The sequence below is a fragment of the Vipera berus genome (assembly GCF_964194415.1).
Source record: "Vipera berus genome assembly, chromosome: 1".
NCBI lineage: Eukaryota > Metazoa > Chordata > Lepidosauria > Squamata > Viperidae > Vipera > Vipera berus.
Window position 1 is genome coordinate 332725747 of NC_138202.1, and position 279571 is coordinate 333005317.

Consider the following 279571-nt stretch of genomic DNA (forward strand, 5'->3'; position numbering starts at 1 on the left):
AGGGCCCTGGCATAAGACATTTACTCAAATTATTTTTGAGGGATGGGGTCAAGCTTCATATCTCACCATTGCCTTGGTAGCAACAATTCCCCCTGTCCGTCAGTGCTGTTCCATATGCATTCTACCAGTTGGAATTAAAGGCTAATAGCTGAAGAAAGTCTATGGCAAGAAACTAGGAAGACATAAAGCCTTAGAAGTCTTGAGAAATGAAATTAGCAATAGCCTTTGGATAAAATACATTTCTCATGGGCGATTGCAATTCTGCATCATGGCTCACCCCTCCCCCCCAAAAAAAGACAGAGAGGAGTAAGTCCAATTAAGCAAAGTGGGAAAGGTGTTTTTCTAAACCCATAGTCAAGTTTCCTACACCTAACAGCCAGGTTTTCAGCACCTGCTTAGAGATCAGAAAAGAAGAAAGGATTTTTCTTACATAACAGAATGAATCTGTGTTAGCAGCTCACCGTATCTGCACAAATAATAATAATTAATAATAATAATAATAATAATAATAATAATAATAATAATAATAATAATAATAATAATAATAATAATAATAATAATAATAAAGTTGGAAGGGACCTGTGCAGCAAGATGTTTCTATTGGAGGGTTGTTGTTGGTGTTTTTTTTTGTGGAAATGTGACATTAGAAATAGAGACTTGTGCTATTCATGAGTTCCTCAAGATCACCTGCAAAAAATGCTCCATTGGCATCTAACCAAAAGCTTGAGTATGTTTGATTGAACTGATGCACAACTAATGCCTTCTATACGACACCTTTAAGGCTGTAGGTGTTTATGTATGTATGTGAATGTGTCCGTGTGTGAGAGAGAGATAGAGAGACAGAGACACAGATAGACAGAATATTGTCTTCCAGCCAACCACTGCCCAATATGTTATTTATTTGCATCCCACCTTTATTTTTTTTTATAAACAACTGAAAGTGTTGAATATATCTAATGCTACTTCCTCCTCTTATTTTCCCCATAACAACAAATCTATGAGGTGAATTGAGCAGAGAGAGAGAGAGTTAGTGGCCGAAGATCACCTAATCAGTTTTCATACCTAAGGCAGGACTAGAACTCACAGCCTCCAGATTTCTAGCCCGGCACAAACTGTGTGATTAAAAGAGCCTATTCAGGAGGCTTCATTAAACAACAACACTTTGCAGTGATGGATGGAAGGAAGGAAGGAAGGAAGGAAATTCAGAGGAATTAAGCAGAATTATGAGTGCTAAGAGCATTAGGATATTTTAAATTTTAGTTACATGTGGGTTTTTTAAAAAATCTTTCAGATTACTAAAGGATTATATCTGTGGGCTGTGGTAATTTCTGTCTATTTACAATATACACGAAGAGCTCCTGAAATGTCCCGATCTGTCTTGGGTCTTTGGTGGCCAAGACTTAATTTTGCCGGAAACATACAGAAGTGCAAAACTCACGTCGCATCCATTCTTCTTGTTGTTGTTGCTGCTGCTGCTGCTGCTGCTACGTCGGCAGCTGTAGAGCTAAGAGTTTTCTGCCTAAGTGGTTTTTGAAACAAGGAAGGCAAAGCAAAGCGACGCTAATTCGGACTGTGCCGCATCTTCTACATTGGTAAAATCGACGAGCGAATACGAAGGCTTCCCTTCCGCGTGCCTCATGATAAACAAACCCAGATTCTGAAGAGCTGAAGACGCCCAAATTAGCAGTGATGAGACAGTCGTTTGGTGAGTGTTGACGCAGCACGAAAGCAGCCAGCCCCTATTTTTAATGAGTAGTTAATTACCAGGCTTTTTTAATTAGGGGGCGCGCGGAGCCAGGCGCGAGTTTACAAACTTGCCACCCGCTAAACAAACACATGTGCCAAGCTGGAAGCGCTCGGCTGCCTCCCTCTGTCCCGGCCTCTCGTGCCAGCGGAGGAGCGGGCGGGCGGGGGGGGGGGACGGCGGCGGCTGCGAGTCATCTCAGTTAGTGCAGGCGTCCACAGACACGCGTCTCCTGCGTCCTGACACAGGGATGGTTTCTAAAGGAATAACGGGGATAAGATCCAAAAGAATAGAAAAGCGGGCGATTCCTTTTCCCCCCCAAGAAACTGACTTCCAAGAACAATTTTGCCTAGAATTAAAGAGACCAACCTGTGTAATAAGTGAGGGAGAGGAAAGATGGGACGACCGACCAAACTGGAGACACAGAAGGGTGCTGGGAGATGATATCCTAAACCAAGTCAGTTGCAGAACTGACCGCTTCATTTCTATAATATATGCACTTTGGGGTGGCGTCAACCTTAGTTAGATAAAGGGATTTTTGGGGTGGGGGGAGTTGATGGTATTGTTCTGCAATCTAGTTGATACAGTTTAAATTTCAATGCATTGCACACATCCAGAAAATTGATTAATTAAGTAACTAGATTAAGTGCATTGTGTGAATGCAGCTAAGGTCTAATCTCACCATCCTGGAGCATAGATGTCAGTTTTGGCCTGGAGACCTTTTATAATTTACCTGTCAAATGAATAAGGTTGCTCAATTCCATAAAGATTCTGAGCAGTACAACATTAAAAACAGCAGGAACAATCAATGACATTAACTAAGAATGTAACAACATGTGTCACTTTCGGTATTTCTATTGCATGCATTGCAAGAACATATGGAGAACGATATAGCAACAGATCTATCCTTGCACGAGCATGAACAGTTTTCTCAGATGGACATGCTGATTACACAGGATTCCTAATCGTGGAGTGTTGATTACAGAGTGCTTGCACACTGTGTTAAACTGTGATTTACTTAATCATTGTTTACTGACTAAGCTATAATTGGCTGGGCAGTGATCACATACTCTTAAGCCATAACCATGGCTTATGAACTATGCAACATGATGATTTTCATGTGATATTATGAAATCAATTTCATACAATGACCCTGTCCTCCCAAAATAAGCTGTTCTTCTCATTGCAAGGTTAAAGTGCAGACTGAGTCTCCTCTTCATCTAAACCTTGATTTCACCCCATAACCCTCCCCCCCAACCATGCCCTTAGGTTGCCAACTTCCTTGAAGAGAAAGAAGAGCTAATTCTTTCTATGGTGACTTTTTTCTTCGTCACATAAAGATTTTTATCCTTGAGTCAGTGTGTTGCTGAGGATATTATGTTCCCTGAATGTTTTGTTTCCCTTTCTGCATCTCTCTTCTGATCTTTTGTTGCAAGCTTCCCCTTTCTTCTTCTCTTTTAACTTCTGCTTAACTTATTATATTTTTACGGGTTTTTTTATTATCTATCCTGAATGTTGTTTAAACAGAAATGCAGAGAAGGCGTTTTTCTCCACTCTGTACTCTACTTGGACTCTGGAACTGTCTGTCTGAAAGTGAATCAACTGAAGGTATCCTCGTTAGTCATAACAGCTCTTCTGGATCTGTGGAGTTTATCCTTTGCATTGTCTGTTGGAGTAGGGTACAGGTAGTCCTCGACATACAATAGTTCTTTTAGTGAGCGTTCAAAGTTACAAACACAGTGAAAAAAGTGACTTATGACCTGTTTTTCACACATACAACCATTGCAGCCTCCCTGTGGTCACGTGATCAGAATTCAGACGCTTGGCAACCGACTCATGTTTATGACAGTTGCAGTGTCCAGGGGTCACCTGATCCCCTTTTGTGACCTCCTGACAAGCAAAATCAATGGGGAAGCCAGATTCACTGAACAACCGCATCACTAACTTAACAACTTCTGTGATTCACTTAACAACTGTGTCCAGAAAGATCATAATATGGGGCAAAGCTCATTTAACAACTATCTCACTTAGCAACAGGAATTTTGGGCTCAGTCTTCTCAACCCACAGCTGATCCTTTGGTTGCTTTCTTTGCACAAAAAGAATGCCTCAATGAATCTATATAAACCTCTTGCTGGATAATCGTGGGATAAGAGTGGAAGCAGAAGCATATACTGTATAGGATAGAAGACAGTGGTGGAATATTGTTAAAGCTAATGAAAAAAAATAATCCTTTGAAGCTGCATTGAGGAATATTGAGCTATTCTTGGTTCACAGCCAATAGCACCATTTGTATTCTGCATTTTGCATCCACCCACAGTAATTTTATGTGACAAATACACTACATTTTAGGATCCCAACCTATAGGGTGTGGAAGTACCAATTACAAGAAATAAATTTAAAAACATTGCACCAGAGTGATTGCATCAAGAAGGTAGCTTTTGCACAATTTCAACTGTTCCATGGTGGCTTCAGTGCAATGGACAAAGTCTAGGGCAGTGAATCTGGCATTAAGGTCAGCAGCAGAGATGTATGTATTTGGCTTTGAGTGCATTACCAATATATAAAATCCATATTAAATTAATCAGTCATTCAGTCAATCAGTTTCCTGCAACCAAAATACTGTTCTAAACCTGCCCTTTGATTATGCATAATGCTCATACTTATCTCACTAGCTTTGAGAAAAGTCATCTAGAATTTGATGCTACACTTTAAAGGATAGATTGTTGGGCTAATTAAATTTATTTACTTAATTGGTAGCTAGTCTTTATATCAAATATAGGATATAACAGCCTAAGAATAAAGTATATATGCATTTTGATTGTTATAATTAAAACAGGTTAAACATATACATATAAGCTATCCTTTCTGGAAAAGCAATGCTGTTGTTCGCCAATAGACGGTCTATGGGGATGAAGCTATCTGGGCCTGCATTGTCAAGATAACTTTCATCAATTTTTCCTCATTAGTAAGGAAGAAGGAAATGCCTCTCCAGGCACTTTAAACTCGAGTAGGTCCAGGTGGTAGATTGTGGTTTTCCAAACATCTAATCCCAGAACAATAGTAGAGACTTATAATATAACTGATAAATTAATTGTGTGTCTCTCAGTCTGTCTATCTTTAATCCGCTCAATATTCATAGCTTCGGGATCCTGAAATCACTGAATATCCAGGATCTGAATAATCACCCTCTGTCTCACATAAAAGTTACATTATGCAATTCCAACCAAAGTATAATTATTATTGGGTCTAGATCAGAATCAGATCTAGTGACTTAGAATTGATCAAAGCTTAGAAAACACCAAAAAAAGTCAGAAAATGCCGTTCCTTTTCGCGTAAAGGACTCTTGTCCATTTTGCCTGATCATTCATTCTGTCCACTGCAGTGCTCATCCTTCCCAACAAAATGGCAAGTGCACATCCCCTGCCGCCATTCTTTTTAAAATCTGAATCAGTTTTAAGGAAGTATCTCAAGTTATAGCATTATGGATTGGTGGGCAGATAAGATGTATCAATGTGAACTACTCTCTACTATCACAATTTCATGCATAATTTTTAATACATCCTAATACCATCACTTAGTGGAGTTTTTTAAGGGTGGCTGGATGGAATATTAGTACTCATTCCTGTCTGTCAGTCCCAAGCATCCCATAAACAAGGAGGAAAAAAACCTCCAATCAGACCAGTAGTAGATTCTCAGAATTCAATACAAGTAGTCCTCGAGTCACAACCACAATTGAGCCCAAAATTTATGCTGCTAAATGAAACATTTGTTAAGTGGGTTTGTCCCATTTTACGACTTTTCTTGACATAGTTCTTAAGTGAATCATTGCATTTGTTAAGTTAGTAGCATGATCGTTAAGTGAATCTGGGTTCCCTATTGACTTGGCTTGTCAGTAGGTCGCAAAAGGTGATCACATGACCCCAGGACACTGGAACCGTCATAAATATGAATCACTTGCCAAGCATTGAATTTTGATCATGTGACCATGGGGATGCTGCAACAGTTGTATGTGTGAAAAAAAGGTCATAAGTCACTTTTTTCACTGCGGTTGTAACTTTGAACGGTCATTAAATGAACTGCTGTAAGTCGAGGACTACCTGTAACCTCTAAACTAGTGAGATAAACCTCACTCATCAGAAACAACATCCCCAACTAATATAACAGTTGTTTGCTTCTGTACCTTACTTTCAGAAGCAGAGCTCAGAAACTGGAGTATTTCAAGAGCTACTGCTGCTTCTTTTGAAACTTCACAGAATTTTTGAACTCCCTGCAAACCATTTGTTAAAAGCATCACCCCTCATTCAGTTCAGCTGCTGCTTTTCATGTTTGGTGCCTTTGCACTGTTCTTTTGTCTGCCTTCTTTCAGTGCTTTTCGTCATACTTGGGAATGACTAAATTTGAGCTACAGCTTGAATGTGGAACTTGTGAAGTTAGAGAGAGACTTTGCTAGATGGAAAATTTGACCAGTACGTTAGGTGGTAATCCAAAGCTGAAATCTTTTGGCTGGGAATATCTTTTGTTTTAATATAATATAGAAAGCTATGTTGCATTTAAGGAAAACACTCCCATAGTATCCCTAAGATTTTGGAGAGGTGAAGATGTTCTGTTGTGATACTGATGAATAGATATGCTTTTTCTGCTTTGGCTGGTAGCCAATTGTGGTGTTACAGATACCTGCTATACTGCAGCTCAGATCATGATCTACCTATGGTAGAAGAACCATCTGTTCAAATTAGGATTACAGGAATGAAGGGCAGCGTCATTCTGTTTTGATCCTTACCAAAGAACAAAAAGATGTTAGGAGGTTGTTAAGTCTGATCTCTAGGAAGAAAATGGTGGGAGATCAGTCAGGCCAATGTATTATATAATATAACATATACATATATATATATATACACATATACATATATACATACATATACACAGAGAGAGAGAGAGACACACACAGACACAGACACACACACACACACATACACATACATACATATATACACACACATACACACACACACACACATACACCACACATATTAATTTCAGCAGAAAGAGCAATGACTTAGTGGCTGGATTTACACAAAACATAAAATCTGGATCAACATAATCTATTTTTATATAGTATGTTAAAAAAATCCCTGTATAATATGATCCAGTTCACATACAGTATTGTGCAAGTGGCATATTGAGTGACCCCAGATAATATGTGTTAAAGTCTAGTGCTCTCCAGGATTGATCTCTTCCTTTTGGCTCATTCTATTAGTAGCAAAGTACAAAAATGTTTTAAGTATTGTGCTTTCTGCTTCCACTGGTATTGACTTATTGTGCCCACTCGGAAAGTTTGCCATTACCTGCAACACACAAGATAAAAATTCTTGAGGATTGGGCATCTAGAGCTTGTCATTATATCTGAAAATGATATTATCAAGTTCAGATAGTAACTGTACTAGTGGGTAAATTTTAGCTTCCTGAACAAATATTAAGAAAATAAGAAGAGCCTTGCTGGATCTATTATATCATTTACTTCTCACTCTAGCCAACCCAATGTCACTCAAAACACAAGTCTTCTCTTGTTTGTTTCACCAATTGCTGTTATGCAAAAGTATAATGGTAGTTCTGGAAGGAGCAGATGGCCCTCATGATTATACCCACTGCTAAGGAGATTCTTGTAAGATAAACATTCGTTATCTTTTTCATATGGGTTGAACATTTGTTGAAATTATAGAGATGAAAACTTAATAAATTTGTTAGAATGAAGCCTGATTCTGATGTTGGAGCAAAGGAAGAACATATAAGATTGAAGAGCTGATCAGAAAAGTTTGGCTGCAGATTAAAAACAATTAAAATTGAGGCCATTCTGGGCCTAAGAATTTCAGAATAAGACTTTATAACAGCAAAGGAAATATTTGTGGAAGGAATGGCTCTATAAATACCTCTTGTAATTTTTTCACAAGGGCAACAATTATGAATTAGGTATACAGTACATAGCCTCTCCTTGCTCAAGTTTGCTCCTGATTTGAATTGTTTCTGAGCACTTGCAGTCAAAATTCACTACTGCACTCCTGACAAAAACAAACTTCCCCTTTTCAATTGTTACAATACTTAAGTGATGTGTACTGATTGGCTCAAGTCTATGTTATCAATGTTAATGGACGTTCTCTCTTTGTTGATTCCTTTCTCACCCAGAAGTTTTTATACTTATTATCTATATCTGTTTGAAAGTAAAGATTTAAACAATTAATAGAAAAAAACATTTAAGACACTGTTTTGTCAAGCTTCTAATGGTCATTTGCAATCAAGATTCTTGCAGGGTCTCATTAGTTCTTTTTTTTAAGGAAAAGGAACTAAATTTCCAAATATTACAAATTAGGTGACTAGGCTTTGTTTGCACGGCCTCTTTAATCCTTCTGATATGGAAGGAATGCAAACCTTTTCATCATTGATTCCCATTCTCACAAAGAAGTCCATTACACATTTGCCCCTTTGCACTGAGAGCAAACAGATATCAGATGAAAATCTGGGGATTGTAAAAAAGGAGTAAAAGTATTGTCATAATAATGCCTATTATTAGTGAAGTCAGTGAAAAGTGAGTGTAGTCAGTGAAAAAAATTGGAATTTTTGATTAGAACAAGAGACAGGTTTAGATCTAAGTGGTCATGGAAGGTCACCAAGTGACCTAGAGTCTATTCTCTCTCAGACTAACCTACCTAACAGAATTGTTGTGTTAGGGAAAATTTGAGGAAGAAATATTATGTAAATCATCTTGAGCTTCTAAAGGAAAGGAAGGATATAAAAGACGTACATCTCATAAATAAATTAAAATAATCTCCTAGTACAAGGAGGCAAATATAAATTAATAGATGTAACAGAGATCTGGGAAGATAACTCCAAAAAATTGGACAATAACAATTAATCTATATAATTTGTTCAGAAGGAACAGATGCAATGGATAGGAAGGAGGAGTTGGTTGTCTCCACTCCTGCTCATAAATCTGGACTTAATCATAATGTATATAATATCTAGTTTATAATTAGTAAAGAAACAAATAAAAATATTACCATTGTTGATGTCTACTATCATTCAACCAATCAAGGAAAAATGTGAATGATGTATTCCAAAAACAATTTTTTGATCTTTCAAAGACGCATGAAGTAGTAATTGGGGAATTTGAATTACCCCAACATCTGTCGGGCATGTTCCTTTTAGTGGATGGAGTAAGGCACAAGAGAACCAGTTCTGACTTAATGCTAACTAACAGAGAAGTCATCATCCAGGTAATTGTAGTGAAAACACTGGGGTAAATTAATACTACAATTCGTGATTTGAAAGAAAACTAAAGTGGAGTATAGACAAACATGTATTTTGCACATAAAAAAGCAGATTTTAATCAGAGCAATAATAAGCAGAATCCCATGGCAGCAGAAACTAATGGGAAAAGGAGCTCAAGAAGTGTGAAAAAAGCAGTTATGAATGATTTCAATGAGAAAAAAAATGGAGGTCATCAGAAGAAGCCTGGATGCATTCAAATGCAAGCTAGGCAACCATCTGTCCAAAGTGGTTTAGTCTGGATCTCTGAACTGGGCAAGAGATTGGATTTGATAGCTTAAATGGCCTCTCCTAACTCTTATTATTTTATTATCCTATGATTCTATTCTATAATGCAGACACAAACATTGTGATAATCTAGAATGGCCTCTTTTCTCCTTCTCATTCATGGATTTTCTTGTTGATTCTTTTAATTAAGGATTTTTTAAGTCTCAATGCTTTGTCTCTTCAGAACACTTTTCCTTTCTTATTGAAAGGAAGGAAATGATGAATGTGAGAAAGGGCAAATCTACTGACAAATCTTTTCTCCTCTCATGAGCTTGTACTTAAGAACAATGCAAGGTTAATTTGCTGGCCATTTCTGAAGAATAACATCACATCCATAGAAACTAAGATTGGAGAATCAGCAGATGGGGAAGATGTGTATAACATGTTGCCCAAACATTGCCTATTTTCCTTTAAATTGCCACTGTAGAGGCTTAAAAAGACTAATTTTGCATGGCCTGATGCCTATCTGTAACTGGGGACTGTAAATCTTGAACAGTCTGTGGAGTAGCTGGGAGACTTTTAAGGATTCTTAAAACACTGAGACTGTCACTTCCAAGAGAAGTAGGCCCAGTGTGTGAAGCAGGTGCATTAACAAAAGAGGTTTCATGGCGAATGCAGGGCAGTGCCCCAAAGCCCTGGACGAATTTGAACCAGTAAGATTAGCTATCTAAGAGATTGCTCATTTCTCTTTAGTGCTGCTTGCTCAGTTTGGTATAATTTTATGTTTGGTCTAATTTTCTCTTTCTTACTTTTTTTGTCTGTTTGCACAAACAATTTACTGAGTGCAAGTTATGATCTGCAGGTATCAGCTTCATATAATAACCAGAAATTTTGCCTTTGAAATGGCAGTGTAATGTATGTTTCATATTACATATAAACAAAAAAGAATCCCTTCTTACCTCTATGGGCTATATGTGTCTTCCTTAATTGTGGGTCCTCTGTTGGGGGCCTGGGAGTATGAGGGTTCTTCACAGTATCTTAGTTGTTCCTAGCACTGCACTCCTCTGGACAGAGAACTCTGGTGTTGTCCTTGGGATCTGTTGGAGCCACTCTCCCAGTTTAGGAGTCACAACCAACTTCCCTCACCATCACTGGGATTACTTTGACCTTTAGTTTCCACATTTGACCTCTATAGTTTCTCTTTCAGGCCCTGGTACTTCTCCAGCTTCTCATACTCCTTCTTCCTGATGTTGCTGTCACTTGGCACTACTAGATCTGTCATCACAGATGTCTTCTGACTCTTTTTACTACTACAATGTCTGGTTGATTGGCCAATACCTGACTGTCTGGGTCTGGAAGTCTTATAGGATCTTACCCTTCTTATTTTCTACAAATTTCTGTGGAATCCCTTATCTGGACTTGGGAGGGTATGGCCCATACACTGTGCAAATGTTTCTGTCAGCTACTTGGTTGTGCCATTCAGTGTATGCTGTTCCTGCCTGCATCTTGTACTCTACTACTATGTGCCAGACTGCCTCTGAGGCCTCTCTGCACTGTCTGTATCTTAAGTCCTGTCTAGCATGGCAAACCCCTGCATCTATGGATCTGCTGCTTAGCGCCTCTCTTGTGCTGCTAGTTTCAATGTCTCAATGCTATTTTTTAGTCTAACTTTTACCAGCCACTGGTAGGATTTCCCAGTGTCAGGTACCTCAGGTGTCTGTTGATGGTACATCCCAAGTGTGTCTTGCCATGGCATTTCCTCTGCTTGATCTTCCTTCCATGTCTGCTGCTGCCTTAGGCATTCTCTCAGCAGCTCATCTTTGGGTGCCATCTTACTGATGTACTCTTGGATACTCTGGGTTTCATCCAGGATAGTGGTGAGTCTCACCAGACTCTGTGCATCCTCTTTCTAGCTGGTGTAGTCTCTTGTTGGAATTTGGGGTGGAAACGTCCCTACATTGTGAGAAGCTTCTGGGTCTTCACATCAGGAGCTGTATGTCCTCTTTTGGCCAGCTCACTATATGGCAGGGTATCTGATGACTGACATTGCTGGTGAGGATTTTGTTCTTCCCATTGAGTTGGCATTTCAGGACCTTTTGTCCTGAAATGCCAGCTCAATGGCATTTGTGTATGTCCTAAGGCTCGTGGCTGGTGCTGTGAGCCTTTGTTTAATAGTTCCTAAGAGCTTCAGATGGAGTCTGAAGCCCTTGTATTTTTTCAGTAGCTGAGTCTTAATCTCAACACCCTAACCTCTTTTTGAATTGCCTTGATCTTAGCCCCCAACATCATTTTTGGTGGGGGGAAAGTGGTATGCACTGCTGTTCTTGTCTGTGTAGGATTATACTGACCATAGCATATATCATTAGTTTGAGTTATGGTAGTAGTAGGGATTGTTGTGAGGGCTCTATTGGATATACTTCTCCACTGAGCATTGGTAACCTGTCTTGAGGGTTCATTGTAGCTAGTTTATTCATGATCTTATATCTCAAATCAGCTGTGGTGCTTTGTAATAGAAGAGGTGGCAGTGACATTCCAGCTTCAGGTGTTATCTAATTGTTCTTCTGGGTCTTCTTGAATCTAGGATGCAATGTGTAGTTGGTCCATCTCAAGTTGTGAGAGTAGCTTCCTGTTCACTGTTTAAACATTGGGTAATTACCGGTATCTGTTCTCCAGTTAGTGTGAATGCAAGTCTTCTGTCCATCTATAGTTCCCTCATATGTTTCATATACCTCTGTCAATAGATTTACTGTTGTACTGGTAGTAGCATTCCATCACCGGGGTTCTCTTGTCTCATCTATGTATATTTGTTCTAGTAACCACTTGACATCAGATTGTCTTGGTTTACTGACATCTGAATCAGAATAGAGCTGGAAGGGACTTTCGAAGTCTTCTAGTCCAACCCCCTCCCTGCTCAAGCAGGAGACCTATACCATTTCAGACAAGTGACTGTCCAGTCTCTTCTTAAAAACTTCCAGTGATGAAGTACCCACAACTTCTGATGGCAAGCTGTTCCAGTGGTTAATTGTTCTCACTGTTAGGAAGTTTCTCCCTAATCCCAAGTTGCTTCTCTCTTGATTAGTTTCTATCCATTGTTTCTTGTCCTGTGCTCTAGTGCTTTGGAAAATAAGTTGACCCACTCTTTTTTGTGGCAGCCTCTCAAGTACTGGAATACTGCTATCAAGTCCCCCACCCCCGTCCTTCTTTTCTCTAGATTAGCCAAACCGAAATCCTGCAGCCATTCTGTATATGTTTTTCTCTCCAGCCTCATTCATCTTAATTGCTCTTCTTTGCACTTTTTCCAAAAGTCTCAACACCTTGTTTGTAATGTGGTGACCAAAACTAGATGCAGTATTCTAGATGTGTCCTTACTAAGGCTTTATAAAGCGGTACTAATAAACATGATTTTAAATCTATGCCTATGTTTATGCAAACAAGGATTTTATTAGCTTTTTTGGCTGCTGCTGCACACTGCTGGCTCATATTTAAGTGATTGTCCAGTGGGACTTCAAGGTCCCTCTTGAAGATTACTTCGAGGTTACTGTTTTTGAGCCAGGTTTCGCCTAATCTGTACTCATACCTTTGGTTTTTCCTGCCTACATGTAAAACCTTGCTTTTCTCCACATTAAATTACATTTTGTTGGATAGGGCCCATTGTTCAAGTCTGTCAAGATCTTTTTGGATCCTGAGCTTGTCTTCTGGGGTGTTGGCTATTCCTGCCAGCTTAGTGCAATCTGCAAATTTGATTAGTTCCCTTTCTATTCCCTCATCTAAGCCATTTATAAAGATATCTGGTGGTGATGTTGTCTATCCCACATTTTTCTAGCTTATCAAGAAGTAGGTTGTGGTCTACTACAGTATGTTGAATGCCTTGCTGAAATATAAGTAGACTATATCAACAGCTTAGGGAGCACCTGCTGCGGGCATCAACTTCCCTCCGCCCTGTGCGCTCCCACAGAGAGGGCCTCCTCAGGGTGCCACCGATCAGAGAATGTCGATTGGTGGCCCCCAGGGGGAGGTCCTTCTCTGTGGGCGCCCCGGAGCTATGGAATCGGTTGCCGGTTGAGCTCCGGATGGCGCCCGACCTTTGCTCCTTCCGTCGCGATCTGAAGACACTCTTATTTGAACAAGCCGGCCTGGCCTGATGGGGGATGGGTTGGGTTTTTATTGTCATTTTAATATATGTATTTACTGTTTTTAGTTGGGCATATGTTTAATTTTTTTAACTTTTGTATTTTTGTATTTTTTTTATATCTGCCCTGTTCACCACCCCGAGTCCTTCGGGAGAAGGGTGGTATATAAATAAAATTAATAATAATAATAATAATAATCTCACTGGTCTACTAATTTAGTCACTTTGTCAAAGAATGAAATAAGATTGCTTTGGCATGATTTATTTTTTGAATGAACCCAGGCTGGCTTTTAGTTATAACTTTATTTGTTTCTAGATGTTTGCAGATCTGTTTTTTTATTTATCTTTTCCAGTATCTTCTCGGATATTGATGTTAGGCTGATTGGTCTGTAGTTTCCTGGGTTTGTTTGTTTTTCTTTTTTGAAGATGGGAACCAGATCAGCTCTTTCCCAATCCTCAGGTAATTCCTCATTGTTCCAGAATTTTTGAAAGATATGGTACGGTGGTTCTGAGATAACATCTGCCGGTTCTTTCCGAACTCTGGGATGTAATCCATCAGGCTTAATAGGAGTAACTGTGAGAGGGATCTTGAAGTCTTAGTGGAAAATCAATTAAATATGAGCCAACAGTGTGCAGTGGCAGCCAAAAAAAGTCAAAGCAATCCCTTCAATCAAGATCATGTGAGGTACTAATATCACTCTATAAAGCCTTAGTAACACCACACCTACAAAGGGACGCGGTGGCTCAGTGGGTTAGGACACTGAGCTTGTCGATCAGAAGGTCGGCAGTTTGGCGGGTCGAATCCCGAGTGCCGCGTAGCAGAGTGAGCGCCTGTTACTCGTCCCAGCTTCTGCCAACCTAGCAGTTCGAAAGCACGTAAAAAATGCAAGTAGAAAAATAGGGACCGCTACGGTGGGAAGGTAACAGCGTTCCGTGCGCCTTTGGTGTCTAGTCATGCCGGCCACATGACCACGGAGACGTCCTCAGACAAGCGCTGGCTCTTCGTCTTTGAAACGGAGATGAGTACCGGCCCCTAGAGTCGGAAACGACTAGCACGCGTGTGCGGGGGAACCTTTACCTTTACCTTTAACACCACACCTAGAATACTGTGTTCAGTTTTGGACTCCACACCATAAAAAAGATGTTGAGACTCTAGAATACGGGTGTCAAACTCACCACATCACGTTGTGACGTATCACAAGTTTTTTTTTGCATTGCCGGAGCTGGGGTGGGCGCAGCCTCTGTATGATGCAACCAGCCTATGGGCCAGCAGTTTGGCACCCCTGCTCTAGAAAGAGTGCAGAGAAGAGCAACAAAGATGATTAGGGGACTGGAGGCTAAAACATATGAAGAACGGTTACAGGAACCGGGCATGGCTAGTCTAGTGAAGAGAAGGACCAGCGGAGACATGATAGCAGTGTTCCAATATTTGAGGGGCTGTCACAGAGAGGAGGGAGTCAACCTATTTTCCAAAGCACCTGAAGGCCAGACAAGGAATAGCGAATGGAAACTGATCAAGAAGAGATTCAACTTGGAAATGAGAAATTTTCTGACAGTGAGAACAATCAACCAATGGAATAACTTGCTTTCAAAAACTCATCACTATCTTCCGTGTTTTAAGTGTCTATCTCTTTTTCTGTGATTTTTTTTTATTTTGTCCTCTTAGATCATTAAGAATTTTTTTTTAAAAATCTAAAGAATTAAAATAAGTAAACTGTTTTTTAAATGTTTAGTTGAAAAAAGAAATTGAGAAATTGAAAAAAGAATTTTAGAATTGAAAAAAATATTTAAAAATTAAAGATGGAATTTAAAATTGAAAAAATTGAAAATTGGAAAAAGAAAGTGAAATTTGTAAAAAGAAGTTGAAAATTGAAAAAAAAGAAATTGAAAAATGGGGGGGAAAAGTTTTAAAAAACTTCAGACATTTTAAAAATTTAAGAATTTAGTAAAGTTCTCGGTCCTTTATGAAGTGTTATGCACTTATTTATGTTGGAAATCTCAGGCTTTTTTTCTAGGAGATGCTTAGCTCTTAAACCTCTTCACCCTGCCTTGAAAATTTATCCCTTTTCTCTCTGTCCACAAGTGTTATGTACTTATCCTTTTCCTCCCTGCCTTCTTGCCCTTCAGTTCCCCGGGCACTACTGTGGTTTTCAGGTACGATGTGCTTATCTGGGTGCTTAGCTGCTGCTCAACTGGTCTGCTGCGCTGCCCTCAGCCGCTACTGTGGGCACTCCAACCTGCTGTCATACTTAGCTCTGCCCCGCAGCTGCTCAGTTGGTCTGCCATACTGGTCTCAGTCACTGCTAGTCTGCTGCACTGCTCTCAATCACTGCTCTGGGAAAATCTGCTCCATTGCCACTTAACTCTGCACGGCTGTTGCTCAGGGTGCATCACGCTGCTCTCAGCCACTGGTCTGCTGCCACCTACCTCTGTTTCACCCCTGCTCAGTAGCCTCTGTTTGTACCTCGCTGCCTCTGCTCATATGCTAGGCTGGGTCACGAGGCCACCTCTCCGTCTCCCAGCTGGGCTGCTGGGCTCTCAACTGGGCCACTGGGCCACCTCACAACTGAGTCACCTGTCAGCTGTGCCCTTTCTCCGTTGGAACACCAGGCCACCTCGCTATATATATATATATAAAATCCCATTTGTATCCCGCCCTTCTCCGAAGACTCAGGGCGGCTTACAATCTAAAGCACAAATCAATGTGCTTAGCAATAGCCTTCATTCTATGTATATGCCTGCTTATTAGGGCTTTCGCCCCCCCCCAAATGGCATTATTACAAAGTCAGCTTATTGCCCCCAACAATCTGGGTCCTCATTTTACCTACCTCGGAAGGATGGAAGGCTGAGTCAACCTTGAGCCTGGTGGGACTTGAACCTGCACTAATTGCAAGGCAGCTGGTGTTACTTAAGGAGGCATTAGCCCACTGCTCCACCAAGGCTCTTTTGTTCCCAAAATTTTAAAAATTCTAGAAGTTTATTTTCATAATTCCCAAAATTTAGAAGATTTTTTAAAGAAAATTTAAACTGAAATTTATATTCTTCGATGTCAGTCTTCTAGAATAATAGAGAAAACAGAGCTGAAGGGGCTTATACTATTTTGGACAAATGGCTGTCCAATGTCCTCTCAAAAACCTCTGGTGATAGGGCATCCACACCTCTGAAGTCAAGCCATTCCACTAATGGTTTACACTGTCAGGAGTTCTGGGAGTTCTGAGTCCCTTTCGGTCCCTTCTGTGGTTAATGTTGATGTTGCCCTTTTGATATAGTTTATAATCTACAGATGTATTTTAAAAAATGACAGCTGAATAAAATTTGAAAGGGAAAACATAATCCCAGCAGCATAAACTTTGCATCCAAATAAATGTTTTAATTCCAAGTTTTCTCTTCTCTCCAAGGGCAGATTTTTCCTCCATTCATTTTCCCCCCTGTGGGTGCAATTCTGTGCAGTCCAGTTATTTCAAGTAAATCTCCCTTTTGCAATTGACTGATGGGAATTTTGTCAATGCAGATGGTTCAAGTGGTTATTATTATTGTGTGGTTATCTGAGAAAAAAAATGCAAAACTAGGGCCAATAATATAAAAGTTTGTTCTAAAAGGGGAGGGGTATTGTCTTCTACCTTATCTATATTCCAGGTCAGTGAGCAACTTCCCATTTAAAACTACTTGCCCCATAGAAACTTTTTCTCTTGGAAGAATTGCCATATTGAACAAACTCAGTTAGACAGATTGGCAATCTCATGTAGCAGTCTGGCCAGCTGCTGGTACTGTTGGTAATAGGCAACTCTCCACCGTCTCTACAGAGCCCCCCCCCAAAAAAATAAATTCTGCTGTAATTGGTTTTTCAAATCTGTGTACAGATTTCGAATGCTACTTGCTAGGGGAAACTGCTTGGACAGGCAATTTTTGAATGAGAACTAATTTAGTGGGAAATAGTTAAGATGGCCATCCCTATTGCACATTTCCCCACTACTTGCTTTTGAGCAGCTTTTTTCTAAAATAGGAGGGGAAAACAAATTAACTTCACACATAATATATATGCATATGTTCTTACAAATGTTGCAGATTCTTAGAATTGGTTTCTAGTTAATCAGCCAGTCACATCTAGTTTAGATGACCCAAAGAGGAGCGCATGACATGCCAGAAATGGGTGTTCTAGCATGCAAAAAGCAGCAGCAATTCAGGTCAGGATCTCGGAAACGGCAGGCTAGATCTCAGCACCATGGACAGAGATCAAAAGAATTGCGGACTGAGGCAGGCAAGCGGCAAGAGGCTGAAATTAAGGCAGAAAATGCAGCAGCAAGTGATTCTATGGCAGCCCGGAGTTGCAAGTTGCTTTTCATCAGAGTCATTGTTGATTTATGGACTCCATGGTGCTTCTTTGTGACTATAGCAATCAAGACATAAACATAAAGTGGGAGATCCTTCCAGAAGGCCAAGGAGTGGCTGGGACAAAGAAAGAGGCATAGTTTACACAACACTGACTGTGAGTATCTTTACCACAATTGTTGATGGGGAGGTATTAGGGCAAGATAAAGAATGCAAGAAAGCAAAAGAGCCAGAGAAGCAAACTATGCCCATGGACGAGGTGGGGAATATTTCTTTGAGAGAGAAAGCACAAATTCATTGGTGAATGAGGGGGTGAGAAAAAAAGGTGTCTTTGAGAAACACAGAGTAGTTTATGCAAATGAGAATTTTTCTCTTCTTTCCACTTATCTTTCCATTTTTTCTTTCTATAGATGGACCTCTTGGATTTTCATTAGAACCTTGATCCCTTTTAAACCCTGGGTTGCATCCTCCATTTTTCAACTCAGTGTGTCCTGACTTTCAACCTAGTCAGATTCTCTCTTGGTACCTTTCTGGCTCCTTTTACTGCTGCGTTGAAACTCCTGAAAAAAAACCTTGCACTCTTCAGACTAGCATCTTCTAATTGATCTGACACATCTTCCTTTTTCTTTTTTCTTCACTCCACCAACCTCCTTAAGCACTTTGCCTTACTCTGATGGTGTGCCTCAGGCAGGGCTGGCATTCTGTGTTTGCACGACACAAAGCACCTCATTTTAATAAACACTTTAGAAATACTATTATTCCAGTTCAAGTGCCACAACTGTCCCCATCCACCACTCTGTCAAACTTCAAATGATCCAAGATGTTACATTCATTATAGTATGGAGGAGGTTATTAGGCTTGATTAATGAACAGAAATAAGGACACCTCATATGGGTGGTAAGAACTTAAAAGAGCCTTAGACCGGCCAGTTCCAGGGAAGTAATAAACACATTTGTCTGTTGTAGAGGAAAAGTGGATGGGCTTTTGGAGTAGAAGGAATAGAAATCTGGTAGCATTCTATGAGGTGATCTAAGAATGCAAATGCAGAATTGCAGGAATGTTTCGAAACAATCTTATCCTAAAGACTTGCAATTTGTACCCATCCAATCAGCTTTAAACTGGGACAATAGTTTGCAGCTGGCATAGGTGTGTGTGTGTGTTTATGTGAATAGAGAGGAGGGGGGGAGGAGGAGAGGAATAATAATAATCCAGTGGTTTGCTACTCTTGCTGCAGAAGAGCTCAGCCCTGAGAGGCTACTATGATGAGGAGTCAGTGCAATTTTTGCCCACTAACGTCGTAGTATGCAAGCTGGGCAAGATAAGGGTGGGCAGGCGGAGGTGTGACATAGCTCACAGGCGTGAAACTCGCCCAGGCGCATCACCTCCAAGGGAAGCAATGGGGACATCTCAGGGAGGGGGTTCTATGCTGAGACCAAGGATGGCGGATGGAGGCTAAAAAGCGGACGCGGGGCTATGTGCAGGTGGAAGGGAAGTGGAAGCCAGGCAGTAGAGGCTATGCTTGCAGGAAACCTCCAGTTCGGTAGATTCCGAGCTGAACCAGCTCCTGTGTAAGCTGGAGAGGGCGTTCGGGAAGGGGTGGATGTGGGGGTGGGGGGATGAGCCGGGGATGCTGGACCTTGGCAGGGGGAGACCGGGCCGATCTGGTCCAAGCCAGCCAGCCAGCCAGGCGAGGGTGTCCCCCCTCCTCCCTCAATGCCAGCCGCGGTGGCGTGGGCGGACGTGCGGGGTGGTCTCCTTCTCCTTCCCCCTCAGTGGAGCGCTGGCTCTTCCCCGGCGCTGGCACTAGGGGTCCCCCAGCCCCATCCTTCCTGTGCGGCGGCGGCTGCTGCTGCTTGCGGGTCTGGAAGGAGGAGGAGGGAATGGGGGCCCCGGTTGGTCTTTAGCGCCTCCCTCCTCTCCCGGAAGCGGAGGGGAAAGGAGGAGGAGGAGGAGGCGGTGGGGAGGGCATCCCGAGCCCTGCGGCCGGAGGGGCCCGGGAGGAGGGCGGGAGGAGGGCGGGCGGGAGGAGGGCAGGCAAGAAGGAAGGGAGGACGGACGGGAGGGCGGCGGGAAGCGGGCGGGCGGGAAGCGGGCTGCCGGGCCGGGCAGCAAGGGGGGAGCCTGGTGGTGGCGGTGGCGGCGGCAGGCGGCGGCGGCGATGGCGGCCAAGTCGGACGGCAGCGGCTTCTCGCAGCTGCACAACCTGGACGACCTCCCGCACCATCATCCGCACCACGCCGCCGCCGGCCCGGGCGGCTGCGGCGGCGCGGGGGACGAGGCCGGGGGCAGCAGCTCCATGCACATCTGCCATTGCTGCAACACGTCATCGTGCTATTGGGGCTGCCGGAGCGCCTGCCTACGGAGCCTGCTGGGCCGGGCCGGGGGGTCGGCCTCGGGGGGCCCGGGAGGCGGCACCGACCCGCTGGAGCCGACCGACGGGCAGCCGCCCTCGCCCTCGGCGGCGGTGGTGGCGCTGGCGGTGGAGCGGCCGTGGCTGGACTGTCTGTGGATCGTGCTGGCGCTGCTGGTGCTTTTGGGCGATGTGGGCACCGACCTCTGGCTGGCCCTGGACCACTACGGCCGGCGGGACTACCTGTGGTGTGGCCTGACGCTGGCCTTCGTCCTCCTGCCTTCGGTCTTGGTGCAGATCCTCAGCTTCCGATGGTTCGTGCAAGACTACACCGGCGGAGGCCTGGGGGCCGTGCAGGGCCTCACCAGCCGCGGCCCTCCCATGATGGGCTCGGTCGGAGGGGGCCGTCGGGCTGGCCCAGGACATCACGCCGCCCCTCCCGGCGCACAGCGCCTCTGCAGGCTTTCCGTCTGGATCTGGCAGACTGTTATCCACCTGCTGCAGATGGGACAGGTCTGGAGGTAAGGCGGGAGGGGCAGAAAGGCAGCGAGAGGGAGAAATGAGGCGGCGGGGGGGGGGCTGCCTGCAAGCGATGGAAGGGGTACGGAGGTCTACGGCCCTGTCGCACCCCAGGCGGCAGAAGGGTGACCTCCAAGGCTGGCTGAGTACACTCAGGAAATGCATGGCTGCTAAAAAGGTGCAAGGCCCCGTCCCCAATTTGCAATGACGAATAGTAAGTGTAGCTACCGGGCGGGGAGATGCCCCCTTTTTCTAGATTGCAAGTGGGGGGGGGAGTCTGCGTTCATTTCCCCTACAGAGACTTTGCGGAGGGAGGGGGAGATCGGAGGCAGGCAAATCATTCCAGATGTCCTGTGAGGGAGGAGGATTCCTAGGAGCGTGGTACTCTCTCCAGAAAGACTAAATGCATATTCGGGAATAGCCAGGGAGGGGGAGAAGAAGGCTTCCAGTCTCCCAAATCTCAGGCAGAGCTAGGCAATCTCATATTCTTATTCAAAAGCTTATGCCAAGTGACGTAAGGGAATGCTCAGTTGCGTGAAGCAGAGAGCCCGCCAGTGAGGCCAAGACAGGATTGCTCTTAAAATCTGGTATGTTGGGGGAGCAGCATTACATGTATATGCTGTCTGTTCACACACCGAAGAAATAGAAAGTTTAGTGCAATCTGGAGCTCTTTGGATTTATAGGACTTCATCCTCATAATCCCAGAGAACTTGGAGTTACTGGATGATATCTCTGTGTGTGCCTCATTCTCTCTCTCTCTCTCTCTCTCTCTCTCTCTCTCTCTCTCTCTCTCTCTGTGTGTGTGTGTGTGTGTGTGTGTGTGTGTGTGTGGGCACAGGCGCGTGTCTCTGTGAAAGAGAGTGGGGGTGGAGATGTAATCCAATAGTCTGGGTTAGGGAAGTCTCAAATAGAGAGGAACAACTTGTAGTCACTTCCAAGAATGCAGTTGTATTATCCCTATTTTGGTAAAGGAAACATAAACACATACATATGCACAAACCAGCCAACAGGATGCTGCAGAAAAAAGGAGCTTTCTTGGAGAAGTTTGCCTATCCTGATCTTGTCTACCCTCCTAGGAAACTAATAAGATCATCTCTCAGAATGAACCGCTGCAGTTGAGACATTTCACGAGGAAACAGTATTATGCCCTTGTACAGTATTTTTAGGTCCTAAAATATTTTTCATCCCTGTGGAAAACCTGAAGTCACCCCCTCAAAGAAATCCTGTGGTCACAATGCCCTTAAATTATTATGGAGAAAAGACATTTCAATCTGGAATAATTGAGATGCTCAAAGCATAGTCAAAAAGAAATCACAACACTGAGATATTGGCGGAGACTTACATTTTAATCAGAAAAGATGCTCTGGTTATCCTCTAAAATAGATTTGGTTCATCTTGTACCTTCCAGATGTCCTGGACTCCTAATTAGCTTTCTCCAGCCTGGTATCTCCAGATATTTTGGTTACTCCCTACTACATTCTAAAATCGTTCTGCTAAAAATGAATATGAGGTAGAAAATCTGAATGTTCTCCAGACTCTGGGATGACAAGACAACATAGAATAAAATGCATTAGGAGAATATAATCTTAAATCCTTTATAATAGAAAAATAAGAATAACATCCTACATTTTTTTACTTATATGATCAAGGGAGTTCTAGGACTACATCTCCTAGGACAATAATTTTTAATTCTGGATCACCTTGAACAGAAATGTGCATTTGGGACCAGATCTTACCTTTTTAAATTGTAGGCATGCATGTCCCAATGCTGATGTAAACTGAGATAAGACCAAGACCTAGTGATGTTCTCCAGATTGGTGTCCTTCAGACATGTTAGGAGTGGAACTGCCAAGATGCCCAGGAGTTGCAATCCCAACATGCATGGAAGGTATTATATAGGAGAAGTTACCACATTAGATTGAACTGTTGACAATCATCTTGGAGTATTTTGGAGAAAAGCAAGTTCTCTTTTTCTTGCTCTACCAAGAAGGCACTATAGAGGTGAGAATGCAAACTTCCTTCCTTGAGAAGCAGTCCCATTGAACACAATCTTATTTGTAGTCACTGAATAAATGAGCACAGTAGATAAGGATGCACAGGATTTTTCATTGTAGAAGACAATTCTAGACCTTGATACTGAAAGGCAGGGATAGAAAGAGAGGATGTAGACATGTATTTGCACTTCTAAAAATAAAAATAAAGAGCAATAAGTGGAGTAGTGGTAGGGGCAGTCTTCCTCAAAAGGATCCGTAAAACCTGAGGTGGCTAGATTAATTTTCCAACCTAATATAGGACCAAGTGAAAGTGAAAAGCAATGACTTCCACAGCACATGGATAACAAAGCAGAGCCATTGATTAACTTGTTTCCTCAAAGTAGCTTTGTTTATTAACAGAATGTCTTTTCATCTGCTTATACGTATAGGACTGGCAAAAATAATGGCTTAGGGTTGGGTCAAATGCACAGGATTTATGCATCATTTCCCCAAATATATCAGGTGATGGTCGGGTTGTACCTATGAGACAACTGTCCTGTATAAATTGGTTAGATATATTGCGAAGATGACATTAGACTCCCTTCTCCCTTCTCTTCCACCCAGGCTTCCTGAAGGTAGAATATTGAAAAGAAGGTCAATGCCCATGCCTGACAGAGGGGGAGCTCTAGAATAACTCTGGTTTCTTTTTCAAGAGAGGAACTATGGGAAAAGATGCAGAAGGTGTCCTGGAGAGACCTTTGCTAAGAGAGGAAACCTTTGCAGAAAAAAGGCAGCTGGGAGAGCCTTTAGCTGCCTCTGAATCTGCTTGATCTGCATGTATGTGCACCTCTAAGCGTGCACACATGTGCATAGACCATCCAAAGCGTTTTCCAAAAAGGGTTCACAGCAGGATAGGAAAATGAACGAGTATTTTACTTAAGCTGATGTGAAGCCATCGAAGTGCATAAGATGCCTTGGGGATGGCATCAATCCAAAGAGTGGATTGGCTTATATAAGCTAATCAAACAGGATAAAATAAAGTTTGAGAAAGGAAAGGATTTACAATCTCCTTTTGAAGATAGAAATGTGTGTGTATGTGTTTATGCAGTGTGCATGTACCTTTGTACATGTATGAATATGCTTATGTGAAACTAGCAACTGGAATAAACTGGACCTTGGCAATATGATGGGATTGGTGGTTGTGGGGGGGGGGGAAAGAAATTAAATGGAGTGTGAAGAGATATATTCAGTTAATGATGACCCTTTTCAGTGAAATCATGAGGGTAAAACAGGCCAGGTGGGGTTAAACTGCACACGGGTTGGACCAGTTTCCTTCTTCTGAAGTCGGGGAGGGAGGAAAGGAATTGCTTTGATGAAAGATGATGTTCAAATGAGTTGGAAGGGTTAAAGCAGTTCCTAAGGAATTTGCTTTGAACCAATTTAAAATGGAGGCAGCCAATGTGAGTAGCTGGGGGTGGTGGTGGTAAAATCAGCTTGATGCTGGTAGGGAAAAATATTCAAGGAAAAAATTGAGATACACAGGAAAGATCAGGGAGGGGGGAATAAGGGGAGGAAAACACCCGCCTAAGCATGTGTGGGTAGCTTGTATGAAACTGCAACCTGGGAAATACACCGGTGAAGTCATACACTGCAACAGAATAAATTTCTTGCTTTTTCAAAATGTCATTTGCACTGCTTTATGGCTGGCGGTCTCCTCTTCCCCCCCTCTCCCCCCCTCTCCCTCTTGCATGTTCTAGCACAGAACAGGATGTATGCAAGCAGGGCAAGGTTGTAACAAGAGATTTTAGTTTCGCCTGTACCATGAGAGATGGATTTGTGCCCAAATCATTTCTCTCCCTCCTTTCCATATACATCCAAGTTATCAGCCATATAAGCTGAGGCAGCTGTTAGAGGAAAATGCATGTGTGCCTGGCAATTTACCCATCTTCTTTTGGCAGCTGTGTATTGAGATGGGAATTAGAGTGTATTTTCTAGGGGTAGTGGGGGAGTTCTTATACTCGCTCTATCACTAAATAAACATCTCCGACATACTGGAAGATGCCGAATCATTGGGAAAAGTGGTCTTGGAATGCAAAGAAGCAACTGATTGTATTTGAGAAATAAAACTGCACAAATCTTATTCTGCCAAAACAGAAGAAAGGTAGGGTCTCACTTAACCCTTGGCCATTTCTGAAGCTGTAAATGTTCTTTGGAGCAAAAAAAAAAGAGCTTTGCCAAGTCTTGCTCTCTGTAATGAGGCTTTGTATTTAAAAGTGGAATATTTCAAACACTTCCTTAAGGATTAGGGCAGAAACATCTGTTTGGGGGCCTCACACAGCTGTCAAAAGTCTATTGAACAAATACTTAATTACCAACAACCTTTTGTGAGAGTCGTTTAATATCTAATAAATAAATAAATAAATAAATAAATAAATAAATAAATAAATAAATAAATAAATGTCGCTGTTCTTCTTGCTGCTATGGCCGTCATTTGAATTACTCCTGAATGCTGTGGTGGGACTAATCCAGCAAGACAGCATGCCAGAAGCTGAATTATTGCTTGTTGGACTAGTGAAATGTTTACGTTTGGAAGTTGTTGTTTTTTTAAAAAGGAATCATTTAGAACAGGGGTGTCAAACTTGCAACGTCACGTGACGTGTTGACCATATCGTGACTTTTTTGCCATTGCCAGCAATGGGATGGGCGCGGTTTCGCTATGATGCATCCAGCCCACAGGCTGGCAGTTTGACACCCCTGATTTAGAAGAAAGAATTTTAAAAAAATGAAGTCTGTAATAGTGGTCCTACCAGGTGGCAATGTTTAGCTGACCTTGACTGATCTCAAAAGCTAAACAGAGTAAGACCTTATTAATCCTTGGATGGAAAACCACCAAATAATACCAGGCTTCTAGGCTAGATGGAGAAGTTGAAAAATGTCTTGGAAAAAAACAGTGGCAAACCATATACTGTTGCCACGAAAAATTAATTGGACACATCTATTTAGTTCCAGGGTCAAGTTTGCTCAAAGATGTCCTTACCTAAATGATGCTAGAGAAAAACTAATGGAACCTTCCAATTTGACCTTGGTTTATTTACTGTTTCAGCAAATGCAAAAAAATATAGCAGAATAGTACTGGAAATTTTTCCCATTAACTGACACTGATAAGTTAATTGCATGAGGCCTGGGTAAAAAAAGATGGTTTTTGCACAACATGTCATACAAGGCTAAAATTAGGTTGGATAATTTGTATTTCAACATATGGGAAATTCAGCTATTTTTTTATAATGTTATGTGAACTAAACCATCATGTAAAGTCATAATAAAGTTTATTTAGGTACAAAATGCATACACATTTTGAAGCATTGTGACTGCTTACTTTGGGCAAGTAATTTCATTTGGAGTGGAGTGGAAAAGTTTATGCAAATAAAAGATCTTGGCTTTGGGTCAGACAGTGTCTGGAGAAATTTGAGAATTACATTTTATTTTGTGAAGCTAACCTTGATTGGACAAAGTGATTTTTCATAATTTTGTCAACTACTTGATTTAGTTAAACTTTTTTTAAGGTTCTTGGGCAACTACTAGATGGCAGCAAAGATTGGGGCATTGTGCATCTCAGATCATTCTAGTGAATAAGATTCAGAAATGAGATCTGAATGATGCTGTAATTCAGGTGTGTCTGAGACATGCAACAACTTGACACTACATCTAGCAGTCTACCTACTGGAAGAGTTTAGCTGACTTTGGATGAAGTAATGGAAAGAGACAGGATGTCAACCCTGGCCCATGATGATCCTGTTGAATTTGATGGGCTGTAGTTTCCCCTCTATCCCTATGATGTTATCATTTTGCTTCAATTCCAAGGACATGTTTTGGTCATCAGCAACTTTCAAATAACCATATGCAAGTTTTTGCAGTTTTGTGTCCTGTTTCTCTAAGGCAACTTTCCCTTAATAAATGCCAGACAAATCTTATTGCATTCTTTGACCAAGTGACAAAATTAGTGGACCAGAGGAATGCTGTAGATATAATTTACTTGGACTTCAGTAAGGCATTTGATAAAGTAGATCACAACCTACTACTTGATAAGATAGAAAAATGTGGGTTAGATAGCATCACCACCAGATGGATTCGTAGCTGGCTGACAGGCCGTACTCAGCGTGTGGTCCTCAATGGAACTGCATCTACATGGAAGGAAGTGTAGTGGGGTGCCCCAGGGCTCTGTTCTGGGCCCAGTGCTCTTCAACATCTTCATCAACGATTTGGATGAGGGGATAGATGGGGAACTCATCAAATTTGCAGACGACACCAAGCTGGCAGGAATAGCCAATACTCCAGAAGATAGGCTTAAAATACAGGAGGATCTGGACAGACTCGAACACTGGGTGCTATCTAACAAAATGAAATTCAATGGTGAAAAAAGTAAGGTTCTACATTTAGGCAGGAAAAATCAAATGCACAGGTATAGTATAGGGGGTACCTTGCTCAATAGTAGTAACTGTGAGAGGGATCTCGGAGTCCTAGTAGACAATCACTTCAATATGAGCCAGCAGTGTGCTGCAGCTGCCAAAAAAGCCAACACAGTGCTAGGCTGCATTAACAGAGGAATAGAATCAAGATCACGTGAAGTACTAATACCACTTTACAATGCCTTGGTAAGGCCACACCTGGAATACTGCATCCAGTTTTGGTCAGTTTTGGTCACCACGATGTAAAAAAGATGTCGAGACTCTAGAAAGAGTACAGAGAAGAACAACAAAGATGATTGGGGGACTGGAGGCTAAAACATATAGGGAAGGGTTGCTGGAATTGGGTATGTGTAGTTTAACGAAGAGAAGGGTGAGGGGTGACATGATAGCAGTGTTCCAATATCTCAGGGGCTGCCACAAAGAAGAGGGAGTCAAGCTATTCTCCAAAGCGCCCAAAGGCAGGACAAGAAGCAATGGATGGAAACTAGTCAAGGAGAGAAGCAACCTAGAACTAAGGAGAAATTTCCTGACAGAACAATTAACCAGTGGAACAACCTGCCTCCAGAGGTGGTGAATGCTCCAACACTGGAAGTTTTTAAAAAGAGACTGGACAGCCATTTGTCTGAAATGGTATAGGGTTTCCTGCCTGAGCAGGGGGTTGGACTAGATGACCTCCAAGGTCCCTTCCAACAACTTCTTCTTCTTCTTCTTCTTCTTCTTCTTCTTCTTCTTCTTCTTCTTCTTCTTCTTCTTCTTCTTCTTCTTCTTCTTCTTCTTCTTATTATTATTATTATTATTATTATTATTATTATTATTATTATTATTATTTATTAATTATTATTAATTATTATTAATTATTATTATTGCATAAATTTCAGCTTCTTTATCGGTGAGTTGCAGCCAATTTCAAATATAAGAAGGATATATTGAATTGAATCATCTCAGTGTTGTATAAAAAATGTAGTGCTTTCCTAGGTTGATAATCTCCAAATATATTGGGCTATAACTTTCATCATTTCCAGGGAACATGAACGTATAGATGTGGCTCCAAAATTCGCAAGATACCATATGAATGAAGATAAAATACAGTTGAAATAGAAGTCTTTCCCACCCTGAGATGGAACGCTACTACTTAAATCTGAGATATTTTGCTTACAGACACAAGTTCAGCTACAGAACACAGAACTATGACTACAATTCTTGATTCAACTTGCTTTTACTTTTCAGAAGAAGCTTTCTGTTTTTTTGGAATGCTGGAAGGTTTTTTTTAAAAAAAAATCCTATAGAGGAGTACTCTGAAGATGTGTTTCCTATCTTACTTGTGTACCTGATTCAAGTATGTTTAAAAATGGATAGAAGAAACCCATCCAAATACTTCAGGCATTTTGTAAATGAGTGCTCCAAAGTTTAGACAAAGATGGAATTATAAGGGATCACAAGGGAAATTCTACTTATTTTTTCTCAATTATGAGATAATTGGAACATCTGCTTCTTGCTTATTGACACTTAACTTGTTGAGACAAAAAAAACTTGATTTTCAGTACCTGTGTAAAGGTTCCCCAGTTTGAGATAGAAGTAGTAGTAGGAAGTTATTGCAGAGTTAAGAGAGCACCATGGCCAATTACATGCAGTGAAATAAAGCAAGAGACTGTATGCATGAATGAATGTACATGTGCTGCTTTGGGTCTTGTTGATACACAGATAGTAACTTGGGGAGCAATTTTGTCAGCATACTTTCCAAAGGAGCAGGCCCACTGACTGCTGGATGAGTCATTTTCCTTTCTGATATAAAGAAAATATTTCTTCCCCTTCTGCTTGGATAAATTCTATGTACAAAAAGTGATCAAACCAACATTAATTTTACTTCAACGTGGGAAAACAATCTCCATTCAATCTTTAGAAAAAGAAGGTTGGTTTGGAGTACCCAAGACTGGTCATATGACAAGACTACTCAGTTCTGCAGTGCATCCCCACCATGGCACCCTCCCCAGTGTTTGCCCCTAGTTGCAGTGCTGCATTCTGTCTTAGCTTTTGGAATGGGACAACTCACCACAGCCAACTTGCCGTGGGACAACTTACTGCAGGACAGTTCAACAAATACAAAAGTTAAATTAATTTTGACAAAACTGTGGACAATGATAATAAAATAAAGAAAGTCAATCCAGAATACAAGTGTTAGAATAATTTTGACAAAAACGTGGTCACCAATAATAAAGGTAACTGAATGAAACAATACAGCATTGTTGTCCTGCGGTGCATTGTCCCGCGGTAAGTTGGCCACGGTGAGTTGTTCCGTGCTGAGTTGTCCTAGACCCCTTTATTTAGGGCCAACCTTGTTCAGCAGTAAATCACGGCAAGCTAATAAAGGTAGAAGGTAAAGGTTCCCCTGCACATGCGTGCTAGTCGTTTCCAACTCTAGGGGCCGGTCCTCATCTCCGTTTCAAAGCCAAAGAGCCAGCGCTTGTCCTAGGACATCTCCGTGGTCATGTGGCCGGCATGACTAGACGCCAAAGGTGCATGGAACGCTGTTACCTTCCCACCATGGTGGTCTCTATTTTTCTACTTGCATTAGATATGCTGAGCCAGAACTAGAAAAGTTAAGGCAAACTAACAGAAAGCATAGGAGGCAAAAAAAAAGGTCCCTTAAGGATCAGTCATTAGAGCAGAAGGCAAAGGACTCAGCCCAGAATCACTTTGAATGGCATTAAATTAGGAAAACAAAAAATAAGCGTGAATAAGTTCTTCCAGCAAAGGTCTTCTAACAGGCAATAGGACTGGCCTGTCAGCAGCTTTTCTCTACTTTCTTTTTAGGAAGCTGCTGGGAAGTTAGAGCCAAAGATATCGCAAATGATCAAGAAAATGTAGGTCTGAATTCTGCGTTTAGAGAAGTCTACTAAGGTAAAGGATGGCCAGAGCTATATGAGTGGCCCAACCTCCCTCTTTATAGAGAAGGGGAGCATCAAGAGATATAGTGGGCGGGCAAGGTAGGGACGTGCCAGAAATATAAATAAAAGAAATCTTCCTCTTTTCTGTATGCTTGGGAGTTTAAGAGTTTTGATTGATACTAATATTTGGCCTACTCAAGGATTCATAGTAACATTTTAGGTGCTTCAGTATCAGCCCGCTAAGAAACTGTATACTCAATTGCTGGCAGTCGGGCATTGAAATTCAGCTGCATGGTTACGGCAGAATCTTGGGACTTCAGCAAAGGGATTTGTGGCCATGTACAACTTTAGGAAATTGGATTGCTCACTTTTGAAATGAAAGATGAGCATAACATTTTCTTATAAGCAATAAGCAGTACAGGTAGTCCTCGACTTACAATGGTTTGTTTAGTGACCATCCAAAGTCACAGTGGCACCGAAATAAAAAGACTTATGACCATTTTTCGTGCTTACAACCATTGCAGCATCCCCAGGGTCACGTGATCAGAATTCAGATGCTTGGCAACTGACTCGTATTTATGACAGTTGCAGTCTCCCAGAGTCACATGATCACCTTTTGCAACCTTCTTACAATGGAAAACCCAGGTTTACTTAGCAACCATGTTACTAACTTAACAACTACAATGATTCACTTAACAACTGTGGCAAGAAAGGTCATAAAATGGAGCAAAACTCATTTAACAACTGTCTCATTTAGCAACAGAAATTGGGGTGATAAGTCGAGGACTAGCTTTAATGTGTTTGGGCTTTTAGTTGCCATCCTCCATTTATTTGTTCAAAAGTGAACGTCACATATTGTACAGTTAAGGATAAGACCAAAAATAACCCTTTCTTTGTTGAGTATAATTTTGCTTAAGTTGTATCCACAAGTAGGCTAGTGGGTCATAATTTGCTTCTGGAAAAATGTAAAAAGTTTAGCTAGGAACCAAGATTATATAATGTAATCCTTTTTGGAAAGTGATTGCATTGTGAGATATCTGCAGATAGATTCCTGCAGTAGTTATTATTCTGGTGCAAAACACTGGAAACAATTGTGCAAGTTCATGTTCAAAAACTGTAAAGTTCTTATACACACACATTTTATGTGCTCAAATCCAGCTTCAAATCGAAATCAGGTTCATGTGTTGGTTCTGTTTTATTGTCTCTTACCAGTTATTTACATGCAGGAGTAAATAATTCATCTATACTTTAAATGTGGGCAAGCAGAAACTTGTACAGTTTTTCAGTTGCCTTTTCCCATAAATTGTTTCTTCCTTGTTGACAGATGTTCAGAAAGATTTATAAAGTCTAGTGGTACCTTTTCATGCACTGCAATATTAACTTGTGGAACTCTCCATTGCAAGATGTTTATGGCCACAAATATGAGCTTAAACTAGAGCATTTATGGAGATTAAATGAATCTTCATGTTCTGATGCAGTTTACCTCTGAACAGAAGCTGTTGCTTTGGCTTCCAAACCATTTTTTGTGCCTCTCAGTGATGATGAGATTCTGCACGTTCACTCTGATTCAGCAGAAGTTTTCTAATATAGGATTGGTTTGCAAATAATTAACAGGTTTATTTAGGCAGATGAGATTAAAATGTATCTGTACATTATGCAGTATTCCAGACTTTTCTGCACCTCTGTCTTTGCAAGTTTGCTTTCTGATCCAATAATGTTCATTGTATATGGAAATGTACACATGTAAATATAAAACATGTATTATGGGGATTCATATTCAGCATGATCTGCCTACAGATGAAGAGCAACTGAAACATATATATGTATGGATGTAATTTTGTTAAAGAAACATAGAATTAATTATGAACTAAGCCAAGGCTCTTCAAATTTGGCCCTTTTATGACTTGTGGACTTCAACTCCCAGAATTCCTCAGCCAGACATGCTGGCTGAGGAATTCTGGGAGTTGAAGTCCACAAGTCATAAAGGGCCAAGTTTGAAGACCTGAACTAAGCAATGGAGGGGGGGGGGGAGAGAAAATATTTTCTAAGAAACAAAGCTGAGCCCAATGTCTATGGAGATTCTTAGTCATCCAAGTCATGGTTGTTCCAAAGGTGCTTTTTCAAAAGGCAACTGGACTTACTTTGCTTTTCCTTGAAGACAGAGGGGGTAGGATACGACACTACCTATCTCCTGTTTGCAACACAGTCCTTTCAGCAGTTCCAATAAGCTTCCACACCCATTTGTAGTATTCAGGTGACCCTGAGGGCACCGATAACCTCCAAGTGGCCTCAACAACTCTCAGGGAGAATGCCCACCACCAGATGACTACAAGGAATATAAATCCTTCCATTCTCCCCCATTCAGTCAGAAATGAAGATGCTTCTTGGATGAGAAGCGAAACATCCTCAGGGGGGAAAAAGGAAGTCCATTTGCCTTTTGAAAAAGTACCTTTGGGACAAAGCTGAGCCCAATCCCTCTATGACTTTAGAGATACTGTAATAATTCAGGCCTTTCAACTGGTCCTAGGTGCAATTAGAATCCAGGGTAGATGAATCCGAAAATAAGACTGGGTCTTATATTAATTTTTGCTCTAAAAGACACATTAGAGCTTATTTTCTGGTTAGGTCTTATTTTCGGGGAAATTCGGTGATAAATGTGTCTGGATGACAATCTTAACTGGGGCTTATTTTTGGGATGGGGCTTATATTACAAGCATTCTGAAAAATCATGCTAGGGTTTATTTTCCGGTTAGGTCTCATTTTCTGGAAAACACAGTAGTACAATGTGCTTTCTCTTAGTAGTCCTTGTCAATTGATGACTTGTAACAATTGGTGCTTCAAGAAGAACATGGCAAAGGATATGTTGCTGTAATCCAGTTGATATAAATTCAATTGGGGAATGTCCGTTTGTCCATTTCTGGCAGGTGAAGGTTAAATGTTGTCCTATATGGCTAAATCAAGATGATGTTTGATGGCTATAATGAGATTGGGGGAAGGTGAATGAAGCATTATAAAAAGTTTTTGAAATAGATTTGAAGAGGATGAATAAGGAAAAGTGATTCCTTCTTAAAATGCAACAGCATATTCTTAAAATGCTGCTATGGCAGAACCAAATAAATATTTGTTCCCACTTCAAATCATTAACAAATATTTTCATAACTAAAAATTACGACAGAAGTATGAAATTTTCCTATGTAGTATTTAGCATTTTTATTCATTCTTATGTAAATTTTAATAGTGTATCAATGGACCAAGTAAGATGCATAATTAAATTGTAGAACTGCCAACAGTATGAATTGCTTTGGAAAATGATTAGATTTCTTGGCCAGCTAGTTATACATGGATGGTTACTAGCCATCGTTGGCAAAAATGCAACCTTCATATTGAGAGGTTTTGGCACTCTTACTGCCAGATGTTATTGATTAATGGGACAGTTGTCACTACCTGCACTTCCTATGAACTTTCACCTGAGTTTTGCCTTCCCTTCTTGGAGACAAAATTCTGAGTTGAGTGGACTACTAATTTTGCACGGAGAAGTCTTTTTCAGAAGTAGAATTTGGAGAAGCAATCACAGAACCTACTTGAATACTGTTTATGTGCAGAGAACATTGCTTTTTAAAGTCTCTGTGTGGCTGTTTGAAGCCTTTTCTGAACTTTTGACTCTGCAGGTGTGTACATAGGAGGCCTTTCCACTGGGACGGTTGCCACAGCAAAGTAGCTACATTGAGTTTCAAGAGATTCAGCTCCTTGATGCTCTGAGCAACAGGTTCAAAAAAAATGGAACACTTAACCAGTTCTTAACAACAATACCACTCTGGTTCTCTGCTGGTGATAATTTTAATCTTGGGATCAAATGGGAAATTTGACCAAATGGCTAAAAAGGTCTCCTTCCACCTGCATTGTTTGAAATTAAACCCTTGAGTCCACACTGGACGTTTTAGCTAACTTAATTATTTCACCATTGCCATGCGATTCAGACAGGTTTTTTTCACAATGGCTTAAAAAAATCAATTTGCATTGGAGGAAAAAAAGAATCTGAGTGTAATAGTGTCATAGGAAGTAAATGCCAGGCAGTGTGCATAACATACCTTCCTCCAATTCTTTTTTTTTCCTGGCATAGAAATGGAACCCTATGAGATAGGACAGACTGAAAGTAAGTGGCCTTACTTACACCTTAATTGTCAAATAAATCTAATATAGTTGTCCCATAAACTCCTATCCCATCCACTTTGGGGAATGTAGCCCCACCATATAAATAGGGTATCAAGTGTGGCCTTCAGGCTGACAAATGGTGTAATCTTCTGACTTTTAGTTTTAATAAGTGGTCTGAGGGTTGCTCTAACATCTGTTATCATTTTCCTTCAACAATTATATAATAGCTTGTAAGGGATGAAAACGTTTTTCCAGAAGCATCTCAAAATGCTCCAGGATATTATATTGCCTTGTGCCATCATAGAGGACTATGTCAGTAATTATACCAGTAAAATATGGTTGACACAGTTAACCTTGGTACAATGTTCCTTGGTACATTCCCATCATTGCTTTAAGACTGGATTGACTAATTTGAATGTGTGAATGTGTGAGACAACTATCATATGTGAATTCCTTACCAAGGATATCCAGGAACATGATCAGAATTTATAGCATTAACCTGTTTACCTTGTTAACGCTATCTTAACATTCTTTGTTCAATGTACAGACATTGTTAGATTTTGCTCTGTTTAAGGTTCTTACTTCATTATCTCACTTGTTAAACTCACATGGTTAATATATAGCTGGAGTCGCACTTTTCTTTTTTTGAAAAGTCCAGATATAGGACATTTATATCTCCGATATAAGGAAGATAGTGCAAAGAGAAGCTGCCATTTACTTTAGTAAAAGAAGCTGGATCATTTGTGTATTTTATTTGTATTCACTTGAATTGCAGCATGCCCTTTCCCTTGGAGTTCAAGCCTATGTGACTCTTGCCTGCATTTTATTTTCATACCAAGATTCTGCAATAAGTTAAGTTGACAGATGATAGCTGACATTCATAGTTGAATATGGGTTTCCCCAGTTCTTGTCCAGTCCTCTTGCAAGTAGGCAGGACACCTGTAGGTCTTATTGTAATCTGGATAACATGAATTAATCTTCGAGGTCATGAGAGATGTGTGGTGTGGTTTACATTTTAAGGCACAGCTTAGAGATGGCATCAAGATGCTGCCTTAGTTAATGGGGTCTTCCAACTTCATGTTAATATATGGAGAGATAATTTGCTTTGAAAAGAGAAAATCCACGGTGAAATTAATGTTCAATAGTTTTGAAACTGCTTTTTCTAAAAGCTCGTTTGCCTGTTTTTGTATTTGAGCCTTGTTATGTGATGGGTGATCAATTGTATTTCATTCTGATGAAGATAACAGCCCAAACTGCAGGGAATGTGGTTACATTTAACCCAGATTATAGCATGACAGATTGACAGTGGCCCAGGGCAGAGGCTATGTATAATATAAAATCTGTTTAATCATACAGTAAATACGAAGAACGGAGTTTACAATCTTTTCCATAGAAAGCACATGCTTTACTTAGTTTCAGCCTTTTCCTGTTGGCTAAATTGCCTGGCTGATATAAATGTCTCCCTTTGGTCAGTCTAGACTCCTGGCAACTTCATAGACAAATCCATGCAGTTTTCTTGGCAGCACTTTTGCATGTGGTTTGTCATTGCCTTCTTCCCAAGGCTGAGTAACTGGTTCAAAGTCACCCAGCTGGCTTCCTGCCTAAAGCAGGACTCGAACTCACTGTGTCTGGGCTTCTACTCCAATACTGTTAACCCCTACACAAACAGGCTCTCATGCCCATTTAATTCCTATATCTGGGCAAATAGACTGTGGCTGAGGGGTAATTGTTTGTTTCATGATTGCATTTTCAGACAAAGCACAGAAATAAATCATATTAATAGGATGATCTGTTTATGCATTGTGCTAGGCCAGGATTTTGTTCCTACCATATGCTGAGTCATAACATAATCCAATTCCTAGGCAAAGTTTTGGAGTAAATAGGCATACTGAGAATTTTGAGAACACTTGAGAACTTTCACAAAATGATTGCCAAGGGAGAGAGATTCTAATTTATAAAAAGGCTATATTCACTATCCATTTACCAGAAAGCAAACTGATGGGACTAGTATTACCTCTAGCCTTCCTGCCCCCCCATATAATCTTTCTTGTCACTCAGTTTACCTCTTTTACCCTTTCTGGTCAGATGTTATACCTATAGTACTGCATCATATTGTTTTTGAAGAAGGTTTATTTATTTATTTTATATTTTAATCCCATTTATATCCCGCTCTTCTCCGAAGACTCAGGGCGGCTTACAATTTAAGCACAAACCAATGTGCTTAGCAGTAGCCTTCATTCTATGTATATGCCTGCTTATTAGGGCTTTTGCCCCCCCCCCCAGCGGCATTATTACAAAGTCAGCTTATTGCCCCCAACAATCTGGGTCCTCATTTTACCTACCTCGGAAGGATGGAAGGCTGAGTCAACCTTGAGCCTGGTGGGATGCGAACCTGCACTAATTGCAGGCAGCTGGTGTTACTTAAGGAGGCATTAGCCCACTGCTCCACCAAGGCTCCCGTTTATGGTGTTTCTTTGGGTCTGGAGGCGTTCTTGATAAAGCTCCTGCATCTGATACTATATCACCTTCTACCCTCATTTCATTTCCAAAAATATTAACAGAATTTTAAAAATATCATCAGAATAGAGCAGTGGGACAATGGTTCACAGAAATACAACAGTCTACCCCCAGTTCAGATCTTTGTTCCTTTTAGCACCAAGCTTTCTATTTTGTCCTTCTAGAGCAGTATTGTCAAACTTGGCAACTTTAAAAGGTATGGACTTCTATTCCCAGACATGAAGCTAGCTGGGGAATTTTGGGAGCTGAAGTCCACACATCTTACAATTGCCCAGATTGAGAAATACCGTTCTAGATCATGAAGCCCAGTTTGCTGTGGATACCAGGACATCTCCATCCAACTCAAAAACTCTGTTGCTGGCTACTGCTGTTCTTCCCCTTTTTAAAGGCCAGCTGTAGTAGAAGGGGATACATTAAAATTTCTCATTGCTTTAGTTGTTTTTTTTTTGAAAAAGGTATGGGTGAAAGAGAGAAACAGACAGAGGATCAGAGGATCCATTTTCAATAATGCAGAGCTGAGTATCCAAGAAGAGCATGCTTCATATAAATATAACCAAGTTACGTATGGATTTATCTCTCCCCAATTATCTCTAGCCATCCAACCTGATCTGGCAGGAGTTGCATGTTCTGGGTACTATTGACTATGGAGTACCATCTGGCCGGTCCCAGAAGAAGTGCCCAGAAGGAGCTCTTGCCTTTTGGAACATCATCCCTTTGAGGTTAGATTAGCCTTGTTCCTGCTGGACCTCTGTAAGGCACTGAAAACTTGGTTTTGTGCCCAAGCCTGAGACCCTAAATCAGTGCCAACCCAACCTTTTGGGCACGAGGGACCAGTTAAATGGAGAGAGGTTTTTCCGTGGACTGAAGGGGGCATGGTTTAGCATGCTGACTGCATCTCATGGATTGGGCTTTGCTTGTTTACATGGCCCAGTTTCTGGCATGCTACAGCCTAGTGTCAGTCCATGGACCAGATATTTGTTTGTTTGTTTGTTTGTTTGTTTGTTTGTTTATTTATTTATTTATTTATTTATTTATTTATTTATTTATTTGGACTTATATGCCGCCCTATCTCCCGAAGGACTCAGGGCGGCTAACAACAATAAAATACAAATAGGATACAAATATTAAGAAGAAGAAGGGACCCCTGCCCTAAATACTCAACAGAGCCTATCTCCTGGTTGTATTGATAGTTGGTTTTTGTTGCTTGGCTGCCACATTTTATTTTTTTATGCTATATATTTTGTCTATTTTATTGTAAGCTGTCTAATGTACGTAGAGTAGGTGGCTATATAAATTGAATGAATGAATGAAAACATTAAGCCACCCTCCATTGCATGTATAAATCCAACTCACTTATTCAAGCCTGCAGTATCATAATTAGCAAGACTAGAAATCAAAGAATGGGCAGAATTATCAATATTATGTTCTGCAACATTTATGAATTCATCTGTTTGTTTACTTATTTATTTGAAGACCTTTATTCCCACTGTATGAAGAAATTGGCTAATTAATGAATTCAGTGATAAATTTGGTATAAGCCATCTGTTGATCAGCTAATTAATTGGAAAAGTAAGAATGGATAAGAGTTACATATAGTTGAAATTTTCTTGGGCTAGAATGGAACTACCATTATCTGTGCTGGGCACCTACATTCTCTATGAGAATCTCCACCTTCCATATTCAGAACATCTAAAGATCATAATCCTGAAATTTCAGCTGCATTATTTTTTATAATCTTAACAAAAATGGCTGGAAATTTATATTTGATTTCTATTCCAGCTCCTACTAAGCTGACCACACATAGCTGGGAATGTCATTGGATCACCACACATATCTCTTGCTCCACCAAATTATAAAAACACATAGTAGATGTCCACCCCTGCATTAGGTGAACCTTCAGTCTGATTGATGAAACTGTTATAATTACACTCAGATGGGTAGTTACAATCTAAAATAGTCTTGCTTTTCAGTAAGTGGATCATTCCAAAATTCTCAGCAATGGCCTTACTGGCTGGTGAATTCTGGGAGCTAAAGTCCACACATCTAAAGGACACCTAGACTGGGGAAAACTGTGTGAAATGCTGTGGACATAGTATACTTAGACTTCAGCAAGGCATTCAACAAAGTAGACCACAACCTACTTCTTGGTAAACTAGAAAAATGTGAGATAGACAGCTTCACCTTCAGTTGGATTTATAACTAGCTGACAAATCATATTCAGTGAGTAGTCCTTAATGGTAGTACATCTACATGGAGAGACGTAAGCAGTGGGGTACCACCAGGTTTCATCTTAGGTCCAGTATTCTTCAATATCTTCATAAATGACTTAGGTAAGGGAATAGAAGGGTAATTCATCAAATTTGCAAATAACACTAAGCTGGCAGAAATAGCCAATACCCCAGAAGACAAGCACAGGATCCAAAATGATCTTGACAGACTTGAACAATGGGCCCTATCCAATAACATGAAATTTAATGTGGAGAAAAAGCAAGAATTTACACCTAGGCAGGAGAAACCAATTCACAGATTAGGTGAATTCTGGCTCAAAAACAGTAACTGTGAGAGGGACCTTGGAGTCCTAGTGGACGATCATTCAAACATAAGCCAGATGTGTGCGGCAGCAGTCCAAAAAGCTAATACAATCCTTGATTGCGTAACCAGAGGCATAGAGTCAAATTCACATGAAGTATTAGTACCGCTTTATAAAGCCTTAGTAAGACCACACCTGGAATACTGCATCTAGTTTTGGTCACCATATTACGAAAAAGATGTTGAAATTTTGGAAAAAGTGCAAAGAGCAACTAAAGACCTGGAGACAAAAAAATATATGAAGAACAGTTGCAGGAATTGGGTCTAGAGAAAAGGACTAGGAGGAACATTCCAGTATTTGAGGGGCTGCCACAAAGAGGTGGGGTGAACTTATTTTCCAAAGCACCAGAAGGCAAGACAAGAAACAGTGGATGGAAACTAATGAAGGAGAGAAGCAATCTGGAATTAAGGAGAAACTTCCTAACAGTGAGGACAATTAACCAGTGGAACAGCTTGCCTTTAGAAGTTGAAGGTGCTTCATCACTGGAGGTATTTAAGAAAAGACAGCCAGCCATCTATCTGAAATGGTATAGGGGGCTGGACTAGAAGACCTCCAAGGTCCCCTCCAGCTATTCTGCTGTAAAAAAAATCTGTTGAGATAGTTTGAACCATTTTTCATGCAAAGGTTTTCTACTGTGGCTATCAACTCTGTTTTATTTCTTAGTAGTCACTTAAATCAGGGGTGTCAAACTGCCGGCCCGCGGGCCGGAGCGTCACGGAGAAACCACGCCCATCCCATTTTCGGCAATGGGAAAAAGTTCTGATACGTCACGCAACATCACGAGTTTGACATGCCTGACTTAAATAGAACTTATACAAGATGATCTGTTTCCAGCCTGGTTTTCCAGATCTTCCAATGGTATACTCATTGCCACAAGAAATGAGATCATCCACTCATTCTCTTTTTCCTCTTCCCTTCCACCTTTCCCATTATTATGGATTTTTCAAGGGAGCTGGGTATTTATATATCCAAAATACGATAATTTGAGCCCGGTCATTTGTATCTCACATACTGTAAGATACTGTTCTAGGCCTCATTTGTCTTTTTTCCCCTTGACTATCCATGGTAATCTCAGTCTTCTCAACATGAAAGCTCAAAAGCATCTCTTTTTTCTGTCATGCTTTTTTAGCTTTCACTTCCATTGTTTCACACAGAAAATTCATCTCCTGCATTATTTTGATCTTTATAGGTTTATACTCAACACAGCATTTAACTGTATTTTCCAAAATGTTCATTCCTATCCTACTCAGTGATGGTCTACAGTAGGGGTAGGCAACCTCGGCTCTTTTATAACTCATGGACTTCAACTCCCAGAAGTCCATGAGTCATAAAAGAGCCGAGGTTGCCTACCCCTGGTCTACAGTGTATTTCTTAACTTCTGCTTCCTATTATTGTTGATAGTTCACCTTAAAAGGCAGAAGATACCCACCACTTTGGCACTTTCATTGTCAGTGCTAAGGTTGGTTGCTGTATTTATTGTCGTTACTTTTCTTCTTTATATAATATCTTAGTCCATTTTTTCAATGTGTTCCTTGACTTTGATCATTACTGCTTTCAGAGCATTTTCAGCTATCAGAGTAATGTCATTATCATAGTGCAAGTTACTGATGTTTCTTCCTCATTGGCTATCATTGGCTACAGCAGACTTTCCTCCCTTACTATAGGGAATTGTCAAGTGGCAGAAGGCTTGAATGTGTTCTATTATAGATTTGAGAAGAGATCACCAACCATAGCCAAATCTCCTAGCCCCCCCTCCACACACACACACACCTCTGGTGATCTTAAAAAAAGATGTGCAAGACCTGTTTCATAGACAGAAGATTGAAAAGGCACCAGGCCTATATGGTATAACTCCTTCTTGCTTGAAAACCTGTGCTGATCAACTGGCCCCTATCTTCACATACATCTTTAATAAATCACTGGAGATATTTATTTATTTATTTATTTAATGGGACTTATATGCCGCCCTATCTCCCAAAGGACTCAGGGCGGCTAACAACAATAAAATACAAATAAAGTACAAATATTAAAATTAAAATTAAACTATATCTATAGCCCCAATTCAATAAAACCTTAAAACCATATTAAAACCCCTTATCATCAGTCCAGGTCGGCCTGTTGGAAAAGAAATGTCTTAAGGTCACAACGAAAGGACTGGAGGTCTGGGGTCATCTGGAGCTCCGGGGGAAGCTGATTCCACAGGGCAGGTGCCCCCACAGAGAAGGCCCTTCCCCTGGGGATCGCCAGCCAACATTGTCTGGCCGACGGCACCCTGAGGAGGCCCTCTCTGTGTGAGCGTACAGGGCGATGGGAAGTCGTTCCTGGGAACAGATGGTCCTGCAGGTATCCCGGGTTTAAGCCATGTAGGGCTTTAAAGGTAAGAACCAGCACCTTAAATCTCACCCGGAGGGCAACCGGTAACCAATGCAACTCAGGCAGGAGGGGTGTAATATGGGAATATTGGGATGCTCCCATCACAACCCATGCAGCCGCATTCTGAACCAGCTGAAGTCTCTGGGTGGTCTTCAAGGGCAGCCCCATGTAGAGAGCATTGCAGTAATCAACATGGGAGGTAATGAGCGCATGAGTGACCGTACGTAAAGCATCTCGGTCCAGATAGGGGTGCAACTGGCACACCAGGCGAACCTGGGCAAATGCCCCCCTGGCCACGACTCCTATATGATCTTCTAAACTGAGTCGTGCATCCAGGAGGATGCCTAAGTTGCACGTGAGGTAACACCTCTCCCCTCATAACCAAAGATGGAACATCCTGCACTACATGAGATGCCGGTACGTAAAGCCACTCAGTCTTGGCCGGGTTGAGTTGGAGCCTGTTCTTCCCCATCCAGATTCGTACCACTTCCAGGCAACGGGACATCACGCCAAGGACATCACTGGGTTGGTTCGGGGTAGAGATGAAAAGCTGGGTATCATCAGCATATTGATGATACCTTACCCCGAAACCGCGGATGATCTCACCCAGTGGCTTGATATAGATGTTGAACAGGAGGGGAGAGAGGACCGACCCCTGGGGCACCCCACAATCGAGGGGCCTCGGGGTTGACCTCTGCCCTCCTGCCAACACCATCTGTGAACAGCCCGAGAGGTAGGAGGAGAACCACCGTAAAACGGTGCCTCCCACTCCCAATACTCTGAGATGTCACAGCAGGATACCATGGTTGATGGTATCAAAAGCTGCTGAGAGATCTAATAGGACCAGGACAGAGGAATAACCCCTATCCCGGGCCCGCCAGAGATCATCCACCAGCGTGACCAATGCTGTTTCTGTGCTGTACCCGGGTCTGAAACCCGATTGGTACGGATCCAGATACTCAGTTTCCTCCAGGATCAGCGGGAGCTGCCGTGCCACCACGGTCTCAACAACCTTCGCAAGAAAGCGAAGGTTGGAGACAGGAAGAAAATTATTCAAAATAGCTGGGTCCAAGGCAGATTTCTTGAGGAGGGGCCTCACCACCGCCTCCTTCAAAGCGGCAGGGAAGCACCCCTCACTCAAAGAAGCATTAATCACTGCCTGGAGCCAGCCTCGTGTGACCTCCCGAGCCGCATAAACCAGCCAGGAGGGACACGGATCCAACAAACACATGGCGGCACTTAATCTACCCATGATCCTGTCCACGTCATCCGGAGTCACAGGGTCAAACTCCTCCCAAATAATGTCAGCCAGACCCGTCATTTCCCTCTCGTCAGATACTGCCCAGTCGGAGTCCAGACCGGTCCAGATCTGAGCGATTTTGTCCAGCAGATGCTGACTAAACTCTTTGGCCCATCCTCACAAGGGGTCCTCCCCTGTCCCCTGATTTAAAAGGGAACGGGTCACCCTAAACAGGGCGGCCGGGCAATTATCTGCAGATGCAATGAGGGTGGCGAAGTAGGCACGCTTCACCACCTCCATTGCCACAAGGTAAGATTTGGTAAAAGATCTTAACTGTGTTCGGTCAGATTCGGACCGACTGGATCTCCAAATGCTCTCTAGGCCCCTCCTCTGGCGCTTCATCTCCTGTAGGTCCCCGGAAAACCAAGAGGCCAACCGGGACCTGTGCTGGGTCAGAGGCCGCAAAGGCACAACACGATCGAGAGCCTCAGAAGCAGTCCGTTGCCAGGCGTCAACCAAGGTCTCGACCGGGCTGTGGGAAAGGGAGGCAGGGATCAATCCAAGCGCCATCTGAAACCTTTCCGGATCCATCAGGCACCTGGGGCGGAACCACCTGGTCGGTTCTGCCTCCCAGCAGTGGGAGGTGGCATAACGGAGGCCCAGCCGCAGGAGATAATGATCTGTCCATGAAAGGGGTTGAGTGGTTGGAGAGACCCCACCCAGATATGCTATGTCCCTTCTTGCTTCAAATGCTCTACTACTGGTTCCCAAGAAACCCTGTATCAAGGTGCTGAATGACTACAGACTGGTTGCACTGATATCTGTAAATATGAAGATCTTTTAGAGGTTAGTGCTGATCCACTTGAAAAGCATCGTGGATCCACTGTTAGATCCCTTGCAGTTTGCCTACCAAACAAATAAATTGGCAGATGATGCTGTCAATATGGCACTGCACTACATCTTGAACATCTTGAATTCCCAGGGACTTGCGCATGGGTCCTTTTTGGAGACTTCAGCTCAACATTGAGTACCATAATTCCAGAGAAATTTCACTTAAAATTGATTCAGCTAACTACCTGTCCGTACTTATAAGGGGGTTATTAGCTTTTTGACAAATAGGAAGCAACAGGTGAAACTAGGGGAAATCACACCAACACCTGGCCAATGAGCACAGGCACCCTCCAGGTCTGTGTGCTCTCTCCATTGGTCTTCTCTCTCTACACCAGTGATTGCATTTCTAAAGATCCATCTGTTAAAGTACTGAAGTTTCCAGATGAAACAACAGTCATTGGTCTCATTCAAGATGGTGATGAATCTGCATATAGATGGGAGGTTGAACAACTGGTGCTATGACGCAGCTGGAATAATCTGGAGCTGAACATGCTTAAAACTGTAGAGATGAGAATGGATTTTAGGAAGAGCCCTCCTACTCTACTGCCTCTTACTATATTTGACGGCACAGTATCAACAGTGAAATCCTTCAAGTTTCTCGATTCTATAATTTGAAATAGACACCTAACATTAGAACAAAATAATTTTTAAAAAGCACAACAAAGAATGCTCTTCCTGCATCAACTTAGGAAGTTCAGACTGCCCCAAGAGCTGTTGATACAGTTCTACAGAGGAATTATTAAGTCTGTCATTTGTATTTTGATAACTGTCTGGTTTGGTACAGCAACTAAACAGGACAGGTACAGGGTCCAATGGATAGTTAGATCTGCAGAAAAAAACAATTGCAAACAGCCTGCCTTCCATTGAGGACCTGTACACTGCACAGACCAGAAATAGGGCTGAGAAAATACCTACAGACCCCTCACATCCTGGACATAACCTATTTCAACTACTCCTCTCAGGACAGCATTATAGGGCATTGCATGCCAAACATATAGACACAGGGACAGTTTTTCTCTTGTCCCATCACTCTGCTGCTGAACACCTAATCCTCACAGTATTGTTTTATGTCTAAATATATTTATACATGTTGTATCTTTTCATCTTCTCTACTACCCACTCTTATTAGTATTATATTATGATTATTATTACTCTGTGGCTTTGCAGGTATCTGGAGACAAATTCCTTGTGTGTCTAATCACGATTGGCCAAATAAAATGTTCTGTTCTGTTCTGTTCTAGTTTTAAAACCATACTCATCATTTTTAACTTTTACTCCCTCAATCTGTTGTCAGATTATAAATAGGAGAGTTTGGTTTGCCATGTTCTATCTAGACTGTGGCTCTCTATCTATGTCCCCACACATCACAAATGAGGACAATGAGATGTCCTTGGACTCTCATTTTTCTAAGCACATTCTACAACTTGACATGGTCAACCTAACTGAAGGCCCACACTGAGTTTTCCTGGAGTTCTTTGAGTTTTTAAATTAGCCAGTGTTCATTAGCAGCAATGCTTCTTTTTTCCTAGTCTTTTCTAAAATCAGATTGAATACCTTCTTTTTCATACAGAATTAATCTGTGTTGGATGTTCCTAAGCATTATTTTGCTACGAACCTAAAATTAAGGAAATACTTAATGTCTTAAGTCTCTTTTCTATTATTGCTATGAAGACTGACTTCTTCCAACCTGTTAATCACTGCGTCATGTTGCTGGCATAGTTTCTGCAGCTTTCCAACTTAAAAATGACTGGAGAACTGATTTAACTTTAGTATTAGAGAAACTTGTAAGTAGGAAACATTTCCTAAGGTATCTTTGAAGTTGATCTCTCTACTACAATGTTTTCCTGAAAATATTTATTTTTTGCTTCCAAAAGAGGCACCAGTTCTTATTTTCATGGGGTGGGGGTGTCTTTTCCACTCACTCTGGCACCGACAGCCCCAGCCAGCCAGCCCACTTCTTCTGCAGCCGAAGGAGCGGCTTCATTCTACAGCTGAGAATGGTGCTCTGGCTTGCATTTCACAGTCAAAGGCCTTTTCGGAAGGCCACTGCAGCTGAGAACCAAGCTGTGGATTGAATACAGAAAGGCCTTTGACTGAAATGCAGGCCTGGGGACGCCGCAGAAGAAGTAGGCCGGCAAAGAGAGGCCTAGTTGCAAGGTAACTGGGTGCGGGGTGGTGTGGGGGCATGGAGCTGCACAGCGCTACCCCACCCTAGCTTGATTTTTAGATGTGTGTCTCACCCCAAAACTAGGGCTTATTTTGGGGGTAGGGCTTATATTAGGCCCACCCGCAAAAATCAGCTAGGGCTTATTTTCAGGATAGGTCTTACTTTTGGGAAACACAGTACATAGAATTTCAGTGTATTCCTTCCATCTTTGTTTGGTCTTCTTTAAATCAGTTATTATCTGTACATTAGTGTTCTTTAGCATATCAGTTCGAGGTTGGAACCTCCTGAATTCAGAATACTTTTGTAAGATCTTTTCCATGTTTGTTTCCCTTTTCAATGTTTTTAAAGATTGGATTATATTATTGCTTCTTGTCTCTTCTAACAGCTCTCCAAAATCATTTGTTAAGTTCCTTTTTGAGACCTTGGCCACAGTTTCTTTCAGCTTCCTGACAATTTTCACTGTTTGTTCTGATATCCAGTTCTCTTTCTTCTATTTCTTGGCCTTTGGCAGTCTCTTTTCTCATTCATTCTGAACAACTTGATTGATTTCATTTCAGAGTTCTTCTAGTTTCTTATCTATGAGGTTCAGGATATAAAAAGAATCCTCGGTGTTCTACCTGAAAAATGCTGGGTATATGTTCAAGATCATATTGTGAAAACTGCTTGGTTTTGTTCTTCAAATTTAGTTTGATTTGAAACTTAAACACGACTAGTTTATGAACTGTTCTACAGTCAGCCCCTGGCTGCTTAGCAAAGAAGTTATAACTGAGATCTTTTATCTCTTTGTATCAATAATGTGATCCGTTTGATTTCTGTGTATTTCATCTTATGATTCCCATGTGATATACTGGCTGTAGGAAGGCTGTGTTACCAAAGAAGAAATCATAGGGCTGTCACAATCTGATAAGTTGTTCTCCTGCTTCATTTCTGCTCCTTGGGCTTAAGAATACTCTTTACTATTTCCAACATTGGCATTCCAATCTCCAAACTTAACAGCAAATCTTGTTGCATGTTCTGTTGATTTCAAATTGAATTTGACTTTAAAACTTGTCAACCTCCTCTATGTCTACATTGATTGAAACGTGAACTTAAATAAATGTCATAGGTTGTCCGCAAAGTCTAATTGATATTATTCTGTCATTAAAGCTCTGTCTTTGCTATATCCTTCCTGACTATGTAAGCAATGCCATTTCTTTTTTGTTTTTCACATCCTGAGTAGTAAACAGTATGGTCTTTTGATGGAAAATGTTCAGTTCCAGTCCATTGCATTTTACTGTTGTCAATGTGTAGTCAATTCATTTCACCTTTCATTGTGTTGAACTTTCCCATTTTTACTCTTTTACATTCCATAACCCCAGTTTAATTCTGTCTTTTCATCTTCAGATTTTCTTTTCCTGCATAGAAATACTAACAACTAGATATCCTTAAGATTTTTCATCTAGTTGTGTCATAAACACCATTAATGTCAAGTGCCCAGGAAATCAGGCAGTTCAAATGAGTATAAAGATTTATTTCAAGCTTAAGCTTTCTACAAGAATCTGTCCAACTGGCTGTTAAAGAAAATGTGCAGGTAATAAGAAAGGCATTCAAGGTGGGCCAGACTTCGATCTCTTGCAGGCATGCAGGAACTTGTGACTTTTAACACATTTGACCTCTCCCTCGGGCTCACCCTAGCCATCTCCTACAATTAACACTCTGAAAGATCATCAGCTTTTCCTCAGTTATCATCCAGCACTATGTCATCAATCTTGTCTCTCCATGTGCTTTCCTTGGTGAAATACTGGAATTTTTCCTCATTGGCTTCTCTCATACAACATCACACGATCCTTTTCCCACGATCAGCTGCTTTCAGCATTGTCCTGTGCAATGTATGTGCCTTCCTGCTTTATCTGGGGAATTTGGATAATCTGCACACCTTGAGTGAACCTTCTGGGAATACATACTTTTGGCATATACTCCTGGTATTCTTTGCTCATCTCTCCCAGGAACACACAATCATCACTACAATGAGGCAGCATGGCAGGACCTGAGGGATTATAGTTGTCTCACAGATATGTATTAATAGCATGGCTTTTTCTTTATGGTCTCATTGGATGTGCATGTGTTGCTCTAGGAGAAAGCACACATGCTTAATCACATCAATTAAAAGCAATGTGCAAAGCTTGCTTGGTATTAATTGTGAATAGGATTTATGTGTGGGTGTGAGAGAAAGAGAGAATATGGCTTAGCATGCTACATGAACAGAATCTGTTTGGTTATTTTATGGTTCAATATATTGCACCCATCCACCCACCCAACTGATTAATTCAGTAACTTTTGAGTATAGTTAATTATATATTCTCTCCCTGTCTTCTCCAACATAGTACCTTACAAATATATTGGGATGGTATAGGAGTGGAACATGCCCCTCATTTAAAATCACAGTAAAATCAATTTTGATTAACAAAAAATTGAGACACACGAGGGTTCAACATTTTGGATTTTTGAGTGTGTGGGTGTATGTGTATGACACTGCTGAGAATAGAAAGCAATCAGATTTGCCCTCTGTAGCACCTATATCAAGTTAGCTAGCAGTGTTAGAAACACCACCAGCCCACAAAACGGCAGCCGTACCCAGCTATGGATGTCTTTAAGCTCTGGTTGGACACTATCCCAGTTCTTTCTAAGCTGAGGAAACACTCAACAGATTGTTTATAAACAGAAAGCTTTTGACAAAATGCACACACAGTCTGACGCAAATGAAGAGGTGGGAGTTGTTCCAAGAATAAAGTATAAAGTAACTTTGAAAAATAGAGATCCAACTGAAATCAGTTGATATTTCAATTCCAGATGAATTTCTAAAGAGCCACAGGATCCAACCAGCAGCCATTGTCTTGAATGGTCAAATCCAGGATGCCTTAGTAAAGATCATAGGGCTAGAATATGAGATCTTCTGCTTGCAAATGGTATAGCTAATGCTTGGGTGTAAATACCTATTTAAAAGCAACAATTCAAAATTCAGAGCTTTTTATTAAAATAGAAAGGGTTTGGATAAGATTGGTGATGAGTTGTGTAAGCTTTCAGTGCTACAAGAAAAGAAACAAGATTATAGTTGATACCAAGTTCAGCAAGGTTTGATATCACATGGAAAGAAACAATTCACTTAAGATTGTTACCGAATCCTGGAAGTTTTCAATGTGCCAAAGAAAGAAATTATTTAGATGCACTGCATTTTGAGTCTCATAAATTTTTGATTTTATAAAGAAATAGTTTTGATATATTTGGTCCCATGAGCATTTGACAGTCATAAAGAAACTGTTGGTTGGTTTCCTTTTGGCTCTGTCTGTCAAGGAGGAAAGGAACAATTCAGACAGGACCAGTAGCTCTTACATACTGTGAGGAGAAAAACTATTTTAGAGATGATTGGCATTGTGTTTTCTGAACCTTCAACATTAGGCTTTGGACTGAATGCAAAGCTTCTGCATTCCATACCCTCTCCTGTGTTTTGGGGCTTCTTGTTTTCATCAGATATAATTTTATCTGTTCATTATACCCAGCTTCAGATATAGTTTATAGCAGATAACAAAATCAAGAAAGAAATGCATTTTTTTCTATTAGAGATATGCCACATGCAGTCTCACTGCACCTACAACCCCTTCCCAGTGCCTCCTTCAAAGTTTTTGTTGACCTCAGGGGGAGGAGGAAGAGGAGACTGTTTTCAATAACCCATTGTAAATATTTAGGTTCATGGTGAAAATACTTGCCTACCTTCCTCATATCCAGAATCAACAAGCTAAATCTTGCACCTACCCGTGTTAGATTCTGAAACACTAGAAAATAGTGATATAAAATAAAATAAAAATCCAATGCATAACTTTTTGATAGAAAATGTTTGCTTTACAACTACATCCATGATTACAAATAGATGCCAACTGCAAGCAAGATAGTAAAAACACTGCAGATTTTCTGATGCAAACTGTCATTACTTACATAAAATAACATAATTTTTATCTGAACATTTTCAGTATGAAATTTATCAGAAAGAAAAAATAGCATTACATAAGAGGAGGTTGGATTTACAGGATATTTAACTCACTCCATTACTCTTCCATTAAAATTTTAAAATATTTTGTAGTTTAGATAACTAAAGCCTGTTTTGTTTTGTAGGTCTCACACTACAAAAATTGCTATAATATTTTTATAGTAAATACATACTCAGTGTGTCATGTAGATCCTACTTTTGAAAGAAAAAGGCAAGATAAATGTTTTCGTGGTATTTTGCTTAGTATTTCCTCTTCTCTTTCCTTCCTTCATTAGTATTATAATTAATGGTATCTGAAGCTAAAAATGGAGTATGACAAACAGTGTGATGTATTGGTTAGAGTACTGGATGAGGATTGGGGTCACTTGGCTTTCAAACCATCATCAGTTATAAAAATCAAATGGTAAGTTTGACCAGTCAGTAGCTTTCAGGCTAATTGCAAATTCTAGTGGGATTAAAATAGATGAGTTTATTTGTCATGAAACTAACTAAGCAACTAAACAATCAGTTCATCAGTCCATAAACTGTCCTGTTTTAATTTGATAGTTTGCAAAGACAGCAGATTATATCTGAACCCACAACTATGTCAGCACACTCAGTTCCTAGCCTGCTGGAAATAAACTGCACTCCTCTCCAAAGACTCAGCAGAATGTGTGGAAGGGTGTTTTTTTTTGTATGTGTGTGATCAACTTGTCCTAGCCACTGACCAATTCTTGAGGCATGGAATGTCCTCTACACATACCCAGACCACCAGGAAGGCAATTTACACTATTTTTCAGCTACATGTCAATCATGTTTACTGACTTATCTGAAGTTATGCTGTCCATTTTGCTTGTTGAGCTTCATTTCATTGTAGGCAAGCTACTGCAGTCCTACTGAGTACTGTGTATTGCAGAAACAATACCCTCTACTTTTTAGACAATAGTCATTTCTCTCTACAACCATATTCTTTTCAAGTTTACCAGTAAAGCACTTTTTTTGTAACAAGTTCATTGATAGACCAATAAAATGATGGACTTGTTATTAAATCCTCTTCTAGTCCATATGATAGGAAAAATGACAAAACTTTGGCCTTCCTTCCTTCCTTCCTTCCTTCCTTCCTTCCTTCCTTCCTTCCTTCCCTCCCTCCCTCCCTCCCTCCCTCCCTCCCTCCCTCCCTCCCTTCCTGTCAGTCTAAGAGGAATAAAGAAACAGGGAGATCCTGTTTGAATGCACTTTGTACAGAAGATTAGGCCATTGTTGACACCAAAAAAGAATAAGGGTTGGAAATCCAGGGATGTATAGGATGTATACTTCCTTCTATCAAATCTGCTCAATGTTCTCAGATAGATTATCAAATCACTAACTCAGTAAAAATGCTAAATATAACAAAATTCCACTTAAGTCATAAACTGGGAGATATAGTGTTGTTGTTGTTAGTTGCGAAGTCGTGTCCGACCCATCGCGACCCTATGGACAATGTTCCTCCAGGCCTTCCTGTCCTCTACCATCTTCTGGAGTCCAGTTAAGCTCACGCCTACTGCTTCAGTGACTCCATCCAGCCACCTCATTCTCTGTCGTCCCCTTCTTCTATTGCCCTCAATCTTTCCCAGCATTAGGCTCTTCTCCAGTGAGTCCTTCCTCCTCATTAGGTGGCCAAAGTATTTGAGTTTTAGCTTCAGGATCTGGCCTTCTAAAGAGCAGTCAGGGTTGATCTCCTCTAGGACTGACCGGTTTGATCGCCTTGCAGTCCAAGGGACTCGCAGGAGTCTTCTCCAGCACCAGAGTTCAAAGGCCTCAATTCTTTTGCGCTCAGCCTTTCTTATGGTCCAACTTTCACTGCCATACATTGCAACTGGGAAGACCATAGCCTTGACTATACGCACTTTTGTTGACAGGGTGATGTCTCTGCTTTTTAGTGTGCTGTCTAGATTTGCCATGGCTTTCCTCCCTAGGAGCAAGCGTCTTTTAATTTCTTGACTACAGTCCCCATCTGCAGTGATCTTGGAGCCCAGGAAAATAAAATCTGTCACTACCTCCATTTCTTCCCCATCTATTTGCCAGGAATTAAGAGGGCCGGATGCCATGATCTTAGTTTTCTTAATGTTTAGTTTCAACCCAACTTTTGCACTCTCCTTCTTCACTCGCAACAAGAGACTCTTCAGTTCCTCTTCACTTTCTGCCATTAGAGTGGTATCATCTGCATATCTTAGGTTGTTGATATTTCTTCCAGCAATCTTAATTCCAACTTTTGATTCATCTAGCCCTGCCTTTCTCATGATGTGCTCTGCATATAAGTTAAATAGGCAAGGCGACAGTATACAGCCTTGCCGGACTCCTTTCCCAATTTTGAACCAATCAGTGGTTCCGTGTCCAGTTCTCACTGTTGCTTCTTGGCCCGCATATAGGTTTCTCAAGAGACAAATAAGATGTTCTGGTACTCCCATCTCTTTAAGAACTTGCCACAGTTTGTTATGATCCACACAATCAAAGGCTTTAGCATAGTCAATGAAGCAGAAGTAGATGTTTTTCTGGAACTCTCTAGCTTTTTCCATGATCCAGCGTATGTTGGCAATTTGATCTCTAGTTCCTCTGCCTCTTCGAAATCCTGCCTGTACTTCTGGTAGTTCTCGATCCACATACTGCTGGAGTCTAGCTTGTAGGATTTTAAGCATAACTTTACTAGCATGAGAAATGAGTGCAATGGTGCGATAGTTTGAACATTCTTTGGCACTGCCTTTCTTTGGAATTGGAATGTAAACTGATCTTTTCCAATCCTGTGGCCACTGTTGAGTTTTCCAAATTTGCTGGCAAATTGAGTGTAGCACTTTTACTGCATCGTCTTTTAAGATTTTGAATAGCTCAGCTGGAATACTGTCACCTCCACTAGCTTTGTTGTTGCTCAGCTTTTCTAAGGCCCACTTCACTTCACATTCTAGGATGTCTGGCTCGAGGTCAGTGACCACCTCATTGTGATTATCAGGGACGTTAAGCTCATTCTTGTATAGTTCTTCTGTGTAATTTTGCCATCTCTTCTTAATCTCTTCTGCCTCTGTTAGGTCCCTGCCATTTTGGTCCTTTATCATGCCCATTTTTGCATTGAACGTTCCCTTCATCTCTCCAATTTTCTTGAAAAGATCTCTGGTCCTCCCTATTCTATTGTTTTCTTCTATTTCTTTGCACTGTTCATTTAAGAAGTCATTCTTATCTCTTCTAGCTATTCTCTGGAATTCTGCATTCAATTGGGCGTATCTTTCTTTTTCTCCCTTGCCTTTTGCTTCCCTCCTTTCCTCAGCTATTTGCAAAGCTTCCTCAGACAGCCATTTTGCTTTCTTGCATTTCTTTTTCTTTGGGATGGTTTTGGTTGCTACCTCTTGTACAATGTTGCGAACCTCTGTCCATAGTTCTTCAGGCACCCTGTCTATCAGATCTAATTCCTTAAATCTATTTGTCACCTCTACTGTATATTCAACAGGGATATGATTTAATTCATACCTGACTGGCCTAGTGCTTTTCCCTACTTTCTTCAGTTTAAGCTTAAACTTTGCAACAAGAAGCTCATGGTCTGAGCCACAGTCAGCTCCTGGTCTTGTTTTTATTGACTGTATAGAGCTTCTCCATCTTTGGCTGCAGAGTACATAGTCAATCTGATTTCTGTGTTGACCGTCTGGTGATGTCCATGTGTAGAGCCGTCTCTTGGGTTGTTGGAAAAGGGTGTTTGCTATGACCATCGTATTCTCTTGACAAAATTCTATCAGCCTGTGCCCTGCTTCATTTTGTACTCCAAGGCCAAACTTGCCTGTTATTCCGGTTATCTTTTGGCTTCCTACTTTAGCATTCCAATCCCCCATGATGATAAGGGCATCATTTTTTGGTGTTAGTTCTATAAGGTGCTGTAGGGCTTCATAGAACCGGTCAGTTTCATCCTCTTCAGCACCGGTGGTTGGAGCATAGACTTGGACTACTGTGATATTGAATGGTTTGCCTTGGATTCGAACTGAGATCATTCTGTCATTTTGAGGATTGTATCCCAGTATTGCTTTTCCTACTCTTTTATTGACTATGAAGGCTACTCCATTTCTTCTGAGGGATTCTTGCCCGCAGTAGTATACCTGATGGTCATCTGAATTAAATTCACCCATTCCTGTCCATTTTAGTTCGCTGATACCTAAGATGTCGATGTTCAGTCTTGTCATCTCTTGTTTGACCACGTCCAGCTTTCCTTGATTCATGGATCTTACATTCCAGGTTCCTATGGAGAAAAAATCTTTACAGCATCGGACTTTCCTTTCACTACCAGACATATCCACAGCTGAGCGTCCTTTCGGCTTTGGCCCAGTCGCTTCATTCTTTCTGGCGCTACTAGTACTAGCCCTCTGCTCTTCCCCAGTAGCATATTGGACGCCTTCCGACCTGAGGGGCTCATCTTCCAGCGTCATATCGTTTTGCCTTTTGGTACTGTCCATAGGGTTTTCATGGCAAAGATACTGGAGTGGGTTGCCATTTCCTTCTCCAGTGGATCACGTTTTGTCAGAACTCTCTGCTATGACCTGTCCGTCTTGGGTGGCCCTGCACGACATAGCTCATAGCTTCATTGAATTACGCAAGCCCCTTCGCCACGACAAGGCAGTAATCCATGAAGGGGGAGATATAGTGAGTAGAACTTTTGCAAGTGGAGAAGCAGCTGTTTAAAAGATCACAACTCCATACTAGTTTTTAAATAGAAAAAATAGATTTAAATGAAAGGATGCCATTTTAAATACATTGCAACTAAGCCAGAAATAAAATAATTCAATTCTCAAATATAGCTAATACTGTGCAGTCATAGAAACTAGAAGCTATTTCTGAAATGGTGCAGACCTGTGGTTATCCTATGTACACACAGATGCATGATGAAAGAATTACAATTAAAATATATAAAGCAAAGACATATTTCCTGGAAAAACATATACCGGTACTAGAGTTTTACAAAATTATGAATGATTTGGACAAAATAGACCATAGGAGATGGACATTATATTACTCAGAAACATCTGGCTGACCATTACTGCAAACCAAATATAGAATGAAATATACCACAAGATGACAAGAAGGTGACAAGCAATAGGGAGAAAGCAGAACTATTTAACTCGTTTTTTGCATCTGTCTTTACACAAAGGGAAAAAACAGTCCAACCTACCAAAACCAGTGCCATAAAAAACAGAATAGAAATGCAAGTTAAGATAGGCAAAAAAATGGTAAGTGAACACCTGTCCAGCCTAGACGAGTTCAAATCACCAGGACCAGATGGATTACACCCCAAAGTTCTCAAGGAACTGGCAGACGTGATCTCAGAACCACTGAACTATATTTTTCAAAGATCCTGGAGCACTGGGGAACTACCAGAGGACTGGAAGAGAGCTGATGTAGTTCCCATCTTCAAAAAAGGGAAAAAAATAGATCCAGGAAACTACAGACCTATCAGCCTGACCTCAATACCTGGGAAGATTCTGGAAAAGATAATCAAACAACAAATCAGCGAACACCTTATTGCAAACAAAGTCATCACTAAAAGTCAACATGGGTTTGTCAAAAACAGATCATGCCAGACAAATCTTATTACATTCTTTGACCAAGTAACAAAATTAGTGGACCAGAGGAATGCTGTAGATATAATTTACTTGGACTTCAGTAAGGCATTTGATAAAGTAGATCACAACCTACTACTTGATAAGATAGAAAAATGTGGGTTAGATAGCATCACCACCAGATGGATTCGTAGCTGGCTGACAGGCCGTACTCAGCGTGTGGTCCTCAATGGAACTGCATCTACATGGAAGGAAGTGGGTAGTGGGGTGCCCCAGGGCTCTGTTCTGGGCCCAGTGCTCTTCAATATCTTCATTAACGATTTGGATGAGGGGATAGATGGGGAACTCATCAAATTTGCAGATGACACCAAGCTGGCAGGAATAGCCAACACTCCAGAAGACAGGCTTAAGATACAGAAGGATCTGGACAGACTTGAACACTGGGTGCTATCTAACAAAATGAAATTCAATGGGTGAAAAAAGTAAGGTTCTACATTTAAGCAGGAAAAATCAAATGCACAGGTATAGTATAGGTGGTACCTTGCTCAATAATAGTAACTGTGAGAGGGATCTCGGAGTCCTAGCAGACAATCACTTAAATATGAGCCAGCAGTGTGCTGCAGCTGCCAAAAAAGCCAACACAGTGCTAGGCTGCATTAACAGAGGGATAGAATCAAGATCAAGTGAAGTACTAATACCACTTTACAATGCTGTGGTAAGGCCACACCTGGAATACTGCATCCAGTTTTGGTCACCACGATGTAAAAAAGATGTCGAGACTCTAGAAAGGGTACAGAGAAGAGCAACAAAGATGATTAGGGGACTGGAGGCTAAAACATATAGGGAACGGTTGCTGGAATTGGGTATGTGTAGTTTAACGAAGAGAAGAGTGAGGGGTGACATGATAGCAGTGTTCCAATATCTCAGGGGCTGCCACAGAGAAGAGGGAGTCAAGCTATTCTCCAAAGCACCTGAAAGCAGGACAAGAAGCAATGGATGGAAACTAGTCAAGGAGAGAAGCAACCTAGAACTAAGGAGAAACTTCCAGACAGTTAGAACAATTAACCAGTGGAACAACCTGCCTCCAGAAGTGGTGAATGCTCCAGCACTGGTAGTTTTTAAGAAGAGACTGGACAGCCATTTGCCTGAAATGGTATAGGGTTTTCTGCCTGAGCAGGGGGTTGGACTAGATGACCTCCAAGGTCCCTTCCAACTTCTTCTTCTTCTTCTTCTTCTTCTTCTTCTTCTTCTTCTTCTTCTTCTTCTTCTTCTTCTTCTTCTTCTTCTTCTTCTTCTTCTTCTTCTTCTTCTTCTTCTTCTTCTTCTTCTTTTTCTTCTTCTTCTTCTTCTTCTTCTTCTTCTTCTTCTTCTTCTTATTATTATTATTATTATTATTATTATTATTATTATTATTATTATTATTATTATTATTATTATAAGATGGCTAGCAAAGCAATTTTAGATTTGCCTTGATTTGCTTCTTTTTTTCTACTGATGTTTCATTTATACCCTATTGGTGTAGAATATTAGTATGCATACTTTTGAATTGTTGGGAAAGATTGCACTTTGTTTGCAGCTTGCTGATTGAAGATGGTTAACCGTTAACAGATAACGATGTCCAATGATTCATGTGCTTTGAATCATTTGGTTTGATAAGTATGAATATGCTTTTTTTGCATCACTGAAGCATAAGCAAAGATACTTAACATATCTTCTTTAGAATCTGTGTAGAATAATAAAGAACTCAAATGTATATTTTTCTTCTATAAATATAATTTTAGACTTCTGAGAATGGAGCATTAATAATTGTGATATGGCTTCAGTTTGAATCCTTATTAAATATCTTAGGGACATTGATTGTAACCCAAGGAATGTAAAATCTATTTTCATATTTGAATCTTTTCCTTATGGTATACCTTGTCATCAACAAAAGGTTTCTTAACTTGGTAATAGAGTGTCCTTTGGGAACACCATTAATTGGATATGTGAATTAATTGTGGACTAAATTTCATTAAGCTGCCATTATCATTGCATTTATATTCTTTCTATCCTAAATCCTTCGTGGAAACATCTGTTCATCTGCTTGAACAAGCTATTTTTCAAGAAACATTTTCATTGTTAAAAAAAACCTTGAATTCTACTCTTAGATATCCAAGCTGCAAGTGATCTCTCTCTCTCTCTCTCTCTCTCTCTCTCTCTCTCTCTCTCTCTCTCTCTCTCTCTCTCTCTCTTTAGAGAGAGATCTCCATTCCTTCTGCCACTACTTGGAGGCAGCATAATTTTAATACAGTAGGAGGGGTTCAACAACACATTAATTAATATTAATGGTTTGTGTTACTCCATCGGATTTTGGAATAGAGTAATAAGATTTTGTAGTCCAGATACAGTTTTCCTCATCCTTTGCCATTTTGGATGTGGTTGAGGATGGTCCAAAAACCTCTGAAGAACTGCGGATTATTAAGCTCCAATTTTAATCAAGCAAATAAATGTATGTTTTGATGCAGAGGCTAATGTTAAGGTCATACCGGTGATCAGAATACCATACACTTGTTTATTTCTTTAAAAGATATTAACCTTATGTCTTCTGAATAGTTCAACACAAATCATTATAATTATAACATAGACACATATTTTGAATCCCATACATCTCATTAGCTCTCTTAGGATTTCTGGGAATCTCTGCTTTATTTTAGTCCCTAGTTTTTCCATTGATACACTTTAGAGAGGTATCCACAGGGTATGATCATATGTAATATTAATATTGTTTGTAGTTATTTTATATGAGCTAGAGAGTGATAGATTTAAGAATTTATTGTTGGTAGCATATGGATGTTTATGATTGTTTTTTGTTTTTATACCCTGTACTTAGCTCTGGGAAGTCGGGGGGGGGGAGGGGGGAAAGGGGGGGAGGGGGAGGGAGGGATAGGTTGGGGAGGGGGAGGGGGGATTGATAAAGATAAAATGTATTTTAAAACTTTTCAATTAAAAAAAAATATAAAGGAACACACATGAAAAACAGATGGAGTTTGATTGCACTGTCCTAACTGCCCTCTTGACTTTTCTGACCATACCCTATGGACATCTCTACACTCTATCCTTGATAAAAACTTTATTACATTTGCTAAAACGTTTTTAATTTAAATCTATAAGTTGATCCAAATCTTACATTTTCAGACAAGCAAAAAAATGGACAACTATTCCAATGAAATATTCTTAACTTCTACATAAAATAAAATTCAAAGACCATAAAGTAGATATGAGTAATCTTTTGCCTGCACTGGTATTATATACAAAGGTTATTGTTGAACCTCAGTCGCATTATTATTGGGTTACAGTTTCTTTCCACCCTAGCTACTACAGCTGGGAATAATGTAACCCAACACATTTGGAGAGTGATACATTATGAAAGACTAATTTGTAGTATCTATCATCAGCAGAGGTCTTTGGCAGAACATCTGGAGAACTCAGGGGTTAAAGCTGGCTGGAGTTTAATGTTCCACCACTAAACAATCACCCTTTCCTTTCAATATATTTTGAAGATACCAAACCCACAAATATCAAAATAGGAAGAAAATAGCAGTTTCATGCAAATATATGACATATTTTCTGCAAAATTTGCAAACAGTGTTCATGTTCCTTGGGAATTCCTAGGTTTTCACTTCTTTTGTAAATCTAATTTGATGACATTTTTTAAATGATTTTTTTCTTCATCATATTATGACCACTTTTTGCCTATCAATTATATTCATGGCTAAACGGTTTGATAAATTGGTATCCTACCTTCCTGCCAACTGTTGCTCATGATTGGTAATAACAATAATTTAAATGCTTTAAAGAAATACAATAACACTTAAATAAAAGACAAAAAATGTAAAAAAAAGGCACTTAAACATTAGTTCAAAAAAAATGATGTAAAACCAGTTTATGGCCCTAATCAGCAATTTGGATTGTGTCTGGAAAAAGACCAGCAGCCAATGTAACTGGCATAAAAATAGGAATCCTGATATTTAACTTCAGTCAGTAATCTGATTTCCGTATCTTGGATCTGATGAAGCTTCTAAATGTCCTTGAAAGGCTGTCCCACATAATATAAATGAGATGTAACTCAAGCATGTGTCATGGTGGCCAACTCTGGTGTTTCTAGGAACAAGCACAATTTGTGCATGAACTCTGCCTTATATACTAATCATTATTTAATAAGTTCTCTTAGCCACAAACTTTGCTGCTTACAGAATAGAATGTACATTTTTTTCTCTTTTAATATCATAGATCTTCTTATAATTCTAATGGAAAAATGGACATGGATAATATTGTTTACCTTATTGAATACATCCTCCATGATTTGAAAAAAGAAAATCTCATGCCATGAAAGTCATAATTTTATCTCATGACCTCTTGTCCTGTCCTAAGGATCAGAATATTTTTTACAAGTTATGTAGGTGCATTCATTTATATATTGCAGCATGTTTTAGACAATTGCAATATATCATATAGTAGCTGCCCTTGAAGACTATTCAGAGTTCAAATAATAGAAAGTACAATTTTCCAAGTGGGTGTGAATGTGAAGGACCTTATTTCCTCTTATAAAAATTGCAGTCCTATTTGACTATTTCTGAACACGCTTTTAATTAGATACATTTCATTTGATTTATTTCCTGTACTAAGTTAATGGTCACGCAAAGAGAAAGAATTAAATACATTTTTCTGCCTAGTGTATTATGTTTCTATTCACAAAAACGGTGTTATTTTCTTTGTGGTAAAGCATCCCCCATTCAGATTTGCAAGTCCTCTTCCCAATCCTATAGTTTAAAAGAGTCCTGACCAAGAACACTTTCTTGCTTAGTTCTATTCATTTTTTCAAGTGACCTGAAGCTATTTTACATATCTCAGTTGAAGCTATCCTAGAATGATCTGTAATGAATTAAGCTGTCCCACTGAATAAATGGAGATATTAATAAAAATTATTAAAAATAAAATGAATGAGGTGGGAAGCTTTAGGTCTGCAGTGACAATCACAATTGAAGCAAATCAGCTCATTTGAATTAATAACGTGGAGATTCACTGTAACAGTGCTTGATTGTTTCATTAGTAGTGAAAATGCATTTGCAAGCTTGTAGTTGAGTGGCAAGGGACTCAAGATGAATAAGGTAGAGGGGTGTTTTTATTGCTGTGGTCTGGGACAAAATAAGGGGGCAAAGGACAGATTCCAACGCTTTCTGAAGTGCCTATTTGCAAATGCTCTCCTCATACCCTATCAACTTCTGTCATTACATTATGCTAGGCCATAATGTGTTTGTGCACATTATGCACACATTTGTGCAATTTTGCTTTATGCTTAGCATGTTGGGTGATCTTAGTCTGTATATGTTTACTTTTTAATAAACTTTCCTGCCTGAACTGAAAAATCTAAATAAATTTTGTTCTTTCAGTTAAAGAAGTAATCAAATAAAAAACTTGAAGCATATATCAGATTGTTCAGATTATTAACAATTCAAAATAAACTACTGAGGAAAGACCATTCTATTAAACAAGGTTTTTCTTTTTCAAAAGGTATCTCTGAAATCTCTCACAAGAATCCGAATAAATAGCTATTTAACAGGGAGAGGGTCAGAAAATTGCTATAGCTCAGACAGTAAAGCTTTGCAGAATGAAAGCTTGTAATACAAACCACAGGTGTGTGGGATCAACCCCCCCCAAACTTCCTCACAAACCAATAATACAAACCAAAATTGGAGTCTGCCAGAAATAGCCAGCCACAAACCACTTATCCCAAATGACATAGCTTTCTCATCCTTTCCCCAAAGATTCGTCTGAAAGATGGATTAAATATTAGGCTGTTCACTAAGACAGATTTTCTACCTTGGTTTCTAGTCACTGATATCCCATTCTAGTCTATTGTAGACTGACTTTCCCTCAGCCTCTCTTTATCTCTTCTGGATTACCCAAAGCCAAGCATAGACACTCTGGATTGAGTAAAAAGTCATTTTAGGACAGAGACTTCGTCCTTTGTTTCTAATACCCAGAAATAATGCTGAAGGTGAAAAGGATGGAACAGCCAGGTACACCTTTTAGAAGGGTAAATGCCCAGAAAGTCAGCCTCTTCTTCAAGCATTATATAGGGATACCTTTTCAAAAGCTTTATTGCAGTGAAATCCTTCCTCTTCTTTCTTCTCCCCATTCTCAGGTCCCTTCACTACAGCTTTATCTCCAGGACTTACTTGTAATTCAGAAAAATTATACTGCAGGAGATTATACATTTTACAATGCCTTGGTAAGGCCACACCTGGAATACTGCATCCAGTTTGGTCAGTTTTGGTCACCACGATGTAAAAAAGATGTCGAGACTCTAGAAAGAATACAGAGAAGAGCAACAAAGATGATTGGGGGACTGGAGGCTAAAACATATAGGGAACAGTTGCTGGAATTGGGTATGTGTAGTTTAACGAAGAGAAGGGTGAGGGGTGACATGATAGCAGTGTTCCAATATGTCAGGGGCTGCCACAAAGAAGAGGGAGCCAGGCTGTTCTCCAGAGCACCTGAGAGCAGGACAAGAAGCAACGGATGGAAACTAGTCAAGGAGAGAAGCAACCTAGAACTAAGGAGAAACTTCCAGACAGTTAGAACAACTAACCAGTGGAACAACCTGCCTCCAGAAGTGGTGAATGCTCCAACACTGGAAGTTTTTAAGAAGAGACTGGACAGCCATTTGTCTGAAATGGTATAGGGTTTCCTGCCTGAGCAGGGGTTTGGACTAGATGACCTCCAAGGTCCCTTCCAACTACTACTACTACTACTACTTCTTCTTCTTCTTCTTCTTCTTCTTCTTCTTCTTCTTCTTCTTCTTCTTCTTCTTCTTATTATTATTATTATTATTATTATTATTATTATTATTATTATTATTATTATTATTATTATTATTATTATTATTTATACATCTACGGGTGACTGGATTCCCCAGATGTTTCTGCTTCTGAAAACATTAATGCATCCTCTTCCTGTTAGCTGATTTTCTCCCAGTTTTCTCCCTACTCAGGATGCTTGTTCATTTGGCCCTGGACATAAAGATGCCATAACTTGTCTGTCAGAACCAGAGTTCTCCAGGTTCCTTCTGCATAGGAAAAAACAAAGCACAGTTATGACAAATTGAGAAATGGACAGAAACAGTTGGCAGATTGCCAGTTGAGTCTGTGTCTCAGGATAGAGAATTGTTACCTATTTCCTATGTATAAGGATGGGTTGGTGAGACAGCTTTGGTGGTAAGAGACTCTGATTACCCTTTTCACACACACACCCCACATACACAGACAAACAGAGAGACACATGTATAGTACATACAGAGTTGTTTTGGGATTTGCTCACTCTTTTGATCTATGTGAACTGCCACTGAAAGTAGGCAGTGAAGGAAGAAAAGCTGAATAGCTGGTCTAAGGAACAAGTAAGCAGAGGGAAAGGAATGGTACTATTAACCATTTCTCTGCTATAACATTGATAGTAATCTAAAAGCTAGCCAAAGTATATCAGAGGGCTAATATCTACATGAACTATACCTGATTTAATGACTTTCAGGTATGGTAGACTTCAACTTTTATTATTTAGCCTTTGACCATGCTAGCTGGTGATTCTGAAAGATGATGCCCATTGTATTTGGATACCATCAGATTCAACCATATGAAATTGTTTTATTTAAAGGACTTAAATGTGCCAGAATATGGACTGATCCATAATTTGTTCAGGAATGGATGGAGGCCATGATACTGAAACTTAATTCAGGCAGGTTAATGCACCTTGATTATCCAGATGAAGTACTATAAACTCTAGTTCCCTGGAATAACTTTTATCTGACTGTTGGAATCCTTAACTCATTTCTTTCTCTGAATGTGTGATGACTCAGGGCACAGCACAGAGGCAATGCAGTCTGCTGGCAGTTCAAACTGCCCTTTAATTGCTCCAAATTTTCCCCAAATACTCCCATGTTTCTGGCATGCCCCAGAACAAAGTAAGACACACACACCTTCAGCAGCCTCTGGCTGCAAGTAGTTTCACATACAGTTAGATTAGAAGAGTAATTTACTCAAGGCCACGTAGATAACAAGGAATGAAACATGCATCCAAAATCTAATGAGTCTGTGGAAATACAAGCTTGCCTGAGCAGTTTCAGAAGAGAAGCCAAAATACAATCTGAGGTCTTTGAACACCAAATCAAGTTTGTCAGCCAATCCAGTGGTCATAGTTTCAGGGTTTCCAAGCAGAAATCATAATACAGAACAAGAGATCAGAGAGTTGTTTCCAAGATCAGCAACAGTGCACAAAACTCCAAGAAATCAGTGTTTGTTCCCAACAAATGCCCCTCCCCACAATGTCTCCTTAAGTCTCCGCCCCAGTCCCTTGGGAGAGGGGCGGTATATAAATCCAAATAAAATAAAAAAATAAAATAAAGTCTCAGTCTCCAGGTGTGCCTTGTAGAGAGGGGTGGGGTGCTCTCCTCCCAAGTAGTTGAGCCTGCCTGCGTTGTTCCCTCCTTCTCTCCACTCTCTGTGCTCTAGGATCAGGAGGGGGTGGCCCTTGCTCATCACCTGAGCTTTGTCTCTCATGTTCATCCTGTCCCAATCCTGAAAGGCCCTGGCCTGCCTCTACTTGCTCTTCCTCACATTCCTCCAAAGCCACAGACACCTCTCCCTTGACCTCCATAGGGTCCCATTCCAGCTCATTTTCCTCAGCAGATTCAGGCTCCGATGGAGACACGACAGAATGCTTAGGTGGCTATAGTTGCTAAGAGTGTCTTTTATCAGTTTTAGCAGATATTACACCTTCACCTTTTCCAGCAGAGAACAAATTTAGCATCAGCTTCTGTGCTTTAGTTATTGTAACACACTTTGTATGGAGCTGGTTTTGAAGAAATGCTGGGAGCTTCAGGAAGATCTAAAATAAAGCAAGCACATTTTTATCTGACAAACCTCACAGCATGTAACTTCCCTCCTAACAGAAACTCCCAATAGCTTTCCATTTTGGAACAAGTCTGAAGTTTTAAGAGTTCAGTGGCTTAGGACCAGGCTACCCTAGGCGTAGCTTGCTTGGAAATTAAAGGCTATGTCAGCAGGCATATTTTCAGAGGCACTTCAGAAAATTCAGTGAGGTCTTCTCTGTGATGGTGTCAAGAGACTAAAATGCCCTTCTATCTGAAACTGATCAGCTTCCTTTTGGCAAATGTTTCACCAGATTCTTACAATAGTTTAACATGTAGGTTTTCATATGTAGCATTCTTGCTTTATTAGCTGCCCAGGGTAAACTTGTAGGGTAGGTGAGCAGGATAAAAATATAATAATAAAAATAAAATAAAATATTATTATTTGTTTTAACATGTAACCTCATTTGTTTCTACTATTATCATGAAATTTAATTTTGCTTTGCTGTAAGTGTTGGTTGTATTTAGTTACAGCTTTAAAATATAACAATATTTCATTATATAATTTTACAATTATGTTGGTCATGAGTTGAGGTTTTTCTCATATTCTTTTTTTTCTTCCCTCAAATGAATAATAAGGCCGTTTTCTTAAAATGTGATAATATCTATTTTTGGTTTTGGGTGAAGTACTCTGTCTGCTTTTGCCAATTAAATGATGTTTTTATTTGTTTCCATAGCTTATTGCTGATATATTTCTGAACCTTCATTTTTGTGGAGATCTCATTAAAAGACCCCAGTCCACAAAATGTGGATCTTCGGGTTTTGTTTTTGTTTTATTGGAATTATAAATGCTTTCTAAATGTTGGAAAAATCTGTGTATATTGTATATAATTGCTTGTAAGTCATTTCTTATAGTACTTACAATACAGTACAGTCCATGTTGTTGAGTTTTCAGTATGCCACTACAATTGCACCAAGAGCTAGAAGATTCAGTATTCCATTAACATTTACCTAAGAAACAACCTCATTCAGGTAGTAGTTTGCATTATTGTTATTATTCATATCATCATCTGAAATATCTTGGGATCAAACTGCTCATCAAGTATTCTTCTGGAGGAATGAGAGAGAAGCCGTTCAAAAATAACCAGAGAAGTGGCACTAGAGACTGCTCCTACCACCCAAAAGAGCTATATTGGATCAAAGTTCTTTTGACTTATGGAAGACACTGAGATACCAAGCAACCATAATTAATATAATAAATGACTTTCTGATCCATCAAGGAATGTATATATTGAAGTTCAAAATGAATCATTCAGCAAAGGGGACTTTGTTTGCTAAATGAATCTCATATTGGATCCACAGAGTATCCAAGAGTAGGTAACTGTCCCTTCCCAGTTATTGTTGAATGCCCTACAACACCAGGCAGTGTGGCCGATATTGAAGGGATGCTGGGAATTGTAGTTCAGCTATAAGCTACCCATCTCTGATTTAGAGCCACCTGCAAGTTTGCAGGTAGATGAAATGTAAAGCATGTCCTGATATGCAGCCAAGCCACATAGTCCCCATTTGTATTGCACAATGTGGGTTGTAGCATCTCCCAAACTTCCTTGCAATATCAGAAAGTGCTGCTCATCACATCTACAAACTATCCATAAACTCAAGTCTATGGGTTCTCACTTGATTCCAGATTAAATGAGATGTTTTATTTATTTTCATTTAGAAATTTTATATACCCACATATCAGTAAATGAGACTCTGGATATGGAAAACCAACAACCAACCATTAAAAACACACATAAATAAAAATGAAGTTTGCAGGAGAATAGCAACTACCTAAACACAAAGTAGCTAACTTACAGGCTCCTGTGGGGATCCCAAAGTTGTTAATCATTTCAAGGGCTTTCTGGAAGGCTAGCAAGGATGATAATCTCACCTCAGGCGAAATGATATTCCAAAGGGTGGGAGCCATAGCAGAAAAGGCATATTGTCTAGGTCCCATGAGAAAAAAATACTGTAATGGACGTAACCCAAAAGGCATCCCTCCTGCTGAGAAGAGGGAAGAGACAGTCCCTGAAATAACCTGTTGTGGAAGGCCTTGAATTACACCTGGAAGCAAGCCAGCAGCCAGTACAATTCACAGAGCAAAGGTATAATGAATGCTCTCCTTGGGGCAGACATAACTGTTGATGCACACTCAGACCAGTTAAAGCTTCTGGATGCTCTTCAAGGGCAACCTCAGGTAGAGTGTATTAAAATTAATCCACTCTGGAAGCAATGCAGAGTGTGATTGGATGGGCCCTGGGCACATGGTGAAAAGAGTAGAATCATTATAGAAAATATTGCTTCAGGGGAGGAAGAGTAAAATGTGAGAAAGAGACTCAGAACAACACTGCCTTAATTATACCAGGTATACGTTGATCTGGAGAATTGCTTTGGCAGACTCACAAGATTCTGTCACATTATGTTACCCTACTGGCACTCAAGATTGTTCCAGAAATCCAAACAGAAACCCCAATTTTGAAGGATGTGACACATAACAACCCCCTCCCCCTATCATATTGCTATAAAAAGGTAAGAAGAACTGTGTGGATTAGATAAAAGGTCAGTCTAGTGACACGACTGTAGATGCTTCAGGAAGCCCAGAAGTTAGGCCTAAAGGCAATAGAGCTCTACAGCTATTGGTTCCCATCAGGTGGTATTAAGTTGCAAGCTAGAGCCCATTGATAGTTTAATCCTCCATTAGTTTAGTTCTGCTTTGAACAGCAAATGACTGGGGACCTAGAATTATGGGTATATTGAGATTGGAGAGCTGTCATTAAAGGCCTTTGTGTATTGTACTGGGGATTCTTGGAACAAAGGAATTTGGGATAACCTCATTAACCTAATCAATAAAAGCAAGAGGGCAAGTGGAAGAGGAGAGTATACAAGTCTATTTTTACAAATCAGACTTGCTTAGCCTGGCAAACTATTGTGTCAATTATATTGGAGATATAGCGGCGGTGAGGTAATGAAAAGAGGATTTAATTGCTGAGGAAAATGTAATTTACATAGCATTAAAATCGGGGATAAACAGTTCTCCAAGGAAGCAGTTCTAAATCTTATGAGATGATTCTGGCTTTCCTCTCTCTTCCCCCATTCCCCACAACTTGTGTTTGATATACTGATCACTGAATCCTTATTCTAGCATGTTTAAGTTTCATCCAAGTTACAACTTCTTTTACACTGATCTTGCATGAGCTGCACTGGCTGCTGGTTTGCTGCCGGATGCACTTCAAGGTGTTGGTTATTATCTATAAATAGATAATCTTTCTACCTTAACTTATAATTTTTTATATATATATATATATATATATATATATATATATATATATATATATATATATATATATATATATATATATGTGGATCCTTGGTTTTTCGGGTTTTTCCCCGCGTAGAACTAGAGGTGTAGGCGCAACGTTTCGACGGAATCCCATCCGTCATCATCAGGCTTTAGCTTCCTTCTTCTGGGAGAAGCATGTGGCTGTTTGTTCCTCTTTTTTAAACTGCCAGAGGGGGTGTGTTCTGTGGAGGTGTGCTCTGATTGGGTAGGGGACCAAGTGTGTTCTGATTGGGTGGGAGTGTGTTTTGAATGGTGGGTGTGTTCTGATTGGGTGGGGGGGTGTTCTGAGTGGATGGGCTGGTCTCAGCTGCCAGCTCCAGACCTGAGCTGGTGAGTTGTGCTGCTTTTGTTCGGCTTCGTGTTTGTGGTGGTGCCATGTTTTTATAGTGGGTGTCAGTTTGCTTATTGTGTGGTTTGGAGGGGTTTAAAGTGGCTGATGTTGCAGCTGTAGTTAGGTTTCTGTTTTGTGGTTGTGCGTCGTTATCATTGTGGGTTCGGATTTGCTTTTTGAATGGTTGTGTGGTGGTGATGTCATGTGATGTTATCATGAGTTTGGGTCTGGTATCATTCTTGGTGGTTGGGACTCGTCTGTCAATCAAGGCGGGTTTCCAAGATGATACCTCTCGCCTACCAGCCATTTGGACACAACCAGCCTGATGATGACGGATGGGATTCCGTCGAAACGTCGCCCCTACACCTTTAGTTCTACGCGGGGAAAACCCCGAATAACCAAAGATCCATATATATATATATATATATATATATATATATATATATATATATATATATATATATATATATATATATATATATGTGTGTGTGTGTGTGTGTGTGTGTGTGTGTGTGTGTGTGTGTGTGTGTGTGTGTTATATGTTAAGTATTTAGATTACCTTGCTAGGCCCCAAACATGGGATAAATCTTATTTCCTGTTTCAGCCTAACCCAAGGCCATCAACAGGCAGTAGTCACAGCAGTGACAGTTCATATTTGTGTATTTTTTTTGGTTTTGCTAATTTTTTAATTCTTTGTTAGCAAAACCAAAAAATTTACACACACACACACACACACACATATGTATGTATGTATGTATATATGTATGTATGTATGTATGTATGTATGTATGTATGTATGTACTGTTTATTGCTTTTAACTTTGTAAGCCACCCAAAGTCGTGGCGAGTTGGGTGGCAAATAAATTTAATAAAGAATAATAATAATAACTTCTATACATGTGTATTGTCCATTGTGTTAATTTTTTTCTAGAGAAGTGAAATCTGTCATTTCAGAAACCTATAATGGGTTGCTCGTAAAGACATTTTGGCCATTTCTCCTGCTTTTCTTTCTCCTTTATCATGTGAACCCTACTTAATCTCACATTATATACCTTTTCCTTTTCCTTAATTGATTAACTGATTTTCCTTAATTGATTAATCTTTGATTAATTCCTTAATCAATCAAAGATCTGTGATGTAAAAATGTGGATATATTCGTTGTTTTTAACAATCATGAAAAAAGTGATTCCCTATAACCAGTATAAATAATATTGGCATACAGCTATAATATTGTCACCATTTTACGTAACAACTGTAAATATTCAAAATGATTCACATATCCCAGTGTGCTCCAGTGCCATCCAGATGTATGCATTGGAATGAGGAGAATGAAAATTTAACACATCTAAGGTAGCAGAATATAAATTATTTGAGTTGAACTGTTGGCATCTTGAAATATGTCCATTTTTGAGCATTTTCATAGAATCATAGAGCTGGAAGGGACATCAGAAATCTGGTCCAATCTTCTGCCCAAGGCAGGAGTCCCAGTAGCATTTCAGGCAAATAGTTGCCCAGTTTTTTCTTGGAAACCTCCAGTGATAAAGCACCCACAATTCTGGGAGGCAAGCTATTATGCTGCTTCTGACAAGACTGGAATCACAGTCAGGAAATCCCTCTTATTTCCAGGTTGGATCATCTTCTGATGAGTTTCCATCCATTGCTTCTTGTCCTACTCTCAGGTGCTATGGAAAATAAATTAAGGCCTTCATCCCTGTGGTAGTCCCTCAGGTATTGGAAGACTAATACTGTGTCTCCCCTCAGTCCCATCTTCATTAAATTAAATATGGCTAGTTCCATTAGCCATTCCTCATAGGATTTAGCTTCCAGATCTTTTTATCAGTTTTGTTATTCCTCTCTGAACTCTCTCTAGGGCCTCAGCATCTTTTTTGTGTTGTGCTGATCAGAACTGGGTGCAGTATTTCAAATGCCTAGTTTTCATGCATGTTTTTCTGACTAGCTACTATATCAGGCAAGACTATAGTAGTCACATCCCTGCTGCTCTTCATTACTCTCTGTAGAGTAATTTGGGAACAGAGGGCTGAAGGATAGCATACGTTTCATATAGACATATGCCTACATGAAGTTTATTCATATAGACTTCATTCAGACTGAAGACTTCTTGCACTGTCTATCTCCAGCCAGGTAAATTACTGGTTTGTTGTTGTTGTTGTTTTGTTTTTTGTTGTTGTTTTTTTGGGGGGAGGATATAAAGACCTTTGCCCTAGAAAAGTTGGATTACGTATTGATGTGAGAAATTGCACTTGCTGTTTTATTTGCAGGCCCATAATGTAAAGGTGCTTATGCATTTCTGTAAGACTGCATGCCTGTTGCTACAGCAGTTCAACTTATATACCTGCAAATACTATTAGTACACTATAGGTTTGATTGCTTTCTTTTGTTTTGTGGGTACGAGCATACCCTGTGACCTGGGGATGTTGAGTTTCAAGATTCATTTAAAGGTGTAAAGCTTCTGTGTTGCTTTGGGCTCATTGGTTCATCTTTGGTGTATATGTATGCATACTCTGCATTGTTTTGTATCCTATTACTGAGCTTTCAGGGTATCTTTAAAAATGAGAAAATTGATTGATCTGTGTTACCTGGGTTTGTCAGAGTTCTAGTTCTGCCCTTTTGTCTTGTGCTGTCTAGAAATGTGTAATTATTCCATGAGATCTTCAGAATGTATTTTGTTTGTTGATTGTAATACAGTATATATTATACTATCCTATCATGGAATAAAATTATAGTAATGTAACAGTTGCATTAATAGAATAATTCATAACTTGTACTTTTAATTAATACTTAATAAATTGCATTAAGTGTTATAGCAGCAGAATTAAGTTACGGTATGTGTAATCTTAAAAAATACAGAAAAAGTACAAAAAGAAAAAAATTGTGCTGCTTCCTTCCAGGAGGGATATAGTATTTCATTTATTTATTAAATTTATACGCTGCCAATCTCACTCTGCAAATTGATTCTGGGGGGCTGAAACACAACATATATTAGTATACCTGATACTCTTTAAGTTTCTTATTTTAAATGTTAATATAAAGGATGTTGTGAGATAAATTAGCTTTTCCTTGTTAATGTGTTGGTTGAACACTTTAGGGGTTTACTAAACAAAATGACCCCTTCATGGATTACTGCCTTGTCGTGGCGAAGGGGCTTGCGTAATTCAATGAAGCTATGAGCTATGCCGTGCAGGGCCACCCAAGACGGAAAGGTCATAGCAGAGAGTTCTGACAAAACGTGATCCACTGGAGAAGGAAATGGCAACCCACTCCAGTATCTTTGCCATGAAAACCCTATGGACAGTACCAAAAGGCAAAACGATATGACGCTGGAAGATGAGCCCCTCAGGTCGGAAGGCGTCCAATATGCTGCTGGGGAAGAGCAGAGGGCTAGTACTAGTAGCGCCAGAAAGAATGAAGCGACTGGGCCAAAGCCGAAAGGACGCTCAGCTGTGGATGTGTCTGGTGGTGAAAGGAAAGTCCGATGCTGTAAAGATTTTTTCTCCATAGGAACCTGGAATGTAAGATCCATGAATCAAGGAAAGCTGGACGTGGTCAAACAAGAGATGACAAGACTGAACATCGACATCTTAGGCATCAGTGAACTAAAATGGACAGGAATGGGTGAATTTAATTCAGATGACCATCAGGTATACTACTGCGGGCAAGAATCCCTCAGAAGAAATGGAGTAGCCTTCATAGTCAATAAAAGAGTAGGAAAAGCAATACTGGGATACAATCCTCAAAATGACAGAATGATCTCAGTTCGAATCCAAGGCAAACCATTCAATATCACAGTAGTCCAAGTCTATGCCCCAACCACCAGTGCTGAAGAGGATGAAATTGACCGGTTCTATGAAGCCCTACAGCACCTTATAGAACTAACACCAAAAAACGATGTCCTTATCATCATGGGGGATTGGAATGCTAAAGTAGGAAGCCAAAAGATAACTGGAATAACAGGCAAGTTTGGCCTTGGAGTACAAAATGAAGCAGGGCACAGGCTGATAGAATTTTGTCAAGAGAATACGATGGTCATAGCAAACACTCTTTTCCAACAACCCAAGAGACGGCTCTACACATGGACATCACCAGACGGTCATCACAGAAATCAGATTGACTATATGCTCTGCAGCCAAAGATGGAGAAGCTCTATACAGTCAAGCTCTATACAGTAAAAACAAGACCAGGAGCTGACTGTGGCTCAGACCATGAGCTTCTCCTTGCAAAGTTTAGGTTTAAACTGAAGAAAGTAGGGAAAAGCACTAGGCCACTCAGGTATGAATTAAATCATATCCCTGTCGAATATACAGTAGAGGTGACAAATAGATTTAAGGAATTAGATCTGATAGACAGAGTGCCTGAAGAACTATGGACAGAGGTTTGCGACATTGTACAACAGGTAGCAACCAAAACCATCCCAAAGAAAAAGAAATGCAAGAAAGCAAAATGGCTGTCTGAGGAAGCTTTGCAAATAGCTGAGAAAAGGAGGGAAGCGAAAGGCAAGGGAGAAAAAGAAAGATACGCCCAATTGAATGCAGAATTCCAGAGAATAGCTAGAAGAGATAAGAATGCCTTCTTAAATGAACAGTGTAAAGAAATAGAAGAAAACAATAGAATAGGGAGGACCAGAGATCTTTTCAAGAAAATTGGAGAGATGAAGGGAACGTTTAATGCAAAAATGGGCATGATAAAGGACCAAAATGGCAGGGACCTAACAGAGGCAGAAGAGATTAAGAAGAGATGGCAAAATTACACAGAAGAACTATACAAGAATGAGCTTAACGTCCCTGATAATCACAATGAGGTGGTCACTGACCTCGAGCCAGACATCCTAGAATGTGAAGTGAAGTGGGCCTTAGAAAAGCTGAGCAACAACAAAGCTAGTGGAGGTGACAGTATTCCAGCTGAGCTATTCAAAATCTTAAAAGACGATGCAGTAAAAGTGCTACACTCAATTTGCCAGCAAATTTGGAAAACTCAACAGTGGCCACAGGATTGGAAAAGATCAGTTTACATTCCAATTCCAAAGAAAGGCAATGCCAAAGAATGTTCAAACTATCGCACCATTGCACTCATTTCTCATGCTAGCAAAGTCATGCTTAAAATCCTACAAGCTAGACTTCAGCAGTATGTGGATCAAGAACTACCAGAAGTACAGGCAGGATTTCGAAGAGGCAGAGGAACTAGAGATCAAATTGCCAACATACGCTGGATCATGGAGAAAGCTAGAGAGTTCCAGAAAAACATCTACTTCTGCTTCATTGACTATGCTAAAGCCTTTGATTGTGTGGATCATAACAAACTGTGGCAAGTTCTTAAAGAGATGGGAGTACCAGACCATCTTATTTGTCTCTTGAGAAACCTATATGCGGGTCAAGAAGCAACAGTGAGAACTGGACACGGAACCACTGATTGGTTCAAAATTGGGAAAGGAGTCTGGCAAGGCTGTATACTGTCGCCCTGCCTATTTAACTTATATGCAGAGCATATCATGAGAAAGGCAGGGCTAGATGAATCAAAAGTTGGAATTAAGATTGCCGGAAGAAATATCAACAACCTAAGATACGCAGATGATACCACTCTAATGGCAGAAAGTGAAGAAGAACTAAAGAGCCTCTTGTTGCAGGTGAAGAAGAAGAGTGCAAAACTTGGGTTGAAACTTAACATTAAGAAAACCAAGATCATGGCATCCGGCCCTCTCAATTCCTGGCAAATAGATGGGGAAGAAATGGAGGTAGTGACAGATTTTATTTTCCTGGGCTCCAAGATCACTGCAGATGGGGACTGTAGCCAAGAAATTAAAAGACGCTTGCTCCTTGGGAGGAAAGCCATGGCAAATCTAGACAGCACACTAAAAAGCAGAGACATCACCCTGTCAACAAAAGTGCGTATAGTCAAGGCTATGGTCTTCCCAGTTGCAATGTATGGCTGTGAAAGTTGGACCATAAGAAAGGCTGAGCGCCAAAGAATTGAGGCCTTTGAACTATGGTGCTGGAGAAGACTCCTGCGAGTCCCTTGGACTGCAAGGCGATCAAACCGGTCAGTCCTAGAGGAGATCAAGCCTGACTGCTCTTTAGAAGGCCAGATCCTGAAGCTAAAACTCAAATACTTTGGCCACCTAATGAGAAGGAAGGACTCACTGGAGAAGAGCCTAATGCTGGGAAAGATCGAGGGCAATAGAAGAAGGGGACGACAGAGAATGAGGTGGCTGGATGGAGTCACTGAAGCAGTAGGCGTGAGCTTAAATGGACTCCAGAAGATGGTAGAGGACAGGAAGGCCTGGAGGAATGTTGTCCATAGGGTCGCGATGGGTCGGACACGACTTCGCAGCTAACAACAACAACAAAAACAAAATGAAATACTGTTGACCACAGGGAAGGGAGTTTTAAATCTTTGCTTCAATGAATTTTATTTCAGAGGATTTTTAATATTTTAAAATTGTTCTCTTAAAATCATACCATTGTCTTTTTTTTTGCAAGCTGGGAGTTTAATAGTTATCAGCATGAATTGCTTTCCCATCTACTCTTGATATGTGGGTGAAAAACAAGGGAGTAATAGACTTGCCTCAAGTTTGCATTGTTCCCTATTTTTCAACTGTTCTGATGGAATATGAAACACTCAAACTGTTTGAATGTTGCTTTGTTGCAACATTGCAATACAGGCTCCATTAGCACTATTTTCTGAACTCAAAACAAAACATGTTTTCCATTTTGTACACAATGTTATTATTGGCTTATCTTTGCACTATAGAAAAGAGTCAAGGAGTCTTTACCATCCCTTGAAGAAGAGGCAGAGAGAAGAAGTTGGATCTGAGCTGTCATGGTATGGTGTAGGGTCAGTTTTCTTCCTCACATGAAACTCTTTGGGTCAGAGTTTAACTCTATGACCACTATCAGATGGGAACAAGGCTGAAACATAAGTAGCAAGAGAAATCAAAGCTAAAAGTATTTTTCCCTGTTTTGTATTTTTAAAGGTCTATTCAGTTCAGATTATAATAGGAAAGGAGGTGGTAGAAAAAGGAGCATAGAAAGAAGTTTAGAGATGACACCAAGCTGGCAGGAATAGCCAACTCTCCAGAAGATAGGCTTCTTGACAAAAAGGATCTTGACAGACTTGAACATGGGGCACTATCTAACAAAATGAAATTCAACAGTGAAAAAAGTAAGGCTCTACATTTAGGCAAGAAAAAACCAAATGCACAGGTATATTGTTCAATAGTAGTAACTGTGAAAGGGATCTCAGAGTCCTAGTGGACAATCACGTAAATATGAGCCAGCAGTGTGCTGCAGCTGCCAAAAAAGCCAACCCAGTGCTAGGCTGCATTAACAGAGGGATAGAATCAAGATCACGTGATGTATTAATGCCACTTTACAATGCCTTGGTAAGGCCACACTTGGAATACTGCATCCAGTTTTGGTCATCATGATTTTAAAAAGATGTTGAGACTCTAGAAAGAGTACAGAGAAGAGCAACAAAGATGATTAGGGGACTGGAGGCTAAAACATATAAAGAACAGTTGCTGGAATTGGGTATGTCTAGTTTAATGAAGAGAAGGGTTAGCAGTGTTCCAATGTCTCAGGGGTTGGCACAAAGAAGAGGGAGTCAAGCTATTCTCCAAAGCACCTGAAGGCAGGACAAGAAACAATAGATGGAAACTGACCAAAAAGAGAGGCAACCTAGAACTAAGGAGAATTTCCCTGAGAGAACAATTAATAAGTAGAACAACCTGCTTCCAGAAGTTGTGAATGCTCCAACACTGGAAGTTTTTAAGAAGAGACTGGCCAGCCATTTGTCTGAAATGGTATAGGGTTTCCTGCCTGAGCAGGGGGTTGGACTAGAAGACGTCCAAGGTCCCTTCCAACATTATTATTATTATTATGATTGGCAGATCCCTGCAATCAGACCTGCTGCAGTTCTGCAGTTCCCCCACCCTAGCTATCCAGTCACATACAACAAAGAGAGAATAGCAAAGCTGGAGGAAACTGCACATACAAAATCAAGTCAGCACTATTCAGCAGTGAATCAGAACAGAGCCCGTAGATATAGAGGCACGATAGGGATCAGTAAGGGGGTCAGCAAATTTCATGATGACATATTTTTCGCTGACTCAGATCTGGGAGGATAGCACTTACAGTAAATTCACCTATAGGGAAAGTCCCCGAGTGTGTATCTTTTGAACTAGGCTCTTGTCGACAGATTTAAAGTTCTGGTAACAAGCAAAGTGGATTCTGCAAGCCTAAAGTCCAGCCACCAGCTGTTTAGGTTGCCAAACTCTTGCATTGGTTGACTTCATGGGATTTCTTTACTTAATAAATATTTTATCTTGTCGTGAAAGGAATAATCAAATTGTCCCCATTTCAACCATTGCTTGAAGTCATATTTTTTTTAAAAAAAACCTGACTGCTGGGAAACCAACAACTTGCAAAGTGGAAGGAAGAAAAGCATGTTGAGAACAGGAATTGCCATATTTCTGTGTTTCCCCATAGTAATAGCATTACCTATTTCTCCTTTAAGAACAGAATAATATCAAGGAGTGAGCTAATCTAGACTCAAGGAGAGAGGATTCAGTGATCATAAATCAGCCACTGATCAACATATGGGATGTGGATGCCATAAAAACATTTATTTCTGAACTATCTACATATACTTTAAAATGCACAGGTGTCCCAGAAGCATTAGGCAAAATGTTTTTACTCAGGGAAATATTTCAAGTTAGCATGGACATTTGGGAAGATTAGAATAGTAGAACTACAAGTATTTTAGGCAATTGACTGACTCATCTCTATGTCTAGATAATTTTCCTAAAGAAATGGTGTCTAGTGGTGTTGGCCACCACATTTGAAAGGAACCAGCCAGGGGAAAACTGATCTAAACATTTAATTCTAGCAAGTGGTGGGTTAATTGTAGGTACAGTAATGTTATTGTTAAAAGTTAAGTGTCCTCTACCCTCTGATTCTGTAATAAACTACTCAGATTCTATAAGTTTTACTTATAAAAAAGGCTTATATACTCATCTTGGATGCAATAATTCCAAAATCCTAGAATTTTACTTGATTCATTTAATAACAGAAGCAGTATCAGATTTATGGCATTCCTATGCATTCTGTTTCTTGCATTATCCCTTCCTCCCCCCATTCTCCATTATCCAATGTATAGAATTCCTTTTTTTTCTGAGTGATAGTAGTACGGTAGGATCACTATATTATCCTTGAGAATAGAAAGCAATTCCAATTAGCGCAGAATAACTCTGTATGTTAAACCCTGGTAATTGTTGGAACAGAATGAATCCATCATGGCTTGATGGAGTGTGGAGTTGCCAGTTTCCCTTTTTCCTCTCTAGTTTTTCTGAGCATCTAATAAATTGTTCACCAGCAGAGACTTGTAAAAATGAACTGTGATTGCCTTTTATCAGTCTGTAATGTGGCTTTTATCATCCAGAAGAAATGTGTGATTCTGATATTAAATTGGTCTCCAGAGAATTCTTGAAAGATTGTTAGTGTTTCTGTATTTAACAGCACCCTGAGTTTCCCCTATTAAAAGATATGAACCCCTTTGTTAAAGGAAGAAGACAGATGGGTAGCATCCTCAAAATGATATTGGTTATAGTGAGCAGAATTCTTTTATTTTAAATTATTTCTCTTTGGAATTTTCATTGTGGTCATTACTGCTCCAAAATATGTTTGTGAAATTTTGAGATAGGTTTTTAAACAGAACAAACATTTTGATTTATTGCAATGCCACAAAATCAGGTATGAATAACTTGTAAGTGTAAGGGTCAATAAGGTGGCTATGTTCAAGTAATCAAAAGATCCCATGTAAGTGATAGGCCACATTTATTTTTTTGTTATTCTAGAAGTTGACTCCAAATCAGTGGAATCAAATGTTAAAGAAAAGAATCTTGCCTAAGATTTTCAAGCAGTTTTAATGGTTACCTGCCAAAGATGCTTTTGCATGAATACAGGTTAGAGTAGCTATCTTTTGGGATTTCTTCCAACTCTACAATTATATTCCCAGTCTTTTTTATAATTCATATCATATCACTCTAATGCTTGGAGATATATTTATTCTGATGTTACAAAGAGCTAGACAATCCAGGTTTACATGTCTTTTAAAAATAGATATAGTGGAAGGTAACAGCAATTTGTTTGAGATGGCTATAACTTATAATTAGATTACCAAAACCTGAATTCATATTTTGCTCAGCTGTAGAACTTGAACCACTTTCCATGTGCCTCTTCTCTACTTCCTAAGATGGTTGGGAGAATAGAGGAGGAAAGAAACCGTATATTCTTTCCCAGGAAGACGAGAATAAAAATGGAAATACAGTATATTAAGATATCTCGGAATGCTAATAGCTTGGAAGAAAAAAGCAGGCATAGGTCAGTCAGATGTCAGTCAGGTGATACATAGTAAAGAAGAAAGCCAGAGGTTGGCCAGGAAGTTGATGAGAGTGGAGGACATGAATAGTTGAACTATTTCATAACATTACAAATTCCAAAAAAAAACATACAGTGTTCTTTGTAATTCCTTTACTTGGAACTGATAATTGTGAGGTCAACAAATATATTTGCTGGGAAACGTAAAAAATGTCCACTTTTATTTTTAGATTCAACATTTCAGAATTTGTTAAAAGGATTTACCACCGTGTCTCATGGATTAAGGAAGGACCAAAGTTTCTAATCATTGTACTGTACATATTAACCAGCTAGCCCATGCAAGAATTTCTGTTTTGTGCTAACTGTTTTTGCACAGCTGCTATTTATAGGTAATTATACTGCTCAAAAAAATAAAGGGAACACTTAAACAACACAATGCACTGTATTTAATAGTAGGATGTCTTATCTTGTGTTCCCTTTATTTTTTTGAGCAGTATATCATTCTCTCAGACCTCTTTTTACCATTAGCTTCTTCCTCTCGCCCAACAACAAAATATATTTATATTTCCTTCTTCAGTTCATTAAACTTGATGAAGGGGATAATAACCACAAAAAGTTATCCAATAAACTTTTTAGACTTTAAGGTATCGCAAGACTCTTTGTTCTTTTTGCATGGGAGATTAACAGGCTAGATCCCCCCCACACACACATACACATTCCTCTGCTGCCCCAATTTGCCAGTCTGTCTTTCAGCTTTGGGATTTTTGTGGTGGATTCCTAAGCAAGTATTAGAGCTTTTCAAGGTCAGCTAAAGTCAGCTAAGTGTTGTATCATATCAACAGATCCTGCAAAGTTTTCTCATGAGTATATTCATTTAGTAATTTGCTTCTGTTCTACCGACTTTTGCCCCACACTCCCTGATAAATTGAGGAGGCAGTGGTGAGACAGAATGTCCCATGAAAATTGGATTCACTTCCAGGAAATAAAATTATTGCGTATTCATTTGGAGGTAAACATATCTTTAAAAATGAAACAGCTGCAGCTTCAAACAGAAGAAGAAAAACAACTTTATTGCTTCCTTAAGTGATAGTACTCAGCAACCTGGAGTATCCTCTTGAAATTGGAGACACAATACTGCAAGGTAACAATACTACATCCTGAGATAGCATCATTACAAATACTACTATAAGCTACAATTTGGACAGAAAGATAAAAATAAAAAATAAATAAAGCATGAGAATTTTTTTAAAAAATAATGATAGCTGTCGTACCATGAATAATATTGTGACTTAACATTATTCCCTTTAGGCATTTTGTCCCAAATTTCAAAAGGGAGTGCTGGCAGGCTGTTGAAAGCACTTTAAAAGGTGGCAAAGCTGTTATATCTTGTTAAGAAAAAGAAAAAAAGAGATAACCCAAATCCCTGAAGAAATGGAATTCCCTGTCCTCCTTTTCACACACTCACACACAATCACGCATATGCAGCCCTTGCAAAATTAGCAGACATATTTTAAGTCTAGTTTGAATTCTCTCGAAGCTCTTAGAAATTCTTTTCTGCAAACTGAGATGTGTTTGTTAGAATGTTAGCTGTGTTTTAAATGAATTTGAATTTAATAGAATTTAATAGAATGAAATGACTGTTTTATTCAAATTGTAACAGGAAAAACGAGGAAAAAAATTGGGGGCAGGGAGGGGAATGCGTTAAGTGTGTGCATGACTCACAGAGGTCTGTTTTCAAGGTTTACAGAATTTGCTTCCAAAAGTTTGGCCACCTTGCAAGAGATTGTTAACAAACTATTGTTTCTGTGGTGAGTTTGGACTTCTCAATGCAGATTTCTTCAATTCCTATCAAGCAAATGTTTTTCACTGATTGGAAGATAACTTCAATTTATGTTAATGTTAAACACTTATCAGAAATAGGTGAATCTGATCATTTAAAATCACAGGGAGATATTAAACTACTCTGTATTTGACATCAGCCATGTCCCTCTATGATTTTGAACTGTACTGTTATATGATCAAATAATATTTGGCACCCTGTCAAAGGCTCAGTAATTTGCCCAGTTTGAGCATGACATGCTACTTTTATAAATATGTAGAATGTTCTACCTGGCTTTGAAGAACCTCAAGGCAGTCGTCCATCTGCTTACAGTGCCCTTCTAATGATTAACGTGGGCTAGACACATCAGACATATTTTTCCACGTCTCTACAGAACAGAACAAATGGGACCTCAAGTTAAATGATTCTATATCCCTACAAGATAATTTTCCTAGACAGGAATGGTGCTTTATTTTGTTCTTACTGTTTTTCATACTTGCAGTCACAAAATAATCAAATCCTTATATTTGTTAGTATGGATCCTGGAATGACTAATTCATGGTAGCTTCAGAGCATTCCACTTTCCTGAGGCCGGTAAAATGAGGACCCAGATTGTTGGGGGCAATATGCTGACTTTTAAAACAGCTTAGAGAATGCTGTAAAGCACTATGAAGTTGTATATACAGTAAGTCTAATGTTATTGCTATTGCTATTTGAACATGTCACAAATAGTATAAATAGATCAAGTCCAAAAGGGATAACCAAAAATCTTAAAAGACAGAGTGTGATGACCCAGGGTGTGGCACAGAGGCAACACAGCTGACAATTCAAACTGCCCATTTATTGGTCCAATTGTTCCCCAAATGCTCCCACATTTCTGGCAAGTCCCAAAGCAAATAACAACACACACACACACACACACACACACACACACACACACACCTTCAGCAGCCCCTGGCTGCAAGTTTTTTCAAACGTTTTTCACTCAGGCAAGAAAAGTGTGTATATGGAACAAGCAGTCCTCTTTCGATTTCGATTCACACACAGTTGCTAGATTAGAACAGTAATTTACTCAAAGCCAAATAGATAACAAAGAAAGGAACATATATCAAAATATAGCGAGTCTGGAAATACAAGCTTGCCTGAGTAGTTTCAGAAGAGAAGCCAAAATTCAATCTGAGGTTTTGGAGCACCAAATCAAGTTTGTCAGCCGGTCCAATGGTCGGAGTTTCAGGGTTTACAAGTAGAAATCACAACACAGAACAGGACATCAGAGGGTTGTTTCCAACATTGGCAATGGCACACAAACCTCCAATAATTCACCATTTGTTCCCGACAAATGCCCCTCCCCACAGTGTCTCCTTGTCTCAGTTCCCAAGTGTGTCTTGTGGAGAAGGGCGCTCTTCTTCCGAGTAGTCGGGCCTGCCTTCACTGTTCCCTCCTGCTCTCCACTCTCCATGCTCGAGGATCAGGAGGGGTGGCCCTTGCTCATCGCCTGAGCTCTGTCTTTCATTTTCATCCTACCCCTGTTCCTCCCTGCCTTCAAGCCATCCCAATCCTGAAAGGCCCTGGCCTGCCTCAGCCTGCTCCTCCCCATATTCCTCCGAAGCCAACAACACCTCCTCCTCGATCTCCTCCAGTTCCAGCTCATCTTCCTCAACAGATTCAGGCTCCCATGGGGACATGACACAGAGATGCATATGATGGGATTACTTTGCTCAAATTTGGGAATGTATGTAAGACATTCTTATGAAAACTCAGTGGGACCGCAAGGAATAGTTGAGGCTATAGAAAAACTATGGAGCAACCTGTTAGAGATAGTTACTTTCAGAATGATGTAGTAGATCATTAGCAGATAATGTCATTTGTGTAGGCTTTGCCAGTGCCTTGTAGTGTAACTGTAACTTGCTGCCAGCATAGATTCTTTACTTGCAGAAAGTCCAATTCCTGCTGTTTCCAAGTTAAACTGGGATCTCTCATGTGGTGGGGATATATGAGGGACCTGTACTGGAGCCCCAGGAGAGCTGCTGCCAGCCAGAGTAAACGGTTCTGGGCTAGACCAACAAAACAGATGGCTTAAGTATAAGGCCATTTCCCATCTGGCTAAATGGATACAGATTAAGCAGTGAAATGGCAACTTCAGGAAATCAAGGCAGTTTCAGCTTCCAGGGAACGTTCTGTTCAACCTGTTGAAGCAGCCATCCTTTGGCAGCAACAAACGTTTCGAAGAATGTCTTTAAGATAAACTGCCGAGCTGGAATTCATCAGCAAATGGACTCCATAGAACTAGTGGTGCTCAATGAACAATAAGTACTTATTCTTGGTGTTAGGTTCTACTAGCCTTCTCCAATCTGGCTTATTCCAGTTTTATTAGGCTATGACTCCTATCTTTATACACACACGCACGCGTGCACACACAAACACATTTTTTATTAAGATTCATTTTAAAATAAAAATACAGAAAAAAACCCAAATGTTAGAAAACTAAGAAAGGAAGAGAAAAGTGCTGAGAGAGAAGTGGCGGCTTCTGGTTTTTTGTTCAGTGCAGTAAAATTAAAACAAACAAACAAACAAACCCAAACCCTCCAACCTCAATCTTTTGCTTTACATTTCACAACAGTTCGTGCCATTTCTACAATAACAAAATTATTCTAATAATCAAAACCTAAAATCAACATTTCGAGCTGGGTTTTTTTTTTTAGTTTTGAGCAAGAAGTCCCGAAGTGATTTCCAAGTAGAAAGAAAACTAAATAATTTTTTCTTTAATTAAAACAATTTTGCCATCTCTGCTAACTCTATCATCTTTACCTATCACTCTTTCATTGTGAGAATTAACGGTTTCTCCATTTTTGAGCATATAAGATTCTCACCACTAGACTGACTCCTCTATCACCCATAATCATGATTTCTAGTTGGTTCATTTCATGCTGTTCACCTTGCTGTCCCCATTTTATATCATCACTGGTGACATTAGGTGTGGGCTTTCTGATTCAAGTATATTTGTGTGACTTGAAGAAAAGGAATCGGATCAAGAGTATTTCTGTTTCCAAACTGACAATCCAGATACTTTCAGGAAGATCACACGCAGAGAATGCTTGTGATGTCACTCTTGCTGCTGATGTTCTTCCCCAACTGGTATTAGAGATATTACAATATAAACTCATAAATACCCATAGCCATGATGACCATAATTGCTGTGAATCTTTCTTAACTCAAAAATTTTCCAGCTAATAACCATTATTACCTTTCACAGTAACGAATCCCACAATTGGACAGCTGTCATTTTAACTAATTAAGTAGTTTTTATTCTGCCCAATAGACATATCTGTTTAACATTGCTAAATAAGTATGAACTTGCCAGGCCAAGAAAGCAGTTTTGGCATCTAGAGGCAGCAACCAGGACTCCACTCAAGAGTTTTCCAGAACTATAATTAGGACTCAGTCATTACAACTGGAGGCTGCCCTTCCTAATTCCCCAAAATAGCACTACTATATCATTGCTTCAGAGTACCATGGGAAATTAAAACAATGCTCCCTTAAAAATCTGAGACCTGTTATTAGAAATGTTCACAATGCTCTCAGATCTGGCTGGTCAGCATAGACCAAACTGCAGCAGCTGCCTGGTGGTATCACTGCTATGAAATAAGGAGGGCAACCATACCTGAGTATCCTTTTCCATGGAAACTGAATCAGGCCATGGTATTCCTTTGCTTTCGTGCTCAGGTTTTGCAAATTTGGCTTTTCTGTCTATATCTAGTTTCAGGAAACTCCACCAAGCTTGTGACTTGCTGCGTCCAATGAAAAATTGTGCCACAACAGATTAACCCTCTGGCGGTACCATAAAGGCTCCTTTACACAAACTCTGTTCTAAAGTAATAGGTTCAGCCAATAGTGACAGGGACTTGCCTGATGAATACAGAGCAGAAATAACATTAATGGGAGATTCTCCGTAACGGCTATTCAAAAAACCTTGTATTCCAATGCACAGCACCCAAGCCACACCACACAGCAGACCACCACTCAAAAACTACCCCTACCATACAAAAAAGGGATGTCGGAAATGACAGCCAGAATTCTCCAACCCCTAAGAATAGCAATAGCCCACAAACCCACAGCCACACTCCACCAGAATCAAAGACAAGACACAGAAGGATGGATGAAACAATGTAATCTACAAAATCAACTGTACCAATTGCAACCTATTCTATATGGGACAAACATCACGTCAATTAAAAAACAAGTTCCATGAACACCGGCTGGCAGTCAAACATCATGACCCCAAATCCTTAATCTCTACCCACACTGACACCAAACAACACCAGTTCAATTGGAGCAACACTAAAATAATTGCCCATGCTACCACCCACCAGGCTCATGAGTTCATCAAAGTCTGGCACTCCACAAGCAATTCCATCAACAGACCTACAACCAGCCTACGAAACCCTCAGAATCCAAATCAACCGCACAGCCAACCAAAGACAACATCGACCCTCAAACAACCCACGCAAGCCCCCTCCCTGCCCAGCAGTTCACCTTCCAATGACCCTGACCTGATGTAACCTCCCCGTCACAAGACCCATCACAAGCCTCTCACTGATGACTCACATTTGAGGCAGGTGACCTGACCCATCACAAGACCCTCACTTGACACACCCACACCCAAAGCACTTATAAACAGAAGAGCATTGACACAGACATCCCCTAAATGCCACTGAAGATGTTACCTAGCCTGGTAACGAAACATTCAGAAAGCAACCCACATGCTCGGAGAATGAACCTTCACCCTCATCCTACACCCGAGCTACAGATATCCGCCACTATTGCAAACCAGCAATATTACTCAGTGTCCTAAATGCTGATGGCCATAGCATTCTCCTGCCTTAATTTAAGTCCCAAGCTGCCATTTAATATTTGCTTTGAGGAAGGAGACTAGAAGAGGATTTTGTTTTGTTTTAGGAAAGCAAATTAAAAAAAAGGTCACTGTAACCAATTTTTTTTAGATCAAATACTCGGAAGCATGCTCTCTCTTAGTGGGATCAGTTTGTGAAATTGAGCACAATGTAATAATTTTTTTAAATAAATATTTTATTGGTTTTTAACTATAACAATCTCCAGTGCCTGGTGTACAATGTGTTGTCTTGGTTTATATTTTAACAAGAAAAAAGGAGAATAATAGTTAATTAACAATCAATAATGATTAAATTTGATAGTTCCATAATTAATATATTAATTAATGATATATTTCTTTGATGTTTCCTTCTCCCATATGTATTCTCCTTCTTCAACCTTAGCCACAATATAAATATTTTCAATATATAAATGGTTAGATATAAGCATTTTTTATATTGATACAAATAATAATAATCGCTCTATATAATATTTTTAGCTTATATTTTCATAACCATCATCTCATTAGTTCAGCATGCATCCTATTTTTATAATTTTTGTTTACGCTTAAATTCTCTTATATTCAATCAAATTCTTATCCGTCATAATTTCTTCATATTAGTCCTCTAACTGTCCAAATTTTTCCATTTAGGTACATCATCCCGATATTTTATGTCATGCATTATAAAAATATTATATATCTATCTTATAGTATCTAGATATAACATCCTTTTTAATCAGTGTATATTTCGCTTATATTAATAAAAATTACATCAACCTGCTATTTTAATATTTCATATATTATAGAACATACGATATTACCGTGGTGGTGAACCTATGGTATGTGTGCCACAGGTGGCACACAGAGCCCTCTCTGTGGGCACGCACGCCGTCGCCCCACTCCTAGGTCTTCAGCTACGTTTTATAAAACCTTTTTGCTTTAGGCCTCCTTCGCTGTGTGCAAAAAAGAGAGAAAAGGTTCAATCAATCAATTTCAACTTCTCTCAGGAAAAAAAAAATCTCGCAAAGTTGGAATTGATTGATTGAACTTTTTAGTCCCACCCAGTCTGCCATTACCACCGCAGCCATGCCCACCCAATGGGCCATGGCCACCCAAGTGGCTACACCCACCTGGCACCCAACGATATATAAGTGGGTTTTGGGTTGCAGTTTGGGCACTCGGTCTCTAAAAGGTTCGCCATCACTGCTATATTACTTAAATCTCTTATCCTTGCTATAAGGCCCCTTTATGTTCAAAATTCTCTATTCTTTTAGCCATATTCAAACAAATGTTTATTCACGTAATCAGGGCTTTTTTGTCATAGAACGCTCAGAACAGAGTTCCGGCACCTTTTTTGGATGGAACCTTGTAGGGTAGGCAAGGCGGGTTGTATGACATGTGTGAGTTCCAGCACCTTTTTCTTTTACAAAAAAAGCACTGCACGTAATAATCCATCTGGTAGGGTGAGTCAAATGTCTTGTATCTGTCTCTGGTCTTCTTCTTTTGCCAAATAATTTTCCAAGTTGATGTAATCCATTGACCCGGCAGTTCCTGTATTTTTACAAATGTTGTTGGGGATGGAAAAGATTGAGTAAGTAAGATGAATACTTTCTGTCTCCCATACTTTGATGGTTCTCCTGGTAATACTATAGTCCATTCCATTTTTCTTGTTGTATCGGAACTTTGTAGATTTTTTCCTGTTTGTAATTCTTTTCCTTTGTTATTTCATCAATTTGATCATACTCTTCTAATTTGTAGTCTGCTATCTGATTTATTTGTTCATTTGTTGTTACTTCCTGGGTGTTTTTTAACTGTAGATTTAGATTGGAAATATTTTTGTTTAATTCATCAAAGTTGTTTAGAATTTCCTCATGGTTTGAATCTATTGTGATTTGTATTTGTCCTAACATTACATATATTTCTTCCTGGAAAGCATTTATCTTGCCTTGAAGTATTGCTTCTGGAGACCCTTGATTTTCCAAGCTAAGTCCTTCAAGAGAAAATATTGAATGTGACATCCTGTCATTTTTTGATATGTATGTGATATCCATGTTGTCTCCCCCTTTCAAATAATCTTTCATCAATGTTTGCATTCAAAAGTCAATTTATCAGTCAGTCAAAATTACAGTTCAGTGTGTTAAGCCACTTTAAATCCTTCCTGTAGATTCTCCTCTAAAAGATTAGCCAAGAAGCCAAAGTTTTTCCTTTTCCATAAACAGTTCTTAGATTTAAGCAACAGTCCAGGTGTGTTTTTCCCCCTTTCAGACACTTTTTAATCTTATAGCTGGCTCTTCCTTTGTTCCCAGCTGTCTTCAAGGTTATTTGCAATTCAAAAGAACAGCTTTTTCTTTGTTTCTAGGCATTCTGCCAATTTCTGAGTCCTTATTGTTAGTGTTCTATTCTCTGATTCTCCACTAGATGTCAGCAGTTATTTCTTTTTTCAGTTTTTTTTAATCAAAAAGTTATTTTGTTATATATATTTTTTTGCTTTGGGGATCTTTTCAAGGATTCAATTAGTAGATAGAAGAAAGAAGATCAGTGCTCTCACCAATTCCAAGCACACTGTTCACCAATGTTCAGGTTTGTGCTCTGAGTCTTTGGCTGCAAGTAGCTTGGGCTAGACGCTGATCTCACACTAGCCTTTCTCGTGTCATGTTCAGAAGGCTTTCCCCAGATCAAACAAAGTGATTGCCATTGCTTTGTGATCAACGCGGCACCCCTCCTTCATGGTCACCTCTTCGGGGCAACTTTGGACCCATCTAGGGTCCCGCTGGCAGGGTGAAATAGCCGTGGGGAGCAGAGTTCCACTCTTATGTGGCCATGCACTATGGGTGCAAAACCGGAAGTCTCAATGTAACAGTTGTTGTTGTTGTCTGAAGCAACCAGAGAGTTCTGGCTATTAGATGGCATATAGAACTCTTTTCAAGTTCTAAAAACTAAAAACTAAATTTATTTTTATTCAAGATGCATTGTACTGATCCTTCATTCTTTTTATATCAAGAACTAAAACTATGAGTATTGCATAAAAAGGACATATATTTTATCACACAGCATAACTTTCTATTTCTAATTGCAATTGCACCCACCTCCCATTACAAAAAGAAGGAACATATTATTATTTGTTCCTATCTTTTATTTTAATTTAGTCTTCCAAAGCTAAATTCGCCTGGAATTCTAGAACACTTCGGCAAACCACAGAAGAATAGTTCTTAACTGATAGTTAATAAAATTTCTTGTAAAGTGAACATTCATTTACAGTGGCCCCACTAAATTGTATTTTATGTGTCTTGCTGCCAAAGCATTTATTGAACATGTCCAAAGGCTGAATACCAAATATTGGCATGCTTTCTTCTCTCTTCTGGGCAATGTGTGACTTGGTATTACTCCCTGCTCAGTCTGAATTCCATAGGAGAAAATGAAAGATGATAGGAATTAGATATGATTCCTATGTTTTTCATCCGAGCCACCTCCATTTTCCATATCCTCCAATTCCATAATCATGAAGGGAGATGGGCGGCAAAACAAACATAAAGCATATGGTGGTTTTGAAAATAGTTATGAATGCATTCTCCATGCATGCCTGGTCCCCACAACTTTGATCCCAAATATTTTGTAAATTATTTTTAAGATTACTGTATTCTTTTATCAGTACTCATCTAGTTCAGTCCAAGATACTTGTTTTCTAACTTTCTTTCAAAAGATAATTTTGGTGAAATTCTATTATGTCATGTGAATATTCTGTTTGTTTGCTCTGCACCAGGTCCTGCTTAAAAAAATATGTCAAAAAAAATATCAAAGGGGGAATTAAATAATTCCATGAAGCTCTTTCATACTGGGATTATGAGAACCATGAAGTTTCAGGGTATTGAAAAGATATATATGGAAAACAAGTACCATCTCCAACCATACACCAGACATTCAGAAAACATCAGAAGACAAAAGAGGGGGGGGGGACCTTTTGGAGAAATGTGTTTCAGCTAAGCATTTCAAGAAATGTCCTACATTTATGTCAATGGAACAGTTACTCAGAGGGCTTTTTCTACTAGGGCTATTTAAACCAAGGTTGGATGGTTATTGTTGTGTACTGGGTTCGTTGCGCAGGAATGAAGACGAGGCTAGTGAGTTCAGCAAAGATCATGGTTTATTGCTTGCAGAATCTGAACTAGAGAACAGGGCTGCAGATGCAGGAATTTATACCCTGGCCCCTAGGCGGCGGCCAATAGGTTTGAAGCAACCTAGGGCCAACCTATAGCAGCGCTGGAGACGGGTTGTCTGAGGAGCTAGGAGCCGTTAGCTAGCTTCCCTGCTCAACAGCCTCCCAGCAATACCACGTGGTGTTAACAAAACAAGCCCAATACATTACAGTTATCTCTCAGAGATATTGTAGCTCAGTCCTACAATGACTACAGAAATAATTTAGTATTTTTCTTGGATTCTTATAATAGAGAAGGAGAAGCTGAGTATGGAAGTCATGGCATCTGTGAGAATTTTGTTGAATTTTATGTTAACAGAGGCAAAAAGGGAGAAATCCATGCCTCGTTCAAGTTGATCAGAATATGTGACATTTTCTGTGACATATATACTTGTGTAAATAAGACAATCCTGCACTCCTGATAATGGACATCCTCCAAGCTACCCTTATTTAAGATCTTGTTTTTTTAAAAAAACAAATTACTACCAGAAAATTAATTATAAAAAAATCTTAAGAAAACACATTCAAGTGTTTAGTCAGCACAAATCTATTTCGATCATGTGTGACCTAAAAGTAGTTTTAAAATGACAAGGTTATTCATCTTTAGGATGCCTAGCTACCTGACAACTGGTAATTGAACTTTGAATTGTAAATCCTATGTTGAACAGAGCTTTGGAAGAAATCGATGGCTGTCATTCATTCATTCCATTTCTAAGTTAGCAGATTCTTTCTTTCTTTCTTTCTTTCTTTCTTTCTTTCTTTCTTTCTTTCTTTCTTTCTTTCTTTCTTTCTTTCTTTCTTTCTTTCTTTCTTTCTTTCTTTCTTTCTTTCTTTCTTTCTTTCTTTCTTTCTCACCAGATATAAGAGCCACACCAATGATTTAAAAGCTCTAGGTCCACAAGCTGTCCTTTTATTAGAGTGGATGATCTCCAACAACCTTTCTACTTCTACAACAGAAGAATTGAAAAAAATAGAATTATTTCTTTTTAACTTTGTCAGGCTTTCAGCTTTATCCTGATTACTTGGGTGTCATCATTCTGTTTCTTATTCTTTGAAAGGTCTAACAAATAAATTCATTCATGTGCATATTGTATGTATTTATTCATATGGTATACACTCATTTGATTCTGTTTTTGCTCCGATAGTGATTCTTCTTTGTAGCATTTGAAAATGCATTATTTACTAGTTTGTTGTTTATTACATTTAATGTCTTATGTGCTCTTTTGAAAATCTAAGGTATCAGCGGTTCTTCTTATCCCATTTCATTGTAACAATATCTTTGTGAGCAGCAGGTCAGTTCAAAAGACCAGCCAAAAGCCATTATTTCTGTATCATGGTTGAGTATGGATATAAGTCACATTTTCTCCAATTCCAACCATTGTCACTCTCACCATTGGTTGAATCTGTCTCTCTGTTAGCAAATACAATATACTTCTTAGCAGTTGAATAGTCAAGGAATAGTGGAATAGCAGAAGAAATAAGGTGCAAAATTAAATTCAACTGGGGCTTATCATAGCAGATTGGTCTCTGCTTAAAATGAGCAGCTTTTCTCCATAGGAGATGATTACATTTCAAGTTTTGCCATGTTGCAATTTCAATAGCCCATACTTCCTTTAACAATTTTGGGGAAATACAGTCCAAGCATCTTATTTTTTATTTCAGCTTTAGCCTTTGATACTTGCCTTGTACCAGGAAGAATTATACCCTAGGAAACCATAATGCTTCAAGTTTAAATAGGATGTTGTTTTTCCCCTTGAAGATATAAGTGTTGAACCTTAATATATCTGGATGCATGTGATATTTCATCCAGTTCTCATATCCCAATTTAAGCCTCAATAATAGTCAGACAAGTAGCTCAAAATCAACTCTCTTGTTTCATAAAATAGATTGCTCAAATACAAATAAAGCTTTATTTTTGTTGATTGTGGTGCCTTTTAAGTGAGCCTTTAGTCTTAAAATTATTTTCACAGTCCTCTAGGGAATTATTACCTGCTTTGTAATTTTCTATAATGAAATGTAAAAAATCCATTTGTTAACAACTTGTTGGATAAACAGGATCATTTATGAGTTAATCTATATTTATGGATCCTTTCATTCTTCCTAGCTGTAATTACCCACGTTTTTGTATGAGGATTCATCATGGAGTCACTAAATATGCTTGTTGTTGGTGTGTGTACGTCTGTGTTTCATTCTCCCTGTCACAGTATAAACCTTACTTGCAAACTGAGGTGGCCAAGTTGCTCGAAGGATGCTTCCTATGGAATAACTTCACTGTTTTCAATAAGTTTTTCTTCATGTTAAGAATAATAATGCAAGCTAATTAGACTTCAGAGAGCATAGCCCTAGCTCAGAATAGGTAAATGAAAGGGAGGAAAAGATCAACTGAATTCCACCCTTCCCTGGACGACCAGAGATCCAAATTATTCTCTTTTGAATAATGTTTATTGGTTTGATTGAAGGGAAGAAAATAGATCGAGCTGGATTTTCTGCAGATTTTTGCTCTCATTCCTGTTGTGCCAGGTCTCTTCCCTGGCTTTTAAAGCTTTCATGGGTTGTGTTTATATTGCCAATTTTCTAAGTTAAGAATTGCTTTGAGGGATGATATAAAAGGAAGGCAACAAGACTGTCAATGCTATTAGGAAAGGTTGAAGATGTTGTGGAAAATGCTAACACCCTTTGCAACGGTAATAGAGAGTAAAAGGGCTAAATCTAATAAGTGTTAAGATACAAGAGGATAGATTTTAGTTCAAATGTATGGGACACTTCTGTGGTTTTAGCTGGCCTTTTACCATTGGCCATTCATTCCCTAACAGTGTGTGAACCTCGGACTATTATTTGTTGATTCCAACTATCAGTTAATACTGTGGCTTGGTGGATGCCTCTGTAAGTAGATCAGCAGTGTGAAAAATGACCCTATACTGTTGTCCTGTTATCTGATGCTAATCATTTCATTTCTCCTCGAAGAGTCACTAGAATTTTCCAGGAAGTAACTGTTGATGATTGAACTCTTGTCAGATTCATCCTGTGTCAACTTCATCAGTTTTAGCTACAATATTTTAAATGTAATTCTTCAACTCCAATCTTGATTTAAAGATGCTTAGCCAAAATGTCAGAGGCAAGAGTAGGTAATAGAGGAATTTTCATCAAGTTAAGAATCCAGTCTTTTGTTTCTACTGTATAATGTCCAGCTAGATAGCTCTAAGAAGATACTGAATATAAGGCCACATTAAATATGAAAGCAGTAGTACTTGTTTATGCTTGTATTTCCCAGCAAGAGATATTGAAAGGCAAACTATCTCCAATGCTGACATAATATAGGAATTATGATTAGTAGCCATTGATAGTTTTATTCCTTACAGTGTGTTATATACTGGGTTCTGTCTTGATTGAAGAGATGAGGCGAGTGAGTTTAGCAAGAATCATTCTTTATTTGCTTACAGAACTGAACTGAGAAACAGGGCTGTGAATGCAGCTATTTATACCCTGGCCACTAGGTGGTGGCCAATAGGTTTAAAGCAACCTATTGCTGCCCTAGAAGCAGCCAATGGCGGTGCTGGAGACGGGTTGTCTGAGAAGCTGGGAGCCGTTAGTCAGCTTCCCTGCTTAAGCAACCTTCCAGCAATTAACCCCACATGATATTCTTAAGTAAGACAAAGCTCAATACACTACACCCCTCCCCCCTAGAATGTACACACATTATAGTAACAAAAGGGATGATTACAGCAATTACAGAGTTTACAGAGATACAAAAGTAATATGCAAAAGTACACATTCCATAATTTTCCTAATACAGAGACTCTCCTGGCTAGCAGCAATTCAATGACACATACAACGTTATAGCTCAGTTATTGTGGAACAAAATCCTGTAAATATGCAAGAGGCTTATGAACCCTCATGGAAAGCCTGGGAGATCCGGGCATTCCCCGGTCTACCAGCTTGCCTGCCGGGCTGGGTAGACCAGGGACCATGAGTTCAAGCGTATGAGAGAGGGCCCAACATTTTGGTGATTTTTTGGGGCACCCACAAGTTCCCATGCCCATAGTTCTGGGCCCACACCCCGTCACCCACTTGCAACCCCCTTGGGGGTCTTGGGCCAGAGGCCTCTGCTGCCACCTGATCTAGGTGCAACCTGTCCAGTTTCATGATTAGTCGCCTCCCCAGCGCAGCTCTGCTGGGCTTTTGTCCGTTGCTGTGCATAGTGTGGAATGTTGGCAGAGCAAAAAATCGGCCAGTTTGTGGTGCCAGTCCCCAGTCACTATGCACTTCAGTGAATCTTTTGTAGTGCGCACCATTTGTTCGGCTTGCCCATTACTAGATGGATGAAATGGAGCCGATGTCACATGCCTAATGAGGTTTGCCCCCAGGAAAGCCTGAAATTCTGCGACAGTGAATTCGGCCCATTATCGGACTCTATGACGTCCAGTAGCCCATGCATTGCAAAGAGTTTCCTAAGCACCTGGATGGTCCTAGCAGTAGTCATATTTGTGATTGGTATAACTTCCAGCCATTTAGAGTGGCTGTCGACACTATAAGAAATAGCTGTCCCTGAAAGGGCCCAGCCTATAGGAATCCTCGACTGGGGGGGGGTGTTTCCTCCCACCTATGGACAGGAGCATGCAGCATTTCAGGCCTAGACTGCTGACACATGTAACACCCATGTACTGAGCTTCAATGGCTTTATCTAATCCTGGTCACCATAAATAGCTTCGTGCCAAAGCTTTCATGCGAACAATACCCGGATGACCTTCATGAAGTGATTGCAATATCCTGTCCCTTAATGAGGTGGGAACAATGACCCTCTTCCCCCAAAGAATACAACACTTATGAGCTGAGAGCTTGTGTCTCCGTGTGAAGTAGCTCTGGAACTCAGGTCCAGGACTTTTTTCTAGCCACCCCATGTGGACCCAAGATAGCACTCTGTTTAGGGTTTTATCTGCCGCCATTTCTGCAGCTATGTCCCCCACGTGGAGGAGAAACTCCGGCAAGTCCTGAATGGACAAAACGTGGGCCACTGGGGCTGGATCCGGCTCAATTTGAGGCAGTGGAAGCCTGCTCAGTGGAAGCCTGGCCCATATCCTTGCCGGGTTTTTGAATTAGCTTAAAGCTGTAAGCCGATAAAAAAATGGACCATCTTAACATTCTAGGGCAGACATGTCAAACACAAGGCCCGGGGGCCGGATGCGGCCCGCGAAGTGGTTTCATGTGGCCCGCGAAGCCATCCTGGAAACAGTGAGGGAACGGCCCCCACTGCCTTGGCCCTGGCCCAGAGACCCTCCTTCTGCCAGAGACCCTCAGATCTGTCCCACTCCTGCCCAGGCCCCCATAGGCACCCTTGATGTGAACGATGTAGAGCTGGCCACGCCCACCCAGTAGGCCATACACACTCTAGCCATGCCCACCCAGTAGGCCACGCCCACCCAGGCCACGCCCACCCAGCCTCCTGAGGGCAACCGCAATGCTGATGAGGCCCTCAGTGAAATTGAGTTTGACACCCCTGTTCTAGGGGATAAGATGTGGGGTGTCTTTTTGTAGTGAATAACCCCAATAGCAGTTTATGGTCTGTGAAGATCGTGTAGTCCCTGCCATACAAGTCGTCATGGAATTGTTTTACTCCAGCTATTATGGCCAATGCCTCCTTATCAATTTGTGCGTAATTACGCTCTGCAGAGGACAGTGTCCTGGAATAAAAAGCAATCGGGACTTGAGTCCCATTGCTCTCCAAATGACTTAGGACAGCCCCCACCCTGTATGGGGATGCATCACACGCAAGGCATACTGGCATCGATTCCTTAAAGTGAGTGATCGTTGAACTGACAGACAGTAGAGCCTTCAATTCCTGAAAGCTGCTTTCGTGAACACTAGTCACTTCCACACAATATTTTTGTCTAAGAGCTGGTGTAACGGCTCTGCTACTGCGGCCTTGTTAGGAAGGAACACATGGTAAAAATTTAGGAGGCCTAGGAGTGCCTGAAGCTCTCCCTTCGTTTTGGGGCTGGATGCCATCTGAATGGCTTTCACTTTTGACTCAGCAGGGTGGATGCCGTCAGCATCAATATGGAAACTCAAGAACTCGGTTGAAGGGACTCCAATACTACACTTATTCTTTTTAAACTTGAGTCCTGCTTCGTGCAGGCTTTGAAGGACGGCTTTAAGCCTCCTTGCCAGCACCTCAGTGGACTCACATCATCGAAATAGGGGCAAACCCCCAGAATGCCTTTGAGCATTCGCTCCATAATGCCCTGAAAAATGCCAGGGGCTACACTGACCCCAAATTACAGGCATTTTACTTTAAACGCCCCCCTGTGGGTTACAATTGTCTGTGCCACAGCTGTGGCCTTGTCTACAGGAAGTTGTTGGTAGGCCTGAGCCAAATCTAACTTTGCAAAAATTGTAACACCTTGCAACGATGCCAGGATGTGGCTTACTACTGGTACCAGGTATGCATGTTGTTTGCACAATTAATTGTGCATTTGTAATAAGCACAGATTCTGACCTCCCCATTGGCTTTTAGTAATGTGACAATTGGGGTTTCCCATTCACCCCCATCTACGGGCTGCAGTACCCCCTGTTCTACAAGTTTATCTAACTCAGCATCTATCTTGGGTTTAAGAGCAAATGGCTACGAGGTTTAATCCTGACCGGTACTACAGTAGGATCTAGTTTAAATGTTATTGGCGGGCCCATGTATGTCCCCAGACCTGAGTCAAACACATCTGTGAATTCCTCGCATACTGTCGCTAGACTCGCGACTTGCGTCTGGTTGATTCCGGTTACTTGGATGCCTAGTGCATCAAGCCAATCGAGTTTGGCCCATCTCTTGCTGTGATTGCAGATGAAATTAAATATCTCAAGTGATATAATGGAAACGGCTGAGCCCGTGTCCAGCTCCATCTTGCAAGGGACCCCTTGCAACTCCACCTGAAGTCTACACTTTGGCTTAATAGGGCGGCGAGCTCCCATGTGGCAAATGTGCTCTGTCAGCTGAAGGAGCACGCGAGACAGCTGGCTAACAAAAACCTTTTATTGTCAGAACCGGGCAAGGAACAGACTTACAATGCCTTCTATTTATACTCCAGCTGGCCGGTCGGCGACCAATCAGGGCTGTGCTGGTTTCCCGCTTGTCCAAGTGGGCCAATCGGTGAAGGAGAGCTTTGACAGCCCGGAGCTGTCAAGCTACTCGCGCCTGCACAGTAACCGGCGGTTCTTGACAGCCGAGAGCTGTCAAGCGGTTATGCTTGCGCAGTAGCTTCCGGCAGCTTTTGACAGCTGTCAAAAGCTGCTGGAGGTTTTACCTCATAACTAGGAACATGGTAACATAACATATAACGTGTGAATACACAACACCCCTTACCCCTCCCCCAAACTGGTGTGGTGATTCTTCCGGGTGTTTTTCCGTGAGGTTCCCCATTCGAAGTCCTTTAAGTATGCGGGGGGTTTTCTTGTTCTTTCTGAACGTCGGAGGGGCATTGCTCCTGAAGGTTCCGCTTCCACTGGTTTGGGGAGTGATAATTCTGGATTAGGGGTTGGTTCAAGAGCTTCCAGGGCCCCTTCGTTAGAAGTGTATGGTGGGGGGGGATGTGCTTGTTTCAGGGGGGATATAACGCATTGGGTTTTCCTCACTACCCCTTCCCCCCAAGTTTTGAGGGCTGTGTTGTCGCAATTGATCGATGTGCTGGCATAGGTGGCAGTCATTTCCGGCATCAATTATGTATGACAAGGGTCCCGTCTGATCAATTACAACCCCCTGAATCCATTTGTTCCCTCCCCCGTAGTTTCTAGCCCAGACGGCTTGACCGTTAGTCAGAGTTCTATGATGAATGGGTTGGTCTGGTTCTGCCGTGGCTCTGTCCGGGTGTAATCTATCAAGTCTGGTCATGAGCCGTCTCCCCCAGCGTAGTTCTGCCGGTGACTTCCCGGTGGTTGTGCAAGGGGTTGTGTGTTGTGCCAGTAAGAATTGCGCCAACCTGCGGTGCCAGTTTCCAGTGACGATTTTCCGCAGTGCCTCCTTGGTGGATTTTACCATAACCTCAGCCAAGCCATTCGACGAGGGGTGGAACGGAGCTGACGTGGCATGTCTAATAGAGTTCTCTGTGGTAAAAGTCTGGAATTCATGGGAAGTAAATTGGGGGCCGTTATCGGAGACTAAGACTTCTGGCAGTCCGTGTGTGGCAAAAAGCCCCCTTAGTACCTGTACCGTGGCAGCCGTAGTCATGCTACTGACTGGCACAACTTCCAGCCACCTGGAATAGCTATCCACTACAATTAAAAACACCTGTCCCTGAAAGGGTCCCGCAAAGTCTAAGTGTATTCGGGACCAGGGGTTTTTTGTTGTCTCCCATTTGTGGACGGGTGCTTGTGGTTGTGCAGCTCTGACAACCTGGCAGGGGTAGCAGCCGGCTACGTATGCTTCAATTTGTTTATCTATGCCAGGCCACCATACGTAGCTTCTAGCTAACGCCTTCATTTTAACAGTCCCCGGGTGTCCCTCATGCAATGTTTCTAGAACCTTGGTCCTATGCTTTTCAGGGATTACTACTCTATTCCCCCACAGTATGCACCCCAGGTGGGATGACAATTCCGTTTTCCTTGAAAAATATGGTTGGAATTCGGGACCAGGGGGTTTAGATTGCCACCCCGAGGTGATGCAGCTAAGGATTCTGCCCAGGGTCTTGTCAGAAGTTGTAGCGGCCGCGATGTCTTTGACAGATAAGGGGCATTCAGGTAGCTCTGAAATTGCTAGGATGTTGCCAGCAGGGGTGGGGTCCGGGTCTATTATGGGCAGGGGGAGTCTACTTAATCCATCAGCATGCCCCATTTCCTTCCCTGGCTTGTGTATCAATTTGAAGGAATAAGAAGATAAAAAGGTAGACCATCTGAGAATGTGGGGGGATAGAATTTGGGGTGTCTGCTTATCCCATGTAAAAATTCCAAGTAGTGGTTTGTGGTCAGTGAAAATAGTGAATTGCCGTCCATAGAGGTAGTCGTGAAATTTTTTCACGCTGGCAACTATCGCTAAAGCCTCCTTGTCAATTTGAGTGTAATTGCGCTCTGGTTTGGAAAGCGTTCTGGAGTAAAACGCTATTGGCGTTTGGGTTCCATTTTGAGTTAAATGACTTAGGACCGCCCCGTTCCCGTAAGGGAAAGCATCGCATGCTAGACATAGGGGCATTTCTTCTTTGTACAGTGTAACAGTGGAATTACTGGTGAGCAGGTTTTTAAGGAGCTTGAAACTGGAGTCATGCTGAGGGGACCAGGACCAAGGGGTACCCTTGTCCAGTAGCCTGTGCAGGGGTTCCGCGATGGTTGCCTTGTGGGGCAGGAAGGCATGATAAAAATTTAGTAGCCCCAGAAAGGCTTGAAGTTCCTGCTTGTTTTTAGGAGTGGGTGCCGTTTTGATGGCATTGATTTTTGAGTCCGTGGGGTGAATTCCCACCACGTCAATTTTGTAACCTAGAAATTCTGTGGATGGGACCCCAATGGAGCATTTATCTCTTTTTAATTTAAGTCCTGCTGCCCTGAACTTGCTAAGAACTTCCCACAATTTGTTTGCCAAATCCCCTTCAGATTCCCCTGCAATAAGTACATCGTCGAAGTACGGGCAGACCCCAGGGATTCCTTTAAGTGTCTTTTCCATAATTTCTTGAAATATCCCTGGGGCTGCGGATATGCCAAATTGTAAGCGATTTATTTTGAAGGCTCCGCGGTGTGTGACGATTGACTGTGCCATGGCAGTGTCAGGGGTGACAGGTAGTTGTAAATACGCCTGTGCCAAATCCAATTTAGCAAAAATGGTGCCGGATCTAATGGCTGCAAGGACGTCTTTCACTGCTGGGATGGGGTAAGCGTGCGAATTCAATGCTCGGTTCAGGGTGGCCTTATAGTCGGCGCAAAGTCTTATTTGGCCGTTTGATTTAATTGGGGTTACAATTGGTGTTTCCCATTCCCCCCCCCCTCGACTGGTTCTAAAACTCCTAGGTTTGCTGCCGGCTACGGCTGCAAATGCTTTTATAAGTATTCCACGAAATGAGGGAGACCGAGGATCCCGAATCGACTTCCATTTCACAGGGAACCCCATGGAGCAGGACGTTAACCTTAACCTTGGGTTTTAACACTAAATGGACTGCTCCCGCCCCCTTACTCCTTCTGACAGTTAGTACTAGGGACCTAGAGGGCTTTTTCCCGTTGGACGTTGTCGGACTCGTACCTGCGGATGTCACCTCCAATTTGTGCAGGTTCTCCCGGCTCTGGCTACGGCATACGGCTCTGAGGTGTCCCGTTTTGCCACAGCCCTGGCATTTGGCACTGCGGAAACGGCATGACGTTCTTGGGTGGTTTCCCCTGCAGCTGGCGTATTTGGCTCTGATGCCTTGCTGGTTAGTGCTTTTGTTGTTTGGGGGGCCCCCTCGGTTGTCGCGTTGGATCTTGAGCTTTTCAAACCTTCGTTGGACGGCGCCTATATCGGTGGAGACGTCGTTCTCTCCCATGTCCCTAGGGGCGATGTCCTCTTGGTGCACGGACCCGTATGGTCCGCTGTCCGGTGGTCCGGGTTTTTCGCTGTGGCTGTCTTCATAAGCCATGGAGACTTCGGCCAAGGTCAAGGTGGGTTTGGCGATTAGCTTCTTTCGTAGGCGCTCGTCCTTCAGCCTGATGACTACCTGGTCGCAGATCTGGTCCTCCAGATCAGGGAACCGGCATCGGCGTGCGGCATGCCTGACTCGTGCTATGAAGTCAGTGGCGGATTCATCGGGGAGTTGGAAACGCCGCACGAAGTTCACTCGCCAGAACAGTTCAGATTTGGTTGGCATGAAATGCTTACTCAGTCCTTCTGTGAGTTCAGCATACGGAATGGTGGTGATGGGCTCTGGGCTGAACAGTCCTACGGCCACATCGTACACGGCTGGTCCGCTGAGGCAAAGGAGTGCAGCTGCCTTGGCCCGGTCGTCCGTGATCTTATTGACCAACAGGAACCCTTCTACCTGGCCCCAATGCGACTCCCAGCACTCAGGGTGGCGAATATTGAACTCACGGATGTGGCCGAGGTTGGCCATACTGTCCCGGTCGTGGGTACTGCTTCGCGGGCGTTGGGAAGTTGTACTTCCCGCCCGTGACTTCAGCCGTGACTTAGCTCTGAGCTGCGGGGAAAAAAACTCTTCTTTCCCTTGGGTAGTGACTTCAGCTGCGCGAAGCAGTAAATCCCACCTTCGTCGCCAGTGCTCTGTCAGCTGAAGGAGCACGCGAGACAGCTGGCTAATGAAAACCTTTTATTGTCAGAACCGGGCGAGGAACAGACTTACAATGCCTTCTATTTATACTCCAGCTGGCCGGTCGGTGACCAATCAGGGCTGTGCCTGTTTCCCGCTTGTCCAAGCGGGCCAATCGGCGAAGGAGAGCTTTGACAGCCCGGAGCTGTCAAGCTACTCGCGCCTGCGCAGTAACCAGCGGTTCTTGACAGCCGAGAGCTGTCAAGCGGTTACGCTTGCGCAGTAGCTTCCGGCAGCTTTTGACAGCTGTCAAAAGCTACCGGAGGTTTTACCTCATAACTAGGAACATGGTAACATAACATATAATGTGTGAATACACAAAAAAATGCTTCTGTGGCTGGAGCAGAACCCTATGCTATACTGCCCTGGGCCCATGGTACCTCTCCTAATTGGAATGTCTGATTGGTGATTCAATTGCTGGTCCCTCTGGAGGCTTCTGAAGACAGATGCAATGTGGCTGGTCTTCCCGCAGGCCTGGCACGTGGCTGTCTGGAACCTATAGTCCATGCATTGGTGGCGGCCACCACACCCTGGGCACTTAAGGAAGGGATCTGCCTTGTAAATTGCCCCTTGTTGCTTGTCGCTGTGACGCTGTTGATCATTGTGCCTTTGTAGCTTGTCAACTTCCGTGTTGTCTTCGGGTTCTTCCGCATGTTCGGCATCCTCATGGTGGATGGCTTCCTCGTGCTGTACTGTTCTGGCAGGCCACATGGCTCATACGGCCCCGCCGCCGGCTTTGTCCACCATGATCTCTTTCAGCACATCTGGGAATGATAGGGTCTCTTTGGTGAAGAGTTTTTGCTGTAACTCTTGATTCCGGAGGCCACAGATGAGCCGGTCCCAGAGCCTCTCCTCTACGTCGGAGAACTGGCACAGGCGTGCGGCCTGCCTCATTGCTGTGATGAATTCAGACACTGTTTCGCCTTGCTGCTGAACCCTCTGTTCGAATGCGTGGTGCCAAGCAATTACCAACAGCTGGGGCTGGAAATGGTCACCGAGCCGTTTCTTCAAGTCTGTGAACATTACGGACTCCAATGGCGTCGGCACGAACAAGTTCTCCACGATGTCGAACGTGATTGGGCCGCAAACACACAGGAGCGTAGCGGCCTTCAGGCCGTCCTCGGCGACTTGATTGGTGCGGAGATAGTTCTTGACCCTGGATAGATACGAAGACCATCTCTCCGGGTGAGTTATATCAAATTCTTCCAGCTTTCCGACCTTTGCCATTTCTATAGGTCTTCGCGGCTGGGGCTCGTCGTCATCTTATCTTGCTCCTCCGTATGCCCAGGGACTGGTCCTCTGGGTGCGTGGTCACTAGTGTGGCTGTGCTAGACCGACCGTAGGGTGGGGAATTGCTTTTCCCACGAGGTGCGTTCCAGCCTCTCCCATAGTGACTTTCAGCTCTGTTGGAGGAACAGGATCCCACCCTTGTCGCCAGTGTTATATACTGGGTTCTGTGCTTGATTGAAGAGACAAGGCAAGTGAGTTCAGCAAGAATCATTCTTTATTTGCTTACTGAACTGAGAAACAGGGCTGTGAATGCAGCTATTTATACCCTGGCTTCTAGGTGGTGGCAATAGGTTTAAAGCAACCTATTGCCGCCCTAGAAGCAGCCAATGGCGGCGCTGGAGACGGGTTGTCTGAGAAGCTGGGAGCCATTAGCCAGCTTCCCTGCTTGAGCAATCTTCCAGCAATTAACCCCACGTGATATTCTTAAGTAAAACAAACCCCAATACATTACACTGTGATTTATCTCCTTTCCAGTAGAAGCCATTGCACAAATGAAAAGCTTCAGGCTTTGCCTAGTTTTCTCCTTGACATGCTAGATTAGTTTTTCCTCTCCCTGTTTTCTTTGACGGAGAATGGATAGAGGGTACCTGCAGCTTTTCTTTTTGTATTCTGAAGTAATGCTCCACTAGCTTATCATCAAGATAAGGAAAATGTAAAGATGATAGCTTCTGGAATTTCTTTCAGCCACTTTACCATCAGGGTCCATAGGTGTTGCCTTGATTTTCTTCTATATAATGAGGTACTGAGTTGCATGTGTGTGTTTTGTTAGTATATATATATGGAAGGTCAGCAGCATAAACTCAGCTTTGGGTCACACAATCAGGAGGGACCACTAACTGACTGCCTGTCCCATAAGGATGAATTAAGGGATACTTTTTTCTGGAATGTTTTTCTTCATAGCCCTAGGCCAAAGATGCCCCATTTTGGGAATCAATGTTTTCTTTGTTGGCTTCTTCCCCAACATCAAATTTAGTCTCATTCAATTTTGTTTTTGGAGAGTTATCTTGCTGATGGACAGACTTGGCATATCATCTTTACAACATTCTGTTGGATGGAATCAATAAGAAGCATTCCAAATTTTGCACTTAGAATAAATAATATGAATTCTGATTCAAATTATAATTGCTTAAACTGTTAATTTAATATGGTCGTATTGTTATACAAGCAAATTTCATTTTCATAATTAACCAGTCATTTATCATTCATTATGTTTTTAAATTATAAGGCAGTATAAATAGATTATAATAAGCAATAAATAAAATGTAGCTTGCTCCCTCTCTCATTCTTAATATGGACACAACAGATAGCAACCATAATAAACAGCAACTTGGCTTTCCTTTGGAGAAGTTTTGTGACTTGCCAAATCTATTTTGGCACATATTACAACATAATGTATCTAACTAAATCAAAGGCAGGTGCATGTCTAAGGAAACCTGTTCATACTATATGTTATCCTCATCAGAAAAGCAATGTTTTTATGGAATAAAAATTGATTTCAAAGGATGTTTCTTTTCTTCCCCCCCCCCCACTTTACTTTCTTCCTATTAGTTACAGCCTGTAGATGGTTTTACTGAATTTGGGCCACAGGATAAGGGATTCCATTTTCTGTGTTTATTATTTAATGCATTTCTTCTTCTAAATATAGGCAGTATAACATACTGGGAACTTCTCCAGGGCAGCTTTTTTGCATTTCCCTTTCTTTAAGAAGTAGCAATTAATGCTGTGAAGCTCAGCACCCTCCAGGAGCCAATGCTTCTTAACAAAACAATTCCATAAAAACCCTATGTTGTCATCCACCATTCCTCTTTTTTCCTTTGGAAGAGATTGTCCAAATCCTTCCAAAATGGTTTAAAGGTTCTACTAGAACCAGAAAGACATAAGCATGGTAGCAGAGGATTCAAGGAGTTGAGGTCCACACATCTTAAAGTTGCTGAGGTTGAAAAATTATACAGATAGCCTATTTCTGTTTTGTGGAAGTGCAGTTCTGGCTTATTGTATGTGCTTTCATCATCTAAAACTAGTTGGGGGATTGGGGGACTGGAGGCTAAAACATATAGGGAACGGTTGCTGGAATTGGGTATGTGTAGTTTAACGAAGAGAAGGGTGAGGGGTGACATGATAGCAGTGTTCCAATATCTCAGGGGCTGCCACAGAGAAGAGGGAGTCAAGCTATTCTCCAAAGCAGCTGAAAGCAGGACAAGAAGCAACAGATGGAAACTAGTCAAGGAGAGAAGCAACCTAGAACTAAGGAGAAACTTCCTGACAGTTAGAACAATTAACCAGTGGAACAACCTGCCTCCAGAAGTGGTGAATGCTCCAACACTAGAAGTTTTTAAGAAGAGACTGGACAGCCATTTGCCTGAAATGGTATAGGGTTTTCTGCCTGAGCAGGGGGCTAGACTAGATGACCTCCAAGGTCCCTTCCAACTTCTTCTTCTTCTTCTTCTTCTTCTTCTTCTTCTTCTTCTTCTTCTTCTTCTTCTTCTTCTTCCTATTATTATTATTATTATTATTATTATTATTATTATTATTATTATTATTATTATTATTTCTTAAAAGACTTCTTTTGGGATGAGAAACAATGGGAGCCAATGAAGTTTCTGTAATTCTGCTCTAATATGATCCTAATCAAAGCTCCAGGAAGCTTTTGGTACCATATTTTGTACCAACAAGCTTAGGCAATGAGACTCAAATTAATGGCATTAACTGTACCAACTCTGTCATCCATGCTTGTGCAACCCAGCCAATGTGAATTAAAGTGGCACCAGGATGGCTATTGAAGTTGAAGTTTGACATGTGCCAAAATATTTCCTTGTAAGGAAGAATACTTTGAGAATCAAATACATTGCCATCTTGAACCCTGACTAAGCCTTAGATTGGCTTGGGGGTTTTGTCTTCTGGGCTGGCTTAGCTAGTTTTGATCCCACTAAGTAATGATATAGTTGATTTGTTTGGTCACAGCTCATTATCTGAATACTATTGAGGGTGAAGGTTCATTCTCTGAGCTTGTGGTTTGGTTTCCAAACATTTCATTAACAGGCTAGGTAACATCTTCAGAGGAGTTTAGGGGATGTCAGTGTTCTTCTGTTTATGAAGGCTTAGCATGGTCAGTAGGTCTTGTGATGGGTCAGGTGTGAGTCATCAGTGAGAGTTGTGTGATGGGTCTTGTGACAGGGAGGTTACATCAGGTGCTGGTCATTGGGAGGTGAAGTGCTGGTTGGGGGGGGCTTGCATAGGTTGGTTGAGGGTCAGTGCTGTCTCTGGTTAGCTGTGTGGTTGATTTGGATTCTGAGGGGTTCATAGGCTGTTTATAGGTCAATGTGTCTATTGATGGAATTGCTTGTGGAGTGCCAGGCTTCAATGAACTCACGAGCATGGCAGGTGGTAGTATAGGCGATGATTTTTGTGCTGTTTGGTGTGGGTGTGGGTAAAGTAACTTTATTAAAGAAACTACAATAGAATAAAAATCATAAAATTTTGAACTGAAAACAGAACAGAGAAAAGTAATGAGAATGTAAAACAGATTTTATAGATGGCATTTGGATCCCAAAAGGTTGTCTAACATGTATCCTAACCTACAGTCTAAATGCTGGAGATGTGGTAGTTTAGATGCTACTTATTTTCATATGTGGTGGACCTGTAGAAATATAAAAGCTTTTTGGATTAAAATTTGGTGGAACATTCAAAAGATTTTTAAGAGAAAGAGAAAGTTTTCTCCACAATTGTTTTTATTGGGTATTGTTGTAGATTGTGATACTAAAGAAATCAATTTGATGTTGAACTTGATAACAGCAGCACAGTTACTGGTGGGACAATATTGGAAGAAGGATAGTTTGCCTACTATAGAAGAATGGGTACTTAAGGTATCGAATCTTGCAGAAATGTCTAAGATTTCTGCTTATTTGAAGGATCACTCGCAAGAAAGATATATTTCAGTTTGGAGGAGATGGATAGATTATATTCAGAATAAATATGGGACTAAAAAGTTCCATTTAGCTTATGAGTAGATTTTAGATTGTTATTAATTTTAGTATTAGTATTGATTATATTTTTGTTTAAGTTATTATTATTATGTTTTTAATAATTTGAATGTATCTATGTTAAAGGGGAGTTAAAGCACATTATGAATTTGGTTAATTTTATAATGGATAATCTTAGTTAGAATATGATTATTATATCTATAACCCTGTATTCAGCTCTGGGAAGGGGGGTGGTTTGGGGCGGGTGGGTTTTGGGGATATGTATTGTAAATTTTTTTTGTAAAACTCTTTAATAAAAAAAGAGAATGTAAAACAGAGACAAGGCAAAAGAAATAGAAAAGAAAAAGAAAAATGTAACTCCCCCCTTTTTTTCATCTAAAAGTCCATAAGAGATGTCCAATGTCCAGTCACTAATGAATGTAGTTGTTGCCCTTTCTCTAAACAAACAGGTTTGCCATCTCTGATAGAGATATCCTATTTATCAACCTCTGCTATGGATATTTCTAAAGTTTTCTCTTTGTGGCTGTTAGGACAGTGCAGTGTTTTGGATTCAGTCTGGAAAAGGGGCTTTAGAAGATAGGAGCATGAAGGTTACACCTATCTATGTGTAAGGACCTGCCTCAATCAGTCCTCCCAAGAAAGCAGAACTCTTAAACATCATTTCAAAAGGAACTTTTATTGGGAGATGTTGACAACAGAAATAGAAGGCAGGATCTGAGGGTTTCCCATGTGAATCAATAGGTCAAAAGAATCAATAGTAACCCCACCCCAACTGTCCATCCGGATGGTTCAAACAGGCCAATCTGCAGGTGTGAAAATGCTGTGGGAACAGGGTGATAAGGCCTCACTTCCAAGGCTGTTAGGTCTCTCTGTGTCACTTCTTCCATGCTCAGAGATAAGGCAGATGGCCAGAGGCACATTCCATTCTCACCCCAATGAAGAAACATCGAAGAGGATAGAGCAAGAAACAGAGCAAAAGGAAATACACATCAGCAACCCCAAGCTTCCCCCTCTCCCCAGGAGAATGGCAGAACCCGAAAAGAACAAGAGACCCCATGCCCATAGAAGGACAGGATTCTATGACTCATTAAAGCAGCTTCAAACATTTTCAGGTCGGATGCTTGGTTGTGTGCTTTCTAAAGTGTCCCTTCCAAATCAAATTAGAACAGTCCTACTACCTATATTTTTATCACTCCTATCTCTAAACCTAATCCAGGACAGGATATTACAATATATGTTATTGTGGCCAGAAGTCTGTTATAGAATAAATAGATATATTCAGATGGAAATTGGCAAATGGGTCTTTTTTCCATTTCATTTCCCTTTAAGTTGTGGTCAACCATAAGATTCTTCTGTCCTTTTTAATATTAATTTGCATTTTTTCTAAAAAAAACCTTGTGTTTAAATCTCAATACTTCATTTGTTTTCAGGTCTAAAGCCATATTTGGCTTTTGTACGGAATACCTTACCATCAAATCTACTTAGAGATTCCTTTCTACTATAGCTAATATTAAAGTATAGTATTAACATAAAATTATTATTTTCTGAATATAATTAAATAGTTCTAATATAGGTTTAATAATTCTGAATATAATTTTAATTAAATTTACTGAAATTGCAGTAAAATAATGGTATGCAGCTTATATAAGTAATTTTCTGGCCTTACTGTGACCCCCTGTCCTATGTAAGATTTTTATGAGGATAATGAGTTCTTTTGGGAGTCCCATTTTGCTGAACATATCCTATACCTAAAGATGATCAATAAAATTAAAGGTTTTTCTATATCAATAAAGCATATACTGACCTCTTTGGGTAATTGATTGTTTCCCCAATTAATGTCTCTTGTTTCTTGGCCTTTTCTAAAAGTGGCTTGAATATCTCCAGTTTTAGCAGGCCAATGGAGTCTTTTGACATGCCAGTTCAAGGCTGGTATCTCCTTCCAAGTTCAGAGAACTTTGGGGAAAATTTTCTTTGTTTTTCCATGGTTGTTTTCATGGTAAAGATATTGCTCATAGTACATATCTTGCTTCATTAAAAAAAACCCTCTTCAACTTATAGTATTCTTCTTCTGCATCAGTGGTTGGAACATAAACTTGGATAATTATAATATTAAAGGTTGTCCACAAATTTTAATTCTATTATTCTGTTATTGATTATATTACATATAGCCAAGTACTGTTACTGCTATATCCTTTCTAACTATGAAAGCAACACATGCTTCTTTGATTTTCATGTCCACAATGATCTTCTGACAAAATAGCGATAGCACTTAGACTTACATACCGCTTCACAATGCTTTACAGCCCTCTCTACAGAGTCAGCATATTGCCCTCCAACCAAGGGGTCTTCATTTTACAGACCTCAGAAGGATGGAAGGCTGAGTCAACCTTGAGCCAGTGGGAATTGAATTCCTGAAGTGTAGGCAGCCAGCAGTCAGCAGAAATAGCCTGCAGTACTGCATTCTAACCACTCGCCACCACAGTTCAAAGTGTCAAAAGTGTCTAATTCCAGTGTATCTCAATTTGCTGATCCCCAAGATATCAATGTGTAGTCAAAGAGCCTTGGTGGAGCAGTGGGCTAATGCCTCCTTAAGTAACACCAGCTGCCTGCAATTAGTGCAGGTTCGAGTCCCACCAGGCTCAAGGTTGACTCAGCCTTCCATCCTTCCGAGGTAGGTAAAATGAGGACCCAGATTGTTGGGGGCAATTAAGCTGACTTTGTAATAATGCCGCTTGGGGGGGGGGAAAGCCCTAATAAGCAGGCATATACATAGAATGAAGGCTATTGCTAAGCACATTGTGCTTTAAGCTGCCCTGAGTCTTCGGAGAAGGGCGGGATATAAATGGGATTAAAAAAAATAATAAATCATCTCATCTTTCACTGTATTGGCCTTTTCCCGTGTTCATACTTTTCATATTCCATGTTCCTACTGTAAATTCTGTCTTAGAAGCTTCAGGGTTTGTTTGTTTTTCTGCATGACAACACCAGAAAGTAGGTGTCCTAAAGGGTTTAATCTATCCACATCATAAATACTATTAGTACTCTGAAAGATACTCGTGTCTTCCTCATTAGTATGGTGGTTACCATCCAAACTGAGGGCCCCATCAGCCAGTGCTATATTATCAATTATTTTATATTTTCTACCCATGACATTTTCTTGATAAAATACTAGTTCCAGTGCTTTCTGCCATACAAAGTGAAATTATGCCTTTGCTATTGACACTAAAGTGTTCTAGAAACTTATATTACTGCTGCTCAGTATAGGTGTCTTTTTGTTTTAGCTATGCAGCTTGGATGACAATCACGTCTGGGATGACCTTGCTGGGAGTATTACTTTGGGCATACGTTCCCTGCATTCTTCATTCCTCCCTTTCAGGAATATTACACATACACACATATACACACCCCCACACACCCACGAACACACCACAGCATGGCAAGATTTGGGGAGGTTCCCCTTTAATTGTGTTTTAAAAACTATATTTTGATGCCACCTTTGAGAAGCATTCTGGGAGCCATATCCAAGGGTTTAATAGATTATGCATGCCCAATCTACTCTGAAGATTTATTTAAATTCTCCTAATCCATATTTTACAGTACTGAGGGGAGGAGTTCATCTTATTTATTTATTTATTTATTGGATTCCATGAGGTTAAACTTTTTGGATTCCAAGATTTTGGTTAAACCTTTCAATAGTCTCGAAGCAAGTGGATAGATGTTTTGATCCACAGTTTAATCAAGGAATTCCATTTTTATTCTTCAGTTTTCCCTGTACTATTTTCCCCTGAATTCTGGACTCAGCCAGGCTTCTGTGTTATCTTCTATGTTTTAGCTAAAGTATACTAATACTTTCTCAAGGAAATACATGAATTAATTGCTGACTAAACAGTTTTGGCCTCCAGGTCTCAAAAATTAATTAATTGTAACTGTAATTGTAAAATAAAATAATAAATGTTGTGATCTTGTGATAGTGTTGGACAATTTGACTTTCATAGCAGCTCATTTGCAATAGTTATTAAAATCTCCCAGACTTGTTTCCTGTTATTTTCTGCATATTTTGGTTCACAACCTCCACCGTTCTAAGCTTATATGACCAATAGATGTGCTTGCTGAAGATTATGAGATATCATTTAACACATTTGAAAGCATCAGATTAAGAAAGGCTGATCTAATGTTGATTTCATACAAGAGCTTGAGAAATCCAGGCCTGAACCTGGACTGAAAATCCTTAGATCAGTTATTTATCCTGCCATATAATGGTTGGATTTGTACATCACTGGAGTCTTTCAGAATATTCAAGCACTAGGCATGCTAATGAATGCAAGCACCAATTCATGTTTTCCTTCAAGAAGCATCTCTCAATGATTATAACAGGTTTCATCCTACAAATGGTAGCTGGTTTTACATATTGCTACTTCCAGATTCAGAATCTTTGCCATTAAAGATGACCATCCTACCATTTTTTATTAAATATATGGCAGCTATAATGGCAACTTCAACTTGAGAATGGGCTATAAATATTTTAATTAAGTAAATAAAATAAATAAATAAGAAGAATCATAATTTACCCTGAGGTAAACATCTGGTTTATTATTACTCTTGCAAGAGAATGCCTTGATTGTTAATTTATCCTTAATCAGTGCTAAACTCGCTGGGTCTTTTCATCAATACACATACACAAAAATCCATCTACTTTCCTCCCAGAGCTGCTATTCATTAGCATCTGTCTGATGCAGGTGACTTTATTCTAATTGGCAGATTCAGCATCTTCTATCATTTTGATCAGTCAGGCCATAATATTCACCTGATTGGACATTTGGCCTCAATGATGTCTATATCTTCTTTGAAATCATGTTCCTGCTAAGTATTATTCCCTTACATGACAGATTTGGTTATAAAATTTTAAATAAATTTAGATAGTATCATTGTGGATGTTATTGTTTGTTTTCATCATATTGTTCTTTGTTCTATGTTAACTATCTAAAGGCTCTGGGTGATATAGAAATGCATTCAATAAATATTTACACCATTGAAAGCAGCCTAAAATATAAGTCAATACATTTGAAAATATCAGCGAAAGTAGGAAGCCTTATGCAAATCAAAAGTAGGCTTCCAATCATGATGTATCACTAACATGACCCTGAAATCACCCAAGCCTCCTCTAAAGGGAACAAATTGTTGGAGTGAGTCACGGATGGTGGCAACTGAGTCCTTGAATCTCCAGCACAGCCTCTCATGATTTATACTGTTCTCTTCTCCCACTGCATATCTATGGATGATTTATCACTGAGCTCCTCAAAATGAAACTACTTGGGGCAACAGAGACAAGGGAGATATCTATTTTTGATGTTAAAGTTCTATTGATCGTGGGAATTGCAACTGTTGTTCATCAGTTGAATTCTATAGGATGTGAATCATTTTGAGTCTGTTACTTATAAGAATATAGAAAGCTGCCTTATATCAGATCAGAGTAATTATAGTTACTCCAAAATTGTCTTTGATGGTGTATTGGGCAAATGATAGTCCATTGCTTTCTACTTAATCCCTTTAATCTGAAATGGATTTTATGTGTTCTTCCCAGAGGAAGAACACATAAAATCCTCTTCAGATTTAATGTTCCACCCCAAATATGTCGCTGTATTTTCATGAAGCATATAAAATTACCTTCTACTGAATTATGATAGCTTGTTACCTGTTCAGAATGGCAGGAACTTTCTGGTATCTTGATAGCAACAGTTTCTGGAACCATATTAAGGTTTTTCCCAGCTCCTGAACTCTTGTCATTTTCCACAGGTAGCTTTAGGCCAGGGGTCTTCAAACTTGGCCCTTTTATGACTTGTGGACTTCAACTCCCAGAATTCCTCAGCCAGCATGCCTGGCTGAGGAATTCTGGGAGTTCAAGTCCACAAGTCATAAAAGGGCAAGTTTGAAGACCCCTGCTTTAGGCAATGGTTTAGAAATGTTCTTCCAGATGAATAGGCACTGATCTGGTGTCCACATGGGAAACAATTGGGAGCCCTATTGAGCTGTTCTGTGAGAGAATTACAGTTTTGGGGATAAATATTAGGCTCCCTATATAAGGTGATAATGAGACAAACTATTCAAACCAGTTTTGAGATGAGTCTGGATATCTGATTAGAGAACAGTTGTTATTTATCCCAAACTCAATCCTAAATTCAGATGCTACTATGGCCTCAGTTCTCATGAAGTTTCCCAATATATTTGCTGCTGTGGGTTTTGATGATGGGCACTAAGATGATCATTCTAGAGTCATCTGTGTGAGGTCTCCTTTGCCAAAAACTAGAATCCACTGAACTAAATGCTTTGGAGCCTGGAAAATATAATTTCCAGACTACCCCTTTAAGGCTAGGTGCCCAGAAACTATGTACTCATGATCTCCTAGCCCAAATGAACGAGCAGCATGTAATATCCACACCACCTGAGATAACAAAAGATTGATTAATAGTACAGCAGTTGATAAATAGTTTTAACGCTGTGGTACCATTTCAACTGTGCTTGCCATTATTGAGCATGGTATAAAGGGTATGCATGTACTAGCCTCAATGAAAAGGAGTCATATCTGTCTGACAATCTCTGTCACTGCATGTGGCGGCTTCACAGAGCTACCACAGGTCTCTTTTCTCTTGTATGCTGTGGAAAACCCCTTGTGCTCCAGAAAACCAGCTGAGCAGCTAAAGGTATAAGAGGGTTCCCCTCCTTCTGCTTTCAGTTGTGGTGACTTAAGAGCGCATTGCAGCTGACACAGATTTGTAGCTGTTTCCATGGTTACCAAACAGGAAAGTTATATGTGAAGCTTGTATATTAAGTTTCTAATTTCAGAAGAGCTTGCTGGATTCTTTGATCACTCTCTGGAGAGAAATAGGCAGGAATATTCAATCTCAGCTTCCTACTACTTTTTTTTTAAAAGTCCTCATCTGGAATTTGTCATTGAGCCAGTTCTAGAATGGCAAGTATCTGACAGTACTTACACATAGTGTCTGACCAACCACACTCAACATCTTGTCCTCAATGGAACAATATCTAATGGAAGGAATGCACTGGGGTGCCTTAATGTTCTGTTTTGGGAGTAATGCTTTTCAACATCTTCATAAATGATCTAGGTGAGGGGATAGAAGGGGAACTCATCAAATTTACATATGATTCCAAGCTGGAGGCAATTGCTTACATTTTGGAAAATAAAGTCAAGATTCAGAAGGTAGACTTGAGCATTGGGCCTTACCTAAAAAGATGCAGTTCATTGGTGAGAAAAGTAAGATTCTGCACTTAAGGAGGAAAAATCAAATGCATGGGTATAGAACAGCAGTACCTGACTTAACATTGTTATGTTGTTAGCTGCGAAGTCGTGTCCGACCCATCGCGACCCTATGGACAACGTTCCTCCAGGCCTTCCTGTCCTCTCTTCTGGAGTCCATTTAAGCTCATGCCTACTGCTTCAGTGTCTCCATCCAGCCACCTCATTCTCTGTTGTCCCCTTCTTCTATTGCCCTCAAACTTTCCCAGCATTAGGCTCTTTTCCAGTGAGTCCTCCCTTCTCATTAGGTGGCCAAAGTATTTGAGTTTCAGCTTCAGGATCTGGACTTATAAAGAGCAGTCAGGCTTGATCTCCTCTAGGACTGACAGGTTTGATCGCCTTGCAGTCCAAGACTTAACATTAGTAACTGTGAAAGGGATCTTGGTGTTCTAGTGAACCACCTCCTAAGAATGAACCAAGAGTGTGCTGCAGCTGCCAAAAATCCTAGGATGCATCAACAGAGGAATAGCATGAAGAACATGAGACATAATAGTACCGTTTTACACTACAGTAGTGAGTCACATATAGAATATTTGGAATTTAGCTGCGCAGAGTTGAATTATGAAATGGGCAGCAAATAAATTTGATAAATATAATACTGTGTCCAATTCTGGTCACCATGATAAAAAAGAGGCTGAGAAGAACAACTCTGCAGGATAAACTTTACAAGGTTAAAGGATCTAGGTATGTCTAGCCCAGGGGTAGGCAACCTCGGCTCCTTTATGACTCATGGACTTCAATTCCCAGAATTCCTGAGTCAGCTGACTCAGGAATTCTGGGAGTTGAAGTCCATGAGTCATAAAAGAGCCAAGGTTGCCTACCCCTGGTCTAGCCTATTGAAGGTAATAATTAGGAGAGACAAGATAGCTTTCTTCCAGTACATGAGGGACTACCGTAGAGAGGTGGGATTTGACTTATTCTCCAAAGCTCCTCAGTATAGGAGAAGAAACAATGGTTGGAAGCTTGTTGAAGTGAGATCTCATCTGAAACTTTCTGACAGTGAGAACAATTAACCAGTTGAACAGCTTGCCTCCCAGAGTTGTGGATGCATCATTGGAAGTTTTCAAAAAAGATTGGACAACCATTTGTCCAGGATGATATAAGGTCTCCTGCCACGGGTAAGGAATTGGACTGGAATACCTCAAAGGTCTCTTCCAGCCCTATGATTCTATGAAAAACCCAAGCCATTTGGTCAGCTTATGATTCAGTGGGTTGTATGAATCCATCAATTGGATTAATCCCATGAATAAGCTAAGTATGTTGTGGAAATGCAGCTATTGAATGCCATGTGTTTTTTGGCATTTAAGCATCCCTTATTACATTGCAAGTGCAATGTCGCGTGGTTGAATGGAGAGGTGGACACTTGAGCTGGGTATTGATTCTTTATTGAGTCAGAAATGAAGCTGGGGCAAAGGGGTTACCTGGCGTCTCTTTATACCTCTGGCATGTGTAACACCCCGCTACTAGTCCTTCTATCTCCTTGTCTAATCCTGGCCACCACAGGTAGCTCCTTGCCAGGGCCTTCATCCTTACTATTCCTGGGTGGCCTTCGTGTAATGAGAACTCTTTCTGTGAGCCTCGTGGGGATGATGACTCTACTTCCCCACAATAGGCATCCCTTGTGTGTGGATAGTTCATGCCTTCTGGAGAAGTAAGCAGTGAACTCTTGCCCTGGTGATTTGTCCTGCCACCCATTGCTCACCCATGATTGAACCCTGCTCAGAACCTTGTCCTTGGGGGTCTCTGTGGCTATGTCCCTTGCGTTGAGGGGGCATTCTGGCAGTTCCTGTATTGCCAGTATTTGGACTGCCGGTGCTGGGTCTGGCTCAGTGTCCCTTAGGGGAAGCCTGCTGAGGCCATCGGCGTGCCCCATCTCTTTGCCCGGCCTGTGTACAATTTGCATGAGTAAGCGGACAGGAATATGGACCAGCGTAACATCCGGGGTGACAGGATCTGTGGTGTCTGCTTCTCTGTTGTAAATAACCCTAATAATGGCTTATGGTCTGTGTAGATCAGGAATTCCCTACCATAAAGGTAGTCATGAAATTTCTTTACCCCAGCAACCACTGCCAGTGCCTCCTTGTCTATCTGGGCATAGTTCCGCTCAGCAGCTGACAGGGTCCTGGAGTAAAAGGCGATGGGGGCCTGAGTTCCATCCTCCCTTAAATGGCTGAGAACTGCCCCGATCCCATAAGGGGATGCATCGCAAGCAAGGCAGATTGGCTGGTCCTCCCTGAAGCGGGTGACTGTGGAATTGCCTGCTAACAGGTTCTTCAACGTTTTGAATGTGTGAGCATGTGTGTCAGTCCAGTCCCAGGATGCTTGCTTGTCAAGCAACCTGTGTAGGGGTTCTGCAATTGTGGCCTTGTGTGGCAGGAATGCGTGGTAAAAGTTGAGGAGGCCCAGGAATGCCTGCAACTCAGACTTGTTTTGGGGAGTAGGGGCTTCCTTGATGGCCCTGACTTTGGATGCAGATGGGTGGATGCCTTGAGCATCAATCCTGAACCCCAGGAACTCTGTCTCAGTTACCCCAATTTTGCACTTCTCCCCTTTGAGTTTTAACCCTGCACCCCTGAACCTCTCAAGTACTGCCTTCAATCGGGCTGCCAGTACGTCCTTGGAGATGGCTGCGATCAGGACATCATCGAAATAGGGGCAAACCCCTGGTATTCCCTTGAGGGTCCTTTCCATCACCTCCTGGAATATTCCAGGAGCCACGCTGACCCCAAACTGCAACCGGTCTACCTGGAACGCCCCTTTGTGTGTAATGATTGTTTGTGCTCTAGCAGCCCCTGGGTCTACCGGCAGCTGCTGATACGCTTGGGCGAGATCCAGTTTAGCGAACACCAACCCGCCTTGCAGGGAAGCCAGAATGCTGTTTACCGCAGGAACCGGGTAAGAGTGAGTGCTCAGAGCCCGGTTGATCGTCCCCTTATAGTTGGCGCAAATTCTAATTTCGCCGTTTGCCTTGAGCGGCGTTACGATGGGGGTTTCCCATTCCGCTCCATCGACTGGCGTTAGCACCCCCTCGTCTACCAGCTTATCCAATTCCCGCTCTATCTTGTGTTTAAGCGCGAACGGAACCCTCCTGGCTTTCATTCTAATGGGTTGCACCTGGGGGTCTAACTTAAATGAAATTGGGGGACCCGTGTACCTTCCCAGCTGCCCGTCGAACACGTCCGCAAAATCCTTGCAGACTGCTTAAAAGGGAAAGGCAGCTCCGAGTCTGGTGAATCCCCGTGATTCCGATGCCTAGCACGTTGAACCACCCTAACCCCACGAGGCTGGTCCGCAGGCCTTCGATGACCAGCACACTCAATTTGCCCTCAAACCTCTTGTACTGAACCCTCACCAACGCCTCCCCCCGGACGTTAATGGGTGAATTTTGAAAGTCAGAGAGGGTCAGTCTGGATGGCCTCAAGGGAACCCATTGGCCACTCTGCTTGCAAATTTCCTTAAACATTCTGTCAGAGATGATGGACACGGCTGACCCTGAGTCCAGTTCCATTGTGCAGGGGACCCCTTGCAGCTTCGCCCTCAATTTTATTTTTGGGGTTAGCGCTGCAGGGGCCCCTGTTAAATGAACGTTCGGCCGTCCCACAGTGTGGCTGACCGTCTGTCCCGGCAACCGCTCCCCGGTACCTGTAACGAACTGGAACTCTGCCTCCACCTCGTGCAGGCTATCCCGCTGCCTGCTCCTGCAGACTGCCGCGATGTGTCCGGGTTTTCCGCAAGCCTGACACTTGGCCGACTTGAAACAGCAGGTAGACCGGGGATGCTGTCTTCCGCAGCTGGCGCAATGGGTAGACCGGGAGCTGTTCATGCTGCAGCCGGAACACTGGGTAGACCGGGGTTGTCCGCAGCCGCTGTGCTGGGTAGACTGGGGGCCGCAACCGCAATGTTGGGTAGACCGGGGCCGATTCACGCTGTAACCATGGAGTTGGGTAGACCGGGGGCCGTTCACTCCGCACCTGCACTCCTGGCATCTTGCGTCCGCCGCGCCTGGTCTTGGCTCCCTCACGTTGTCTCAGTTGGAGGTGACCGGTCGTTGCTGTCGGTTGATGGCATCCACTTCCAATTCTGCCCCGTCCACATCGCCGCAACTGCTCAACAGGTGGATGGACTCGCCTTCCCTCGCGTCGGACTCCTCAGCCGCGTCCCAGGCTAGGAATTCCTCTTGGACATCCCTCAGGGTCAGCTTTTGTTTTGCAAAAATTTTCTGGCGCAGCTTCCTGTCCCTCAACCCGCAGACGATCCGATCCTGCAGCCGGATCTCTAAATTCTTGAAATTGCAGAGGCGAGCTGCCTGCCTCAGGGCAGCTATGTATTGCTTGGCAGACTCACTTGGCCGCTTCTCGAAACGATATCGCCAGGCAATCTCGGATGTCTCGGGCTTGAAATGCTCAGTCAGTTTTGCCAGCAACTCGTTGTAACCGACGGAGTGGATGTCGTCGGGTGCACAGAGACTGACCGCCAGCTGGTACGTTTCTGTTCCGCAGCTGCAGAGTAGCGCCGCCGCTCTGTGCCGGTCATCTTTCAGCCCGTTCGCCCGTAGGTAGCACTCGAGCTGCCCCACGAACGCTTCCCATTCCTCCGGGCAGTTGCTATGAAAAAGGGGATACTGACCCAGTTGTGCCATTCTGCCGTCTCGGTCGTCCTGCGTCTTGATCCGGGGCTGCCGATTGGATTCCGTCCGCGGCTAGCGTTGTCCGGTGCAGGATCCCACCTTCGTCGCCAGTGCAATGTCGCGTGGTTGAACGGAGAGGCAGACACTTGAGCTGGGTATTGATTCTTTATTGAGTCAGAAATGAAGCTGGGGCAAAGGGGTTACCTGGTGTCTCTTTATACCTGCCCAGGTGAATGGTGACCAATAGATTTAAACCTGGGCTTCCCGCCAGTGCAGGTGGCCAATGGATTTAAACCCTGGCTTCCCGCCAGAGCTGACCATGCCCTGGGGCTGTCAACGACTCGCTCTATTTAGGCTTTCCCACCAAAAGCGGTTATAGCCTGGAGCTGTCCAGCCCCCTGCTGTGCTGACATTTCCGTGTATGCTTTAAAGGCATACACTACAGCAAGTAAGACCACATCCCTCTATTTGGAGGTGTTTGTGCTTTTTTAGCTTCTATCATCAAGGTGTTTTTTTTAAAAAGCCCTTTATTTAATGCTTTGCAATTCTCTGACTTCATGTGCTATGAAAGCTCTGACTTTAAATGAAATATTAAAATGAAAACACAGGGAATATTTCCTTAGCTGCTGCTTCTCACTTCTAGTGTTACAATTATGAATAAAATTGGATTTGCCAGGTTACCTCTTTAATATATTGATTAGAGGTGTGTCTCATTAGGGCAATTTTGGGAGCATTGCCAAAAAATCCACATCAGAAACACTTATTAAAAAGGAAAATAAAACACCCAAGAACATAGAGGGATATTCACAGGGAGTATCAAGCTGGATAACACAAGGTCTGTAATTTTTCCTTTACCTTTTTCTTTCTTTTGCAGTATATTGAACATCATGGAGTCAAACTACTCCAAAGAGTCCATACCCCATAGAGAAATGTCAGTAGACTTGGGTGGTGTTCCTAAACAGTGCAATGAAAACTGGGGGGGGGGGGAATGATGATGGCTGAGGAGAGAGATGAAATCAAACTTCACATAGAAAACAATGGCTAGGTGAATAACCAGACCAATTTTTAGGAGTCCATATGACACTGTTTTGTTGCAGATTCCTTTGGTCTGTAGCAATTATTTTTGCATTAACAGATAATACCCCTGATTAGACTTCTGCAGTGATAAACCAACAGACATGAATCCCTTTGCACAATTCCCTTCACTATAAAATGAAGAAGACAGTGGCAGCATCTTTTTTCAGTATGGATGATACGGAGAGGGTTACAATTCAGGTCTTACATTGTCCAGCCAGGGAAATATTATTGTTTTGCCACATTCTGGAATACGTCATTTGAGAAAGCACCCAGGAGTTGTTGCTTGTAGAAAAATGAAAAGAGAAATCATGAAGTTTCCTGTTTCCTACCCAGTCACCACCACTGCCAGCTTCTCCATCTTGACGCCTCAGATTGATTTGCCCTCAGAATGAAGGATAGATTAGAATCAGTGAAAGGAACTGGGTGCTTCAGGCTTCTTTTCTTTGCTAAGGTCTTCCTGAATAGGAATTTCAGATCTAAATTCAGCACACAAAAAAGGTCATCCCTCCTTCTCCTCGGTGGAAAAAAAGATGGTTGTTTGCCCATCTACTCTTCTAGAATTATCTTCCCTAATGTGGTGCTTCTTGGATGAATTCTTATTCCCATCTAGCTCTGACATCCAGAGAGGGTGGAAATTATCATCCAAGATGTTTGGAGAAAAGGATTCTAGCCCAAATTAGTATGATTGATACACATCTTGCCTTCTCCCCCACACCCCATAACACCCATGCAAGTGTTGCTTTGCAGAATCCAAGTAATAATATCCAGATATGTGTCCTAGGGCCACTTGGAATATACTTAGAAAATTGAATTATTTTCATGTCATGTGACCCTCTTTAATGTCAACTACATAATTAACAATAAAATATTATTTAGCCTTATTATGTTACTTATTATGTTACTGAGTGACTCAATGTGTCAGCTGATGCTGGATCTGGGTTAGCATTTGCCAAACTTTCCAGTCCCTGATGATTTATTTCTGATTTTTTCTGTCTCATATGACATGGATTTTCTTCTTTTCCTCCTACAGATTTACATAGTGTAAGCTTTCATTCTTAGAGATGAACTGAGCATTCACAGTGAACTTCAAATTCAATTAATTTCACAATTTCACAATGGCTGCATAGTATTAAACTAGGCTACTGACTTTGATGGGTTAAGGAAGGGATAAGTGAGAATCTTGAATTAATTGGTTCATAGATTCAGCTGCTGGATTGTTGCACTCTTGTAAAGAAAATCTGATTTATTCTATGATTTTTGTGATTGATGGGTCAGTCTTCCTTTTAAAAGTGACCTTGTGTTCTATGGATAGAAGCTGGATGTTAATGCTGGGAAATCCTCCTAGCAGTGATGGTTCTTTATTTTTTCATTGCATTTATATTCTATCTTTTCCCTTGGAGTTCAAAGTTCTGCTCGTGCTTCTCCAATCCCATTTAATCCTCAGAAGACTATGAGCTCAGACTGATTTTATGATGTTCCCAAATCCAAATACCACATTCTACTACTACTGTAAAAAGATTCTTCACCCCTCTTTTTTCCACACAGCAAGAGATCCAATTCCAGGAAATGGGATTACTAGGGTGAGGCTAAATCCCAAATGAAGGACACTAATATTTCTTTATTCTATTAATCATAGATGAGGGAAATGGAGAGTAGGAGATTTTGATTTTTATTACAATTGTAATGGTTGTTTTAATTAGCTACTTGTTTCATTTGGATTCCTTTAGACTGCCATGATTTGGCAGTATACAAACTTCCCTTTTGATTTTTCCAGCACCAGTGGCATTGCCACCACAAAGAGGAAGTCTTGTCCTTGTGACATTTTGGAGACTGTTTTTCTTTCTCCCAAAGAAATTGTCCATCCAATTTCTCCACCTACAAATATGATGAACAGAACAGAAAAGAACATAATAGAATAGAATAGAATTCTTTATTGGCCAAGTATGATTGTACAGACAACAAATTTGTCTCCAGTGCATAAGCTCTCAATCAAACAATAAAGTGATAGGTCATAGATCATAAATCAGTTACAATCATTAATCATAAGATACAAACAAGTGATAAATTATAAGATGCCAATAGGAGAAGATAGTAGGAAAGATGACAAAATGAGAAGGATAATAATAATAATACAGTCATACTGTATTATGGGTAATACATACTGTATACATGGGTAAATATCTTTAGGCCTAAGACAATGCTGTGGGAATTAGGTGTTCAGCAGAGGAATGGCACGGGGGGGGCGGGGGCTACTCCAATCATGTCTTATTTAAAAGGTTTCCAGTAATAGCTTGCTGAGAACAACATATCCTCAACTTGCTAAGCCAGTGTCCTGCCTGTGGCTATTCACTTTTTCCTAGTTTACACCCCTTGGCTTCTTTTCAGCTCCTTGTCCTGCCCAACTAGTTGAAGTGGTTCAGAGCTGCCTTCTGGGTATTTAGTGATTGTCCACTCCCATATAATAGAACAACCAGCATTTTCCCCATAATAGTCTCAGGGTGAGAGTGACTATGATTTGGTTTCAAAATGCCAAATGCATCCAATAATTTTTCCTCTCTGTTTTAGGTGGCCTTTTGATTCATCTAGCATCTATTAATGTTTCCTGTGTGGATTCTGCCTCCAAAGTGTCTTCCCTGGGAAACCTCTTGTCACCAATGTGTCAGATGAATGCAGGATGCAAACTAAAAATCCCCAGGATTTTAGAGTGCAGTTCTATAAGATACATGGGGGATATGTCCCATTTGAAATCTGTTGTGTAAAACTGTAGCCATGTTTTAATACCAGTTGGAAGATATTTTTTTCCCTTCAGGAGGAGCCTGCTGTTTTTACATATTAACTTGTTTTACTGCCAGGTACTGCTTTATTTATTTTTATTTTTCTTGTAAGTATTTGGCACTGATGCTTCAGGGTATAAACCTCAATGAAATAAAACAATAATAGACCCATTCATAGTATATTATGGGAAGGTTGATAAGTTATTAAGTGAAAGAGATACTTACAAATGAAAATACTCTCTGGTTCTTTTTTTGCATCTTCTGAGCAGGTTGTTTCAAGAGCCAGAATTGCTAACCCCTGCCCCTTTAAAACCAAGACTCTGAGAGGCTCTGCAGCTATGTCGGTGGCCCTTGACACACTCTTAAAAACGCTAATTGTATGTCAGCTAATCCACCTCACACTAAATAGATTCTTTTCATTTATGTTCACTATCCCCAAGCTCTCTACAACCCAAAGCAGTGAAATTAAAAATAAAAACAGGGAAATCTATTTTGCAATGCAATCACAGTTCAGTAGTGGAGTTCACACTTTGCAAGCAATATGCTGCTAATCCTTAATTTTTATTTTTGCAATATCTTGAAAGAAATATGTTCCTCTTCACCTACAGTTCAAAATCATAAAATCCTAGAGTCACAGAATTGTGGAGTTGGAAGGGAACACAGTGTTCATCTACTCCAACCTTCTGCAGAACAGAGGAAAATCAATTAAACCCTCCTCAAAAGGGAACTGTGCAGTCTCCTCTGATTCATGTATTTGCAAACCAGTAGATAGTGCTTATCCTCATTTATAGGGACATTTGACTAACCCTTTGGCAGCCTATAAGCTCAGGAAATCAATAAATTACACTATGAATCATGAATTGCAAGGAGCAGAAGCAAACTGGGCAAGTAGGAGGTGGCAGGGTTGGGGGAGGTCACTATGGGTATAGAAGTTGAATAAATTTATTCTCCCTTTTTTTACTAGTTACCTTTTAGTATAATCATGTCAGTGTTAAGTGTGGATTTCCTGAAGTCTGAAATTTTCTGCTTCCATCATGAATGTGAACATCCTTTTACACAAAACAAGAGGATATCCTCTTTGATGAAGGATGAATAGCCAGCTAGCTGCAGTGAGACTAGATTTCTCTTTAATAATAGACCTGTGAGTCATATTGCAGGTGTGTGGGAGACGACTGCTGATCATTGTTCATATTTCATAAGAGAAGTTAAAAGGGTTTTCTCTGCTGTGATGGAATGCCCAAGCCCATCTCTTACGAGGTTATAGTAACTTTGTAAGAGCAATAGTAAAGCTCGCAGAGAAAATTTCTGTTTTGTGAAAATTGAGTGGAGGAAAGAGGAGAAGCTGCTGTTTTTATTAAGTTGCGTCTTCTGCCCAGTTGTCACCATCATATCAAGGCAGGAGAATGACCATTTCTTCAATGACCATTTGTAACAATACTGTTGGGCTTTTGGCCAACATTTGATCTGAGGTAAACAGATTTTTTTGATTCTCAATTTAGGCTGTTCAATACTTTAATATAATAGCTATGATAGTAAACTCCTTGTGCTCAACAATTTATGTTGAATGCTTCCACATAAGACCTTCATTGTGCATTTTCTGCTACAGTGAAATATATTTTGTCTTTGTTGGACTGTTTTGGATTCAGCCCTATTTTTGTATTTTAGAAAAATACAACATCTTTTTTTTACATGTCACTTGTGCAAGAATTGAGGCTCTATAAAGATCTCTCCTTGAGAGTAATCACAATAAACACAAAGGAAATTAGTTGGAATAGTACATAATGCATTGGCGGTAGGCTCTGGGCCTCGGTGCTGAATTCATTACAGCACCTTTAAAATGTTAAAACCCAAATTACCCAGATATATCAGTACAATCATGCTGAACAGCTAATGAGTCTTAATGCTTGAAAGATGTTGGGAGAAAAATGCCTATCATTGCCTAGAAGTGAATAATAGGTCTTCAAAACTGTATTTAGATTTGTATATAGTTATACATATTGATGTAGCAGTACATGGTTACAGTGGCTTATCATTGTTTCCCTTCTAATAAAATATCAGAAGAAGTAGAGGTATTTGTTTGAATTAATTATTTACCCTTGAAGAAAGGTTATGACATCACAAATACCTCTGACTGAACAAGGGTCAGAAATTATTTTCTTCAATAGTCATAGGGTAATAACTTCTGTGCCTAAGAGAAGGTCAGAATTCATGGTCTTCTGGTTTTTAGTCGAGCATCATAACCATTACATTTAAATGGCTCTTGAATGGACTTCCCAGATGAATAACTCCATCAGAATTAAACAAAGGACAACCCAACTCAGATACAGAATTGTTGTGTTCTGCAGCACAAGATCCCTAAGTTTAGTGGTTTAGGATGGACTTTGGAGGAAGTATCTCAGTTAATAAAGAATGGCAGGTATAAGCAATATGTGACATTACCTATGTTGCTGTAGTCTAGTTCCCATGGCCTTAAAAAAGTAACAGGATGGGGTATTGGGCACTATAATTCGGTAACATCCAGAATGCTACCAGTTATCTGCCCTTGCAGCTCAATTATTATTTTAGGCCATCACAAACTTAAGTTCTGTTAGAGATTCAGAGCCATCTAAATATGACTGTGTTTTCTGTAAAGAGGAGCCCTAATTTTCTGTAAAAGGGCCCTACCTTCTTTTAAGGTGTTTCATTTCTACAGGGCAAGAAAGTCAGTTTGATTTTGAATATTTAGAGACAAAGATAGACAGTCTAAACTTGTAGGCTGCTTGGACAACAGGTTTCTATTTTGCTGGCATTTCCAGGGTAGTAAGACCATCCCAAAATGATTTAGAGAACTGATTTTCTCTCCCATTCCAAACTCATAGGCTCTGCTCTAAGGAAAGTGATATTTTTTTAAGATAGATGCTATTAAGAATGCATTGAGAATATGCCCAAATGTGCTTTAAGTTTATGATATAACTAGGAAGGATCTCAAGGTTACACTATCTAATTGTTTTCTTATTAGAAGTCAATAGCTTTTGAAATGTTGATGTATTAGAAGTTAAATGATCTACCAAGGGGAAAATGTGATATAAGATTTGGTCTGGAGACAGAAGCAAAATTCCTATTCAGGAAGTGGAACCACTTTCCTATTTTGCCTTACAAACTACTTGGAGCAACCTGGATGAAGAACCAAACATCATTATCTGTCTTAGTCTATGCTAGTTGGGGAATTTGGGGAGTTGACATTCATGCATCTTCAAGGTGATGACAGTGAGAAAAGCTGGCATAGACTATAGCTCAAATGACAACCAGCAGAATCATCTGGGCAAAGACAATAATGGAATTTATTGAGGAATACCAAGGCTGAGGAATGTGACTAGCCAGGCATGTCAAAGAATGCTGTTTTCTTTGTAATTTGACTTATTATTGTGAAATAATTGAGAATAAGAAACCCTTGTTGACATACTGCAAGTCACTCAGTAGTCAACCATTTATGCCAATCTATTTTCAGCCAATTCCTCCCTTATATGTAATGCAAGACCCTGAAAATCTACAGCAAGACCAGGTTTGTGTGCATTTTGATCACCATCAACATTTCAAAAGCTACTGACTATTTACATTTATTTCAATTATTAATAGAGCCATGCAGAAAATCCTGTGGTTCAGAAGGACATTATTCCTAAAAGAATATGCTTTCCCCTCTCCCCAGATCCTCGTTAGCGTCTCATGGTCTGCTCCACTGAAAGTGTCTGTGTTTCGACTATCACAGATCGTGCAGTTTTGTAAACAGTTATTTAAGAGGGTGTTTTTAGCAGCCTGGCAGATGGTTAATACAGCTGCCTCCTCCCCCTTCCCCCAATTACATACCTCCTCTACAATTACAACTCCTCATTATTTTTCTCTGTTGTTTCTGTGAATTTTTAATTCATAAAAGGCTTTATAAAAGGAATAAGTAGCCCGCAATTGGCAATAATCAACACTCTACAGTAGAATGGGGCAATGAGCCCTCAGTCCAGTGACTTAAATCCATTCATTACCATGGCCAATATGAACCTTTGCTGAGGTGTTTTTAATTAATTGTGTATCCATGGTGTGTATCCCGTCAGCTTTCTGATCCAACACCTGTTCTTGGACTGCACTATTGCATTTCAGCTTCCTACAGTTTTGAAGTGAGGAGCAAATAAAAAACAATCTAAAATGGCTTTAAGAATCCCACATTCCAAAAGGAAAATCCCAAGTTCAACAAACATATATGTAATGACTCTGTGTCTCTATCCATTTATGTTAGTGTGGTACCATACATGCTGCAGCTCTTGGCCTCCCTGAAATCCATTAGCTGTGGTCTGTGGCTTACAGACAGTTGCTTAATTTATGTCATGCTTTTCAATGAGGATACACAAGTTGTCTAATAAGACTGATATTTTACAAGACATATTCACTAGAGTAAGAACTTTCGGGAATACACCCTGAATATTTTGCAACTGGATATAGTGAACTGAACCAATAGTTCCCCATTTATTATTATTAGTGATAGTCCACAAGGAGACTGCAACTGGGGTGGCATAAAAACAATACTGAAAACAAAAAAATAAAGTAAACAAATTCTCATGCGATCATTGAATCCTGCAGCAAAAACTTACATCCTTTTTCCTTGGGGCCTGGAAGGATGTGAGAAGAGAAAGTTTTCCGAGATGCCCAGGGAGTGATTTTCAGGTAATTCTCATGTACTGGCAAGAAAAAACCTGAAAGATATCTGTTTCTCCTCTCCATCATTCCCACCATAATATGGAGAAAGGGAACATGGAGGAGAAGCTCTTCACCTCTCAAACACACACCCAACAAAACTGATTGGGAAACGGTTTAGAACAGATAAAAGTAATTCATCACAGAGCCTTAATTAACCTGTTGAATGCATTTCTACAAGACGTATTTGTTTCTTCATTTAATTTTAGTCCAGCTTAGTGGATTCTTAGAGGGTTACAGTCAGTAATTTGTAATTAAATATCCATTTTGTGGGAACAGGTGTTGTGACAAACTTGGATGGGTTTAACAAGAGATTGGATCAATTAATGAAAGACCAGTCTATTAAGTGCTATTAGTCTTGAAGACTCCATGTTACTCCAGTTGGGGGTCCAGAAATGAAATATCATTTGTTGGAGAACAAAAGGAGAAAGGGGGGTCTATATCCATCTCCTGCTTATGAGCACCCAAAAGGCAATTGGTTGGATACTGTGGGAAATAAATATTGGAATAAGATGCACTTTGGCCTGATCTAACAGGATTTTCTTATTTTATAGATTTTGCATGGTGTTACTTATTCACTCTTGTATAATGCCATGAGTTCAAATAACTAAAAATAAATTTTAAAAGTGGCCAACATTTCATAAAATTGCTTATATTCAGTCATGAGGACTTGCACAATTTCACGTAAAAATTGTCCTCATCTAAAATCTCATGAAATCTCATGCCTACACCCTGAAAGATCTGAAATTCTTACAAAATTTGGTTCTTTTTAAAATTTAAGTATAGAATTCTATGACTGTCAGCAGAATGATTCCCAACACTTGCCAGAATCTATTATTGATCAGGTTTTCACCTTCTTGGGTAGGTTAACTCATAAATCACTTGTGTTGAGGGCTGCCTGATTTTATTAAAAGGAAAATTGTACATTCTAATTCTTGCTCAAAAAAGCTGAAAGGCCATTAGCTGGTGTGGAGGAAGAGGGGGGTCTAAGAAAGATTCCCACTTAGAGGAAGAGTCTTTTAAGAATTTAAGGAAGTTGGAACTGTTTCTCTTACTGAAGATGGAATGATACTGAAACCAGACAATGAATGCTAAGATTTTTTGTAGAAGAGCAAAAATAATATCCTGGGATAATAGTGTCTGCATTCAGTTCACATACATTCTTACCACCAGCCAATACAAAGGGCAGTCTTAGAGGGGTGGGGACTGCAACTCAGCCTCCTACCCATCCAGAGGGCTGCTGGAGGTTATCTGATAACATGCTGACAGCACAGAAAGGATGGAAGTGAAATTTGGACCCTGTTTTGGTGGGGGGCAAAGATCTGAAGGATCAGAATGTAAACCATTACTTTCTCCAAAATATTTTGTTTTCAGGAATTTTTGTGTATTTTGTGGAAAAGTTTTAGAGGTTTCCATGCTATCTTTATTTTGGAGGGAAAATGAAAATTCAGCCTGAATTTTGCTTGTGAATTTTGCCACTAAATTTTGGCAGCATGATCTCAGGATCCTAAGCTGATTTATTCATTCATTTCACAATGTTTAAATGCTATCTTAAACAACAGTACTGGGTGGCCAAAACCAACACAGTGTGGTCATTAAGTACAACGTCATGTAACTTCCCGGCTTATGACATCAGTTTTGGCTACAGTTGTTAATCATGATAACATGATAATCATGTTAATCATGTGACCTCAATTTGTTACTTCCTGCCAGCTTTCCCATTGACTTGTTTGTCAGAATCTGGCTGTGAAGGTCACAAATTGCATCATGTGACCACAAGATCCTGTAATGCCCACAACATCAAGGGCCCAACATAAGTCTCCTGTTTAAGCAGTTTTGTAACTGAGCAGTCTGAATACATGGTTGGTAAGAGACGATTATCTGTATTTGAGTTTGATTTCAACCGAAGTGCAGGTGGGCAGGATGGTGATTTGTGGAAAAGCTAATGTCTATAGTACAGTCCCCAATCTTTCTGGCAACATGGACCAATTTTAGAAGAAAAAATGTCTTCCACAGACTGGGGTGCATGGGGGATGATGGTTTCATGCACAACTTGATCCTGTGCATGTGCAGATGAAGCTTCGTTCACTCACCCACCACTTGCATGGCCCGGTTCCTAACAGCCCAGTGGTTGGGGACCCCTCCTGTAGTACTCATAAGTACAATAGGTAAAAATGATGTGTTGGTACAAATCTTGAGTGAATACTACAGATGAGAACTTATAACATTTTTCACAGTAACAGAACTGAGTTCGTTATCCTCACAGAAAACAACCACTCACTTTCTATCCAGACTTTCTTGACTTCAACAGCCTAATTTAGGTAAGAGAAAGGAGAGTGGGGGGGAGGCTTTTGTATATTTGCAGCCATTAGATGTGAGAAATTCTTTCCAATTGCTAATAAATCTTCCTCTGGCTGTCCTGTGTCTCATCTGAAAGTACTGTCTTCTCCAGACCTGAAGTGCAAGGACTTTTTAATTGAAGGGGCTGAGAATCACACCTGGGGCCTTTTGTGTGCAAAGCAGATGTTTTATCATTGAGCTACAGCCCCTCCAGGTTCCTGCCTGGATAACCAAAAGAGCTTTGTTTGATCACCAGAGACTAGCTTGGATTCTGTTTTTTGGCTTGCTGCCTAGTCGATTTCTTTTTCCCCAGCCCTACTTTCTATGAATAAACCAAACATATTTGGCTGAGTGCCTAAAAGCTTTTATCAATGGAATCAACAGTTTGTCAGATCAGCAGCAATGATGAGTCATAGAAAGATCCTGTTACCTCTTGTGAATGCCTTGGATTGCAGCAGTCACCTGGCTCAGAGGTTGCCAACCTATGTGCCTAGATTCAGGAGAAAATAGTAAAGCTGAAGCACACCTACCTGTTTGCTTGATAATAGTAACTTTGGTCAGTCTATCTGTGGGTATTACAGTGTTCTCCAATGTAATGCTCTCTGGATCTATTGGACTATAACTCCTATAATGCCCAGCTACGGATCTGTGCTGATTAGGAATTATGTTTATTGTTCAATAAATCTGGAAGTGGCTCATGCTGGGAAGTGCTTTTTCATATCTCTAGAAACCATTAAAAACCATTGTTTCCTGTGCTGTCCCAGTCATCCAACAAGTGGCAATAGAAGTTTCAGTCCAGACTTACCTCCCTCTCTCTGGAGATTTTAAGGCTTGAATATAGGATTGTACTCTAGTACCAAATTAGTCTTCTCAAAGCAATATTTTAGGAATAAGAGAAGTTGCCTTCAAATAAATGAAAAGCTGTTCCATCCAGCAGCAGCAGTCCAATGTTCCAGGCTGCCAGAGCTCTTACCTAACCCATGAGGCTATCTTCCACAAATCTTGGCATTCAAGTTTCAACAAGCATGAACACTAAGGGCAGGGAGGGTGCAGTACTTATCCAAAGCAATTAGAGGACACAAACTTCTGAAAAGCTGTTTTTAATCATGTTCACCATATCATAATTTGTTCTTACTATGTCTAAGGCAAGTAGTTTGGGGAGTCAGTGTAGTTCAGAAACCTTGAAGTGAAACCAAAAACCTTGAAAGACCCACAATTGTTCTTTTACATACTAGTACCACCAAGAGCTCCTGGAAAGACATGGGGAGAGGGGAGAGGCAGTGGTGGGATTAAAATATGTGAACAACTAATTCTCTGTGTGGATGCTGCTTCCAGAAGTCCATTCTGAGCCTGGGCAACAAAAAATTACCTACCAGTTCTGCCAAAGTGGTGCAAACCGGCTGAATCCCACCACTGGGAGAGGGCAAAGTATTGTACTAACAAATGCATATGTGAAAAGATGGTGCTTTATAACACAGTGCAGTTTTTATTATTTTGACAATTCCTCCTCTCAATAGAGCAGGACTGGGTGGTAAAACACTATTCAAAACTGATTTAAGAACCTCTTTCCAGAGTAATCTGATCCAAGCTGCCCCCTAGATTGCAGAAAGGCTGATGGAGAAAAGATACAGAAAATTAGAAAAGGTCTACATGTGTATGGACATGCTTGCTAAGGTTGTCTGCTGTTCAGTCTAATCATAGAAATTCCTGATAGAAAATAATCTATTTTCTCCATTTCTCTGATGAAGTAGAGAGGCAACTGCATAAATAGTAAATATCTCATGAGACTCTGCCAGAACCAACTCCTCAAACTGACTATAATGATACTATTGAAACTGCCATTCATTCTCACTGAATTACCTGAAAGCATTTGAAATATAGAGATAAATAGTTGAAAGGCTGAGCTATATGATACTGCAGTGATGCTTATTAGTCAGAAAAACATAGATTTCACATATAGTGCAGAGGTGTCAAACTGCCGGCCCACGGGCCGGTTGCATCATGCAGAGGCTACACCCACCCCAGCTCTGGCAACACGAAAAAAGTCACGATACGTTGTGACACGTCACGTGACATGGCGAGTTTGACCCCCGTGATATAGTGAAATCATTACAAGGCATGGGACTTATCTATATCCAGCTGGAGTAAAGAATATTTGTACTTCTTTATGACAAAGTTCTTATTTAACCTCCTAGGTAGTATATCTCCGAACCAGAAGTAGTGGGCAGAAGATGAATCTTGATCAAGTGGTGGACTTGTGAATGTAGAGATAACTAGGTATTGTTAACAATACATAAAAAAGTTATCCTATCTATTTGATTCACTATCTGTGAATTCATTGCAGTTCCTCTGGTCAGAAGAAATTGTTGGAGTGAACTTTAGTCTAGTCTACATGAGCGTTTTGCACCTGGCTTCCATGTGTAAAGTAATAATCAGAAGAGAATCTAGTCCTCAAATGGATGATCCTCCAAAAACTAATAGGATAATCAAGTCTTTAGGAACCAGTTATCTTCTGACATTATTACCTATGGTTTATTCTCATTCAGCCAGATGTTTGGACTGGATTTGACATTTTTATCCACCTATCGAGTCCTTTATAAGGACCTTGGATAGACAGATGTTGTTTGATGGTTAAAGGTATCATCACAGAATGTAAACTGTTCCAAGTAAAGCTGCCTTTTGCAGTTGACTGATGGTGATTTTGTCAATGCCAATGATATTATTATTATTACATGGATCTTAATTCAAAAATTAATCATTTGGTAAAAACCAGTAGTATATCAAGACAGCATGGGGGAAGGGCTTGTACTTCCATAATATTTAGGGTGATACTTCTTAAAATCATTATATTTCAATAGTAGAAAATGACGTAACTAAGAAAGGGAGATTTTGTATGCAAATTTCTCTACCACGGTGAAACTGCAACTGATTCATTAATAAATTTGTTGTTCTTTTGATCACTTCCATCATAACTAACTTGGGCTTAAGGAGGAAATCAAAAATTAAAAAAATCTGCTATTATTATAAGTTTTTGTCAATAAACTAAAATCCAGTGTCACCATTATGAAATACCTAGGACTGGAGGAACCCATCACATTTTTCTTCTTATATAAATAAGCTCAGCACAGGAAGAGGAAAATACTTTTACACGTCTGACTTCGTTAAATAGCAAAAGTTGCCATGAAATGGTTTATATTTGAGCCAGTAGGAACATTTCAAAATTCGGGGTCATATTATGGGTATTGTTCAGAAATGACTGTACAGTGGGCATAATCGCTCTTAAAACAGCCATTTACCATACTGGCACATTTCCAAATAAAGAGTTTTAAAATGTTTATTTTCTACGAATGCCTCCGGGGTTTATGCAAAGCCCTAAGCATTTTTAGACATCAATAACAGGACTGTGTAGTGATTCAGATTTAAAGGAGAAAAGTTGATTTGGAGTATGGGCAGTCATGCATGTAGCACCTGTCAATACAGGGAATCTGCAGCCAAATTGTACACTTCTGGCTGCCAACTTGACTTTTTAATCACTTTTCTCCCCCATGGAACCTCCAAACACACATTTTCCTGACGTTGCATTGCAGTTGCAAAAGGCAGTTGTGTGAGCCCAGGAATGTATGCAGATTATTTCTGATTCATTAAGAGGTGTGACATGAGTAGCATCTTATGCACCAAATCACTTTTTCTCCTTTGAATCTGAATTATGTCCTATGACCTAGTATGTTGGAAGCTAGTATTAATGTCCTATAGTGTGTTAACCTTCTATTTTTTAAAAAAAAATTCCCCAAAGATGAGGTCAGGCAGATTGAAGAGTCCTCTAGGAACAGAACTACAAATAGCAATAGCATTTAGACTTATATACCGCTTCACAGTGCTTTACAGCCCTCTCTAAGCGATTTACAGAGTCAACATATTGCCCCCCAAAACTTGGGTCCTCATTTTACTGACCTCAGAAGGATCGAAGGCTGAGTTAACCTTGACCCAGTGAGAATTAAACTGTTGAACTACTGGTAGTCAGCAGAATTAGCCTGCAGTACTGCATTCTAAGCATTGTGCCACCAATGCTCACAGTATTGAACTCATTTTCTAGGATCATTCTAATTAATCATTTTAATTTTGACACAATTTTTTTTTTTAAAAAAACATATAAATGCATACAATTTCAACTATAAGCTTAGATGGACATACAATACCAATACATTTCTTTCCTCTTCTCTCTCTCATGCCATGGAACAATTGTATATATGTCTAGAATGTTATTTAAATTGCATCGATACATAATATTTTATTTTAAATGATATTCAAATGTTTAAGAACATCTACAGTATTATGATACCTTGCTAATATCTTCTTTCAAAAGACAGTGCAGGATGGGCTAAAATTGTAGGGAAGAGTGACTAGCAGAGAAGAAGGGATAAAGCAGTTCTCAGCCAGAATTGTTCATCGGTGCAAAGTGAGAAATTCAGTTCCTGGGGGTTTCTTTGATGGTCTGAGTGAGAGATACCATTTATATAGTGTTAACATGGATAGAAAAAAAGGTTGGTCTTTTCACCTATACTGCATAAAACTGAGAACAAAGCACAGTAAAGTTCTCATCAGAGGGCTAGCCTCCTTAAATACTATTTGGAGACTGCTCCTGATCTAGAATACATCTTTCTGGTTTGTAGCAATTTATAGCTACTATAATATAAAAATACCAAAGCGTTCACAATTTTACTTTTTGGTGCATTGCTTTTTTTTTCAGACCGCAATGCAAATTCTTTAGATCAACTGCTTTAAAGAACTAAACAGCCTATGATCAACTTATGTCAACGCTATGTTGGACATTCTGCCCAAAGTCTTGGATGCTGTATAGAAAAAAAGGCACTTTTAATTGCAGAAAAAAAGATAGAGGAGGGTATTTAATTATCAGTCAGACGCCACTTGGCAAACTGGTTATCTGTATAGGTAGTCCTCAACGTACGACCACAACTGAGCCCAAAATTTCTGTTGCTAAGTGAAATATTTTTAAGTGAGTTTTGCCTCATTTTATGACTTTTCTTGCCACAGGTGTTAAGTGAATCACTGCAGTTGATAAATTAGTAAATAAAACGGGTTTCCCCATTGACTTTGCTTGTCAGAAGGTCACAAAAGGTGATTACATTACCCCTGGACACTGCAGCCATCATAAATATGAGTCAGTTGCCAAGTATCTGAATTTTTATCATGTGACCATGGAGATGCTGCAATGGTTGTTAAGTGTGAAAAATAGTCATTGTCAGGCCCCTCAAATCATTTTTGGGGTGCTCCCATTCTGTTGGGAGTGGGGCGGCTTCTCCTCTGTTGGGAGGGGGGAGGTAGTGGGTTCTGAATGTGTTTCTTTTGCTTTGTTCCCTTAACCTTTGATGTATCTCTTTGGGTGTGAAAGAGGGGGAGGAATGTGCCTGGGGCCATCTGCTTTATTTCTGTTCCTCTGAGAAGAGGATGCAGTGCCTGGGAACAGAGTTTTATCGCTCTTTCAACTTCCAGTTCCCATAACAACTTCACACCTGTGGATTGGCTGGATTTGGACTGGGCAGTTGGGCACCTGGGAGTAGTTTTGAAGAGAGGGATTTAATGTGACGTTTCACACAGGAATTCTTCAGATCTTGCCTAGCTTTACTGTTTTCACTATATCTCAATAAAAGTTCCTTTTGAAATCATGCCAGTTTCAAGAGTTCTGCTTTCTTAGGAATATTAGCTGAAGCAGGACCTTACAGTCATGTCACTTTTTTCAGTGACGTTGTAACTTTGAATAGTCACTAAATGAACTGTTGTAAGTTGAAGACTACCTGTATTATTATTCCTATGTTTAGGAAAATCAAATTCCTTGGTGCTTCTCCACCTTTCTCATTTGGTGAATTGTGTTAACCTTTTCTTCTCAACCTTTTCTTCTCTTCTCTTTTGTTTCTTCTTAATGAAATAAAAGAGGGCATAAACGCCTGAGTAAATTAATCCTAGGTAGGTTATCTGTAATTACCATCTATGGGACACAATTTTTAGTTTATAATGTTTTTATATTTTCCACATATTTATATGTGGCACACTGTATTTAGAATTGTAGATCACAGTTCATTTGTTGGATGCAAATATTGTAGATCTGTGTGTGTCTCCATATTTTAAACAAGTTTTTTTTCTAAATTAATCTATCTGGTGAGAGACTTATGAGGCATGTTGTATAGAAGCTTTCTGTCATCTGGTGCTCTTTGAATGTTATTGTGTAGTGGGCTTCAGTAGGCAAGGAGCAGACCAGCATAGTTACAACATCATTTATTGACTCAAACTAGAACTGGAGAACTGCAGGCAGTTGCCTGTAATTTATACTCTGAGCCCACAGGGCCTTAACCAATCACAATACTTGAAAAGCCCGCCCAAATATGAATATTCAAAGTTTCCCTCCAAAACAGTTGGAGTTAACAGTCAGGGTCATCTAAAGGTTAGTTTTATTTTAGCTTCACAAGCAGTTGGAGTTAAGTTAGTTTCACTTTAGAAGGGCTTAACACAACTTTATATATATTCAATACATAACACTCCTCCCCCCTAGGATAGTTATCATCCTCAGTCTGTTCAATATTCATAGTCTTTGAGATAGGCTGGGGGCCCATGGATCCTGGTGGACCGCCACAATATTATTGGAGAGTCCTGTTCAAGTGGAGTATCATCCATCTCCAGTTGACAGAGTTGTGATGGCTGTTTAGGTCGCCTGTGAGTGGCGGTGGCTCTACAGCCCTTCGTACCTCCATTTCCCTGGAGGCGGCCATGGGTGGTATAGGCAAACTTGAAGGAAAACAGTTCTCTTGTGTGTCTGATAAAACCTTGGGATCCTTACCCGGTACTGGCCTGGCCTGCTGATGCCATAACTGATCAATGTGGCATCTGACCGTATGATCATTTCCCAGAATAACCTCATATGACAAGGGCCCCTTTATCTTAGTTACCCTAGCTACCACCCTAGGTGCCCCACTTCCATAGTTCCTGGCCCAGACCAATTCACCCAGCTGTAAGTTCCTGGGGGGCTTTGGCTGAGCCGTCTCTGCCGCTACTCTGGGTGAAGTGGGTCGAGCTTCGTTGTGAGCTGGTGGCCCCACCTCAGATCCACTGGGCTGCAACCTGTTGCTGTATTGGGAGTTGTGTGTTGACACAGGAGAAGTTCGCCAGGCAGTGATTCCAGTCTTTAGAAGAAAACTTTCATTGAGAAAAATCCAAGTTAGGAACATACAGTAGATGTTCCATACATCTATGTCGTACGACTGCTTACATTTCCCCCCAAACTACACACTCTATCTTAAGCAAGGAATAGCAGTTGTCTTCTGTGTTCTCATTCATTTTGTTGTCATCCTTACAATAAATCTTTCCAGTCCATTCTTGCTTTAGAAAGAATAAAACATAAGTTATGGAAAGCATGAAGTGGAAAAGATGATTTCTGGATTTTTCACCCCAAGCCCTTAATAGCAGTCATGTGGCTAGAAAGAAAGAGAGAGGATGGCTTAGAATAGAACAGTTGCCAATATTCCCACAGTTGCCCAGCTGCCCCTCTCATAAAGATTCAGTGGGGGATTTTTCTCTGCTCCACCTCTCAGCTGGATACAGTCCATTTATTATCTCATTTTTTCTTTCCCCCACTTCTCCTCCCACACCAAATTTGGTCCTATTCTGTTCAGTTTTTAGAGAGTTACCACTCTAATAGAGAGACAGAAACCTGTGCCATTTACACACTTTTCCCAACATTTTGTTGAGTTTGAGAGAATTAAAAAAATAAATAAAACCACTGCTGAGAAGAAGTCCATTTAGGCATGCTTGTTCCCTTCTTACTCCACCAAGCAAGTTCCTTTCTTGCATTCAAATAATACAAAGCACTACTGGATGACTTTGTGATTCTCCATTTACCCCCATTCTTTTGAAATATACAATGTCAACACTTCCCAAATTCTACAAGATAAAGCACCGTATACATCCAGGCTGCTGCTTCACCAATGGGCCAGCCTTCTTATTTTTGCAAACTGTGTATATGGGCTTTTGTGGCAAGCTGTTACATCACCCAAAACAGGGATGTTAATTAGATTAACATATCACTGTGCCTGCATCAAGATTTGAGTTCTATAACCCCTCCCACTCACACTATTACAGCCTAGCGATCCTGTCATTATCTCACATTATGAGGCATCTCTCAGGAGGCAAAGAAATTTCATTACTTAATAAAGAAGATTTGGAACTGGTGTCAAAGGAAGTCCTTAAAGGGGAAAATGGGTTGGAGTGATATTGTGGAGGCTTTTTAATTGCATTGTTAAGTTTCCCAAACCTCATAAAAGTAAGCTCATACGTATCAGATAGTAAGAGAAGAATACAGGAATCAGATATCCTAACATTTACTATATTTATTTAGTTCTACAATCAAGGGGTTCCACGCAAAAAGTCTTGAGTGAATTACCAGAATCATTGAAACGTATTAAATCGTAATGTTGATTGTGCCAATAAGGGAAAAATATTAACTGGATGGAAGGAAAATATTCTATTATGTAGGTAGGAGAAGGAATGGCAGAGCCTGGGGACAGAATGAAAAGAAGAATCAGCCTAGAATCCCTATGTATCCACAAATTAACTAAGGCCAATCTTCCTTGAGTGCCATTGTCTCTTATCTGATTGTAACAAATCAGATCAACTTTAGACTTGAACTGTGTCTTTTAATACAGGCCTTTTACACTATATTGTAGCATAGATTTTTATGGGGCATAGGTTTTTAGCAATAAATCAGCTTAATTGAACTGTCATGTAGGGATCAAGTCTTTCAGGCCTGACAACTATGATAATCATATTAAACAGCCAGGATTGGTCCACTCCAATTGAACTATCTGGTATTTTCATTACATTTAAAATCCACCTTTCCTACAGAAGATATAAAGACAGACCCGAAATCACCATGACCTTTTAGACCTGAACTGTGTCAATTTGGTTATTTATTTGTTTGTTTGTTTGTTTGTTTGTTTGTTTGTTTATTTATTTTTCACATGTGGGAAACAGCAAAGCTGTTCAGAAAAATTCTGACTTAACTGGACAGCACAAGGCTGGACATGCTTAGCTTGCCTCACATATTAGGATGTGTGGAGGACAATGGGAAATATCTCCCAACAAACCAAGTCATACCATGTTCAATATTGTTTTTCAAATTAATTCAAGTAGAACAGTCTGAAGAGGACTCATGAGACTCCATAGATGGCTTTAGACTTTTGTCCCAATATTGCTGGCCTTCAGATCCGGTAGCTGAAAATAGTTTGTCAATGCAGCCATCACTGTGTTTTTAGCACAAGTCTATATGCGATACATAATTGATAATAGTTATTCCTGTTATACCCGTCTTTGTAATGCAATTTTAATGAGGATGAAGAAAAAGAGGGGAGGTCTTATTTTACATCTCCCTCTCTATAAATATGCTTCATTATTTAATGCAGACATTTCCTGCTTTCCCTGCACTTGGCTCTGATCAAGGGCATGAGTTGGGTTTTTCAATAAGCTCACCTGGATTGCAGCATCTGAAGCTATTGGTGCAGCACATGACGCACATGATCCTACCCATAGAGCCAATGGGATAGGCTGATACCTGTTCTCCCATGGTCAGAGAGCTTAACTACTGACAGAGAAGAGCTTCTTGGAGGTGACTGAGCTGAAGACCTAAAAGAAATGGCAATAGAGAAAAAGTTGAAACTTATCCAACAAAATGAGCTTCAATCTGGAGAAAAGCAAAGTCTTACATTTAGGCAGGAAAAACCAAAGGTACAAATACAGGTTGGGCGAGAACTGGCTTAACTGTGAGAGGGACCTTGGAGTCCTAGGGACGATCACTTGACTATGAGCCAGCAGTGTGCAACAGCAACCAAAAAAGCGAATACAATCCTGGGTTGTATAAACAGAGGCACAGAATCAAGATCATGGGAAGTATTAGTACTGCTTTATAAAACCCTAGTGAGACCACACCTGAAATACTGCAGCCAATTTTAGTCACCATATCACAAAAAAGATGTTGAGAGTTTGGAAAAAAATCAGAGAAGAGCAACTAAGATGATCAAAGGCCTGGAGACTAAAACATATGAAAAATGGCTGCAGGACTTGGGTTTGGCTAGTCTAAAGAAAAGAAGAAATAGGGGAGACATGATAGCAGTGTTCCAGTATCTGAGGGGCTGCCACAAGGCAGAGGGGACCAGATTTGAATGGGATTTAAATCCTGTGAACGATGCGAGGGTGTTGAATATTGGTGGGAGACTCAATGCCTTCCTCTTTTTCCATTTCATCAGGGCATGAGATGGTAATTACCAACAGTACCTTCTACTCACTACGTGCTGCAACATAATTTACATTTGCCACTCCCAAACCATGTTTTAGAGATGTATTTAGAGATATATTGAGATGACAGGTTTCCATAGCTCCCTGTCGATGTGACATTCCATACCTCGGGGTGGGGGGGCAGGTTGGAAATGGCTATTCCAAATAATACTCTGAATTTACATTCTCCATTATGAATGAGAGATCAGAAACTCCCATTCTCCCTCATTTCAGCCATGGATCAAACTGGTTGTTATATCATCTGAAACATCTGTGCCAGTACACCTAAAAAAAACGGAGCACAAGGACTTAGGGGCAGTGTCCGATGGACTAAGAAACAGAATCTGCTGCATTTTTCAAAAAAATAACAATAGAGGCTAAATTTACACATACAAGGAGCTTCCAGTGCTTTTTCTCTCTCTTCCTCCCTGCCTCAACACTTTCTACCCTTGATTTCTACTGCTGTAGGATCCCCAAACTTCTGGAATCAATTTAGCCAGAGCAGAGGATTACAGGGTAGGGATGACACTCACGCTGCAGACTGATATTGTTCCATCAGCAGGTGGGCACAGTGGGATACCAGATAATATTATTATTCCATTCACTTATGGCATGAAATTTATATTATTACATTTGCATTGGTCTCTAATTGATTTATGAACCTATAAGCTTGTTTAGAAAAAGGGAATAAGATTATACAAAATGGAAAACAGGGGAAGCAAGATCAGCTTTGTGGAAGTTCCTTACCTACCCTTGTGGATTGGTCTCTCTGTTTCAAGTTTTAATCTCTTCCTATGGCTAACCGGAAAGAGAAGCTGTGCCCCTAAGTATTAAGATCATGCTTTATCCTTGATAAACTGGTGGTGCTTCTCCTGCCTATTCATTTCCCCAGTGCTGTAGGTGTGCATGTGGGGTGTTTGCTGTCTTTGAGCCACAGACCTTTGTGAACAAATGCCATTTCTTCAGAAGGTTTCAGTCTCTCATGTTGGTATACTACAGAACACTGCAAAAGGTTCCTTCGATCTGCTTTGGGGCTGGGTGCAGAGGAATATTTTGCATTGTAGAGGCCTACATAGAGCATTGGTTGCCATGGCAACCATACAACCATTAAAAGAGGATGCAAGAGTGTTGTGCTATGCCTGAGAGTGGGAAATCATGTATATTCTCTGCCATGTTTTATCTGTAGTACCACCAAGTGACAGCTACAGGTTTTTGAATCTTCCCTTCCTCTTCCTTGGCACTTCCTGAAGTGATTCTGAGGCCTGGGGTGACTCCTGCCCTCTATAGGAAGCTGAGCAACCCATATAGCGCTCCAAGAAAAGGCTAATTCTATGCTCAAATTGTAATCTAAAAGTTTATAGCAGCCTGCTCACAATGTGAATGATTTCAAAAAATGGATTTCTTTGGCAGAGATAGAGGGAGATAATAGGTCTGTAGCAATGCAAACTAGAATTGTAGTGTCTTTCTTTATTATAAAAAAGACATTTTAATAAATATTATCTTTACTATAAATATTTTTATAATAATTATTTTTATAAATATTATCTTTATTATAAAAAATAGAGAGAGACTCTGGAGAGAGTGCAGAAAAGAGAAACAAAGATGATCAGGGGACTAGAGGCGAAAACATTTGAATGGTTGCAGGAATTGGGTATGTCTAGTCTAGAGAAAAGAGGAAATGGGGCAACATGATAGCAGTGTTCCAATATTTGACGGGCTGCCAAAAAGAAGAGGGGGTCACGCTATTCTCCAAAGCAATGGAGGACAAGAAGCAATGGATGGAAACTAATCAAGGAGAAAAACCTAGAACTAAGGAGAAATTTCCTAACAATGAAAACAACCAGTGGAAGAGCTTCCCTTCAGAAGTTGTGGGTATTCTATCACTGGAGGCTTTTAAGAAGAGACTGGACAGCCACTTGTCTGGAATGGTATAGGGTCTCCTGCTTGTGCTGGGAGTTGGACTAGAAGACCTCCAAGACCTTCCAACTCAGTTATTATTATTATTATTTTAAAAAAAAGCATCTCAGGAAATGTATGTCCTCTCAGACCACAAATTAGCTTTCACCTATAGAAAAGTTTACATGCAGATGAGAAACATTCAGATTCCTTTACAGTATGATTACACTCTTGTATTTCTGCTCCATATTCCACCAAAACATGTCACACCAGAATTTTGATGCCACCAGCAACAACTGATGTGTTTTTGGTGGTAAGGGCCCAGAGCAGTGGTGGGATTCAGCTAATTCGCACCACTTCAGCAGAACCAGCAGTTTTTGTTTTTTTTACCCAAGCCCAGAATGGACTTCCAGAAGCGACATCCACACAGAGAACCTGTTGTTCACATATTTGAATCCCATCACTGACCCAGAGGGATATTTCAGGGTGGTATCATGCCCAGAGAATGAATTACAGGCTTCTTTGATACCCTGTTTGATTTACTTTCTGACATTGAAAGAATCCTGGCAAAGTCTGCTTTGTAGGTTAAAGTGGTTAAGATTGTGATGGGTGAAATATTGACAGAAAAAGAACAAAGCTCTTTGGAGGGGGTACATGTTCATGCTTCCTAGACATTCAATTTATTTATGTATTAATGTGCTTGTTAGATTTATAGCTAACTTTTTTTCAGATATTCTCCAGGTGTTTACTACCTTCTTCCCACTTTTTCCTATAGCAGAAATCTTCAGAGATTGGGATTCATGTTCTACAGTATTTACTAAAACCATCCAGTGAATGTATGTGGGTGAGGATTAAACCTGGGCTTATTTGGTCCTGATTCTAATCCAATACTTTAACTGCTCTGTTGCATTGGTTCAAATTTCAATATAATCTGAAACACCTGGCTTTCCTTTTCCCCTTGTACTTCCTTCCATCAGTAAGCATTCTTTTATACCAGAATAAGTGAAGGTGATGCTGAATTTATTGGCAGCAAGGTAAGGATCCTAATAAGTGAGAATCAAAGCCATGCATGACTCCATCTTTCCTCTGCATAACTCCACCTACCACTTTCTGCTTTTAGGTCACTTTGCAGTCAGGTGGAGCATTGTCTGAGGGAGGGAATTGCAATTTGCTGTTACCTCATGTATTGTAGAGACACGGTGGTTCAGTGGGTTAGGACGCTGAGCTTGTCAATCAGAAGGTCGGCAGTTTGGCGGGTCGAATCCTGAGTTCCGCGTAACAGAGTGAGCGCCTGTTACTCATCCCAGCTTCTGCCAACCTAGCAGTTCGAAAGCATGTAAAAATGCAAGTAGAAAAATAGGGACCACTATGGTGGGAAGGTAACAGTGTTCCGTGCGCCTTTGGCATGACCACAGAGACGTCCTAGGACAAGCGCTGGCTCTTCGGCTTTGAAACGGTCATGAGCACCAGCCCCTAGAGTCGGAAATGACTAGCACGCATGTGCGGGGGAACCTTTACCTTTACCTTTACCAAGTATTCTTCAATATACAGTAGTTTCACAGCACAGCTGAAGATTTTGATATCTAGGCTTATCTCACAGGGGTTTTAGACAAACAGACTCATACGCTATATGCTCTCTTTACCTGAAGGTATCCCATGAAACCAAAGAGGAGGCAGCATAATGCAGACATGGTCAATAATGCTCTTGGTGATGGAGACCCATTATTTTAATCTTTGATTTTTAATCTTTGAAGCACATTGCACATGGGCTGCAGAATGCATGTGTAACCACAGCAGGAAAGAAGTCAGTCTAAATAATGTGTTCAACATACCTAATCATTTACCTGGTAGGTTCTTTCCCAATGCCCAAGAGAAAATCCAAGTGTTTAAAGCTTTGTGAAAGTCAATAGTGTCAAGTAGCATATAAGATGGATTTGTATAAAGGGCCTCTTAGATACAGTTCCTACCTGCTCTAACAGCTGCAGAAGCAGAAGCTGTTGAAGAGGACCTGCAAATTGTGCATGGGCCTATATGGAAGAATGTCATTCCATCAAGAAACAAAGATGTAAAATCTGCATATTGGGGGGCGGGGGGTCGCCACTACAGCTACTTAGCTTTGCTTTGGTTGAACTGAAGTCAGCTCAAGTCCCTCTACCTTCTCACAGCCTTCAGATACTAGGAAAGACTAATGGTATTATTTGGTCAGCCAGGCTACAGATGTATGTATAGATGTGTGTGATTAGTTTTATTATGGGTTTTTAATTTTTCTGGCTATAATTTCTCGTACTTAAATTCTACTAATCCAATAAAGGATAAATTTTAGTTTGGTGAATGGTCTGGCTAGAGAAGAGGCTATAGATAAGAGTAACCTCCATCTTCAGTGGAAATTAATGTTGAATAAGAATTGTTTGGGGGACACACAGAAAGAAAAGCTATTGATTTTACATCTTAAGTAGCTTCTGAGACTCCTCAGAAGCATCTGGTTGTTCATTATGAGAGGATGAATACTGGAGATCAACACTTATGTTGATTGTATTTTTTGTATTTTTTTTACTATGTGATTGTTATTTTAACATTTATTTGTTGAGGCTGAAAACTATTCAGATAAATTTAAAGTCTTCCAACAACTCTGGACACTTTACATTATAAATCAGTATACACATAAAAGAAGAAAGGGAAGTCCTTTGGAATAGGGTCCTGAGGTCTCTAGTTATGAATTTTATTTTATAGGCTGAAAATAAATCACCCTAGTTCTTCTCCTCCCACTAAGAAAACCACAAAGAAAGAGAGCAAAGAGCAAGGAAAAGTAAATCATTAATATATGCGCAAATATAACTGATAGTTAAAATAAAGGGATTTGTTTATTTTTATATGTTCTACTGCAATAGAAACTGTAACAAAACACATGTGTTACTGAAACTGAAATGGACTAGATTTGAAATTTTGACCAGCAGAACTTTCATGATTGCTTGAGCATATAGAAAAGATAGAAAGTTAAAACATTAATTTAATTTAATTTATTAATATTTCTATACCGCCCTTCTCCCGAAGGACTCAGGGCGGTGTACAGGGCAAGAATAAAACACAGAAATTTACAAAAAATAAAAGATAATTAAATACATGCCCGATTAAAAATACAGTTAATACATGGTAAAAACCCCCCAATAAAAATAGTAAAAAACCCCACCAATCCCCCCTCAGGCCAGGCCGGCTTGCTCGAACAAGTATGTTTTCAGATCGCGGCGAAAGGAGCGAAGATCGGGCGCCATCCAGAGCTCAACCGGTAACTGGTTCCATAGCTCCGGGGCGCCCACAGAGAAGGATCTCCCCCTGGGGGCCACCAGTCGGCATTCTCTGACCGGTGGCTCCCTGAGGAGGCCCTCTCTGTGGGAACGCACAGGGCGGAGGGAAGTAGACGCCGGCAGCAGGTGTTCCCTAAGGTACTCCGGACCCCTGCCATGTAGGGCTTTAAACACCATTACTAGCACCTTGAATCTCACCCGGAAGACAACTGGTAACCAATGCAGCTCACGGAGCAGAGGTGTGACATGGGAGTATCGGGAGACTCCCAACACAACTCTCGCGGCTGCATTCTGTACCAGTTGGAGCCTCCGGGTGGTCCTCAAGGGAAGCCCCATGTAGAGAGCGTTGCAGTAGTCTAGGCGAGAGGTCACGAGCGCGTGAGTGACCGTGCATAGATCATCCCGGCTTAGATAGGGCCGCAACTGGCGCACCAGGCGAACCTGGGCAAAAGCCCCCCTAGTCACAGCCACCATGTGATCTTCCAAGGTGAGCCGTGAATCTAGGAGGACTCCCAAGTTGCGAGCCCTATCTACATGGGACTAGAACTGTCAGGAGAATGGACATATAAACCTTATAAGTTTCTTTCCATTCCTTTTCTCTATTTTTAGGTTACGTAAGCTCATACTAGGGACGTGGTGGCTCAGTGGGTTAGGATGCTGAGCTTGTCGATCAGATGGTCGGCAGTTTGGCGGGTCGAATCCCAAGTGACGCGTAACAGAGTGAGCGCCTGTTACTCATCCCAGCTTCTGCCAACCTAGCAGTTCGAAAGCACGTAAAAATGCAAGTAGAAAAATAGGGACCACTACGGTGGGAAGGTAACAGCGTTCCGTGTGCCTTTGGCGTTTGGTCATGCCAGCCACATGACCACGGAGACATCCTCGGACAAGCGCTGGCTCTTCGGCTTTGAAACGGAGATGAGCACCGGCCCCTAGAGTTGGAAACAACTAGCACGCATGTGCAGGGGAACCTTTACCTTTACCTTTAAGCTCACACTGTATGGGCAAAAGGAAACTTGAAAAAAAAGGAACTTAATAACATTGCTAAAACAAAGAAGAGGCTGTTGATGTCAGTCCTTTGTTAACATTTGAGTTGATTCTTCAACAGAGAGGGAAGGAAGAGGTTTTTCAAACTAGTTCATTAATTTTTCTTTAGCTTTTGGTCAGTTATTATATACTTTCAAGGGTCTCCCCTGCTCCATGCTTCAATTATATATTTCATTGCAGACATTCAGGGGAGGAAAAGTAAGGTAAGGTAAGGTAAGGTAAGGAAAGGAGAAAGGAAAGGAAAGGAAAGGAAAGGAAAGGAAAGGAAAGGAAAGGAAAGGAAAGGAAAGGAAAGGAAAGGAAAGGAAAGGAAAGGAAAGGAAAGGAAAGGAAAGGAAAGGGTGATGATTGCAAATTGTGAGATTGAAATTCTACTTCTTTTTTAGATGTGTCATGCAAAGATCATAAAAAGAGGGCAAGGCTTTCATCACATCATTTCTGACACACACACACACACACCTGCAGATGTCCCTGTATTGCATTACATAATCGCTGGGTTTTCATAACAGGCTGAACTAAGAGGAAGTAGGATTGGATTGTTAGTGGTTCAATGTGTTCAAATCCAGCAATTGTTTTAGCAGATTAAATGAACTAAATCTCCCAATCTTTGTGAACTGAGGGGCATATTTGGCATTATGAGATCATGTTATGGCCTTGCACACAAAATGAATAGTATGTCCATTTATAAGACACTCGGTTATCAGAAAGCAACCAAAATACTGATTTGGAGTAGCCTACTTTATAATGTATCTTTAGAATGGGGGTAGTGAGAAGTGACCCAGAAGCATTGCTGAAAAGACAAAGTTATGTTACAGGCTAATGTTTTCCTTTGCAGAATGCTAACTTCCCATTCATTTTTTTTATAAAGGAAAATGCTCAAATAAAATTAGGTAGAACAAGGAAGGAGCTTAGTACCAAGGCACATAGTTACCTCCTGATTCCAGATTAGGCATCCAGGTGTTCATTCATAAAATGGATTATAAAATGCTATGTGAAAACATCAGTTGTTAATGCACTTTTAATATTTGACATATCATTGTCTTCAAAATTATTATTTGTTAAATTAGTATTTGAATATGTTATTATCAGTATTTGTATTTTCTTTTTCTCCTCTAATACTGCTGGGCTTGGTATGTTGGAACCACATTTCAGTTTGACTTTTTCAAATGCTATAACTTGGATGCCATGTTTGCTTTTGCCCTGCAGAGCTCTTCAAAGCTAGGTTGTTTGCTCGGTGGCTCTTGTGGAGGATCTCTGTAGGACATGTAATATACATGTAATAATATTCTGTAATATAGCAACTGAACTAGCTATTGTATTATTTCAGTAATGTAACTGCAGATAGGTTAAAACAGATCTGCTAATCAATCACCTGTTCTACCTTGAAAGCATTTCCAGTGCATCCCAATTGCCAAATACCTTTCTCCCACAATCAGATCCCAAAGGTAAGTTCAACTCCTTGCTCAGCAATGAAGCAGAAGGTGTAAAAGGCAATCAATTTCTCCAACTAAAATGTGAAGGGCAGGATAGCATACCATTTGCCTCTGGGCCAGAGGTAAACTTGGTTTCTCAGGAGTTGTTGGGAGTTGGAATTTCTTTTTTTTTTTTTTTTTCTTCTTTTTTTTTTTTTAAATTTTTTATTAAATTTATTATTTAAAAACATTGGACACAGTACCAGCGAGCTGACAAAACAAAAAGGTAATCTGGCCGAAATCATGGATATAGAAATAGTCAAGAAAATAAAATATCTAGGGATTAACATTACGGCTAGATGCACTTCACTCAAAAAGGATAATTATGATAATGTAGTGAACCAAATAAAAGGTGATCTGGAAAGATGGGGAAACCTAAAACTCTCATTATTGGGAAGAATCGCTGTCATTAAGATGAATATTCTGCCTAAAATCCTGTTTCTGTTTCAGAATATCCCAATTCAACTCGACTCTAAATTTTTTCGAAATTTGGATAAATTATCACTAAATTTTATTTGGCAGGGGAAAAAACCAAGAATTAAATTGAAATATTTACAAGACACGAAGGAAAATGGGGGTTTTGGATTGCCAGACTGGGAATTATATTACCACGCCGCGGCCCTGAGCTGGATTAGAGAATGGGTAATCTTGAGAAATAGAAGACTATTAACTTTAGAGGGTCACGATTTGCAATATGGCTGGCATGCTTTCCTATGGACGGAGAAACAAGGTCTTTTCTCGCATTTTCAAAGACACCGGATCAGGCAAGCGCTACTTAATACTTGGAAAAAAATTAGATCTCACAATTACACCAAAATACCGGTCTGGCTATCCACCCTTGAAGCGATAGTTTACCCAAATCTGTTTGATTTGGGTAACATAATCTCATACAAGGATATTCTGAATGAGGAGGGGGAATTGAAACTTAGGAATGAACTAGAATTACAAGGTATAAAACTCGATTGGTGGGCCTACTTACAAATCCAATCGAGATTTAGGAAGGATAAAAATGAATGGGGGATATATACCTCTGAAACAGCATTGGACAAAATATTATTGGGACCGGACTCTAAACAAATAAGGAATTTTTATAAATTACTTTTGGGATATAAGCTGTTTGAAGAGCAAGTGAAAGACCCCATGTTGACCTGGGCTAACAATTTAGGACATAACATCGACCTAGATACTTGGCAAACAATTTGGGATAGGAATAAAAGGATAACACTGGCCTCATCGTATAAAGAAAATTTATTTAAAATGTTTTACCGATGGCATCTTCCCCCAGCCCGCTTAGCAAAAATGTACACAACAGCATCTCCCAAATGTTGGAAGTGTTCTGAAGAGATAGGCACATACTTCCACACGTGGTGGTCTTGCAGTAAAACACAAAAATTTTGGAGAATGATTTGGATTTGGCTGAAAGAAATATTGAAACAAGATCTGGAGTTTAGTCCAGAACTTTTCTTGTTGGGAATCACGAAAGAGAAATATCCTAAAGATGTGCTATACTTAACGATCCATATTATCACAGCAGCTAGAATATCATTTGCGCAAAAATGGAAAAAGAATGAGATCCCAGGACAAAAAGAGGTTATTAGGAAAATTTGGGATTGCGCTGAAATGGACAAATTAACTTTGGAATTAAAGAATAAAGATCAATCAGACTATTATAGAATTTGGAACAAATTGTATCTTTGGATGGATAAAAAGAAAGGTCTCTATTAGGTTTTACAGACTAGCTCACTGTTTTAAATATTGTGGTATTTCACCGATTTGTAATCTAAGTGTATTTAAGTGTATTTTTGATGTACATATATACATGTATATATATATATTTAAACATTGGGAGTTGGAATTTCTTGTGTGAAAGGCATTCTAGCTGGACTTCAGCCATCAGCATCCTTATACTGCTGCTCTGGAGTGGATAAATTAGGGGTAACTGAGATAGGGGTGGAACATCAGAGAATGTTCAGTCTCTGGTATCTCCAATTTAAAAGATTATCTGATAGCAAGATTGGGAAAGGGCCTTCTAAACTCTAGCCAGTCCAGATAGATAACTTCAAGAGATAAAGCCAGCTGGATTTTCTAATGATGATTTTCATTTGTGTAACCTCAGCTGTACTTGGAAAATAGGTATGGAGGATATCACTGATTACTCATATCTTCCATCACAGGGCAAATATTATAACTATTGTGTTAATCTTAATCACAATAACACCAAAATCATGAAATATGTATCATGTTAGCCTTTTTATTCATGAATCGTGGTGTTGTAAGTACTTAAGGGCAACGTCTGCCTTATGTTACAATGCATGTTTCATCCCTTGCCCCAGTAATGCCTATGGTTCATCCTTCTACCCTTTGTGATACTCTGTCATTCCAGTTGGTGAAGATTAATGAGGAAATGCCATGCATTCTTTGTGAAAGATTGAATTTCTTATTCCAGGACTGACATCAATTTGTGCTACCCTTGGATAGTTTTTGAGATCCTAACATGCCGGGAACCCACTAACATCACAATTGCCTTAATGTAATGCCAAGAAGTCAGGTCTGCGAGCCATCAGCTTATCTTTATCTGTCTTCACTGGTGTTCTGAGACACTTTGGTTTGAAATCTACCATATTATTCTCATGCCTTTTCCTTGGGCAACACACTAGTAGGGATACTGCTGGGATGGCAGCTCTGAGATTTGACCAACAGGGTCTTACCCTATGCCAACTACGGGTCTGTTTTTCTTCTCTGCTGTTTTATTTATTTACATTATTTGTATACCTCCAACTTCACAAGGAATCCTTGTGTGCAAAAAACACCCCCAAACCCCTGAAACATAAAATCCATTAAAACAGCAAAACAATAACTTGCTCCCCCCCCCAACATTCACATCATAAGCAACTCCCCAGTTAATTGTCATAAATTAAAAGTCCTGCAAACTGCTCCAATTAGTTTGCCTTTTGAAATATTATTGGGAGAGTGCCACCTACAGTTTGGGAGGTAAATTGTTCCATAATAATGGAACAACCTCAGAGAAATAATAATAATAATAATAATAATAATAATAATAATAATAATAATAATAATAATAATAATAATAATAATAATAATAATATAAAGTTGGAAGGGACCTTGGAGGTCATCTAGTCCAACCCCCTGCTCAGGCAGGAAACCCTATACCATTTCAGACAAGTGGCTGGCCAGTCTCTTCTTAAAAACTTCCAGTGTTGGAGCATTCACCACTTCTGGAGGCAGGTTGTTCCACTGGTTAATTGTTCTAACTGTCAGGAAGTTTCTCCTTAGTTCTAGGTTGCTTCTCTCCTTGACTAGTTTCCATCCATTGCTTCTTGTCCTGCTTTCAGGTGCTTTGGAGAATAGCTTGGCTCCCTCTTCTTTGTGGCAGCCCCTGAGATATTGGAACACTGCTGTCATGTCACCCCTCACCCTTCTCTTCGTTAAACTACACATACCCAATTCCAGCAACCGTTCCCTATATGTTTTAGCCTCCAGTCCCCCAATCATCTTTGTTGCTCTTCTCTGTACCCTTTCTAGAGTATCGACATCTTTTTGACATCGTGGTGACCAAAACTGGATGCAGTATTCCAGGTGTGGCCTTACCAAAGCATTGTAAAGTGGTATTAGTACTTCACGTGATCTTGATTCTATCCCTCTGTTAATGCAGCCTAGCACTGTGTTGGCTTTTTTGGCAGCTGCAGCACAGTTAATAGAAGTCCCTTCCAACTCTGTTATTCAACAGCTTGAACTTATTCCCTTCTCCCACTCCCTTGATCTCACAAGGAGAAAATTTTTAGAATCCCAATTTGAGACGAAAGCATTTTAAAAGTAAACAGTCCTGCAGCTAACTGGGCACTAAGGTTTCACGTATAATATTAATTTCTAGCATGAAAAAGGAAAAAGTCTCAGGATCTGGCAAAGGAAAAAAACCAGAGGCAGCTCTCAGTTCTCCTGAATTTACTGCCATCAATGAGTGGATTGTTCCAGTTTATAATGTTCAGTCCTTCACCCCAATAAACTGACAGCTTGGAAGAATAAATGCAAGAAAATTCCTTCATGTAATACTATAAACTACACAATTGATTTAGTGCACCTATTTTATATTAAATTAAAGCTTAATAAGTTTCAGTCTCCTTTAACATGTGAGTTCTATTCTATTGGTTCAAACCATACCAATCTGCCCAAGTGAATTTTCAATCTCAGCAAAAATTTCACAGTATGTTACAGTGCATTCCTGAATCTTCAAGTATCTGACTTTTTAAAAAGGCTTATAAATTAATGAGTAACATTAAATGCTGCTAATACTCATGTATTTATTAAACTATGTCCAAGGATCATTAAACAGGCACACCAGGTAATTAACTCTCTCTCTCTCTCTCTCTCTTTTTTTACACACTGGTTCTAAAGAGTTTGCCTGCAAGATAATGTACCCCATTGCTTTGAGTGGAAATCACTGGAACAAATGCCATGATTAGAAGCAGGATAAATAGAAATTTCTCCCTGGAAAAATGCTGGTACAAATATGAGAAACAAATAGGTGAAATCTGGGTCACCACAGCAACTGGCAGATGTGTGCAAAATTCTTGTCTGTGATAATCACTTTTTTCCCCTTTTTGTCTGTTAATGCAGCAGCAAAGCTGTTTGTTTCTTCCTATAATAATCGAGAGATTGTACTTAGGACACTTTAGGATAAGAAATTCTGATACCAGTGGAAGGAATTGGAGATAGCCACCATTTGCTCACAGTGCCTCAGGAAAACCAACCTGAATTCACATAATCCACTTTTAGCTTTGTTAACTTTTTAACTTTGATTTTTACTTTTAACTTTTACATTTTAACTTGTACATTTTTAGCTGTGCTTTTTCATCACTTTTTTATTTTATGGTGCTGTTTCTAAACCACACAGAGTCGCTTAAGAGAGATGGGCAGTGTACAAATTTGATAAATAAAAAAAATAATCAATTAATTGTGCTACTGATTACTTCATGAGCCTTTCCAGGCACTAGACTTCTATGTCTTTTTGACCATAGAGACATTTTGGAGTTTGGATATGATGTCCTATTTACTCACTGATGCTCTCTAGTTGCTGTTCCAAGTAAGCCATTCCAGCTTTACAAGGTTCTTACTGGAATTTCTGAGAAATACTCTTTCCTCAATTCACCTTCCCTTTTGTGGGTTCCAAATTGGAAGGTGGAAGATGGAAGGACTCGCTATTTTTTTTAAAAAATATTGTATTTTCATCATTATGTTGGTGTAGTGGTTAGAATGTAGTATTGCAGGCTGACTCTGTCCACTACCAGGAGTTTGATCCTGACCGACTCAAGGTTGAGTCAGTCTTCCATCCTCCTGAGGTCAGTAAAAAAGCGGACCCAAATTATTGAGGGTGATATGCTATTAACTCTGTAAACCAATTACAGAGTGCTGTAAAGCACTATGAAGCAATACATAAGTCTAAGTGCTATTGCTATTGCCTTTATGTTTAGTTTTTTTCTTTTTTTAATTAACTAAAAAAAACAAGAAATAAATAAAAGGGGGGCTCCCAGCTCAATATGGAAGGAACATAATAGAATTCTATGCTGCACAGGATATTCAATATAATCAATATCCAGGATGATCAAGAATCCCTGGATATTGATTACCCCAAATTGGAATTGAAATCCACTTGAGCTTAGTGCCAGTCTTTCCATAAATCTGACTTCTACTATTGATAGATAGGTGTTGAGGACGTTGGATCCAGTATATGTCCTGCTTTGTGAAATCTCACTTGTGCTGAAAAGAATCACATCCCAATGTCAAATTCATAAACTGGGTGAAAAGCATAGTTTGGGAAAGGCTTTGCAGGACAAACTGTTTGCAAACTTCTTTTTCAACTATGTAACATACCGAATAGTCTGACTTGCTTATTTGGCATGAAGGGTTTCCCTAAAGAGAACAGAGCAAAATGACAGGAATATACACTATGTTCTTTGACATTTGCTTTTCCTTAAGCAGATGGCTGACTGTAAAACTGCTTCTGAGAATAAATAAGTGGGAATCCATTATATTTGGGAATCATAGCTAGCTCAAAGACTAGGAGTCAGCAAATAACTGGGGCACCCTTCTTGTTTGAACCAGCCTGAGCCACGTAGTTTAACTAGAAAAAAAATGGAGAGATGGAGGGGGTTAGAGAGCCTAGCTAGGTTGACCCAGATCCCCTCTTTTTTCCAATGACACAGCTAAAGCTGGGCATCCTTCTCTTTCACAATCTCTATCCTTGAGATCCTTAGTTTCTTCCTTAAAAATCAAAATACTATAGAAAAGACAGTTAGCTATAACAAAGAGTAAGATACATATAGAAAATACAAAGCTAGGGAGCAACTGAGAGAAAAAGGGGGATGTTAACTTTCCAAATAGATCCAGCTAAAGCTGAAGTTTGGGTACTCCTGAGTCACAGATTTCAGCTGCTGGTACATTCTTTAAATTCTTCAAATTTGTCTATATCTATCTATATCTATATCTATATCTATGTCTATATCTATATCTATATCTATATCTATATCTATATCTATATCTATATCTATATCTATATCTATATCTATATCTATATCTATCTATCTATCTATCTATCTATCTATCTATCTATCTATCTATCTATCTATCTATCTATCTATCTATGTCTGTTGACAGGACTGATGAAGGGAAAAACCTCCTTCTTGTGTGAAACCCTGGCGGGGTTGCTGGCAGATCACACAGACTGAGGTGTGCTCTGACTCACCTGTTTCTCTAGTCTAGACGGGAGATGATGCATGCCCTGAACCCATTTGCAAGGGCCATCCCTTGCACTTTGGTGTGCAATGAAGATGCATTCAAGAGAAGCAGGGAACTTAAATAAAGAAGTAGCACTTGAGACTTGGTGGTGCTACTGCCCTGCTGTGCTCATGTGGCTGCTACCTTGGCAATCTGCCCTTTGCAAAGCTGCCGTTCAGACAGTGGCTCAATGCCAAGGAAACACTTGATGTAGGGCAATTCCAATCCCCCCCCCCACCTTCCCCATATGCATCTGTTTCCAAAATGCTCATGGCTGAGTAAGGAAATTGGATGAAGAGTGTCTCTCTGTGTCTGTCTGCGTCTGCGTACGCCTACACTGATAGCAGACCTAAACAGCACGTGGATCCTCTTGTGTGCATTGACATTTTCAGCCAGCTGCAGAATTGCCACAGAAATGGATTGTTTCACTTCATGGATTCCATTACTAGCTGCTCTGTCTGTAATACTTCAGGTGTGTTACAAGTCTTAAGCAATGTGAGTACATTTAAAACATTCCCACACAATAATAAGTACAGCATATATAGTACAATACCCACCTTCAAAGTTTAAAGCAGCCAAACATCAGCTAATACCAGCAGAACAATTTTAGTATCCCCCAGTCCTTCGGTTAAAAAAGGGTAACTTATCCAAAAACTGAAATTGAGCAAAGCTCGTGAGAAAACCTAGCTTACATTGAAGGCATGAAGGCAACTGTAAATATAAAGAGCCGTGGTGGTGCAGTGGTTAGAATGCAGTATTTCAGGCTAATTCTGCCAACTGCCAGCAGTTTGATTGTAACCATCTCAAGGTTGATTCAGCCTTCCATTCTTCTGAGGTCTGTAAAATGAGGATCCATATTGTTGTGAGAAAAACGCTGACTCTGTAAACTGCTTAGAGGGCTGTAAAGCACTATGAAGTGGTATATAAGTCTAAGTGCTATTGCTATTGCTATTTTCCATAGTGGTTTATTTCCAAGGTGTAGTATCCCAAAAAATTGGCTTCTGAACATGGATTTTCTATCTAGCTTTGCCTTTATCAAGTTGTTACTCCTTCTGTGATTGTAGCCATACTGTTGGGCTACTACAAAGTCACATATAAGGATCAAGTTAAAGGCCTTTTCCCATAACTATTTTTTCACTTTGACCAACAAGATGCCCTTGGGAAGCCTTCAGATAGGCCTTTGCATTCAGTATTACATTACTGTATCTCTGAAGGTACACTAAAGCTGGTGTTCCACAATGAATGTCTGTAATCCACTTAAGGTGGTAGCCACTATCATCTCACATCAGTGATGAGTTTTCAGTTGTATCCTTTAATTCATTTTCATATGGTACAATGGAAATCCAAACACACCTGCTGTGCAATGCTTTTAAAATATGCACGTTATTTCATTTATGTGTGCCTCCTGGCTCTGTTCTTCATGCAGAAGAAAGCAGAAGGAAGGGATCAATAGCTCTAATACAAAACAAAACAAAACAATGACAAAACAGTTATTTATGAAATTGATCAAGATCTATCTACTGGGTCGCTAACACGCATCCCACAGATGTTTTCCTTGGTGCCTGTTAGGCTTTATGACCGACCCAATTATTGTGTTTCAATTCTTTAACTAACAAAGAACTATACAAGGGACTTTCACTACAAAGGAAAGCCCCAGCTCTACCCACCTTTATTTCCAAAAATGCATTTGATCTTGCATACAAAAGCAATCTAAGCACACAGAAACAGTAGAGAATTGCTTTGTTTTGAAGTGTGCCACTCCCCTGACAAAAGGCAGAACAGGGCTTCTTAGCTGGCTAGAGAGATATTGAGGAGCAAGTCAATATCTTTTCTTTCTGGAACCTCTGCATCAGTTTCTCACAAGTCCAGTTGTTCCTGCTATCTCGAGAGGATTGGCGACATCTAATTTAGAGCACTATTCTATGCCCAGAACAGACTGGCCTCTGGGTTATGAGAGAAATAGCAAATTCCTGCTTATGTTCCTCTGCAACTGATATTCAAAATGTGCTATTTCTTAATTCAAGAGGCATTCATGAGTCTGTGTACAATCATTAATAGTCTTTTCCTCCAATAGCCAGTGAATGTCGCTATGTGTAATTGAGGCAAAATCACATAGTTTCCCTTTGCCTTCTCTGAAAAACCAAGTGATCTGCCCTATAATTCCAGTATCCATTTCTTTAGCTACATACTCTACACCATATAATTGTATAATCTCTATCATGTCCTTCCTTCCTTGCCTTTTCTTCCTAAGTTAAAAAGCCCAAACCATTATAAGATTCCTAATGGGGTGGAGACAAAACAAAGGAGCAAAATGTCGAGGAGCAGATGTGGAGATGAGTTTTGATAAAAGAGAATAGGCATCCTTTTCCTCATCTGCCTTTTTCTCCAACTCCCTTTCTTAAACTCATAGCCATGTACTATAGAAAGGTGATGGTGTATTGCATCTATGCTTGAGACACTTGCAGTAGCTATCCATTTTTTCTTGGCATATAGTAAATTAAGGTATGCTTCAAGAACCTTAAATAGATTTAGGCTTGGTTATCTGATGGAAGTTTGATCTCAATATGAGTATGTAGAAAAATCCCCATTTTGGAATCTTAGTTTTTCAAGGTCCATCTATCACACACATAGCAGAGAGTTTTCTCTTACGATAATCCCAGGAATATGCTCTTCCAGGATTTATGCTCAGGACACAAACTGTCTCTTTTTAGGAAAAGTGTTGACATTTTAATTAGCTTAATAGTGATTTTATCTGCTTTTAATGACATTTTAAAGCTTTAAAACAAGTTTGTTTTATCCATGTTGAATGCCATGTGGGAATAAATTCTATGTATGCATGTATGTAAATAAAGCCTCTTTCCCTTACTGTTACTTTTTGTAAAATCTGCTCCGTTTTGATTCTTTTGGAAAGATCTGGATTTTAAAAATCCCAATTCAGCCCCAAAGGTTCTTCATGTTCTGCAAGCAGGAAAAAAATCCAACTTTCTGTTCCACTCCAATCCCTGTCATTCCCTGTCAGCTGTTTACTGCCTGTTCACAGCATGGATTTGGGCAGCTAATTGTGTAATAGATGATCTTGTTTGTTGGGCTTATTGTCAGCCTTGTTAACCTCCCATCAGGGGTTTATCTCATTTCTCCCTAACTGCATTGTGCCTCTGGTTTAGCTATCCTAGCTTGGGGCCTTTCCTGCATAGTCATTTATTTGCTCAAAGAGGCTTCTTCTTAATTCTCATTTGTGGTGCCCAATTTAGCAGGTCTATCTTCAGTCTTTCCCAGCAACACCTACCAGAGTGTGAGACTATGACTCTTACCATTCGTAGCCAAGCTTTTCCCATGCCAGTTTTATATGCAAGCAATTGGTGTCTGAAATCTGTTTGGGTGTAGGTCACAAATTAAATTGTTTTAGTTGGACACTGAGCATAAAGGGGCCTGTTAGTATTTAGGCTAACAGCTAGCCCAGGATCCTTTTTTAAAAGTGAGAATCACAATTTGTTATAAGCTGAACATGGGCATATAGAGCTTTTACCATAGTTTTATCTAATATTCTGGAAGCATATTGGTTCTGAATTAGGTATGTCAAAATTTTTTGTTTTATTACCATTTTTAAGCAGATCATCCAAATGTTCATATCTTGAAGTACTTTACAGATTGGGACACTTGCCTGGATTTTGTTATTGCATTCTCAGCTGAAATATTAAAATATATCTATGAAAAAGTGTGTGTGTTTGTATGTTACATGCACACTCTTTCACTTTACCAAAACTGGAATACAAAAGACATAACTATGTACTAAAACAGAAACCTTGCTTCAAAAAGACTCCAGGTTTGTTTCTGGCATATTTATTGAAAACCTTCTTAGGGCGTCACATCTGGAAAAGAAGTGATTGCTACCTAAATGGTCTACTGTTGTCTTCAATGTAAAAGAATTTCAGAATCTGTATTTCTTCTCCAGATGTTGTTGAGATTCCCAACTTCCCTCATTTTTGCCAACCTGGTAATCATCATAGGTAACAGAAACTAAGTATTTGGAGGCCCACTGCTTCCTCATTCCATTGCTTGGCAGAAAACCCTTCCTAAATAATTATCTTTAACAACACCATAATCAGAAGGTTTTGTAGAGGGCAGCTTTTCCACAGTTATTTTTAACTTTTCCTCTGTAACGGGTGCTTGTGTTTGGTATGTATGTAAAGTCAAAGGAGAGCACTATAGTATGAAAAGATTGGAAGATCAGACTACATAAAATCCATGAATGAGCCAAGAGTATCATAATTATAAAATTAAGCTTGGCAAAAAATATTCCAGTTTAAATCATTGGCTCTTCCTGTTGATTGTTTATTCTAACATTCCCTAATATTTTGCCTTTCAACTGACAATGCTGCTAGTTAGAGCTGAGCTGTGCTGAATTATAGCACCGCTTTAGTAATGCTGTGAGGCAAGCATGACTTTAAAATATGATTATGTCTGGAGGGTCTTCTCTCAATATTTTCTAACTGAGTTGTTGCTTTTAAGAGAGGGTAACCAGAATTATGATAGTTATTCCTACAAATGGCCTTCAGGGAACGGCTGCAGATCAATAAATTCAGGGACTGATGCTTCATTGTAGGATTTTGCAGTTCATATCTTAAGACTTGTCGGCATATAGGTTGTGAAGTGAGCTGTTGTTTTTTTTTACTATGATGGACCATGTTTCTCTGAAAATAAGACCTACCCACAAAATAAGCCCTAGTTAAGGCCCCACCCACCTGCCCGCCTCTTCCCTTTCACTCCCCTTCTGGGCCAGACTGCTGGCACTTTTGGCCCCCTGGCTTCCTTCACAGCTCAGCCCACACAGTCACTGAAGCCGCAGGTGGAGCCCCGGAGGGTCAGGGAGGATGCTGAAGTGAACAGGTATCCTACCTGCAGCACCCTTGCCAGCTGCCCCTTCCCCACCAGAGCCAGAATGCTGCCACATTTCAGTAGATGCCAACCTTCCCTCCAGCGGGCCTGGGTAGCTTCTGAAGAGAGACAGGCCCATTTCAGTGCCTGCCGCCCTTGAGGGGAGGGGGTTGCCTTGCCACCTGCTTTCCAGTTCTGATGCATTTTTCCACCACTGCAGAGCTGGAGAGCTTGCCACACCACTGCCCAGATGCCCTTGCTTCCCCCAAACATTTCTTCGCTAACGTGATTTCCAGCTCTGTCGCATTTCTCTATCACATTTCTCCATCATGTTTCTTCGCTGCTGCATGCAGGGAAACAAAAGAAGTTTGTGGGACTAAAAAAAAAAAGTTCAATCAAACCTTCCAAATTCTCATGAAAAAAAAATCTTGTGAAGTTGGAACGTTTGATTGAACTTTTTTTTTAGTTTTTTGTTTCCTGCAAGCGGTGGTGGAGAAATGCAATGGAGAAACATGATGGAGCTGGAAATCCAGTTAGCGAAGAAATGCTTGGGGGAAGTGAGGGCATCTGGGTGGTGGTGTGGCAAGCTCTCCAGCGGTGGAAAAATGCAATGGAGCTGGAAAGCAGGTGGTGTGGGGGTTAATCGGGGGCATCTGCCAAGCCTCATGGCAGGAGCATTGGTACACACGACACACGCCCCGGTGTCCTGCGAGTGGGCAAAAGTGGCTGCAGAAGAAGTGGGGTGGCAGCCATGAGGTCCATGAAACAAGTGTGTGTGTTTGTGGGGGGGGTGTTAAAATAAGACATGCCCCCAAAATAAGACCTAGTGCCTTTGGGGGGGGGCGGAAATAATATAAGACCTGGTCTTATTTTTGGGGAAACACGGTAGTTTGGTTCTATTAAGTTCAAGGCTTCCTGGGAAGGCAAAATCTTTCTGGACTGCAGGTGAGCACCAAGTGAATAAGCAAAGACTTATTCTATCTAGGAAAACTGAAGATGGAATCTGGATTTTTTGCATGCAAAGCACACAGTCAACTATTCAGCTACAGTGATAACTGACATTCCGTATGCCTGGATACAGTGCAATGTAATAGAGATTCAGCATTATCATCATGGCCATAAAATGTTTCAAGTGTGCTAGATCATATATTACATTTCCATTTACAGTATCAATTGAGACAACTGTGGGTTTTTTTAGTAAAGTTAAGAATTTTTCTAGCTACAGCAGGATCCTCATGATAACAAAAAGCCTGAAGGGCAACTCTTTGTAGTTGTCAGCCCACTATGTAGACCAGACTAGGAGATCAACTTCACATTAAGGCTAAAATTACATTTATTGAGATTGGCTATATAATAGAATCTCGTGAATCTGATTACTCTGTATCTCCTCTGCCTTCTTATACTTCAGTAAATTTAGGGAGGTGTCTATCTGAGCTGCTTCCAAATGTTATCTCATTCTGAACTTTCAAAATGTTTCATTCCCTTTTGTCTATGTAACAGTTCCTGTATATTTCCATCAAAGTCATCCTCCTTATTCTATAATAACAAAGTTCAGATATCTCTTAGTTAGAACAAAATTCCTAGGCTATTCCAATGAAACACTTCATTTTTAGTACAACCAATGTTCAAGCGTTTTGGGGTCATATTAATTTCTCAGTGATATCTATAGAAAAAGCCAAGAAGAACTGTCTGACAATGAGATGGATGAAGTTGCTTACATGTGTCCTATCTGAACTGTCACTGAAAAGTCAGAACCAAAGTTCTGGATGAGGAAGCTTGGAGGAGTGCTGGGTTGCAGCACTTGCTATCATCTCAGGACTCCAGACAGTAAATTCTCCACATGTGGTCCATTCAGTTTCCATCCAATTAACTCATTTAATGCTCAGCTTAACTCTGTTGAATAGGATTTGCGGGAAATGTTGACTGGATCAACTCCATTATAATGCAGTGTACCAAATGCCAGGTCTCAGTAGATTCCTTTGAATTCTTCTCTCCCTTGTATTTTTTATGTCAAATGTCACATGGAATTGTCTCTTCCTTTCTCTTTTTCTTTCATTTGTGGTATCAAATAGAATGTGGCATATCCCATTGACTCATTAGAAAGAAATGCTCAAAAATAATTCAGGGGAGTTATATTTTATTAGAGCTGTACCAGCTTTTTGTTTTGTTTTGTTTCTTAACCAAAATTGTATTGTTATGATTGGTCCCTCCAATATACAGTAAGCCTTTATGGTATTCATTGTTTATTATTATGTGTGGGTAATCTACAATTAGATTCACAGTCTAAGACTGTTGGAAAATTAATAATTCAAATCTAACCAAGGAACTAATTATTATTAAGCCAGCATCTAAGAATATAGCCATTCCCAAGCTGGGTGTATTTCTGTAAAATTAGGGGGTTCAGGATAGAACAATTCAATATTTCCAGATATTGAGGAAGTACTTTAGGTATCGCTCCAAGGGCTCCAATCACAATTGGTATAGCAACAGATTGCTTTTTTCCATAAGTGTTCAATTTCAATCTACATGTCCTAGTATTCTACAATTTTTTCCAATTGTTTTTCCACAGTCCTAGCATCTCCTGGTATAGCAACATCAATGAATCAGACTTTCTTCTTTTCAAAAACTGTTATGACAGGAATGTTGTGAACAAGATGCCTGACTTTGGATCTTAGTCCCATAAGATCTTAACCTGCTCATTTTGCTATGCTCAAATTTAAAGTTCTGGGAAAGTTTCCAATGAATAATTCTGGCAACTCAGTCATGACGCTGCTTTTTATCAGTTTGTGAAATTTTGCTGCAGCCACTGATCATATAGTGAATTATTTCATCCTTTTCATTTCAAAGGTGATGTTTGCTGTTGTTTGTTACATATTGGAATTTTTGCCTTCATGCAGTTAGTTGGCAAAGTTTGTTTTGAGGCTCTGAAATAAAGTTTTCAATTCCTTTCTTTAATAATATAGATCTTAACTAACTTCATGTGAGTTTTTTTTTTATCAGCTTTTCCTTCTATATTCCTCAAGTATTCATCACGCATTGGCTTGTTCTTCCAATTAACAAATTGGTTTTCAATTGTTTCTTTTCTATATTCAGTTTTTCTTTGTTGTTTTCAAGAACTTTCCTTGATTTAGTTCCTTCAGCAAACTTTCCTGGCTTTTCTTAATGTAGTCAATAAGCCATACCTTTCTTCCCTCGTGGTTTATTTCACCTGTAGGAGTCCTTACATCTTTTGGCTCTTGGCAAATACAGCCAATCAATATCACTTTCTGGGTGCCAAGTATGATGCATTATTAGTAGGGGTTGTTGTTTTTTTTTTGTCTTGTTATCCAAATTATCAAATTCCATCTGGGGTCAGTCAACTATTCCTGCTGTATATCCAATAACAGGAACTGCCCAGATATTAGTTGCTTTAATTATGTTACCACCACTTAACTTTGATTTCAAAATTTTCCACACCCATATTTGGTAGAAGCATTTTCTTTGACTTTATTCTGTACTAAATTGGAAGCTTTCACGATTTCCAAATATTTATAACTTTCTTTTCCTAACTGTGGAACTGACTGGCATGAGTAATGGTGGACATTCTTTCATTGGACGTCCTTAAGCAGATACTCCAAGCATGGCCATCAGTCAAAGATACTCATTTGCAAGACCCTACAGTAAGCAGAGGGTTAGAATGTGTGTGACCTCCAAAATAGTTTTTCCTTTGAAAAATTGGTGATAATTCATATTATTTTGTTTATCTGTTAAAAAATTCTACAGGTTTTTGTAAATTAATATTTTTGTTGGAATGACCAAGTTTGCAATAGCCTGAAGATACACTGTGTGATGTGCTTTTGATTTATCCCTATGAATTAGTGCCACTCAAACTCATCTGTATCCCAAAATAATGGAATTATAGACTTGGGAGGAATTATAGAGAATGTGGAATAACTTTGATATCATCAAAGACTGGCAAATGCTATCATCCTTGTTCTTGCCCCAACCAAACAGAATTCTATTTGTTTGACATATTTTCAGTAGGCCAACAAACAAGTCTTACTTCATTGTATCATTTGAACAACTCTGTGAGATAGGTAGACTGAATATAAATGACTTACCAAAGGCTCCATAGTAGACTTGATGATAGTTCAGGGTTTTTAAGTGAGACAAACCCTAAAGCTACTGTTATTATTTCAAAAGCAACTTCAACTTCAGTAGAAGACAGATTGGATATAAAATGAAAAAAGAGATTTACCTCCCTTAATGTCAGTGACAATATTAGAAACAGTTTGTTTTACAAAAGGCTAGAGAACTTGTCTCTTAAAACTGAATTACAACTCTCTTGCTCTGAGATCTGAATAAAAATGGAAAAATATTTTTAATACATGAAAAATAAACTACTGGTGAAATTAGCTGGGTCTATAGAACGTTGTTGTACAACGTTTGCAGAACCATAATATTCCCACCTATGTTTTAAATTCAAGAAATTAAGCTGTTTTTGAACATAAGTTCCATTTCCTGAATCAAGACGCAACTGTTCTGGATTCTTTGTGTTTAAAACATCAGTCTGTGTATTTTTTATTAGAACAGAGACCTACTTATAACATTAATAATTACTGTATGTCTCAATGTTTGAATTGTGTTCCATGTACTTAAATAATCTTTCTGGTGACAGGAAGGGAATGTGTTTTTTGGTTCTGCCCTTGTTCTCTGCCACCAGAACAAATGATTAATGATAAGCATGATGCTATAAAATCTCAGATGATTGAAACGGTTTCTTAATTATTAGGGCTGTTTAAATAATTTGATAAGACACTCTAAGATTAGCATGGCTGCTTTGAGGCCCTCTTTAGATCTTCTAGGCATGCATGTTCACCAAATGGCTAAGGAAAAAGCAGAAATTTTAACAACACAGGTATACAAAATTACCACAATGAGTCATGGATTTACAAGTTTTACAAGAAGGTTGGGAGAGTTGTACCCCTATGGATGTTGCTAAAAGCTACAGCCCTGTGTGTCCAGAAAACATTTTCAGTAAGTTATCTCAAAAACATGACCAGACTTTGGGAGGTCATTGCATAGAACCTTTGGAAGGTATGGCCACTCTGTAATTTCAAGGAATCAAATTAGGAAGCACTGGAGAAGACACCTACTGCTATGGGGCAATGTTTTAAAGTAATAACCCCATCTATCTTCCAGGGGACTTCTTAGCTAACCTGTTTCCCCTTATGTCAGTGTTTGAAAGAGCGAGAGTATCATAACCTATGCTGGCTATCTAGCAATTAAACATGAACATGCAGGAAGTGAAATAGTTTCTATAATACCATATTCTGGCCATGTAGCATAGAAGCTAAAGGACTGAGAAATGGGCAAATCTTACAAGAGATCAAGAGAATGAACTTTATTTTAAAATACATACTCCTTTTTACTATAAATATCAAAACATAAAAAGTTAATGGTAAATGAGGAAAAATGCAGAGATGTTCAGATCACAGACAGTTTTAAAAGCCACTGTAATAGGGAGGGGAAAAAACCCTAAAGACTTAAAAAATATAAAACTTTAATCGGACTATGGAGGGCATTCTGGCAGGATTTTAGATGAAATTCTGCAAACATTATTTCACATCATAACATTACAAATTATATTTTCATGCACTTGTCTGATTTGTGCATAAAAGAAAGTTTACATAAAATCTCAGCTTTGTATCTTACACAGAAAATTAAAGACAATGAAATAATAATGATACAGTAACACAGTACCAAAAAGCAAAAGTTAAAATCCTAACACAAACTCTTTGTTAGACTTGTTATTATTATAGAGTCACCTTGAAACAGACATTCCACCTGTAACAATCATCAGGGCTTCTCAATTTTTATCAAATGTTCACTCTTCTATACTCTATCCATACCATTATTCCAGGGTGGCCCTTAGTTTTAAAGTGTTTCTCTTTCCAGCAGAGGTTATTTGACTCTACTGTATATGAAGAACAAGGGACGCGGTGGCTCAGTGGGTTAGGACGCTGAGCTTGTCGATCGGAAGGTCGGCAGTTTGGCGGGTCGAATCCCGAGTGCCGCGTAGCAGAGTGAGCGCCTGTTACTCGTCCCAGCTTCTGCCCACCTAGCAGTTCGAAAGCACGTAAAAATGCAAGTAGAAAAATAGGGACCACTACGGTGGGAAGGTAACAGCGTTCCGTGCGCCTTTGGCGTCTAGTCATGCCGGCCACATGACCACGGAGATGTCCTCGGACAAGCGCTGGCTCTTCGGCTATGAAACGGAGATGAGCACCGGCCCCTAGAGTCGGAAACGACTAGCACACATGTGCGGGGGAACCTTTACCTTTACCTATATGAAGAACATGTCTAACTCATAGGAATATATAGATCTGCACCTTTGAGAATGGGTGTTTGTATCTGAGCTGGTAGCTTCAAATCTTCTGAAACATAATTCTGCATATGTGATCATAGAAAAATTAAATAAAAAATCCTTTATTATAAACCACCTAGACCCTAGAGTCACTTGGGTGATATGGGCAATGTAGAAATGTGATGAATAAATAAATAAAGGAATAATAGACATTTTGCCTTGATTGCATAGTCCTAGTAAATACTAAACAGAATAGCATTCTTTATAAGAAAATACTGAATATACGTGTATATGTTTGCAGGTGTATGCCTTTTTGAGACTCCAGAAACTCAAAGAGACTTTGAGACTTAGACTAACTCAAAGAACACTATTTATCGATGCCTGATACTTTATAACTGCCCTCCCCAACCAGGTCTTTGTGGATGTGTGGAGTTACAACTCCCTTTATTGAAAATCAAAATGCCCAATATAATCTCTTAGCTTGTCAAACCTGGAAACTTAGAGAAGTTGGAAAGCCACTTGTTTGTGAAATTTTGATGGGTCTAATTAAGATGTAGATTTGGCTTTTTTGTTTTTCTCCAGCATGGATAAATTTGGTGGCAAAGCATCAGTTTAAATAGCTTTTCATAAATGTATTCTATTTCTTTTTCAATCTTTAACACAAAACGGCTGTCAGCCACCTTTGCACTTGGTACTCCCACTTAGCACTTGAAGCTCTCCTGTAAGAAGTGGTTCACAGCATCCCCTTTGTTTGCCAACTGCTGGATGGTGTGAACTCCAAGTGCCTACTCTCTTTCCCAGCCCCTCCTTTTCACAACATTTCTGTTCACAACCCCTGACTGCTAAGAAAACATCGGCCTCTGTGATGTATTTCCCGAAGCAGCTGGCAAGAAAAGAACACATCTCACTTCAAACACTTCAAAAACGGAGGTAAAAGTTAGAGGTTCTCTTCTTTTCTTTAAAGCCAATATTGTTGAAGCTTTTGACTTTCTAGTAATACTCTATTAAATAGGTAATTGACCATCTGAAGTGGAGGCCAGAACTATTTCTTCCTAGGCTAATAGCTTGTGCCGATATTTATTAGACTTACATCCCATTCTGGAACTCAAGACAGCACACACAGGGATCCTTCCTAGTTCCGTACAAAACAATCCTGTGAGTTAGGCTAGACAGAGAGAATGACAAGTCTGTAGTACATCCAGTGTACTTCTAGAACTGAGGGTAAGCTAAAAGCTGGATCTCACCTTTCATAGTCCAGCACTTTCACTGCTGCAGTATGGTGGCTCTCTAGTATACATATCTCCTTAAGTGCAGAAATATCAAAGTGATGTTTTTGCAGTATTTAGGAAGGAATGAAGGAATTCACAATTACACAGCAGAGTGTAGAGAACAGAGACAGTATCCCAAAATAATAACTTACACCAATAGGTAGTTGCTCCCCCCCCCTCTTTTTTGTCTGTTTTTTAGTGATTTTACTATATACAAGCAGGCAACATTACAGATTGGATTAGAAATGTTTTCATCTCTTTGTATTTTACCTTCCTCTGTCTACAATTTTTCTTAGAGTCACGCTTGTCAAAGCAAATTTTACTGCATTCAGTGACTACCTCCCAGTGCTACAGGCAAACTAAAAGTAAAAAAAAAGTGTTTATGAGTGTGTCTGGAGGGCGGGGGATTAAAAACACAAGTTGCAGTGTGCAATTTACAATTTATTCTTACCTGTGCCACCTCCTCTGTGGAAGATGCAAACTCCAGTGTATATACATTGATGTTAGTTCTCATGATTTTGTCACACGTGAGTGCAACGCCTTTATAGTAATTCCAGGTTTTTATTATGCAATAATCTTGCCACATTAGTGGGATTTCACAGGAATTCACCCATGCTTTTTCACCATTTCCTTTTCTTTCCCCCTCCACAAATAAACCCATTAAGAAGAAAAAGTCAGTATAGCTGGACAACTAGCTACATAAAATTTAAATATGACAAAAAGGTTAAAGAGGCAGTCAAGAAAGGAAATAATCTAAGGAAAATTGCATACTCTGCAGCTGCCAGCATGATTCAGATGTTTTGCATGCCATACGCAATTTCCCAAAAGTCTGGGACTACAACTCCCATTATTCCAAGCCATTGTTCTTAGTGTACCATTCAGGCACCAGTTTCCTCTATCTGCTTTCATAATACTGCCTTGACTGCATAAATGGCAGATCTCACCCTGTTTCCCTTGATGCCTTGTTTGGTTTTGCTTTGTAATTCTATGATAATCAGTTTGAGTGAATGAAATACTGTTTCACACAGAGAGAGACACAAGTCTTTATGTTTTTTAAACTCTACATTGTATCCCTCCAACCCTGCATGAGCTGGTCACAAGCTAGCATTTGACTCAACTTACCATTTTATTGGGCTTCAACTCTACATTGTGTGTTTTGATCAAGGCGGCAGGAATTCTGGAGGAAAGAGAAGAGTTCCCCCATGAATAGGAGAGTTTCATCTCAACTCTCCTGTGCCAAAAATAAATTCTACAAGCTGCTCATTAAAGTGAGACTGGAAAGTGGAACTTGCTAATGACTCCTGGCTATAGAGTAGAAGTGCTTTGCGCTTTTGTATTTTGTATTGTTAGACAAAAAAAAATGAGTTCACCTTTGATACTTCATGTTCTTTTTTTTTTTTCAAAAAAAGGAATCCCAGAAGCGAAGATAAAAAGAAGAGAGAGAAGGGGAGGAAGAAATTTGATTGGTAGACCATTTTTCTTTTGCTTCTTGAACTCATGTTAAACAAGGCCTGATATGTTAGTTATTAGAAAAAGTGACATTTTGATCTTTGACCTAGGCATCAGACAGGGTTTATGCCCCAGATGGGCAAATACCAAGCCCCTGATGAAATTATATTACCCTATATGGCCGTGGTGGCAAACCTATGGTACGCGTGCCACAGGTGGCACGCAGAGCCCTCTCTGTGGGCACACGCGCCATCGTCCCAGTCCTAGGCCTTTACCTGGGTTTTATAAAAAAATTTCACTTTAGGCCTCCGCCGTTGTGTGCAAAAAAAAAGGTTCAATGAATCAATTTCAATTTCTCGCGGGGGAAAAAAAAGATCTCACGAAGTTGAAATTGATTGAACTTTTTAGTCCCACCCAGTCTGCTGTTACCACTGCAGCCATGCCCAACCAATTGGCCACACCCAGCCAATGGGCCACACCCACCCGGCACCTGATGATACATAAGTGGCTTTTGGGTTGCAGTTTGGCCACTCGGTCTCTAAAAGGTTCTCTATCACTTCTATAGGGCTTACAGCTTAGCTTGTCAGCTGGACAACTGACAGCCGAGGTTCCAGACCTGAGTTCTGCATAACAGGATGAGCTCCTGTTACTTACTCCAGCTCCTTCCCACCTAACAGTTCAAAAGCCTGCAAATGCATGTAGATAAATAGGTACACTTCAGTGGGATGGTAACATGTGCCTTTGGCATATAGCCATGCTGGCCACATGACCATGGAAATTGTCTTCAAACAATGCTTGGCCAACAAATGGAGATGAGCACCATATCAGACACATCTGATAGGGAAACATTTACCTTTACCTTTTATAGGGCATATTAGATTCTTACAGATTGTAAAGATGGTGGACATGGAGTAGGGTTACCAGATGTCTGGCAAAAGGAAGACCTGCCCTCCTTTTTGTCCTCATGTTCTCCCAAGCAGGGATATTCTTAAAATCAAATATAACCCCTTTTGAGTACTTTGGTGGTCTCTTAGGACTGTAAACAGTAAACAACATGTCCTCCTTCCTCCCAGTTTTTTTTAAAAATAATGTTTATAAAGGATTTTCACATCAAGTATAAAAGACAGCAAAAGTAGAAAAAAAGAAAAGATAAAAAAGTTCCCACTTTCAAGTTTATTTATTTATTTATTTATTTTATTTAGTTACATTTATATACCGCCCTATTCCCTGAGGACTCAGGGCGGTTTACAGGGAATTAAAAATCCACCATACAAAAGTTAAAAAACCAATTAAAAAATATTAAATTACCCTGTATACATTAAAACCCCAATTAAAAATTTCTCCTCAGCCTGGGCCTGAGAGCTCAAAGAGCCAGGTCTTCAGGCCCCGGCGGAATGATCGGAGGTCGGGGGCAGTCCTCAGCTCCACCGGCAGCTGGTTCCAGAGGGCAGGCGCTCCCACCGAGAAGGCCCTATCCCTGGGTGTCACCCGCCGGCAATCTCTCACCGGTGGCACCCTGAGCAGACCCTCCCTGTGGGAGCGCACTGGGCGAAGGGCGTTTGATGCCGGCAGCAGGTGTTCCCTCAAATAGCCCGGACCCAGGCCATGTAGGGCTTTATAGGTAATAACCAGCACCTTGAATTTCACCCGGAGGGCAACCGGAAGCCAATGCAGCTCGCGGAGTAGAGGTGTTACATGGGAGTATCGGGAGACCCCCATTACAACTCGCGCGGCCGCATTCTGCACCAGTTGAAGCCTCCGAGTGGTCTTCAAGGGCAGCCCCATGTAGAGAGCGTTACAGTAGTCCAAACGGGAGGTCACAAGCGCATGAGTAACTGTGCGTAGGGCGTCTCGGTCCAGATAGGGACGCAACTGGCGCACCAGGCGAACCTGTGCAAAAGCCCCCCTGGTCACGGCTCCTATGTGGTCTTCAAAATTGAGCCGTGAATCCAGGAGGACGCCCAGGTTGCGAGCCCTATCAACGGGGGGTAACACCTCACCCCCCATCGTTAGAGGTGGAATAACTTGGTTAACCCGAGATGCCGATATGCACAGCCACTCAGTCTTGGCGGGATTGAGACGAAGCCTGTTTCTCCCCATCCAGACCTGAACCGCCTCCAGGCACCGGGACATCACGGAGAGGGCATCGCTGGGTTGGTTCGGGGTGGAAAGAAAAAGTTGGGTATCATCAGCGTACTGGTGATACCCCACACCGAAACCACGAATGATCTCGCCCAGCGGCTTCATATAGATGTTGAACAGGAGAGGCGAGAGGACCGACCCCTGAGGAACTCCACAAATGAGAGACCTCGGGGTGGATCTCTGCCCTCCTGTCAACACCGACTGCGAGCGGCCCTGGAGGTAGGAGGAGAACCACCGTAAAACGGTGCCTCCCACTCCCAACCCCCTGAGATGCCGCAGCAGGATACCATGGTCGATGGTATCGAAAGCCGCTGAGAGATCTAATAGGACCAGGACAGAGGAGCAACCCCTGTCCCTAGCCCTCCAGAGATCATTCACCAGCGCGACCAATGCCGTCTCCGTGCTGTATCCGGGCCTGAAGCCCGATTGGTACGGGTCCAGATAATCAGTTTCCTCCAGGAACAGAGGGAGCTGATGCGCCACCACACTCTCAACAACCTTCGCCAGAAAGCGAAGGTTGGAGACTGGACGATAGTTGTTTAAAACAGCCGGGTCCAAAGCAGGCTTCTTGAGAAGGGGCCTCACCACCGCCTCCTTCAAGGCGGCAGGGAAGACACCCTCCTTCAAAGAAGCAGTTATTACTGCATGGAACCAGCCTCGTGTTCCCTCCCGAGCCGCATAAGCTAGCCAGGAGGGGCACGGATCCAACAAACAGGTGGTGGTGCTCAGTCTCCCCATGATCCTGTCCACATCATCAGGGGAAACAGGGTCGAACTCAGTCCAGATAACGTGCTCAAGACCGCCTGATTCCTCCACGTCAGACTCTGCCCAGTCAGAGTCCAGGCCGGTCCGGATCAGAGAGATTTTGTCCGCCAGATGATGACTAAACTCCTCGGCTCGTCCCTGCAAGGGATCCTCTCTCACCTCCTGGTTAAGGAGGGAGCGAGTCACCCTAAACAGGGCGGCCGGGCGATTATCTGCGGACGATATGGTTCTTTTCTTTCCATATTTATTCCCTTTATAATTAGTAAATCCATGATTTCCTCAATTCATTTTTTCCCATTTCAACAAAAGTCCATAAGAGTTTTCTAATCTTTTATAACAACAATACTGTTTGTCTTATCTCTAATCAAACTGGTCAATTTTGCCATTTTCCAAGTTCTGCCATCTTCATGATCCACTCCTCCCTATAGGTACACTTCAGTATTTTCCATCTTTTCTTTATTGGGAAGTCTTTGGCCCATTTGTAATACATATTAGGCGTTTGAAATCTGTACTTGTGCTCCTCTTAGAAAAGTCTATACCTTTGGTACCAATAAAGGAGAATATTTGTAGCTCAGGGTTGAAATGAGGGAGAGAAATGAGAGAAATTGGTGCTCTCTGAACTTGGTTGTTTTCTTGCAGACATTTCATTACCCATACTAGATAACATCATCAGTGTTAGTAGTCTATATTTTGGGTGCCCGACATAATAGTCTCTTCTTCAATGTCTCTCTGTGCTAGTTGAACAGCTCCTCCTTTTTAAACCACTTGCATTTCCTCCAGTTCCTCTTTAAGCCTTTTGAAAAAAGTCATTTGAACTGAGTTAAATCAGAACCTCTGATTTAAAAGTTCAAATCATTCCTTCAGGTTTGTCCCAATGAAATGATTAGGTTTGTCAGTGAAAAAGATATATTATTTCTCTTATGCCGAATTCTGATAAGTATTTCAATGACCACAATTACTTCTGAATTATTAAACCTCAGTTTAGGATTAACGGATTGTTGAAGACAGTTCTCTCTTGACTTTTTTTTCTGACGAAGTGCACAGCTTTTGGTATATTTCTTAACTTTGTATAGCCTATGTTAATTCTGCATACCTTGTCCTTCTGTATCCATATCTTTTCATTCAATTCTAAAAAAAATTGTTAGGAATTGAACAACCCTGTCCCTGATATCTTCACCAGGTTCCTCTGGGACTGCTCTCAGGTTTAAGCAAAAATCTTTCTCTTTTAATGTGACAAATTATCCAATTTTTTTTCTGTTTAATGACTGTCTTCTTTTCCAAAATGTACATTATTTTCTTTAAATTGTTTAACCTCTCCTTTCATCTGTATAACAGGTTGGTCAAGTTTTTTATTCATCTGTTTTCCCATCTTCCCTTCTAATAAAGTCAAATCTCTTTTAATTGAGACAGTCACATGAGCAGTTACAGCCTCATTTACTGATGTTGTCACTGGTACCATGACATTCTTTTCCATTTCTTCAAACATCTTTTGTAAAATTTCTGGCATAATTTCTTTCTCTATCATTTGCTCTGTTAATGACCCTCTTCTCCCTTCTGAAAGTTTTGCTACTTTCCTAGTAGTAGCCATTCCTCTTTAATCTGAAATACAGAACAGAGAAGTAAATGTAAAAGAGAGGCTTTGCCCCCTTTCTCTTTAATATTAACTGTTTATTTGGCACTCTCTAGTTTAATAGTTGCATGGTCTTCCCCTTATCTTGTTGTTTAGCAATGCCAACCAATCATCCTCTTCAGCAAATCGAAACACTTCTCTTTCTCAAGGAGGTATGTATTATTTAATTAATTCTAAGTACTTAAAAGGAATTATATTTCTAATTCACCTGTCTTCTTAATTTATTTTAAACTTTTTTAGTTCAAATTCTTGGCAAGCGTTTTGCTTTTAAGTATTTTTACATCTTTCTAATTGTCTTTTTACTTTTAACTTTAATTCAAGTTGAAGGATCACTCACCAGGTGGCTCAATCACTTTGCTGCTTGAAAGATCTCTATGCTTTCTATATATATTTTTTAGACTCCAGTGTACATTAGAAAGTAGAGTGGGTGAACTCAGTGTACTTTAAGCAGGTTCCACTTGAGGCTGTGAGCTTTATCTTTCTTCCTCAACTCCTGGTGCTCAAGTCACAAGTCACCTGTAAGATAATTCTGTGGGTTTACTTGCAAAGATCTGCCTTCTAGAGCAGCATTCCCTAACCTTTCCAGGTTGGCAGCCCAGCATAGAGGGAGGGGGAAAGAGAGGGTGGTTTTGTGTGAGGGGGAGGCGTGTGCATCTGCTGCTCACATGAGTGGGGCTGTAAGCACCAGCACCTGCCACTCACACAGTGGCCCGGTTGTGAATAGGGCACAGCCCACAGGTTGGGACCCCTATTCTAGAGCACAGATGGGTAGTTCCATGGCTTCTCCTTATCCGGAAGAGCTTTGCAGGTTCAACCTGGTCATCCACCTCCTAATCTCCACCTAAACATCATCCCTGCAATATGAAGATGTGTTAATCTGCCTTTTTCTCCATCTGGAAGCCATCTTTCTTTCCAACTGTCCATGTCCTACATTGGTAACCCTAATGTAGAGAGACTTCTAATGGTAGCAACTCTTCTTACTTAGGGTTGGAAATATTATCACATGGCTTTGGATTTCCAGTCAGTGTCTCCTTGGATTTGAGGTGAGGGGGAATGCAGGTCAAGGTAGTCAAAGATTTGGTAAGAGAACACCCATCTTCTTTGGACAAGTTCAAATCTCCTAGACTAGATGATTTATGTCCCAGGGTACAAGTTGTCAGATGTGATCTCATAACCACTGAATAAAATCTTTCAGAATTCCCGTAGCATGGGGAAACTGCCAGAAAGAGCTGTTGTAGTTCCAGTCTTCAAAAAGTGGAGTGTGGGGGTGAGGGAAATCCAGGAAATCATTATCTGGAAAAATCATCACTGGAGCTTTTCAAGAAAAGATTAGACAACTTTAAAAAAAAATATTCATTTTTTCATACAATTCAGTAGTACTTGTTCAACAAATATGTTGTCTGAGTTTATCATTCACTATTTAAATCCTAATCCTTTATTCTTTTCTCCTGCCATTGTTAAAATAAGTCCCAAGTTTGATAGTATTCTTTTTTTTCTTTCAGCCTCAAAGTAAGTCTGTCCATTTCTGCACATTCTAGTATTTTTTTAATTATTTTTTCCTCTGGTAGTATTTTCTCACTTTCCCAATATTGTGCAAATATGATTCTTGCCACTGTTATCACATGTAGAATCAAGTATATACTTTGTTAATCTTTTCTGGCATTATACATTATACATAATAAAAAAAGTTCAGGTTTAAAATCTACACGTTTTCCCAATATCTTTTCTAGCCAAGTCTGTATTTTTGTCCAATATCTCTTTGCTTTAACACATGTCCACCATACTTGATAATAAGTACCTGACTTGTGTTTACATTTCCAACATCTATCTGACATATTTTTAAACATTTTTGCTAATCTTGCTGGTGGCAAGTGCCATCTATGAAACATTTTATATAGGTTTTCTTTGAAAGAAGTTGACATTGTCAATTTATAATTTCTTTCCCACAAGTTTTGCCATTTCTCTAAATCCAGTGGTGGGATTCAGCCAGTTCACCCAGTTAGACAAAAACGGTAGCTAATTTTTTGTTGCCCAGGCCCAGAACGGACTTCCGGAAGCGGCATCCATACAGAGAACCAGTTGTTCACATATTTGAATCCCACCACTGTTTAAATTTATGTTGTATCCAAAGTTCTTTGCCCATGTTATCACTGTTTCTTTTACTTGTTCGTTTTCCATTTTCAAATTCAATAAAAAGTTATACACCTCCTCAGGGTGCCTCCTGTCAGGGAATGTCGACTGGTGGCCCCCAGGGGGAGGGCCTTCTCTGTGGGTGCTCCGGCGTTATGGAACCAACTGCCGGTTGAGCTCCGGATGGCATCAGACCTCCGATCCTTCCGTCGCGGGTTGAAGACCCATTTATTCGAACTAGCGGGTCTGGCCTGATGGGGGTACTTGGGTTTTTATAGGTTTGTTTTATTATTCTGGTTTTAACTTGGGCATTAATTTAATTATCTTTTAATGTTTGTACTGTTGTTTATATTTATGCCCTGTGAACCGCCCTGAGTCCCTTTGGGAGAAGGGCGGTATAAAAATCTCAATAAATCTTAAATCTTAAATTTTCTTAATTAGTTTCTCATCAGAGGTTAATAATGTCTGATCAAACAAGGTCTGCTCTTTATAAAATCCGTACAATTTAACATCTTTATCGTATCTAACTTCATTTATAAATATGCACACCATGATAGATCAATACCCTGATTTTCGATCTCTTGTTTAGATTTTAAATTTCCTTCAGAATTTAGAATATCTTTATATGTCCATATTTTCTCAAAACTGACTAAATTTGGATGTACAAATGCTTCCATTGTTGAAAGCCTCCTGGAATTTTCAAGTATATTTTACATTTTATTTTTTCCCATGTTAGTAATAATGCATTTCTAATATAGTGGTTTTGAAAATACTTATGAATTTTATTTTCCCCATACCATAAGATACCTATATTGAAAAAGGATGCCAACCTTGATCAATGGCAGAAGGGTATTAACAAATTTATCTGGGCGGGGGAAAAACCAAGAGTTAAATTTAAGATTTTACAAGATGCCAGGGAAAGAGGGGGGACTCAAGGCGCCGAATGTGAAATTGTACTATGATGCGGTTGCCTTGACCTGGATTAGTGATTGGCTTAATTTAACCAACAAGAGAATACTTCATCTTTAGGGATGGGATTTGGTATATGGATGGCATGCATATTTGCTTTACGATAAGAAGGTGGACAGGGCTTTTAAATCCCATATTCTTAGAAGTGCTTTATTGCGTGTCTGGAAAAAGTATTATTATAAGTTAAATTATAAAATACCGATTTGGGGAATTCCTGGACACGCGATAGAGGGCGTATCTATGGGAGTGAGTATGGATATGGTTTCTTATAAGGAATTACTTAGATTGCAAGGGAATGATTGGCAACTTAAACCATTAGAGGAGTTAAGACACGAAAACATAAGTTACTCTTGGTTTCAATATACCCAATTGAAAGCTAGGTGGAAGTCAGATCAAAAGGTTGGCATCACAATTACAGATCAAAATTTAGTAAAGCAAATTAGAGATTTAAATTGTGCACATATAAAGAGGATATATAATGCTTTAATTGAATTGGATTCGGAAACGGAACTGGTTAAAGACTGCATGATAAAGTGGGCACAAAATATTCAGGAACCAATTTTGTTGGACACCTGGGAGATAATTTGGGTCAGAAATGTTAAATTTACTCAGGCTCAAAATTTAAGAGAAAATTTTTATAAAATGTTTTATAGATGGCATCTGGATCCCAAGAAGTTGTCCAACATGTATCCTAATTTACAGTCTAAATGTTGGAGGTGTGGTAGTTTAGAAGCTACCTATTTTCACATGTGGTGGACTTGTAGAAATATAAAAGCTTTTTGGATTAAAATTTGGTGGAACATTCAAAAGATTTTTAAGAGACAGATAAAGTTTTCTCCGCAATTGTTTCTATTGGGTATTGTTGTAGATTGTGATGTTAAAGAAACTAACTTGATGTTGAACATGATAACAGCAGCACGGTTACTGGTGGGACAATATTGGAAGAAGGATAGTTTGCCCACTATAGAAGAATGGGTGTTTAAAGTTTCGAATCTTGCAGAAATGTCTAAGATTTCTGCTTATTTGAAAGATGATTCACAGGAAAGATATATTTCAGTTTGGAGGAGATGGATAAATTATATTCAGAACAAATATGGGACTAAAAAGTTCCATTTAGCTTATCAGTAGATTTTAGTGGGATATTCTTATTAGCACGTTGTTTGTAGTTATATTAAAGGGGAGTTAAAGCACATTATGAATTTGGTTAATTGTATATTATGCATAATTTTTATTTAGAATATGATTATTGTAACTATAATCCTGTATTTAGCTCTGGGAAGTGGGGGGGAAGTGGGTGGGTTTGGGGTGGGAGGGATTTGGGGATATATTGTAAAATTTTGTTTTTGTAAAACTCTTTAATAAAAAAAAATTCAAGAAAGCGTGCTAACCAAGTTGTAAATCATGTCCCCCTAAATGCAAAAACCTTTTATTTCTAAGAGTTATCCATTCTTTTACCCATGTTAGTACAGATGCTTGATAATATAAAACCCACTCTGACAAGCCAAAATTTTCATTATCCTTAGCTTCTTGTAATGTTTTCAATTTGATTCTAGCTTTCTGTCCTTGCCAAATAAATTTCAGAATTAGTGGATTTAAGTCTTCAAAAAAAAGTTAGGATAAATAACAATGGAGATAGTGAACATCCTTTTCTTGTACCTTTTTTATATCAAAGTTTTCTGTATAATCTCCATTTACAATCACTTTTGCTGTTTGTTTGTGGTATATTGTTTCAATCATATTTATAAAGTTTTGTCCAAAGTCTATTGTTTTTAGTTGTTGAGTCATAAATTGCCAGGAAACATTATCAAATACTTTTTGAGCATCTAAAAATACTAGTGCCAATTGTTTCCCTGGATGCATTTCATAATATTCCAATATGTCCACCATAACTCTTTCGATACCATCGACCATGGTATCTTGCTGCGGCGTCTCAGGGGATTGGGAGTGGGAGGCACAGTTCTTCAGTGGTTCTCCTCCTATCTCCTGGGACGCTCGCAGTCGGTGTTGGCAGGGGGGCAGAGATCGGCCCCTAGGTCTCTCGTTTGTGGAGTTCCTCAGGGGTCGGTTCTCTCGCCTCTCCTGTTCAACATCTACATGAAACCGCTGGGTGAGATCATTCGTGGTTTTGGAGTTGGGTATCATCAATATGCTGATGATACCCAACTTTTCCTTTCGACCCCAAACCACCCCAGTGATGCCCTCGCTGTGATGTCCCGTTGCCTGGAGGCGGTTCGGGTCTGGATGGGGAGGAACAGACTTCAACTCAACCCTGACAAGACTGAGTGGCTGTACATCCCGGCATCCCGGGACATTCAAAATGTTCCATCTCTTTCTATGGGGGGTGAGCTCTTACCCCCCGTGGATAGGGCTCGCAACTTGGGAGTCCTCCTAGATTCACGGCTTACCCTGGAAGATCATATAGTGGCCGTGACTAGGGGGGCTTTCGCCCAGGTTCGCCTGGTGCGCCAGCTGCAGCCCTATCTGGACCGGGATGCCCTGTGTACGGTCACTCATGCGCTCGTGACCTCTCGCCTGGACTACTGTAATGCTCTCTACATGGGGCTTCCCTTGAAGACCACTCGGAGGCTCCAACTGGTACAGAATGCGGCCGCGAGAGTTGTCTTGGGAGTTTCCCGGTGCTCCCATGTTACACCCTTGCTCCGCGAGCTGCATTGGCTACCAGTTGTCTTCCAGGTGAGGTTCAAGGTCTTGGTTATGATCTTTAAGTCCTTACATGGCATGGGTCCGGGTTACCTCAGGGACCACCTGCTGCCGGCGTCAACTTCCCTCCGCCCAGTATGTGCCCACAGAGAGGGCCTCCTCAGGGTGCCTCCGATCAGGGAATGCCGACTGGTGGCCCCCAGGGGGAGGGCCTTCTCTGTGGGCGCTCCGGCATTATGGAACCAACTGCCGGTGGAGCTCCGGATGACATCAGACCTCCGAACCTTCCGTCGCGGCCTGAAGACCCACTTGTTTGAATTAGCTGGTCTGGCCTGATGGGGGATTATGGGTTTTTTAAATTGGTGTTCTTAGTATTGTATTATTGTTTTTTAACTGGGCATTGGTTTAATTTCTTTTTAACTTTTGTATCGTTATTTATATATGCCCTGTGAACCGCCCTGAGTCCCTAGGGAGAAGGGCGGTATACAAATCAAATAAAAACTAAAAACTAAACTAAAACTCTTAAGTTATTTTTATTTATCTCTTTGGTAGAAATCCATTTTGACCTGGATATATAAATTCAGTTAAAAATCTTTTCAGTCTCTCCGTTATTACTGAAGTAGAAATTTTATAGTCCACATTTAGTAATGATATCAGTCTGTAATTTTTTATCTGTGTCAAATCTGAGTCTTCTTTTGGTGTTAAAGTAATATTTGCTTTTGTCCATGTATTTGAAAGTTTAGCCTCCAACAAAAGTTCAATACACACCTCTTTCAATGGTGCACTTAGTGTATCTTATAGACATTTGTACAACTCTGCTGGTGGCCCATCTGGTCCCGGTGTTGTTTTTTTTTAGTTTTTTTTTCTTTTTATAGCCTCTGTCAATTCCATCATTGTTATTTTTTCATTTAACATAGTTTTGAAGTTTTCTGAGACTTTTGATAAATTATTTTTTCCATATATTGAATCATTTTCTCCCATGAAATTTCTTCTATATCATAGTGTCTCATAATATTCTTTAATTATCTTTTTTATTTCATTTTTAAATTGTAAACAGCCTTTTTCATCTACTAAACTGGTTCCAGGCAGTTATATCGGCTTCTTTGAGTGAGGGTAGCTTCCCCGCCATCTTGAAAGAGGCGGTGGTGAGGCCTCTCCTCAAGAAGCCTGCCTTGGACCCAGCTGTGTTGAACAACTTTCGTCCGGTCTCCAACCTTCGCTTTCTTGCGAAGGTTGTTGAGAGTGTGGTGGCGCATCAGCTCCCTCTGGTCCTGGATGAAGCGGATTATCTAGACCCGTACCAATCGGGTTTCAGGCCCGGGTACAGCATGGAGACGGCATTGGTCGTGCTGATGAATGATCTCTGGAGGGCTCGGGACAGGGGACATTCCTCTGTTCTAGTCCTATTAGACCTCTCAGCGGCTTTCGATACCATCGACCATGGTATCTTGCTGCGGCGTCTCAGGGGATTGGGAGTGGGAGGCACGGTTTTACAGTGGTTCTCCTCCTATCTCCAGGGACGTTCGCAGTCGGTGTTGACAGGAGGGCAGAGGTCAACCGCGAGGTCTCTTGTTTGTGGAGTTCCTCAGGGGTCGGTCCTCTCGCCTCTCCTGTTCAACATCTATATGAAACCGCTGGGTGAGATCATTCGTGGCTTTGGAGTTGGGTATCATCAGTACGCTGATGATACCCAGCTTTTTCTTTCGACCCCAAACCACCCCAGTGATGCCCTCAACGTGATGTCCCGTTGCCTGGAGGCGGTTCAGGTCTGGATGGGGAGGAACAGACTTCAACTCAACCCCGACAAGACTGAGTGGCTTTGCACACCTTCATCCCGGGCCAATTTGGATATTCCATCTCTTTCCATGGGGGGTGAACTATTACCCCCCGTAGATAGGGCTCGCAACTTGGGAGTCCTCCTAGATTCACGGCTTACCTTGGAAGATCATATAGTGGCTGTGACTAGGGGGGCTTTCGCCCAGGTTCGCCTGGTGCGCCAGTTGCGGCCCTATCTAGGCCGGGATGACTTATGCACGGTCACTCATGCGCTCGTGACCTCTCGTCTGGACTACTGCAACGCTCTCTACATGGGGCTGCCCTTGAGGACCACCTGGAGGCTCCAACTGGTACAGAATGCAGCCGCGAGAGTTGTGTTGGGAGTCTCCCGATACTCCCATGTTACACCTCTGCTCCGTGAGCTGCATTGGTTGCCAGTTGTCTTCCGGGTGAGATTCAAGGTACTAGTAATGGTGTTTAAAGCCCTACATGGCAGGGGTCCGGAGTACCTCAGGGAACACCTGCTGCCGGCATCAACTTCCCTGCGCCCTGTGCGTTCCCACAGAGAGGGACTCCTCAGGGTGCCACCGATCAGAGAATGTCGATTGGTGGCCCCCAGGGGGAGATCCTTCTCTGTGGGCGCCCCGGAACTATGGAATCAGTTACCGGTAGAGCTCCGGATGGCACCCGATCTTCGCTCCTTTCGCCGCGATCTAAAAACATTTTTATTCGAACAAGCCGGCCTGGCCTGATGGGGGATTGGTGGGGTTTTTTTATTGCTGTTTTATTGGGGGGTTTTAATTGTACTGTATCGATTGTTTTTTAGTGGGCAACTATTTAATCTTTTTTTTAATATTTGTAATTTTGCATTTTTATTCTTGCCCTGTTCACCGCCCTGAGTCCTTCGGGAGAAGGGCGGTATAGAAATATTAATAAACTAAACTAAAAACTAAATTGTTTATTAGTTTTTTCTCCTTCTGTTTTTTAAGTTTGTAGGCTAGCCATCTTCCTGGTTTATTTGCATTTTTAAAAAAGTTTTGTTTTGCTCTTTTTATTTGCTATGTCAATTTTTCTGATTCCATTAAATTTAATTTATGTTTTATTATTTCCATTTGTCTTTTCAGTATTTTCTTCTGTGGATTTATTTGTATTTCTAATTCTATTTTTTTTTAATTCTTTCCTTAACAATATATGTTGTTGTCTTTTTTCTTTATTTTTTTCCACCATATATGTTATAGCTGTACCCCTAAAATATGTTTTGGCTGTATCCCATACATTTTGTATTGTTGTATCTTCTTTTTTATTTTCTTTAAATAAAAGCTCCATTTCTTTTGTTGCTAATTCTATAAATTCTTTTTCTTTTAATATGGATTGGTTCAAGGTCCATCTTAGTTTTTTGGGGGGGTTTATATTCCTTTCCACGTCATTTTTAAAGATCATAAGGTGTGCCCATGTGCCTAATTCTATCTCAATCTCCTGCATGTTGGTTCTTAATTCAGGTGTCATCCAAATAATGTCCATTCTGGACCAAGATTTATGGCTATTCAAATAGAATGTGTATTGTAGTTTTTCTGGATTAGTTTCCCTCCAAATATCTTGTACCCCAATTTCCTCTAACATGTTAGAAAAAAATCTTAGGTAATCTTTTTCTTCCTCTTTTTCCTGTTTTGCTACTTTTATAGTCTAATGTCCCATCTACTATTGCATTAAAATCTCCTACTAGGCATGTATTTTGGTATTCCATTTCTCTTATTTTTCTATGAAGATTTTGATAAAATTCTTGTTTATTGTTTGGTGCATATATTACTACCAAAAGTATTTGTTTTTGATGTAAAAATATTTCTACCATCACAATTCTTCCTTCTTCATCTGAATAAATCATTTTAGAGTCGATTGTCTCCTTGACGTATACAGCTATTCCTCTTTTTTGTGTCTCTTTCAAACAAATTATATCAATATTTAATTTCTGTATTTTTAAAAAGATTTTGTTTCTTTTTGATGGGGAATTCAGTCCATTTATGTCCACTGAAAAAAAATAATTTTCTCTCTCTATTTTGTTTACTTATATTTAGGTCTTGTCAATCTCATGGTCCTTGGCTGCCTTGCCATTCCCTCACCCTCTTGATCTGGCTTCTCTTTCTCTCCTTCTGTTTGTATAGTTGTTTCCTCTGTTGTTTGTTCTGTCTGTTTCTGGCCTCTTGTTGATATTTCTCTTTCATGCAGAAGTGCTCTGTTTCTTTCGTCAAAGTCTTCTGCCTTCCAAACTCAGTATCTTGTATTGTTCCAGTTGATTAAATAAATAAATAAATAATTTTATTTGTATACCGCCCTTCTCCCGAAGGACTCAGGGCGGTGAACAGGGCAAACATATAAAAACGTATCACAAATATCCTCCGTGGGATGCAGTCTGGAACCAACAAGCAGGAACGAATAACAGAGGCTTTATTCTGCACAAAGAAAAAGTCAGCACTGGGAGTGAACTGCTCCCAGCGCTTTACATAGCCACCTAAGAACATGACCCTGCCCTCAGCCCACAAACCAGCATCCTGCAATATCCCTTTATAAACCCTCCTCCTCCCCTGCAGCCCCTCCCAGCAGTGCAATTCCTAGCTGGCTGCTATGTCCCAGACTGCATTGAACCATCTCCCTCCTCTGCGTGTCCTGTAAGGCTCCCCGCCCCATGTCCAGCAGGCTGGCTGATCAGCAGGAAGAAGAAAGGCAAATTTCCATTCACTGCTGGCCTCTCTGGAAATGCTGAGAGGCCTCCACAGCTTGCAAAGGCCTCGGCAGATGGGAAGGCTCCACTGGTGAGGCCCAGTACTCCGACAGTCTCGGCAGCATCGGTAGGCAGCTCCCCAGCCCCACCAGCATGGGAGGGCATGGGAAGGAGGCTGCAACTGACCCCAGTTCCTGCTGGCAATCCTCGGGGCCTATGGGGCCTATGGAGGGCCTGCAACAGTGGTGGCAGCCGTTTCATGGGGGGAGGGAGGCTGCAACCAGCTCTGGCCCCTGCTGGCAATCTTCAGGGCCTACGGAGGGCCTGTGGCGGTGGCCATTTCACGGGGGAGGGAGGCTGCAACTGGCTCTGGCCCCTGCTGGCAATCTTTGGGGCCTACGGAGGGCCTGCGGCAGCGGTGTCAGCAACGGCAGCTGTTCTGGTGGCCAGAAGATTGGGAGGGAGTCGGTGAGCCATTGCGAAGCATCCCCCCCTCCATTGTATGTTGGGCCCACAGGGCTGTACAGGCAGCCCTCTCTACCAGGGTTCCACCTGGAAGACAAGAGGGTTTGGATGAGTAGTCGTCCACCCTGGTGGATGGTTTGATTGACCCCCCCCACCCGGTTTCCTGGGTTACTGGTGATGAAATGCATGGGAGGACGTGGGAGGGAGGCTGCAACCGACCCCAGCCCCTGCTGGCAATCCTCAGGGCCTACGGGGCCTATGGAGGGCTTGCAGTGGCAGCAACAGCTGTTTCACGGGGGGACGGAGGCTGCAACCAGCTCTGGCCCCTGCTGGCAATCTTTGGGGCCTACAGAGGGCCTGTGGCAGTGGCGCCAGCAGTAGCTGCCATTCTGGTGGCCAGAAGGTCGGGAGGGAGGCGGCGAGCTGTTGTGAAGCATCCCCCCCCTCTATTGTATATCGGGCCCACGGGGCTCGACAAGGGCTCTGGAGCTGCAAGCAGCTCTTTCAGCCTTCTCCTGTGGCTCCCAGTCATCCTTCACCATTTGCAGAAAGACAGAGAGAGAGAGAGGCACTTGCGCTTCCCTTCTCTCTCTCTCTCTCTCTCTCTCTCTCTCTCTCTCTCTCTCTCTCTCTCTCTCTCTGTGTGTGTGTGTCTGTGTGTGTGTGTGTGTGTGTGTGTGTGTGTGTGTGTGTGTGTAAAAAAGAGAGTGGCCTCATGCTGTTCTCCGAGAAGCTGACAAGCTTATTGTGTGGGGCTCCTGCCTTTGCTGTGTCTCCACAGGAAGCAGGAAGCAGCAAAAAGCAGGGCAGGAGAGCCAGCCCAATAAGAATGTGTGTCAGCTTGTCCGAGAAAAGCATGAAGCCAGGTGAGCAGAGGATCAGAGAGAGGGAGAGAGAGAAGGAGAGGGAGAGAGAGGGAGGGAGGAGAGAGAGAGAGAGAGAGAGAGAGAGAGAGAGAGAGAGAGAGAGAGAGAGAGAGAGAGAGAGAGAGAGAGAGAGAGAGAACTCAAGCACAGCAGCCTCTGTTTCTTTTTAATTAAATTCTTCAATCAAGCTCCCCCCCTTGTGTGCATGCACGCGCATGCACGCACAGGTTTTGCGGCTCCCAGTGTTTGTTTTCTCTGGGAAACGGGCCCAAGTGGCTCTTTGAGTGTTTAAGGTTGCCGACCCCTGTTCTAAACTTTCATTTTCTTCCATTAATGCCTCCATTTTTTTATCAGTTTCTTCTGATTTGTTTTCCATTTTCTTTATTCTTTGTTCATTTTTGGCAATCATTTGTTGATGGACGTCAAATTGTGTCTTTATGTCCAGCATTTGCTCATTTAGCTTATCAAAGTTGTTTTTTTGTCTCTTCATGATCTTTCTGTATTGATTCTTGAATTAGCGGTAGTGTGGCTTGCATTTCTTTTTCAGAGATGTTTGTTTTTTCTCACTGCAACATTGTTTCAATAGATCCCTGACTTGCTGGGCTGGATGTTCCAAAAGAAGGTGCAAAAGAGGTTTTTTTCATAATTTTAGTGAGGTTTGGTGCACTCATTTTTCAATTGAGCAAGTTTTTTAAATCCACAAAGAGGAAAAAAAAGCTAACTGCCTTAGGCTATAATCCAACAGTGAAACAAGCCAAGTGCTTTAGGCTAATCCAAATGTTCTATTTAGTTTAAAGATGTAAAAAGCCCTCTGTTTCCTAATGGTTTCTATCGTAGTTATATCCAGGGTCAGAAGATGTGATTGCAGACAGTCTTTCCCAGCATACACTCACATAAAAGTTTTGTTTACAATAGGTGTTGTTTCAATGTCAGGCGTTTCTCTGGTTCTTTTAGTATTTTAGTATTGTTGTAGTATCTCCTTTCACCACTAGATGTCCTTATTTACTATATATCCAGGTTTGGAAAAATTCTTTTTAAGTTGCTTTCTCACAGAAATTAGATAAGAAATTTTTTTCCACACCGTTAGAGTTAACCAAATTTTCTTTAAATCAGTCCCAATTCCATTTTTATAAAATCTTTTGTATTCCTTAATTTCATTCCCCCATTTAAAATTTTTCACTGCTTTTAACTCCCTTCTTCCCAAATCTTCCTGGGGTCTTTGCTTTGAAAATTTTATTCAATCAGGGAATCTCTATTTTCAAGTCCATAGGGAAGAGAAATAAAAAGAAACAGTCTCACCTAGTTCTTAGCAGGTTGTTGACAATCAGCTGTTTGGCGGCATGCTGCAGCATGCCACAGTTCTCCACTTTTTTTCCTGTTGTCTATAACTTGGGCTGCCTGTGCATTCTTCCGTCCATTTGAAGAGGTTCCTCGGTTTGGTTGGGCCGACCGCCATCTACCCCAAGCTCCCAAGGCTTCCCTTTTTCTTCATCACCTCTCCAGGGCAACTTTCCGACCCCTTGGGGTTTCCAGACAGAACAAAATTGGACTAGGAAGCTAGAGCTTTGATTTCTTTCACCTGTCTTGTCATGACATCAAAGTGGAAGTCCTCAAGATTAGACAACTTGGATGGGCAGGGGATTATACTAGAAGACCTCCAACATCCTTCCAGCTCTATGATTCTATAATTCTGTGATTGGAAAATCTGGCAGAATGGGACAGAAATTAATAAAGGTAAATGTGTTTATTCCAAATATTGCTGCCTTGTAAATTTAAATTTACCATTGAAATGATCTGATCCTTTCTATGCACAAGTAAAAATACTATTTATTATATTTACAGCCTAACATAAAATAGTCAGAGTTGTTTCCTCCCATGTGAATCATTTTTTAAGGTCAAATGATAAAGGCTGTGAAGTATATGTAGAGAACCAGATTAGTGTAATGGTTAAGGCACCAGGCTAGAAACCAGAAGACCGTGCGTTCTAATCCTGCCTTAGGTATAAGCCAGCCAGTCCCTCTCTCTCAGCCAGTCCCTCTCTCAGCTTTAGGAAGAAGGTAATGGCAAATCACTTCTGAAAAATCTTACCAAGCAAACTTCAGGGACTTACCCAGACAATCTCTGAAAATTGGACATGATTGAATGGAAAAAAATCTTCCTTGCACAATGCTGAAAGTCATATGATTGTGGTAAAAATAATAATTCTCACTCATCCTACAGAATCTATAGTCATTCACAAGTCTGAGCACTTTGCTGCTCTGCAAATGAGGACTCTACAACAAAATAATAGCAGTTTGCCTTCACACTCATAATAAGGATGTTTCTGCTCAGTTACTAGCTGCTAAATCAAACTTCTTTCAAAATATTTTTGAATTATAATGTAAATCTGAAGTTACCAGTGTATTAACTGCTACAGCTAGGCTATCCCTGCCAAGAAAAGATGTATTTGGGCTAACAGAAAACTGATATTTGGCATTCCTGATCAAATTTGCCAGTTTCTGACAAAAAAAAAACCCATAAGAATATATTGATTTGCTTAATGACTGCAGTGTTTGCTCAACAACCAACAAAAACAATAGTAAAATTAAGTCTGGGCATGTGGAGTTACTTTCATGACTTACAACCGCCATGACGTATGATGGTAATTCCAGGCTCCATTATGAGTCTAGGTTAAGGACTACCTGTATTTAGAACAGGAAAATTATGTAATTCTCAAATTTAGGAGCCACCATCCCACAAGGATTGCCATGGATCAGTCTCATCGGTTGCTGCAGGAGGCCAGAAGATGACGCGCGCCGCCCTAAGAAGAGCGAGACGAGAGCAAGAGCAAGACCAGCAGAAAGTTATGGAATCTTCAAAGTGTGCTTACAGTGAAGATGTGGGAGGAGAGCGGTCTAAAGAAGTTTTGGGGGTCATGACAGAGGTGCTCCAAAAGTTTTGGGGCATTAAGATTGCTGATTAAATTTTTAGATTAGAATGTCAATGGAGTAAAGTTATTATAGAGGAGAAAGAAAGTTTTTTTTTTAATATTTCACACAATTTAAGATTGATGTTATTTGCTTGCTAGAAAAGTATATTAGGGTTATGGACTTAAAGTATGTGTTGAACTAAGAATGGGTATGTAAGCTCCTAATTAACAACAAGTTGTCTTAGAGATTGCCTAAATCTTTTTTTTTACATATACTCTTTTTATTTGAACTTTTATTTGAACTTAAGGATGATTTGGAACTGCGAGACATTTGGCGTGATACATGCAAGAACTATTTTTGATCATAGTTTAGTTTGGTCGGAGATTATTAAGATTAACAGAGATAGGCGCTTTTGGCGCGTAACTGAGAATTTGTTTGGAAATTAGAGAAAGGTGGGAGAATGCAAATAGCAGGTGAAAGTTTTTTTTTCTTTTCTTTTTTTTTTTGAAATTAATATGAATAAGGACTGGGATTAAGAAAATTTATTTTGAGTAAAGCTCTTTTTCTGTTTTCCTCTTTTTCTTTTCTACTTTATTTGTAATATTAATATTGTTTGTACTCATTTTATATGAGCTAGAGAGAGATAGAATTTATAGTTTATTGTTGATAACATAGGGGTGTTTATGTTTGTTTTTCGATTTTATGCCCTGTATTTAGCTCTGGGAAGTCGGGGGGGGGAGGAGGGAGTGGGGGAGAGGGATAGGGAGGGTTGGATAGGGGTGGGGGAGGGGGGGATTAAAGTCAAAATGTATTGTAAAACTTTTTAAATAAAAAAAAACCCATAAGAATATATTGATTTGCTTAATGACTGCAGTGTTTGCTCAACAACCAACAAAAACAATAGTAAAATTAAGTCTGGGCATGTGGAGTTACTTTCATGACTTACAACCGCCATGACGTATGATGGTAATTCCAGGCTCCATTATGAGTCTAGGTTAAGGACTACCTGTATTTAGAACAGGAAAATTATGTAATTCTCAAATTTAGGAGCCACCATCCCACAAGGATTGCCATGGATCAGTTTTAGTTTGTTTGTCCTCATCTATCCCATCATTCCCCTTCATGGATTACTGCCTTGTCGTGGCGAAGGGGCTTGCGTAATTCAATGAAGCTATGAGCTATGCCATGCAGGGCCACCCAAGATGGACAGGTCATAGCAGAGAGTTCTGACAAAATGTGATCAACTGGAGAAGGAAATGGCAACCCACTCCAGTATCTTTGCCATGAAAACCCTACGGACAGTACCAAAAGGCAAAACGATATGACACTGGAAGATGAGCCCCTTCGGTCAGAAGGCATCCAATATGCTACTGGGGAAGAGCAGAGGGCTAGTACTAGTAGCGCCAGAAAGAATGAAGCGACTGGGCCAAAGCTGAAAGGACGCTCAGCTGTGGATGTGTCTGGTGGTGAAAGGAAAGTCCGATGCTGTAAAGATTTTTTCTCTGTAGGAACCTGGAATGTAAGATCTATGAATCAAGGAAAGCTGGACGTGGTCAAACAAGAGATGACAAGACTGAACATCGACAACTTAGAAATCATCAAACTAAAATGGACAGGAATGGGTGAATTTAATTCAGATGACCATCAGGTATACTACTGCGAGCAAGAATCCCTCAGAAGAAATGGAGTAGCCTTCATAGTCAATAAAAGAGTAGGAAAATCAATACTGGGATACAATCCCCAAAATGACAGAATGATCTCAGTTCGAATCCAAGGCAAACCATTCAATATCACAGTAGTCCAAGTCTATGCCCCAACCATCAGTGCTGAAGAGGATGAAATTGACTGGTTCTATGAAGCCCTACAGCACCTTATAGAACTAACACCAAAAAAATGATGTTTTTATCATCTTGGGGGATTGACATGATAAAGTAGGAAGCCAAAAGATAACCGGAATAACAGGCAAGTTTGGCCTTGGAGTGCAAAATGAAGCAGGGCACAGGCTGAAAGAATTTTGTCAAGAGAATACGATGGTCATAGCAAACACTCTTTTCCAACAACCCAAGAGAAGGCTCTACACCTGGACATCACCAGACGGTCAACACAGAAATCAGATTGACTATGTGCTCTGTAGCCAAAGATGGAGAAGCTCTATACAGTCAGTAAAAACAAGACTGTGGCTCAGACCATGAGCATCTCATTGCAAAGTTTAGGCTTAAACTGAAGAAGGCAGGGAAAAGCGCTAGGCCACTCAGGTATGAATTAAATCATATCCCTGTTGAATATACAGTAGAGGTGACAAATAGATTTAAGGAATTAGATCTGATAGACAGAGTGCCTGAAGAACTATGGACACAGGTTCGCAACATTGTACAAGAAGTAGCAACTAAAACCATCCCAAAGAAAAAGAAATGCAAGAAAGTAAAATGGCTTCTGAGGAAGCTTTGCAAATAGCTGAGGAAAGGAGGGAAGCGAAAGGCAAGGGAGAAAAAGAAAGATACACCCAATTGAATGCAGAATTCCAGAGAATAGCTAGAAGAGATAAGAATGCCTTCTTAAATGAACAGTGCAAAGAAATAGAAGAAAACAATAGAATAGGGAGGACCAGAGATGTCTTTAAGAAAATTGGAGAGATGAAGGGAACGTTTCATGCAAAAATGGGCATGATAAAGAACCAAAATGGCAGGGACCTAACAGAGGCAGATTAAGAAGAGGTGGCAAAATTACACAGAAGAACTATACAAGAACGAGCTTAACGTCCCTGATAACCACAATGAGGTGGTCACTGATATCGAGCCAGACATCCTAGAATGTGAAGTGAAGTGGGCCTTAGAAAAGCTGAGCAACAAAAAGGCTAGTGGAGGTGACAGTGTTCCAGCTGAGCTATTCAAAATCTTAAAAGACAATGCAGTAAAAGTGCTACACTCAATTTGCCAGCAAATTTGGAAAACTCAACAGTGGCTACAGGATTGGAAAAGATCAGATTACATTCCAATTCCAAAGAAAGGCAGTGCCAAAGAATGTTCAAACTATTGCACCATTGCACTCATTTCACATGCTAGTAAAGTTATGCTTAAAATCCTACAAGCTAGACTCCAGCAGTATGTGGATCAAGAACTACCAGAAGTACAGGCAGGATTTTGAAGAGGCAGAGGAACTAGAGATCAAATTTCCAACATACGCTGGATCATGGAGAAAGCTAGGGAGTTCCAGAAAAACATCTGCTTCATTGACTATGCTAAAGACTTTGATTGTGTGGATCACAACAAACTGTGGCAAGTTCTTAAAGAGATGGGAGTACCATCTTATTTGTCTCTTGAGAAACCTATATGCAGGTCAAGAAGCAACAGTGAGAACTGGACACGGAACCACTGATTGGTTCAAAATTGGGAAAGGAGTCCGGCAAGGCTGTATACTTTCGCCCTGCCTATTTAACTTATATGCAGAGCACATCATGAGAAAGGCAGGGCTAGATGAATCAAAAGTTGGAATTAAGATTGCCGGGAGAAATATCAACAACCTAAGATATGCTGATGATACCACTCTAATGGCAGAAAGTGAAGAAGAACTAAAGAGCCTCTTGCTGCGGGTGAAGAAGGAGAGTGCAAAAGTTGGGTTGACACTTAACATTAAGAAAACCAAGATCATGGCATCCGGCCCTCTCAGTTCCTGGGAAATAGATGGGGAAGAAATGGAGGTAGTGACAGATTTTATTTTCCTGTGCTCCAAGATCACCGCAGATGGGGACTGTAGCCAAGAAATTAACAGATGCTTGCTCCTGGGGAGGAAAGCCATGGCAAATCTAGACAGCACACTAAAAAGCAGAGACATCACCCTGTCAACAAAAGTGCATATAGTCAAGGCTATGGTCTTCCCAGTTGCAATGTATGGCAGTAAAAGTTGGACCATAAGAAAGGCTGAGCGCCAAAGAATTCAGGCCTTTGAACTATGTTGCTGGAGAAGACTCCTGCAAGTCCCTTGGACGGCAAGGCAATCAAACCGGTCAGTCCTAGAGGAAATCAACCCTGACTGCTCTTTAGAAGGCCAGATCCTGAAGCTGAAATTCAAATACTTTGGCCACCTAATGAGAAGGAAGGACTCGCTGGACAAGAGCCTAATGGTGGGAAAGATTGAGGGCAATAGAAGAAGGGGACGACAGAGAATGAGGTGACTGGATGGAGTCACTGAAGCAGTTGGCGTGAGCTTAAATGGACTCCAGAAGATGGTAGAGGAAAGGAAGGCCTGGAGGAATGTTGTCCATGGGGTCGTGATGGGTCGGACACGACGTCACAGCTAACAACAACAACAATTCCATCATTGCATCCAAGCAGCTGGGAATATGCACAGCCTCTCCCAATTCAAATGTGACACAAAAGTAGAGATAAGTGTCAATTTCATATTGGTGACACCAACTCTAAAACCCCAGATGACCATCCCCAGAGGTTTCATGGATGTTCCATATAGCTCCATGAACAAAATAGTCCTCACAGCACACCTAGAACCTTATAGAGGTATAGTCAGCTATTACTACTTATTGAGACTATCCTGACAAGTAAGATTGGAACCATTATATTACAGTCACTGAATTTCAATTCATGGAGATGATCCAGGGAAGTACTGTGATCAAAAGAAAAGAAAGCCATTGCGGATCCCAAACAATCAACAGAACATAGAATAATAATAAGGTTGGAAGGGACCTTGGAAGTCTTCTAATATAACCCTAGAGTTGTATATTCTCTCTCTTTTCCATGCAAGAATGTATCTGTCAGAACAAATGTGGTTGATTTTGAATGAGAGAGCGGACTATACACATATTACATATTTATTGAAGTATCGATTGATTGATTAGGTGCCGTCAAGTTGTTGTTGACTATAATATTAGCAACCAAGATAGGCAAGATTAAGAAACAGACACAGCAGAGATCCCAGAAGAGAGCTATTACTGTAGGGTAGGATAATATGATCTTGAAAACCTGTCCAAGTTTATCTTCCCATCTTATACTAAAAAAAATCAACATGGGATTTATTTGATATTTTTTTCTCATGCTTTCCTCCCAGGACTATGTAATCTTTCCTCAAAGTCTCCCTTAACATTTTGCTTATTCCTTCCTTATTTCCAAGGCTACCCTTTACATTGGTCCAGGTTAAAGTTTTGATTATAAGGCCCAAACAACTTGTAATCACAATCCTAACAAATTCTCCTTCATCATTGTAGATCAAGATGGGAGATCCTGGAACACATACTGTTACTGAATGGCTGCTTGCAGATGACATTTCTCTATGGCAGGGTCATGTTTTAGAACAGTGAAGATGAACCTATGACATGCATGTCAAAGCTGACATGCCACGATGTTTTGGGTGACCACCTTGCATTTACACCAACATTACTATTCTAGAAAGTATGCCTCATTCTCATGTGATTCCTGGAGGCTGCAGAGGCTGCACACCAATGAGGTGTGTTCTTCTTCAGCCTCTGGACCCTCCAGAACTCACATGAGAGGGCATGCCCCCATGCAGCCTCTGGAGCCTCCAAAAAACATGTGAGAATGGGGCGTTCTCTCACACAATTTTCAAAGGCTACGGAAGAGCATTTTTTAAAGCTGCTTGACAAAGATGGCATCATGAGACCCAGAGCAGCCTCAGGTAGGCTGTAAACAGAAAGAGAACACCACTGGAAAGTAAGTGATGCATGGCAGATCCTGTGGAGCACTAGACCATGGGGGCAATTGGGCCATTCCCCAAAGCTTATGCACCTTGGGGAATGGCATAAGGTAGCCTTTTTGAGTGGCAGCAGTAGAGCTAGGGCTAAAATCAAGGCCCTGGACCTCTATTTCAGGCCCATTCTCAGTACTGCTGCTGAGCGTTACTGTTCAGGGTGGCCTAGATGGGAGAGAGATAAAGAATTGTGTGTGTGTGCGCGTGAGAGTGTGTGTGTGTTTGAGAGAAGAGAGAGAGAATTAGCAGCAAAGTTTCATACTCTTTGTCTTTACCTGATACATAGTATTAATAATAACAATGGAGGGCAGGAGGTTTTGGCCTATGTCAAGATGGTCAAAAAACATTCATTACAGATTTAGCAGCACTCTCCTCTACAGTATTGTGGGAAACAATAAAAAAGAAGAGCTTGGGGCATAGGATTATTTCAGCCTCTTCAAAGATGAATGCATTGTCTCTCTCTCTGCACTATATACATACACAGCACCAAGACATCATTTCCAAGTTTCAATCAGTCTTTAAATGTGCTGGTATGTTTGCACCAAGCTCTAATCCTTCAAGCTACAAGGGTTGCAAAAACAAATTCTACTCGAACATGTAGACATCATCTCATCTCCTCCTCCCTCCATGCAGCCATTTTCTAAAATACAGCCAGAAAAAAAGGAGATGGGGAAGAAGGAACCCTTTTTGCCTCTCTAGAAATGATGGTCTTTGATGCCAGTGTGCACTGCTCTAGCTGAGTGTAGAAAGAAGATGGCCTCTTGCTAAGAGATGCAGTGCTCCTGAACTAAAAATAGCAGCTATCTCAAGCTGCACTGTCCAGATTTCACACAGTTACTTCCCTGACAGTTATTTTTGTACCTAGGGCAGAATTAATTTTAATGCCATAGGGAGGAATACAATCACAGAAATAATTTCTTGTTCGAAAACCCCGTTCCTCTGTTTAAAAAGGACAGCAAGTGTACAACCCTGTTTTCTTGCTCGATCACTGCAACCTCTAAAGCAGATAACCCATCCTCCCCCTCCTTTGAGAAACGGTCAGAAAGCCAGTTTAGAATTCCCAGAAAGCCTTCTTGGGAATTCAGTCACTTTGGGAAGCAGAAGTCTGCTCTCTCTTTGAATGCTACCATTAAAAACAAACAAATCTATCTCCATGCAAATAGAAAATATTTGTTTCTCACACCATTCTTAATTTTCACATTAGGGCCACTAAACTCCATTGTTAACCTCTCAGAAAAACACAACCATCTACATGCCACTGAACAAGTGTGAAAATAACAGGAAGCAATTCTCAGAAAAGAGAATTTGTCAAATCATCTTTTCCCTTAAAGACCTCCTAACTGAGAAATGGCTCAAGTAAATGTGTCCAGAGGTACAGAGTCCCTCTTTCCCCAAAACTGTTAACCTTGCAGCTGTTTCAAATACATCATGGCTTAGTTAAGAATAAACTGACTAATTTGCCAAACAGGAACTTCTTGGGATTACTGGGCTATATAGCTGATTCTAGGGCCCTTCCACTTTCTTCTTTATGTTTAACTTTTCAACCAACTTGCCTTTCAGGCCAATAGAAAAGCTCAAATATCATACATTCTGGATGGACTCAGACTACCAGGAAACATGTTGTCAAGCTTAGCGGAGTTAGTTTGGGTTGCCTGAATTCATTTATCATTCAAAGGGCAGGATTTCTGTGATTTCCTTCATCTGTAGAATCTTCTTAATAATACAGAGTGTATGGATTGGAATGGACTAATAGGTCATCTGATTCACCTCCTGCACACGGCTGAAATCCACTAAAGCAAAGACAATGGTTGTTCTTCTATCCCTACTGAAAACTTCAAGTAAGGGAGAATCCATTATTGCTTTAGGAAGACTCTTCTGTTGTGATAGTTCATATTAACCAGAAATTCCTCTGAATATTCAGCTAAGATCTCCTTATTTTTAATTTCAGAATAACAGAGTCAGAGGCTTTCTAGTCCAACCCACTGCTCAGGCAGGAAACCTTAAACCATTTCAGACAAAGCCTTGTCTCATTCTTGGTTTCAATAGGGCAGGTCCAACCCCTTTGGAGGGTTAGAGGTAAGTTGACACTATGTCAATTTTAGTAGAGAGCTATCACACTATCCTTTAATTTTCTCTTTTAGAAGCTAAACTTGCCCCACTCTCTTAACTGTTCTCATACTGCTAGATAACTTATTATTTTGGTAGCTCTCCTGCTCCATATCCCTATACATCTTTCAGAGTGCAGTAGCAGAACTAGAACTAGATACAGCAGTGCAAGGATGGTCGAAGTATCATAGAGTAAAAAGGTAAAGGTTCCCCCGCACATCCGTGCTAGTCGTTTCCAACTCTAGGGGCCGGTGCTCATCTCCGTTTCAAAGCCAAAGAGCCAGCGCTTGTCCGAGGACGTCTCCGTGGTCATGTGGCCGGCATGACTAGACGCCAAAGGCGCACGGAACGCTGTTACCTTCCCACCGTAGTGGTCCCTATTTTTCTACTTGCATTTTTACGTGCTTTCGAACTGCTAGGTTGGCAGAAGCTGGGACGAGTAACAGGCGCTCACTCTGCTACGTGGCACTCGGGATTCGACCCGCCAAACTGCCGACCTTCCGATCGACAAGTTCAGCGTCCTAACCCACTGAGCCACTGCGTCCCTTTATCATAGAGTACAATGGAGAAATTATTTTGTTTAATCTGAATGCAGTACTTTCGTTAATGCAGCCAAAGATTTCACTAACCTTTTTAATTATTGCATCACACTACCTATTCATTTTCATTTGGTGGTGCAATAATAAAAATAAAAAATAAAAAAGGAATTTGGAGGTCATCTAGTCCAATCCCCTGCTCAGGCAGGAAACCCTATACCATTTCAGACAAATTGTTGTCCAGTCTCTTCCTAAAAACTTCCAGTGTTGGAGCATTCACAACTTTTGGGGGCAGGTTGTTCAGCATGTTATCGGAATCCAGATCATGATGTTAAATCATGATATATTTTTTAGGCATGAGATATTGTAAACGTGCTTTGTTAACTTTAATTTAGGGTTCAACATGCTGTCTGAATGTAACAGTAACATCTGATCCCAATCTGTCCTCCCAAAAACGTAATCTACATCTTCTTTTGTTTTGTTTGGATTGTTCCTTGCTTTTGTTCTCCTTTGTATGATAATAATGCAAAAGTGACTTGGTGTCTTCTAAATGCTATGCTCTATAGTAGAGGGAAATCACAATGACAGCTCTTTAGGGTCTTTTGGGGAAGAGAGGGGAATCTGATGCTGGTCTTGAAATTTATTTTCTTTTTCTAGAAATGTGTTCACAATGAGGAAGCTCTCTTAAGTTCTGGAGACAACCTTTAAATCTTCTAATTCTTTGAGAAATGATTGCTAAAGTCATTTTCCTCCCATCAGAGTTCTTCACCATTACAATGATACCTGCATATTTTTCTTTGTTAGTTTCATCCATAGACCAGAAGCAGTGATCATAGGCAAACACCTGCAGAGATATAAATACATTATAAACATTTAATTTAAAGGCTTTCTATGATATTGTGGTAAAGTGAGCAAACCAATTAGCTGATCTGGTCATATACAGTTCTGAAATACTTGTCTGCCCATTTGATTTGATTTGATTTCTAGAATTTCAGTGATACTCCATTCCAGGCTTGCTATAAGGATACCTATAGTATTCAACTTACAACCATAACTGAGTCCAGAATTACATCATTAAATTACTGCAGCTGTAAATTGAGGCATTAAGTGAACACCATGATCATTAAGTGAGTGCCATGGTTGTTAAATGAATGCTGTGATCATTAAGCAAATCCATTTTACCCAATGGGTATTTTTTGCCACTAAGCAATCAGTCATAAGTCAAGGACTACCTGTACAGTTCCTCCCTCTTCAGCAGCTAATTTTCAACAATACAGACTTCCTCAGCCTGGATTTACCAGGCACATTGGATTACAGCTCCCATCATCTCTGGCTTGTACCATTACTTGCTGTAAGCAGTGATGGAAGTTAGAAGGAAGCTATAGTCTCACCCACCCATCAAGAAAAATAACAAAGTTGGAAGGGATCTTGGAGGTCTTCTAGTCTAACCTGCTCAGACAGAAAACCCTATACCATTTCAGAGAAATAGTTGACCAATCTCTTCTTTAAAATTTCCAGTGTTGAAGCACCCACAATTTCTAGAGGCAAGTTGTTCCACTGATTAATTGTTCTAACTGTCAGGAAAGTTCTCCTTAGTTCTGGGTTGCTTCTCTCTTTGTTTAGTTTCCATCCATTATTTCTTTCTCTTTTTTTGTAATGTTTTATTGGTTTTCCAATTTTCCATTTGACTATTTAAAAAGCAACATGGTGGCTGGGTCAGTCAATAGTTCAATAACAAAATCTTTAGTACAAATCTCAGGTTACATCCTCAAATATTTCTTCTCTTTTTCCCTTAACATTTACTATCTCATATCAAGCTAGTACATTTCTAATTGTATCAACTCAATGAAAACATCATTATTACATTTATCTATACATTTTTAGCTTATACATATCTTAATTAGTCTTCATAAACAATCCATATCCTGTTATTAATTTTTACCTAATTTTAATTTCTCATCAATATTCCAATTTAACCTTTAATATCCATAATTTTCAAACTTTGGGTAACCAAAATTTCCCTTATCTCACTTCATAACAAACTATAATATCTATAAAACTATAAAGTCCAAAATACACATTTTACCTATTTAAATGTAATCTTGTTCTATTTCCTAAATATTTTCTATTTCCCACCATATTATATTAAATCATCTACTTAATAATAGAATATCCCCTTTGATAGATCAAAACCATTATATATATATATATATATATATATATATATATATATATATATATATATATATATATATATATATATATATATATATATATATATATATATATATATATATATATATATATATATATATATATATATATATATATATATATATATATTGCCTGGGTTAATCAATAAATCAAACATATTCCTGATAATTAATTTTCATTTCCATTTTAAATCTAATTTTTCAATATTAAACAAATCAAATCCTTATTTTCCACTGATTTCCAACTATTTCTAATCTAATAACCAAAATTCCCCTTATCTCAACATCTCCCTTTAACCCTCTAATTGACAATATAAAATCCCCTCTAATAAATCAAAACCCTATTTTTTTTCAATCTTATTCTAGCTTTCTTCCTTTGCCAACTAGGCTCCCATATCAGGACTTTTAAATCATCAAATAAATCTCCATTCTTATATATGTTAGTTGAATTAAAAGAGACCATTTGATTGCCAGTTTTCTGGAAGGACTGGCCCATTTGTGTTCATTAGATTGTCGCCCTGTTATTCCAATCCCCCATATTTGCTCCAGTATATTTGTCTTCAATTCAGTCTGTACTTCTTCTTTCTTAAATTTCTTCTGGTTTGTATAGAAAGTCATTTCCATTTTCAGTATTGTCTCTTCCTTGTCTGAATTATCCATCAGCTGTACTTGTTGGTCAACTGAATCCTCTGTCTTAATATTTGGTTGTTCCACTTCTTCTGTTGTCTTCTGCATTGTTGGTTCTTTAGTTGCAATCAAAATCTGGCTTTGTGCATCTAAGCTGGCGTCTTGGTCTTTTATTTTAGGTCGCATTTTATCACAAGTTGAAAGGATAGTTTCATGTATTGCTTTTAGCATGGAATGGATTTTTTTCCTGGTCTTCATCCATCTCTTTTGTGTATTTCTAAACAATATTTCTAGTAAAAAATTGTTTGTTAAGCAAAAGTCAGTAAGGGTTTACATTCACAGTTCAATTTCACTGTCCAGCTGTTCTCTTACAGTTGAATCTCTCACAGATAGTGCCAAGGTCAGGAAAGTCTTATCTAGATCTGGGCTGTGAGCCAAGTCTCTTTTTAGGAAATAACAAATTGCCATACCAAGCTTCACCACAAGATGTCACTGGTACCATTTAAGGTTTTTTAAGTCCTGAATTTTTCTAGGTTCTTTTTTCCAATTTTATTTCTTTTTTGCAGATAATAACAAGAGTCTCCAGTAAAAATAGGATACTTTTTGGTCCCCGAGTTTCAAAAGCATATAAATCCAATTTAGATTAAAATTGTTCTTTTTGATGCTTGATTCCCCTGGGTAGTCAGACACCGCTATTCATAGAGAGTGGGACAGAAATTCCCTTCCCTCTCACCTCACATGGGGAAGATACTTCAAAAAGCTTTTACATGAAAGTACTTAGGGTAAAGAGAAGATAAGATCTCACCCAGCTTCATCCACGTTGCTTTCAATGTGCTTGGTAGTAAGTTTGACTTTGGCTGTCAGCAGCTAAGTGATGAGCCATATTGCTATGACCAATCTTTTTCCCGTCGGTTTGAAGAGCTGCCCCGGATCGAGCGGAAAGGCTGCCACCCTTCCACGATCAAGCGGAAGTCCTCTTCTTGCTTGTTGCCCCTACAGGGCAACTTTTGACTCCTTCCAGGGTCCCCCAGTGGGATAAAACCAGACACTGGAGAAGGAGCTCGCCTCCATGCGTCTGCCAGTGCTGCGATGGCAAACGGGAAGTCCCCTTACAATGCCTTGGTAAGGCCACACTTAGAATACTGCATCCAGATTTGGTCACCACGATGTAAAAAAGATGTTGAGACTCTAGAAAGAATACATAGAAGAGCAACAAAGATGATTAGCGGACTGGAGGCTAAAACATATAAGGAATGGCTGCTGGCATTGGGTATGTCTAGTTTAAAGAAGAGAAGGGCGAGGGGTGACATGATAGCAGTGTTCCAATATCTCAGGGGCTGCCACAAAGGAGAGGGAGTCAAGCTATTGTCCAAAACACCTGAAGCCAGCACAAGAAGCAATGGATGGAAATTAGTCAAGGAGAGAAACAACCTAGAACTAAGGAGAAACTTCGTGACAGTTAGAACAATGAACCAGTGGAACAACCTGTCTCCAGAAGCGGTGAATACTTCAACACTGGAAGTTTTTAAGAAGAGACTGGACAGCCATTTGTCTGAAATGGTATAGGGTTTCCTGCCTGAGCAGGGGGTTGGACTAGATGAGCTCCAAGGTCCCTTCCAACTTTATTATTATTATTATCATCACCATCATCATCTTTGTTACTCTTATAGAGTCTCAGCATCTTTTTTATATTATGGTGACCAAAACTGGATGCAGTATTCCAAGTGTGGCCTTACTAAGACATTGTAAAGTGGTATTAACACTTCATGTGATCTTGATTCTATCCCTCTGTTAATGCAGCTTAGCACTGTGTTGGCTTTGTTGGCAGCTGCAGCACACTGCTGGCTGATATTTAAGTGATTTTCCACTAGGACTCCGAGATCCCTCTCACAGTTACTACTATTGAGCAAGATACCACCTACACTGTATTTGTGCATTTGGTTTTTCTTGCCTAAATGTAGAAACTTACTTTTTTCACCATTAAGTTTTATTTTGTTACATAGTGCCCAATGTTCAAATCTGTCAAGATACTTCTGTATCTTAAGCCTATCTTCTGAGGTGTTGGCTCTTCCTGCCAGGTTGGTGTCATCTGCAAATTTGATGAGTTCCCTATCTATCCCCTCATCCAAATCCTTGATGAAGATAATGAAGAGCACTGGGCCCAGAACAGAGCCTTGGGGCACCCCATACACACTTCGCTCCATGTAGATGCAATTCCGTTGAGGACCTATTTTTCCCCCCTTTTTTGAAGATGGGAACTACATCAGCTCTTTTCCAGTCGTCTGGTAGTTCCCCAGTGCTCCAGAATCTTTGAAAGATATAGTTCAGTGGTTCTGAGATCACGTCTGCCAGTTCCTTGAGAACCTCGTGGTATAATCCCTCTGGTCCTGGTAATTTGAACTTGTCTAGGGTGGACAGGTGATCTCTTACCATTTTCTTGCCTATTTTATTTCTATTCTGTTTTTTATGGTACTGTTTTTGATAGGTTGGACTGTTTTTTCCCTTTGTATAAAGACAGATGCAAAAAAAAAAAGTTATGTAGTTCTGCTTTCTCCCTCTTGTTTGTCACCTTCTTGCCACTTTCTCCCACTAATGGACCAATCATTTCCTTAATATTTTTCTTGTTTTTTACATATTGAAAGAAGCTTTTTTGTTGTTGTTATTTCTGACTTTTGTCACAAGCCTTAGTTCATTTTGAGCCTTAGCTTTCATCTTTGCAGGCTCGGGCTAATTGCCTATATTCTGCCTTAGTTACAAACTTAATGCTAGACAATCTAGTCTAGAACCTTGCATAGCAGATATGTTAATGTAATAGATGAATTAGATTCTAATGAGTCTGTAGTTTCTAAGATTAGCCCTCTTTTTTCCTTTTTAAATATTGGGATTATGTTGGCCCTTCTCCAGTCTTCATCACCTTACTAGTTTCCTGTGCTTTTTAAAAATTGTTGTCGGCTACTCTGAGATTATGCCTGTCAGTTCTTTTACTATTCTGGAGATAATTTATTAGGCCCTTGAGGCTTGAATTAATGTAAGATAATAAAGTAAACCTACACTAAGCTGTATTTTTTCCCATTCCTCCTTGTGTTACAAAGTGTTTTCTTCCCTTTTCTGAAAGAAGACAGACAGACAAATCAGTTCCATCTTCCCCACTCCTCCCCCTCTCCAATTTTACTTCTTCATCTTCGTCAAGCAGCACACCAACAGCATCCTTGATTCTTAATTGTAACGTATCTCCCCGCCACAAATCTTATTTTTCCTTTTCTTATTTCTTATTAAAAAAATCCATTGCTAATTTTTAGCTGCCTCTCTCCTTACATACTTGGCTACCAATTTTATGCCATCTTTTTCTAAGTTGCCAGTATTGCACCTGCCTCTGTTTCCGATCTCTCTTTTGCTTCTTAATGAGCCAACTCACTGGAATAATTTATATTTTTGCTTTCAATATCTCATTTTTATAACATTTTATCTTTAAGATTTTAAACTATAATAGAATGTTCACCTTCTCCCAAATTCTCCATATTACTCCAAAACAAACCAGCTCCCTTGCAAAAACTCCTCAGTATCTGCTTGCTCTTCTGTTTTCTCACTCTGATTTGGTTGAAATTTCACAGTTGCTTCTCCTCTTTCTAAAGTCTGTCATTCTCCTCCCTTATGTTTCTGAATGCACTGAACATCTCTTTTCCTGCAAAAAGACTGGCTGACTCTAATACAAAACTCTCTGGGGCCTAAAACATTCACAGGGATCAAATTGTTCCCTGAACCTCCCCCACATTATGTTCTCCAACTCTGAACTTTAAAAGCTGTAAATATGATACCACTGAACATTAATAAAAAAAACAACAGTTGGTTTTTCTTGGGTAGCCTCTCAGATATCCCTTAGTGAGTATGACATCATAGATTATGTTTACTTATTTTTACATGGATTGCCCAATATTTTTTGCATATATGACTACACCTAAACAACATCCACACAAATCTTCAATGAATTCTATATGAATATGATTTCTGTTTCCCATAGACATTTCATGTAGCATTACCCAAATGTTCCTTTCTCTCTCATTCTCTTTTGCTCCTATAATTTGTTTATTATTTATATATTTACATTTTTACTGTTTCCCTATGGGGATAAGAATAGTCAGTGTGGTTTCTGAATATTGACATCAGAATACAGAGATAAAAGGCCCTTGGAGGTCTTTCCCCGCTTAAGTGGGAGACCTTATACGATTGGACAAATGGCTGTCCAATCTCTTCTTAAAAACCTGCAGTGATGGAGCACCCACAACTTCTGGAGGCAAGCAGTTCCATTGATTAATTGTTCTCAATGACAGGAAATTACTCCTTAATTATTTCTCTTTGTTAGACTTCTATCTATTACTTTTTGTCGTACCCTGAAGTGCTTTGGAGATTAGGTTGACCCCCTCTTCTCTGTGACAGCCCCTCAAATATTGGAAGACTGCTAGCATGTCACCCCTGTTAGATTAGACATTTCCCAGGACTCTTAGATCCCTTTCTCATCTTCTACTGTTGAGCCAAGTACCACTTATTCTATACCTGTACATTTGGTTTTTCTTGCCTGAGTGAAACCTTCCTTTTCTCCCTATTGAATTGCATTTTGGTGAACACGGCCCAGTGTTCAAGTCTGCCAAAATCCTTCTGTATCTTGAGCTTATCTTCTATTCTCCCCAGCTTCGTGTTGTCTGCAAATTTGATAACTTAGTTTTCTATCTCTTCATCTAAATCATTTAAGAAGATGTTGAAGAGGACTGGGACTAAGACAAAACCTTGTGGCATCCCACTGCATGGTTCCCTGTAATTCTATTGAGGATTACATGTTGAGTGTAGGAGGTTGGACTAGAAGACCTCCAAGGTCCCTTCCCTTTTCTGTTATCTTAGCATATGAATTGGGGTATCATGTTAAGAAATGAAATGTTTTGGGGTTTTTTGGTTTGGGCAGGAAATGATATGCGAAAAAAGTGCTTGTCTTTACCTGAGTTATAGTTTTAAACAACTTTTAATTGTAAATTATCATTATTATTGTTATTTATTGTTTTAAAGTTTACTAGGTTTTAATGTTTGTAAGCTGCTCAAAGTCGCCTCTAGACAGGATGGGTGGCACACAAATCTAATAAAATAAATAAATAAATAAATAAATAAATAAATAAATAAATAAATAAATAAATAAATAAATAAATAAACTCAAATCAGTGTTTTACTGACACTGAAAAAGTGTATCTTTTTATCACATCAGAAAATCACTAAGAATGATTTTAAATTTAACTACAGTTTTAAAAATGAGTTCAAAATTTGCTTGAGAAATTTTAAAAAAGTCTTAACCTGATAATGGAAAGATTATAAAATTAGCAGCAAATGTGCTTCTCTAGTATGAATAGCCAAATTTGTCAGTTTTGATTTTGCTTTACTTCTTTTTTTTAACATTATTTATTTCATCTTATAACTATTTTAGTTTATGAGGCTTTAAATGTCCATGTAGCATTAATATGAACATTTATGCAGGCACTTTTCCCTACTAGGCATTTTTGTGCTTAATTTTCCTAATTTATATATTTCTTGCTCACAGTTTGTCCTCAATATAATGCATTTTGTATGCATTTTAAAATACAGGAATGTATTATCACTGCATTCTGGTTTGCACATAGAATGAGATATGTAATTTGAGTAAATTACACAACCAAATTCTCTGCAGTCTGCATCCCAGTGAGAAGGGGCTGCTACTAGAAAAATGCATCCCTCCAAAGAAAGGATTTCTGAGAAGAACCTCATGATCCAGGAAACTCTATGCAGTAGAAAGTGATGTGGTCCCAAAATTGCATTCCTCTAGATTGCCAGGATACATATTGTTATGTACTGGGCTTTTGGAATATCACCACGTGTTGCTGGAGAACTAACGGTTCTCCAGCAACTGAGACAGGACGTCTCCAGTCTTGCTATTGGTCAACTTTGGGCGGCAAGTATAGCTTCAATCCAATTGGTTAACATCATAGGGCCTGGCTATATATTGAGGCAGGGTGACTCCAATCTCTCAGTACAGTTTCTGCTTAAATAAAGTATGTGTTTGTCTGTACTCCTCTGCGTGTTCTCGTTCCTGCTCATCAGAGCCCACGACATAATACATATATTTGAGGTTTATATGGGAGTTTGCTCATATATTCTGAGGATAGGATAATGTTCATAATCATAATCATAATAGTAAAGTTGGAAGGGACCTTGGAGCTCATCTAGTCCAATCCCCTGCTCAGGCAGGAAACCCTATACCATTTCAGACAAATGGCTGTCCAGTCTCTTCTTAAAAACTTCCAGTGCTGGAGCATTCACAGCTTCTGGAGGCAGGTTGTTCCACTGGTTCATTGTTCTAACTGTCAGGAAGTTTCTCCTTAGTTCTAGGTTGCTTCTCTCCTTGATTAGTTTCCATCCGTTGCTTCTTGTCCTGCCTTCGGGCGCTTTGGAGAATAGCTTGACTCCCTCTCCTTTGTGGCAGCCCCTGAAATATTGGAACACTGCTATCATGTCACCCCTATTCCTTCTCTTCATTAAACTAGACATACCCAATTCCAGCAGCCATTCCTTATATGTTTTAGCCTCCAGTCCCCTAATCATCTTTGTTGCTTTTCTCTGTACTCTTTCTAGAGTCTCAACATCTTTTTTACATCGTGGTGACCAAAACTGGATGCAGTATTCCAGGTGTGGCCTTACCAAGGCATTGTAAAGTGGTATTAATACTTCACGTGATCTTGATTCTATCCCTCTGTTAATGCAGCCTAGCACTGTGTTGGCTTTTTTGGCAGCTGCAGCACACTGCTGGCTCATATTTAAGTGATTGTCCACTAGGACTCCAACATCTCTCTCAGTTACTACTATTGAGCAGGGTACCCCCTATACTATACCTGTACATTTGGTTTTTCTTGCCTAAATGTAGAGCCTTACTTTTTTCACCACTGAATTTCATTTTGTTAGATAGCGCCCAGTGTTCAAGTCTGTGTTGGCTATTCCTGCCAGCTTGGTGTTGCCTGAAAATTTGATGAGTTCCCCATCTATCCCCTCGTCCAAATCATTGATGAAGATATTGAAGAGCACTAGGCCCAGAACAGAGCCCTGGGGCACCCCACTACACACTTCCCTCCATGTAGATGCAGTTCCATTGAGGACCAAACACTGAGTACGGCCGGTCAGTCAGCTATGAATCCATCTAGTGGTGGTGCTGTCTAACCCACATTTTTCTATCTTATCAAGTAGTAGTTTGTGATCTACTTTATGAAATGCCTTACTGAAGTCCAAGTAAATTATATCCACAGCATTCCTCTGATCCACAAATTTTGTCACTTGGTCAAAGAATGCAATAAGATTTGTCTGGCAAGATCTGTTTTTGACAAACCCATGTTGGCTTTTAGTAATGACTTTGTTTGCCTCCAGGTGCTATCTGATTCGTTGTTTGATTATATTTTCCAGAATCTTCCCATGTATTGAGGTCAGGCTGATAGGTCTGTAATTTCCTGGATCCATTTTTTTTCCTTTTTTGAAGATGGGAACTACATCAGCTCCTTTCCAATCCTCTCGTAGTTCCCCAGTGCTCCAGGATCTTTGAAAAATATAGTTCAGTGGTTCTGAGATCAAATCTGCCAGTTCCTTGAGAACCTTGGGGTGTAATCAATCTGGTCCTGATGGTTTGAACTCGTCTAAGCTGGACAGGTGCTCACTTACCATTTTCTTGCCTATCTTAACTTGTGTTTCTATTCTGTTTTTTATGGCATTATTTTTGATAAGTTGGTCTGGTTTTTCCCTTTCTGTAAAGACATTTTGGTGGCACCAAAGGCTAAAATAAATCTTCTGTTGATCTACTTTGTGGCAGGGTATTCTATGGCTTGGTATACCCATTTATCAATACACTGCGCTTGTTACATGAACTCTGAGGTTACAATTACTCCCATCCCTGTTGGTAGAAACCACCATGGGAACTTGGAGAAGAAAGATAATAAATAATTCCAGTGCCCTCTAGTGGATTTCAAAAAAACTGGCTCTAGTAGCCTTCAGTCTTAAAAATTCAGTAGTATTTTTTTTTCCTGGCTCAAATGGAAGTTGATCTACATATCCTACAGATGGATTCTTTTTTAGTGCACCTCTAACAGACTTTGTAGTTGTTGGGACTGATTTTCATGGTTTTGGAGGCAGGATGTCAGACAGAAATTAAAGAAGGAGGGTAATTTAAGGCAAAAGATCCAAACTGAGCAGCATAAATAAAATATCCAAAATGCTGTTTGGTTGATTTTGTCATTCTTATGAACAGCAATTTGGCAAGATTAATATCTTATTTGGAGCAGTGAAAGTACTGACTCCCTTGCTATTGAAAACCACTCCTTAGACCACATTAGACCCAATTAATGGGAGTGACCAGGTGGGATGGGCCTTTAAGTGCAGCTTAAATTGAATGAATGAAAGAGATAGAGCAAAACAGAAATTATTCCATTAAGGTAAAAACAAGATGAGAGAGCACAAAAAGAAAATAATACCATCCCAGATTGTAAAAAAGATATTTTTCTGTTTAGAATTGTTCTGAAATAGGATAGCTTCCAATTCTAATAAAATAAAATTAGTTGCAGAAAGTCATCAGAGAACTAAACAGATGATTCAGCAGAGAGAAAGATAAGTATTTGTGATTTTCCTAAATGTATTTTTAATAAATGTATAAGGAAAATCTATCTATCCTGATATTCTATCAACATATTTGCACCTTTCTATATAGCCAGTGCTATGTTGCTGGTTGACCAATGTGTAGCAAATAGCACAGTAGATAGAGTATGTGATGCAACAAGAAGTATGGATTGAAAAAATAATGTACCATAGACAAAGTTAGACAAGGAAAATAGACTGAATTATTGCAAGATGTACATGTATAGTAAAACACTAATGCAAATACATGACCCTGTATATCTGGATAGACTATTTATTTAAAAAGGGAAGAGATGGACAGGTTTTAAGATGTACAACTGCTGGTTAAACAGTAGTGGGTAGTGTATGGCCCATTATTTATTATGAGGAATGAAAGTTTGTCAACAGAAGCCAAAGTGACTTCCTATATGAAATGTACTTCTGCCTACTTTATTACAGGAGAATCAGAGATGAATTTGTCAGGGGGGGAAAAATGAAAACAGATTGAATGCAGTTAAAATTAAGAGGTATGGAGATGTAGTTAAACAAGAAATAGGTCAAGAAAGAAGGATGAATGAAGATGGACTGAGTACAAAATTAAAGAAAAGGGGCAATAGATTAAATGATTTAGGGATGTAATGAAAGTAAGAATAGTTAACAAGGATAGAAAGCTAAAGTTAGCTACCTTTCTTTTAACTCATGCTTTAATTTCTTTTGCTTTTTATTCTTTACTCTCTTTCTGTATTTTGTATAACAATGTTTATCCTGAAAAGGAATATCTTGACAGGTATTTATGTATGTACATATGCATATATGTAATTTTTGTGTCTTCCCATCTCAACGTGACTCTGGGAAGCAAGCAAAAAATTTAAAAAAATTAAAGCAATTATAATAATGCAAAAATTAAAATACACAGCAGTCAAGAATAAGTCATTCACCATAATCACTAAAATAACTAAGAAAGAGGTTCCTATACACACTTTCCTCTTTTTTAACAAATAAAATAAATTGATCAGCCAACCAAAGTATATTGGAGTTGAGGGATGAAACTCTTCCTACTACTAGGTGGCTAAGTCTCTTTGAAATCACCTATTACTAACAAGGTTAACTTTTTGCCTAGAAGTATAGCAACTACAACTTCCTTCTAATGCTGGTTTGATATTTCTTAACTGATTTCCCCAATCAACTTTTCAAATCTAAGAAAGGCATTCCAGTTTGACTCTTGTGAACAGGGAGAAGAATTTTACACATGCTCAGAGAAATTCAGGATTAGTTGCCACACTTTCAGTAAATAAGGGCAGCTACATTAATTGGAAACATTGATACAGTTTTGCCAGAATTGCATTTAGCTTCCTGCATACTGGACAAGAGTTCTCTTTCTCCTTACTACCTTATTTGAAATTCTCGTGCAGTTTTGCCACTTGCATTGAATGTGAACCAATCCACTTGAGTTTACACTTACATTTGTCAAGCCAAGTCTAGACACTCTGCAAACATTTGTTCCGGGACACAAACATTTGCCATTTATTGCAAACTGCTGAGGAACAAGGTTAGCTAACATTTAGAATCACATTAGCTAAACTCAAGTTAATCACCCATTAATTAATCCAAGTGCAAATGGAGACAGAAAAAAAACTGCGTAAAAAAATCCTAAAGAAGGGAACAACACATGGAGTAGGAGGAGAAGGGAATGTGTTGATACAGTCCTCAAGCAGAAGATGACTATACCACTTCTAGTCAAAACAAAGAACATTCTGCTCTAGCTCTTTCCGTGCTGTATGCAGTTACAAAACTTGAACAACTATGTGAAATGTCAGGTGTTTATCTTTTTTGCCCTTTCACCCTTGCTCCATTTTCTGACAATCCATATTTCTACTTTTGTTTGAAAGGTGCTGTAGTCACTAAGAAACTGATGATGGGGAAATGTTTCCATGGTTTGTACAGGATTTAGCTCAAGATTTCTGAACTCTAATGGAGAAGTCATAGAGAAACTTCTCTGAAAAAGCATAGAAAGTAGAAACCAGGGAAATATCCGTCCGGGTTTATTTTTATTTCCCAAGCAAATGTAACATTTATGAAAAGAGGGAATTGGCATTAGTTGGGGTTTACTGGGTTAAGGGGAAAGAGAAACATTTGCCCTGTGTGCAGTTTCTATCTGCTTTTTCTCTTGGTGAGAAAGATCCCACTTTTAATATGCAAATTAATCAATTGTCATCAGAATGATTGACACAACCATAAATTTAATTTTACAAAATATTACTTTGGAGATTATACACTTGGAAATGATGACTAAAGTAATTGGAAGTGAACAATGAAAGGTGTTTTAGGTCAGTATTTCCCTTGAGTTTAGCAACTTTAAGAGATATGGACTCTTAGAAATCCCCAGCCAGGATTGTTTAAAGTTCACACCTCTTGAAGTTGTACAGTAGAAAAACACTACTTTAGATGAAAAATAAAGATTTATTTTTCTGTTCTTGCCCGCTCTGATCACCTGGACACAACTAGTTTGGGTTTGAGCTCATTCTGCCAACTGTTTTCCATGTCAGGGCTGGCCCAGATGTAAATGAGGGCACTTCTGATTATTGCTGGAAAAGAAGTTGACTAATGCCTCCTTAAGTAACACCAGCTGCCTGCAATTAGTGCAGGTTCGCATCCCACCAGGCTCAAGGTTGACTCAGCCTTCCATCCTTCCGAGGTAGGTAAAATGAGGACCCAGATTGTTGGGGGCAATAAGCTGACTTTGTAATAATGCCGCTTGGGGGTGTATGAAAGCCCTAATAAGCAGGCATATACATAGAATGAAGGCTACTGCTTGTTGTGATTCAGGGTCAGCCTGTGGGTTCGGCAGTTGGGTCGGACGGCTCAGAGGAGGAGGAGGAGGGGGGTGTTGAAGAGCTTGCTGAGGGGGTTGGACAGCTTGATGAGAGCCCTCAGCCAGGCCCCTCTCACCTGGTCACGACGCAGACCCAGCTGTGTGAGCCTGACAGCGTGGATGAAGATGACCCACAGCTGGCCCTGTTCAAGGACACCCGACGCAGGAGGCAGTCAATCAGGAGTAAACAGAGGAAGGCAATGGGGCTCCTCAGAAGGAGGCAGAGAGAAGCCACGCCCTGAACTGTATAAAAGGGGGAATGCGTGGGAGGGCTGGTTTGCTGAAGGCAACTGCTTGAAAAGCTCCTGTTTCTTGGTTTGTGTCTTGTTCTATTTGTTTTTGTAACAATAAATTTGGCAGGCGTAATTCCAGCCTCTTGCCTTCTTGTAAAAGGGGTTGTCCCTGCTTTTTCTGCAGGGCCGGTAGCAGGCTGGTACAGAACACTGCTAAGCTTGTAAGCCGCCCTGAGTCTTCGGAGAAGGGTGGGATATAAATGGAATTAAAATAAAAAAATAAAAAATAAAACCCATTCAGTCTGACAAAAGAGAAGTGTTAGAAATTCATTCAGATAATAACATTATACAGAAATTCTTGGGGATGGAATAAGATATTCTTGCATTTAGTCACAAGAAGGTTAACAACTATATTTTCTCTAATTAAAATATTCTCCATTCATCTTTCAGCTGGCAAAAAACTCGATGTGAAATTTGCTGTTTCTACTGCCAGTTCCTCTCATACCTCTTTTTGCTTGTTTCAGATCACTTCCATCATTTGACTTCAGGTTTCAAAAACCTTAATTTTGCTCTTAGAGGATATCAGAATAAGAGAGGAGACTGCTTCAATCCTGAGGCAGCTAAAGATGACTTAACTCTGTCTCATTCATGGACTGGAGATGAGATAATGGCAACATGGAAAAAATGTTGCCAGGGCATGCTGATGCCATGGTTAGGTTCAGGTAGAGACAGGCCCTCTGCTCTGTCATTAATTGTAATTAAACTCCAGGGAATCACATCATGAGTGAATATTTACCATAGTTCTGTTTTTTATAGTGGTGCTATTATCTACACTTAGAGGTAACTCTTACTTTGTGTGAGATATTATTGGAAAATGTATTCATCTAGTGCAGGGGTGTCAAACTCAATATCATTGAGGGCCGCATCAGCATTGCAGTTGCCCTGAGGGGGCCTGGTGGGTATGGCCTGGGTGGGCGTGGCCTACTGCGTGGGCATGGCTAGAGTGCATATGGCTTACGGGTGGGCATGGCCAGCTCTACATCGTTCGCATCAAGGGTGCCTATGGGGGCCTGGGCAGGAGTGAGACAGATCTGAGGGTCTCTGGCAGAAGGAGGGTCTCTGGGCCAGGGCCAAGGCAGTGGGGGCCGTTCCCTCACTGTTTCCAGGATGGCTTCGCGGGCCGCATGAAACCACTTCACGGGCCGGATCTGGCCCCCGGGCCTTGTGTTTGACATGTCTGATCTAGTGTTTCTCCTGACAAACATGGTGAATTTCCAAACAAATATTTGGGCCATGACCACTTCCAATTTGTGCAATGGTTCCTGTTGTGTAGCTGGTTCTTTGCAGGCATTGAGCAGGACAGAAGGTTCAAAACAGCAACATACTTTATTGAAGGTCAAACAGAACAGAAGCCACAAGGGAGCTGCTGCACAGCTATTTATATGGTTGGCCGATAGGCAGCAACCAATAGGTTTGAAGCATAGGTTTCCTGCCCAAAGACCTACTTAGCCGGCTGGAGACAACCAGTCTGGGCCGGCTAGCAACCATTACAACATACACATGAACTAGCACTTAGCAATTGAATGCAAGCAATTAGCAAGCTGTGCAACAAGAGCAAACACTTACAACATATACAAAAGGCCAGTACATTACAGTTCCTTCCACTTTATAGAGGACCATCCAATGCTGAAGAGTAGTAAAACTAAAATGGCTATGTCTTTCTCCCAGTGTGCTTCCTGTTCTCCTCCAGACATCCCTTTATTCCTTCAGACTTCATGTTGCTATACCCATTCCTGAGTCAAATTAGGACTTTGCTTTTTTACTGAAGGCTTCCAAGCATCTCTGCCCACTTGTTCTGTTCACAGGCTTCCACCTTCTTTCTCCATATGTCTCCTGATATCCCTGATCCAGCTTTTTAACTCAGATGCTGCTTGCAGTTCACCATCTCTAGATTTATTCTCTATTGCTCTATCCAGACTGGCCCAGCCTTTTAGCTCATTGCAAACTTTGCTTTCTATAGCTGTTATCTTGCAAAGATTCTTTGATCAAGTCTCAAAATACATTTACATTTTAGAGATTGACATCACATTTCCAGGCAATTAATTGTTCCCTAACTATGGAGAAAGTTTCTCTAGAAAATGAAGATTGGTCTTGTTTCCTATTTCTGTTCAGGCAACCATGGTGCCCCAAACACTTGAAGACATCAAATGTGGTTGACAGCTCTGCAAATATCATTATCTTTATCCAATCTGATTTACACTTCAGCTGTACCAAGAGAGAGTCAAATGAATTTGTTCAGAGGTGTAAATCTGGCTTTCATTGTCTTCTATTTACTGTAACAGAGACCTGTGACTATGGAGCATTTGCACTTCAAAGAGAGCTGCAACTACATGCTGAGAAACCCACTAGCATATAGTTTTGCTCCTTTTTTCCCCAATATTTTGCACTCTTCTACAACCATCAACTACAATCTCCCCCCCTTCCCCCCATCGAAATAATCAAGGCAATGTTTTGCTTGCTTGCTTGTTCAATCTTGTATGTGGCCATATTTCAGAACAACTCCTGGTGTTTAGCAACAGAACAATACAATAAAACATCCACAATAAATTAATAATTAAGTAATTAAATGAAAACATCTACAATAATAGTAATAATAATTAAAACCATAAATAAAAGCCAGATCATTGTAATACAACAGGCAACAACATCTTCTAGGCCCCTGAAAGTTCAATGAAAGAGCTTTGTCTTTATCAACTTTCAGAATCTGATCAAGAATGGAGCACCATTATGGAGGAGGCTCCTGGTCTCAGTCTCCCTTATTTCATGAAAGTGAGGAAACATCAAGTTTCTCTTAGGGGGAAGATATTGGATGAGAATCAGTTGGTCTAGTGGCCAAGGCATCAGGCTAGAAATCAGAAGACCGTGAATTTTAGTCCCGCCTTAGGCATAAAGGAAGTTGGATAATCTTGGGCCAGAAAACTGCAAACAAATGTGTGTGTGTGTGTGTGTGTGTGTGTGTAAATTTTTTTGGATTGCTAACAAAAGAATTAAAGGGAAACTGATATGATCATTTCAAACTTATTTGTTCTCATCAGTCAGCCATACCCTTCTGAGATTCGAACCTGGGCCGATTGCACCTTAGGTAATTGTTCTAACCTTTAGGCCACTGGCTCTTTCTCACTTTGTTAGCTGAGAGGCAAGGGAGATATGTGTTAAGTATTTAGAATACCTTGCTAGGCCCCAAACACAGGACAAATCTTATTTCCTGTTTCAGCCTAACATATACATATACATATAGCATGGAGGGTTTGTTGTCACACAGTGACAACAAACCCTCCATGCTATATGTACACATGTTGTACTTTGACAATAAAGGTTTATTATTATTATATACATATACATATATATACACATACATACATATACACATACACATACACATATATACATATACACCGTGCTTTTTTCTCATAGAACGCTCAGAACGGCGTTCTGGCACCTTTTTTTTTGTAAAACAAAAACAAAAAAACAGCTCCCTTATTGGCTTTCCTAAGCCTATTGCACGGCTAGGCAATCTTGGCTCTTTTTTATGACTCGTGGACTTCAACTCCCAGAAATCCTGAGCCAGCCATGCTGAGGGGAAAGGAAGAGGTTTCCAAGCTGAGCCAGGCTGGCTCAGGATTTCTGGGAGTTGAAGTCCATGAGTCACAAAAGAGCCAAGGTTGCCTACCCTGCACTAGAGGAGGACATTAACATTATTTATAGGGTTACTTCTTTAGGAACTAAACTTTTAGAATCTAAAACAGCTAATTCAAAAAAGTCAACAGGAAAGAACCTCACATTTTTCATCTGCTTCTGTCTTTTGGAAGGTAAACTTAGATAACAAAATAATCTATTTCTTATGTTAACATCTCTATAATGATGATTTCATAAAGGTAACAGGAAAGAAATGAGAAACATTTTTCTCAATGTAATATGTCTAATTTTAGCTGATTCTAGAAAAACTAGTATCTTTTGTATACTTGAAAACTATTTTGAATCTATAACCATCTATTACAACTAAACCACTTTAAATTAAACAATTCTTAATAATGAAATATTCTTAATTTGGACTTTGCTTTTACTGTTTGGACTGTTGTGTGTTTTGAAAAATAGATTATTTAGAATCTAGTTATGTTGCACTTTAGTCTTTAAATAATTAACCTAGTATATACATAACAACATATGATGTTTTCCCTGGTGAGCTTAACATCAATAACAGCATTTATTAAAAAGGCTAAAATAATTTCTGGTGGTATTATCTGTATATTAAAATTTTGGACAAGCAGTGGTCATGTATTCTAGCAAAAGATGTTACATATGTGCATAAGCGTAGTCAGTAGCATATGCCTTTTTAAAAATATCAAACATGCAAAGGAACAAAAATAAGTCCAAAATATCTGTATTACATCCAGAAATGCCAACTTTGCAACCAATATTTCTCATCCATAACTATGGCACCCTAAGGATACCTGCATACATGCAAATGCTTTTCTATGATCAATAATGCAGCAGGGATTGCTTTTTCCTCCCAGTAACATATACCTAAAACCAGTTTATTGCATTTGGCAATTGTACTAAAAAAAATCTCATTGTCAACCAATATAATTCATTTAATTTGAAATCAAGTGAAAAATTGATTTAAATTATTTTATTAAAACAAATTAATGGCAATTCTTTTATAAGAAGTTGCCTCAAACAAAATGAGTTTGACATGCCTGCTCTAGATAGTTGAATGCTCCAAAATAAATTCTAGACCAGGCCTGTACATGCAGCCTGCCAAGCACCCTTGGACAGAGCACAGACTTTAAAAAAAAAAGTAATAAAATCACCACCACTGCCCTGAAAGTCATGTTGCCTAGTGCCTCCATGGCTTACCATGACCACGAGCTCCAACACTGTAGATGCTCCTCTAGTCACCAAATCATTGATTAGCCCACCAGCATTCCTTTGCAGACCACAAAGATTTTTAATTTATCAGTGTGGGCCTTTCCCTTCTACAAGTTGCACAGATCTCTTCTAGATTTTCCTCTTGCCTTTCCAAGTTAACTCCTTGGTCTGTCATTGAGCAAGAATTGACTTTGTAGGGAAGCATATTATCATTTGATGTATATTTAACATATGTTCTACCTTTATTTACCAATTATATAATATTTGTATGCAATCCACATGGCGAGGTTTGGGGCAACTTACAATAGAAAAAAATATATTTTTAAAATCATAAGATTAAAACATAAAAGCAGGGCTTTTTTTCTCATAGAACGCTCAGAATAGCGTTCCAGCACCTTTTTTTGCACACACACACACACACACACACACACACACACACACACACACACACACAAGACAAGCTTTTGCACAAGCTATGCTACTCCCTCTATTGGCTTTCGAAAGCCAATAGGAATTGCTGCTGAGCACTTCAAAAGACCTGGCTAGCAAACGTTGCACTGGCAAGTTGTCTGCAGCGAAAGGAAGTAGGCAGGAACTTTGCATCCCTTCCTACTGCCCAACTACACCATCTTAACTAGGTAAGTAAGAAAGGACAAGGAGTGGGAGATGGGTTCTGCGGAGTCCATGTGCATTCCTTCCTTGTGCTCACCCAGGTTAGCCAGACTGGTGGCCTACCTAGTGCTGGACCTGCACCACCGTTGCCTCGCTCTGCACGCCTAAGTGGCCGCCCTGCATCGCCTGGCCTGCACCGCCTCCGCTGCCTGCCCCACGCAGCCCCGCCATATAGAGCGGGCCCTGCTGCTCCCACAGCACCAGCCATGTCGGCTCCGGCCCCAGGGGGGTAGCCTGCCGCCAACACCCCTCACACCCATGACTGCAGCAGTACCGCCCCACCCCCCACCCCCGCCTCCTGCACCCGCCAAGATGAGAGTTCTGGGACCTTTTTTCTTAGAAAAAAACACTGCATATACATATATATACATATACATATACACATACACACACACACACACACACACATATATATATATATACACACACATATATACATACACATATACATACACACATATATTGACGAAAGCTCAGCAATAAAGATTTTTTTCTTATATCCCAGAGTTTGTTTTTTTTACTGATTTCAAATATACATACATACATATGTACACATACATACATATATAGACATATATACATATACATATATATACATACACATATCTGACAGACTGATGCCAGTCGATGAATACTTTAAAGTTACTTTGAATTGTATCAGAAATCTATTAGCAATCAATTTAGGTGTAGTATCTTCTTGAGGTCTAATGCAAGCTAGTAAATAGCCTGGTTCTTAGTTTTCTCCAATGATACAGAGTTAACTATTTGGGATGCAACAATAAAGCAAATAAATCACAATAAAGCATAAAAAAGAAAAGAAAAAAACCTAAAGTCATAGCCTTTCTTTGCCTTCAGTGATGACACTGAGGTTAATGGAAGAGCTAATATGCACTGTGATGAAATTATGATCATAATGTCAACTCTAATTCACAAAGATCATAAGGTGAAATGGGGATTTCAATTTTTTTAAAAAAATATTTTTTTCTGTGCAGTCTAGGAGCAATTGCTTTTTACACAGAGGGTAAAAAGAAGTGGAAATTGTAGCTCAGGGTGTCCTTGGTGCTCTCTGAGCTTAGTTGTTTTCTTGCAAACGATTCATTACCCAAACTAGGTAATATCAGTGCTAGCATAGACTAGTACTGTTGATGTAACCTACTTTCAGTAATGAAAGGTCTGCAAGAAAACAACCAAGCTCAGAGAGTACCAAGGACCCCTCAGAAGTGGAAAATCATCTGATATTTCCTCCTGCTCCCACTGTTACCTTTACAGTGAAATCATTTTTTAAAAAAAAATGTAAAGTGAAAATGGAATGGAAAGTAGAATCCTGTTTTTACCCAAGGTGCAGGTTTACAACCTAAATATCAAATTTTGTATTATAAGAGCATATCGCCACCTAGTGTCAAACCTGAATCACTTCTTTCTCATTCTTTTAGAGAGAAAAAAAGGTTTCCAGGCCATCCTGCTTCATTCAGAGTTGACCTTGTTTTGCTGCTATTACTACAGCTACTGTACAAGTCAGGATGAAATTTTTGAGTTTCACCAAAACCATCTTACCATACATGAAGGACAACCATCCTTTTCACAGATCAAAATAAGAATGTAATAATTTGCTTTTAACAGGATGTCTGTCCATTTATACCACAATTATACCATTTTTCTGAAATGGTATAGATTTCCTGCCTGAGCAAGGGGTTGGACTAGAAGATTCCAAGGTCCCTTCCAACTCTATTATTATTATTATTATTACTATTATTACTATTATTATTATTATTATTATTATTATTATTATTATTATTATTATTTCACTCTGATTGCTGCTGGTTCTCTGGGATAGTGGGACACAGCTGCTGTATCCCAGTTCTCTAATCAAGTTATCTGCTTATTAATTTCATTACATTTATTAAGGCCACACAATCCAAAAGAGTGGCTGAATGGGTACCAATCCTCACGTTGTACATTGAAGAAAGCTTTTATGTATTACTCTCATTCTTTCTGCAATCATTTATTTTCTGAAGTAAGAGGCATTGGTCAACTAACTGGAATTGTCCTTTTATTCGTATACACAGCACATTTTTTCATTCTTAATTTATGCATGATTTATGGAGTTAACACCATCTCCTAAGAAAATGACAACACCACTAACCTCGAATGAATTAAACAACCCATTTGTTTAGGCCAATACACTGAGTATTATCAATGTGTTTGAACTTTGGTGTTGGAGATTTTTTTTTAAGAATATTGCTTTGGATGCTGACAACAGGGTTGCAAGCTATAAGTACTTGAAATCAATCAAGTTTGTAAGAAAGAAATGAATATGATGATACTGAGGTGTAATTGCCAGACATTTTAAATAGATGAAAATGCTATAGTGCTAACCTGATTATGTATATGTCAGCCAACAATATTCATAGTACAGTCTTATATAATTTTTGGGGGTATGTATACCCCAAAATGCTCCAGTTAGATGACTTACTTCAAGTTAGACTATGTAGATTTGCCGTCATTATTACTACAGTGTGACAATCAGTTTGAAAGATTTTTGATATAGAAATCAAATTATTAAATTAAATTAAATTAATTGATAAAATAAGCAACTGTTCCTCTTTAATTGACCTATAAGAATTATTCCCCATATTAAAAAAAGTATTTGTATTTTTTTCCATTTTAGAGAAGGAACTCCATTCTGATCATTGGAGAACAAGAAATACTGCTTCAAATTGATTCTTTGTTGCAATACATTACCTGTATCCTCCCCAAACAAGGAACTATGCTAAATGTTTTCATTTAAGAAAATGTAAGAAAATTCAGTACATAGAGCAAAGAAGTAATATCTCTGACTGTACAGTTTAGAAGAATGATAAACCTAAATGGAAAACATGGGGGCTAGGGGGAGAGACAATGAACTAATATGGATGAAGGAATTACCTTTCACCTGATCCTTTCACCACTTCATATTTATCCATACTTTCTTCCTGTCTCCAGGTATATCCGAACCATGTATCTGGGGATCCAAAGCCAGAGGCAAAAGGAACACCAGCGGCGCTTTTACTGGGCTATGATGTATGAGTATGCAGATGTCAACATGCTGCGCCTCTTAGAGACCTTTCTCGAGAGCGCCCCACAATTGGTGCTACAACTCTGCATAATGATCCAGAAGAACCGTGCAGAAGCTTTACCGTGTAAGTCAGGGGTGTCAAACTGCCAGCCTGCAGGCCGGATGTGTCATCCGAAAGCCGCACCCACCCCATTGCCAGCAATGGCAAAACTCCCAATACGCTGCGCGACGTCACGTGATGTTGCGAGTTTGACATGTCTGGTGTAAGTGATCTGACTGGTGCTCCTTGTTTTGGAACAGTTTGAATTTCTCACCCAGGTGGAAGGTTTAGTAGTTGATATGGCCCTTCACATTAATCAAGGGCAATTCCCCCAACTGAAAAGAATATCTGTACTTTAGGGTAGAATTGTGGAGTCCTTGGTGCTCTCTGAACTTGGTTGATTGTTTGCAGACATTTTATTATCCAACTAGGAAACATCATTGGTGCATGGCCCTGATGGTTAGTAGTTGGGTAATGAAATGTCTGCTGGCAAACAAGCTCAGAAAGCACCAAGAACTCCACAATTCCCCCAACCCTGTGCTTCCTTAAGATTAAAGAAGGTATAGCACAGAACCTTTGAAAGCTAAAAGGCATTTCCTAAGAAGGTCTATGAGAAGGCTTCCATTCCTGTTTTTGCAGAATCTGTCTACTTTCCCCTGCCTGCCTTGCAGTTAATATCCTTGTGAAACATTAGAGAGGAAGTCAGGTGTCTAGCATTTGCTTTTTCATTACTACATATTGATTTTCCAAGAAGGAAAATCATATGGTTTCCTTCTTGGAAAAGTTCCTAGAAAACCACAATCAAAGTGATTTAACAATAATAGTGACGTTTCAACAATGGAATTTTCTTTTGTACGTAAATTATTGTATATAAATTTGGAAGAAGGCAATAGTATAAAGCAAATAGAATTGGAACAATTCTAACCAGATACAGTACAACGAGAAAGAAATTTGTAGTAAATGTTGGCCATTAATAATGACTGGTAAAGCACTATCTCTCTTGCCCATAGTTTGCCTTGGCATAAATAAGTGATCATTTCAGTCCCCTGGCAAGAGCAGTCCCGTACTTGCTGGATAAAGAGATGAGGGGAAAGGAGGGAGGGAGGACAGGAGGCAGAAGAGAAGAAGAAAGAGAAGAAAAGTATTAAAAAGAGAATATAAAATATTCCAACACTCTGTCCTTAGCTTCACCTTCTGATTAACTCTGAAGGAATGGAAACTCAGCAATTCACTTCTTCTAGCATAACACATCCCATTCCCATGATTTTGTTTATGAAATAGGTCTTGGCAGAGAACAGGATTTAACTCTATTCCATTAATCCTGCACTTTCTTCTACAAACTTATAGAAAATTCTGATTCTGAAATAACTGCTGATGTGGCATAACTATTTTTTCACTATGTTTTAAAAGGACTTGGAGAATTCACAAACTCCAAAGAGCTGTGAGCTAAGCTAGCTTCTAGCCACAGACCCTGAGGCCTTTGATTTAGGCAGAAAAGAAATCTCTGACAATTTCTTATTTTTCACTTTTTGCAATGGATATCTAATTAAATGTTTTTCAGTTTTCTAAGTTTAGATCACTATTTCTCAAACTTGATAAGTTTAAGATGTGCTGCGTGGTAATTCTGGGAGCTGAAGTTGACACATCTTAAAGTTGCCAAGTCTGAGAAGTACTGGTCTAGATAGTACCAGCAAGCATAGAATGAAATTATGTTTGTTTTCTTTCTCTTCTTCCCTCTCTTCTCTTTCTCAGATACACACAGAAATATATATATATATATATATATATATATATATATATATATATATATATATATATATATATATATATATATATATATATATATATATATATATATATATATATATATATATATATATATATATATATATATATATATATATATATATATATATATATATACACACACACACACAACACAAGCATATACTAGGAGGACATGTTTATCTGCTATTTCAATTTCTTGTTATTGTTCTAAACTGGAGAAACAACACTATTATCTCATATGGGACCACGTCATAAGCTTTGAGGCATTCCGGTGTCCTTACCCTTGTAATGACAGAACAAACAGAAGATTTTGGGCCTATTTTGTGCACAGATGAGTGTCCCTCAATGGCAGGATTTCAAATAAGAGTGGGAAAAGTTCACAATTCACTTTTTTTTCTGGACAACTTTAATTCATGAAATTAGAAATCATAGTCACTTAGGCCATTATCTAACAAAATGAAATTCAATGTAGAGAAAAGCAAGGTTTTACACTTAGGCAAGGAAAATCAAATGTACAAGTACAGATTAGGTGAAACCTGGCTCAAAAGTATCTGGATCCGTACCAATCGGGTTTCAGACCCGGGAATAGCACGGAGACGGCATTGGTCGCACTGGTGAATGATCTCTGGCGGGCCCGAGATAGAGGTTATTCCTCTGTCCTGGTCCTATTAGATCTCTCAGCGGCTTTTGATACCATCGACCACGGTATCTTACTGCGTCGTCTTGAGGGGTTGGGAGTGGGAGGCACCGTTCTGCGGTGGTTCTCCTCCTACCTCTCGGACCGTTCGCAGACGTTGTTAGCAGGGGGGCAGAGGTCAAGCCCTAGGCCCCTTAGTTGTGGAGTGCCTCAGGGATCGGTGCTCTCGCCCCTCCTGTTCAACATCTATATGAAGCCGCTGGGAGAGATCATCCGTGGCTTCGGGGTGAAATATCATCAATATGCTGATGATACCCAGCTATTCATCTCCACCCCGAACCAACCCAGTGATGCCCTCGATGTGATGTCCCGTTGCCTGGAAGCAGTACAGATTTGGATGGGAAAGAACAGGCTTCGACTCAACCCGGCCAAGACTGAGTGGCTCTACATATCATCATCTTGTTTAGTCCAAGAGGTTCCATCTTTGACTATAGGAGGAGAGATGTTACCTCCCATTGATAGAGCAGGCAATCTGGGCGTCCTCCTAGATTCACGACTCAGTTTTGAAGATCATATTGGAGTCGTGGCTAGGGGGGCATTTGCCCAGATTCACCTAATATACCAATTGCGCCCCTTTCTGGACCGAGATGCCCTACGTACAGTCACCCACGCACTCGTTACCTCCCGTATAGACTAATGTAATGCTCTCTACATGGGGCTGCCCTTGAAGACAGCTTCAGCTGGTGCAGAGTGCAGCTGCACGGGTAGTGATGGGAGCAATCTGATACTCCCATATTACACCCCTCCTGCGTGAGCTGCATTGGCTACCGGTTGCCCTCCGGGTGAGATTTAAGGTGCTGGTACTTACCTTTAAAGCCCTACATGGCTTAGGCCCGGGATACTTGCAGGACCATCTGCTTCCGGGAAGGAATTCCCATCGCCCAGTACGCTCACACAGAGAAGGCCTCCTCAGGGTACCGTCAGCTAGGCAATGTCGGCTAGCTCTGTGGGAGCACCAGTCCTATGGAATCAGCTCCCCCTGAACTTCGGATGGCCCAAAATCTCCAGTCCTTTCGCCGCGGCCTCAAAACACTCCTTTTCCACCTGGCTGACCTGGACTGACAGGCATTTTAATTATGTTTACAATTTTTAAATTTTAATTTTAATTTATTGCACAGATGATTTTAATTTTATTTTTATCTTAATTTCTGTTCTTATTATATGTTTTGTTGTTAGCCGCCCTGAGTCCTTCGGGAGATAGGGCGGGATATAAATCCCATTAATAAATAAATAAATAAAAGCAGTAATTGTGAGAGGGCTGAGGGCTAAAACATATGAAGAACGGTTGCAGGACCTGAATTTGTAAAGTCTAGTGAAAACAAAGACTGAGGGTGTGTGTGTGACATGATAGCAGTGTTCCATATTTGAGGGGTTGCCACAAAGATAAGGGGGTCAACCTATTTTCCAAAGCACCAGAAGGCAAAAGAAGAAACAATGGATGGAAACTAATCAAAAAGAGAAGCAACCTACAACTAAGAAGAAATTTCCTAACAGTGAGAACAATTAATCAGTGGAATGGGTTGCCTTCAGAAGTTGTGGGTGCTCCATCAGTGGAGGCTTTTAAGAAAAGACTGGACAGCCACTTGTCTGGAATGGTATAGGGTCTCCTGCCTGAGCAGAGGGATTGGACTAGAAGACCTCCAAGGTCCCGTCCAACTCTGTTATTCTTTTATTCATTACCTGCTTACAGAATGGCTATTAGCAATTTAAGAATTAAGTCATTTTATTGATAGGCAATGAGATCCATCATCATAAACCACAACTGCATGTAAATTATAGTTGCTGCTTCTGTAGGTGATAAAATTATGCAAATGGTAGTCAGTATTTATTACAGGTGGGATCATGTTTATGCTTATTTCTCTCTCTCTCTCTCTCTCTCTTTCTCTCTCTCTCTCTCTTCCTCCTCTAGATCTTTTTCGCTAACCTGACTCGCATTATAATCATGTTTCACACCTGCCCCTCAAGAGGATGATGTAAGCAACTGCGTCCTTTCTCCTGTGTCTCCAGTTTAACTCTGTGGATTTGTGTGTGTTCTCCCGGCAGGTGTATCCTCTGTGGCCTCCCTGATGTCCCTGGCTTGGGTGCTAGCCTCCTATCACAAGCTTCTCCGGGACTCTAGGGATGATAAGAAGAGCATGAGTTATAGAGGAGCCCTTATCCATCTCTTCTGGCGTCTCTTCACCATCTCATCCAGAGTTATCTCTTTTGCCCTCTTTGCTTCCATCTTCCAGCTCTATTTTGGGATCTTTGTCGTGGTCCACTGGTGCGCCATGGCCTTCTGGATCATCCATGGTGGGACAGATTTCTGCATGTCTAAATGGGAAGAGATTCTCTTCAACATGGTGGTAGGGATTGTGTACATTTTTTGCTGGTTTAATGTCAAGGAAGGGCGGACCCGATACCGAATGTTTGCCTATTACACCATAGTCTTGACAGAGAATGCTGCCTTGACGCTCCTTTGGTATTGTTACAGAGATCCCGACACTACTGACTCATATGCTGTGCCAGCGCTTTGTTGTGTCTTTCTTAGCTTTGCTGCTGGGATTGCGCTGATGCTCTTATATTACGGCATCCTGCATCCCATGGGGCCGAGAGCTAAGATTTTTGCCAGCTCCTGTTGCGCCGAGCTGCTCTGGGGCATTCCTTTGCCCCCTGACATTGAACCCATGGCTCCTCAAACCCCTGGGTATAGGGTGGCCCAGGCTACGCCACCCAGAGCGGCCACGGAGCAACAGGAGGAACTCACAGCTGACACATGCTTACCAGTTTTCCAAGTGAGAGCTATGGTGCCATCAACTCCGTCTGGGAGACCATTCCACCCAGAAGGCCCTCTCATTAAGATAGACATCCCAAGAAAGAGATACCCAGCTTGGGATGCTCATTTTGTAGACCGAAGGTTGAGAAGGACTATAAACATTCTCCAGTATGTCACCCCCACCGCTGTAGGCATTAGGTATAGAGATGGACCTCTCTTGTATGAATTGCTACAGTATGAATCTTCACTTTAAAAGCTCCTTTAAATGCAAATGCCCCTACACACACACACACACACACACACACACACACACACACAAACAGACACACAGATATGCACACTATTGCAAATAAACACCCACCTATTAAAAGAGGGATTTCATGGGCCATGGGCGGGGGTGGGGTGGGGAGGGGGAGAGGTGGGTTAACTGTTTATGGTCAAGACAGTTCTGAAATAACCTTCCAATAAGTTTTCTTTCTGGTTACTGTATGTATTTAAAGGAAAGAGAGATCCTCTATGTTTTATAAGTAAAAACAAAATGGAAAGGTTTTCTTTTGTTTTTTACACACAGGAGAAAACAAGAACAACAACACAAACCAACCAGTATTGCAAACTTCCACGATTCAGAGGTTGGAGAAAAATTAATTACTTCACCTCTGAGTTTTATATCTTACACCAAGTGTAGGACATTATTATAGGGATTGGTGCTGATTGAAAATAATAATACTAATAATAAAAAATAAAACAAACAAACAAAAAACCTACAACTGCCTTATGCCCTTAGGTGCTGAGTTTCATTATGTACTGTCACCTTCCTCATGCAAAATGTTTTGATTATTTTAATGACATATAAATAAATAGCTAGATATAACGACACACACACACATAGGTGTGTGTATGTGTTTATAAATAATAAGAAATTGTACAAAAGAATCAGGTAAAAAGGAAATGCCATTGGTTTTGTTAGATTGGCACAACACAGGTGAAAATGATTACCCTCCCACCTGCTAGTGAAGGAAATGCTAAGCTAAGTTTGAAGAGGGTTCATGGCTGTGTTTTGATCAGCATAAAAGTTACTTTAATTTGATATATTTAAGTTCCACTTCCTCATGCCATTTTGAATGAGACTGTACATTAACTGCATCCCTGCTGTAGAAAAAAAGGGGATGATTCTTTATGATTCACTATACTAAGCTTGAATCTCAGGATATAATCCTCTTTTTTTCCCCAAAAAAGCAATGAAAACCCAGATTTTGACTTGCATCTGTTGTACAATGACCCAACGATTAGCATTGCTCAGAAGCACAAAAATGTCCCTTCTGGCATAGAGTCTGCCCAGTTCATTGAAATGGGAAATGTTAAAAAAAGTTCATGTGCAAAGCTGCTTATTTTCATTTAATTCAATAGGGAAAGCATTATATCCATTTACCTCTCTTCTTGTCTGAAAAAGCTGAACCAAGGTGCAAGTCTCCAAAATCAAGTTATTTCACTGGTTTTCAATGCAATTGTCACTGGTATCTTTAAACTTTAAAGCATAACTGGTCTATTTGATTTCTTGGAACACCTTTTAGATAGCCTTTAATTTTAAACTAAGTACCAAAAACAAGCATGAGAGTAAAGAAGTAGTATTTGAAGGAATTTATAAAGTATTTTAAAATTCCATAACAATTTCTCTCCTCCCCTCTCCCAATCATTATCAGTCTTAATAAAACTCAGCATAGTAGCAAAAAGAAAGTCCATTTAAAGGAACATGCTTTGATTGGAAATCGGGCTTCTGACTACAGGCATCATTTTAAGGCTACAAAGAGGGATATATGTATTGAATTTGCAATGATGCAGCTTGTTTTTGTGTGAGCCTTAAAGTGATCTTATGGCATTCTCTGGTTTGTTTATGTTTTTCTATTTTCTAAGGAAAAAGGGAAAACAAAAAAAAATGAAAATGGAGGATTGAATCTCTGTATGGAAATAGCTCATTACTAATGTGTTTCTGGTGAAAATTTGGTGCTTAATATTTCTATTGTTTCTATAGTTGTCATGATTTAGCCAAGAATCATTTGACTCTAATAGCATTTCTGGGGAACTACAAACACAGACTTGTTCTGATTGTGTCCTCCGCTGAATGTATGTAGAAAAGAAACCACCATCCAAACATCAAGAGGACAGATTAGTATGGAATTTCAACCTCAACGTTTCAGATACCTGCTCACAGGAAAACTCTACAGCTAGACTCCGCATAAACCATTTGACGTCCGAAGGTTAACATTTTGCTTATTTTCTTCTTTGGCTCTCAGCTGGAATAGCATACTGTGTACAATATTTACATTCATGAATCGCTTTGTTAAAATTATTTTTCTCTTGTCTAGGGCATCTAAGGTTTCAGGCTCTTGTCACCAATACCGAGGGACAAAAAGGGAACAAGTGAACCATCCGAGACCAATGCCAGTTTTGGGGTATGGGTGAAATTTTTAGAAATTTTAGAAATCCAACAAGGGGGAATGGGTGGAAACTAATCTGGTGGAAGCATTTGGAAAAAATCATATTAATTGTATATTTTAAGCTGAAAGTTCTTTTCACCTGAATATACCTGACAGTAACAGATTTTGCAGTGATGCAGGCATTGTTATCATTATTATTACCAATATGCTTCAGAAAAGGGTTGAGGATTTATTAGGGTAAACTCCAAATGCACAAAAGTCTTATTATTTTTTTAAAAAACCAAATGTTTACTAGTCTCAGGGCAATTAATAATTCTTTTAGACTTAGCAACTCTGGGCTTCTTATTGAAATTTGTCGTATGGCTATCTTTTTATCCACTGTCATATTTTTCATTTTTTCCTATTTACTGAGGATAGTCTTATTTCAAGCATCCTACTTTTAATAAAACACTGTATTCATTTTTTATTGGAGGGCACATACTAAAATTGAAATTTCATGCCCCAACCCAGAACTCTGGCTGTTTAAATATATGTAACAGATACCTTCTTGTATTTATTTATTTAAGAAAATTTGTATGGCTGCCTATCCACTCACTCTCAGTGACTCTCAGTGACAGAAAAATTAGAGAAAATATTTTCATACAAAGGCAAAAAATGCAAAGAATTACAAAATGTCTGGGTCAACATAATAAAACTATCATTATTAGCAACCCTAATTTAATAGTGAACAGGGTTTCCCTTTCTGACTTTTTCCCCATAGAAATGAAAAATGGTAAACTGATGCAATATTTCCCCTGTAAAGATTAAAAATCAAGGTTTTTGGTAGAAGTACTCATTATGTGTAAAGAATTCTACAAATGATTTGTCTGTAACAAAATGCTGCCACTGTTCTATTTTTAAGTTTCCCCTCCACTACCTCTACATTCAAATAATAAATAGCAAATAAGACTGACAAAATTTGCCATACAGCAGGTTTATTTTAATAAACCTGAATATTAAGGCATTTTCTTTTTAGTATATAGCATTGAAGAGAAATTAAAGGAACAGAGAAAAAAGTGCAAATATGTGTTAAATATATGCTTCAATTCTCAAATAGAGTAGTATAGAATATGTGTTTATATCAAACAAATGTAATATCCTTTATTTCATGCCATCAACCATAATAGTACATTCTTCTACATAAAGATGAATCACTCTATTGATTGACTAATTTATCATAATAAAAGTAGTTTAGCATTTTCATAGTCATTGTGGGACTGTGCTTTGTTAGACTTCGAATTAGATAGCAACTACTATCTTTCATTTAAAAAATGAAAACAAATTCAATGAATAGAAAAATCTTCATATCATGGACTTCAGTTTTCTACTACTACAAGTAATGCATCATATTAGCAAAGGTCTTCCTGTCATGACAATTATTGACCGAGAAGGCTTCAGATAATTCTCTCTCTACTTTTCTCCTTTTTCCATATTCTTTAATTATCATCCCCCATCCCAAGACAAATATTTCACTTCTAAACTGAAAATAGTATAGGAGAGTAAGTCACCAATTTGGTTATTTTCTGGCTGCAGGGAGAAAAGCATTCAGCCTGGGATATATCTTTATTTGGCGCTACAGAGGTCCCAAGACTTTCTTGCCAAAATACCGAGGGTTCTCTCCAATATTCAGTTTCAAAATGAGCCTGTGATCCAAAGAAAAAGTAATACTAAATAAAACAAACCCTCAGAAGAAGTAGTAACATTACCTTCCAATAAATGGCTGTTTTGTGATTAGCTAGGCCAGGGGTCGGCAACCTCGGCTCTTTTATGACTCGTGGACTTCAACTCCCAGAATTCCTGAGCCAGCATAGCTGGCTCAGGAATTCTGGGAGTTGAAGTCCATGAGTCATAAAAGAGCCGAGGTTGCCGACCCCTGAGCTAGGCCCACCTTGGCAGCCATTTTAGGATTAAGCATGATAGTCCTTGTAGCAGCTTGTTTGTCAGAATACCCACAATTTTTCACAATGGGTCAGCCTATTCCAAGGAATTGTTTACTATGGGAAAGCAATTCCTTTAATTTTTCAGCAATAAATATAATCCCCACTCTCCCTTGAAACTGCAGGGCAAAATATCTCATTTATTGTTCCCATGACATTGTTTGAGTTGGATATAGTCAGATAGGATTAATGTCAGATTAGGACTGGGATCAAATGCTTATATTCTTATGAAATTGACTGAATGACATTGTAATAGTTATCTTCTCTTGGCCTAACATATTAAAAACAGTTTTAAAGATCATATAGTAGGGGGGGATGGAAAAATGGATACCTGGCTCTGAGATCCTTGAAGAATCTTGGAATATAATTGTAATAAATTATCCATCCATGAACACAGCACTCCTCTGCTACTAATTAAAGCAGTCATAATTTTATTCAGGCTTCTATATGGAAGCTTATAAAAAAGAAGTGACTGTTATAATGAAGAGCAAAGAGCTTCCATCCTTCTGCTTATATCAAATCCAAAATGCTTCTTCCATTTCAAAGCTTGTTTGGCTTACATATATCTCTGTTAACTTTTAGTTCTATGTGTAATTGAAAGGTAGGATATACATTTAATAAATCAATAATGAATTCCAATTACGATATTTCATCATTCTGGAAACTCACCAAAGTCTGAGTTAAAACTTTAAAGTGTGCTTCAGTTGTATGCAGGATAAAATACCAGAAACAAATGCTTACTAAATCCCTTAAATGATCATGGGTCACTAGTTCTTAGCCCACCTCACAGGATTATTGTTGAGAAAAAGAAGCTTGCTCTTGAAAAAATATATAGAAATGACTGCTATCCTTTATGTTCCCTTTTTGGTTTCTTTTGTTTGTTATTTTTATGCTTGCTTAGTTGATTTGGTTTTGTTTGTTTCTTTATGGACTATTGAATTTTACATTTTAAATTGATCTTTTGGATTACATTTTATATTTAAGTGGTCAGCATGGCATTGAAATATGCATTAAAATAATATAAATTTAAATAATTTAAATAGATTATGACTGATATAACTGAAAAATAAATAAATAAATAAATAATCAATAAATTGATATTTTTTCTTCTATTCTTTGGGACAAAAAACAGCTATGGCTCCTCTCCACCCCACTTTTGGCTAATCAGTTAAGCTGGGCATTGATGAAGACTTAACACTGTATATCTGAAATTCTTCAGTTTCTGCTCAGAGACATTTTAATCTCCACTCTCCTTTTACTTAATGGCAGCAATATCTATTAACATTGTTTTTAGCGTGTTCAGATTGTTACTCTTTTAATTTTATTCCCAACCATGCTATGGGAAAGAACAGGCATGAAGACAGTATTGAATCTGGATCTGCTCTCCTATACTCAAAAACTTCACTTTGAGCTAATTATCTCTTTTGCAGACCTCTACCTCACCCCTATATCAAAGAATACTGATAGAGACTATACATAATTCAACTTTATTTTCATAGTAAATAACAAGAGAAGGCTATGAATAAAATATAGGGGCTTCATTAACATGTATTTGCATATAATTTGTCTGCAAATTCCCCCACCCACAACTTTTAAATGCTGCCATACTTGATCAATTAGGAGAAGAATGATCCCCAGTTGTAATGTGGCCTCTGACACAAACACATTAATCTTAAGCAAAACTAGGATGCCTGTGCCTTATGTCCCTGTATGCTACCCTTCCTCTCAAATGTATAAGGTTTTTCTGAGAAAAAAAACGGGAACTGAGATCAATTTTGGCACAATTTTTGTGGAAGATCAATTCCCAGCAAAGAGTTGGGTAGCCACTCGTTTCCACCAAAGCCTATGTAGACAGCATCTGCTCCATAAATCTGAAATATTAAATATGGTTCTGTTATATCACATATAACAGATAATTCTCAGATAGGATTATCCATAACAGAAATATGGAAAGTTTAAAAATTTGGTGCTAAAGCAACATTTTTGTCCTGACATATTTCAACAGAATCCCAGAGGTGTTTGGAGTAAAAAGAAATCACAAAGCTGCAAGCACCAAGGCATGGCTACCTGCATACTTACTTTGGAGTTGGTGATTTGCTAGTTTGCAACCTATTCTACTACAAAAGCCTTCTTGTGCCTGTTTTGCTGTGCCATTTGTGGCACAAGGCCTCAGATTTTTGTCAGCATGTCAGTAAAAAAATTACACACTGCTGATTCTGCACATACAACCCAATTCCAACATTTTACAAAATGAAACCATGGTAGCCTACTTGGAACATTTCACACAAAGTGAAGGAAAACATTTCTATTTCAGAAAATTGTGGGAAATGTTTCCATATTTGTTTGCCGCCTTAGACATTTTCAGGATGGCCTTGACTGTTCAGTGCATGGAGGCTGAAGGAAAAGATCAGTATTTATCTTTGTATCTCAGGTATATTCTGGTGCAGGGAAGCTCAGCTAATAGGACATCTCAAGGCTACCCCCAAAGCAATGTGGGCAAATGTTTCATTGAGTCATTCTGCCACAAACTGTTTCAGTATTGACAGGTCTGAACAAAAGTTTACAATATAATCACTGGTTTCTTCTAGAAGCATGGTTTAAAAAACAGTGAAGAACCCTCCTACAGAATTACCACTAAATATTAAGTACCAAAGTACTATTTTGTACTAGAAGATTCTGTGACCTCTAACAAGAAATTTAGGAAATGGAGGTGACAAGTGTCTATGTTTCCACTGGATCTTCTTTGAGCCACAGCTTAGTTTATTCACAGAGGTCTCTTGATGGCCATATGATTCATTACAGTGGGAGAGTCAAAGCTGAATGTGGGGAAAGATTCCATTGAAAAACATTGTATTGATATGAAAGTTGGCAATATGAAAAGGCACTCATGTTCATGTCCAAGAACTATGTCATCATTTGGTGCTGTTTAATCACAATTTAAATGATGGTCTGCATAAATGAAACAGTCTGTGGAATAGAATAACTATAGCATGTGGGAAAGAAGTATCTATGGGCTGAGAGCAACCTAGCCATGAAATCGTCTTTGTTCCCCCATGTATCTTGTGAATTTGGTGAAAGAAAAGGGGTTTGTGTGCATGTGAGAAAGAGAGAGGGAGAGAGAGAGAGGGAGAGAGAGAGGAAGAAAGGAGGGGAGAATGAATTTAACAACACCAAGGATAATTTTGTATTTTCCAACAATTTTATTATGCCATTGTATTTTTTTGAACACAAAAAGGACTAACTGCTTTGGTATATATATATAGATAGATAGATAGATAAATAGATAGATTTCAGGTTTGTTTGATACCAGTGATAATATTGGGGTTGTGATGTTGGGGTTGTGATGAAGACTGTTCATTGGAAACTGTGGGTTTCTATTTTTGTTGTAGAGTCTTTGAACAATGTGAAGTCTCTCCGTAATAGGTTCTGTTGTGTCTTCAACTTATCTATTTGTAAATTATTTGTGATTATCTTGACCTACCTCACAGGGATGTTGTGAGGCCCAGCTAACCATCTCAGAAGCTGATGGACAAAAAGTGCTAAATAAGTGTTAATCAATTTATAGTTTAGTTTTATATTATCACTAGCTGTGAGGGTGTTTAGTTAATCTGAAAGAGAAAATGTTCTCTGCTAATAATAGAGGCCAATCTCTTTCATAAATGGTCTGAAAAATAGTTTATCCCTCTGCACAATGTTGAGCCACATGTGTGTCATGAGGCTGGTTCACGCACATATTTATGTAAGCCTGATTAACCTGATGACTTTCATCTAATTGTGTGAACAGGCTTCAGTGAAAAGCCTTATGGTGAGGAAATACAATTTCATGTGTGATATTTGATAGCATGTTCGCATACACAGACCATCTCCTGCTCCATTCCTTGTGATAAAATTGCATGTGTGAACCAACCTTTTATTGATCCTCAACTTTCACCAGTTCTTGCCATCTGATAAACCTGAGCAATGTCCTAACCAGTATGATAACAGTGGTATGATTCTTAATGCTAGCAATCTTCTTGTTAAATCAGTGAAATGCTTGCTCATACTTTGGGGAAAAGCCTTGATTTAATAAGGAAAACAGTTGACAGTTGTATACTACAGAAAAATTCATCTTTGCTTGAGTCAAATAGGTTCATTTGATTGCCTTTGAGTTTCCTGACTGCCTAACCTATGAATCACAAATGGAATTTGTTACTTGGGTAGGGTTTTTTTTCAGGGTGTGCAACTGTTATATGTTCTTACTGTTATTTTAACTGCATGATGTTATGCAAAGACAGATGGCAGTGGTGACAATGGAAGATCGAAAGAGATGTCAAAACTCATCAGAGATTTTAAGCTATTCAAATGCAGCAATTCCTCCTAAAACCTTGAGAATAACCCAGCAAACTGTGCAATTAACAGTACTGGGAGGGATAAGGTGTTCTGTGTTATATTAGCAGATCCACCTTTCTTATCATGCAATGTTCATGTCAATGTGCAGAGGTGTCTTTAATCATATGGAGACAAGGAACAGTGATCTTACATTAGAGATCTAATGGATAATCATGGTTTGATCTGTTGAAATAAGTAGAGCCCAGGGTTGCAGTGGAATAACTTTGATCTCTGGGATTAAATTGGCTAATGGTTGTCCTTTAAAATCTGCTATGAAAATATACAATGACAAATAAGATGGGAACAGGAAGAGAACAAAAAGTATTTCTAACTCCTTTATTTTTCCCTTTTCTTCTGGAGTATATTTCTCCCATCTAGCTAACATTGTTTATATAGCACTATTCTGGAGATCAATGAGGAGAAATAATTAATCTTTGAATATTGGAAAAGGAAGATATTGGATGTTCTTGATTCCTGCAGGTTTAATTCAAAGAAGCATTAGCTGTCCAAAGAATAATGTGATCACATTTAACCATGCAAAGGACATGTAAAACATTTAGAATTGTATGCAGTAATCAGATCAATGGTTTTACATTGATCCAATGTACATCTAACAGGAAGCAATTCTGTATGTAAAATTTTCTTTTCAGGGAATCACTAAGGATTATATTTACATAATATATAATTTATCACAGTGTATTATGGTGGTTGGAACATTGAATAGGGTCCATTAAGACCAAGATTCAAGTCCTTGCCTAACCATAAAGCTCCCCTGGTGCCATGGGGCCATTCATTATCTTTTAGTGAATGTCACCCTTTTAAAGCAAGAAAAATAACCATACCCTCCTTAAAAGAAGGATTGGATTTAAAATATTAAATAATTCTGAAATAAAGGAAAGGGAATTCTGGTTTTACTTGGCAAGGGTAAGAAAAGTGGTGCCTTCCAAATTTTCCTATTTTAAGATTATTTTTAAAGCCTTGTTTAGTAGGGATGGGCAACCCATAGGCCACTTGGAACCCTCAGCACCCCACTCATACTGCTCAGAACCTCCTAAAACATGTGAAAGCAGTTTTGATGGAGGGGAGTTAAGGGGAAAACTGTTGTGGAGGTTTGATGCACCCTTAAAATTACATCCCTTAAAAATCCTCAAATTGGACCAATGTTTCCTTCAGGAAGTGTTACAAAACAAAAATTAATTATTTAAACATTAAAGAATTATTTTGCTATTTGAACCATCCCTCCCAAAAATACATAAATTCTTCCAAAATTACTAACCCATTCAATGACATCACAGCATCAATGACCAAATTCTTATGATCTCAGAGAGAGCAACTTGTCAGAGTGTCACAAGTAGCTCTTACGTCTAAAAAGGTTGCTCACCCCTGACTTACAAGGATCTATTCCAGTCATGGAAACAGTGATACTCTTAAAAGCACCTACTTTTTTATGCAAAAACTTGATTACTAGAGTTCAAAGATGGTTGCCATGGTGAAACTGTCTTCACTTATTTGCTCAGTTTAAAACCTGTAAAATTTTCCTATAGTGTAAGGTCATGACTTCATTGTGGCAGAAATAAATAAGGAGAAATAAGAATTCATAGTTTTAATAACTGAATGCTATCAAAATGCCATCCTCATAGACTCTGAAAACTATTAGAGATAAATTGTATATTTATGAATACAGTCATCAGGTCCAGACTGTCTTTTAATCTCTACTTTCTTCCAGAATTTCCTGCTATTTTCAGATCTCTCGTTAGGTTTGTGTTTGAGAGTAGGATAAGTTTGTGTTCCTTTTTTGCCCACCAAAAAGTTTTGTTCAATTGGTAATGTCCACTTATTTTATCTAGCTCATAGTCTTTCTCCCCATCAAATTGGTTAGTTTTAGGCTTCTTGATAAATAGTTGACAGTTGCCTTTGTGAATTCATGTATCTCCTCTTGAATCCCAACAAGGATATTGCATCCGTCAATTGCACAGCAGGCAAAAACAGTTTTTTCACTAATGGAGGACCAAAAAGGAACCAAGACTCACAAGATATTAAACCTGAATATTTCCGAATGTTGAATATAATGTTGAATACAATCCCCTAAGTCTATGGTGGTGTCTATTTCAATGTTTTCATAAAAGAAAATACTCCTGATTCACCAAGTATTGGCTGAAACAGTACAGTGTTGAAGATCCCACACTGTACCTGATTGCATACAAAATATCAACATTTTAATTATAACAATAGTTGTAACTTTTTCTACTTGTAGTACCTGTTGCACAAGTTGGCTGCACTTTCAATATGTTATCAACTCCATCCTAGTGTCACTTTATACAAAATGGGCTTGTATATCAATATTATTGCAGGATCCAATCTGAGTCAGTCAGCAGGAGCAGAGGTTTGTTCTTCCAAGCTTTCAGACTCGTGCTGGACCCCATCCTTTGAGATGGAATGGAGATTGAGAAGATCCTGAGGATGGGTTCCAGCACAATTCTGAAAGCTTGGAAGAAGAAATCTCTGTTCCCACTGCCCGACTCAGATTGGATCCTGCAACATTATCCAAGGACATGTATATTTGCCTTCATTCGTAATCAATATTACAACCTGAGAAATAACATGGCCCATTTCCATGCTTAAAAGTGAGTTAGTGGAATCCTTCTTCCAACATGCAAATTCCTGTCTGATTGCTCTTGTTAAATAGTGGCACCATTAAAATGCATGGCCTTGCCTAAGCAATTTTAAGGTGTAGACTGAATAATGAAATGGTGCTTAGCAAGTATAAAGTAAAGAAAATCTACTCATTTCTATATATACAGTAAATATTCTTGAGAGAATAGTCTTCTGGTCTAACTTGATTTAATAGTCCAAGAAAACTAGCATGACAAAAAGAAAGCTAAGGTAAAATCTTAATTCTGTCTTGATAGTGTTATCTGTGGATGGAGAATTTCCATATTGAGGAGAATATAGTTATGTGTGTTTCTATTCCTGCAGTCTGAAATGTTGCAGCCCAGACCCAGACTTATCGCCTTGTGTTTTAGATCAAAGTTGAAAGCTACCAGTACAGAAATTCTATGAGCTGGTCCTTTATGGATGCTTGCTATGGCTATTAGAAAAATCATAGTCCAGAAAAGACAAGGATGATGAGTTACAGAGTTGCAAATGAAGGAAATAAATGAATAGTAGCATAGTTTAAATAGTGTTTTACCCCAGGAGGCTATGTATCAGTTTTCCTCTCTGAACATCAAAGTAAGTATAGTAACTCCACATTGAGGTTTCTGGTCAGTCATTCTAACTGTGTTGTACATATGAGCATTGCCTTGTTTGTATTTTCTTATGATCATGCTATATAGGTTGATTGGGAGGCCTCTTTGGAAAGTCTTTTCAGCATGCAGTGGAAACAAACAATTTTTTATTTTTATTAGGTACTATTAGAATGTGCACTGAAATGGCCACTGATTCCATGTCTTTCTTTCCATATCCACAAATGAATAAGCTCTAGGAGAGTATAAAATAAAAGTAACAATTTAAAAAAATTGGTAATATTTGTACTATTTCCTGTCAGTGCATAGCAGTTTAAATTGCATGGGAAAACTGCAGAATGGAGAGACCAGTTTGTTATCATTCTTATGCAGTTGTTGAGACTTCAGTAGATTCTACTACATATGCCCTTATTTCCCTGCTGCCATCTTCAAATAAGCTGGAGTGTGGCTTTGGTTTAGAAAACAATGTTGTGCCAAATCTCGAACCTGAAATCTAATTTGGGAAGAAAGAAGGGAGAGTGCATTACATACACTTAAGGATACAATTTACCTCTAATTTTCTGTGCAAGTTAATTAGAAAAAACATTAGCTCTAGACAACAGTTTGGTTATACACAGAAAACAACCCCTTCCCCACCCCTACACACTCACTCAAATCATAGTACTCATTACCTATTGTTTGCATGTATCAAGGGTGGCAGTGTAGAAGAACTATGATGGAATTGCCAATAAGAATTTGAATATACCTGAAATGGCAAGATCAAGAGCTACAAATATTCCAAACAGAGAAATGATTCACCACTGTTTCCTAATTTTATCCCTTTATACTTTGATAACATGGAAATAACTGAAACTGCTATCAAAGACTATTTTAGTTATTTAAAAATAAATCCTATCATATTCGATGAGACTTATTCTAAGTAAAAGTGAGTATAGTAGCATCGCTATACAGTATATTGTAGAGGAGCTCAACTGGATCCTAAGCACTTTGTGGATTGGTATATACTTTTTTCCCCAAAGATGCTTTTTTTTCAAAAGGCTACTGGGCTTTCTTGTTTTGCTTGAAGAAAGTCCAGTTGCCTTTTGAAAGAAAGCACCTTTGGGACAACCGTGACCTGGATGACTGAGAATCTCCATAAACATAAAGAAAATTCCTCCTTATTTTACTCTCTGAAGTCATAATGAAAATTTTATAAATGGGGAAATTATTCCATATATGTCTCTTCATAGGAGACTCCATGCACAATCTTTGTGCTGAATGTACAGATGTTTTAGATAACTTAGTGAGAAGCTCCAAATTGATGATAAGCTCCAATTATTTATTGCCGATGCATAATTTATTTTAAAATGTGTTTATACTGCATTTTTGTGCAAAAGCCATACACAGACTTTTGAAAAATACATAAATTAATACAATCTAAATAGACTGAACAAAATAAATAATCCAGCTAATTCATATATCTATAATAAAGGAATAGAATTTACATCCAAACAGAGATTATTTTGCCATTTAAAAAATAATAATAAATGAGAAGGAGGCCAAACCACATTCTTATGGTAGAAAATTTTCCATCATTGGGTCAATTAAAAGATGATCCTGCTTCTAATAGACTTTTCAAAGGATGGAATGGGGTTCAACCAACAATATTAATACTGGATGTGGAAGATTTCAGAAATGGCAATGTAATCTACATATAAAAATAAAATATAATAGTGTACTCATACAATATATACAGTTTTCTACTGACATATTCATGTAGCAAATTCATCATGCAAAGATATCTTTATGATTTTTTTCTACTTTATATTTCATTGCACATGCATATATTCACATTTGGTTCCAATTTAATCATTTACATACTCCATTAAAGTGTATGACACAAGACAAGGAAATATAAAATTTAAGACAGAAATAAAAAATAAGTCCAACTCAACTTATGGAACTAGGCAAATTCTAAAATTACATCTCAGTCTTTTCCATGTTGACTTATTTAGATTGGATTCTTTGATTTTTTTAAAAAAAACTGTATAACATTGGTACTTATTTGTAGATTGTAATAATAATCAATTTGATTGATTTTTGAGGTAGACTAGACCAGTGGCCCCCAACCGTTTGGGCACCAGGGACTGGTTCTGTGGAGAGAGGTTTTTCCACGGACCAGAGGGGGTGTAGTTTTGTGTGCTTCCTGCATTCTGTGGATGGGGTTTCACTTGTTTGTGCAGCCTAGTTTCTGGTATGATGGCCTGGTGCTGATCCATCACCCGGGAGTTGGGGACCCCTGGACTAAACAATGATTTCAAGACAGTTATGTCACTGTAAATAGAATAAATCTGGGAAAGAAATATGCCCTTAATCTGAGCCAAAATTGCTGAAGTTTAAGTTTGGGGGAAGAACAAACAATGGGTGCTATCTTTTAGTACAATGAGACTTACAACATTATTTTACTTTTTAAAAAAATGATGCAAATATTTTGAAAACTATTTTTACACATCTTACAATAATTATTTTTCATATTTTCACTGCAGGATGCTGAATGCATTCTCTGTGTTATTAAATTGAGTCTGATGTACTACTTGATCCTAAGCATGTAAACTCAAATATGTCCATTGAATTCAACTGAAATATGTCCACTGAATTTAATTTACCCAAAGGTAGTAAATTGTAGGCTTACTTTTTTATATATATTAAGCCAGGATGTGAGTTTCTTTGTAAATGATCAAAAATGGGCTATTCCTTTCCGGTAATGTTTAGCATCTTCAAAATATTGTGATATTAAGCCTGTCCTCCATACTGATACACTGGCACAACAATAGTTGGATATGTGTAGAAGACACTATAAATCACTAGTAAGGATCCTGGGTGAGGAAGGGAGGGAGGGAGGGAGAGAGGAAGGAAGGAAGGAAGGAAGGAAGGAAGGAAGGAAGGAAGGAAGGAAGGAAGGAAGGAAGGAAGGAAGGAAGGAAGGAAGGGTTTTCTGAAATATTATTTTAATTAATTTGATTAGTTATTATCAGCCACTAACCTTTGTAAAAATACTCAGATAAAAGAATAGATACTTCTTTAACATACAACATAGTTTGGCCCTGATCTACCTTGATCTAATTCCAGCATATTCTAATTCCTATTTTTCAGGCTTTCAATTCATTCCTAATTGTAGAATTTTCTTTGCCCACTTCCACTGATATAAAGAAACAACTATTTGTAATACCTGATTTTTTTTAAACAAAATGACATAGAAAGCAATCCTTGACTAGTGTAAACTTAGAAGGAAGATCATTGTTCAATGACTTTTAACTGATTTTCTTTATTTTGAACTAAAGATATGTAAGGGAAATCTTTAATACCAAAAAGCTGTAGCTGTTTGCATGGTCAAATATAGATACCGAGCTTGGAGGCAGAAAGTGAGATTGCACATACAATTCCAGGTTTCTGTTCATAAAAAAGAAAGTGAGACACTCAGTAGAGATGACATTAACAGGACAATAATAGGAATTGAAGGCTTATTCAGATCCTAAAGTTCCTTTTGAACTGTAGTAGTTCCTTTTGCGGTTCCTTTTCATGGGTCATTTACCATTTATAAATAAACATAGAAGGATTCTATATTGGGCTACAATAACCGCAATGTTTTTTTGTAGTCTCCCTCTAGACATACTGCCAAATTTCAGCAATGCTGTTACATTGTTGTATTATCAATTGTGTCTATCATCCAAAAATCAGAGTGTGTTGCAGCTCGTGAAGGTTTATGGCTTTTAATAGCATTTGTTAGTCAAAATGATGACCCTTCTGATTTTTATCACCATAAGCTAACATAACTCTCCTCCTACAAATTGCAAATGAAAATTGGCTCTTGCATTTTATGATGTTCTCTCTTCCCGCCTCTCTGCCCCAACTCCTCACAAATGTTGTATTTCACCCCTTTCCTCAGTGATACTAAGTGGTATTTTTTAGTTCTTCCTGATCATGACAATTTTTTCCCTACTGGAGACAACTAAAACACACTGTTCAAAAGTTTAAAACCATATCTATTCAATGATAAGGATAAAGGTTCCAGATCTGTTTATGAATGCTCAGAAGTAATTATTTTGATGATCAACATGGACTTGTACATTTGAAAACCTTCCTTCCTTCCTAAAAAAAGCTCTAGGCAGCTTACAAAATATTAAATATTACTTTAAAGCACAAAATTATAAAACCCAAATAAGAAGAATTACACACACAAACACACGTATAAATACTGAATTCTTCCATATTATCTGTTTTCTGTTGTTCACAGAATTCATTTGAAAGTAGGGGCATTCAGCAAATTTTACACATTCATTGCAGTATTTTAATTATAGATATACATTGACATAATTCTCTTTTCTCAAGGAAACATGGAAATAGTAGTTTATTGAATGGAAGAGCATAACACTAATTCATAATTATGCTAACCTATAATTTTCCTTGTTGATTGAATAATTCTATGGAGAAAGCCATGATAAACTGTTAATAGTACTACATTTTGGTGTAGAAATGGCTTACAGATCTATTTGGAGTGAGATGGAACTCAGTTTGACTTGAACTATCCTCACGGGTTTTCAATTCCTCTGGTTCATTTTGCCTAGGCACAAGATCAGGATGAAAAAAGTAATGCCAACGCAACTCGTCTCCCTATTCACATAGCAATAGCCAAGGTTATGGCAGTAATTCTGTAATGCAGTGTGTCTCGGCAATAGATGACATAGATAGATAGATAGATAGATAGATAGATAGATAGATAGATAGATAGATAGATAGATAGATAGATAGATAGACAGATGATAGATAGATAGATAGATAGATAGATAGATAGATAGATAGATAGATAGAATTTCTCCATCAACCCAAGTTTCATCTTTAGAATACTACAGTCAGTTTCAATCCATCAATTTGTGATAAGATTTTTTTTCCCTTCCTCCTCCTGCCATTGCACAGGAAAAGAAAAGGAAAAAAAGAAAAGAAGCTGGTTGGAGAAGTACTGCAATATATGATCTGAAAAACTTAGGTTGGTGGAAGCAGAAGCACAGCAGTCAGGAATAATAAGCCTTCTAAGTTGTTGCAGTTGTGCTCTCTTTTGTTTTGGTGGTTCTCCCAAATATTGGCTATGTGGCAAACTATTATCCATTGTGGTTATATTTAAATAGAATGCTCTTCTTTTCAAAATATATGTATGTATACCCTCTGAGAGGAAAATGTCAGTACAAAAGTAAATGTCAGAAGAATCATTAATACTATATTGTATGGGAATGAGTATACATTATAGAATGGAGCTCCATTACCAATTTAACTTTCACCACACATTTCTTTACATTGTTTTCCTTTTAAGATTATTCAGAAACCCTTTTATTCCAAAAGGGTTTCTAAAATATATAATTTAAATCTCAAGGAAAAAAAATCTAAATTATCATGGCTTCCCCTGAAGAGGCATCAGTATTAAATTTCTGTGAAGGAGTGGAGATTCTTCCAGATCTTTCCTCTCTCTGAAGAAAGACACTTTTGCCTTCATCTCCTATATGCTCAGTAGTTAAACTAAAAACATGTCTCCTGTGGGTGTGCTGTTAAAAACATTGGGATCAGAGAAAAATTTAGATGTTTCCACAGACTATCACATAATAAATGTGGTGTTCTCCTGTTATGTATCTCCTTTGTTCCTACCAGGGGTAAGTCAGTCAAATCAATACCTAATTAATTTTAACAACAAAAAGCATCTGATTTTAAGTACTTTTGATTCTAAAAATACTTTCTTCACCATGAATGCCTCATAATAGTTCTGTGAGGTAGACTATTATGAGTTCCTTACAAGACAAGTCATTGACCCAAGGCAACATTGAACCAACAAGCAAGGTGCAATTTGAATGCTGGTCATTCAAGTACAGATACCAAGAATAGCTCTTTACTGACAACAGGATTCATAAGAATATGATGAAATATATTTCACAGTTTGACTAATATGGGATGTGTTTATAGTGAGCAGGCAGATAATCAGTGGCCTTGATCTATTGGCTTTGCATTTTTATCCAAGCCATAGATTGCAGCTGTTTCAACCCTGGATCTGTTCTGGAACCTCAAATATTCTGTTTTATTTCCTTATTGATAAACAAATATTTTGGTCCTCTGGAAAAGAAAAGCTAAGCCATCTTTTCTTCAAACAAATGACACTGTTATATGACCAAGGTTAATTTTCTTGATCCATTTTAAGCAGCCTTTGTACCCCCAGCCTGCCCTACAGTTTTTTTAAGAGCTATTATAGTGACATATCAAATGAAATGGAGTTTGAGAGAGATGTTGAGCCGTATTTTATACTAAATGGTGACATATCCATAATTATTCTATATAATAGGTGCTAGAATAATTTTATATACTTTGGTTCATAGAAACAACAAAAAATTACATAAATTCTTCCCATATAGCCTTACTATAGATAGTTATAAATGTCTATCCAAAAAATAACAAATATACAAATATATAAAAATATACATATATATTTTTAAAAGCAAAAATTTGAAAAGAGCCCCTGTTGAGACTTAATATATAACAAAAAAGAAAGTGCTTCCTACATAAATGTAAATGATTGGACTAATACATAAATATTTCAGGCAGGCAACAAGACAAGATTATGAAAGTATTTTTTTAAACCCAAGAATTGTTCTTTATTTTCACATAGGATATCGGGGAGGGGGGGAGTAAATATATATATATATATATATATTATATTTTATTCCATTCTGACAGAAAGGGAAGCAAAAATTTAGCCAATAAGCTACCCAGCCAGGGTAGAAATGAGAATGGAGGAACAGTCTGGGGGGTTTTTTGTGGGGGAGGGAAGAAAATTTCCTATTTATGAGTATGCGAAGCTATTAATAACTCAGTGCCATTAAAAGCCTGAGTGTTTCCACATTTCATTCTTATTTCAACAAAGCTTGCACTTTTAAACTTTTTTTTATTTTTCCCAAATGCCCATTTTTGTTTGTGTGTTTCTTTTCAACATAGCCATAGATGAGCAAGGGGGAAAACAAACCTTGAGGTATCACAATGACACCAAATCATTTTGGTGCTTACTCTGACCTTTCCCTGACATATATTTCTTATTTCTGTGATGTTGCTACAAATCAACATTACGTGAGGAGTCTGAGATATATCTCTCTATATATATTTTCTTCAAGTCTTGCACAATATGAAACAAAATATATTTAAAAGAGTACACATTTGCATGGGGTGGGGGGTGGGGGTGAAATCCCAAGGTGGAACATATAAGAATGGCTGTTATCAGTGTCAAATGTTAATTAATGAGCATGTGTGAGGATATATGGTATGTGTGGATATGTGCTGTAAATATCTTTTCATGTGTGATATGTAGCAGCAGATTGAAAAAATATATAGACATATAGATATATTGTGTATGTGTATGGAACTGAACAATGACAAAAAAATTCAGATACTATTTTATCAGAAGATGCACTTTTTTCACCTTGATGAAAAGCCACTGTTCGCAACTATGCAATCTTTCCAGGAGTCTTTTTTTTTCTCTAACTTAACTGTCCAAATAATTTTCTGTATTTTTTTTAAAAAAAACATGTAGGGAGAAAAGTTTTTTTTTCCTTTTTTTTTAAACAGAAAACACAAAAACAGTTCCAAACATTGGTTCAAGGTGAGAGTGCTACAGTGACTTTTCTCAAATTATAAGAGCTAACAAAAAAACAGATATAACAAAAAGGATTTAATTTCTGTTGGGTGTTTTAAGCAGAGGGGAAAAAAAGAGATTTGATGTCTCAAATTTCTGTTGAGTGTGTTTAATATACATTATTTTGTATCATTCATTTTTATCCATTGGTTTCATTTTGATTTCTGGAAAATATATTTTTCAACTACTACAACAATCTGATTTTGCATTGTAGATATTGGGGATGCCAACACTGGGACAAAATCTGGCTTAACTTTAAAATCTAAATAATGTGCATGTTTTTCAGTAGATAGTAAAATATTACATCCGTCAAGATGCACTTTATAGCTCACATTTTAAAAATGTTGATATAAAATATACCTCCCTATAGTTATGTTAATTGAACTTCATAGTTTTTTTAAGTAAAAACTTTAGGTAATTGCTATCCACCTCAGGTACCTATGTATGTGATTATTTTAATTGATATTTTAGTCTAAAGCAACTCCCAGCATTCCCCAGCCAGGGATTGAGAAACTTTGATCTAAAGCCCCTTCTCTGTTCCTATACGTGCTCTGGACTAACATAGAATAATAGAGTTGGAAGGGACCTTGGAGATCTTCTTAGTCCAACCCCTGTTCAAGCAGGAGACCCTATGCCATTTCAGATAAATGTTTGTCCAGTCCCTTTTTGTAAGCCACCAGTGATGGAGCCCCCACAACCACTGAAGGCAAGCTGTTCCATTGCTTGATTGCTCTCACTGTTAGGAATTTTCTCTTTAGTTCTAGGTTGCTTCTCACCTTGGTTAATTTCCATTCACTGTTTCTTCTCTTGTCTTTTGGTGCTTTGAAAAATAGTTTGACCTCCTTGTCTTTGTAGGAGCCCCTCAAATATTGGAACACTGCTATCATGTCTTCCTTAGTATTTCATTAGACTAGACATATACAATTTCTGTAACTGTTCCTCATATGTTTTAGCCTCCAGCCCCCTGATCATTTTTGTTGCTCTTCTCTGCACTCTTTCCAGAGTCCTATGTGGAGATTCTAGAAATGGACTCATGTGCATTTAAAGTGCCACATTCACTCCATTGGAAGATGACAACTCTGTCGGCTCCATTGAAGCGAACAGATGTGTTTTTCCTGGAAAGAGAACTCCTTTTTCTCACTGGAACTCTAATAGCTACACAAAATCAGAACCAAGAAGATAGTACAGATAGTACATGCTATCTGATGCTGTATTTACAGTATCCATTTTGTCAAGTCCCTAGCAACCATAGAACTTTCAAACGCAAAGAAAGGAGTCATCTGAGTGCTTCTCTTCTTTAAACAAACCTGTCAGTGGGGAATGATTTACCACTGCAGGTATGGAGCTGTCTCCATCCATGTACTTCAAATACCAATCTATCATAAGCGTGCGCTTTGATTAAATTCTAGTTATTTTTGCCATAACCTAGTATTAATATCAACATAATTATTGCCATCTTTATTTACTAGTGTGCTTTCCTGAGGGTTTCTTTTGTAGAACATGTAGGCTTGAATTTTGCTTTTCTTTGGATTTTCTTCAAATTTTCTGTTATCTTCCTTTGCCTACAAAGCTGGCTTCTATTGGTTTGTTCCTTGAGGCTCAATTTGGCTCCTAACCTAAAATGTCATGGTCAGTTAGCAACAAATATGGATACAGTATTTAGAGCAGAAGAAAGCAGCCTTTGTGCTACTGCATTTTCAGCAAAATAAATTGGTTCAGCAACCATACTTTCAACAAAGCACAAGACAGCAGAAACAGAATCTATGCTTTCTAGATCTTGACAGACTTGAACAACCTTGACAGACTTGAACATTGGGCACTATCTAACAAAATGAAATTCGATGGTGAAAAAAGTAAGGTTCTACATTTAGGCAAGAAAAACCAAATGCACAGGTATAGTATAGGTGGTACCTGGCTCAATAGTAGTAATTATTGAGTGAGATGGATCTTGGAGTCCTAGTCGACAATCTCTTAAATATGAGCCAGCAGTGTGCTGCAGCTGCCAAAAAAGCCAACACAGGTCTAGGCTGTATTAACAGAGGGATAGAATCAAGATCACGTGAAGTGTTAATATGACTTTACTGTATAATGCCTTGATAAGACCACACTTGGAATACTGCATCTAATTTTATTTATTTATTTATTTATTTATTTATTTATTTATTTATTTGTTTGTTTTTATAAACACCATGATGTAAAAAAGATGTTGAGACTCTAGAAAGAGTGCAGAGAAGAGCAACAAAGATGATTGGGACTGGAGGCTAAAACATATAAAGAACAGTTGCTGGAATTGGGTATGTCTAGTTTAATGAAAAGAAGGACTAGAGGTGACATGATAGCAGTGTTCCAATATCTAAGGGGCTGCCACAAAGAGAGAGTCACGCCATTCTCCAAAGCACCTAAAGGCAGGACAAGAAGCAATGGATGGAAAGTAATCAAAGAAAGAATCAACCTAGAACTAAGGTAAAATTTCCTGACAGTTAAAACAATCAGTGAAAGTTGTGAATGCTCCAACACTGGAAGTTTTTAGGAAGAGATTGGATCAAACTACAGCATGTCAGTTTTAAATGCAACTATTGGCTTCTTATTTGTAGTTAAAGAACATTTTGGAGTGTGATTTGGGGAATATGAGGCATATAAAGAGGGACCTGGATAGTATATGGCCTGCAGCCATGGGCCATATGCTCTCAAACTCTAATTTAAGGAATCTTAAGTTATAGAAATAAATACAATCGCAAAAATCTGGGAATTCTACTTTCTGTCTTAAAAGGCAATTTAAGTCATTTCAAATTTGTAACTGTCTTTCATTCCAAAGGGAGGCCCACCTTAACAAACTATAGTACAACACTATCAATGCAATACTTATTTAAAAAAACCTAGATTACAGACAATATAATAAATCCACAATAACACACATGCACACAAGCACACACACAATAGCAGTGGAAAGGGGGAAAGGAACCATACATCTAAAGCCTTACCAGATAGTTCAATCTCTCCATGCCAAAAGCTGTCCAGAATATTAGGAAATAATAATAATAATAATAATAATAATAATAATAATAATAATAATAATAATAATAATAATAATAATAATAATAATAATAATAATAATGAAGAAGAAGAAGAAGAAGAAGAAGAAGAAGAAGAAGAAGAAGAAGAAGAAGAAGAAGAAGAAGAAGAAGAAGAAGAAGAAGAAGAAGAAGAAGAAGAAGAAGAAGAAGTTGGAAGGGACTTTGGAGGTCATCTAGTCCAACCCCCTGCTCAGGCAGGAAACCCTATACCATTTCAGGCAAATGGCTGTCCAGTCTCTTCTTAAAAACTTCCAGTGTTGGAGCATTCACCACTTCTGGAAGCAGGTTGTTCCACTGGTTAATTGTTCTAACTGTCAGGAAGTTTCTCCTTAGTTCTAGGTTGCTTCTCTGCTTGACTAGTTTCCATCTGTTGCTTCTTGTCCTGCTTTCAGGTGCTTTGGAGAATAGCTTGACTCCCTCTTCTTTGTGGCAGCCCCTGAGATATTGGAACACTGCTATCATGTCACCCCTCACCCTTCTCTTCATTAAACTACACATACCCAATTCCAGCAACCGTTCCCTATATGTTTTAGGCTCCAGTCCCTGTTCTAATTAGCTGTTCTAATTGCTTCGGCCACTTTACAGCTATCAAGACTAACCTCAGTTGATGTGGCTTGCACACTGCACTGTATCATATTTTATGAATTCCAGAGCAAACTAAAGCTTTGACTGGAAATACATAGCCTTAAAAGAATTACAAAGCTGCTTGTTCTTGGTTTCATATAAGTAAGTATAACTAGGATATCCTAATTATATGTTAATTAATTAATTATATGTTAATTTTTAACTTAAAGCTGCATTTTCATTGAGTCAAACCACTAGTACATACAGCATGTATTGTTTAATGGATAGCAGATATTTTTGCATTTATGCTACAGAGCTACAGAGATGACCGCAGTAAAATAATATCCTGAGTAACTAGGCAGAGGATGGCACTATTGTTATAATTTTTATTATAAACTTTAAAAGATATTAATTGAAAAGATTATTAAGGAAAGGAAAGAAGTCCATGGTTGATGAGTTCATATGTTTATATCAGATATTCACAACTTGAAGTTACAGAACCATATACTACTCTCAAAGCCTCAGCACCAGACATACACATAATAAATTCACACACATCCTCCATTTTTCCCACCAAAAACTAATCAATGAAAATAATTATTAGGTTATTTTAGAGGAGAAAAATAACTTTTCTCAGTTATTCTCAATTCTTTCTTGTCCCTAGCAGCTTGAACAGAAATATATGGAAATGTTGTTCTTTTCCATAGAAATTCATATCCAAACCTAAAAGATTTTTCCTTCATTATTGAAGTCTGAAGTTTAAACTTTGGGTCTGCAGACTAATGGTAATTGCCTGATAAGATAAATAAATAGAGATAATAGAATTATAAGCTTTATCAATGGAGGGGAGATTTTTGTATCTGTACTTTGCATGTTTACAGTGCAATACTATGGAAGGGGCATTTTGCACATACATAACCACACAGCATCATAGAAGCCCTCTAAAACATTTTATGTAAATCAGATGACCCAGTAGCCCAAGAAAAAAAACAGGAGTCATCTATAATAAGGACTGTAAGAGCCACTATATAGGACAGAAAGGCCGAAGATTAGGGCATTCATGAACAACAACTAAAGGTCAGAAAACATGATGAAAACTCCTTAATCTCACAACAGACTTAACTATAGTTTCAACTTGGAAACTGTAAGCATTTTAGATCAAACTAAATTCAAAACTGCTAAGGAATTCTTGGAAGGTTGGCATTCAGGCAAATCAGCCACCAATAAACACAAAGAGATAAGTCACATTTACAGACCATTCAAAAGACAATAGAAGAGCTAAGAAGGAAACAAAAAGACTAGAATACATTCTCTCCAGCAACCATAAGCAAGGATTTTGTTGTTGTTAGTTGCAAAGTCATGTCCAACCCATCGTGACCCCATGGACAACATTCCTCCAGGCAGGTGTCAACGCTGCTAACATCGAATGTTATTGCTTGACAAGAGATGAAGAAGTAGCCGTTTCATATGTTAAACTTGTGTATTGCTAGAAGACGTGTATTTTTTTAGTTTAAGGTTAGGGGGAATGAGTAGGATTGCACTTTTCAAGGCCATTTTTCTCCCTAAAGAAGATAAGGCTTTGGCGGTCTTCTAACGGAAGGGAAACTGATTCTTTAAATTAAGTGGAGAATATGATTAATGACAAAATTAGAAAGGTGGAGAATTGTGTTTTAATATATTGTGCAAGGGGCGGAGATTTCAGATTCCAGCTTCTTTCGAGCAACCATTCTCCGTGTATTAGGCTAATAAAGGACTTTTAAGGTAAACAATGCCATTTCTTCTCCGGTGGATCACATTTTGTCAGAACTCTCTGTTATGATCTGTCCTTCTTGGGTGGCCCTGCATGGCATAGCTCATAGCTTCATTGAATTACACAAGCCCCTTCGTCACAACAAGGCAGTAATCAATGAAGGGGAAGCAAGGATTAACAGCAGACAAATGGGCAAACAGAAAGCATTACCCTAATCAAGAAACTACCAAGACGAAAACCACACTCTTCCCAACATTGGCAGGTAAAGCTACTATATTTAAACAGAGAGCAAATTCCACGCTCACTAGTACTGATGAGGTTACCTAGTTGGGTAATGAAATGTCTGCAAGCAAACAACCAAACTCAAGAGAGAACCCAGGATTCCAATTTTGAGCTATACGTATTTTCTTCTATTGGAATCATTTTTCTATTGAAAGGAACTGTGTGTGTAGTAAAGTAGTATATGAAAGGGCATAATAGGCACAGAGTGAATTCTTATGCATTCATAACATAAAGAATTGTATAACATAAAGAATTGTATGAACAAAGAGAGAGAAACAGAGCAAAAGCCACTTTTGTCCAAAGGAGTACAGTTCTCAATTCTTTAATTCAGTTTGCATGACATAATGATCAGTACTTAAATTAGCTAGACAACGATTTATTTTAAATTTCTAAGAAATTTTTCACATATCCTAAAAATGCCCTTTTGATAATAGAATGTTGCCAGGTAAATGAAATAATGTTAACCTGATCTATTTCTCTTTTGAGTGTTATAGTTGATCTTTGGTTTAAATTATGTTTAGCTGATTATTTCCAAACTGAGTTCAAAGGAATATTTCAGTTCCTTCCTGAAATATCCATTTCCTTACATTAATAGCAGCCAGCTATAAACCATTTTTCCTTGAAGTAAAACAAAGAAAATGCTGAGTATGTCCTAGAAGTTCAATTATAAGCATAAATTTACGAATCCTCCGTGTAAACAGTTAGCCTGTGAAGATATCCTACAATCCTTTAAAATCTTCAAACATTTTATCATTTCTTATTGATGCCCATCAAATAAACTACAAACAGCATCCTATCAAGATAGAGAGGGCGGGTGGTGGGGAGGAAGGAAGAAAGAGAGAAATTGGTATCCACACACGTATGTTGTAGTCACAAATTTTCTTCTTCTTAAATACATAAAATGCCACTTATGTTAAGCCAATTTTTGTGCCATAAAGTTCATTGGCATCCCAATCTTTTGTATCTACCTCAATATGATTTATTTTGTTTCCTTGTGATTTTATGTGGTGTAAAATGTTAGAGGTAACCTGTAGATGATATTATACACATAGAGAGATATATTTTTGTTTTGCAATAAAACGCAAAGCTATAACACAGAAATATTCATCAGATATCATAAATTTTAATGTCATGATGTCCTATTTCATTGTAAAAAGTTAACATTTTATACCTGTCAATATAACTCATTCCTCTGACAAAAGGATACTGGTTTAAAGATTTTAGCTAGGCACTATAATTTTAGCATTATGGGGAAGGGAGTTGGTGCAAGGTTGAAATTAATAGTTTTTCACAAGTTTTTCATTTTGTGCCATGAACAAAAGTTGTGAAATTGAAAAGGAATAATATTGCAGTCCTTAAAGCCTAGTAGCTATAGGAATCTAATAAACAGAGGAAGGAAGGAAGGAAGGAAGGAAGGAAGGAAGGAAGGAAGGAAGGAAGGAAGGAAGGAAGGAAGGAAGGAAGGAAGGAAGGAAGGAAGGAAATCTAATGTTATTTCCATTAAATTGTTAGACCATTTGCTAAATGCATTTTCCGGGCTGTTAATAGAGTGACTAATTTCCAGGGACAATTGTAACATGTTCAGAAGCTATGTTCCAGCCTTCCCAAATCTATATCAACAAAAGGGAGGGAGAACACCATGTTAGAGAAATATAATATAGAGGCTGTCCCATTTCCTAAAATGCTTATTGAATTCAGTTCTAAATTTTTTGGGAATATCCATTATTTTTATCTGGAAGCCATATAGCCCGTGAATGATTATTATCTGTAAATAGCCCTAATTTCCTTGGGATTAATAGTATTAACAACTAAAGTGGTGATATTAATACTATGTATTCAGAGCATATGCACAGTTGAAAATGATCCAAGTAGCAATCCATTAATTACACTGAAGAGGGAAGATTTTTTTTTTGTCACCATAATCCCCCAAATAGCTACTCTGTCGTATATTATAAATACCATGGACTTTCTGCTTGTAGAATAATGCAAGTTGAGGACTTATACAGCTGCTGGTTTAGAGTCAGGATCTTGAATGGCGTCTAAGATGATTAGTAGGATATCCAAAGTTTAACTCAATTTTCTTTGAAGAGGGCTATTTGTGTTGTTCCTGTTTTTATAGAAAAATAATAATTTTACAAGAAAATTGATTATTAGCTCAAAATCTTATCTTTCTTAAACTCTTGGCCATGTGTAGACTTAAACCATTGAAACTCCTTACTACTGATATCCACCTCTGAATTTGTAAAGGGCTTTACAAACTTCCATTGTCTTTGCCCTCATAACAAACTTGCAAAGATAATTGCTGCTATTAAGGCTAAAAATAGTGACTTGCATATGGTACATGGAAAATTAATGCTAGACCTCAACCCAATTTGTAATTGTTCACTTAAATAGAAAGGGAAAACATCCAACATGGTGTTGGATAAGGATTTGGATAAGAGGACCACTACTATATTATCAATTATTCTATAATATGTACACCAGGACTGCATTATTTTAGACTCAATTTCACAGGGTTAATTAACTTGGCCCAATTAACATTCTTTTATTATATAGGTTTTAATCCCAGGCAGTTTTAAGGTTGTTTAATCTTATTACATCAGATTGGTTTAAGCAGCCTGACTGCAGGATTGTAACCATGGTGCCTAAAAGTATATTAAGCGCTTTACTAAATGTTAATGGGGAAAAATAACTGTTTTGTCCATAAAGTGGCATATACTATTCAAAAGGTTTTGTCAATCCACCAAGTTTTCTGAGGATACTCTTGTTTATTTGGGAGGTTCTTCAAATAACTAAAACAACCTTTTCTTTCATGAACTTCAATTTTATTAGGGTACTTAGCTTTTTCAAAACATATCTTCACTACAAGTTGATACCAGTTCCAGCTATGTTTAACTATATTAGATCATACCAATTGAAATTCAGATCTGGAAAGCAGAAGACTCAGGCTCTAAAGATGATCATAAGGCACAATACTACTTTCTTTGTAACATTTCAGATTGCAGGTGAGGATCCAAATATTTGAAGGCTTCAACATATATAGGAAAAATAGCATAAATTGAAAACAAGATTGGTGGTATTTATTTTTTGTGCAGGGAAATTTTAAAATAATAGGATAATTTTTAAACAATTTATTTCCTACCTATAGTCTGAAATGACACAGACTAACAATAGATATGTTGGCAAGAGATCATGTAATAACAAATTTTAGAAGCATTCCAATAGATTCATTCCATATTTCAGAAAATCCATTTCATCACTTGGATATTATGAAAAGGAGAGATAAAACTGTTAACATTATTATGTTAACAATAATCTGGTTTACATATCTATACAACCACTCTGTTTCAAATATAATTATTTATATTTATATGAATATGAATATACATTTTAAAGGGCTTACATCTTACCTAAATTAACTTGAAATGTGCCTGTTGGGGACTTCCATGTTTTTTTGTCCTGTAAGTTTGGGTCCTCAAGATTGGTTCAAACTTAAGAAGAATGGGACAGATGTCCTTTACAAGGTTCAATTCATTCTGTGTTTAGGAATAACTGGAGGCATTGGTGCTAAGTCACTTTTTAATCATTACTGGATCAGTTTGGAAGAGGTGAGATGTATAGCTATTCTATAGGTTAGATGTAAGGGTTTAGACTTAAGTAAGAATTAAAGAGTGAGATATTCAGACTTAAGTCTCTGTCCTACCAACCTAATCCTTGCGTAACTATCAGAGATGATGATCATTGCTCATGCTAGATATGATTTGTATGCAGAAGATCCCAGATACAATCCCAGCATCTGGTAGGCCTGGGAAAGACTCTGCCTAAAATTACAGTAGTTCCTTGCTTGTCAGTTTAATCAATGTTGAGCTAGGAGGATCTGATGTAATAGGAATTTCTGTAATCTGAGTCAAATGCCAGAACCAAAAAACACAGAGAAATATACCAGAACTTGAAAAAACACTGTTGTTCATTCAAGGGCACAATGCATACAATACTTTTTAAAAATTCCTCTCCTTTAGGAAATCTCAATTTCTATATCTGTTGGGCTGAATCAGTTCAATTTGAAAATTTATAATTATCGGGCAACTTTTTTTTACCAAGCTATAGGTCTAATGATTCACAGATCAGTTACTCAGAGTGAAAAGTTCTCAATTTTTCATTTAGAACTCCTTAGCAGATCTTTGTATGACAATACATGAACCTGTTTCTGTTTCAGTTAAATCAATTCCAATATTATTTCTCTTAGATGCTTAGTGAGTTGATATGATGTTGATATAAATAAGGATTTGAACTAGCTGACCTAAAAGACATCTTCTGAAATTCTACCATCTTTTATAGATAAGAGTATTGAATCAATTCATAGATCACTAGTACACCCAATGCATCATGATTCAAGCTGCCCATACAATTTAATTAATACTAAATACTGATGTCAACATTCTGTTTAGGGTGATTGAGGTATACTAGTCACAGATTTTAATTTGACTTTCTCTTGTCTCTCCTTTTGAAAGTTAACAATTTAAAGTTCTTTATCTTTCTACTTCTGAGAGTGGCCTGTTGAAGATAAACATGTCCTTATATGATAGAAATGTTCCTGATTTCTAAATGAGACAGTGTTTGTTTCCCTATGGAGGAGTTGTGGTAGCTCCATGCATAAAAACTAAATGTTAAGGGAGAAGTCTCAGCCAGAGTCCTTCCCTTCCCATTTCTTAAACATACATTATATTCAAGATGTTATTTTTCCCCATGGGAACAAAGTTTTCAGCAGTGCATCTATCCTCTCTTTAGGCTAAAGCTGTCAATTTGTTTTTAGGCTATTTGCCTTAAAATCCTACATAGCATTGTTCCAGAATGGCTTTTATTCCATAATAATCTCTCTGATCATGGAACTTTAGTCAAATATGTCTTTAACTACTTTTTAGAAACTAGAAACATTTCCTCACCTGTAATTTAGAAATTACAATTTCTGGCATCCGACAGCCAGCATTGTATCAATATAATGCCTGTCTTCATTATTGTTATATCAGTCTAACCATGATCGGATGATGCTAAAAGACATTGCAAATCACAAATGCTGAAACGAACTAGTGTATCTCTGAAGGCTGGTATAACACATTTGCTATAGTCTGGGATTTGTGGAACATGTCTATAGTAGGTAGTATTGCTTATTTAAAGGGATAGTTTCCATTTTTAAGTACTTTTTTACCCATTAAACATGAGAGTATTTGGGTTCATATTTTTTCCCAGTGTTGACACCATTCCTTGGTTTTAAAAGTATTTTTAAATAAATTATTTTGGCTCTGAAGAGTGTGTGTGTGTGTGTCTGTGTGTGTGTGTGTGTGTGTTTGTAGACATATGCATATACGTCCATCCCCACATACCTACATTTTTTTAAGGTAGTTTAAGAAGAATTTAACACAGGCAGTAGGCAGAGATTGTCGTCATATAACATTAAGTCATAAGGAGGAGCTGGGGGTGGGATTGGCTCATGTGAACCTAGGCAGCTGTGATTTATCCATTAAAGTATCACTAAAGAATCTGGGGCTTAGCATGCTGTTTGAACCCAGTAAAAATCTAAAGGTTCACTTTTGCATCTCTCTTCCTTAATTTAGTCCTGTTGAAGTTATTGCTTGTATTATTTCCACTGGAGCTGCTCATCACTCATTTCCTTCAACATTTTCAGCAAGCTCTTCTTGGATCTTCATCTTGTCACCTAACAGCAAATGTTTTTTCCCCAATCTTGTATGTAATTATTTTCGTCACATAAACTATCTTGTTCTTTCAACATTTCACTATATACTGTTGGAGCTTTAAAATATCCTTTGGTGAGAGCAGTATCAAGAATGAAATAGTCTGAGTTACATCACATAATGAATACCTAAAAACCAACCATGTGGCCTTGGTATAAATTGATATTATTAATGGCATGGTAATAAAATTCAAACTGCAAAAGGTGATACTAATCTCAAAATCAAGAAAAATGTATATATCCCTTTCTTTAAGATGTTTATGTTTATATTCTTTTTTAAAAATAATTGTTCTCAAAAGAACTCACACTCAGTCATAAAACATAGATACCCAAAAAAAATAAATAAAACTCTGCTATTGAATTTATGGGGCCTAAATTCATCCTATGCATTGTTACTTGGTAATCAGATCCATTAATCCAATGGTAAAGCTTAATTCTGACTTTGAATTAAAAATGCCAATAAATTTCATGTTGTCATTTAAATTGTTAGTGGAATCACCTAATTCAGTTCTTAGAGCAAGGAGGGTCCATCAATTGCCTGGGTGCTCAGTAGAGGACATAATTGCTTCTGCTCTAAAAAGTCTTGGTGCTGTGCTCCTTCTTCGCTAGATGTTCCTATTAACAATTATGCTAAGCTCTAGAAGAATTTAGAGTTTGGCAGTGGAACATATATTGCATTTTGATTCCTAATCAATTGGTGCCTCATTCGAGCAAGTGCCCCATAAACATAAACATGCCGTATATTGCTTACAAAGTGGTGCTTAATAATTTTCAAGGAATCTGGTGGAATGGCAAAGCTCTTGAATCAAATTACATACAAGACCATATCCTCATATCCTTCCAACTTATTTCTTTCAGTGTTAAAATTTTAAAAACAAAAAAAGAAACATGCTTTTTATTAAGGCAAAACAATGTGCTTGTGAATTTGTGATATTGCTGTTATTTTGTAAATGTTTAAGAAAAAATGTAAAGTTGGATACCCATTCTGTGCTGGGTTTTTATCTCTGACTGGTGCATACACTCTAAACATCAGGGACCTACTGTACATAAAAAAACAAACAGCTACAATCTACAGTTACTGTAAACCTAGAATACACCTTTTACTGTAATAAAAAACCTTGCACTGTAATGGTTATTGTTTAAAAAACTTGTCAGAAATGATTTTGTATCTTTGATTATATCTGAAATTTTAACATATTTGTATACTTGCCATGATAAATGAGAGGGGGGAAAGCATTTGACACAATAGGTTTTCCTTTGTCCAATGTAATGCATGCATTATTTTCAGATATGGGTGGGTGGGAGATGGGCAAAGGTACTCATTTAAAGTTACCTAACGTACCAGTTAAAAATAAAATGAAAATAAAACTACAACACCCAAGCCACAGGCTGGTTCAAACAAACTACATCTGAAGAAAAAAAATCATAATAAAGATGTATTATATTTTCAGCTCCCTATCAGCGTGGTGATATCCAGCTACATTTCCCGATAGTCCATCATGGGTACATAGAACATGCAAGCCAATAAGAGATGTTTGAAATTATATATAACCACAAATCAATTTTCCTTGTCTTCCCAACCCAGTTTTGGTTTTTGAATAAAATGAACTTGGAATCATCATAAAGTCCCAGTTCTTCCTGATTTTCAAGGCCAATACACTCTACGTCCAAACATCTTATATTGTACAAAGAGAATTATTGACATGGAGCTAATTTTTTTTAAAAAAAACTATTATTAGTAGTAGTCCTATTATGATTTATGAATTATTTTCACATAGTCTTTCTTATTTGGTGGAAGATATTGGTTTTCCTCTCTCGGCCTGCTTCCCTCCTTCCTCATGTCATTCCATATTTTTTACAAAGAATATATATATATACATATATATATAAAACAAAGGAAAATACTCTTTTTCTTTTCTCTCTGTCTCTCTCTCTCACTCTCTCACTCTCTTTCTCTCTCTCTTTCTCTCTTTCTAGGATGTGTAATGTTGTGTTGTCCAGATTCTGTATAAAAACAAAAAATATGTATATGATGATGTATCTGATATTTGGCAGCTTCTGACTGCAACTTTAACCAATATAATTAACAAAGAAATGCATAATGTTGGTGTTTTAAAAAGTTTTAAAAACCTAGTTAAGATGTTTGTGTAAAATTGCATGGTTTAAAATGTACTTAGTGCATTGAGAAATGTTGTTCAGTTCCTCGGTGAAGGATGGTTTGCTTTTTGATTCTAATGGTGATTGGTTTGTTGACTAGAGTATCCCCTATAATGTACGTCTTGCTTTATTTTACATCTTTCCCCTTTATTTAGTTTTGTTTCCCTCAAGACTAGCATAGTGTTATCTATTTTATATATATATGTAATACTGTTCCTTAAAACCAGGTTGTGGAAATGTTTCGTCTGGGAAAATAATGTTTCACGTCATGGTTTGCATTCAGTTTTTTTCCCCTGCTACAGAAATTAAGGTCTGAAGCATCTAGCTATTAAATCATTGTAGATGCCTAAGCTGAGTTTTTTTGAAGGTATATGTAGACTCATAATATAATTGCAAGATATTTTGAAGAATCTCTAGCCCAGGAACTGAGCAGCTACAGCTTTCTTATTAGATAGCTCTGCTTAAGTAACAATGGATGAATCTACCATTTCCTAAGAAAGTCTTGCCTTGTATCGTTAGAAATTCTACCCTCGATTTAATTGCAACCTGCTTCCTTGCAATTTACACTCATTCATTCTTGCCTTTCCCTCTGTTCTTCTTCTGAAGAGTAGCCTTTCCTGCATTTGAAAACAACTATCATGCTGCTACCTGTCTTTTTCATTTCTCCAGGCTAAATACACCCAGCTCTTTTTATGCTGCTCTTTTTCATGCAATCTGCAGCAGAATCTCTAAATATAGGCAGGAATGGCTGAAGGAAGTGACATCATCACAGATCATAAAGCAATCAATGCAGGACTTCTTGATTTTAAGAGAAACTCAAGCATGTACGTTTTGCACTTAAACAGCAGATATTAATAAATTCAGAGCAATGAATTCCAGGGCAGAAAAATGCATGAGAGGATCTAAAAAGGAAGATATTAAAGCATAATTTCAGAGAAAAAAATGGTTAGCAGAAGATGCTGATGTGACTACACAAAAACCTAAGTGCAGGCCAAAAGGGAACTCAGTGGGTAGATAAGAGTGACCAGAGAAGCTATGTACCATGAGGAAACTTATATGCACATACGACAGGTGAAAGATCATCAAAATAGCTGCTGATTGAAAGGAATGGGTCTGGAGGACTGCTGAATGCCTATTGCAGGAGACCATTTCCTGCTGAAGAAACAATGAACATAAGGCAGTGTAACAAGTGAATAAGGACCGCTAATACAAGTTTGGTGGGAATTCAGCAGAGGAGTTTAAGAGGGCCTCCATATCAAATTTTCTCTAAGATAAGAGTTGAGTACAATCGACTTATAGCCACAAAAGCCCAAAATTTCCATTGCTAAACAAGACAGACAGTCATTAAGTGAGTTTTGTCCCATTTATGACCTTTCTTGCCATAGCTGTTAAGTGAATCACTGCAGTTGTTAAATTAGTAACAGTGATGTTAAGTGAATCTGGCTTCCCCATTGACTTTGCATGTCAGAAAGTTGCAAAATGTGATCACATGACCCCAGGACCCTGCAGCCATCCTAAATACATGCCAGTTGTCAAGCATCAGAATTTTGATCACATGACCATGGGAAAGTGTGAAAAATTGTGTGAAAAAAATGTCATAAGTCACTTTTTTCAGTGCTGTTGTAACTGAACCGTTACTAAACAAATGGTTGTAAGTTGTAAGGACCTGTATCTGCTAATGTGAGTGTCTGAGTAAGGAATAAGAAGAAGAAAATAAACCTTTTGATTGGTAGTACTCTAAGAAGAAAACATAAGTAATAGGAATCTGTGGCAATTTTTATACTACGGTTCTCTTCCTGCCTGAGGATAACCTGGATTACATATACAGCAAATGCAAATTAGGAGGAAGAAAAAGACAAAGGTTGGACCACTTCAGTTAATGCCAAAGGACAAAAATTTCTCAATTCTCAAATATCCATAAGGAAAACAATTAGAGGAACAACTGTAGTGGATGAGAGTAACAACCAAATCAATAATTGGAGAATGTATTCTGCACCACTAAAACTCAAAAGCAGATATTACACTCTCATTGATTAAGCATGCTTTAAGAGACACCATAGAATTGAAAACAGGATGATAAATGCCTAAAAGCAGAAAAAATGTTACTGTATGAGGAATGAAGCTGGGGAAATAGGAACAAATGACTTCCAGGCTTATGAAAAGCGTTATGTCAACAAATCTTAGTTGTTTTGTTTTCAAGGCTTTGAAAAGAGCAAGAAACTACTCATTGATGTGGAAAGGTAGTAGGAAAAAGCTTAGAATTTCAACCTTGTAAAGAAGACCTAAATAGAGGCTTCAATTTCTGTGAACTGTAGTAGACCGATCTTCCATTCTAGCTAGTGTCTTTCTAATCTGTAATAAAATAACTAAACTAGGCAATTTGAGTTACATCCATGAGCCTTCCACAGAGTAAGCAACTTTTAAATAATACATTCAGAATCTGAAGGGCCTAGATGTATAACTAGGACAGGAGAAAAGTCTTATAAACACTAATGTATAGAAGACAAACAGAAGAGCCTTGGTAGCTGATGATTAATTTCTGTGAGGAACTGAAACAAAGGTATGTCGATTGGATCCATCAATTCATGAAATATGCTGTCCGCCAGATCAAGGACATTGCAGAATAAGTGCCAAGACTGATCAAGTCCAAAGATAATGTATATCTTCCTGCCAATGATTCTGCAAAAAAACCCTACAACCATATCACCGTAGATTGAAGACCCTGGGGCTCAAGTAGTATTCTCATCCATCCTATCAGGCAGTGGGGAAGGAGGGGGGCAGAATGAAAAAAGCGATGTCTCAGCATTATGATTCAAGCCCCTCCTCTTTTGTATGTATATTATGATATGATACGCAAGTACAAAAGCAGTAAGATTAAAGCACAATGCTGCTTTCATAATTTTGATGAAAGCAGCAAGGTTCTATAGATACCCATTCCTCAAGTTCATGGAATTAGTGATTGCCTGCATAAATGATTTCCATAAATTTGGTTTCAAGAGTCATGCTTTGAGGTATCTAGGCAGTGTTTTTCAGGCTTGATGACTTTATAGTATGTGGACTTCAAATCCCAGAATTCCCCAGCCATACCTTAAAGTTGCCAGCATTGAAGAACACTGGTCTAGATGCTGGAGGGACTACAATTCACAAGGACTAGTAAATATGTATTAGCCAAAGCAAAAAAAAAATATCAAGAGGCATTTAAATTACGTATTGTGGGAGGTCATATCAAAAATACTAAACCAAATACCTCACTTAAAAACTTGTTCATTGTAAAAAGTGAAATGTTACTTAAATGGGGCCTTTTAAGCAAGTTAAATAAAAAGAAGAAGACCATTAGCTGATAAAGTCCATGGACTCCACTATATATACTGACTGCTTGAAATTATGGATAATAATACAATGAGCTTCAGCAATTAGCACAAAACAAGACAATGAAAATATAGAACAGGGATCTGGTGACATGACTCTTATGAATGGAACAAAGCAGTTGAAGAATATAATTTGTTCAAAGGTAACAGAAGACATAGAAAAGATGTTCCAGTGTTAGTTAAAAACAACATAAAACTGCTCAGAAATTTAAAGAATTAACTTGGCAATGCTATAGAGAGCATCTGGATTAAAACAAAGGGAGGAATAAATAAATAAATAAAAGCAGTATTTTTGCTGGTTTCTACTATCATCCTCCCAATCAAAGATTGGATGTGGTGATTTGTCTTCCCCGAAATAAATTGTAGATTTTTTTTTTTAAAAAAGGCTTGAAGTTGTAGTTATGGGAGACTTCTGTTATTTCATCTCTTGAGAGACAAACTCTGCCAAACATGACCTTTCAGAAAATTCCTGATTTGTCTTGATGATAACTTTCTCCTGAATGTGGAAAACAGCACAAGAGGCTCAGCTGCCTTGACTTTAATTATTAAATAGGGAAGACAGTTGAGGAAGTGGAACATTGGGAAAAATGACCATATAATATATGTTTTTATTATTTTAAGAGAAACTAAAACTAAGCATAAACAAACAGGTCCCTTGGAATTCAAAAAGTATATTTTAATAAACTCAAATGATAAGTAGGATACTATGGCAGGAGAAAATTAAAATGTGTAGGAGTTTCTGAATAACGACATAATAAAAGCACAGTCCCAACAAGGAGTTAAAATTGAAAATAACAAAAGAATTTACTCTTTGCTTAACTTTGTTTAAAAGAAATCCATATAACTACACAAAAATCTTAGTGAATGTGAAAAACAAAAAACACATTAAAAAAAGAGAAAAGATGGCTCAGTTAGCCAATATACACCAACTAGAGATAACCTAGAATTATAGATGGGGTGTCAGGAAAGTGAAGTTTAGCTTGTGTTGATTTTGGCAAAGGACGCTAAAATACAGAAAGGGCTGTGGAGATATTTAAAATAAAAATAAGAGAAAAGAATCAGTATATGACTGCTCAATGAAATTGGCAAAACCCTAACTGGTAACAAAAACAAATGCTGAAATGCTCAATTCTTGTATAGATTCACCCTTTTCCAACAAAAGAGTCTGTTTTACCAGAAAATTGTGAAGAGCAGGATGAAGGGATAGGGTGTAAACTTGAAATTAATAGAAACATGATCAGGAAATTTCTATTTACCTTAAGCCTGTTTAAATTTCTGATCCAGAATTAGAAATCTGCATGAAATTTTCAAGGAAAAAAATCTTGCCAGACTAGCCTCATGCGATTCTTTTTGGCTGGGTAACTTCTATAACAGATTGATTTCAGCACAACATTTGATAAAGTACCTCATGGCATTTTGATAAGCAAACTAAAGTATTAAGTGGCTAACATGAAATTCATTGGTTACTTAGCTGACTTGAAAATTAGACTCACAGTGCACTCATCAGAACTGGAGAAAGGTACTGAGCAGAGTCTATAAGATTTAATCCTGAGCCTTCTACTTTAAAAAGTTTAATTAATAATAAAGGTGTTGACCATTTAATTTTTTTCTAGGTGGCGTAAAATTGGGTGGCTCTTGATAAGCTAGAGCATGGGTGTCAAACTCGCCACATCACATGATGTGTCACGTTGTATCGTGACTTTTTTTTTTTTTTGCATTGCTGGAGCTGGGGTGGGCACAGCCTCCATATGATGCAACCGGCCCTCAGGCCAGCAGTTTGATACCCCTGAGCTAGAGAAATAAGCTAAAATAACAAATCAGATGTGGAGTTCTTAATTTAGGAAATAAATTAAAATGTTCAATAGGAAAGCAGATATAATATCAAGTCTTGGATTCCAATTTGGTCCAGGCTAGAAACCAGGAAACTGAATGCTAGTCTTATTTTAGGCATGAAAGCCATCTGAGTGACTTTGGGCCAATCACTCAGCTCATGACATCAAGCTTGGGAGAGAAGCCATTTGGTCAATTATTATCACAACCAAATGGTCAATACTTGGTTGATCAAAAAAAAGTGAATCTTGCACTTATAGGAAAACACTAGAAAGAAAAGAAAATGGTATCAAATTTAGCAATGGTACTTGAAATAAAGTTCTTAGAATAGTAGTTGATTACAAACTGATTGTGGGTCAGCAGTGTGATGTGTGTGCAAAGAAACCAATACCATTTAAGCTGCATTAAGAGAAACACTATTTCCAAATCAGGTGAAATAATCTATATGTTTTATTCTTCCTTGATCAGGTACCACTTTGTGTCTAATTCTGGCCAATCGACTTTAAAATAAATTTTTAAATTTTTAAAGAAACTTAAACAAGGACAGCAAGGATGATTGGATAAGTAGAAACAAAAAACTATTTTAAAAAATGGGGCATTTTTGAGATGAGAATGCTGAGGAAGAATATAATAGAATTCTTCAGATAATTGAAAGAATATCATGCATAAAATGTCCAATGCTTGTTCTCTATTGTTCCAACACAAAATAATGAATTAAGCCAGGGGATTGCCTGAAAATGTTCCTTACAGTAAGAGCAGTTGGTAAGTGGCATCAATTGTCCCTATAAGTGATAGATTCTCCTTCGCTTGATATGTTGAAATAGAGGCTATAGCTCTGTCCTGGAAGATTTACTTTAGATTCCTACAATGACCAAGGACTGTGGCTTAGATCAGGGGTCCCCAATCCCTGGACCAGGGACTAGGACCAGTCCATGGCCTGTCAGAAATGAGCTGTGCAAGTGGAGGGTGAGCAAGCAAAGCTTCATCTGCGTCTGCAAGGGATCTAAGTTGCATTGCCCCCCCCCATCCGTGGAAAAATTGTCTTCCACAAAACCAGTCCCTGGTGCCAAAAAGGTTGGGGACCGCTAGCTTAGATGACCTTTTCTAACTCCGTGATCCTAGAATTTTCCATGAGACTCTTACAGATTTTGAACAGCACTGGACCTGGTACAAATTTATTTTAAGTATACATCAGTGATCTGAAATGAGTCCCCAATCCAATCATTAAGTATTTTCAGAGTAACCCAGAAATTCTCTTTGGAACTTTACTGAAAAAAAAATACATAAAGCTATAAGCAGCTTTTTTCTAAATTACAGATTTAAATGAGATAATGAGAAGTCATGATATTCTTTCTCTCGCTAGAGAATCTATAACTATTAGAATCGTTTGATTAAAAGATTAAAATTAACATAGGAAAAATATACTTCTTGAATTTCCCTAGGATTTCTTGATTTTCAAAAGTGGCTTAGCTTGGCAGCTCAGGTATAAATTGATTTTATTATTGATTACAAAAATATTTGAACAAGAGTGATTAATTTTCTCATCTTCACTGATGTCTGCATGATTAAGTTGGACAGATTGTTCACTTGGAACAGAATTCTGTTTGCTAACGTGAATGATTTTCAAGTTATTTTACTGTTTAAAAGCATATAGGTGTCATGTTTAATAAAACATTACCAGAGCAGCATACCAATAAATAAAGGACACAATAATTGAAATATCTGGTAAAAACAGGATGACTATTGCAGATAAAATTACAGGCTTAAGGTCTGGAAAATAAAAATGTCTTTTTGGAAAAGATATTAGCGGAATTATCAGCCTAACCCCTAGAGAAAGCATTCCACAAATGCTTCTATCAGTATTAAACTTACATTAGTATTCATTCCAGAAATTTATCTCAGTGTTTACTGGAATCCAAAATCATTTCTTATTGCTACAGACCAAAAAAATGGGTTGGACCCATTTATTTAAGCAATCTTAGGAGAGCAAGCCATTTAACACATTTTAGATCCATTTTAAACCACAGGTTGCTCACCTATTAATAGTCTATGTATATTGAAAGAATTAGATGAAATTGAAAACTCCATGTATATAAGCTCAAAGAAAAGATTTCATAAATAGTTGTGAATCAGAGACTTGCACTATGCAATGATCTCTTCTCTGTGGACATAGAAGAAAATTTCTACAACTGGGAGGCCTCCTTTGCCCATGAAGAACCAAATCTCTGAATAATTAGTCTATGCCATTTACCAGAATCATGCAAATAGTTACACAAAATTTATCTACGTTTATCACTTTCATTCCTTATAAGCATCTACATAATTTATTTCTAAATTGATATTGAGTTCTTGTTCTTTGAGACACTATTAACCAAGAAGCGACCTGGATTTCAATAGCTTCATAAAACTTATAAAACCTATGAATTAACTTTCTAGAACAGAGTGAAGGCTTTGTAAGACCATTATCCTGTATATAAAAATTCAGAGTTCCGTTTAGACATCATAATTATTAAGTGTTCACTTTGCTGTTCTTTCTCCTTTATTTCATATTCCTTTTGCAAGCTTTGCTAGTGCAAGATATTATCAAGAATATGGAAATTTTTGCTTTCTCCAGGCCCAGTGCTTTCTTTATTCTGTATTACCTTTTAATTTAATATTATTTGGGCAGGCAGTGGTTTTTGGAGATGTGTACATCTAATTGATACAAATAAAGAGCTATACAAATATAAATCAATACCTAAGTGTTTGCATAGATGACAGCAATCGTCCTCTTCGCAGAATTGCCAACTTCAGCAGTCAATGAGGTATTCCCATCTTCTGCTGCAAATAGAAAGGAATTAAATTATAGTGTCTGAACTGATTTCAAGCTTTCTCTCTCACTGAAATATGCAGGAATAGGACAAATCTTGTTGAGGGATATGTATTGAACAAGGATTCTTAGAAGAGAGAAAGAACTTGTTGGAACTTTGTGCTGAGTTTATACTCTGTAGCAAAACCAGTTTTGTTCAACAGTATTGTATGATCAAACCTACTGTAAATTCGCTCAGAGTAAAGCCATTTTCATGGTCTTGATGGAGATTATCATCAAAGTTCTCCTACCACATGTATAACTCTAATCCTCAATGGATTATTGCAAGTAAGAACACTGAATTGGCTCTAAAATTAATTAGTTGAACTAAGAGTAGTGAAATTTAAGAGTTGTGGTGATTATACAGTAGTTAAAGTGCAATGATTTCAATAAGAACTAAATACAGTTGTCTAAATATAGGTCCTACCTGTTTCCAGTAGTATATGCTTAAGATCAGAATCTCAATTCTACCTAGTGAAATTTCCTTCTATTCGGTTTTTGAAATATCCACTCCTTTATGTGGCAATAGCTTTTTGCTTCAGACCTAATTTTGCTGATAATTGCTCTTTCCCTATTTCATATGTAATCTTCTTGTTTTCTTTGTTCAATTTTTCTGCAGTGCTGAGGCTGATTTTTTTATTTAAAAAAGGATGCAGTGTTTCTGTCAAGTTGCATAATATTCCTTTATTGTCATTGTTTTCATCCACCAAGCTATTTGCAATGAAAGTCAGTGGCTGTCTTCCCTTGGACACTAATGAATGTATATATTGTTAAGCGCAGAAAACATAGAAGAGTGGCTGAGTTAAGGATAAGAGGGGGTTTTGTAAAGCCTGTTTATTTTTTTAAAATGAGTTGAAGTATTTAATATTTTTACCACCATTTACGTGGTTTTGGGGAACCCAAATTATGTCACAATCTCATGCCAAAACTAGCCAAATTTGTTTGAGTTGAGTGTCTTTCTTCCACAAACCATATTTTGTTGATACTTTAAATGTCATTTTAAATGTTTTACTGAAACATGTATTGATGAAAAGAAACAAAAAAACCACAAAAACACAAAAACAAAATGTCATCTTGACAAAAGATTTATACATGACTCAGAAAGTATTTATTTCAATTTTGTACCTTTCCATTTTAATACATATACTGTATTGACTCAACTGAGATAATATAAACAGTCCATTTTAATAATAATGGTTGTGTGTTGTTGATTATTGTTCCCTGCCAGATTCTTTACACAACTTTATGAACTTTAGCAGTTTCAGTTAGAAACAAGTCATATCAGGCAGTAATTATTTATCAGGCACATTTCATAAACATATGTATTAATTAATCATTTAATTAAGCCCATGCTTAATTAAACTGTTGGAGAACTTCATCTATAATTATATAGTACAACTGAATTTCAGTATGGAGTCTCTGCCATCATCTTTTGTTTATCTGAAAGCCATTTTTCCAAGCTAAACCAAGGTTCAAATGGTTGTGGCAGAAGATAATAACAAGACTGCATGATGTTTCACTACAATTGCAAGATAAAATATATAGGTCAGCTAAGAAAACTAGATCACTCCCATTTATTTGAAAGGAAAGCACACTGCACTTCTATTTTCTGCTGTTATTTGTGATTACCCACAGTGTGATATTTTTCTTTAACTTCATTCATATAGGGTCCATTTTAATGATAATTTTCTGGGAAGGGACAACTCAGCTCATGTCCTTAAATAGGTTTCTCTAAAATGACATCTTTCTAATTATGTTCCATAATTCTTTGTAATTATTCTAATAGTCTTGTCAAATTTTTGGAAAAAAGTAAATTCAAGATAGTTATCTTTAAAACCAAGGCCTCTCCCTCATTCATTCACTTGCTGCCCGGCTGGCCTTTTCACACAGCGCTCATCAGCTGGAGCTGTGTGCACTGATTCTGGGGTCCCTGCCAAGCCCCAGCAGCCCTGCAGCTCCAGCTGACTCTTCCCCAAAGACTCTGGGCGGCTGCTGGCCACCTGAGGCCGCAGGAAGCCCCGCTTCAGCTGGAGCTGCACGTGACAACCCCAGGCCCTCAGCAGAGCCCGAGCAACACTGCAGCTCCAGCTGACTTTCCCCCAGGCCTCTCTGTTGCTGCTGCCACTTCAGCTCACCGCCCCGCCCCCCCCCCCGCTACATACTCAATCACCTCCTCCTACTAGTCTGCTTGTGGGCCATTTCTAAACACATCACAGGCCGGATCTGGTCCACGGGCCTTGAGTTTGACATGTAAAACTCAAACTCAGGGTGTTGGACTAGAACAGACATGTCAAACTCACAACATCACATCATATTACTGAATTATCATTGCAATTCACAGTAGTCTAATGAACAAAACAAACAAAATCCGCTAAGTAGAAAAAAAAACCCAGAAAAATTGTCCATCCCCAATTTGTAAGTTTTAGAATGAAGAGTACATGACATATTGACCCTAAGGCTAAACTCTGGTTGAGATGAAATAAAATTAGGTGGCTACTTGAGTGATGTAATTAGTGAACAATACAAAAGCCATGTCCTGGAGGGTGAAAAGCTATTGTCATTTGTTTATATTCAAAGCATAGGGCAGGGGGGCCAAACTCAATTTCATTGAGGGCTGCATCAGCATTATGGTTGTCCTCAAAGGGCCAGTTGCCTTCTATCCCTCAGGCTTGCCCCACAGAAGCCTGTCCTGTCTTATCCCCTTCTCTTCCTCAGACTTTCCTCACAGAAGCCTCTCTTATTCTATCCCCTTCTCTCTCTTAAGCTTGCCCCACCAACATGTCTCCTCCCTATCACATTCTCGCCCCCACTCCTCCTCCTTCCTGCTAAAACTCCTCCTTTTATATCCTCTCCTCCCCTCCCCCATGTGTTCACTCACTGCCTGGCTGGCCTTGTCACATAGCACTCAACAGCTGGAGCTGCGTGCACTGATTCTGAGGTCCCCACCAAGCCCCTGCAACTCCACAGCTCCAGCTGACTCTTTCCCTGAAAACTCCATGTGGATGCCGGCCACCTCTTAGAGCCCCGGAAGCCCCAATCAGCTGGAGCCATGCATGCCGATCCCAGGGCCTCAGCAGAGCCCCAGCAACACAACAGTTCCAGCTGACTTTCCGCCAGGCCTTTCTGGCGCTGCCGCCAGTTCAGCTCACACACACACACACTATATACTAAATCACCTCCTCCTATTAGTCTGCTTGCTGGCCATTTCTAAACACATTTTGGGCTGGATCTGGCCCATGGGCCTTGAGTTTGACATATCTGGCATAGGGTAGCATGGTGGGTATGTAAGTGGTACTTTGGCCAAACAGTTTCTCATGGGAGTGGGACTGTTTCACAATTGGGCAACTTTTTTCCACTAGTGTTCTACATTGGTCACATTACACATATCCAACTAGGGAGTGTCAAGTAGCAACATGACAGGCAGTTAAACATTTTTTCTCCTTCATTCATTCATTTGTATCTACAATATTATGGTGGCAAATCACAGAATGTACAGTACATGTTGTAAGAAACCATGGAGTTCATCTGCTTCAATCCATTGTCCAGGGCAGGAATCATTTATTCTAGCATCCTCAAACATTATTAGGATTTCACAGGAAAGTTGTCAGTTGAAATTAAAGCACTATGTCCTTTGTATTTCCAAGGTCAATTTAAATGTACCATCAGAAAAAAAGAACAGGTTAACTAGGCATAACTTCTTTTTGATAAACCCATGCTGGCTTCTACTGAATAATATATTCTTTTCTAGATGCTCATGAACTAGCTGCTTAATAAACTTGCTCAAATTTTGCCAAGTAGTGATGTCAAGCTGACCATTGTTATCTGTTTCTTTTCCTATCCTTTTGAAGATAGAAAAAATATTTGCTCTGGCTCTACTGTCTATTCTCCATTTCTCTACAATACAAAGAGTTCCAATATGAGCTCTGCAATTTCCTTTATGTGTCATTGATATAACTGATTTGGTTTAGAAGACACAATCTTTTTCATGGTAGACAAGTGCTCCCTGACAATCTCTACTTAAGTTGCCACTCCCTTCTTGTGTTAGTCATTGTGCTTATGTACAGCTGAACTATGGAGAAGACCAAGGCAAAAGAAGGCAGTAAGATGGAAGACTTTTCCTATCACCATCCTATTGTCTTCTCCAAGCAATGAGGCTACACAATCCTTTTTCTTCTTACTCTTAATGTAATCCAAAAGCCCATTTGATGCTTTTAGCATTCCTTGAGTATAAATTCATTTCTGAATTTCTTTTTGAGATAATACTACTTGCTAATACATATCTTTGGTGACACATATCTACTATTTTCTATATATGCTTAACTCTTAGTTCAGTCAAATGATCCCTATTGTAACCTAACAGTTTCCTAACATGCTATTTCTTCTTTTAATTTGGGGAATTTGCAGTGTTGGCTGAGTTGCTTTTTCAACAGATGTCCAGGTAATTAATAATAATCATAATCATAATAGTAAAGTTGGAAGGGACCTTAGAGGTCATCTAGTCCAACCCCCTGCTCAGGCAGGAAACCCTAACAACAACAACAACAACAACAACAACAACAACAACAATAATAATAATAATAATAATAATAATAATAAGTTGGAAGGGGCCTTAGAGGTCATCTAGTCCAACCCCCTGCTCAGGCAGGAAACCCTATACCATTTCAGGCAAATGGCTGTCCAGTCTCTTCTTAAAAACCTCCAGTGTTGGAGCATTCACCACCTCTGGAGGCAGGTTGTTCCACTGGTTAATTGTTCTAACTGTCAGGAAGTTTCTCCTTAGTTCTAGGTTGCTTCTCTCCTTGATTAGTTTCCATCCATTGCTTCTTGTCCTGCCTTCAGGCGCTTTGGAGAATAGTTTGACTCCCTCTTCTTTGTGGCAGCCCCTGAGATATTGGAACACTGCTATCATGTAACCCCTAGTCCTTCTCTTCATTAAACTAGACCATGAGTTGGCAACCCATGGCTCTGGAGCCACATGCAGCTCTTTCAGCCGTCTCCTGCGGCTCCCAGTCCTCCTCCACCATGTGCAGTCCCCCCAAAAAACTGGGACTAAAAAAGTTCAACCAATCAATTCAAACTTCTCACAAAAAAAAACCCTTGCGAAGTTTGAATTAATTGGTTGAACTTCTTTGGTTTGTGGGACTGCCCACAAGTTTCTTTTCTTCTTCGGACTGCACATGGTGGCAGCGGAGGAAGAGACGGAGGACTGCTGGAAAGGTGAAGTGGACCCTTTTTCTACCTGCTGCGCCTTCCTCAGGCTCCCCTTCTCCGACCATGCCACTGCCGCCTTGCCCGACTCCCTCCCCCCCTGTTTTGTCCAGCCCTTTTTCTACCTGCTGTGCATTCCTCAGGCTCCCATCCTCCGACCACACCACTGCCACCTTGGCCAATTCCCTCCCCCCCACTGTTTCACAGCAGAGTTATCTGGCCCTTTTTCTACCTGCTGCACCTTCCTCGGGCTCCCCTCCTCTGACCACGCCCCTGCCACCTCGCCTAACACCCTCACCCCCCACTGTTTCGCAGCAGGGCCATCCGGCCCTTTTTCTGCCTCCTGCATGGTGCCTCTCTCTGCCCTGCGCTGGCACGAGGATGCTGCGGAGCCGCCGCTGGGAGCTGCCCCACTGCTGCTGCTGCCACTGCTGCCGGTTGCACTGGGTGAACCCAGAGAGGCGGCGGCAACTGGGCAGCCATGTCCCTTCACCATCCTCCAGAGGCAGTACCTGGCTCTGCTGGGCAGCATCTTGGGCCTCCTGCTGGTCGCCACTGTCCTGTTGGCCATGTGTGTGTATTGGCCGATCCACCACAGGTAGCCCAGGAAGCTCCCTCTGCCTGCTCTGCCTGCCCCTCACGGCCTTCACCTGGCCTGCCGCTACTGCGCTATCCCCGGTGGGCTGGATGAGATCGCTCCCCCCCTGGCAACTTGCTCGACTGGACCGTCTTAACCAAGCTAAGAACTGCATCCACCGCCCTGTTTTGATCTGATGCAAAGCATTGTAGAGCTACCCTGATGGCGAGATGGGAGGCCACCTGGGGCCCCCGCTCAATGCCAGTGCCCCCCCAATGTGAAAGAGTGGCATTTTATGGGCCGCCACACAAAGCCCTGCTCTCTTCAGCTGTCCGACTACCACCAACCCCCCCCTTTGCCAGGAGTCTAATGGCATCTATCCCTCAAGTGGATTCCAGGGAAAGCACACTCACCCCCACATTTGCTCACGTTGCTGCATTTGATATTTTAGATGTCAAAAGGGTTTTGCAGCTCCCAGTGTTTTGCTTTCAGTGGGAAATGGGTCTAAGTGGGTCTTTGAGTGTTTTGGGTTGCCTACCCCTGAACTAGACATACCCAATTCCAGCAGCCGTTCCTTATATGTTTTAGTCTCAAGACCTCTAATCATCTTTGTTGCTCTTCTCTGTACTCTTTCCAGAGTCTCAACAACTTTTTTACATCGTGGTGACCAAAACTGGATGCAGTATTCCAAGTGTGGCCTTACCAAGGCAATGTAAAGTCGTATTAATACTTCACATGATCTTGATTCTATCCCGGTGTTAATGCAGCCTAGCACTGTGTTGGCTTTTTTGGCAGCTGCAGCACACTGCTGGCTAATATTTAAGTGATTGTCCACTAGGACTCCGAGATCCCTCTCACAGTTACTACTATTGAAGTTACTACTACTAATTGAAGTTTCCCATTATTAGTACATCTCTCCTTTCTGAAACTTTGTAATTTGGTCCAGGAGCATTACTCAGATCTTTTGCCTAGCTTGGCAGTCTACAGCACATCTCTCACAATAATATCATTATTGCTTTTTCTTACTTGTATTACTTGTATTTTTATCTAAATGCTTTTGACTGAATTCTCATGCTCAACTTCTTGGTTCTGTTCACATATCTGCATTTCCTTCACCTTTTATACCACTCCATTTCTTTCATTTAGCCTGTACCTTTTGAATTAGTTGCATCCTTCAGTCTTTGCATTACATTCATGTGTTTTTCTTCTCTCCAGGTTTTTGTTATACTACATATCATATTAGCCTTCCTATAATTAGACCTCCAATTCTCCCCATTTGTTAGCAGTACTCATACAGAAACACACACAAAAAATTGGGTCAATAACATGACTGATTTCTTCCTGGTTTTTTTTAAAAAAATGTTTTATTGATTTTTAACAATTACAATCTTTAGTGCTTAGTAAACAACGTATTGTCTGGGTTCACATATTTAACATTAACTTCTTCAATATAAATCTGTTCAGTACTGCACAATCCAGTATTTTTTCCCCTGATCCTCCTTTCTTCCCCATATTTTTCCATTTTCCCCTCATTACACAATTCTTTCTACCATTAATGCATACAAAATTAAATATAAGCATCCTCATATTTTGCTAATGTTATACAAATAACAATAATATCAATTAATAAATCAATATCCTGTTTTTCATGCTTTGTTAGTTTGATTTCCCATCAATTTTTGAAATATCTTTGTCAGTTATGATTTTCTCAATATTAACTACATTTATACAGCTAAGAATTTTATTCATACCAGCCATCCTCTTATTTCACATTTCCCATATCAAAAAAGAAAAAAGTACTATTTTAATTCTAAATCATATCTTTCATTATAAAAGTCTAATTATATCTAAGGGTCATCCGTTCTTTTAATCATATTCAAATAGATATTTAATCATATAATGTCCCCTCTAATAGGTCAAATCTTTTGTTTTTTAAGTCTAACTCTTGCTTTCTTTCTTTGCCAAATAGCTTTCCAGGCCAAGGTAATTAAGTCGCCCAGGAATTTTCTTTCTATTTTTGTAAAAGTTGCTTGGAATGAGAAAGACAAGGTAGGGTATTTTTGGGGGGAAGTCCACCCATTTATATTCTCACTTTTCTTCTCCCTCACTTTCTCTTTTCATTTTTTGTCTCCCAAGTTGTGACATTTCCACTGACAGCTCTATATTCCATTTTTAAAAATCTTATCATCAGATATATTTTGCAGACCTAAATGGTAAAGCGCCTTTTCCATTTTCGTTATGACTAAATCTTGCAGTATTTTATTTGTATATGATAGTTTATATTTCCCTTCTTTTATCTCTTCCGCCTCTGAGTCAGTTTCCTCTGCTTCATCGTCTGATTTCTAGTTTATTTGTTCATACTTTGTAGTCATTATCTTGGAATTTTCTAATTGTAGATTTAATTTTAAGATTTGCTCATTTATATTAGCTAAATTGTTTTTAGTCTCATTATGGTTTCTTTTTGTGTCCTTTTTGTGTGCGACAATTGTTTGGTGAATTAGTTGTAGCATAGAGTGTATTTCCTTCTAAAATGTGTTTATTTTTTCTTGAGGCATTATTCCTGGAGATCCTTGGTTAGCCTGGGTGGAGCCTTCAAATGGAGGTGCATGGTAAATTTTCTTACCACTTTTAGCTCGGTGTGAAACCTCCATTTTGTCTTTCCCCCCCAGCTAATCTGTCAAAACTTTTATGTTCTCCAAATACAAGTCTTTTCTAGTATCACCAATCTTAATAAGAGTAGAACAAAGTTTCATCTAGTTTTCTAGTCTTAATATGTAGCCTTTATAGTCCAATAGATTCCAAAATATGAGTCCAGTCCTAAAAGCAATATTTTGTAGTGATCCTTTGTCTCAGGTGTCCAAGAATTGTCAGTCAGAGAAGGTTCAAAATGTTCAATCACCCTGAAAACAGTTCAAAAGACTCTCCCAGGCAGATGTAGTCAAAAATATTTTTTTTTCTTTCTCTCCCAATAGTTCTTGAGATTAAAAGTCCAAGCTCAGTGGGTGATTATAGTCCAAGAAGGTCAGGGTGATAAGTATGCCAAAATATTTTCCTTTATTGCCAGCTGTTCTCCATTGAGCTAGGAGTCACCAAGCTGCCAGGAAGCTAGTTCTAGTGCTATACTCAAATCCACCACTATTTTCCACTCTTAGGACAAAGGGTTAATTTCTCATATTTCACCTCAATGTTTTTTTTTACCAAAGAGAAAATCTTAACAGTTATTTCAGTTCTTAAATTTATCAGAACTGTAGCTTTATGTTACTTCCACTTCATTATATATTTATATTCCCCATAAAAGAAATTAAAATGCCACTTCCATTCCTCTGGAAGGATGGGGCTACCACCCCCTTCCTTCTGACATTTGGAGGTTTTTAGCTTCTTGGGAGCCTTTCCCAGGAACTTCACTTGTAGAATAGTAAAGAAATGATCAATATTCTCACCTAGTTCCAACCATGCTGTTTACAATTTGCTAATTGGTGCTTTTCTTCTTTGGTTGTCAGTGGCTAATGGCTGGCCACAAGAATGTAGCCAGTCTTTCCCCTGCCATTTGGAAGGCTTTCCTTGGATCAAACAGAAAGACCACTGTCTCTCCATGATCAACAAGGCACCCTTCCTTCATTGCCTCTCCAGGATGACTTTAGGCCCTTTTAGGGCCCCCAGCAGGGCGAAATCGGGCATGGAAGGCAGACCCCTGCCTTCCTGCCTCCAATCTCACCACAACGCAAACCAGAAGTCCCTGATTTCTTCCTGTTTTTATGAGGTCATTGTTGAGTGCCTCCACATCCTGTATATCAGCCCCAATCCCAGTCTCAATCCTTTGTATTTAAGTATTTTTGGGTCTCTTTTTTCTCTTCCCACGATTCAGTTTAAACTCTTCTGGATCAGATTTACAAGGTGCCTTTCAAATATATTCTTCTTAGTTCTTACACAACACACCGCGTATCTTTCAAGCATATTCCTCCATCATGGAAACACATCCCATTATTGAAGATTACAAACCATCTACCATCTGAAGCCATTTGTGTATCCAATTGATTTCTTCCAATATTTTTCTTTCTTCGTGGGCCACATCAAACTGGAAAGAAGTGAAGAAAACATTACCTGTGGCCCAACTTTTTTATCCTCTCTCCAATCTTTCATTGCCCCTTGCAATGTCAAGATGCGTCCAAATGTGTTATTTGTTCTTACAGTTCAATAGAAAAAATATTTTTCATTTCAAGAGACTTGGGAGCCTGTTACATCAAGAACATGAGCCCCAGGAAAGCAACATGACAGGTATGTGGCTAAAATTATCATGTGCTAAGTGCACAATGAATGTTATTGGATAGTTGGAGTTATACAGAAAAATAATTGGTAAGAAAGATGAAATTGTCTACTCTTATGGTGAAAACCTGAACAAGAACACTGCACTATATTTTATATTTTACACTCTTGTGTAAAATGAAATTATAACTATTATTGTCTTATGAGAAGGTCCACAACTTTGGGCAAAGATATATCTAACAATATGGGCCAAATGGGTGGGTGAAATACCACTCAAAATGTATGGCCCAATGATTCAGCATTTCTCTCCTTAATGGGTTTTTTTTCTTCTGTTGTTATAAGATAAAAAGATGGAGAAAAAAGTGGGAAAATGGAAAACAATTTTGTCTGAAGAGCCCCATAAAGTTGTTCAAATGAAGCATGACAATTGTACAATAAAAAGCTTCATCTGGAAGCATTCATAGCTTGTTCCCCAAATAATGGCTCTTACTTGATACTTTCTTCCATATGGCTGAAAGGTACAAATTTAGTCTCAAAATATTTTATTCCAAAATCCATATTAGGTTAGAAACAGAGCGCTCTCTGCTGTTGCCCCCCCCACACACACACCTTTAATGTGAAGAAATGGTTGCTCATGATGAAAATTTCTATTGCGAAGAAATTTAATTGCAGTTTTGACTGAATGGAAACTGCAAACATTCTGAGGCTGAGAATAAAGCACATGAAACATTTATATAGTTTATTTACTCAAATGCAAGCATGGAACTGCTACTGAGAGCTATGATACATTCCTATTAACTTTTACTGGCTGAGGTACTCTTATTTTTCTTTTTATTCTTAATTTTGTGTCTTTCTTAGTCTCTTCCCATTGTATGTATTGGGAGAAGGATAAATAAGAAACGTTACTTATCTTAACCATTTGATATAAAAGCCAGAAATATAATGGTGATATCCTTTATTACTGTGTGCCTTATTAATGTATCTTAATTAACAATTGTCTAACTGATGACGAAAAAGAGAAGCAAATCCTTACATGGAGCATTATTTCATTACATGAAATTCACAAAGATTTCCCATCTCATCCTCTCCTTTCTTCCATATGTACGTAACAAAGACTTCCAAGAGATTCATAGGTGAAAGACACAGTACAAAAGCAATTCTTTTGGATTTTTATTTTATTTATTTAACAGTATCAGTTCATTTTATTTTTCTTAGACCAACTCTGCAAGCAGAATTTACATTAGCAAATGCCCATTGCTTTTTCTCTTCACCTCCTAAAATGACAGAGGCTTGGCTTAAGTGTTTTGTAGGTTTTTTTTTCTCTTTCCTACTAAATATCATAACCAAAGATGTCTCTAACTGCACATATTTTTGCCAGTTGAATTGTTGCTTCAACATGTATTTATGGTGATTTCTAATTAATCTAAAATCTATTTACATCCTATGTTAGGTAAAGGTAAAGGTTCCCCCGCACATGCGTGCTAGTTGTTTCCGACTCTAGGGGCCGGTGCTCATCTCCATTTCAAAGCCGAAGAGCCAGCACTTGTCCGAGGACGTCTCCGTGGTCATGTGGCTGGCATGACTAGATGCCAAAGGCGCACGGAACGCTGTTACCTTCCCACCGTAGTGGTCCCTATTTTTCTACTTGCATTTTTACGTGCTTTCGAACTGCTAGGTTGGCAGAAGCTGGGACGAGTAACAGGCACTCACTCTGTTACGCGGCACTCGGGATTTGACCCGCCAAACTGCCGACCTTCTGATCGACAAGCTCAGTGTCCTAACCCACTGAGCCACCGCGTCTCTTACATCCTATGTTAGAGATAAGGAAAAGGCTGGAGATGTACTAGTTCTCTTCCCTCTAGGAAAAAACAAACAAAAAAAACCCCAAACACAAAAAACAGAAGCATCCAATTTAATAAAAAGGATGTGAGGGGGATCTGGATAGCAGAAACGCTACTGTGAGCAAATATTTATCAGTGATACAAAAGCTGGTTAAGACTTGGAATCCCATGTCTGAGGCTTTTTTCTAGGTAAACTGTGGTATTTTTTAAAAAAAATGCCATGTGTTAGTGGTTGAATGAACTTTCCCTTCACTCTGTCTTTTGGACAAATCGCATCAGCAGCTAGAGGCTCTTTGGTCTTTGACTTCTGACAGGGCACTGCATCTAAGCTGCAAATACAGTGGAAAAACTTTAGAGCAATTATTCCCTGGCTGAGAAAATTCAGTTAGTTTATTTATTTATTTATTTATTTAGATTTTTATACCGCCCTTCTCCCGAAGGACTCAGGGCGGTGTACAGGACAATAAATATCAAAATACGAAATACAAAAGTTAAAAAACATTAAATAATTATGCCCGATGTAGTACATTGGTTGAAATCCATGTTAAAACCCCAGACCCCAAACCCATCAGACCAGGCCGTCTTGTTCAAATAAATAAGTTTTTAGATCACGTCGGAAGGAGTGAAGGTCGGGGGCCATCCGGAGCTCAACCGGTAAGCGGTTCCACAGGTCTGGCGCGCCCACAGAGAACGCCCTCCACCTGGGGGTCACCAGTCAACATTCTCTGACCGGTGGCACCCTGAGGAGGCCCTCTCTGTGGGAGCGTACTGGACGGAGGGAGGTTGATGCTGGCAGCAGGTGTTGCCGTAGGTAATCCGGACCCATGCCATGTAGGGCTTTATAGGTCATCACCAGCACCTTGAATCTCCCCCGGAGGGCAACTGGAAGCCAATGCAGCTCACGGAGCAGAGGTGTAACATGGGAGTATCGGGAGACCCCCAACACAACTCACGCGGCTGCATTTTGCACCAGCTGAAGCCTCCGAGTGGTCCTCAATGGCAGCCCCATGTAGAGAGCATTGCAGTAGTCTAAACGAGAGGTCACAAGCGCATGAGTGACTGTACGCAAGGCATCCCGGTCCAGATGGGGCCGCAACTGGCGCACCAGGCGAACCTGGGCGAAGGGCCCCCTAGTCACAGCTCCTATATGATCTTCTAAGGAGAGCTGTGAATCTAGGAGGACCCCCAAGTTGTGAGCCCTATCTACGGGGGGTAATAACTCACCCCCCATAGTAAGAGGTAGAATAATCTGAATTTCCCGAGATGCCGGCACGCACAGCCACTCAGTCTTGTCAGGGTTGAGCCGAAGCCTGTTCCTCCCCATCCAGACCCAGACCGCCTCCAGGCACTGGGACATCACGTCGAGGGCATCACTGGGGTGGTTTGGGGTTGAAATGAAAAGCTGGATATCATCAGCATACTGATGATACCCAACTCCAAAACCACGAATGATCTCACCCAGAGGCTTCATATAGATGTTGAACAGGAGAGGCGAGAGGACCGACCCGAGGAACTCCACAAATGAGAGGCCTCAAGGTCGACCTCTGCCCCCCTGCCAACACCGACTGCGAATGTCCCAGAAGGTAGGAGAACCACTGAAAAACAGTGCCTCCTACTCCCAACCCCCTGAGACGCCGCAGCAAGATACCATGGTCGATGGTATCAAAAGCCGCTGAGAGGTCTAACAGAACTAGGACAGAGGAACAACCCCTGTCCCGAGCCCGCCAGAGATCATTCACCAGCGCGACCACAATGCCGTCTCCGTGCTGTACCCGGGCCTGAAACCCGATTGGTACGGGCCCAGATAATCAGCTTCCTCCAGGAACAAAGGGAGCTGATGCGCCACCACTCTCTCAACAACCTTCGAGAGAAAGCGAAGGTTGGAGACCGGACGAAAGTTGTTTAATACAGCTGGGTCCAGGGCAGGCTTCTTAAGGAGGGGTCTCACCACCGCCTCCTTCAAGGTGGCGGGAAAACTATCCTCACTCAAGGAAGCAGTTATCACTGCCTGGAGCCAGCCTCGTGTCTCATCCCGAGCCGCATAAACCAGTTGTTGCGAAGTTCACTCATCTTAAAGTTGCTGTAGTGCTTTGCTGCCATCTGGAGTTTTGTGGAGTTTTGCAACCAGTTATGGCTGCTAAAAACAACTCCTAATACATGTAGTCCTCAACTTATAACAGTTCATTTAGTAACCATTCAATTTTACAACATTGAACAAAGTGACATGACCATTTTTCACACTTACAACCATTGCAGCATCCCCATGGTCATGTGATCAAAATTCAGACACTTGGCAACAGATTCATAGTTATGATGGTTGCAATGTCCCAGGTCACGTGATTCCCTTTTGTGACCTTCTGACAAGCAAAATCAATGGGGAAGCCAGATTCACTTAAGATCTTTGTAACTAACTTAACAACTGCAGTGATTCGCTTAACTGCAGCAAGAAAGGTTGTAAAATGGGGCATTTAACAAATGCCTCAGTTAGCAACAGAAATTTTGGGCTCGACTGTGGTCATAAGTCGAGGACTACCTGAAATCATCTGCAGACCCTGGCCTATCTTCTCAGCAGCCTGCCCAGAACATGAAGGCTCTCCTCTGTCTGTCCTTGCCTTCTGAAACCAATAGGGTCGACCCACCTATTGGATTCTTTCTCTGTGGGTGAATGTGACTTCCACTTTACCAGCTTTTTGGTAATCAATGTTTTAAAGAAGTCCCAATATCATAATTATTAAGCTATAATTGTCATTAATAGAACCAGGTTGGTGTAGTGGTGAGACAAGGGAGAAACTATGAGTTCTAATCCGGCTTTGGGTACAAAATCAGTTGGGTGACTTTAAACTACCGTTGTCACCCTCTCTTAATGGCAATCTGCTTTTTGAAATCTTGCCCCAAAAATTGCAGCGGCAAGGCCAGGCAATCGCCAGGA

The 279571-nt window shown here is 39.5% G+C and overlaps 1 protein-coding gene across 1 annotated transcript; it reads left to right on the top strand.

Annotated features, from left to right (window-relative positions):
- Nucleotides 1-19888: 19888 nt before the first annotated feature.
- XKR6 (XK related 6) lies at nucleotides 19889-223661 on the top strand (the record flags this gene model as incomplete). Its single annotated transcript, XM_081312746.1, has 3 exons — nucleotides 19889-20601; nucleotides 218056-218252; nucleotides 222697-223661. The coding sequence occupies 3 exons, from the start codon at nucleotides 19889-19891 to the stop codon at nucleotides 223659-223661; spliced, it is 1875 nt and encodes a 624-aa protein (XP_081168872.1).
- Between the last annotated feature and the right edge of the window lie 55910 nt (nucleotides 223662-279571).